At 39.9% G+C, this 288,358-nt stretch overlaps 3 protein-coding genes and 1 long non-coding RNA gene across 24 annotated transcripts in view; 1 reads left to right on the plus strand and 3 right to left on the minus strand.

Annotated features, from left to right (window-relative positions):
• Positions 1–9,916: 9,916 nt before the first annotated feature.
• LOC106008188 (uncharacterized) lies at positions 9,917–37,692 on the minus strand. 2 transcript variants are annotated; one of them, XM_087206373.1, is made up of 4 exons: positions 37,185–37,692; positions 31,752–31,891; positions 26,332–26,594; positions 9,917–20,892 (listed from the first exon to the last, which is right to left on the minus strand). In XM_087206373.1, the coding sequence occupies exons 1-4, from the start codon at positions 37,206–37,208 to the stop codon at positions 20,729–20,731; spliced, it is 591 nt and encodes a 196-aa protein (XP_087062499.1). In that variant the 5' UTR covers positions 37,209–37,692; the 3' UTR covers positions 9,917–20,728. The 2 variants fall into 2 exon arrangements, 1 of the variants encoding a protein (XP_087062499.1); XR_002391026.2 differs by lacking the exons at positions 26,332–26,594; positions 31,752–31,891; positions 37,185–37,692 and adding an exon at positions 29,961–31,745.
• LOC110346795 (uncharacterized) lies at positions 35,458–38,677 on the plus strand. The gene is made up of 2 exons (XR_002391028.2): positions 35,458–35,946; positions 38,014–38,677. It is a non-coding gene; the product is annotated as an uncharacterized LOC110346795 (long non-coding RNA).
• Auh (AU RNA binding methylglutaconyl-CoA hydratase) lies at positions 37,845–230,411 on the minus strand. 16 transcript variants are annotated; one of them, XR_002391021.2, is made up of 11 exons: positions 230,118–230,411; positions 204,561–204,628; positions 204,364–204,451; positions 166,911–166,997; positions 136,981–137,073; positions 135,268–135,324; positions 89,598–89,814; positions 46,314–46,501; positions 42,899–42,949; positions 41,692–41,739; positions 37,845–38,305 (listed from the first exon to the last, which is right to left on the minus strand). XR_002391021.2 is itself a non-coding variant. In XM_004870054.3 (10 exons), exons 1-10 carry the CDS (start codon positions 230,371–230,373, stop codon positions 38,228–38,230), a joined length of 1,014 nt encoding a protein of 337 aa, XP_004870111.1. In that variant the 5' UTR covers positions 230,374–230,411; the 3' UTR covers positions 37,845–38,227. The 16 variants fall into 16 exon arrangements, 11 of the variants coding, with proteins under 11 accessions (XP_004870111.1, XP_012923021.1, XP_021104180.1 ...); XR_002391022.2 differs by lacking the exon at positions 166,911–166,997; XR_015449237.1 differs by lacking the exon at positions 46,314–46,501.
• A 50,457-nt stretch (positions 230,412–280,868) lies between these two features.
• The window catches only part of Nfil3 (nuclear factor, interleukin 3 regulated), a 13,620-nt gene continuing 6,130 nt past the window's right edge, over positions 280,869–288,358 (minus strand). For 4 of the 5 annotated variants that reach the window (XM_087206374.1, XM_087206377.1, XM_087206376.1 and 1 more), the window contains exon 2: positions 280,869–282,715. In XM_087206374.1, coding sequence (XP_087062500.1) covers positions 281,164–282,555 — 1,392 coding nt within the window. In that variant the 5' untranslated portion in view covers positions 282,556–282,715 and the 3' untranslated portion in view covers positions 280,869–281,163. Of the gene's footprint in view, positions 282,716–285,013 lie in introns of all 5 variants that reach the window. The other variant, XM_087206375.1, reaches the window with a different exon arrangement.

Raw genomic sequence — 288,358 nt, forward strand, 5'->3', positions numbered from 1 at the left:
CCTGGGCTATATAGTGAGTTCAAGGCCAGCCTGAACTATATAACAAGACCTTCTCTCAAAAAAAAGTCATCCAATGGGAATGCAAACACCATTAAGCAACTCAAGTGGATAATCCTTAATCACATCAACAAAAAAGGACCTGACTTTAATTTCCCAGTCAATAGGATCTATGAAGAGGGGCCAAGAAAAAATAGGACCTCTTACTTACATAAACCAAACAAAAGGCTCAAAGTCAATTTGCATTACCCCTTAAAATAGGAGGTCGTCAAAAGAGAAGAAAAACTAGAAATATTTCTCTTCTCTGAAAGCATTTCATCTTAATAGCAACATCAGAGAATTATAAAAGTATTTTACATCTCCAAATCAAAATCTAATGGATGAAGGTGATGCTTTCTAGAAACAAACTATTCTGAAATAGCATCCTTCACTCTACAGCACCAACTAGAAATGCCTTCCTTCAGGCCTCCCTGCTGCACTGACTGAAAATGTGAGAGATATGAATCTCATAATTTGTCTTGTGCTAGGTGCGAGTCTTCGATGTTGCTCCCAAAGGCTGTGTTTGAAGGCTTGAGCTCTATCTAGCCTGTGGTGCTGTTGGGAGGTGGTGGAACTGATGAGAGGTGATTTTGGTGGAACAGGTGAGGTCTCTGGGGTGATACCCTTGGCGGGTACATTAGGACCCTGGAATGTCCTCTCCCTCTGCTTCCAAGCTTCCTGCCATGGGGTGAGAGATTTTTGTCAGCCATGCACCCTCTGCCATGCTCTTCTGCCTCACCTCAGGTTCAAAAGCCACAGAGCCACCCAGTCATGGACTAAAGCCTCTGAAACCATGAGCCAAAATGGATCTTTCCTCATGTTCAGCTGATTTTCTCAAGTACTTTGTCACAGGGATGGACAACTAATACTCCTTGTTAATCGGGTTGTGCAGTTCTGAGCAAATACAATGCCTGTGACCCTAATTCAAAAGTAAACAAGTTTTACCCTTCAGAGAAAACAAGTCTTTTGGTTAACCTTTTAGGAATTGCCCTCAGCTTAAAGTGGTGAGTTGTATCCATTTTTGATAGTTAAAAACTTTTTTTCTTCTTTTTCAATAGAGATATGAAAATGTATTTCATGTGGTTCGCAACTTGTGATGGCTCCACTTACAATTTTTTTACTTTGCAATGGTACAAAGGCAGCACGTGATCATTAGAAACCATACTTTGAGTCTTGATCTTCCCCTAGCTTGGTATGGAGACAGAAGCAGCAGCAGCTGCAGTTCCTGGGGAGCTGTGATCCCAAAGGGAGTGCCTGGTACTCCACAGGGCATTGTGTGTGAGGTTCCATGGGTTCCATGGGTTCCAACTTCTGTGAGGAGCTCATTAGGCTGCAAGCCCTCTATAGGTCAAGGTGCATACAGAGTGAAGCGCACAAATGTCAAGTGACAGCACGCAGACTCTGTGGAGTCATGTACAGTACACCCACACCACATGCCACCACCGAACTTGTCTTTATTCTCCTTCCTAGTGCGGACTTGTCCCTAAACAGAGGCAGCACAGCTTTTGGAAAAAAAATTATTGAAGGCATGATTTTGTTCCTGAGGATGTGGTTGATACCCACTAAACCATATGTTTAAAGTCTGCAGTCTGGTGAATTCGCCACACACATACACTAGGAAATCACTGGCACAGCCAGGAGCCAGAACACATTCATCACCCACAGAGGAGTTTTGGCCCCTTTGCAGCCCTTCCCTCACCCTCATCCCCAGACCACCACCAACCTGGTTTTCATCAGGATAGATTAGTTTGAACTATTACACTTTATATAAAATAAATCAAAGGGCGTGTGCTCTTCTAGCTTCCTCCTCTCAGTGTAATTGTCCTGAGCGTCCTTCCTGTTTTATGTATCAACAGCTTCTTCATTTTTTTTGCTGTGTAGCAATCCCCTGTGTGAATGTACCACTCCATTCATTTGGATCATTTGGAGGATCCAAAGTGATCACCCACTCATCTGCCTATAGGCATTAGGAGATTTTCCAGTTCAGGGTATTGTAAATGACCTTTTATGAATGTTCGCCTATGGGTCTCTGTGCAGACATATGTTTAACTTATCTTGGCCAAATCTTTAGAAGTGGAGAAAGGGGATCACGTGACAGCCATAATAAGAGTTTTCTAAACTCTTTTACAGTTTTCCAAAGTGTTCGCATCACTCCAACCCCACCAAGACTGACCCGATATTGTTGGTCTGTGCTCTCCACCCTAGTGGTTACGTAGTTGACAGCTCATTACAGTTTTGCTTGCATTGTCTGGGCAACTGAGGCTGTGAAACCTTCCATTCCATGTGGTTTTCTGCCATTTCTATATCTTCTTTGGTGAAGTGTCTGTTCAAATAATTTACTCACTTATAAACTATGCTGTTTGCTTTTGTAATACAGAACTTCGGGTGCTGTTTATATGTTAGGGTTACAAGTCCTTTGCCAGATATAGGTGCTGCTAATATTCTCTTCTGTTTTCTGACTTCCCCTATGACTTTCTTAATGGTATCTTTTGAAGAATGAAAGATGGACATTTTGATGAACCAGTTTATCCATTTTTTATGGCTTCTGCTTTTTGTATTCTATGTTTAAAATATTCTATGTTTAAAATTCTATGTTGCCTGCTCCAGGTACCAAAGATTTTATCCAACATTTTCTTCTAAAAATTTGTGTCCGTGATTATTTCAAGTGAATTTGTATGTGAAGTAGGATAAAGGATGATGTCTGTCTGCTTAGTTGGTTGGTGGTTTGGTTGACTGGCTGGTTGTCTCGGTTGGTTGGATGGCTGGATGGCTGGATGGTTGGTTTGTCTGCACAGTTATTTATCTGAAAAGATGTTTTTCCCCTGTTAAATTGAGGAGCATCTTTGTTGAAGACCCAGTGACACTGGTCATGCCTAGCTCTACTTTGCCCAGTGACCCACACATCCTGTTTCAGGACACACTGCTTGACTACTGTGGATTTTCAGGAAGTCTTAGAATCAAATGGGACCCACCCTCCAACTCTTTAAACATCGTTTTAACTGAGGTAATTTGCATTTCCTTGTGAGAGCTAATTTCTACACAAAACTTTGCTGAAATTTTAACTTGGATTGCACTGAGCCTATAGATCAGTTCAAGGGGAATCAATGTCTGTGTCAGTGCTACTCAGCCTTTCCAACCAAACAAGATGTAGAATGCTCTCTCCATGTGTTTAGGCCTTGGAAATGTCTGTCTTAGCAGTGTTCTGTAGTTTTCTTTGAGGAAGACTCTGGGTCTTTTGTTAGTTATATGTTAAAATATTTTATTTAGGGTTGTTATAAATGGAATTGTTAAAGTTTAATTTTCAAACTATTTGCTGTTAGTGTATACATATACATATGTTATTGGTTTTTGTATCTGCAACTTATACTAGTGGTTTTGTAGGTTCCAGAGATTCTATGTAAATAACCATATCATGTTCAGATAGAGAGCTTTATTTCTTCTTCAACAATATTTATGGCTTTTACATCATTTTGAGAACAATGCTGACTAGAAATGATGGAAGAGAGAGAGAGACAGAGAGAGAGAGACTGATTCTGCCATATCATTTTTCTGACAGAAGTACTTGATATTTCAATAGTAAATACTGTATTAACTCTAGATTGTTTACAGATGCCATTTATCAGATCAAAGGAGTCCTCTTTTTTGCTTAGTTTTTTGGAGAAAAAACCAGTTCTCATCTCATGGTGAGATTTAACACTCCTCTCTTGGCAACTTACTTACCAATTTCAAGAAACATCAATAGATGCAGAAAGGAACAGTACATCATCATTATGTGGCTTAACCTAATTGCCATTTATGTGTCACTATACATTCTTTTCAACTACACATGGAAAATTCAGACAAACTATGTGCTGGGCCATAATATGACTCTCAAAATTTTGAGCTATCTGAAATCATACAACGTAGGTTCTCTGAGCACAACAGAATTAAAATAGAAATCAATAACATATCTAGGACCCCCCCTACACACACAATATTTGGAAATTAAATTACACACTTCCAAATAATGGATGTTTTGAAAAATAAATTACAAAGGATTTATGAAACATTTCAGTTTGAAAAGTAATGAAAATGGAACACATCCAAATGTGAGAGAGGCAACTAAAGCAGGGCTAGAAGGAAATTTTACACTTTTTAAAGATTTACATTAGAAAAGAACCTGAAATTCCACCTCAAGAAGCTAAAAAGTAAAAGAGAGAGAAAAGGGAGAAGGACAGAGAGAGGAAGGGAAAGGGGGAGAGGGAGAGAGAGAGAGGAAAGAAAATAATAGAAATCAATAAATAGAAAACAAATACTGTATTACAAAAATTATAATGCTAAATCCTGGTACTTTCACAACAAGAAAATAAACATAACTACTTAATAAAAAAATAGTAACAGAACACAAGTAGCAAGTATCAGAAACGAAAGACTAGTTATCACTCCAGATAGGATTTCTGGAGTTAAAAGAGATTAAAAGGCTTGTGACCCAATTTTGTGAGTAACTTTATGCCAATCGAGTTGGCAACTCAATGAAATCAACAAATTCCTTGAAAAGTACAATTTGCTAAAGTTTACAACAAATGAAAAGGAAAATCTGAATAGGCTTGTATCCATTAAAGAAATTGAATTTGTTGTCATAAACCTCACCAACTCTGGAACTCAGGAACTCTGGGCCTGGATTGTTTCTAGAGAATTCCAGCAAACATTAAAAGAGGCAGTAAAACCACGAGTACACAAACTGTTCTGGGAAATAGAGGTGGAGTGAACACATCTCAGTTTGTTTTATAGGACCAGCATAACCTCACACCAAAACATAACAGTATATTACTGAATAAAAGAACTTTGTCAAAGCACTAAAGCTAACAAGCCGATACTCACAAGAGTCAAAAAGTACATGCCAGCACCATCGTCACAGAAATGACTCACGAAAGCCAGCGAGAATGAGCTCCAACTCCCAACTTAATTGCATTAAACATCACTCCAAGGTGAGGTTTAAGAGCTTGTTGTATTGGGTAATGCATTATTTTAAAAAAGAAAAAAAAGGACTGGGGATTTAGCTCAGTGGTTCCGGTACCTGCCTCGCAAGCTCAAGGTCCTGAGTTCGATCCCCAGTACCAAAAAAGAAAACAAAGAAAAAAAACCTAAACCTGAGCAAAGAAACACAGAAAACCAAATTATTAGTTTAGTCAAAATCCAACTATAATTATTAGGATCCTGGAGAAATTGTGTGTGTTGGGAAGGGATTTGTGGCAGAAGGTAACATAGAAAAATGGGAGGGGGGGAAATGGGCCCAATCTTGTTGTTACCAGAGTACATTGTATGCAGAAGGTTATAATGTATACATTAGAATTCTTTGAAGAAGGCCCCACAGTTTCTACTTTGACATATTTTCTTATTGTGGTTTCTATCACATGACTAAAGGACCTTCCTGCTCAGAGTGTCTGTGATAGTGGTAGGAGAATCCTTTCAACTCATAATTAAGAATCAGCGCTTTGGGCAGCTGATGTAGCTCAGTGGCTTACAGCTTGCCTAGTATATGGCAGGCCCTTGGTTCCATTCTCAGTAGAAGGAAGGAAGGAAGAACGAAGGAAGGAAGGAAGGAAGGATTGATCAGCATATGATCTGGAGCATACAAGTAGTCCCAGGACTCTGGCCATACAAACATCTCACCAGAGGTTGCATGATGTCCAGGGGCCAACATTGCTACTACTGCCCAAAGAACTTCAGTGGGTAGCCCTGGGAACAGACATACTGTACCTGTAGAAAGCAATGGGCCATGTTTGGGCTGCAAATCAGGAGGCACAACTTCACAAAGGACTTTCCAGCTGACAGTAGGCAGTTTCAGTAGTTTATAGGAACAATAAAAAGATTGTTGATGATTGAAATTTGGAAAAGCACAGAACACCTTAGGCATGGGCTCCTGACACTATTCCAGTGCAGCTCATAGACCAGGAGGCATGCCACAGTTTCTGCTCTGTGACACAATAATTGAGGGCAACAGAAAGAAGCATTTAGAGCTTTCACAGCAGACAGATATTCCTGTATCATTGAAGTGGGTAACTACCTTTAGAATCCAGGTCTATTGCATCTTACAAGAACATTGGTCAGAGACAGCCTGGGGGGAACTACAAAGAATTTGTCCATCCCCCTGATCACTGGTGACATGCTGTTCTAGAATAGCAGCTGCAAAGTATAGCTTGAGGTTTGTTGGCTCCGAAGATGAATTTTATCATTACTATTACATTCTATTTGTTGAGATGGGGTCTTACTATTGTTGCCCAGGCTGAACTTGAACTCCTGGTCTCAAGTGATCCTCCTGCCTCAGCCTTCTGAGCAGCCGGGACACCCACGCCCAACTTGAAGCTGGTTATTGATGATATTTAACAGCATCAAACTTTGCATCTGAATTAAAAATAGATTTTTAATGACTCCAAAGTCATCCCTATGCTTATTTTATTCATACCCTCTCATCTTCTGCTGTATTATCTGGGTGAAAAGAAGAAAGATCACTCAGTGTGCCAGGAGATGACAAATTCTGGGGCAAGCCTGCATCTCAAGCCTCACGGCAGAGATTATTGGGCAGCTGGTGGAAAGCCAAGTAGCATCAAGGAGTAAGGGAGCTGCTGCCTTGTGCAGGCAGGATGCGATTGTCCTGCAGAACACAAACCTCCAAGCACAAGCAGGTGCTTTGCAGCCCTGGCTGGGCATTGGTACCCTGTCTGCCCGGCATGTGAGAACCAAGGATCTGTCTCAGCTCACATCCTACAGCAGTGCTTGAGTGGCTACTTTGTTTTCTGAGTCAACGCCAAGCTTCACCTGCATGTGGTTACTCACAGATGCAAACAGGAAATGACACGCTCTTTGCCTTACAGTCTCAACATCAAGCTAGTGGAGCCCCAGAGCCCTGTAGTGTTTCTGTCGCAGGCCTCCTTACACCACCCTGAAACACACAGCCCCGCTGCCCCACACCTTTGCAAGGGCAATCAAAATCCTGGGGCCATATTTGACTTCAGTTATATTTGATTTCGTGATAAGCACATCTCGTGGCACCAGAAAAGGCGTTTGATAGGACATAGGCTATGTGTGGTGTCTGTGGTTTGGTGCGGAAGTTTCCAAGTCGGGTGGACTAGGGAAGAATAAGGAAGAGGAGAGGTGGCTCAGGCCTGGAGAGGGTTTCTGCTGACCACAGAAGGATGCAGAGGGTCCCTGGCTTTGCCATGTCGAGGAGGTCGCATACCAGGGCAGGAAGCTCAGCAGGGGCTCCACGTACAGAGCCTGCCTGCACAGCCTGCCATGGTGCCCACATTGTCACCACCTGCAGCCACACCTCCTGTAGTAGGGAGTGCCACTGTCCAGGGCGTGAAGGAGGCAGAGGGCACCCGTGTGTGCAGAACTCACTGACGCTGGGGACTCGCCCAGTACCTCCTTCTTCCCAAGCTTCCTGCTGGCATTCAGCATGCATGGAAACAGCAGCTCAATCTGTAGGGGACCCCACTGGTGACACAGGGGGCACGTCATTTGTGACAGAGGAGCAGTTGCAGAGCTCAGTGAGAGCCCTGCAAGAGTGGCCCTGAAGTCAATGCTACTCGTTTATATAAAGTAATTCAGTTCTATGAAGTGTGCGCAAGTGTAAAGTGACCACTGCCTGCTGGAGGACGAGGGGTTGTTACCTGGTGGCTCCCTGGGCCATCTTGGAAAGCACCCCCACCCCCACCATGTGGTCTGCAAACAAGAGCCCCGTGCTTCCCTGCATTCAGGAGGCAGCCTCATCTGGCTGTCAGCCCTGCCCTCACCATCTCAAGGTGGCAGGAGCCCACATGGAAGAGCCGTAACCCCAAGCTCATGGCCATCCTGTCAGGCTTTCCTACCTCCTGCTCCTCTGCTCTTTGATGATTTCCACCTCACCCCATCTACATGGCCCAGTGGGAACCGGTCCACTCCAGCCACGGCCTGTGTTCCCCACCTGTGTCCCTACTCCAGCCAGCCTGGCAGGATGGTCAGTCCCATGAAGAACCCTGCTGTCTCAGGGTGAGGAGACCAGCACCCTGCAGCTCCTCATGCAGAAATGGTGTCATGTAACACTCAGGTCAGGGCTGGCTGGAAGGGGTTGTGCACATCAGGTGCTGCTCCTTGGCCTCGACTCCTCCACCTCCCGCCCAGAGAAACAACCATGTCTTCCCAAGGGTCCCAGCTGTGTTGAGCTGATGGTGGCCCTGAACACATGCGTGTCTTCATTTCTGAAATGAAGGAGATTTGGAGATGCAATGAAACTGGGCATTATCAGGAGCCGGGCAATGGAATCACAAGGGTCCTATAAAAGGAGACTGACCAGAGAACAAAAGTGGCGATGTGGTGAGAGAGCAGAGAGGAAGTGGAGAAGAAAAGGAAATGGATTCTGCCCGGAGATTCAGAGGGCTAACTAGGGCCTGGCCTCCAGTGGGTGGATGCAGTGTGGCAGAGGCTGACAGGGCTCCACAGAGCTGCCTAGCAGAGCAGAAAGGCAGGTGGTGGGACTGACTTTGCTCTCAGGTCCCTGCACGTCTTGGTTGGGGCAGGCATCCTTGAGCTTCATTTCCCACCAATATGAAGAGTTCAGCTGCCTTCCATGCCCATGGCCGATTCTGTTCTGTGGGCCCAGGGAGATTAGGAGCAGAAGACATGACCCCCAGCTCTAGGCTGCTGTCCACTCCACATGGCCTCACCACAGCCTCAGGAAGGGACACAGAGAGCGAGTCAGCAGCCCTGCCCCACAGGGCCACCCAGGGCTCCAGCCTGAGTAGCACCCTCTGCTGTCTGGTAGACAGGCCTGACTTGGGAGAGAACACACATCCCACCCAGAGAAGGGTTCTTTTCAAATTCATGTTTCTGGTATAACCAAAGAGCGTAAGACATGTGAACCTCACACAGACAGGTATTCAATAAACAGCTTTTGAATGGATGACTTCATGCTTAGTTGTCTGGTTTGTACCACAACACTTCAAAAATATTACAACTTGATGGGCTTGGGGTGCAGCTCAGTGATAGAGCACTTGCTTAATGCGTGCTAAATTCAGTTCACAGTGCTGGATGATAGATAGATGAATAGATAATAGACAGACATGATAAAGGATAGATGATAAATATAGAGATGATAGACAGATACAGATAGATAAAAGAGGTAAATAGATGACAGAGGACAGATAGATGATAGAGGGTAGACAGATCTTTTGCTTCTTGAATTACACTGTCATAGATGCTTCAATGTCCTAAATTGATTCAAATTGCCTACCTTTTGTCTTAGTCACTTTCCACATTGGTGAGGAAATACCCAACATCCCCAATTTAGAGGAGGAGAGGTTTATTGTGGCTCACTTTTCTAGTCTATAGGTGGCCACTCCAAGGCAGGAAGGCATGGTGGAAGGGTCTAGTGGAGGAAAGCAGCTCAGCTCATGGCAGCTAGGAAGCAGAGAATGGAGGAGGAGCCAGGGAGGAAGATACACACTTGCAGGTCACACCCCATGGACCCGCCTTCCCAACCAGAGTCCACCCCCTCACAGCCAGCCAGCTATAATGCCCCACAATCCAATCACCTTCCCAAAGCCTCAGCTCTTGAGTGTATGAGACTCTGTGGGAACATCTAGATACCAACCGCAGTATTCTTCATGGTCATTTTCACTTTGGGGAAGAGCCAGAAGTCATGCAGTACCAGATTCAGTAATAAGGTAGATAAAGACACAGCATAATGTTTTTATGAGCCTGCCTTCCTGTTGGATGAAACTCAGCAGCACCATTCGTCCGTATTTTTGATCACACCTTGTAAAAACACTTGTGAAAGAGGACTTCCAGAACTTCTTCAGAAAGTGGCCAGAAAGATGAAACAAGTGTGTTAGAAATGAGGAGAAGGATTTTGAGGGAGATGAATGGCCATATATCTTTTATTGTAATAATTCTTAATTTAAACATTTATCACATTTTATCAATTTCATACATATAAAATAAAATGCATATATGTAACATGTATATATAAATTTGGAACAATATTAAGGTCTCAAGTTCGGAACTCTTCTTTACCTAAGTGTGCTCATCTTATACGTTATTGGTTTGAGTTCACTGTGGACTATCTGTACACACTCTTGTTTTCTACAACAGGGGCTCAAATTGTGAAGGCCAACAAGTAACAGACATTGTTAACAGTGGTTTCTGTATATTGTACAAGGTAAACTGGAAAGCTTTACATGAATAATAATTAACAAAGATGCAAATTAAAGTGAAAATGCATTGCTCCACTATCAGATACGCACACTTCGGCATCTGTGTTCACTCTATCCACCCCGACTGGTTGCAGGGAGATGGGCACACTCACTCGTGGTCGGACTTGGTAGTAGCTGAGACAATTACAGCTGTGCCTCCCCATCACTGCCCATGCCTGTGGCAGGGACAGCATGTCAACAAAACCTTAGAATAATGTGGGTGTCCTCGAAGGGAGGAGGAGCTAGGTAAAACGGTGCCCCCAGGAAGATGACTGAAGAACGTCCGTGACAGACGAGGCAGGAGCTGAAGCCCTGCGTGAGAGAGTGATGCTGTTGTCTGGGGGGGGAGGAGGTGTGTGTTCACAGACGTGTGCATATGTGTTTGTGTATGCACGCATGTGCACATACACTTGAGCATGGGCTTGTCAGAATGTGTGCCTGTGTGTGTTCGCGTCTGTGCACATGCACATGGGCATGCGTCTGCTTTCACAAGCACAGGAAGACCTCAGGGATGGTTGTGGGGAAGGTGACAGCCAGCAGTGTTGGTCTCCCTTCACTTCTGAGCCTGTGTACACAGATGTACTTCCTACCACCTAGGAGGTCACCACTGCTTATCCATTTCATAGATCAGGAAACTGAGGCAAGGAGATGCCATCTGACCTTCCTAAATTGAATTCTGAAGCCAGATAACCACACCCAAAAGCCATGACCAGAGCCACTCTGGTTTGCTACACTGCTCAAAATGGGAAAGGCAGCAATGTGTGCTGTTAAACATTGTAAATGAGGGGCCTCTGTGTTTTGTTTTGTGGTGCTGGGGACTGAACCTGGGACCTTTGCACCGAGCTGTATCCCAGTCATTTTTTGTTTTTATTTTTAGACAGGGTCTCACTAAGTTACTAAGTTGCTCAAGCTGGGATTTAACTAGCAATTCTCCTGCCTCAGCCTCCTGGAGTCCTAGAATTACAAATGTATACTGTTGTGTGTGGCTGACTCTGGTACTTTTACTTTCTTTTCTGTATTTCTCTTTTTTTAAAAAAGCATTTTCATCTTGAAGTCTCTCCCTTATAAAAATGAAAGAAGTGAGATCTTTTCCTCAGCATGAGGCAGTGCCGTGGATTTCTCCTGTCCTGAGGATGATGCAGGGCGCTTGCTGGGTTGCACAACTTGTGAGACAGGACAGCTGAAATTACACAATGCCTCCCACAGCACTGCAGCAGACCTGCACACCTGATGAAATCCTGGAGCCTGGAGCTGTCCAACTGTCTTTAAGAAAAAAGGACTCCACCCAGCCCACACCCTGGAGTTACAACTGCAATTAATTAGGGGAAAGAAAGAGAGAGCTCTCTGCTGTATGACCTCAGCTTTCCCCAGGATCTGCAGCTCCAAGAATCCCATCCAGCTCTGTGACCACCCTTCTTCCTCTCTCTTCCTCCTTCCTTCTCTCTCTCAGCTTTTTTATTTCTATTTCCACTCTGCTACCAAAATGAGAATGCAAATATATTCTGCATAATTGCTGTGCTGTGCTATGAATGCCCGGGTGCTACTACTTGTATCACACAGATGCTAGCACACGCGGACGCACACCGCCACACAGGCTCTTGGGCTCCTCCGCTAGCCCAAGCCTCTGAGGTTACAGCATCTGAGGGTTCCTTCCTCTCGGGTGCTGAACAGACACACATTTCTTCACTTTCTTCCTGAGGTGGGGTCTTGCTCTATTGCCCACGCTGCCCAAGCCATCCTCCCACCTCCGCCTGTGGAGGGCTAGGACGGCAGGTGACAGCACCACCCCAGCCACACCCATTTCCTCTTCCTGGGGAGCCTGGCTTCTTTGTAGGCGGATAAGACAGGGCTTCCCAGCTAGGGATCAGCCCCACACATCTCCCCATTCTGGGAATCCAGCACCTTTCCAGTGAAGTGTACAAAAAGCGCAAGCTGAGTGATGCTCGAACCCATTTTCATTCATGGAGTTAGTGGCTCTGACCACATCATGGTCAATGGATGGACCATGACAATAACTTGGGGAATTCAGAAAGCTCCCGTGCGTGGGTCCTGTCCCCAGAGACTGGCAAGTGTGGCTGTGGCTGGGGAGCAGAAGGGCTTTGGCAAAGGACTTTTGGAAACCTCTGAGGGTGGAGGCGAGGACCTGTAACATGCAGGCAGGGCTGGGAACTCGAGGACAAGGTGCTCCTTGAGCAAGCCTCTCACCCCTGGGACACTGTTCTTGGGCAGTTCCCTCTCTTCGCTGCCTGGTTCCTTTCCTGTCCCTTCCTTTGTCGGCCCTGGCTGGGATGAGTGGCCCTGGAGGTGCTCCCCCACCTCCCCACCTGGCTCTAGCACTTCAACAGTTCGTGACTTCACCAGTAGCTGCCAGAGCCTCCCAGGAAGTGCCAAGTAGTCCTGAGAAATGGAGGGGCCTCAGGAATAGAGGGCGGGGATGGAGGCTTAAGGCAGCAAAAGAAGGACAGACTAACTTCCCTGCCTGGAAGAGAAGAGGGATCCAGGTGACAGGAGGGAAGAGAACGGTGGCACCAGGTGGTCAGGAGCAGCTGTGACCTTTCCTGTCCCATGGCCCAGAATGTGACTCAGTACAGCTCTGTGACATCGGCCATGAATCCAGCCAAGCCCCGAATTCCCTGTGCTACTTGAGGGGATAAGGTATCTGTGGTTCAGCCAGCTCAGTAACACCATGTGGTGGATCCCTGATGGGCAAAGCCCCAGGATACCTGCCATGGGAGGAGCCAGGACAGTAAGAGGAGTCCACACTGCTGACCTGACCCGCAAGAGCCAGGGGCCCAGAGCCATGCGGGTTACTTGCAGAGCATTGTGGTATGGGTGGGGGCTGCTAACATCCTGCCCTGCCCATCCTCGAATCCTGGCATGGCCCAGTTCTGCCCTGTCATCCCCTCAGGAAGGCTTTGAGCAGTGAACATCTGTTCCCTGGGACAAGGTGAACACGTGGTGGGTGCCCCATGAGTGACTAAAAAGTTCATAGCAATGCAGAGCTTCTGTGTGCAGGGTGCTTACTAAACACCGGGTACATGCCGGGCCTTGTCTATGCATATCCCACCTAAGCCCACAAAGCCCGATGTCCACTTCCTCTCCACTTTGGCCAACAGACATGAACTTCCGGGCCTCCTAGCCCAGACCTTCCCAGCCTGTGAGCATCTCTGTTCTCCTGACTGGATCTCAGCCACCATGCTGCAAAGACACCTGGCCATGCAGAGTAGGCCTTTGAAGAGGAGGCCCCTGGGACACCGCAGGGAGAGTGGTCACAGAGCAACCCGGCCAACACCAAGTGCAGCAGAACTGCTCTGCTGAGCCCTGCCCAAATTCTGCTGCCCAGAATCAAAAGCAAGGAAACACTGTTGTTCTAAGAATCCAATGTGGGGATGGATTGTTACATAGCAGGAATTGAAACAGGAGGAGGTTCCTCTGTGCATCAGGCACTGGTGGAAACAGACATGGGCCCCCATGGGTCTGTAAGGTGGCTTGCACACTGACAGTGACCATGCACTCAGATCACTGTGTTCATCTATTTCCATTTCTACAACAAAATTCCTGAGAGCGGGGATCTATGAAGGAAAGAGGTTCATTTAGCTCACGGTTGTGGAGGCTGAGTTGAGACAGTACACTGCCCACTCTGGTGATGCTGCCTGGCTCCCCCATACATGGCAGGTGGTAAAATGGTACCAGCACATCAGGAGGAACCATAGGCAGGGACAGGACCCAGAACAGGAGCAAGAGCTCGTTTATTCTTCTCTAATGACTCAGTTTCAAGAGAACAAACTCCAGATCTTCACTTAGTCCTTCTGGGGGTAGCACTCGGGGACCTAACAGCCTCTTCCTAGGCCCGCCTCTAAAGGCCCACCCACCTCTAACACCACACACTGAGGCCCAGGTTCCCACATGGAAACCCTAACAGTGTGTGCTGCTTTGTTCCTTCATGCCTCTCTCCAGTGCCAGATCTTCTCTCAGGAATCACATTCCTGGAAGCAGCCAGCAGTTCCCTGTCTCCAGCACAACAAAGACAGCTGGGACAGGGAGCTCCCTGGACCACAAGAAGCAGTCTGCAGGTCAGCCTGCCTTGTCCATGTGTTGGGGTTTGAATCTTAAATGTGCCTCAGTGCCCCAGGGACTCGAATGTTGAAGGCTTGGTCCCTGACAGCAATGTCAGAGTGGTGATTAAATTCTGAGAGCTCTGATCTCACCCATGTGGATGAATGCTCAATCTGATGGCCATATTGGGGAGAGGGGTGAAAGGAATTTAGGAGGTGGGACCACATTGATGGGAGTGAGTTATGGGAGTCTGACACTGGGGATATGTCCTATCCCAGGCTCCAGGTGAGTAGCTTTCTTCCATGTCACACTCCCACTGCCTTCTGTTCCTGTCTCAACACAGCTTAAAGCAATGGAGTCAGTTGACCATGGGCTGAACTTTGGAAACCTACAGCCACGGTAAACCCTTCCTTCTTTTAAATTGTTCATCTCAGTTATTTTGTCACAGTGATGGAAACCTGACTGACACACCATGCCAAGAGGTCATTCTTCTTAGGGTTCAAAGACCATCAAAGCATCAGTGATCTGTTCCATTTCATTTTCAAAGTCTTTTTTACTCCTTTTAAAAATTTCATTTGCTCTGGAGATGATGCATATGGGACTACACCTGTTGGTGGCATCCAATTACATTTTCTAGAAATATTTTATAACCTTTGATCTGTGATGTGCATTTTGCCTATGGTGCCAGGTCAGAGGTACCTGTAGGTCATCACTGCAGGTAGGGAGCACAGAGACACTTAGCGTGCCTGGAACCTGGGCTCCTCTTCCTGGCAATAGCTCCTGATACCTACCTGTTAGTGGTGTGCACAGGTACACAGTTGGGGCAGGTAGGGCTCCAGCTCTTTCAAAAGTTCTGAGTGGTGGGCTGGGGATTTAGCTCAGTGGCACTGTGCCTGCCTTGCAAGCACAGTTCAATCCCCAGTACCCCCCCCCAAGTTCTGAGTGGTACATGCACTCTCCCCCTTGGCACCTTCTACAAATGGTTAAATTAGCTCATCAGCTCACATGAAAGCTTTGGGCTGTGGTGCAGTTGTTTTGACTTGTATCTTAGATGTCCTCCAAATCCTCACGTAGTCACAGGTGGGGCTTTTCAGAGGTGGCCAAATCTACAGTATGTGATGCTGCGATTGTATGATGCAGGCATCAAGGGTGTATGATTACTAAGTTGGTCCATTGATTGGTTTGGCATAGTTCTGGGTGTAGATAATGGTAAGGCCCCCCCTGGGTGTGAGTGCTACCTGCCCTAAGGGCGTGTAGCCTGGATAGAATATAAAGGACAGAAAGAAGGTCATTTTTGTCACTTGCTTGGTGCTTGCTGCCTCCTGCCTTCTGCTCACCATGAACTGTTTCTTCTCTGTGATGCCCCTCTGCCATGCCATCCTGTCTTAGAGCCAGCTGACTATAAACTGAAACCTGTACAAACTGTGAGCTATAATAAACCTTCCCTCCTTTAACTTTGGGTGTGGAGTATTTTGTGTCAGCAGTAAAAAAAGTAACTAAGACAGCAGTATCCCACGAGACTGGAAAGTAAGTGTCATCAACACTTTCCATCTAGGTTTTGCAGATCCCTCTGCCACTGGTCTCTTGGATGCCTTGACAGAGCAGTGCTGGTAGATATTGGGACACTGGGCCTCTTCTATTCCTCTAGACACTGGCTGGCCCTGGCTGGCTCTGAAGGGCTTTCCAGGCCCTGGGCCTCCTTTTCTTCTTTTGGATTCTTAGGGTGTCACTATCCCCAAACCAGGAGAAATCCTTCCCTAGTACCCTGTGTGTGGGCATATATGTGTGTGTGCATCTGTGCTGGAAGTGAGAATGAGAGATATTTCTGTTATGTGAAAAAATTAGGGAATGGAGAAAGATGATAAGCAGCCCCAGACCAGGTAGATAGGCAGACAATCTGGGTGGTGGTGAAGGGCTGTCCAGTGCTGCATCTGGGACATGAAGGCAGCCCAAGTGAGTGGGGCTTGCTCAGGCTGACATGGCCAGCATTTGACCTTGGGATAGACGGAGTCTGGGGACCACTCTGAGCATTGTTCTCCACTCAGAAAGGTGTGCTCCCTACGCATCTGGTTTTCTGTTCTCGAGTGACACAAGGGCTCAGCTCCCACACAGGCTCTTACCACACAGGGTTGTTTCACAGGGACACTGCTGACACCTAAAGCTGGGACCACAGCTCTCTGCACATGGGACTTCCTACTACAAAGCCTGTGCTAAACTCTGTCATTCCTAGGTATCTACGGGAATTGATTCCAGGACTCTTTATATAAAACAACAGAACAATGCCTTATTTGCATGTAGCCTAGCATATCCCCTGTGTACTTCCTCTCTAGATTACTTACAGTATTTAAGGTAAATCCTAGGCAAGTGCTGTTATATTATATTGTTCAGGAAAAAAATGACGAGAAAGAATTCTGCACAGTTTTAGTATAGATGCAGTTGCTCTTTGATCATCTTGGTCCAGGGCTGGTTGAACACTTGGCACAGAACACTGACTATACCTGGATGAGAAGGCTGAGCTCTTCACACAGCTCCTCAAAACCCAGAGCTCTGGGCTGTGGGCACCCAAGTCAAAAAATGCTGGGCTCACCTGAAGCCCCACCCATCTGAAAAAGGCACCCTCTCCACCTCCCTGCCACCACTGCTCCAAGCCCCATCTCCTGAGTCCTCTCAGCTGCTCCCAGTGAAAGGCCCAGGGTCCAGGCTATGTGGGGCTGGATGCTGCTCAAATGTAGCTGCCCAGAGCAGGCAGCCATCGCTCCCTGGCAGTAGGCAGGCAGGTCTCAGCAGTCTATGAACCTCTAGAACAGCATATGGTGATTTGTTGACATTTAAAAGATGCAAGGGGACCCAATCACAGTACCCTGAAGAAGCTTTCTCTAAAATAAGAAAGTATACAGATTTCTCAACTAGGAGAAATTGCTGACAGCTTTGTTTTCAACCCAGCAGGAGTAAAAAAGAAGCTGACAACTTATTTTTATAGGTTATGCTCATTCAAGTCTATTTTTAGACCATTTTCCTAAGTCAGGAAACCAGAATAGCAGCAGGGTTGCAGAGCTCCGTCTGTCTGAGCGCTGGGTGGGTCTCCGGGGCTCACCTGACCCTCATTTCGCAGCAGCCCCCAGGAAGCCAAATGAAGGCAGTGTTCTTTGTTTCTAGACGTGGTGTTCAGGGAATGCACTCAGAACAGTCCCAGTCATTTTAATGCCTACTAAACAACTATTAATATAAGCTATTTATACACTCAAAATCATACAAATGCCCTTGACTTTTAAAAAAGCAGAAGCAGTTGTATTTAAATAGATTTCTTATTTATATTTACATAGATTTCTCATTAAAAGGCCATCCAACCCTATCTGGGTTGTTAAGATAAAAATTAACCTATGGAAAAGAAAGCCTACTCTGAAAACTATAAAAAGGCCCCTGCCCCCATTCTTTCCGGGGATGGGTGCCCTTCCCCCACCGTGCGGCTGGGCCTCTGCATGACTCATGCTTTTCTGTGGAAAGGCAGTTGGTGCCTGAAACACAACCTCAGGATGGAAAGCTGACATATGAGTAACCAGGCTGACTGGCAGCACTTGGAGTGACATTAGCAAGTAGGTTGGACTCACACACAGTCCCTCTGAGGGCGGTAGCCCTGCAGGTGGGGACAGGGTGAGGGGCAGCAGGAGGTCCCAGTCTCCCCAGGCCTGACCCTCCTGGGTACAGCTCCATGATATTTTGTCTCCACCATCAGCTTCCTCTACCCTCTTGAATAACATGGATCTTAAATACCACTTTTCTCTTATAGGTCAAAAAATTCTGCCAGGAACATTATAGATTAAATTGCTGTGACAGGCATTTAAGGTTTTACAATGCAGTTCATAAACCCATCCCAGTGTAGAGCCCCTCAGCTGGCAGAGGCTTGGCAGGGGCTTCTGGGAGCACAGTCACTGCTAGGTAGCCCTGACTGATTCTCAGCATAACCCCTGTGTGCCAAGGGCATGGGACCCAAGGACACAGCAAAGAAGAGCTGGAGCTTCTCATTATTTTGGGCTCCTGTGTTTTCTAAAACAATTACCAATTACCAAAAAGAAATCACACACACACACATATGCACACACACACACACACACACACACACACACACACACACTAAAATCCTCCTTAGGGAAACAAGCAGCAGAAACCATCCAGAGTGAAATTATGACACAGGATTTTGTAACCCACAGCAGAGCTCATCTGAAACTGGAGTACAGCCAGCGGCTTCTTATTTGCGTCCTTTCCAGGAAGTAGCTCTGCACTTTGTCGGGGCTCCTGCACGTAGGCAGTGGGGGACTGCTGAGGAACAGAATGGCTGCCTTTGCTCTGTGCCCGTGCCGGGTGCTGGGGGTGGGAACTCAGTTTCCCCAGGATGGCTCAAAAGTCGATGTTTAACCACCTTTCTGGCTTTCAATGGAGCCCGGCACAGGAAGCCCAGGGTTCCCCAAGGCTAACCCTAGCACTGAAGCTGAGAATGCACAAAGCTTCCTGGAGGAGGCAAAAGGAAGCCTCTCAGACAGGCTGTCACCTGAATGTCACATGTCATCATGTCCAGCCCTTCACAGATCTGCCTACAATGGCCAACACATGGAGCTATCAGAAGCTCCAAGAAACAAGGTCATTGTTTCTAAAGTCTGCTCTTAGGAAGGAAGAATCTTAGCTAAGGGCTTGGGAAGGATGATTATGAGTAAATTCTCATTTCTTGCATCTTTTATCCTTCATCTTCTTCCATGTGGCCCCACTGCAGGTGACCTGATCTTACACAGCTTCTGTGTCATGTAAATTGTTCAGAAGAAAGAAAACCACCATGTGTCCTCTTCTTTAGAACTTTTATTTAGGAAACAGGCTATGCTATTTAGGAAAAGTTCCCTTGTGTGGCCTGGTCATCTTGCAGCAGAAAATGACTGGACAGCTCCATGAGAATCAGAAAGAAGGGGCTCCCATTTTTCTGAAAGTTTTGAGCAGTCCAATATGACATTCATCATCTCCTGAGAAAGCACACAGAGTGATACATAACCAGTATGGCTTAAATGATGACTTAGAGTGAATGGTACTTTGTGAAATTCAACAGTTCTCATGGCATTGGGAAAATGGTAGTGTATCTGTGCCAAACAAATTTACTCTGTTGGTGGCAACAAGGATAATAAAAGGCAAGAGCTGAGTGGTTTCCTGGGGTCCACAAGTCACATCCTGGGGTTCTGGTCATGCTATGAGTGCAGAAGGGAAAAAGGAATGCATTCAGAACCTAGAGATACAGGAGCATGGATAAGTCAACATCCTTGCATGGCTAGCTGCTGGCATTAGAAGCTAAGTGTGGTGGGCACCCAGTCAGGGGTTCCAGTGAGGGCTGCCCATGACAGAACGTCACCCCAGCTCAGGGCCTTTGTCCATTCCAGGTATTTCCAGGGAGGCAAGGGCACCCTTCTCTCAGCTGGATGGCAGAGCAGGAGAGACAGGAGAACATAGAATCCAGGGAACATTTGAGAACCTGGTCCGTGGACTCCCTTTCCTCAGAGTTTTGTTTGAGCCAGGTCTGTGTTCCTTGAACCAGAAGATCTTGGACATGGGCATCGGCACCTTCCCAGTGCCCTCATCTCCATGGTAGACCAATTTCCTGACAGTGCATGGAGCTCTCACCTCTCTTGGCTGGTCTGCATCCCTGCTGGTTGGGAACCTGCAGCTCCTTCAAGCTCCTCCAAGTCCTCTCCTCCCAGAAGGCAACAGAATCCACCCAGTCTAGAGTCAATGTCAATTAGATGTTAAATAATGCACTCCCTGCCTTACACTTATGGAAAGCTGAAGGAAAACTTTAAGGGTCTTTCCTCCCCCACAATACCCCCAAGACCCTCTAAAACTGCATGAACAAAAATGAGGTGGTATATGAACAATGAGATGGTAGAGACCCCAGCCAAGAAACGCCCTTCAATATCCTTTCAGGAAGACGTTATCAGGAGGAACCGCCACATGGAGATGGTCTAAGGGGCTCAATCCACTCTCAGGGAAATAGATCCACAAACAGACGGATCTCTGAGCCTTGCTAGCCTGGCAAGCAAACCCCCCCTATTGTGTGGAGGACAGGTGGGATGCATCCAGTGTGTATGTCCTATGTTGGCAGGTTCTCTCCCTCCCTCAGTGGGCAGAGGCAACTCAGTGACATGGAGGCCATGGTTATGTAGTTCTTTGGCGCCACACCTGACCTGTGATCTGGACTCAGAGCTGGGCATACCTGCTGGACAGAGCTCTGGGGTGGTGCTTACTGAGCAGGGTGCTGCAGTGCAGGAAACACCTTAAAGCAAGTGGGGGCATCTTGGGGAAAGGATGGTAGACTGGGTGAAGGGTTGGCCCTGGTGGTGGTTGTGATGTTTAGGCTAGAATAGCAGCATCCCTTCTCCGTAGTGCCCATCTCCCTAGCCACAGGGGGACCTATGATCTTCACTAGGTCCATCAGCAGTCTCTCCTGGAAGGTCTTCTGAGCTGGAACTGAGTAAAGAGTGTTCCCCTTCTTCCTGGTGGTGAGGTATAGGGCTGGGATCTACCACTGGGTAGAGCCACTCACTCTTCAGGGACAGACCTAGAGAACAAAGCCACACATTAAGCTGCACATGATGGGAAATGCAGGGGTCCTTACAGCTCAGAAACCCTCATTCCACTGTCCCCAAGGAGGCTCCTCCCAGTCCTTTCGTGTTTGGGGCTGAGAGTCAGTGAATTTCCTTCTTCTTGAACTATTCTGAGTATCTGCCATTCACAGCAGAGTCCTAAAGGATTCAGCATATAAGATAGCACTGCACCGGTAAGTCAAACATCTATCCAAATGCAGTATTTTCATTTACTGTTTTACTTATATATACTCAGTCACCATGTAACGTTTCATTGTGTGTGAATATGACAGACATATCAGAAGGGGCACTGAAAACCAAACCTGATACTTTGAACAGCAAACTAGAATATACAAAAGTTAAAATCAATACACAGAAGTGCTTTTGCATGATCAATCTTATAGGAAAATCCCACTCTTAAAAACATAATCCCAAATAGGCTTTTCTATTTCAACGAGTTGCTTCACAACAGTTCTTAATCATGTACATGTTAAGAAGCCAAAAACACACTTAGTTATTTCTGAAGCACTTTATTCTGAGGCAGTGCTTGGCTCTTCCATCTTTGTGTGAGCAGAGTTATGTCACAGTGTTAATCATTTCCAGGATGCTTGCAGCAGGGTAATGAGAAACTTCTTGTGCAAGCAGGCATTAATCAGGGCCCAGCATTGCGTAATGCGTCCTGAAGCACGTGTCGTGGGATCAGAGCACACAGCCGCTTAAGGCAGACCAGGGTTTGTGCTTCCCACTGACCTTTTCCAAAGCAGAACTAGAGCCATGTGATGCCCGCTTCTTGCCAACACCAGCCTATTTATTGCCAATCATTAGGTTGGATGATCGGGAGAAACAGAAATTTCAGTTCCTTCAGAGTTCCAGGAGGAAGATTCTTTACAGTCCCTGGTTTCTAGCACTGCTGTGGCTGGTTCTGATGTCTTACTCAACATTATAAAGATATAAAGACTATCCTTTAGCACTGAAATCAAATATTTTGCTTAAGTAGTTCCTGGCATTTGTGTTAGAAACAATAGACATCACCTCACAATAAGATTATTTTATATGTAAGAAAAGCAAAAGGTGGAAGATGCTGGAAGCTGAAGACATGCACAGAATACATGAAATCTCAATCCACGGTGTTTGATGTTCTTGAGCAATAATGCTAGTGAGAAATTTACTTAATCTCACCAGTGTTATTCAAAGAGAACACTTGCGAAACACTTAAGACAAATATGCTGTAATTATTACATGAATAGGGAGCTTGTGTAGCATAAACTGTTTTTGTAAGATCAACACCAACTCTTGCTCTCCTGGAGAGACTGGTAATTAGCCTTAGTAACAATGGGCACTGTGTTTATGAAGTCCTGAGAGGCAGCAGGAAGTATGATGACTCACTGCAGTCCTCTACCTCTGGAGTGCGAGAATGGAGGGGGCTTGTTTTCAGTCACACTCAAACCTGCAAATTCTCAAACCTAGCCAAGGCCCACCTGGACATTCCAGTAGCCAACTAGAATATTCCCTAAGACATATTAGAAATAACAAATCATCAACTTTCATCTAATTTTCACCTTTTTTTTTCTGAGAAAAGGTCTTTTGGATTCCATCAGCAGCAAATTTTATTGTATTTGAAATCCTGTCCAAGTATGTTAAGTTCAAATTAATAAGCAGTGTCATGATCGTGTAAATGTGCAGCAGTAGAGCCTGAGTTTAATAGCCTGGCAGAAAAAATGCTTTTCTAAAACACGAAATACTAATAAATGCTGGAATGGCAATAATTAGCCTTTGAACTTGAATGGTGTATTTACAGCCTGATTTGCTTTGGTTTACAGTTGTATAGCCATGGTGGGCTGAATGAGCACAACTCCTCAGACTGTCTAACCTCGTGACAGAGTGAAAGAGCCTGACAAGAGCAGCCTACTTCTGGCTCCTAAGCCTATCCTCAGAGCAGACAGTTATAAGACAATACACAGTAACTCCTATGCTTTGATTGCAACTAAACTTTTCACATGGGAAATAAGGCATATGGAGCATTTTAAGCTGTAATAGTAATAATTCAAGGAATGCAGCTGTGATCTGCCAGAAGTCAGCATGCCAGCTTGCACACTGCATTTATCAACAGCAGCAGGACATGTACATAGTTGCACTGGAATCAGGGTGGGGTAGGAAGGGATGTCGGTGTGCACAGCACAGGGAAAACTTCCCAAAATTTGCTGCTCTGTATAAGCAATGAGAACACTAGCAAAATTGCCCAAAACAAAACCCTATCAAAACCTTTTCAGAACCTTGGAAATCAGCCCAGAACTTGTAAGGATCTAAGAAGCATTTATTCAAGAAAAGGGTGGAATTGCAATAAGAACACAAAGCACTGTGGTATTTTAACTTGTCTTGTTCCACTGCCCCTTCCCAGTGGTCACATTTACATTGGAGACAAACACTCTCACAACCACTGTGATCACATGTCGTCATCTATTTTTTAGTGCTCTAACAGAATGCCAGAGATGAGGGAGCTTACAAAGAGATCTGCTCCTTGAGTTTCTGGGGGCAGAAAGTTTAAGTGCATCAGTGTGCCAGGAATCCAGAAGCCACAACATGTGCAAGGCACTACTATGCAGGAAAGACCTACAGAGTCTCCAGCTTTTACCTCTGGCTGACTTTAAGGCTCTGCACAGGAGCAAGCAAAGACTAAGGTAGCTTGTCAACTGCCTGACAAACCCTTGACAGCATGCCTCAATATGTGCACAGCCCCAAGGAAATCACAGTCCAATCATGAGCTGACCACCATGTTAAACAAACAGAGATGTTAGTGGCCATACTCAACAAAGAATACAGAATTAGAGAAAAGGAGGGAATGGAATTAATACGAGAAAATGAAAGAATGGAAACAAAGTCTTTGTAAATAGGAAGGGGTGGAGGGGTCGAAGGGAGGGCAGGGGAATGAGAAAAAAATAAGAACCAACATAGATTACGTAAAGGTGCAAATTTCCAATGATAAATGTCATTATATTGTATACCTAAAATGTATCAATAAACTTAATAAAAAACATTAGGAAACTAAATAAATAAGCAAATAGCAAGAACAAACAGCAACCATAAACCTGGGTTGAAGGGAAAAGGTCTAATTTCCAGAATTGCTACATTTTATTATTTTAAAAGTCTATTATTTAACAAAACATTACCAGATAGGCAAATAAACAAACAAATAAAAAAAGGAAACACAATTGAAACTACTCCTGACAATGTCCAGTTGTTGAAACTATCAGAAAATATTTAACTGTTCAAAATATGTCCAATGAATAAAAGTATGACAATGATACCTGACTAAAGAAATATCAATATAGAAAAATTTGAGAAAAAATAAAAAAGAACCAAAGAATAATTCTAAAACTGAAAACACAGTAACTGCAATGAAAAATTATAAGTAGATGGTCTCAAAAGCAGATTGAATATGGCAAAGGAAAGAATAAGTAAAGTTGAAGACTTATCATTAGAAATTGATCAAACCTGAAGAGCAGAAAAAGAACAAAGAAAAATGAAGAGTCTCAGTGACCTGTAGGATATTAAGTAACAAGCACATAATGGGGGTCTGGGAGGGAGAGGAGAGAAGTGGTAGAAAAGCTATTTGAAAAGATAGCAGCCAAAACAGGACAAAAGACATGAACTGACAGACTTAAGAAGATCAATGAAATAGGACAACTCAAAGACAGTCATGTTGAGACATGTTACAAATTGTCAAAAGACAGAGAATCTGTTGTAAGCAGCAAGATTATCTGCAAGGGACTCTCAGTAAGAGTGGCAGCCAGTTTTTCATAAGAAACTACTCAGGACAAAAGGCTGTGGGATGACATATATAAACTGCTAGTGGAAACAGGTTGTCAACTAAGCATCCTCTATCTAGACAATTATCCCTCAAAAATGAAGGGAAAATTCAGACATTCTAAGACACAAAAACTGAGAATTTGTCTTTAGGGGACCTGCCTACAAGAAATACTAAAGGGAGTCCTTTAGGTTAAAATGTAAAGACACTAGAGAGTAACTCACATTCACATCAAAGAATAAAAAGCACTGAGAAAGGTAACTAATACATAAAAGACAAGGTGAGTATATATTTAATTTGTAACTTCTTTTTCTTCATAAAGTAATAAGTATAAAGCTGCTCTGATGGCCCTATGATGCATAAAGATATAATTTATATGATGATAACAGCATAGAAGAGGGGAAAAGGTACAAAGCCACACAGGAGCAAAAATGTATTCTGTTGAAGTAAACTGGCATTAATCCAAAATGGATTTTATAAGTCATGAAATCAAGTAAAAAATGTACACCAAAAGACATGACAAAAAATTCAAATGGTACACCAGAAAATACCTACTAAACACAAAGAAGGCAGTAATAGGAAAGAGAGCAAAAATGAACATGACATAAAGAAAATGCGCAGTAAAATAGTAGATATGAATCCTATCCTAGCAATGATTGCATTAAATGTGAATGATTAAACATCCAAATCCAAAGGCAGAATGGGTATAATGAATAAAAACCACATGACCAATGTTATAGTATCTATAGGAGATACGCTTTAGAGGTCACAGTCACAACCAGCTTAAAAGAAATGACATGGAGAAAAGTACTTTGCAAAGTGTAACTAGAAGAGAGAATGTACGGATTTACTAATATAAGAAAAAATAAAGTTTAAGGTAAAATAGTTACCAGATAATGATCGCTTCTCAGCCTTTTGGCTAAGATCAAGTGCAATAGTTACCAGATACAAAGAAGTATGTTCTATAATGACAAAAGGGTTAATCTACCAAGGAGCCATAACAATTATAAACATATATGCAGCTAAGAGCAAAGCCCCAAAATATATGAAGCAAAGCCTGACAGAATTAAAAGGAGAAATAATAGATAATTAACGATTAATTTTGAATAATAAATCATACAATAACAGTTGCAGACTTTAATACTTCACTTTCAAAAGTGGATTGAACACCTAGATAGAAGACCAAAAAGGAAATAAAAGAACAAAACATCATTATAAACTGACTAGACCTAACAGACATCTACTGAACACTCCATCCAACAACAGCAGAATACACAATTCCTTCCAGAATCTTCTCCAGGAGAGACCATAGATTAGGCCATAAAACAAGTCTTAATAAAATTAAAAAGACTGAATTCACTCTAGGTATCTTCACCAAAGGCAATGGAATTAAAATTGGAATCAATAAAAAAGTAAATGTGGGAATTCACAAGTATGTGATTAAAAACCACAATCCTTAAAAAAAAAAAACCCCAAAATCCACAAAGAGTTGAAGAAAAAGTCACAAGGGAAATTAAAAGATACTTTGAGATGAACAAGAGCCCCAAGTGTTGGACAACTAGTTGGTCTCTAGAAGGACTCACAGCCCTCAGCACATGATCATACTCACAGTTCTGATTTATCATAGCAGAAGGATGCCAAGCACAAGCAGCAAAGGGGAACAGGGCAGAGCGAAGATCAAGGGAAACCAGCTGCCGCCAAGAATCTTCTTCTAATAGGGTAACACAGGATGCTTCATTCCTCAAGTGATGAATTAGAAGAATATGAGTGAGTTGTTGCCAACACCTCATTAGAAACAGAGAGCCTATGGGTTTTTCCTGGGGGCTTGCCAAGTGGTGTGCTCTGCCAGGCAAATACCCAAAGTCCATATTCCTAAAAGGAAAGCAGAAGTTTAGCATAATGGGAATCTCCCAAAACCAACTTCCCCAATGCCAGCCAAGAGCCAACCTTATAGTCCTTCCCAAGGACAGCAGCTCAGGCTTGCTATGTCAATTCTTTTCTACAAAATAACATACCAAAATGTATGGGATGCTGCTAACGCAGTACTTAGAGGAAAATGAATAGCTGTAGATGACTACATTAAAAGGAAGAAAGATTATACATCAGTAACTTTATACTCCATGTTATGAAATTTTAAAGATAAGAGCAAATTACCCCTATGCAAATTAAGTCTATAATAAAGATTATAATGGAAATAAATAAAGTATAAGAAAAACCAATGAAATGAAGTTAGTTTTTTAAAAAGATTATAAAATTTATAAACCAAGCTAGACCAATTGAGAGAAAAACGACTGAAATATTAACATCAAGAACAAAAGGGTTTGTCTAAAAAATAAAAAGCAAACTATGAATAATCATATGTAAATAATTTAGATAACCTAGATCACTGGTGGTGAACCTATGGCACACGTGCTGCAGCAGACATGAAGAGCCCTCTCTGTCGGCATGCAAGCCATATTGCCCCAGCAGCTGAGCACTGAGCTTTATTTGCAGTGTTGGCACTTTGCAATAAATAAATATGTTTTGGGTTGCAGTTTGGGCACTTGGTCTCTAAAAGGTTCATCATAACTGACTTAGATGCAATAGGAAAATTCCTAAAAAGTACATGAACTAGTGAAGCCAACTCAAAAAGGAATAGAAAATCTGCACAGAGCTGTAATGAGAAGCTGAGTTAGTAATCAAAGCATTTCCAATGAAGACAAGAACAGGTCCAGATGGTTTCCCAGATGACTTTTTCATCCAAGTGCTTAAAGTATAATTAGCATGATCCTATCCAAATGATTCTAGAAATAGAGAAGGGAACACTTCCTAAATCACTCTAAGAGGCCAGCATTACCAACCCTATTCGGTCAAAGACATCACAAGAAAACTACAGACTAAAATTCCCTATAAGCACAGATCCCAAAATCCTGAACAAAATGGTAGCAAGACACATCCAATATAACAAAAGGGTACACACCAGGATCAAGAGATTTATCCCAGAAATGCAAGTTGGAGTTGTTTTAATATCTTAAAATCAATCAGTGTAATAACTATATTACAAGTACCATATAAAACAAGTATCATGATTATCTCAATAGAGGCAGAAAATGCATTTTTGCAAAATGTAACATTCATTATTTAAAAAAAAAATAAACTAGGAAGAGGACTTCCTTAACCTGATAGAGTATTTACAAAAAAATCCACAGCTAACATCATTCATGATCATGAGAGACGTACAGCTTTTCCTTTAAAATCGGGAATACAATGAGATGTCCAGTCTTGCTACTTTTATTCAACATTGTCCTGAGGGCTTTTTATTTATTTATTTTTGGTACCGGGATCAAACTTGAGTCCTTGCGCTTGCGCATGTCCTGAGGGCTTTTGCCAGGAAAACAACTCAAGAAAAAGACATCCAAATTGGAAAGGAAGAAGTAAAATTACCACTTTGCAGATGATATGATACTGTTTATAGAAAATCCTAAGGAACCTACTTAAAAAAAATAATTAAGGGCTGGGGATTTAGCTCAGTGGTTCCGCCGCCTGCCTCACAAGTGAAAGGACCCGAGTTTGATCTCCGGTACCAAAAACAAAACCAAAACAAAAAAACCCAATTAAAACACATTTGTTCAGAGTAAAGGCATTCTAGTTCTACTAGATATCAAGACATAAAAATCAAATGTAAGTTTATGAACTAACAATGACACAATCCAAAAATAAAATTAAGAAAACTATTCTCTTTACACTACGATCAAAAAAGAATAAGGTTGGTGTGATGGCTTATGCCTGCAATCCCAGCACTTGGGAGGCCGAGACAGGAGGATTGGCATGAGTTTGAGACTAGCCTGGACTACACCGAGAGTTCAAGGCCGGCCGGAAATATATAAATATCCTGTCTCAAAAAAAAAAAAAAATAGAAAAAATATCTAATGAAATAAGTTGAAGACATACATGGGAAACTACAAAGCACAAGTGAAAGAAATTAAAGAACTAAACAGAAAAAAATATCCCACACTCATCAGTTAGAAAATAATATTGTTAAAAGGATATGTCTTAGTTAAATTTTTTTTGTTGCTGAGACAAAATAACCAGGATCCAAACTTAAAGGAGCAAAGGTTTATTTTGGCTCAGTTTGTAGAGGTTTCGTTCCATAGAGCTGGCTCCAGGGCAGGGTGGCATGGAAGGGGGGCACCAGAGAGGAGAAACAGTCCATGGCAAAGCAGGGCAAGCAGAAGGCAGCTAGCAGTGAAGTAACAATCAGCAAGCAGCAAGTGATAACAGCAGCCCTCTTTCTGTCCCTTATATTCTACCCACTCTACGTGCCTTTAGCACTCACACTCAGGGTGGGGCACCTTTAATCCTAGCATTGTACTGTGAATCAATCCCACCATCATAATCTCAGCATTACACACTCTAGGTCCAGCCACCTCTGACCTACGACTGCATGAGGCTTTGGGGGACATTTAGGTACAAGCCATAACAAGGTAATACTCCCCAAATTGATCTACAGATTTAACCAATGCCTTTCAAAGTCCTAGAAAACCTTCCTTGCCTTTTGCAGAGGAGCAGATATTGACAAGCTGATTCTACAACTCATATGAAAATGCAAGAGAACCAGAATGGGAAAAAAAAACCTTGAAAAAGTTAAAAGATTTGCATTTCCTAATTTTAAAACTTAATACAAAGCTATAGTAATTAAGACAGGCTGGTGCTGGCATGAGGTCCGGTGTAAAAGTTACTGGAGTAGAATTGCAAAGTTGGAAATAAACCTATAGGTTTATGGTTAATTTGATTTTTGACAAGGGTGGCAAGATAATTCAGTGAGGAATAAACACTCTTTTCAACACAGGGTCCTGGGACACCTAGATACCAACATGCACAAGAATGCATGTGGACCTACACACAAAATTAACCTGAAAGTGATAAAAAAGAAAACTAAATATAAAAGCTAAAGTTATAAAACTTTTATACAAAAATATAAATCTTCATCACCTTGAATTTGGCAGTGGTTTCATAAATGTGATGTCAAAGTATAAACATCAAAGGAAACAATATAAAAACTGGATTTCACCAAATTTAAAACCCTTCACACTTCAAGGGACTTGTCAAGAACATGAAAGGAAACCTACAGTGTGAGAAAAAGGTTTGTAAATTCTATGACTGATAAGGGACTTATATCTGGACTACCTTATGAATATTAAACAGTAATAAAATGACAATCCAATTAAAAATAAGCAAAGAACTTGAACAGATACTTACCCAAAGAGGATGTGCAAGTGGCCTACATGCATATAAACATCTGTTCTGTATCGTCAGTCATTAGGGAACGAACGGCAAAGGAAAAGCACACTATATCACCTCACCCTCACTAGGATAGCTACACTGAAAATGTAGGTCAGTACCAAGTGTTGACAAAGACAGGAAGACACTGAAACGCTCAAACACTGCTGATAGGATTGTGAAATGGTGCAGATGGCTAGTTTCCTCAAAAAGTTAAACATAAAGTTGTCATATGTTCCAGTAATTCCATTTTTAAACATCCCCAAAAGAAATGATAACATATCCATACTTGTACTTACACACATTCATGGCATTATTTATAACAGCCAGTTAGTGCAAACAACTCAAATGTTTATCAGTTGGTGAGTGAATGTGATTTGTAAAAGCAATAAAATATTTTCAGCAATAAAAAAGAAGTATTGATATATGGTACACCACAGATAAACTTGAAAATAGTATGTTCAGTTTAAAAATCTGACACACAAAGGGCTACATATTGCATAACTTCATTTGTACAAAATGAAAACAGGCAAATTCATAGATTAATAGTTGTTGGCATGGCAATCAGGAACGACTGCTAATGAAACAATTATGGGCATGGTTTACAATTCTCAGAATACTAAAAACACACTGAATTGTATGCTTTGAGAGACTTATATTACATGAATTAGTTCTAAGAAAGGAAAATGAGAGAGAGTGAGAGAGAGAGAGAGAGAAAGAAACAGGAAGAAAAAAACCCCACCAAGGTGGCTTCTCCTCAATCCCAACACCAAGGCTGCCAACCTAGAACGATGTTCTGAAGTTATGAAATGGAGCCCAAGAGCATATATTAAGGATTCCTGGTCCAGGGGCCCAAAGCCCTAGGATCCATTTCTGGTTGGTGAGGTGTGTTCTACACACATGGCCTTCACTCAACATCTGCTGAAGGTCACAGAACAAGAGAAGTGGGGCGGGCCAGCGCTGAGACCTGGCTCTATTTCCTGGTACCTTAACCCTACTTTCAAAGATTAACTTATCTCTGGAAGAAACTGGTTATAATTTAAAATGTAAGCCCCATTGAGTTTTGTTGTTGTTTAGGAAATTCAATGTACATCTTTATATCTACACATACAAACATGTCTTAACACACATGAAGCCTATATGGGCACAACTGCAAGTCATGCTAACTGCGTGGGCTTGGGGTTTTGAGTTTCCCAATCCTTCCTGAGCCTGGGCCAATGGCAGGTTCCCTGGAAGATCACACACCTAACTGAGCTCAGGAGAACCAGGCCGGGATAAGCACTCTGTGGGTCTTTTCAGGAGGATGGACTACCCATCACATCACACACCCCACAGTCCCACACAGACCAGAGGAAAAGAAAATAACTTTCTAGTGGTCTCCATACGCCTGTATTGGTGTTGAACAAACAACTACTGGAACCACCGATTGGTATTAAGAAAGTAATTAGGATTACTTTCTGCCAAGTCAAATGCTGCTATTTCCTGTTTCTGTGGCACGTCACAAGTATCTTGTACTTATATTTCTAAAGTACTCAAATTATGGCCATTCTTAAGCACGTCACAGGCTTCATAAAAAGTGTATTTCAGAAAAGTGTTAATCAGCAACTCAAAAGAAATGTGACTCAATGCAAGAGAAGCTCTTAGGGGCTGGAACTTACCTCACTTGGCAAATACTTAACTTTCTGTGAGCAGTACAAAAGCTTCATTCAGCCTGGTGCAGAGGCTGAAAGTGACTAAGACTTTCTGAAAAGGTCAGGAGAGTGCACTCACCAATTTTCAAATTCTCTGAAACTTTTCCCTGTGGACATCATCACTAAAATTATGTAGTCCCAAGCTACGACTTGATGACACGATGACTTTACTGCTTCTCTTGGAAGGTTCCGGAACACACTGTGAGTTGGTTCATGAGACTGCATTCAGAAAACACAGGACACATCAGCCTTTGAAATGCTTTAGGGACCAAGCTACTGAGGCATGGTGGAAGCACCATGTCAGAAAGGAACCAAGACCTAGACAGTTAACTGACCCCTCTCTCACCTGGCCAAGCTGACTTTGGGGCTGCCCTCCACCACTCCTCTCCCATGTGGGAGACAGTAGGACAGACATGGGAAACCCAGCAGGAAGATAAGCAAATGGGTTTTTTCCATGGAAATCCATCGTCCCAACCCTCCAAATCTATGCTATAAATATGGCATTCAGGCAGAGTAACTTTAAAAAACTGTATTAAAGAAACTGATACCCCTTAAACAGTGGGATTGCAAGGGTCATGGTAGCTAGCCAGCTCTCAGGCAGGTGGCTGCATTCTCTGCCTCTGGGCCCAGCCCACCTGCACTTGCACCTGTGAGTAAGGCTGTCGTTCAGACCCACCAAGACACAGGTGCACTATTTCACCAAGCTGTTCTCTAGCTCCGTCTCCTCTGAATTCCCATAGCAGCAGCCCTATCCCAAGACAGCTGCTTTCTGCATTAGCATCCTAGAGGAAAGCCTCAAGACTAATTTTAATCCTCATCTGTTGTGGCTCTGGACTTGTGGCAGAGCAGGAGGGAAGGGGTAGTTTTGTAGCTTCCTCCTGCCCCATTGCAGTTTCTGAAATTCCAGATTCAAGCTGCAGTTCCACTGACTAGCCACGTTTCCTAGGACTTCTCTTTTTCAAAATGAACAGCCCAGGTTTTGGACATGCCTTCTAACTGGCCATGAATATGAAATCTACCTCAACCCAGTGGGTCTCTTCTAAAATAGGAAACAGGGCCGGGGATTTAGCTCAGTGGTTTCGCCGCCTGCCTTGCAAGCGCAAGGACCTGAGTTTGATCCCCGGTACCAAAACATAAAATAAAATAAAATAAAATAAAATAAATAATAAAATGCCATCAGCACTTCTGTATGAGACCTCACAAATTATAAGGTAGTTTGATATAGACCACATCTGATCAGACTGGGTGTCTGCAATGATCATGGACTACTGAATTCCTTTACAATTGAAAAAGATGCTTTGTCCATGGTGTCATTGAGAAACTCGCCCTCTAGAAAACCAGAGTGAATTTGTGACCACCTCAATTGTGTGTGATGTTAGGAACTAAACACAAGACTTGACCCGAGTCCACCTGTTACTGGATCAGAGATCTTGTCCAGGTTCTTGATGTCCTGAACAAAGAATTGAGCAGGACACCTAAAAGGAGTAACAAGAACAAAGCGGTTTTTTTGCAAATGAAAGTACACTGCAGAGTGAGTGGGCCAGTGAGAAGAGCTCATGGCCCCAAAGAGGCTTGAAGTTGAGGGTTTTAAGAATTAGTTTGGGGTGGGATTGAGGGGTTGTGATATAGGAGATAAGGTATGGCAAAGCTGGGTGGGAAAATAAGCAGGACCTGTCAATTACAAGATCCTAGGACAGCGCCAATAATTTCCAGGACCCTGAATGTGGAACTTCTTGTGGGCTCCCATGAGATGTGGACATTTAAGGACACAGACGCTACAAGAAGCCCACTATCGTGACTCCTCACAGTAGTCTACTCTGCATCTTCTAGGCAGAATGTACTTTTATTTTTGCTTTTATCCTTTCCTCTTTGCTCAGCCCAAGTTTGCTCTACAGAGCTAGCTCTTCCTTTACCTCTTCACCCCTCAGTTTTCAAATAAATTTTTGGCTTGTCTTGTCCAATTCTCTGTTCGAGGCAAGAAGGATCTGGAACACTTTAAGTTGGCAAGCTATTTCTAAAGGAACTACCTGACAAAAGTTGGTCTGAGATTTTGCTCCTGCCAATGACAGGCTTGGCTCTGCCCCTCTATTGGGTGGTGGTGAACCACTGAGTGATGGTTATCAAAACTACATTGTCAATGACATGGTGATTAGGGCTGGTGCCAGCTAAGGGTTGCTGAAGACCACTGGGTGCATGCCTACACTTATGGTATATAAGCTGGGATACTAGTTACTTTTTCCCATTGTATTTACACCAGGATATTCTGGTCCTGGGTTAATGTTTAACTCAGAAGGTGGCTTTAGCCCAGAAAGTGGATATAATGTAGGCCTTTTCTTCTTTCTATAGCTATTTTCTTGGCTACTTCCTTCTCATGTCCTGGAAACACATTTGTGACTATTCCCTAAAAGCACCTGGGATGGTCTTGACCCACAATGAGCTCACCCTGGCTTCCTCTTGAGTATCACTATCAAACTATGGTACACGCACTCCGGTGGTGAGTGCTGGGTACAGAGAGATGCAAGGCATCAAACGATCACTATAGCATCTTGCTGATACACCCCTCATGCCCAACAAGACTGTTCCATGAACTCAATGGTATCATCACTGAATACAGATGGGGCCCTGGGCACAGAATGCCTAATCCTGCTCTCTGCCTCAGTTTCTTATATTAGAAATTGATGAAGCTATCTCTTAAGGTCTTGGTGAGCATGAGTGAACATGTATACAGTGCCTCATACAGAGGAAATGCTGAGGGTTGTTATCTCCGATTGCCACCCTGCCTGCTTCTGTGTCACCAGATCATTGGATAAGCATACTTTCCTTATCTCTCCAAATCACAAGATAATCATTGACAAACCAGGTCAAAGGACACTGGCTGACAGAAACACACCTATCACAGCCTCTGGTGATATCATTGTCTGGGTGTTTTTAAGATTAACAATGATGAAAGTCAATAGCTGTGGGTTCAATCCCTGACTCCACCCCATCCCTGCTATGGGGCTCAAGCAAGCAAGCTCTCTAGGCTCTGGTCCTCAGCTCACATCATGGGATGAACCATAGCATGTATCTTTTCAGGGAGGTTGTGGACAATAAGTAAAAATTCCTGCAAAACACCTGCTAGGCATGAAGGGCTTCACAAGGTCATTACTGTCACAAGACCCAGTCCCCATTTGCTCAGCTCATTCACAGATTATGTTCAGTGATCTTGTGAAACCATCCCTTAAAAATACATAATACTGTGTTTTCTTATATTTTGCAGTACCAAGGCTCCAACCCAGGGCCTCATGCATGCTAAGGACATGCTCTACCACTGAGCCACACTTCCAGCTGAACACTCCTCTATGTTAGGACCTTAAAAGGAAGGTTTTAAGAGGAAATTTACACATGCAGAGCTACCACTTACTGAGAAAAGGCCAGCCTCCCTCCAGCCCCCAAAGTGCCTGCTGCACTGATTTCTGTGGACAAGCGCCCAGGCTGGTCCTGGGCATGGTGTGTCCTTTGCATCCTTAATTTTACCCACTAGGAACTCAGTTTTCTCATGCTGCTCTGAGAATTATTTTGAAAAGCAAACACTGACTAAGACGTTTCAAAGAGGACTATGAAAATTCAAAGGATGATATTTCAAAGAGTGAGTTTTAGCACCTGACACACACCCACAACCCAATTATCCAAATCACAATGTGTCCAGCTTCATTTACATAAAGAAATGGTTCTTAACTATCAAAATGCTTTTCTTTTGTGACACAATTCTTTGATAAACTACAAGAAAAATAATCTATTGCTATTGATAAAGCCCAATAAACACTGACAGATGTATCAGTTAATGTTTAACTAGGTTGACAGATAAATAAAGGCCAGATTAAAAAGAAAGGTCTACAGCCAGTTTCTCTGGATCCCAAATAGAAGCAAATGTAGAGAATATCACTAGGGGTGGAAAAGGACCAGCAGTCAGCCAGCGACAGGCCCATATGAAAACCTGACTTTTCTCTGAGTACTACATCCAAGAATTGATAAAGTCAACTACCTAGGCTCCAGTACAAAGCACCTTCCTAAGCACTGCTGGAAAAGTGACCCTTTGCACAGGTCAACTGTGATAGCTAAGAGGGAGAAAAGAAGAACAGACTTGACTGATGGACACCCAGATCCATTATTACAGAAAACTTAAAATGATGCTTGAAATCACAGATACGAACCATGGAGAAGCAGATTCTTTTGGCTAATAGAATTCTCTTACCTGAGAACTACAGTCATGTGGAGACCTTTTTCATGCATAGGTAAGTTTTAAATTAGCCAGTGCTGAATTAGAGGCACTAGGTCTCATGATCTAGGTGAAATACTTTTCCTCTCCATTTTGCTCTCACCTCATGAATTATGATTGTGCTTGATCTATCCACTTCCCTTTCTGAACCTTCTTTAACATAATCTGAACATATGAATACATACACTGCACCGCCACATCAACTTATCTCTAGCTCCAGGACTGACACGATTCAGAGGAAGGACCCACACTTCACTTCACTGGAGCTGCCGTGAGCAGCACCCCAACTTCCAGGCTTGGGGTGTGCATCAGAACTCTTCATCAGCAAGACTGTTCTACACAAACAAAGTCACTTTCCTCTTGCTATATGAAGCCTATGATAGCTGACATCACCATAGGACTTTGTTTTCATACACAGTTCGTGGCTTAACCAGCACTTGGTAGGACGTTAAACAGTGGTCAGTCAGCAATAGCAGACTGGCCTGTGAGTCCAAGTCAGGAGAGACAGTCACGCAGCATATTCTCATAACCCTCTTCCCACAAACGCAATTACCCCCACTCAGTTAAAATGGAAGTGGCATTTCAGCATGTCACGGATGGGACAAAATAGCCCTGAAACTTTTACAGGTCTATCAAGACAAACACCACCACTTTTTTTGGAAACCGTCATACATGAAATGAACAGCTCAGCAACTTTATCAGTAAACAAGCATGCGCACTATCAGATATAATCACTGGGGAGCTCAAGGTGAATTTTAATAAGCTCCTTTTATATTATGGTGATCAACTGGGCTTTCATCATAAATCTGCAGGCTCAGCAGCTAAGGTGATAAGACAATAGCCCTTACATTGGTGTGCACACTTTAGTAAGGATGGCCACCCATCTCTGTCAGGAGAAAACAGCAGCTGGTCTGTCCACCTTTGTCTCTTATAAGAATTTTAGAATTGTAGGAGTTCAACTTCCCAAATTAAATGCTAAAAACTTTAGGATTTTAAGAATTAAGTCTATGCTTTTAAAACAGGATTGAAGGCTGGGGGGAGACTATGAATGCACAGTGGAGGAGGAAGGCACATGTGGGAAGCATCTGGACTGTACAGGGTCTGGCTGTAGACAGACACACCAAAGGCAAGTCTTGCCCCTAGCACAGCCAGGCTCAGAGCTGGGTATCACCGCAGTAGGCAGTCTGGCTTCATAAAGTATATACAAAGAAAAGTGACCACAAGTTAATGCCACAGTTCCCATTTTCCACATACCTCTTTATCTGTGTGTCCTCCCATCCTGTGAGCCTAGCTACAGACACTCAGGCCTCTGGGACGCTCCTAATTTGCCCTGCTAAAGGAAGGATGGCATCTTGTATCTGTTGGAAGAGGAGAATGGGCCGCTATGTGCACCAGCTAAGGCCAAAAAGTAGAGAACAGTCCATTGACCCAAGCCATCTCAGGGGTCCAATCCTGTAGGTACCATTTTTCTTTTCTCCTCTATCAATTGGCCAGGACTCTTAATGCTAGAGGGCCAGGCCCTGTGCTTGAAGGAGGTCTTACAAGTATGACTATATGGATCCCTGTGGGCTTCACAAGCTCTTTGGGCTTCACCTCGGACTGGATTAACTCTACACCATTAACACTGTGTTCTAGGACTATGTGAGGAAATTGCCTGATGCAATCACCATGGGAAAGTTTCTTCCAAAGTCCAACCTGCAATGATTTATTCAGTTAAAAAAAGGATGAGATAAGAGAAAGTTTCCAAGATTTCTTTTTCATTAATTTTATTTATATCAGGTTGTTTTCACTCAGAATATCTTATCAACTCATTTTTCAGTTGGATTATGTGTGTGTTTGTGTGTGTGTGTGTGTGTGTGTGTCCGTCCGTTGCTACGCAATAAGTTTGAAACTTTATTTGGTACAACTTCACAATTTTGGTATTCAGAAATAATTTTATTTTCTTAACAGCACATATACAATCTGTATTATTCCCTAGAGTGTGCAATATATAAATTATTCACATTACAAAATTAAGAATGGAAAGCCTCATATGCAGGAAATATTTAAAAACAAATACCTAATTTTAATCTGTTTTTGACAGTATGTACTACTAGCTTTATACATCTGGATGAACAGACATGATACACACAGGCATGAAGATGGGTTGGCTCCAGATGCTTCCTTCACGCACACAGTGAGCAGCTCACTCTGCACTTTGGTCACAGAGATCCCATGCGCTGAGGCAAAGAGCAGATCTGAAAGACACTTCCAGGAGTACACTTACTACAGTGGCACTCCAAGAATTTCTGCAGCTTCTATTCTCCTTTATAGCGAGGGGGCCTCTTCTCTTTAAAAGCAAGAAGACCTTCAAGTCTGTCTTTTGTTGGAATGGTCTAAGAAAAACAAAAGATTATATACCAAAAATTAAAAATACAACCCTAAAAATCTGTCAAGCATTATCTAAGAAAACTAATCAGATGTTCATTCTAAAATCCTGAAATCTGTCATTTGAATAATTCTCAATATTTGACTAAATTCACTGTCCTTATTCCAAATGTTTCATTTCAAATGTACTTAAAAAGAAATACCATCCTGTGTCTGTGTGGCATACTTACTACAAGGGATGAGCCAATAATGATACACTATTGTTAAGTGAAATCCAGTTTCTATTACAGTTCACTCTTGTGTTGTACTTTCTACGGGTTTTAACAAATGCATGGCATATGTTCTCTATCACACTATTATCCAGAACAGTCTCACCAAACTACATATCCTGTTCATCCCTGACCTGTTTCTCAAAACTCTCTCTACAGTTTTGTCTTTTCCAGAATGCCACTAAATTAGAACCACAGTTTGTGGTCTTCTTAAACGGATTTCTACTTAGCAATACGTATTAAAGGTTGCTTCATGTCATGCTGCATGATAGTAACTCACTGCTGTTTAATTTTCCACTGAATACATGTACCATGGTCAATCCCCATTCACTTGCTGAAGGACGTCTTGATTGCCTCCAGGTTTTGGCAATTATGAATAAAGCTGATTAGCAGGGTTTTGTGTGGATGTATGTCTTCAACTTATCTGGATACATAGCAAAGAGCAGGATTGTTGGGTCATATGATGAGAGTGTAATTAGTTTTACAAGAAACTGCCACAGTGTCTTAGAAAGTAGTCCAAACCATTTTACATTCAGGGTAGCAGGGAATCAGAGTTTCTATAGTTCTACATCCTCCTAAGTGCTTGGTGTGTTCAGTGTTTTGGATTTTTGTCATTTTAACAGGTTGTAATTGGCATCTCAAAATGGTTAATTTGCAATTTCTTTATGAATTATGTTTTGGCATCACTTCTGATTATTTGCCCTCTATTTATCTACTGTGGCACCTGTTCCAATCTTTCATCCATTTTTAATTGGGTTTCTTTCTTATTGTTGAATCTGAAAGTTCTTTGTATATTTTGGACACAAGACCTTTTCAAATGTTTTCTGCAAAAATTTTTTTTCTCAGTCCAAGTCTCTTCATTCTTTTAGCTGTATCTTTTTACAAGCAGAAGTTGTTAGCTTTAATAAAGTCATTAATTTTTTTCTTATATGGTTTGTACTTCTGACATTGTATCTAAAAAGTGAACTCCAAACTCACCGAGCTTTTCTCTACATTATCTTTTGTCAATTTTACAGTTGTTCATCATATACTTAGTTTCTGACTCATCTTGAGTTACATTTTGAGAAAAGCATAAGGTATCTAGACAACTTTCATGTATGTCACTGTCCACATGTTCCAGCACAATTTTGTCTTCAAGACTATCCTTTCTCCATTGAAATGCCTTGGCTCTTCTGTCAAAATATAAGTTGACTATATTTGTGTGAGTCTGCAAATGGGCTTCTGGTTCTGTTCCTTGATTTAGTCATTGATTCTTTCACCAGTACCACAATGTCTAGATTTCTGTAGCTCTGTGGTAAGCCTTAGGGTCAGGTAACGTCAGCCCCCAAACTTTGTTTCTGGCAGTACTGTTGTGGCTCTCCTGAGTCTTTGTACTTTCCATACAAACTTTAGAATCAGATTGTCAATATCTGACAGTTACTGGGATTTTTACTGATTGAGTTAAATTCATAGATCAAGTTGGGGAGAAATGACATCTTAACAATATTAAGTGTTCCTATCCATGATCATGGGCTATCCTCTTCTTTCACCAGAGCTCTGTCTATATAATTTTTGCTTAGAGATCTTGTCTTGTTAGATTTACACCTAAGGTTTTCATTTTTTGAGTGCTAATGTAAATGATGTTGTATTTTTAAATTTCCAATTCCAATTTTCCATTGCTGATACATAGGAAAGCAACTGATTTTTGTATATTCATCTTGTTTCACATAATCTTGCTGCAATTGCTAAAGAGGTTTTTTATTGTCTTTGATTTTTTGGGATTTCCCAGTTTGACAATCTTCCTTCTCAACATGTACATTTTTTATTTTATAATTTTTATTTTTTGTCTTACTGCATTGGCTAAGGACTCCCATCTGATGTTGAAAGGGCACATCAAGAGAGTACATCCTGGCCTTGTTCCTGGCTTGTCTATTCTTGCCTGATCATTAAGTATGATGTCACCTCACCAGGTTTTTTGTAGATGTTCATATCAACTTGAAGAAATTCTACTTTATTCATAGTTTGTGAAGAGCTTTTATTATGAATGGGAATTGGATTATAGCAAATGCTTTTTTTTTGCATTCATTCATATGATCATATAATTTTCTTCTTTGGCATGTGATGGATTCCATGCGATGATTTTCAAATGCTGAATTTTCAAATGCAAATTGGCTGGGAGTTTAAATCTTTCTATACTTTATTAGACTCAATTTATTATCATTTCATTAAGAGGTTTTTTGGCTCATATTCAGGAGAGACATTTGTCTTTAATTTTCCTTTCTAGTAATGTCTTCCTCTGGCTTAGGTATTAGGATAATGCTGGCCTCATAGAGTAAGTTAGAAGTTTATCTTCTCCATCTATTTTCTGGAAGAAATTATGGAAAAGTGGTTATTTCTTCTTTAAATGTTTGATCAAATGTGTTTTAAGTATGTGTGTATGCATGCTTCTGCTTTTTGAGCCTGAGGACATTCATAATTTAATTCAGTCATGGCATTTACTCATCAACAACAGGTTGCCTATATATACAAAATGGACACAGAGTAACATTCTAGATATTGCTTCTAATTCATGGTGATGCTTAACTAGGGTCTGATGTAGTTTCCATTCTCAGGAAAAGTAGAACAAAACTCTAGCTATTTTAGATCTTTTGATGAGGTGAGGGGCATTTTCTTTTTGAATAGAAAGAACTCAACAGTATATAAAAAAGAAAACAATCATGTTACTTCACTAGTGAACTTTCAGTGGTCAGGAGAAAAGGCTCAGAACTTTAGAAAAAGCCAGTGAGTTTCAAGCACCACTGCTGCATGAAAGGCACACATTCCCCACCCCCCGAAATGAGGAGCCAAGCCCACACCTCTAAATGACAACATAAGCCTACACATACAGCTATGGCATAAACTGTACTTAGTTATTCTGAGTTTTCTAAATTATGGAGACAAGAGTCATTAGTCTACAGAACAGTATCAATTGTAAGAGCTGACAGCAGTCAAACTGCAGAGACAACTAATGTTAACTTATTTGTGTGATTTGGCAATGGGGATGATGATAATTTTACTCAACGATACATACTTCATTTGAATTACACAGAAGGAACACAGGATTTGGAAGGGTGCATCCTCATTGATTTTGTGATTGTATTACATACCTGAGCATAACAAGCTTCTTCTATGGCTAATCCTGTTACCAAGTCAACCTGAAAATAAAAAAATTCATTCCAGCAGAAATAACTTTTTAAATGAAGGTATATTCAATATAAATTCAGGTCAAACAGTCCTATTCCAAAAGAACAGACTCCTTCAATACAGTATACCTGACAGAAGTATGAACAGCTGTGAGACCACGAACCAGCCTCCCTGGGTTCACATTCTGATCCTATCACCTGGGCACTGTGTAGCTTGGGCAAGCTATTTAACCTCTCTGTGCTTCAGAAAGGTGTTTCTGAACAATGAACTAATTGTACTACACACTGAATGAGGGGGTGGGGGGATAATGTGTGGATTAAAGGTGTTAATCTAGCTGAAGCCTTTATAAAGCATCTAATAAGATATAAAGCCAGCACATAGTAAAGGCTATACACAATGTTGTTACTAATACTGTTACTACCATGAACGAATTGAAATAATCCAATAAAATATTTGCAAATTTATAATACTACATTATAACTAACAAATTCAATCTCATTTTACTGGGATAAAGTCAAGGAAGATATAGAAGCTTAATATATCTTCAACAAGAAAGCAACTTTCTTCAAAGTTCCCTAATTTAACCAAAATGTAACAGCTGTCATTAGAGATCCAAAGTACATGAGTGCCTGCTCTGGCCCTGACCCAGGGCCCCACTCTCTCGGGGACTGCAGGATGCCCTACAGATTCACCTAGTTTATGATTCTCTTTGCAAGAGCCATACTGAGAAGTTAAAGGTGAAGAGAGCTGGACACGGTGTGGAGCTGGCAAGTTTTCCTTGGAATGTGTTTATAATGTGATTGTGACAGTGTGAGTATGTGCAATGCCATTTATGGATATATACATGTATGTACGTATGTATGTATGTATGTTTTCTAGGAACTATTAGCCAATGAATCCATCTTAAAGGCAAAGATAACAAACATGTCATAAGCTGCAGGACACTGATGCAATTCTGAATTCTGTGACTGTGATACTGAATCAGTAATAACCAATAGGCAGAATGAAATTAATGATTTAGCTGAAAAGAACCTCAGAGGCTTTCAGTCATAGTTGTATTCAGATACCTATATTTTAGGACTTAAAAATAAGGCAGAAGTCTCAACATGGTGTGCTTAGATTTAATTTCTACTACATTCTAACAACAAACTTGAGCATTAAGGAACTTACCTCCATCCCTTGATTAATTGCTAACTTTGCCACTCTCATTGCAACAGGTCCCTGAAATTCAAATTAAAGAAACAAATTTTATTATTTATGTAAGTTATGCTGTATATCTCAGTACAATTCAAAATGTTGCATGACTGGATCCATGGCACAGTCAACAATAGGTGTGAGATGCTATATGGAAAATTTCTTTTTTAGCTTTGCAAGGTCTCAAACAGCAACTGTAACAGCTGAATTGCATCAGTGAAATTTAGATGTCACAGGGTTCTGTTATGCAGCAAACTCTAGATCACTGGTAGCAAACCTATGGCATGTGTGTTACTGTGTTTTTCTTTTAAGACAAAAGATGTTATTGCATGAGTTGCTGTTTCTAAACTAAAACCTCAGTATTCAGGTTTAACTGCAGTGTTAGCATCTTGTGATAAAGAAGTGGGTTTTGAATTGCAATTTGGCACTTGATCTTTAAAAAGTTCACCATCACCATTCTAGATCCTAGAGGCATCAGAAAGCGCCTGTGCAGGTAAAAGTGTAACATTCTGTAGTGAACCTTCCTCAGAATTAAGGAAAGGAACAGGAAGTCTCTGGCTCAGTACCATGAAGTAGTGGTTACGACCAGATGTGGCTGTCGCCACTGACTAAGATGGGGTCTAGTACTATCCATGTCAGACCTGACTTTGCATCTCTCCTCCTTTGGCAGCAATAATTAACCATGATGCTGCTGGATTACACAGGTGTCCTAGGGGCAGGACTCTCACATCACAGAGAGAACAGGGCACTTGGTGTGGAAGGACAACTCTGCCCTATAGAAGCTAAACTCTCAGCAAACTATCCTGGAGAAAGCCCTCTTCTGCAGATGGAATTTAATACCTTGACATCATTTTAAATTCCTAAAATTCTGTTCATGGGTGGTAAATAGGAAATCAATGGCATATTTAAAATTGGTCACTAGAATAAAAATATAGGAAAGGTTCTAAAAAACCGGTACACCAGAAGAATGGAATGGAAATGAATTCATCCTCACGACTGAATGGAGAAATGTACAAGCGCCTAAAAAGCCAGTTTTCCCTGTCCCCAGGTTCTCTCATCGAGTTTAACGTATCTACATTCTATGGAAATACCAACTTTACACTAGCTTTTTAATTATCTGGAAAAGTTATTCAGTAAAGAAATAAACAAAAATAAAGGGTTCTTCCATTCAAACTTCCTTTGGTAGCTGGTTATGGTTTGGGTCTTGTTATCCTCCACAGCCTCATACGGTCAGTCATGGGTGGCTTTTTCAGAGGTAGCTGAATTGAGAGTGTGTGATGCTGGGATTGAGGGCGTGTGATTACTAAACCAGTCCACTGACTGGTTTGGCATCGGCCTAATCCCGGTAATCTGGATAAGATAAAAGGGCCAGAAAGATGCTGTTAAGGTCCCCTTGTTGCTTTTGCTGCCTTCCTCCACCATGAACTGTTGTTCCTCTACCATCCTACCTCGGAGCCAGCCGATTGTGGACTGAAACCCCAACAAACTGAGCCAAATAAACCTTTCCCTTTTAACTTTGGATGTCGGGTATTTTGTTTCAGCAATGAGTAAAGTAACTAACCGGTGTGTACAGTTTTCCCAATTCACACGTTTTCTGAAGTCATTCTATGCTTCTGATATATTTGTGTGACCTGGGGAAACAGTAATTTTAACCATGAATGCTCCCAGGAGTGTCCTTCAGATGGAGGGTAATGAATACCAACAAAGCCTTGCTTCCCAAAGGGGATCACAGCTCAGTGGCAGGTTGGAAACGGGAGAAAGGGAGGCAGAGGAGGACAGCACTGCTGTTCTCAGGTGGGTGATGTGGACAGCGAGAGCATAAACTGCACAGAAGATCACAGAGGAGAGTGCAAGCTGGATGCCGGGCAGCAAAGAGCCTCCCACATGGACGGAGCTCTGGAGCCTGAAGCTGAACCCTCATGGATAAGCAGAAGGAGCTGGGTGCTCCAGCCTCTCCTAAATATACCCCTTGATTTCAACTGAGATATGCTCTGTCATGAAGTTTGAAGCCAAGGGAAGTCATTAAACCAATATGGAGTTAAACTATTACTTTTCCTGACACTTGTACCTTTATCTCTCTGTAGGTGGACATTTTCCTAATACATTTAAGAAATACCGATGTTGTAACAGCCTCTTTTTACAATAGGAGTACAAATTTTTATCTGCTTTCCACCCATCAATTCAATAAGGATTCAGCCTGGAGAAAGTGCAAGGCTGAAGTTCTTTGGCATGGGAAGAAAACTGCAGAAGGGCCTGCCCTGGGAGAGCCACCACCTCCTGAGTCACCCAGCAGCGGAGCAGCCTCAGAAGCCAGCAGCGTGGTTTTAGACTCATGTCCTTGGTGTGTCCCCACCCAACAACTCTCAGGACAGGCATGCTTCAGCCGAGGAGGGCCTTGGTCTGAGAGCAAGGGTGCCCATGCTCAGGGCCAAGAACACCTTTTGAAACCAGATACACAACTCTGAATAAATGCGGGGCGTATGTACCTTTTCTGGGGAGAGAGTTCACGACACATCTTAAAGGATTTATGGCCCCCAAACAGGTTACGAATCCTGTTTCAGGTTAGTGACTCTGGGTTAGAGGAACATATTTTGACTTTAGAAATGGTTAGCCAAGGGAGCCATAAAACTTTAAGCTCTGTTAGGGTTACAGGGATTATCACTATTTTGCAAAAGGAGACTTCTCCTCTTAAGTTAAAATCCTTACTGATTTGAGACCAAAGGAATGTTGGAAAACACACCTGAATGACTCAGGATTCTTAAAACAGAGCTATCAATGCACTGTTGTTAGTGCTACTCAGGCACAGCCATGCTTGAGTACTTTGTGGTGTGTTCCAGACTTTGAAAGTGTACTATGAAGAAGGAATGAAAGCAGTGATGAAATCACCATAAATATACGTGCAATGTAACAAGCAACTGGCCTTTCCTGAGCAGGCAACCTCACACAGAGCCATGGATCAAAAAGCTAAGGCAGGCGTAATAGACGACAATCTCTTGACTTGAGAAATAGTATATGCTGATGTATGTGGACTCAGGGATGGTCCAGTGTAACAACCCACACACTACTCTGTTTCTCCACGGAATGGTTTAGGTTGAGCACTCAGCTGGTAAACAAATGAAAACAATTCTCTAGGATATTATGTCACATGTGCTAAACATCGTTCATGTGAAAAAAATTATAAAAGTATGGCTACAGTATGACCTTCAGATTATCCTCAAATCTTAATTTTAATTCTGAAGAATCATAATGTTAAGGCAGTATTAATATTTTTAGTTTTACAACTACCATGCATTTTGCTGCTTGGCAGGCCTGCCAAGAACACTACTGGTACATGAGACAATACTCTGACATTGCGTAGGATAAGAAACGAAGGAGCTCCAGTTAGAGGTACCTGAGGCAGAAACTCTCTGGCTAGGTCCAGGGCCTTTCTGTAGGCAGCATCGCCCTCCTGGTTCTGCTCTGGCACGTGGCTGACCAGGCCCACAGCTTTGGCTTCTTGGCCATCGAGCACACGAGCTGAGAAAATAAGCTCCTTGGCCAGGGACATTCCAATGGCACGGGGTAATCGCTGTGTTCCCCCTGCAAGGCAAGACAGGCAACGATCTGAAACCTGCTAGTGCAACACTGCATTGCTTCATGTGCTCCTGTCAGAATAAACCAGGGTTATAAAGCTGTATGTCAAATGCAGCCACCAGAAAATGACTTCAGAACAGAATCTAATGTCTGTAGGAGACCACAATATTGACTGTGCCCAAAGCAGGCTAACAAGCAGTGCAAGCTGTAAAGAGTTAATTCCTCAATTGCTTGTTTTGAGAAGCGAGTCCTGCCAAAGCCTATGTGCTAAGGTCAGAGTAACTCACACCCAAATTCTGTCCCCACAATGAAAACCTTCTTATCTAGAAGGACAAGGTTCTAATTACAACCCTATATTTTGTCTATTCTGTTCCTAATTTGAGAATTCTTTGTCTTGTTCTTTACAAGTCTTGCTTGCATTAGTATGCATAGTAACTGCATGACTGCACCTCCTCACACACAGTTCCCCTTCAGCATGTAGTTTGCCTTTACTCCAACTGATTACCAATAAAAATCAGTGGCTTGGACTGACCAGTGCCTTTGCTAGCTGCACCAGCATTGGTCGTCCTGGCTCCCTGGTTTCTGTCTGTTTAGGTGTTTTTTTTTTCTCAGCCTTGTGCCATAGCATGAGCAGGAGATCAAAGAATACTAAAGAGGTCTCTGATAGGCGTCTTATTTGGCTTATACAATTAGTAATACCAAAAAAAGCATTTGAGAATTTCTCATCATTATAGAATGATCTCACATCTGCCAGACAGCTGGTATATTCCTAAATCCAACTCACAACCACCAGCACACCAGGAAGCATAAGCTGAACAACAGTGGACAAGCATGGTAGCCATGGAGACATGCAGGGTCCCATCAAGCTAAGCATTCTTCTCTCAGCTTTGATAAAACTTAATCACACACTTTAACGGACTCTGCTATGGTGAATGAATATAAAATTTATTTTAATTTAGTAAAAATAAAAGCAGGGAATGACTTGTGCAAACAGGCTTTGCCCTACACTGTTCATTTTCTCCATCCAAGTCCCATCATCCCTAATATCTCCTCTTCTTTTAAAAATGCTCTCATACAAACATACCCTCTTCCCAGCTTTTGGAAAAATCCACTCAGTGGAGTTAGGCCTATCTGTTTGGTTCTGACTTTGCCACTTACTACTTTGGGGACTCTGGGAACTGATTAACTCCCAAACAGAACACTGAGTGTTGAAGACTGGCTAATTTATCCAATCCATCCATCTGTTCACTATAGTATCTTCCAGTGAAGCCAGAGCTCATGAAGCAGAAAGTTGGACAAAAGCAGATAATCTAGGTCTAGCCTACATTTCTACCCAAAGCATATGAAATAGTTGTAACATTAGAATTTGGCTGCTGTGCTGCTGAGGGCACATGTGGCAAGAGGCAGAGGGGCTGTTGGCTGCCTAACCTCAGAGGAGAAAAAGAACACTGTCTACACAAGCTCCCCTGGTTTTATCTCACTCACAAAAGTTTAAACTGGTCTTTTTAATCTACATTAGTTACCAGCATTTAAAAAGCAGATGGTGCTTTTGTCCAAAACCAATTCTACTTGCAAGCTGCCTCCACTAAGCCTTTTAGATGTATATTCTTGAGTTTGCCAGTCTCCATCACTCTCCATCACCAACACTGCACAAGAATCAAGACAAACCACGTACAGGTACAAATTCCCAACGATGAATCTGATGGCAATGTATACCTGAAATGTACCAGTAAACTCCATGAAAAAAAACTCCAGATAAATTTTCTATTATTTTTCAAGGAGATAAAGCTTGCCAAAGATGGGTCACCTTAACTCTGACATATGATTGAGATCCAGTGAGATAAAGATCTTGCTTTTTGTTCTAAAACTAGGGGTGGCTTGAGCTGCCAGCTTTATACCTTTCACGAAACAGTGAAATATAGATGTGGATTCTCTGAGCCGTGGAGAGAATAGTTAGAAGCTATACTAGCAGATGAACATATGAGAAGGTAAGGTTATGTTTTACACAGATGCTGCTGGTTATAAATGATTAGGAGTTGGCGAAACAGGATGTATATGGGGACACTCCCACGTGTATGTTCACATCTCTGCAGAAGGGATCGTTTAGGATCATGCTTACTTCCATCACCACCCTTTTGTACTAGTTTGAGATTAGGTAATGTTAAGTTAAGTAAGAAGGAGGCCAATGGCTTGAGACTGCCTCCATATTTTGAGTTCTTAGATAATGAACTTTAACCTAACTTAGTATATATAAACAAATTAAAACCTAAGTTAGGAGTTCAACAAACAGCAGACTTTTATACAATCACAAGCAGCCAATTCATCACACTATTCATGAATAAGGCAGATACTTAACTGTAGCCATCAGGTGATCTCTCTATTCTGCTTCTGTGTTGTGCCTATTAAAATTCACTGCTCACACTGCGGGCCAGAGTCCTCTGATTCTCAATGCTGCCTGATTCATCAATTGTCCTTTATTGAAATAAATTGTTAAATTTAAAAAAAAGAGAGAGAATCTCCGCTTTCCTTTAGAGGGAAAGTAAACTCATTTTTATTTACATCACTATGAAAAACAGGAAAAACAATAAACACCACAAGTTTCAAGATGGCTACTTGCCTTCTATGTCTTCAGCAAAGCATGCCTCAGTTAGGAGAAGAGACCTCAGGATGCTCTTTAACCTTATTAAGAACCTAGTATTTAGGACATATGGGTTCCAGAAAAACAATCAAAAGTTCACAAGAACTAGAAAAGGGCATTTTCAATAGAGATCATTTTCAAACATAAATCAAATGATTCTTCTGTTAATGCATTGTTCTTAAGTCTTGAAACTGCCCAAGTAGTTAAGAGACATTGGATCTGTAAGAGTGTTCAACATGAATAGCAGAAAATGTATATCCAGAAAGAAGTACTGCTAAATCTATATACACTGCAAACAATGACGCTACTCAGTGCAATAAAGAGAGGTCTGAGAACTCAGGGGACAAGCTGCCTGGTATGGAGAACACAGATACAAACCATGTAACCCAAATAACTGTATGTACTCAAGGAGCTGATGAAAATTTTGATGAGACTGAAGAATTTCATTTATACAGTATTTATAAGGAGCGCAACATTTTAAGAAATGACTTGCATTTATGTTCTGTGAAAAGTTTAATGTAGATTGGTCAAAATTCACAAACATGACCCTTGTTAATGTCACACTTTTTATTCAAGTGAAACTCAACATTTCACAGTCCATGAAACTTAAACCCATTCATCCTATCTTTCCATTAACCATTCCCCAGGAGGAAGAATTTTGTAAAACCTTGAAGGTCATATAGATGAAAACTAATATTATGAAACATCACACCCTTGAGACTGGTATAAACTTGCTGTTCTGCTCCATGAGGTGGATGCACTACGTAACAGCCCACTTGAGGAAGTCACATGAAAGTCAGTGGCACAGTGATGACAGAGAGCTTTCTGGTCCACTGATAACAACGTCACAGGATCCAAAGGAAAATCCTCAACATGACTCGACAAGGAGCACTGCATCTAAGACTTGGCTTTCTTTTGGGTAACAGCACAAGCCATCTACTCTAAGTACCTCATAGAGATGGAGCCACAGTATCTGTCTTCTGTGCTTAGAAAATTATACTTAGCACAGTAGCCTCAAGGTTCATTCATGTTTCAGTACATATCGGCATTTCATTCATTTTCAAGGGTGAATAATGTGCCACAGTACCTACATCCACATCTTGCTTGCTTGGCCACACTGGGTGCTCTACCTTCTGGCTACTATGAATAAGCTGCTATATAGGAGAGTGTAAAAATACCTCTTCCGGACTCTGCTTTCTATTCCTCTGGGTTATAACTAGAAGCAGATTATTGGATCATACAATAATTCTGTTTAATTTTTTGAGAAAATTTCCAAAGTAGTTAAACCATTTTATATCTCATTAGAGAACAAGAATTCCAATTTATCCATATATTGTACTCACCAATACTTATTTTTTATCTTACAACTTAAATTTATTTTTTTAACTGATGGCATATATATGCACCACTTTTTTGTTATCCATTCATCAGTTGATGGACACTGCGGTTGTGCCAATTTCTTGGCTATTTTGAATACTGCTGTAATAAACATGAAAGTATAGATATCTTATTTCATTTCCCTTAGATACACATCTGGGGATGGGATTGGTGGTCATATACTAGCTCTACTTTAAATTTTTTAATTAAAAACTTCCATACTGTTTCCCATAAAGGCTCTACTAATTTTCATTCCCACCCATAAGTGTACGGGTTGCCTTAACTCCACATCATCACTAGCAATCACTATTTGTCTTTTTGAGAGTAGCCATTCTTCTTGAATTCAGATATCTCACTGTGATTTCAATTTGCATTTTCCTGATTACTGATGTTGAAAATTTTTTCATATATTTGTTAGCCATTTGCATGTCTTCTTTTGAGAAATGTCTACTTAAATCTACTTCCCATTTTTAAAATTGGTGTGCGTGTGTGTGTGTGTGTGTGCGCACGCTCATGTGGTTCGGTTTTATTTTGTATTTGCTATTGAGATTTTTTTAGTTCCTTATAAATTTTGGATAGCAACCAGCTTGTCGGAAATAGTTTGCAAATACATTTTTCTATTCTGTAGGTTATCTCTTGACTCTCATGATTATAGCCTTTGCTAAGCAGCAGCTTTTTATTTCATTTATTTTTATGTTTATTTTTATTTGAGACAGGGTCTTGTTCTGTAGTTCAGGCTATTCTTAAACTCACTATGTAGCCCAGGCTGCCCTTGAAATCGAGGCGATCCTCCTGCCTCAGCTTCCCAGGTACTGGGATTACAGGTGTGTGCCACCAAGCCTAACTAGCAGCAGCCTTTAAGTTCGATGTAATTAGTCTATTTTTGCTTTTGTTTCCCATGCTTTTGGGGTCTTGTGCAAAAAATTCTTTCACAATTTTTATGTCCTGAAGCATTTTCTGTATTCTTTTCTCTAGTAATTACAGCTTCAAGTCTCACATGTAAATAGTCAACCTATTTTTAGCTGATTTTTTTAAACTGATTTTTGTATCTGTCTGTGAATGTCCAATTTCCCCAGCACTACTGAAAAGACTGCCTTTCTCCAATGCACGTTCTGAGCATCATTGTTGAAAATTATTGATTGTAATGTATGGGTTTACTTCTTGGCTTATTCTGCTTGGCTTGATTGATCTATGTGTGTGTCTGAATGCCAACACTATACTGTTTGATTACTGCAACTTTGTATTTTGAAGTCAGGATTATAAGGCTTCTTGCTTTGTTCTTTCTGCTCAAGTTGGCTCTGGCTATTTGGGGTTTTTGTGCTTTCATACAAATTTTATAATTGTTTTTTCCATTTTTGTGTAGAATCTCATTGGTATTTTGAAAGAAATTGTATTGAATCTGTAGATTTACTTTGGGTAGTAAGTACATTTTTTCTTTTTGGTACCGGGGATCGAACTCGGGCCCTTGTGTTTTCAAGGCAGGCGGCGGAACCACTGAGCTAAACCCCTAGCCCCACATTTTAACAACATTGAGTCTTCTAATCCACAAACATCAGGTATCTATTTTCTTTTATCCTCTTTCACAAATGTTTTCAGTTTTCATGGTAGAGATCTTTCATCTCTTTGGTTAAATTTATTTCTGGACATGTATTATAAATGGGATTATTTCCTCAATTTTTAGTTCAGATCATTTGCTATTAGTATATAAAAAAGCTTCTGATTTTTGTATGTTGATTCTGTATCCTGAAACACTACTGAAGTAGTTTATTAATTCCAAATCATGTCCAATCTTCACATAGTGACCATCTGACTTCCTCTTTTCCATCTTGGCTTCCTTTTATCTCTTTCTCTTTCCTCACTGATCTGCTTACTATGATAAATAAAAGTAGAAAAAGTGAGTATGGTTGTGTGCTGTGCTCTTCTAGATCTTAAGAGAAAGTTTTCAACCTTTGTGCACTCAGTAGTTTGTCAGCTGTTGGCTTATTTTTATGTTTGTATGTTTTTATTTTGTTTTGTTTTTGGATACAGGGTCTCACAAAGTGGTCCAGGGCAGCCTTGAACTTTTTATACTGCCCAGGCTGACCTTGAATTCATGATCCTTTTGCCCCAGACTCCTGAGAGCTGGAATTATAGGCATATGCCACCACACCTGGCTAAGCCATTGAGTTATTATGTGTGTGCACACATATGGATGGCCTTTACTATGTTGAGGTGTGCTCCTGAGACTAATTTGTTCAGAATTTTATTATAAAAAGCTGTTAAACTTTATCAAATGCCTTTTCCTATGAAGATTAGCATATGGTTTTATCCTTCAGTCTGTTGATGTGTTACATTATGTTTTTGATCTGCATATATTGAGCCATCTTTGCATCTCTGGGATGAATTTCATATTCTGATAGTGAATTCTTTTTATGTGCTGTTGGATTGGGTCTGGAGTATTAAGAACTTTTGCATCTATGTTCTTCAAGGACATTGGTCTGTAATTGTCTTTTTTGTTGTTTACTTGTACAGTTCTAATAACAAGGTAATGCTAGTATTGTAGAAGAGCTTGGAGAATTCCTTCCTCCTCAATGCTTTTGGAATAATTTAAGTGGAATCAATCTTAGTTCTTCATTTTTAATATTAATGGTTTTTTAAATTATTTAATTGATTAACTTATTGAAATAGGGTCTCACCATGTACAGTAGTTTGGGCTGGCCTTTGATCTCACTATGTAACTAACCCAGGCTAACCTCAAATTCAGGGCAATCCTCCTGCCTCTGCCTCCCAAGTAATGGGATTACAGGCAAGTGCCACCATGCCCAGCTTCTTTAAATGTTTGGTAGAACTCAACAGTGAAGCCACCTGGTTCAGGGTTTTTCTTCAATGGAAGATTTTTTTTATTATTAGTTCAACCTAATTACTTATTTTTGGTCTGCTCAGGTTTTCTGCTCTGACTCAATCTTGGTAAAGTGTATCCATCCAGGAATTTGTCCATTTCTTCGAGGTTATCAAATTTGTTGATATACAGCCAATCATAATAATCACTAATAACCCTTGTATTCCTGTGATATCAACTGTCATGTCTGTTTTCATCTCTGATCTTCAGTCTTTTTGTTTAAGGGTTTGTCGATTTTGTTTACTTTTTGGAAGAACCAGTTCTTTGTTTCATTAACCTTTTGTACTTTTTTAAAGTCTCTATTTCATTTAACTCTGTTTTGGTCTTTATTTTTTCCTTGTACTAATTTGGGGCTTTGTGTTACAGCTTGTGTCGAGATGTACCCAAAGCCTCATGTGGTCACAGGTGGGGCTTTTCAGAGGTGGCTGGCTCTAGAGTGTGCTGCTGGGATTAAGGGTGTGTGATGACTAAATGAGTCCACTGATTGTTTAGGCATAATTCTGGGTGTGGATGATGGCAAGACCCACCCTAGGGCAGTGCTGCCTGACCTAAGGGTATGGAGCCTAGACAGACTGTAAGGGACAGAAAGAGACTTATTGCCTTGCTTGCTTCCTTATGCTGCTTTCTACCTGAACTGTTTCTCCTCTGCAATGCCCCTCTGCCATGTCACTCTGCCTTGGGACCAGCCAATTAGGGACTGAAACTTCTACACACTGGGAGCCAAAATATCTTTTCTCCTTGATTTTACGTGTTGGGTATTTTGTCTCAACAATAAGAAAGGTAACTAAGACAGTTTGTTTATATATTTTTAGTTCCTTGAGATGCAATGACAGGTTGAGATCTTTTTCCTTTTTTGGATATAGGCAATGCTGGCTATAAAGTTCCCACTTAGCATGGCATCTGCTGTATGCCATAGACTTTAGTATGTTGTTTCTATTTTCATCTGCTTGAAGAAATGCTTACATTTCCTTCATTTCTTCCTTAATCCATTGGTTGTTCAGGAATGAGTTTTTAAAATTTTATTTTATTGGTACATTTTAGGTATACAATATAATGACATTCATCATTGGAAATTTGCACCTTCACATAATCTCTCTTGGTTCTTATTTTTCCCCCTTCCCCAGCCCTCCCTTCGAACTCTCCATCCCTCTCTACTTACAAAGAGTTTGTTTACATTTTTCCATTTTCTCACATTAATTCCATTCCCTTTCCTTTCCCTAACCCCTACTTCCCCTTCCCCTTTGCCCCTTTGCTTCCTATTTCACATTATCTATTATACCTTTTAATTCTTATTTAAACTTTCAGTTTCTCACACTAGAGAAACTAATTGGTATTTACACATGTACGTTCTATTTATTTCACTTGAGTACTGTCTCAATGTGCAACCAATATCTTTAATTTCTCATTTTTTAAGGCTGAGTAGTACTTCATTTTATTAAAAAATCACATTTTCTTTATCCAGTCTCCACTTGATGGGCATTTGAGCTGCTTCCAAGTTTTATCTATTACAAACTGTGCTACTATGAACATGGGTGCACATATATCACTGTGGTATGATTCTTTTAATTCTTTGGGGAAGATACCAGCAGGGGAATAGCTGAGTCAAAAGGGACTTCCAGTCCTTATTCTCTGAGGTATCTCCATACTGATTTCCACAGTGGATGCACCAGTCCACACTCCCACCAGTGGTGGAGCAGGGTTCCTCATTCCCCACAGCCCCACCAGCATTTGTTAGTGGTTGATTTCATGATAGCAGCCACTCTTTCTGGAGTGAGGTAGAATCTCAGCCTTGTTTTCATTTGCATCTCTCGAATGACCAGTGATGCTGAGCATTTTTTCATGTTTATTTGCTACTTCTACTTCACTATGAGAGAAATATCTGTTCATTTCAGATGCCCCTTTTTGGATTCGGTCTTTAAATTTGGGAGGTCTGATCTTTTGAAGTTCTTTATAGATTCGAGATAGTATGTCTGAGGAAGAGCAGGTGAAGATTTTTTCCCACATTGTGGGTTGTCTCTTCACACTGCTGGTGGTTTCTCTTGCTGTGCAGAAGCCTTTTAATAAGAAGAGATCCCACTTGTTGATTGTTTGTGCTAGTTCACGGGCAACTGAGGTTTTGTTCATAAAATCTTTTCCTACACCGATGTCTTGAAGAGTTCTACCTAACCTCTGTGTTTCAACTGGTTCAGTGTTTCTATTTTAATATTTAGGTCTTTAATCCATTTTGATTTTAGTTTAGTGCATGGTGAGAGATACAGGTCCAGTTTTAGTCTTTGGCAAGCTGAAATCCAATTTTCCAGCACCATTTATTAAAGAGGCTATCTTTCCTCCAGTGAGGGTGTTTGGCTCCTTTGTCAAAGATGAGATGGCTGAGTGTGTCTGGAGTTGTTTCTGCATCTTCTAATCTGTTCTACTGGTCCTCAGGTCTGTTTCTTTGCCAATACCATACTGTTTTTTATCACAGTAGCTTTGTAATATAGCTTCAAGTTGGGGATTGTGATACCCCCTGCCATGTCTCTGTTACTTAGAATTGCTTTTGCTATTCTGGGTTTGTTCTTGTTCCAAATGAATTTTTGGATTGTTTTCTCAAGGTCCATGAAATATGCTGCTGGGATTGCACTGAATCTATGTAACAGTTTTGGAAGTATGGCTATTTTCACTATATTGATCCTGCCGACCCAGGAGCAGGGGATGTCTTTCCATTTTCTGATATGATCTTCAATCTCTCTTTTCAGAGTGCTATAGTTTGCAGAGAAGAGGTCTTTGATTTCTTTCATTAGGTTGATTCCTAGGTATTTCAGTTTTTTGGATGCTATTATGAAAGTAATCATTTGCCCTATTTCTCTCTCAGTAAGTCTGTAACTCATGTAGAGGAAAGCTATTGATTTTTGTGTGTTGACCTTGTACCCAGGTACTCTACTGAATTTGGTTATTAAGTCTAGATGACTTTTGGTGGTATTCCTGAGGTCATCTATATAGAGTATCATGTCATCTGCAAATAATGACAATTTGACTTCTTCATTTCCTATATTTATTCCTTTTATTTCTTTCTCTTGTCTGATTGCTGTGGCTAATGTTTCCAAGACTATATTGAACAGAAATGGTGATAGTGGACATCCTTGTCTTGGTCCTGATTTTAGTGTGAAGGGTTTCAGTTTTTGACCATTTAGAATCATATTGGCTGTTGGTTTTTCCTAGATGGCTTTTATCAGACTGAGGTAGAGACAAACTATTCCAATTTTTTGTAGGCTTTTTATCATAAATGAGTGTTGGATTTTGGCAAATTCTTTTTCTGCAACTATTGAGATGATCATATGGTTTCTGTCCTTGGCTCTATTGATATAGTATATTACATTGATTGATTTGTGTATGTTGAACCATCTCTGCATCCCTGGGATGAAACCCACTTGGTCAGGGAGTATGATCTTCTTCATGATCTCCTGCATTCTATTTGTCAGTATCTTATTAAGGATTTTGGCATCTATGTTCATTAGCAAGATCGGCCTATAGTTCTCTTTTTTGGTTGGGTCTTTCTCTGCTTTGGGGATCAAGGTGACACTTGCTTCCAGGAATGAATTTGGGAATACTGCTTCCCTTTCAACTTCATTGAAGAGTTTAAACAGTAGTGGCAGCAGTTCCTCTCTAAATGTTTTGTAGAATTCAGCAGTGAAAGCATCAGGACATGGGCCTTTCTTAGTTGGTAAGTTTTTAATTACTTTTTCAATTTCATTGATTGATATTGAGTCGCTTAGAATTTTTAGGTCTTCTTCATTCAAATTTGGTAATTCATATGTATCTAGGAATCTGTCCATTTCTGTGTTTTCCATCTTACTGGTGCATAGGTTCTTGAATAGGTATTGATGATCCTCTGGATTTCTGCTGGGTCTGTTGTCATTCCACCCTTTTCATTCCTAATTGCATGGATTTGGGCCTTTTCTTTCCTTTTTCTGATAAGGTTGGCTAAGGGTTTGTCAATTTTGTTGATTCTTTCAAAGGACCAACTCTTGGTTTCACTGCTTTTTGGTATCGCTCTCTTAGTCTCCTTTGCATTGATTTGTGCTCTGATCTTTATAATTTCCTCCCTTGTATGAGCTTTGGGTTTGTCCTGCTCTTCTTTTTCTAGAAGCTTGAAGTTCAGCATCAGGTTGTTTAATTGGACTCACTCTGTTTTCCTAATACATGTATTCACTGCTATGAATTTCCCTAGTCAGTTCACTTTCATTGTGTCCCATAGATTCCAATATGTTGCACTGTCGCTGTCGTTTAATTGAAGGAACTGTCTGATTTCTTCTTTAATTTCCTCTGTGACCTATTGGTTATTCAGAAGTGTGTTGTTCAGTTTGCATGTGTATGAAATTCTTGTGGTTTCTTTTGCTATTGGTCTCCAATTTCATCGCACTATGGTCTGATAATATACAGGGGATAACTTCAATTCCTTTGCACTTACTTAAACATGTTCTATGTGTGAGTATGTGGTCTATTTTGGAGAACAACTTGTGTGCAGCTGAAAAGAATGTGTATTCTGATTTTGTGGGGTGGAAGACTCTGTAAACATCTGTTAAGTTCATTTGTTCAACAGTTCAATTGAGTTCTAGTATTTCATTACTTTTGTCCAGTTCATCTACCTATTTGTGACAGTGGGGTACTGAGGTCCCCCACTACTATTGTATTAGTGCATATATGACTTTTCATGTCTGTTAGTATTTGTTTTATATAGTTGGGCACACTAGCATTTGGTGCATATAATGATGGTCATCTCTTCCTGCTGGGTTGTTCCCTTTACAAGGATGTAGTGTCCTTCTTTGTCTCTCTTAATCAGTGTTGCTTTGAAGTCCACTTGATCTGCAAAGAGGATAGTTACTCCTGCTTTTTTTCGGGTTCCTGTCACATGGAGTATTGTTTTTCACCCTTTAACTTTCAATCTATGAGATTCTTTTTGAATTATGTGTGTTTCTTGTATGTAGCATATTGTTGGTTTTTGCTTCTTGACCCATTCTGCCAGTCTGTTTCTTTTGATAGGTGAATTGAGACCATTAACGTTGATGGTTATAACTGAAACGTACTGACTTGTCATTGACATGACTTTTTCTTTTAGTTGGGTTCTCCCCTTTTCCATTTAATTTCTTGTCATGCCAGATGGGTTCATTCTGCTGTGCTTCCTGGGGTTGTGATCCTCACTGTGTGTACCTAGGATACTATTTAAAATTTTTTGGAGTGCTGGTTTGGCATTCATGAAGTTCCTAACGTGCTCTTCATCATGAAAGTATCATTTCTCCATCAATTTTGAAAGATAGTTTTGCAGGGTACATCAATCTGGGGTATAGGGTGTTTTCATTTAGAGTTTGGAATATGTCATCCAAGCTCTTCTTGCCTCAAGGGATTGTGTTGAGAAGTCTGCTGTGATTCCGATGGACTTTCCTTTGTATGTGATTTGTTTCTTTTCTCTCACTGCTTGTAGAACTTTGTTCTTCTGTTGGGTTTCTGGAATATTAACAATCATATACCTATGTGTAGATTTTTTTTTATCAAGGCTAGTTGGGGTCCTGTATGCCTCACTTACATCTATGTCACGTTCTTTTCCCCTGCTTGGGATGTTTTCTGCCATCACTTCTGTGAACATATTTTATGTCATCTTCACTCTCTCCTATTTCTTAGCTGGCTCCAATCAGTCTTATGTTATTCTTCTTTGCATCATCTACCAGCTGCTGGATTGGTTTCTTGTGGTCCCTTACAATTTTAAAGCAGTTTTTCTTTTCCTGGTCACTAATTGCAATATTCTCTCCTATTTCTTAGCTGGCTCCAATCAGTCTTATGTTATTCTTCTTTGCATCATCTACCAGCTGCTGGATTGGTTTCTTGTGGTCCCTTACAATTTTAAAGCAGTTTTTCTTTTCCTGGTCACTAATTGCAATATTATCTTCTATATCTGAAATTCTGTCCTCACATTGGTTCATTCTGTGTAGACTTTCAGTGGAGTTTTTAATCTCCTGGAAATCTGTTTATATCTGTTTTATGGATTCCATTTGTTTTCTATGTTGGGATTCTATCATGTTCCTCAGTTCCTCAATTTTTTTTATCTGTGTCCTCTCTAGATTTATTAATCATGTCTTGCACTATGGGCATAATCTCTGCTGTTATCTGAGAAATTATTTCTGATTTCATTTTTTCCAGATCCTCTTTTGTTGCCAGTTCAGGGAGTCCAGGTGGTTCAGTATCAGAGTGTTCCATTGTATTTCCCTTTGGGGTTGCTGTAGGTGATCTGGAAGTCTAGTTTTGAGACTTGTTTATGTGTCTTCTCATTTAGAAGGGGGTGGAGGGGGAGTTCTATTTGCGCTCGTGCCTCACTAAAGTGTTGATTTCTCCTCTCGGCTGGGAGTGGTGGAATGGCGGCCTGGAAGCCCCTTCCTGTGGGCTGGGAGTGGTGGAACAGTGGCCCAGAAGCCCCTACCTCTGGGCTGGGAGCAGTGGAATGTTAGTCCAGAAACCCCTTCCTCCTGGCTGGGAGTGGTGGAACAGCAGCCCAGAAGCCCCTACCTCTCAGGTGGGAGCAGTTGAATGGCCTCCTGGAAGCCCCTACCCTGTGGGCTGAGAGCGGTGGAATGGCAGCCCGGAAGCCCCTTCCTCCTGGCTGGAAGTGGTGGAAAGGTGGCCCAGAAGCCCCTACCTCTGGACTGGGAGCGGTGGGAAGGCAACCCCTACTTCTGGGCTGGGAGTAGTGGAAAACCAGCCTGGAAGCCCCTACCTCTGGGCTGGGAGCGGTAAAATGATGGCCAGGAAACCCCTTCCTCTGGGCTGGGAGCCTTGGATCGGCAGCCTGGAAGCCCCTTTCTCCTGGCTGGGAGTGGTGGAATGGTGGCCCGGAAGCCCCTTCCTCTGGGCTGGGAGCGGTAGGATGGCAGCCCCTACCTCTGGGCTGGGAGTGGTGGAAAGGCAGCCTGAAAGCCCCTTCCTCTGGGCTGGGAGCAGTGGAATGGTGGCCTGGAAGTCCCTCTCAAGAGTGAGTTTTTAAATTTTCATAATTTCTGAAATTTTTCTTTTTACTTGCTTGTGGTCAGAAAAAGATAGCTAGTATAATTTCAACTTTTATCCAGGCTTGTTTTGTGGCTTATCACTTGATCCATCCTGGAGAATGCATCTGTGCTGTTGAGAATGTTTCCACAGTAGCTGAATGAAATGTCCTGTGGAGGTCCATCAGATCCATTTGGTCTAGGGTACAACTTAACTCTACTTATTCTTTGTAGATTTTCTGCCTGAAAGATCTGTACACAGCTGAAATTACAACATAACAGTCCCCTACTATCACTGTATTGTCCATCTCCCTTCAGGGTTATTAATAGTTGCTTTCTATATTGGAGTAGTCCAATATTGGATGCATGTATATTTAGAACTATTATTTTTTCTTACATTAAGGTCTTTGATCCATTTTGTGTTCCTTTTGTATATGATATAAAATATCAAGTTTGTCAAAAGAGGCTTTCTTAAATAGTTACACAAATACATGATTGGAATACATGAATATATGACTGGAATCATTCATCTCCACTAAACTTTCATCTTTATAAAACTTCTTTGGTCAAAAAAAAAAATCTATCCTACCTTTCTATGCTGTCATCAAACTGTAGAAATCAAAGAATGATGGCCTGCATTATATTTTTACATTTACGGAAATGAAGCAGCAGCCCCATTAGTTCCCTAAGACATAAAAAATTTTGATTTCAAACCATATAAAAATGGTATGATTTAAACTGGGTATAGTGGCACACATCTGTAATCTAGCACTGTGGGAGCCCAAGGCAGGAAGATTGCCAAGTTCGAACTCAGCCTGCATAACTTAGTGACTTACCAAGACCCTACCTAAAAACAACAACAACAACAGCAACAACAACAGGCTAAGGATGTAGCTCAGTGTGAAGGCCCTGGGTTCAATTCATAATACTACCAAAAAAAAAAAGAAAAGTATGATCTGTTCTGTTTATTTTTCTAACTTTAAAATGCAGAGTGAAGAGCTTTACAATGCAATGTGATACAAGAATCTAAACATGACTGATACGAAATCTCAGATTTTTGTAATACAGTTAGCCTATATTTGTTATAGCCTAAATAAAAGAAAATTTTGTGCCAATAAACTGGCTCAACTTGGCAGTATAGCTTATGTTTATGAGCACCTATTACAAAACTAAGTAAAACTCAATACTCCTCTTGGTCAAAGGAACAAAGGTCCAATGCAGCACTATATCTAAGCTAAAAGACAAGACATACCACTGAAACTGTGGTGCAGGCAAAAGGCTTAAGTGTAAGTTCCAAATGCAAGGACAAATACTAGAAAAATTTATTTCAATTCACCTGTTACCTAACTATGAATATTAAATTCTAATATTAAGTTAGAGTTAGGTAAAAATGAAGACAGTGTCTTATTTCTGTCAGGTGACCTACCCTTAGGCATCTGAGCTCAGGATCCCCAGGTGATATCTAAGGCTTCACCCAGCCTTGGCTCAGTCAACACTGAGGTCTGAGGTAGCAGCACCAATAATCTTGGTGACTGAGGAAATTAAATAGTGCCACTAAAACCAGGTCTGTCCCAAGTGGAATTAAAATCATCCCAGGCTCACAGCAGCCTTAACGTCAATAGAACTCCACAACAGCCTATTTAAACTGACACCACTGTCCACCCTAAGAGCATCCAACCAAGATCCAACTCCTGGTTAAGCCCTGCTCAGAGGCCCCCTGGGCCATACCTACACACTCTGATCAGATACCAGCCAAAAACATACTCCAGGGATACTCCTGCAGGCAACCCATAGCACTACTGAGTATAGGGAGTGTGTGTGTGTGTGTGTGTGTGTGTGTGTGTGAACATGAGGTGAGAGTTCATAAGGCTTCTGCTCAAAAGCAAGTATCTCACATTGATCTGTGAATAATATATTGTATATTTCAAAAGTGGTCAAAGAATTTAACACTCTTATAACAACAAAAGGTAAGGTAATAAATACATCCATTGATTAGCTTAACCAAATCTTTCCACAATAGATCAAAATATCACACTGTAATTGGTAAATACACAATCATTATTTGCCAACTAAAAATAAACTGAAACACTAAAAACAGCTGCCACCTCACATCTTCCTCAGGATAGTGCATTTATAGCACATTTTTTAAAAATTAAAGAGCAACTATTTCTGGGTCCCTTCATTCACCAGATAAAGGTCTTCAGTGGTGGTATATGACCTGCCTGTGTAGCCAGCAGACACTGAGTTCCAGTTCCACTCTGTGATGAAGAAAAGAAGCATCGTGGCTATTGCCCCTTTCCCTTCTATATGCTATGTTGATTCTTGGCCTTGGTTAGGTCAACACATGGGTCTGAGTCAGCCAAGGTGCTGCATTTCTAATGGGTCCCAACAATCAGCTGAGATGCTAGGACTCTGGTGATCCACCACAGTAGAATATAAGGTAGGCAAAGATTTTCTTAAAGTATCAGGATTTAGAAAACCAAATGAGTATTCACAATCACTACATCAAATTGTGTGTACTTGCCACTGAGCACTATTTTGGAATTCCTCTTTTGGAACTAATTTCAAAAGTGATATCTTTGTCCATTCATTTAGCAAGCACATATTGAAGCATCACTGTGGAGGGTCCTGTTCTAGGCATGGGGATACAGCTATGGGCAACACAGTGCTCCTGCCCCTGGAGCCTAACCCAGGTGGGGAAGCCCCACAGGAAGCAGCTACCTATTGCCAGGAAGTGAAAGTGGAAAGACACTGGGCATATGGTGGGCACAGTTTAGATCGACAGCCAAGGAGAAGCTCTTGAGTAGGTGATCCTGGAACCTAGGCCAAGAGCAAGCCAGAGGTGGCACATGGGACTGAGAAATTAGTTTCCCAGAGGGGTGCATGTTACACAGGTCCTGTTGGTCATGGGGAAGTTAGTGTGGCTGGAGCACAAAGCAGGGTCAGACCCCAGGGTCCTGGGGACCCAGAAAGGCCTCAGGTCTGCTCTGTTGTGGACAGGAAGCACTGAGCATCTGAGGGCAGCCTCTGAGAAATCCTGGTGTGGGACTGCCATTCTCTAATGCAGATTTGGGTCTGAGGAAGAGTTAAAGTCATTATTGGCCGGGAAGAAGGAAATAGGTAATTTTCACATTCTTTATGTGGTAGGACTCCAACAAGCTGGGAAAGAAATTTCCATACTAGTTCCTAAAATGCTCTGAATGTTTGTCATGTTTTCATAGCTCAACATGCACTACCCCTACTGAAGTTCTGGAGCCTTTTGGCCCCTCTACTGTCACTGTACACAGCTCAGATTATGATTATCCCTGGCAACTGAAGTCAGGGGTCAGATGCTTTTCTTCTCTGTCCTGACATAGTGAGGCAGGCACAGAATCTGGGTTTGACTGCTGGACATTATTTCCTGGCACTTAAATTCCTGAAAGAGTAATCCCGTGGTGTGGAGACTAGAGGAGCTCATGGGCAACACAGGGCCAGTGATGTGCATACTGTCTGGGTACAAGGCCCTTGGATTCTAGGGTATGTACCCAACCTCATTTTCTATCCCTCTACTGATTCCAGAATTCATATGATAGATAAATGTCCTTTCCATGTAGGATAGCCAGTGTTAATTTTTATTGCTTGCTCTCTAAAAACAGATATGATATAATAACATAATTGCTTTTTCCTCTCTATTACCTAAAAATAGATGAATGCAAGTTTGCCTGTTTTATTTTGCAAAACAAAAAAAGGCCATTTGCTCCATCAATACCTTATAGGCCATCGCTTCTCCGCCTTTTGGCTAAGATCAAGTGTAATTAATACCTTACAGGCCAAGGGACAACACTGCCAGGCACTGTCCTAGGTGCTGAACAAACAGATCTTACCATCCAGTAGGTGGGATGGAAGAAAAAATGAAAGAATCGAGAGCAGCAGACTATAGGAAGTGAAATGGAGATAATTTCACACGTCTGTATGAAAACTGAAAACAAGGAAGAAATAGGAAGAGCACTCAGAGATTAGTTTAGCTGCAGTGAAGGCCAAAAAGTCAAGGTCAAAGGTGAGGCTGAGCTTGGCACATTTAAGAGGAAGGAGGCCAATGTAGCTCATAGTAAAGAATGGGGGAATGGTAGGAAAAGAGCTTGGATAGGCAAGGGTGAAAGTTTACATTTTGCTTTAGCAAAGTGATGCAAAGGCACAGGAGGGTTTTGAACAATCACTGACATAATTTGATATGCATTTCAAAAATATCCTTTGTAATAAGCTTGAGAGAGAATAGATTATAGAGGCAGAGCAAAGCTAAGTGCCCAGCAGGAGGCTACTACTGTCACTATGGTGGTCTGGGTTGACATAGGGCAGGATATGGAGGAAAATGTGAAATTTAGGATAACTGCTTTCTGAAATTATGAGTGAAATGGATGTATGGAAAAAGAAAATCAATCTAATGCCTAGATGTCTGGCTTGACTGCATGGATGCTGTATCTCACCCTGGAAAAAGTGAAGGAAAGGGAGGTGTACGTTAGCCATGTTACCAAAGTACAAGATGCCTTCTAAGCATGCAAGTGAAGCAGTCAGTATGTGTATGGGTGTGGATTCCAAGGTTTATTCATGTTTAGTGTCATACAGATGGCATTCAAAGATGGGCCTGGACAGTATCACCAGGGAGACTGATTAGACAGAAAGGCACAGAAATTAGCAAGACCATGAGAAGTGCCCACTGAGGCATGAGCGAAGTGTATAGGGCCTTCAGCCAGCCATGTTTCATAAGCCACCTTCCCCAACACTTCTCACCCCACCCTTTTTCTACTGAAGCTGAATCTGCAAATCTCCTAGGAGTTTCTCTACTGAAATAAGGGCCACAGAAACAAACAGGTCTTCCTCAGTGATACTGTTGTAACTATAAGTGATGCTTAGAGCCACAGCAGCTTCCTTATGACCATGATGGTAGCCTGTAAGGTCAAGTGTCAAATTGAAGTCCAAATAGCAGAAAGATGTCACTATGCTACTGAACTCACCAATCCTGAAGATGCCCCATTTGATGACTTCTGTGGAATTACAAGGCACTTTCCTATTCTGTAAGTCAGCTGAAATAGGGTTGCCTGTTATTTGTATCCAAGAATATCTGGATGTATAGGTGGATTGAGGAACAGATTTGAGCATACATTTTGGACAATGGGAAAGTAAATATACTACGGAAATATGGTAGGATTGCTGGGTAAAATTACACATTTTAAATACACTATTGTGAAGTAAGTTAACATAATTATCTTTTTATCTCCCTAGCAATTTCTAGCTATTTGGGGGCAGGTAGAGTAGGCAGATAAACTGGGACTTGGCTAGAGAAGTAAAAATGGGAGGGGCAGCCAAGTAATAGCAAAAGTTGACATCTACTGGACAGATATTATGTAACAAGTATTAGATAAACTAGTTTGCTTCAGGAATATTAACTTGCTTAATCTTTACAGTTTCCCTATGAGCTTGGTGGGAAGGAAGCTCAGGTCCTTGGTAAGGAAGTGATCATCACAAAAGACAGAGATCTAAGCAGCATTGGAGGAAAGAGGAGGGAGATGACTGACAACGGCAATGCATTTGGACCTGATGACCCAGTAAAGTCTAGGGAGAACCAGAAGGTTAGGGTACTTCAGTGCAAGAGGTGGAAATTCTAGATTCAGAATGGGGCAGTTATGCATGACATCAAGCTCAAAGGGTTACTGGGCTGAAATGGGAAGCAGGAAAAGAGCCTTGCAGATGCAATCACAGATTGCTTAAATTCAGTTCTGTGGATTGCATAAAATAATGTACAGAAAGGCTTAATCACAATTTCTAGAATAAAGTTTCTATATTTTAAAGCCTACTGACTACAAAAAATGTGAACACTGGGAGCTCATCTAAAAGGGCAAACCAATTTTTCCAAAAATCAATGAAATAGTTGGAGCCAGGTGCGATGGCACACCTGTACAATCTCAGCACTCTGGGATGTTAACATGAGAGGGCTGTAAGTTTGAGCCTGGCCTGGGCAACTTAGCAATTTAATGAAACTCTGTCTCAAAATCTTTAAAAAAAGAAAAATGCTAAAATGTAGCTCAGTGCAAAGGCCTGGGTTCAATCCCCAGTACTAAATAAACAAAAAGGAAATGCACCATTAAGTTATTATGTAATGATCTACGATGATTCCTCCATAATATTTAGCATTTTGAACATCAAATGCCCAATTACTTAATGAATTCATTAGGGAGCACATGTGTGTGCAGAAAACAAACCTATCAGGTATGAATTACTTATACCTATATGGCTCTAAACAAGATAATGTAATGAAAAAATTAAATTACATCATGTTAAAGATAAATGACGAATGCCAACAATGCTTAGCAAAACAAAGAATTTTAAAAGTGTTTACTTAACAAATGAAAATAGGATGGAAGGAGCCAGCTGGTCTCTGGTGATAGGGTAAAGTCAAGTTAAGCTAGGGAAAGGTGAACAGAACTGTAATTATCCTAAAACAGTTCACCAAAACAAATTCTCTTTGGCATTCAAGGAAATAGCCTGAACAACAATCTGAAGTCACAAAGTAACATGAAAACACTCTAAATGGGAGGAAAGGTTTATTTGGCTTACAGTTCGTAGACATTTCAGTCCACAGTTGTCTCCAAGGCAGAGTAGCATGCACCAGACAGGAAAAGCAACAAGGGACCACCACAGATCTTTCTATCCCTTACAGCTTATCGAGGCTACCTAAGGCAGGTGGTACTCACACTCTTAATCCTAGTGCCCCGGAGCCTAGCATTGCTCCATGAATCAATCCCAGCATGACACACTCCAGATTCAGCCACCTCTGAAAAGCCCAACCTATGACCCCGTGAGGCTTTGGGGGACATCTAAACACAGGCCATAATATTCTGCCCCTGGCCCCCAAAGACTCACGCACATCTCTTTATTCAAAAGGCATTTAGTCCATCTCTAAGAGTTGCCAAAGTCCTAACAGTTTCAGCACTGCTGAAAAGACCAAGTCCAAGGTCTCTTCTGAGATTGAAGGCAAACTCTTAGCTACAAGACAGACCCTGAACACATGAAAAGGAAGTTAGACACTGCCAACATTCAATGGCACAAGACAGACATTTCTATTCCAAAAGTTACAAACGGGGGATACAAAGGAATGGGACCAAAGCAAGTCCAAAATCCAGCAGGGCAAACAAATCCCATAGTTCCACTTCCAGCATCCATGGCAATCTGGGGCAAGGTGTGAACTTCAAAGGGCTTGGGTGGCTCCGCCTCTATAGCACTCCTTGTGGTTGTAGCTCCCATGGCTTCTCTCATTGGCCGGCTCTGCTCCCTCTTTGCAGTTTTCCAGAGATCATCCATATTCCTGGATTCTCCAAACTTCTGGGGTCTCCACTACACCTCTGACTTCACACTCACAGCTGCACTCTCAGGGGCACACTGCCTGGCCTTCCAGGCCTTCTTCTGAAATCTGAGTGGAAGCCTTCTTGTCCCCACAACTCCGGCATTCCGCATGTTCCTAAAACTAGCACGTTATGGATGATGCCAGTAGTCTACTGCCGGCTGGAGCAGTAGCCAGACTTCTGTCTCTCTTGGCTGTAGGGGTGGTGTGCCTGGATCACTGAGCACTCTGAACCCAATTCAAAGGAACAAATTCTCTAGGCCGATGCCACTATGGAACATAGTGTTCTGGGGCTGTCTTTTCAAGGCAGTCTTTCACTTTTGCAATTTTGAGGCTGCAAAGGGTGGAGTCCTGCTGCTCCTTGTGAAGATCTCAGGCCATCTTTTCTATTCTCCTGTTCCTTTCTCAGCAACCAAGATTTCTGCTCCATTTCTGCAGGCTAAAACTTCACTCGAGCTTCTTTTCTGGCCAAACTCAAAACATTTTAAATCATTCTGCTGGGCTCTTTGCTCTGGATTCTCAACATAAATCTGGCTAAAAGCCCCCAACAGTTGCCATGCCACCACCTCAAAATTAGACTGTCTTGAGATTTCTTCTGCCAGATTAATTAGTCCAACACCCTTAATCTCAGTCTCAGGCAAAGTATCTGGACATGAGCAAAATGCAGACAAACTTTCTGCCAAGCCATAGCACACATCATCTGGAGTCCAACAGTCAATACAGTCTTTCTTTCCAGCAGAAACCTCCTGAGCTTGGTCTTTACTGGCATTTCTATCAGTTTTCTGGTATTCTAAGCTCTGACCAGAATCTGCCATCAAGTTCAGCCTAAGGTGCTCCAACTATACTTTTTAAAAAGGTGTCTCCGAACCTTTCCAAACTCTTCCCAAAAGCCAGTCCCAAAGGTTTCTGAACCACATGGTTAGATATACTCACAGCAAGGACCTCAATTCTCTAGTACCAAATTCTGTTAGTTACTTTTCTCTTACTGCTGAGACAAAATACCTGACATGCAAAAGTTAAGGGAGGAAAGGGTTTTTTTTGGCTTACTGTAGAGGTTTCAGGTCACAGTTGGCTGGCTCCAAGGCAGAGGGGCATGCAGCAGACAGGAAAAGCAACAAGGGACCACCACAGATCTTTCTATCCCTTTTATCTTACCGAGGCTACCTAAGGTGGGTAGCACTCCGACTCTTAATCCTAGTGCCTTTGTGCCTAGCATTGCTAATAATAGTTATTACTGCTCTCATCAATCCCAGCGTCACACACTCTAGATCCAGCCATCTCTGAAAAGCCCCACCTATGACCCAATGAGGCTTTGGGGAGACATCTAAACACAAGCCAGGACAACCCATCTTAGGCAAGTGAGAATTTACTTGCAAATGGCTCTGAACTCCCTCTGACAAGCTTCAGGCAGTGTCTGGTAATTTCTAATGATCTGATATCACAAAATGCTCCAGTTCATTTTGTGTATTTTCTCCCTAAACCCCAGTTTGTTTTGGTGGAAGTATATTTTAAAATGTACACTTTTTGCTCATATAGTGATCAAGTTCACTTATACTAGCCACAGTTTCATATGCATGCTCTGAATATTCTTGTAAAGATTTTATACTGAGTTTCAAGGCTTCTCTTTCCCAACAAAAGCTGAGCATCAAGAACGAGCATTACTGAATGAGCACAGGAAGCCAGTTTCTCAGTAATCAGCATTTCGCTATGTGATGTTACCCCATTTTCAACCTTTTTACTGCCCATTTTACTAAATCCAGCCTCATTAACATGTAACATGCTGTACATTTTTACTTCTTTGATTTAACCACTTTCTTGAAACCTAGAAATTAAAAAACAAAATGTTGGGACCAGTTTCCTCAAGGCTGCACAATGATCATAAACTGCTACTCCATGAAGTCAGAAGCCAGGTTTCCTCAGTGAATTTCCTTTGCTATCCTCACAATGCATCTTCTGTCTTCCAGATTAACTCATGGTCCAAGAAGGTTGCTTAAACTTTGCCATTATGTCTATAAACCAAGGAGCAGGAGGAAAGAAAAGGGTAAGGGTCAGGACGTGTTCCATTTTCAGATACTAATTAAGTAAGTACTGGATAATAACTTCTGCTTGCATCTAAACTGGCTAGAACTTGATCACATGTAGTTGCAGGAGACTAGTAAATGTAGTTTCCTCAGTGAGTGCATGGCTCTATTACTCAGGGCTCTTAGTAATGGGCTCTATTACTAAGGAAACATGAAAATGGGGAGGCAGTTAGTAGTTATTACTGCTCTAAGTGGCAAAACTGATTCAATCATGTAACAAATGTTTTCACACATGAAAGTTATTTGGATAGACTAAAAAGATAATTGAAATGTACCATACTTACTTATAATTTTTTCATGACATCTACTATTTTGAGGAGGCATGAAAAATATTTTTTCCTAGATAACTGTCTCCTGAGATTATACTAAGATTTACTTTTAAGTAGTGACCTCTTACAGGAGAAGCTTACAGGTAGGAAGCTTTTGCAAGAGAAGACAAGAAAAAAAAATCTTAAAAATCCAATCCGAGTTCAAACCCCGGTACCAAAAAAAGAAAAAAAAAAAAAAACCCCAATGATGTGACAACTTTCAGAGTTCCACATGCAGAAAAGCAATAAATGGTAGTTTGGGGTTCTCAGTCTATCACTGCAATGTCAGGCAGCAGAGACTCCCTGGGGAAGATGAGTTGTGACACAAAGAGCTACACCGGCCATCAAAGCAACCCATGCCTCCATCTTTCTGGGTTCACAGGGCCTCAGAGGTGACTACTAAACAATCTATCTGATCCAGGCCAAGGCCAACACCCCAAAGAAGAAGTATGCCTGGAAGAGTCAGTCACTTCAGAAATAATGGATGGCCCAGCAGAGTGAGTTTAAATCAGATGCCATTTGGGAAGGGGTTGACTATCTAGGATTGAGCCACAGAACACCTATAATACAGCTTCACTCCAGGACTGAAATGTTACCCTACCACAGAGACTGAGTTAGAGACAGCCACGGGAGACAGCCGTGGAGACAATAAGGGCTAGACATAGATCCCTTTAGAAGTTCAAACTCATGCCAGGACGGACATGGGGCCTACATTGTAGGAGACCAGGTTCTGCAGGTGTGGCTTTAAAAGGTGATGGCACTGAGTCCAGTGGTCTGCTCAAGCCCTGGTCTACTGCCTACATCCAGCACAGACCAGTGGTCTGATTGCTCCCCTGTGTACCAACATGCGCAGGAACGTGTCTCAGCTTGGACAGTTGCCATGGTCTGGGGTTAACAGATGGAGGGACCTCTCAAGCACGATCACTCCACAAACCTAAAGGCTGAAAAGTAGGGCAGAGAGGAATGTGACTCAGATTCCAAAGACTGCAGGTCTCGGAAGGACACCATCCATTTCAAAATATGGAAGAAATATCTGACCCATTGTTTTTCTTCTCTACTGGGTGTTTTACTGGGGGGGTGGTATTTGGAGATTTATCTATTTTGTTTTTCTCCTTTTTTATTATTATCTTTGTTTGATTTGGACCATTTTTATCTTCTTTTCTTGTTCTTTCTCTTTTGATTTTTTCCTTTAATATATTTTCTTTTATTCCTTAAGTTTATTCTATTTTTTTTTCTTATTTCTCCATTTCCTTGTTGGCTTCTTCTGTTACTTTTGTCTAATAATGCTAATTTCCTTTTACTCTTTAATAGGCTCCTTTATTTCATTCTTATCACCTTCTTCTCATCTTCCATTGTTTAACTTTTCATATTCTTTTCCATGCTTCCACTCCATGCAACCTCTGCCTTACTAGTATAACCATGAAGCTGTATGAAACTATAGATAAATAGGTAACTATATCTTACTATGACTATGGTTGAACACTACTGTATTGTTAAGGGAGGTAAAGTTGTCCCATTGAGTAGATATTTATTATAGGTCGGTATCTGGTTTGTCTTAGTCTTTATACTATAATCACAGATTTCTTTTCTATGGTTAAGGGTGGCACATTATTGATTCTTAGGGTCAATATCCAGTTTGTATTTGATGCTGTTGTTGTTGCTGATTTTACTACTAAAGCCACAGTGACACAGTTGTTGCTCTCAATTGGTTTTCTCTGTATGCCAATATCTGGATTGTCTGGGAGTCATATCCAATACTGTGGCTCATTTCTGAAGGACTCCGTACTAAGCCAAATAAACTACAACCTCCCCTCCCAAATAAATAGAAATGACTGTATCCTGGGACAGAGGCAAGGGCCAGTAGATAGCCAAGCCCAGAGGGTATCTCTGCAAAGTAGACATTAAGTAAAGAGGTCTCCATCCATACTAGCAATAAAGATACCCAAAGACCCCCACAAGCGTCATCCCAGACAACAAACAAACAGAAATGTGAGAAAACAAAGCAATACATTGCCTCCCCAAAACCCCTAACTCCTCCAAAGCCAATCCAAGGGACATCTAGCAGGAGGAAATCAAAACCAAACATATGAAATATCTGAAAGCATAACACTGGAGGTAACAAAACAGATAAATAAGGTGCTTGGTGAATTCAAACTAGATAAAATTAAACAGATAATGATTCTAATGAAACAAAGGATCAGTGAATCCACAGAAGACACTTACAAAAAAATTAGCAGAGGGTGGGGGATTTAGCTCAGTGGTTTTGTCACCTGCTGCGCAAGCGCAAGGACCCGAGTTCAATCCTCGGTACCAAAAAAAAAAAAATTAGCAGAGCTAAAGAAAGAAATACAAAATATAAATGCTCAGAAAAGAATTGGAATCTATAAAAAAGTTCCAAATAGAAATCTAAGAGATTAAAAAATTCTAGTATGGGCAGCAGAAGTGAGCAATGTGAAGGCAGTGTCAGAACTAGAAGACAGGGCCATGGAAGGTGATCAGTTAATGAGAGGTGCCTTAAAAACAATAAGAGAACATAAAAAATGGATCCAGCAGTTGTTAGAAGACGTAAGGAACACTAACCTAAGATTAACTGAAAGTAGTGGAAAATAAGAAGACAGCACAAAGGGCATGAAAAACCTGTTTATACAGAAGTAATAGCAGAAAACTTTCCAAACATGGAAAAAGAATTTAACATACAGATTAGTGAGGCACACAGAATCCGAAATAGTCATTGTAACACAAGAACCACTTCAAGACACATCATTGTCAAAATACATATCAAAAATCCAAAAGACGAACAGAATCTTAAAAGCTGTTAGAGAAAAGCAACAAATCACTTATAAAGAAACACATCAGAATCACAGCACACTCCTCAACACAAATGTTTCAAGCTCTAAAAGAAAAAACCTTCCAGCCAGGCTACTATATCTTGCAAAATTATCTTCCAAAATTGATGGGGAGAAATAAGATATTTCCATGATAAAGAGAATCTAAAGAAATTCATGACCACCAAAGCAGCACTCCAAAAAAATTCTCAAGGATATTCTAGAATGAGACAATAAAGCTAACAATGCCAAAAGGTCCAATAAAATGAATCTAACAGGTAGAATGAGTAGTTAAGTAGAAGGGAGAGAAAGAGAAGTAACAGTAGGAAAGTAATACAATGATGGGAAGTCAATACAGAATGCAATAAATCATTGAAAAGATCACACTCCATCAACATGACCAAGTAGGCTTCATCCTAGGGACATAAAGATGGTTCAACATATGAAAATCAATAAATATAATCCATCACATAAACAGGACCAAGGACAAAAATCACATAATCAGTAGGTGTAGAAAAAGCCTCTGACAAAATTCAACATCTACTCTTGAGTAAAACCCTAAAGAAATTAGGTATAAAAGGACCTTATCTTAATACTATAAAAGCCATTTATGACAAACCTACTGCCAACACCATAGTAAATGGGGAAAAAATGAAAGATTTCCCTCTAAAACCAGGAACAAGACAAGGATATTCCAGAAGAGATACAGAATAACAATGTAATCCTGGATAACTACCACCACTCCTTTTCAACACAGTCCTTGAAAAATTAACCAGAGCAATCAGGTAAGAGAAAGAAATAAAAGGATACATACAGGAAAGGAAAAAGTTAAAGAATCATTATTTGCAGATGATATAATCTACTTACAAGACCCAAAAATTTCTATCAAAAGACTTCAAGAGTTAACCAAATTTGGCAATTTAGCAGGATAAAAGATCAATATACAAAAATCAATAGTGTCCCTATACACTAACAATGAACTTGCTAAGAAAATAGGAAAACAATACCATTCACAATAGCATCAAGAAAAATCCAATACTTAGGAATTAATCTAACCAAGGAGGGAAAATAGCTCTACAATGAAAATTATATCACTTTGAAAAAGGAGATCAAAGAAGATATCAGGAAATGGAAAGATATCCTATGTTCCTGGATAGGCAGAACCAATATGGTCAAAATGGCTATATTTTCAAAACTGATAAATAGATTTAACACAATCTAAATCAAAATACCAACAGCATTCCTCATAGGTCTAGAGAAAAGAATCCTAAAATTCATATGAAACCAGAAGAGATGCAGAATAGAAAAAGCAATCCTGTATAAAAAATGCAAAATAGGAGGCATCTCAATCCCAGACTTGAAGTTATATTACAAAGCTACAGTGATAAAACCACCATGGTAATGGCACAAAAACAAACATGTGGATCAATGGAACAGAATACTGTAGAAAAAGCAGAAACAACCCCAGACAATTCAGTTATTTAATCTTTAACAAAGGGGCCAGAAACATACACTGGAGGAAAAATTGCCTTTTTAAAATAAATGGTGCTAGGGAAATTGGAAATCTGAATGTAGAAGATCGAGTCTAGACCCACACTTCTTACCATGTACCGTGGTATCTTGATTCACAAATGCTATTGTTTGTGAACAATTTGGTTCGCAAATAGGATTTGGCTAAAGTTTGTTTTGGTTTGCAAATTCTACATCAGCTGATGAACACAAACATGGCCATCTTTCCCTTATGAACACAAATGTGGCCATTTTTTCCAGAATAGTGGAACAAATTAAGTTCATGAACTGTACTAAACTAAAATCAAAATGAATCAAAGATCTGAATGTTAAAACAGAAACAATCTGCTGGAAGATAAAATAGGTAAATGTCTTGAAGACACAGATACAAAACATTGTATTCTGAACAGAATACAATGATGGCACAAGAAATAATACTGAAAATCAACAAATGGGACAGTACTAAATTAAAAAGCTTCTGCATAGCAAAGGAAACAACCAACAGAGTAAAGAGACAACCTACACAATAGGAAAAAATTTTTTGACAGCTACTCCTCAGAGGACTAACATCTAAAACATATAAGGAAATTAGATCCTCCACAATGAAAGACCCAATCAAAAAAAAAATTAAAAAAAGGGCAAATGAAATGAATAGATATTTCTCCTAAAAAGTATAAATGGCCAATAAATACATGAAAAAAATGTTCAACACTGCTGGGCATTAGAAAAATGCAAATTAAAACAATACTGAAAACCCATCTTACTCCAGAAAGAATGGCTATTATCAAGAAATTAAATAATAACAAGTGCTGGTGAGGCTGTGGGGAAAAAGGAATCCTTCTATATTGTTGGTGGGAATGTAAACTACTATAACCACTATGGAAATCAATATGGAGATTCCCCAAAACATGAAAACTAGAAATCTCATTTGACCCAGCTTCCCCTTCTAGGTATCTTCCCAAAAGAGTTGAAGAAATTATATTACAGTGATACATGCACAGCCATGTTTATAGCACCACAATTTATAATAGCTACATCTTGGAAATGGCCTATGTGTCCATCAAAAGATGAATGGCTAAAAAGTGGTATTTATACACCTGGAGTAATGGTGTGCCACACAGAAGGATAAACTTCAGGCATCTGTTTACACAGATGCAACTGGAGACCATAAAACTAAGTGAAATAAAACAAATACACATCTTAGAGATCACATGATTTCTCTTATATGAGAAATACAAAATATAAATGAAGGACAAAATAATAGCTAGATAATAGGAAGTAGGGAGATCTTTTTCAAATGGGAAGGGGAATAAGGGATGGCAGAAAGGGGGAGAGATGGGGGAATGAGGATGAAAAAAAACTGAAGAAAAGAAACGAAAATATAGTATAGCTTTTGGAAATGGGAAGGGGACTAAGAACTGAAGGGAGCAGGGAAGGATTGGAGGGGTAGGGGACAGAAAAAAAAATTATTAAGATGTGTTACATACATGTACCAACTCGCCATGATAAATGTAACCATAATGTATTACAAACATATACTAATAAAAAATTTTCAGTGAAGTCAACAAAAGTACAAAACTGGGGGGAAAAAGTAAACAAGAAAAGAAACCTATTAATGAAGTTCCCACCCCCTGCATTCCCTGCTGCTCTTGGGCATGCAGACCTTCAGTGCTGTGGGGAGGTGTTGACAGCAGCATGAGAATTCCAAGTCAGCACAGTAAACCCTAAGTGGAAACTAATAACAAATGCTGATGCTACTTTCCCTTTGTCACATTTACACATGCTAAAATAATTTAAAATAAACTTAATTTGACATTTCACAATCAACTGTAATGTTAGTAACAGAACACAACTTACAATTTTAGATTATAAGGTACAGTTTAGTGAACTGAAAGGTAGAAAACACCAGGTTTTGTTTCAGCTTTCTTTTCCTTCTTATAAATTCACAGGGCAAAACTCCATAGTAACACAGAGAGACACAACAAAGACTTCAAGTTCAAAGTTACACAGACACTGGATTAAGGGTATTCACTGGTATGATTAGCTGTGACCTTTGACTTCTCCAAGCAAGTATCATTTTTAATTACTTATAAATCCCATCTCACAAACAGAAAGCACCACATGAGGTTATTTTTTCCTTGAGTGGTGGGAGGAAACCCTGCTACGAACACACCAATTTGGATTACAATGCCCTTGGCAACTAACTCCTGTGGGACTCTGCGTCAGAGGGCTTTAGGCAAGAGCCCTTTGGGCAGGTCAGGACTCGTGCTTACAAAACTGACTTCCTCCTGCTTTTATAATAAAAGCACCAGGTCAAAGAGGAGGGAGCTCTGTGAGCAAACATGGCATGTTTACTGTTCTTACACTGTGTCACAATCATTAAAAACCATAAAAATATTTATCCTTCAACTTATGACCACTGCTTAAACTGTTGTAATACTTTCTATTCCTGAGGGTTTGAGCATGCTGTAACAATGAAACCCACACACACAAACACACACACGAGAAACAAGACAGGACTATCTAAGGAGAAAATCCTACCTGACTAAGCCCCAGAAGAACTTACTTGAAATATACCAGTGTAAACTCTGTGCGGCTTATGCTAGCAGTATTTAGCAAAACACTTTTAAGGATTTGGACAGAGGAGACAGGTTGCATAGGGAAAGGGGATCTGTAAATAGGGAAAAAGACCTCACTGGGCTTTCTAGCTAATTTTGACCAGAAAGAGTGAAAGCTTCACTGGAGAAAGCTATCAACAAGGCAAGGAGGCAGGTGGACAGGCAGAGCAAATGGAAGCCAGGTAGTCACCTGTCAGCCACCTCCAATAAAATGCAAATGAAACAAGGGGCAGCCACTTAAAAGAAAGCTCTTATTTAGTAACATATACTTATTACTTATTTAGTAACATATACACGTTACTTATTTAGTAACATATACACACATGTACACACACATTTACATATACATATATAGACACTTTACAGTACTGTACTAGTGCACTAGCCCCTTTACTTGCTAACTTGGCCTTGTATGTAAGGTCTCCATAAATTCTAGAGATAAGACCTTGACAGGACAAAGGAAAGCCCAATAAGGCTCATGTGAGAATTTGCACGTAGACGATGATACCCAAATGAAGGGTCTTAGGGCCTGAAATAGGTAATCAGGTTGTAACAAACTCCAGGGCACAGAGTTTTCTGCCGCAGTACTAAAACGGGCTGGGAATAAAGGGCTCTCGGGTCCTCCATCTTTCCAGAGACCCCTACACTCTGATTTAGCAGGGTAGCTATCTCTCATTTCCCCCTTCCAATAAAGTGTCCAAGAAAATATCTTCCTTTCCTTAAACTCTGTATGTTTAATCGCTTACTGATATGAAGTTAAATCCTGGAGCTGCCCACCCACAGCACATGTGGGCCATGTGCCCATCCCCCTGGATGCGACATATTTGGCTTTCTGACCAGGACACGAGAAAGGAAAGGCTCTCCTCGACAGGGTCGGTGACCAGTCCTAAGGGCTCTGGCCACAGACTAGCTGTGACTAAGCTGCCAAGCTGACCCCTAAGAGTGGGAGATGGGAAGAGACTTGTAATAGCCTACTTTAGGTAGAACACATCTTAGAATAATAGCCTAGTGGCTATTTATTCCTAGAACCCCGTGGGAGGGTACTGGCAGTCTTTTATTCGCTTCCCAAGAAGGCTCTTGCCATCAGAGATTGGAGATGGAGTGCCTGTCATCTGCACCGCGCCTTGAACTGAAGGCTGCATGGTCTCTTGGTCCTTTCTTCTGAGAAAATATAGGTTAATCTCTTATGTTCGAGCTTCCTCCTAGGGAACTTTTTGTTTTTTTCTGGAAACTTTAAGAGCCATGTTATGGTTTCGCAACATGTGGCCGACAAAACTCAGGGAAAAAAATGAAACAGGATCTAGAGAGCTTACACATGAGCTTTTGAGAGTCAGCTCGCGCTCTCTCTCTCTCTCTCTCTCTCTCTCTCTCTCTCTCTCTCTCTCTCTCCCCCTCTCTCTCTAAATTTACTTGGCCAGTGTTCTGGCTCACAGACACTCTCAAGGGGTAACATGGGAGGCAGCGGGAAGCGCTCCTTGCTCTTCCCCTGTTTCCCAAGTCTGTACCCACTCTGCTTGCTACAGGGGTATGCCCTGTATCTCTGGAAGGGTGCTCACTTTGCTCCCTGAGGCAGCTCCTCCCCTTTGCTGAGAGAGCCACAGGCAGATGCCAAGACCGTGACAAAAGACAGAGGTGGAGACAAAGGCAGCCTTGCTAGTGCTGTGGTCCTGAGAGCCCCTCCCTGGTGCCCCCCCTTCCTCCCTCAGCTTCAAGCACAGGCTGCGACCCAGCCACATAAAATGAGCAAAGAGGTGCGGTTGGGGGGGACAGGAAGCAAAGGGGTAACAACAGTTCCAGATATGGGTTACGTCATGAACTAAAATAAAAGTTATAAAAGACGCTATGATTCATAAAAGACGCTATGGCTATACATCTGAGTGCACTCTGGTTTAAAAGCAACTGTCTTATGTGTGCTTGTCCATCTCTCAAAGTTAATTTGCTTCCACCCAAACCTGGCCTAAACAGTTCTGGCTGTCAGCTGTGGCTATAAAAACAACAGAGGGCTGGGGATTTAGCTCAGTGGCACCATGCCTGCCTGGCAAGCACAAGGTCCTGAATTCAATCCTTGGGAGGGGGGAGGGGGAGAATGGAACATGGACCACAAAAAACAAAACCCAGAGGATTCTGAGGAGCCTGCAAAGCCCTTTCAAGATTAAGGCAAACTATCAGTCTAATCCTTCTTCAAAGAGTCCTTGCTTCCACAGTGTGAAGAGGTTTTTTTTTCTCTCTCTCATCGTTAGCTTATTGAAAGAGATCTCTGTGCTAATTGATCATCCCAAAAAAGGTTCTAACTAGTCAATTTATAATGAATCGACTTCTAAGAGCACAGTCTGATCTAAAAGTAATAGTCTGTGTGTCTGTCTTTCTTGTTTGTTTGTTTAAATGGATTAAGGTATCTAAAGCTGCTTTATGAAAACTTTCTGAGCTCATACTGATTTTATTTTTCCTTTTATTTTTTTTCTCTCTGGCTCCCCTCAGCCAAAAATAAAACCTGGTTATCTAAGTTTTTAGAAATAGCTAAGTCCATTTTAAAAAGTTACAGGATGAAAGTTAAGAAACTTCAAATTCACATGGGACTTACAAGTAAAAGCCTTAAAGTTTGAGAAAATAAAGTTTATATGTATATGATTTAAACTAGTGTGCATGTTTTTATATGTCAGTTTTCAAACATATATTCTGCTTGGGTTGCTTGCCTTATAGATGAGTGGAGTAATAGCATAATAGTGGAGTAATTTAAATCAACTGATAAGAACAAAGATATTATAAAGATTTGTGACATGTTTCCATTCAGGTTGTTAATCATGTTAATGTCAATGAAAAATTGGTTTTAAAAATTCAATGCCAGGGGCCAGGGATTTAGCTCAGTGGTTCTGCACCTGCCTCCTAAGCACAACATCTCAAGTTCAATCCCCAGTACCAAAAAAAAAAAAATTCAATGCCTATTCTTGTCTGTATACAATAACTTAAAGAGTTTTTCATTGGTCAAAAATAATGTGTTAACTGTTATGACCTGGTTCTCATTCATCAGGAAAAATGGATAAGTAAATGGGGAATCCCTTTGGCTTGGAAAACCACTGGACAAGATTTCCTTTGGTGAATAAGAATGCTTGCCTGAAATCAAATTTATTTCGGTTTTTATTCACTCACTGGACCCCCAGTAGTTTTCATAGCATTATGGGAGATACACTCCACAAAATATTATTAAATATATTACCATAATATATTTACATTAACTATCATCAAAATGTTAAGTTTTCTATGTGGTTTTCATATTAAAAGATGCTCTTGGTTAAATTTACAAAACTATATTTAAAAAGGGAAAGGTTCTGTATTGTTAGGATGGTTTCTTGTGTTTTCCACTGTTAGGCCCCTGTTTACATAAACTGAGCTTTAAGAGTCTTGATTAAAGAGACATTTTGTTATATAAATGAATCACACTTATGTGTTGAGTGATGAGTCTATTTCCGGTCAAAACATTTTTGGGAGTCAAATGTGTGACTGAGACATGTCCTAGACGGGGGTTAATTACAGCAAAGCAATTCAAGGTACACAAAAAGTCTCCATTCTGTTAGAGGGGGTTGGTGCTTAAATATCATCATTACCAGAGACATTCAATTCCCTAAAGAGAAAGGCCCATTAGGGATCCTGGCCCCAAATCCACGCATGGGCATAATGTGGAAGAACCCCAGTGGTGGCACAGGCCCAGGTTGGGAGACTGTGGTCACACTTGGACAGCATCCCGTCCTTTCCTTAAAGGCCAGACAGGAAGGAAAACTTTCACAAGTAGAAATATGTAGCAGGGCAGATTTGAGCTACCGTAGGTAGACAACTGCAGTATGGTGGTTAGAGACTTGACTGGCCTTCTACCACCTTGGCTTTGGAACTGGGGAATCTCCTACATCAGGGGATGCCCCAGGATATGAGAAGATTCTCTCACTTAGTCTTTCTCTTCCTCCAGAATCAGAGCCCAAAATTTAATAGCGAGGACCTTAATCTCAGGGTGTGCATAAAACCTTCGTCAGAGGGGGCTATGACAAACTCAGGCATGGAGACCAAGTGAGAACAGGGAATAAAAATTCTAGACCTAGGGAGACAAAAATAGAGAAAAATAAATTCTTCCTGAGACATGACCACAGATAGTCTGTTGGCTATAAACACTATTTTCTAGATTTGCAGGAGCTCTAAGGATGTTCTTTGATTCTTGTCAGTCCAGTTACACACTGTAAAATCTATTAAAGGGAGTCTGAGTTTTAAGAGTAAAAACTAAGCAGATGTGTACAGAGATTTCCATATAGCTGTGACACTCATTATTGCTGACTTCATGGCATATTAAATGTATTTGTGTTTTTCCAAATGCAGAGGTCTTCAAGGATGCAAAACTGAAAAACATTTCATCGTGCTGTTGACTTCCGGGCTAGAGCTGTTTATAGTGATAACCTTTTAGTCTCAAACATCCGGCATTCCCTTACTTGTGTTCCATCTACTTGTGATAAGATGTACATGTCAATCCAGCATGAGACCACCAGCCAGATGATGTTTTATCAAGACTTATGTGATATGTGTGTTGTTCTGTATGTGTTACAACACTGTGTGGTTCAGACAATGTTACATTAAAAATTAAAGGTTGGACATTACTTACAAAGTGTATCTACGGATGGGGCATTCTTCTATAACATCCTATCGAAGGGTGACAAACAGATAAAAGTTCATGTCATAAAGATAATGGACTAAGAAGTTATTCTATACTAAGATAGACATTTAACATGTATTTCAAAGATAATGACACAACCTAATGGTCCTAGTAAAATCATGCCATCATGATTGTCACATTAAAATGTTATGTTGCCCTTGATCTCAATCTCAAGTTTTCTCTGTAAAACTTTACAATTGTTATCTGTTAACATTCTATAGGGATTCACCTTAAAAGACAACCATGATTTATAGGTAAGAAAATAACAGTTCCTTGGTCATACTATATATTTCAAAGTGCCTGATATCTAAAAATCATAAAATTAAACCTACTAATCTGCTGGGTGTTCAACAAGAGAGGACACTCAATAGTTTGGCCCTGGCCCTCCAAGGTCAACAAGGACCCAGGATACGAGCGGACCTTTTTCAGCATCTTACAACTTTGGGAAATCCCCAACTTCCTAAATAAGAAGATTGTTAGATTCCAGAAAACAGGAGTCAACCAATGTCCAGTATGCTAAAAAAGAGGGTCACCAGAAGAAACAAATGTCTCCCATGCCACATGGTCAAATAAGGCTGTGACCCATCCCGACAGCTGCCACTGACAGGATCTGAGAGTCTCTGTACATGATCCCAAAAGTAATGCCTGAAGAGACTGAATTGACCTTGATAAGAGGTAAATTATGGTTGACACAGGTCTCACTTTAACTTGTTCTTGAACACCCAAAAGAGGAGTATAACTAAAGATAAAATGATAATATAGGCTAAACATAAAAAGGGGGCTCCAATCACTGACCCCTGCTAGTGGTTTCCAACTGTGCCTATATACAGATCTAAGAGCCAGCTGGTTACAACTGCTTTTCCAGTCCCTTTAAAACAATGTCTAGACAAGGCTTTATCCCCAGTCTGCCTTTCCATTCTAGTGCACATGCTTCGGTTATATGTGTTTTAATCTCTTGGTAAAGTTTGTTTATTCTCTCCCAGAGGCCGCCAAACTCCAAATGATCATGCAGATGAAACCCACAGTAAAGGTGTCAGACTCCTGCCAAGACTCACTGGACAACACTCACTGCTGAGGACTTTCATTCACCGCTCCCTAACAACCTACTGAGCTTGAAGAAGCTGCTGGATGGATGTCTCAGAGAGGAAAAAGAGATCTATAAATAGGGAAAGGCCTCATTGGGCTTTCTGGCTGCAGTGGACCCTCGAGTTATGACTAGCCTAACATATGAACGACTTGGGTTAAGGCCAGAATTTTAGTTTTAACTTAAGACCAAAGTCTTGAATTACAACCTGAATGCTGGGCGCTTGTGATTCCAGATGGTCTCAGATACAGATTTAACCCATAAAGAGTTCTGGAAGGAACATGACAACATCCTTTCCTGTGTGGGATTAATTGAGAAATCCTGGCTGAGCTCTGTCTGGAAGAAAGTGTGGCCTAAAATTATAACGGAGAGAGACTTTGAAGGCTGTGTAGAGGAGCCTGAGCCTTCAATTGACCAACTTGAGTTACAACCAGCTCTTGCAAAGAGTTAAGTCAAGGGTCCACTGTAATTCTGACCAGAAAGAGTGAAAGCTTCACTGGAGAAAGCAATTAACAAGTCAAGAAGGGAGGTGGACAGGCAGAGCACAGAGGAACCCAGGTAACCACCTTCCACCCACATCCTGTACAATGCAAAGGAGACAAGGGGCAGCCACTTAGAAAGAAAGCTCTCATTTAGTATATTAAGATACACACACCTATACACACACACACACACACATATATACATATATATTATAAATATATATATTCTAGGGCACTAGTGCACTAGCCCCTTTACTCAATTGCTAACTTGGCCTTGTATGTAAAGTCTCCATAAATTCTAGAGATAAGACCTTGACAGGACAAAGGAAAGCCCAATAAGGCTCATGTGAGGATTTGCATGTAGAGGATGATACCCAAATGAAGGGTCTTAGGGCCGGAAATAGCTAATCAGGTTGTAACAAACTCCAGGGCACAGAGTCTGAAGGGCTGGAAACAAAGGGCCCATCTTTCCAGAGCTCCCTACTCTGATTTAGCAGGGTAGCTATCTCTCCTAGTTCCCCCGTTCCAGTAAAGTGTCCAAGAAAGTATCTTCCTTTCCTTAAACTTTGTATGTTTAATCCTTTACTGATAATGAAGTTTACAAATCCCTGAGCTGCCCACCTACAGCACATGTGAGCAGTGGAGCTCATCCCCCTGGACAAGATAGTTGGATTCAACATTATTTTTTTTTAGAACAAATCAAGCAGTTTGTGAACAAATTAAAACCTTTGTGGTGTAGCTTTTCAGTTTTGTGTTTATTATCAAAAGCCTTTTCTACTACCATCCATACACTGTTAGAAAAATATTTATATGCCATTGTTACATCTTTATTAACTACTACTTCCTGCACATGTGCATGCATCCATGCTGGTCACTGATCTCAGGGCCTCATGTATATAAGGCAAGCAGTCTACCAGTGAGATGAACATAAAATCTTACTTTCAAACATGGTGTGCATCTGTTCATCTGTTCATGGCCACCACATTTAGCACCAGCACTGCCTACCCCTCTGCAGTGTGTACAGTCAGGGGCTGGGGACTTAGGTGTTTTCCTGCCCAACCCTCTCTCTCATTCTGCATAGCTGGGGAATGGACAAAGGATTTAAGCCAGACCAATCAACTCTCTCTTGCAACTTGAACCTTGAATGGAACAGTGGAAGGCATGGCTTGGTTTGTAAATTCAAGTGGAGGCTTCTAGAGAATTTCTTGTGATGGTGGAAATGATCAGGGTTTATATTGCTTAACATGGGAGCTACCAGCCACATACGGGTATGAAGCACTTGAAATGTGACCTGTGTGACTCAAGTGTTCATTTAGGACATTTTAATGAATTTACATAAAATAGCCACATGTGGCTAGTGGCTATGGTACTGGATCTCCTGTCAGTGACGGAGGCTCTGCTTGTTCCTCAAGGTTCCCCTGACTTCCCTGTTGGCTGCAAAGCTGATTTCTCTTGCAAAACCAAAGCTTTGACAGGACCTAAGTTTGTTTCAGCATGCCAGTGCCTTTGTCAATGCTCCTGCTTAGGTGGAAGCCCTGTACGGCATCCCTGCAGTGTTACTGTCTGGACAGAAAGATGCTGCTTAATACAAAGAGGGGAAAAAGCAGGTGTCTAGTAAGAGAGGGGTGTATTTAAAGAACCAGCATAGCCCTAGGAACATAGGGGTATATTACAGTGTCGGCAACATCTTGTCACATAAAAATGACCTTGAGGAGAGGGGAGACATCCAGAAGCCAAATCATGATTTTATAATAAAGCTGCTGTACATGCAAGAATACTGGAATCCTCAAGCTGATCTAAACCAAGATCTTTCTAAAAGCTTTCAAAATAAACCTATCCCAAATTTGCTTGAAATTAAACATGGCAATAGCCCAGAGAAACAAAACTAAGAGGAATAAGGGATGGAATCCAATCCTTTGTGGCAGCATATATGCATCAGACAGCTCATCAGAAATCTCTTCCCCACCATAAACACAGTGTCATACCTGTCCCATGAAGCCAAATGTGGTGGTGCTCACTACAATTCCAGTGCTCTGGGAGACTGAGGAAGGAGGATGGCAAGTTTAAGTCCAACCCAGGCAACTGAGCCAGGCTCTAAATAAAAATGTTTAAAGGGCTAGGGACAAATGGGGACATAGCTCAGGGCAAAGCCCATAGCTTCAATCCTAGTTCTACCAAAAAAAGTGTCTCTATAACGATGCCCCTTTTATATATGTGCTTTGTTCCATTTTAATTCCTAGTTACTTACAGACAATATTATAGATAACAATATAATAAATGTGATTGATTTAAAATCAGTATCTATATTAAAAAATTATGACTAGGCTGGGTGCTTCATTTTGAGATCAATACATTTTGTGGTGTGTATATAATAGGTATTATGTACTTATAAATCATAGTGATAAATGAATATAAATACATAAACCAGCCTTAAAGAAAACTATTGATTAAATTATTTGGACAATATATTCCAATTTGCTGGAAATACATTTCCTATTTACTGTACTAGATAAATCACCTGACTAATAAGTTTTCAAACTTTACACGTCAATATCTACAGATGTCTCCCCTTTGAATTATATTATACCACTTGGTACTTTTTCACAGCCTAAATTTCTTGAATGTTGAAAACAAATTATGCAATGTTATTTCCTAACCCAACTGGACAGTGCAAATGGCAAAGCATAAACTGTGCAGTCTTTACAAAGTTCCTTATGAGCAATAGTTTCATCATCTTTAATGACTAAATGATAAATACTGTATTAGTCATTAATAATGCATTGCAAATTACTTCAAAACCCACTGATTTTAAACAAAAATCATTTATTCTTTCATGGATTCTATAGGCCAGGAGTCCATGAAGAGCTTGGCTGGCTCTTCTGGCTCCAAGTCTCTTAGGGGGCTGCAGCCCTCTACTTCTGGGCTCCCTCCCATTGCAGGTAGACCTTGGTGGTCCTGTACCAGTAACCCAGGTCACAGGGCTGCCTCCCAACATGGCACAGTCAAGGAACAAGAGAAACCTATCTGAGAGTAACATCCATCATTTGACTCAGCATATCTATCTCCCACTGCTGGGGCAGAACACTGGGTAGGGGGTTGTGTGGTCACTTTCTTAATGTCTTTCTCCCACCAGGACAAAGACTGATTAAGCAACACACTGTGAAGGGCATCTGTTCTACTATATTTCTTTATTGAACAGCAGTGTTTTTCCTAGAGAACACTCAGGAAGTATTTCTCAAAAGCCCACAATTTCCATTCTCTCACAATCAAAGAAGAGCCAGACATAGTAATGCATATCTGTAATTCTAGCATTTTGGAAAGCTGAGGCAGGAGGATCACAAATTTGAACCCAGCCTGGACCACTTAGTGAGACTCTGTCTCAGAATAATAAGTAAAAAAGAGCCGGGGATTTAGCTTAGTGCTTCCAGGGCCTGCCTCGCAAGCGCAAGGTCCCGAATTCAATCCCCGGTACCAAAAAAAAAGTAAAAAAGGGCTGGGGGGATCATCAGTGTGAAAGTTCTGGTTTCAATTTCCAGTACCTCCAAAACCAAACAAACAAAAAAAGGAGGTGAACAGAACATGTTATCTATGTTAGGAAATAACAAAGGAGAGTAGGGAGAGAATAATACTAAACATTTCTTTTGGAAAGCTAATCACATGGAAAAAACATAGTATCTGCCAACTACAATGACAAAGAAAGGGACACATCAATTTTTTTAATTTACTTTCTAAAGTGTGTTGTAATTTTGCAATAAAAAAGAAAACAGTATTTAATAAGAGTTGGACCTTGTATTTTGCATTGAATGAGAGTCCTGATAAAGGGCTTAAGACACAAGTGAAAATTTTTTAGTGTCTGGATGCTTTCTCTGCTATATACACAAAACATCTACATAAGTACTTCTCACAGCTTATCAGATGTTATACAAATAGTGAAATATCAGTGATAAAAGAAATAATATGTAAAAATATTTTAAGACTTGGTCACATGATGAAAATCTGAAGATATCAGCATAGCAGCAACATTATGAACAGACAAACAGCTACCATTTATTGAGAACCAATGATATACTATGTAATTTAATATGATATTTCTTACAATGATTGCAAGAACCCTGACTTTGACTATTATCTTCATTTGACAAATCAGAAAACCAGGGGCTAGAGAGACAAAGGAACCAACTCTCCCATGCACATGAATCACTTGGTGGTGGCCAAGTCTGCAAGTTGTGCAACTCGCTGCCTTTCCTAATGGCGAGCTACCTCTACTGTCAAGGGCCAGAGCTGCACAGCTCCTACCCAGTTCTCCTCTGCGGGGCACAGCTGTGCTCAGTGAGAATTAATCAGCCTATAGCAGAACAGGATAAGGAGAACAGAAGGAAAAAAGAACCACTACCCAGGGCCGGGGATTTAGCTCAGTGGTTCTGCCGCCTGCCACACAAGCACAAGGTCCTGAGTTCGATCCCTGGTACCAAAAAAAAAAAAAAAAAAAAAAGAGTCACTACTCATCTCACCTGGTATCTGAGACAGTGACAATGGCAAAGGGTTCACAAGGCAGTCAGCTCCCAGTGAGCAAGCAAACTGGAGGAAAACGAAAGACCACACAAGGCCTGTCAGAGAAGGGTGCCCTCCGTCCAAGATTCCTGCAAGTCCACTTTCTCTTCCCCTCCCCGCTCTGCTGAGGGGTCACTCCACCTGTCCCATGGTGTTAAGGGTTGGCACCACTGGAAAAGGTCAGAAACATGGAAGATGTGGAATGAATCATGAGGCAAAGGCGATTGCACATGTGCTGTGCTCCCCAGCAGCCATTTCCTGAGGTCTACTGCTCATGACCAGCCCGTGTGGAGTGCCCACTTAAAAAATACTCTAGACAGATGAGCAAACTGAAACAAACATCGTATCTTACAGTGACTACCACTGTAAAGGTAAACTAGTGAGAATTACTCCTCCCTGGAAAAATCACCAACCATCTTCTTCATGCTGCTGGAAGAAAACTTTGTTATTTAGGAAACTCGTCATCAACTGTTTCACATTATGAAAGTGGGATGAGCCATTCTCAGAGCACAGCCAAGCAAAATGAAGCAACTCTAACTTACTGGAAACAAGTTATTTTTGTAAAATATATCCAACATCAAGTCAGTTTTTCAAAACTCTAAGTCATATCTCAAGCCACAGAGGACAAATGACTTTTCCTCCCATTCCAATCAGTAAGAAAAACAAAACATACCATCAGACAACCAAAACCCTCACCTCAACTGGCACAAAAAATCATCCAAGACATATGAAAGGAATGCATCCACCTAACCTAGCCAGGTGCTGTCGGCTAGCTCCCAGAATCACCCGCCCTGTGCTGGTGGAACGGTCACCAGACCACACAATGGTCCTCCCTTATCTTTCTCTTCACTTCCCAAAGCTTCAGTTACTCAGGGTCAAGCACAGTCTGAAAATACTAACGGAAAACTCCAGAAGCGACTGTTTGGGCTCAGACCGCTGCTCTGCGCAGCCTGCTGGAATCCCCTGTGACCCCACGCCGTCCGGCCCAGGACATGAAGGGCCTCTTTGTACAACGACCCCTGCGGAGTTCCCTGCCTGCCTGTGCCAACAGTCAGAGAAAGACCATTCCATGTGACTCCTCCACAGTGAGCTCTACAATCGTGCGGGTTTATTGTTCTTGCTGTTAACCTCTTACTCTGGATTTATACATTACACTTTAGACTGGTATGTATGTAGAGGAGAAAAGATTAAGGGTGAGTACTACCTGTCGTTTCAGGCATTCACGGGGGGGGGGGGGTCTTGAAATAGATGTCTCTTCAATCAGGGGAGGATGGCTGTATTAAGAGAATATCAGCTAAAAGCACACTGGTCAAAACTTTCACAGCCAGGCACTGGTTGCACACACCTGCAATGTCAGTACTGTGGAAGGCTGAGGCGGGAAGATCACAAGTTCAAGTTCCACCTGGGCAACTCTGCAAGACTCTGGGAGGCTGAGAACATAGCTCGGTGGGAGAGCACCCCTGGGTTCAGTGGCCAGTAACTCCCACCACCGGACAACAATGGCTACCTGTAGGCCTCCTGGTTATTAAGTTTGCTCATAAATAGAAACTTGAACTGCAAGTTTAATAAACATTTTAATGTAGTTTTTAGACTTTGATATTGCAAACTATTTTAAGGCACAGTTAGACATAAATTATATTTGAAATTAACCCATCTAAATGTTGACACCTTTTTCTTACCATTCAGGTGTCACAACCAACTTCTTATACTCCCTGTGGAGCAGGTGAGTATGGAAGAGGTCAGCCAGGCCGGTCACTTCCCCTTGCTCACTGCCATGGCTCTGTGGAGGTGACATCTGTCCCTTCCCTGCTCCAGGAGGAAATGCGAAGGGAGGCTCTCTGGACATGACAAGCACTGCTGTGCTCCAGCAAGAGCAGCCGAGGTCTGTTGCCATCACTACATAAAACACAGTGTTACTTCAAACAGTTGTTTGAGACGCAGAGATTAAAATTCTGTCAAATTGTCAGCATTTCAAATGTGAACTCTTGAAACAATGACACTATATGTTATTAGAAATTTAAGACGTACACTAGAGATCTTTCTAGTCACTTTCCAGACTCTCTTTAAATGTTTTAAAAACACTAGCTGAAAAACCAGTGGGGGAAAGTAGGGGGAAGAAAGCATGGCAACTGCAGAAGTGGCTAACAGCACAGCAGAATCAGTCTAGAGCAGGGCCAGGTCCCCCAGGCAGACTGGAATGCAGGGCCCAATTCCCCAGCAGCCTTGTGGGCAAAGATGGCGATAGCCAGAATCTTGAGAAGTAGCAATGTCAGCACCAAAAATGGGTGAGAAGGAGCCCAAGGAGACATTTAAAAATCAAAATACTTTTTGAGAAAAAATGCCCTTCTTCCTATCAGAACGGGGAGATGGCCATATTGGTTTTTATCTGCTAAGACCAAAGCTGGTGAAAGAAGATGGAAAATAACACAGTCACCTAAATCATGAATCACCCCAAATATTAGGCAAAAGTTTAGTAAAAAGAAAGACAGATGAAACAAGCTCAGTGGAACTGAGGTAAATGAGGAGGAAAAGTGCCTGAGTGAGGAGCCTATGAAAGACCATCCCTGGAGCTGACCATGCTGACAGAAGTGAACCTAGGGCCATATGACCCTCAGGCAGCCTATCACTGCCTCCTTCCGCCTGCGCCACAATGACCATCTAACTCTTTACACAGAAAGCAGAGGCCACAGTCAGAGATTGTCGAGCATGGCCAGCCGCCCTGACTCCTGCTTGCTTACCCTGCACGACACTACACAGTGTACCCTGGAGTGCTGTCGCACCCCCAAACACACTTGTGTGCTCACCAATCACACCCATACTTCCTGGCTAAAGCTAGCAATGGTGTGAACAGTATGGGAAGTGGGGAGGGATGGACGCAGGGCCTATGAACACCGGGCCACCTGTTGGGGCTGGCGTCTAGCAAAGGGAGTCTGTCTCCTCGGACACAGGCATGGAGGATCCTTGTGGAGCTGCATCATGGACTACCTGTGCTCCACACTGCAAGCCTTGCCTCCTTTGCTCCCTTTCTCTTGGAAAACTGGGAAAAACAAAAAAACAAGCAATACTGAGCCCTTGGCCCAAAGCCCACCCATTCTGTGATGCAGCAATAGTCCTGGTCGAGACTCAGGACAGAAAACACACAGCAGGGAGAGAATATAATGGTATGAAAACTATACAATGACATGCCATTTTCCCCATTCCACAAGGCAAGCCAAACAAGCCACCCACTGAGGAAGGCAAAGGCCATACCTACTAAAGTCACAGTCCTGTATTAAAGAAAGCCAGTGCCGTCACTGAAGGGTCTCCCATAAGTGTGTGTGATATGAGACTACTTAGAGAAGATGCGAGACCAAAACATGCAGCTCACAGAAGAGATGGCAAGCCAGGAGACTGAAATGGAAAGTGAAATCAAGAGCTAGGACTAGAACAACCACCATTACAGAACTGACGAATTAGAGCACAGACAATATACACTGCTAAGACAGAAATCATGCTAAAGGCGGCCAGGCGTGAGGCATGTATGCCTGGAATCCCAGCTTCTTGAGAGGCTGGAGCAGGAGGATAGCAAATTCGAGGCCAGAGTGGGCACTTAGCAAAACCCTGGCTCAAAGTAAATTAAGGGGGGAGGGCTGCAGGTGTATCTCAGTACTTCCTGGGTTCAATCTTCAGCCTCCCCCGCCCCCTCCCTGGTAGTATATGCACAGGAAGAAGTCAGAAGCTAACTAAATAAATAGGAAAAAAACAGACATGGAAGACAAACAGCTACTTCCCAAGGGAAACTGCTGCTCTGTTCCTGAAGGGCAGCACCCTCAAGTCTCAGAAGCAGGAGGCAGGCAGTCCAGGGAGGGAAAGCATCTGAAAGGGAGGATGAATGCACAAGCTGGTCAGAGCCTGGCTGCGTGGCTGCTACCCTTGGCCCTGAGCTGTCCAGCTCCACGTCCTGGAGTTCTCACACACGAAGGTGCCAACCCCTCCCGTCAGCTCTGCTGGGCTGAGTTTTTTTGACACTGCAGCTGTCTCATCTCCTGACAAGCCTTCAGCCTAGTCTCACATGTACTCCCTTCTACCAGCCTCTTCTGACCGAGGCTTTACCAGGGCCTTTATTTTCTTATCCTTGACTCACTATTTCCTTCATCTCCAGTGCACATCACTGGCGAACTCTAAACCGTGCACTGATCACACCTGTGCCTTTTCTGATTCTATACTCAGGCAGCACAACATACCACAAAAAAACCCACCCAATCCATCAGAGGCACCACCCCGAGTTCCAGAGCAGCCTGGCAGGCAGCTCACCCTCACGCTCATGCAGATTGCCCCCGGGCCACCACAGGCCTCCTGGTCTGCACACAAGCCCCTGCCTCTCCTGTTGCTTCCACACAATGCAGGATCTTCCTGTCCCCCACTGTCGCAAACACGTATGCCTTCCCACTTCCTCGGATGGATCTCGCTGTGCCCTTCTTCATCTCTAGGCCACTGGGCTCAGAGGAAAGATGAATCCCTTCTGCTGTTCAAGACGACTCTGCTTGTGTCACCATCCCACGTTCTGCACTTTGCAATGCCGGCTGCGTCTACTCAGGGCCCTTTCTCCATGACTCTCCTCCTGCTTCCCTCCTTTCCACAGCGAAGACTCAAGGGTAACACCGGTCTGTAATGTTCTATAAGAAACCTGACGAGCAGAAGTGCAATGGTACAAATTAGTCTTTCAAGAAGGATTTCTGCTTCCTAGGCCGCCTAGCAGTACTGTCACACATTCCCATCTGAGGAAGTTGATTTCATAAAAGTGAAATCTCTGTGTCTATGTTGACGTTGTAATAGATCCATCATGATAACAAGACACATGAGAATCGAGGCTGAAAAGGGATCTGTTTGGAGGAAGGAAAATACTAAACAGAGAATAGTTATTTGTTTTTTAATTTTAGCATATTTCTCCAGTAATTCTGAAATATATTCCCTCAAAACAGAGAATGATAAAAATAAGCAATTCTGTATAAAGCCAAGAAGAGTGTAGAAGTTTTTTCTGGTAAGGTTTGTCTCTATGAACGAGAGCCAGCAGCTGCCGCGCTGCACTGTCTGGGACGTGGGCGGGCCCTATGCTGGCCTGTGCTAGAGCCCACGGGCCACAAGCGGCCACCCCACCACTGCCAGCCCGGGAGGGTTTTCCAGGGCAGCTACATAGCTTTAGTCAGGACACAGAGTTTCAACGAGCAGTGCTCAGCTCTGAACTGCTCTTAGTACTTTCCTCCATTTGAGTTCGGGAATAAATGTAAACTACACTCTTGAGAAGCACTGAAACTCAGAAACACATTTGGTATCTTATTAGTTCTGTAAAGTACTGGATTATAAGAAAGAGGAAGGAAGGAAAAAGGCGGAAGAAACAATATCAATGAAGTAAAAACATGTAATTATCTGTGCTGAAAGTTTAAAAGAAAGGAAGAGGGAAGAAAGGAAAGCTGCAAAGAAAAAGGCATTACTCAAACTCAAACAAAGTTGTCATTTAAAAAAGAATGAAGTGCTGGATATGATGGCACAGGTAATCCCAGCACCTGAGAGGCTGAGGCAGAAGGATCACAAGTTCAAGTCCCACCTGGACAACTTAGCAAGATTCTATTTCAAAATATATAAAAAGTAGTTCAGCGATACAGCATCCTTGGGTTTGAAAGTATCACCAGGAGTGCAGCTAGCTAATAGCACCAGCAACATCCCCCGACCCACACATGCGAATGAAGACAGAGTTAGGCTCAGGATACAGAGAACAGGTGTCACCAGTACTTGAGGGTCTCCAATTGCAGGGCAGTGGCCTCTAGCCCCGTGCAAGCACATGCCTGCACCAGTCTGCAGGCAGAGGGCATATGGGCCAAGGCAAGTCATCTGGCTGTCCCAGGGCCCTTCCTGTACCAGTCAAGCTGCCTAACCACCTGCAGGGTGGGCCCAGAAGGTCCAAACCCTCTGGTAGAACCTGTCTAATGACTTGGCCATAGGTAATCAAAGAGAGTAACATACTTATACATTAAAAAAAAAACTCCTGTAAAACAAAAGAAAAACCCTAAGCAAAGCTAAAACAAAAAATGGCAATGAGAAAGAAAAATATTTACAACTGGAAAGAATTACAGATACAGAACTAAGTCTTAATGTATAACTTACTAAAAATTGAGACTAGCTGACTAAGGGCAGATACTATACATGGGTAATTAAAAATCTGTCTGCCCCCTAAACATAAGAACTACCAACTTTGCTAATAAAGAGAAGTGCAAATTATATAGACGCAAATGTCCCTGCTCATCTGCAGAGTAGCAACTATCCCAATATCTGGAGGTAGAGGCTAATGGGAAGCAGCGTGTTCCCACGCTGGGGATGGGTGTAGGGGGAGGTATACCTCAGAGAATCTAGACTCCGCTACTGTACTCTAGAAATCTGTACAGACAAATGAGTGAAAATGTCAAATGGCATGTGTAAGATATTTTCCACTGTGACATTATTTTAATGACAAAAGAAGGAAAAGAAGTCAAATGTCTACCAGTAAACAGGTTGAATGTTTTATAAGGTCTATACAAAGGAGAAGGGAAAAAAAGGAGGAAGACAGCTATAATGTAAAAATAAATGTGTTAGAATTATACAAACTGCTATCATATCTACCAATTGCTTACTATATGGCTTATATGACAGGTATTTGTTTACCTTTGTAAGGAAATGCCAAGCTGTTTCCTAAACTGTTTGTACCATTTTATATTCTATGTGCAATGGATAAAAATACAGATGCCCTACATCATGGCAACAGTTAGTACAGCCTTTGAAATGTTAGCCATTCTAATGGATATTTAGTAGTGGTTTGCTGTGCCTATAATCTGTAGTCTCCTAATGACTAATGGTGTTGGGTATCTTTGTATATGCTTATATGTCATCCCCAGATCATCCTTAGGGAAGCTGCTTTAATCTCTTGACTATTTTTCCACTAGGTTTTTAGCCTTTTTACTATTGAGTTTTTAGAGTTTTTTACATACTGTAGACACAGGTCCTTCATCACATATATGACTTGCACACATTTTCTCCCAGTCTGGGGCCTAGCTCTCCATTCTCTTCATAGTTGTTGGCTTTTGACAACAGACATTCTTAATTTAGATGGAAGTCTAATACAGCCAGTATCTTTGAGGGACTGGTTGCAGAACCCAGGGATTTTGGTACTGTAGATGCTCAAGTCCACACTGCAAATTGACATGGTAGCTACATAAAATCTATGCACATCTTCCTGTATACTTATAATCATCTCAAGATTACTTCTAATGTGAATGCTAGGTAAAGTTGTTATATGATATATATGTTATATATATATGTTTTATATATATATATATATATATATATTATATGATGCTTCTATAATAATGACCAAAAAAAGCCAGCATTTGTTCAGAACAGAATCAATTTTAGCACTCAGATACAGAGCACTGGCTGTTATTTCCATGTTGCTTCTCATTTGGATCATGCTTTTAATATCTTGTATAAAAAACATTATGTAGTTATGTTTCTAACTCAAAATTATAAAGACGTTTTCCTCTAAGCTTTATTATAGAAGTTTTTATTTTCAGGTCTTTGATCCATTTTTGTTAATTTCTACATATGATAAGAGAGATGGTTTGAGGTTCAAGAAATCAAATAAAAAATGCCTCCAAGCCAAATGCAGAAGGGGAGAGAAGCTACCAGGCATAGAGCTGCAACTCCCAGCTGTGTGGCCACAGGGTCCCCCTAGACACACACCTGCCATGCCCACTCAGGACACCCCCATCCTAGCTTGCTATGACATGGCAGTTTTTCTCACTGCCCTGAAAAATTATCTTAATAGCAATCATATCGAACCATTCTACAAAGAGCCCTACAGACCACTGTAAAACTGAACAAGCACACTATTCATCCCCATATCTCATGTCTGCAAGTCTTGGTCCTGGCAAGTGCTGTATGAGGATTAGTTATGCCAGGAGAACCTGCTCCTCACCATTTCCACCTGCACTGTGTCCCCTGGGAGCCACCAGATGCCCAGCTTACGAGGTTATGTTTTCCTAGTGCTTGATTCTCAATCACTGCACAGTATTTCTGTCATTGCTACATATCTGTGACAACTCAGTAATCTGAATTTCCCTCTTATTGTGTCGAAGCAACTAATTTTTAAAAATGTTGAGGATATATTATGCTTTTTTCTCTCTGAAAAATGGCATCTATGTTTAAAACTCATTGAATAGAAGAAAGTTTCAAGTGTCCAATCCTGACTGAATCACTGATGTCCTTCTTCATATGACAGTAGATGGGTGATCACTCCCAAGGCAGGTCTCTGCTGGACACAATGGCCACCTGTGCTGACCCAGTGCCCAAGTGCTGTTTCCTTGCACACAGACAAGTGATATGATTCTTCATTCTAGAGAACTCCTTACACCCCTCCACCTCATTCAAAGGCAAGCAGAGGCCAGATAAAGAGAAGTAATCACTTGTGGACAGACTAGCAACTTCCCTCAGGACAGTGAACAGCCATGAGCCATGGAGACCTCTGCTGTGTGAAACAGAGAGGGCTCATCCTGCAAGTCCAGCCCTGAGGCTAGTGGGTTACTCTGGTTAAGTGAGGAATACAGAATCCTCTGGCCATTGGAATGTCTCATGAGGTTACCCAAGCCCCTCCTGGCCTGTCCCTAGGCGCAGCAGTAGAGCTCTATAGCAGTAGCAGGGGCTGTGTGCAGCAACAGTCTCTTCTCTCCTACTTGGAAACCAATCCTCCTCCAGTGAAGAAGTGCTGCACAGGCCCTTCCACAGGCCCTTCCACAATACAGAGGCCTCTGGCATAACACTTATGCTGTGCTGTGTTTCCCAAGGATGGACACTCACAGGAGAGACTCAGGTGGGGTCTGTACTACTTACAAAGGAGCTTCGTTTCTGAGAGGAGCCACTGCAGAATGGTAAATACAAGTCAATCATGGCTGATCAAGTATTCATTATAAAGGCCAGAAGCTGTGGTTTCCACTGATATAAGCTCCCAAAGAGCCTGTAAAAGAAAAAAGGAAAAGGGAGCCAAATGTGGAGTGCATGCCAGGACTGAGGAAAATTTCCGTTTACTCCCGTGATTCTTGAACATGCTTTCATTCCTGATACTCATACAGCCCTTGAGCATTCCATTCAGCAACTCTGGGGCTGGGGATTTACCTCAGAGGTTCTGGCGCCTACTTCACAAGCGCAAGGACCCAAGTTCGATCCCCAGTACCAAAAAAAAAAAAAAATAGAAAAAGGAAACTCACTTTCCATTTAGCAACTCTGGATAAGTTCTTACACTGATCAAGCAAAGACTAATTGATGTTGCCCCTGTAATTTCTGTGATTATATAAGCTGGTTCTCTGTATCCACATGTGCCACATCCGTGGATCAAAAATACTACATCTCTGTTGAACATGTATACTTTCTTCATCTTTATTCTCTAATACATTATAGCCATTATTTGCACAGCATTTGCATTGTCTTAAGCATTGTAAGTACCTACAGATGATTTAAAGTGTAAGGGAGGATATAGACAGGTTATTTGCAAATGTGCCAGGCTATATAAAGGACGTGAACATCCCCGGGTTTGGTGTCCATCAAGTGAGAGGGGGTGTAAACCAATCCCTAGCAGGTACTGAGGAAGGACTTCATGTAGTAAGGTGTTAGATATTTTCTCAATATCCTATCATTAGTTCTTTTATGTCTTGTTGAGATATAAAAGTTGTTGAGGAATCTACTAATCTACCCTCCCAGTCAATATTTTCTATTTTATTTATTTGAGAAAAAAGGAGAAGTCATTTTTGAAAACTTTTACATATGACCAAGGAACAGCTACAAGGAAATAAGGATGCCGAGGAAAGAAGCCTAAAACAGCAGGTGTGGCCCAGTACCTTGGGCTTATCATATACCAGGCCTGGTCTAAAGAACTTACAAGCTCATGGAACTCCCACAGCAAGTCTGGAGGGGGAGCCATGACCACTGCTTAGACAGGGCCCAGGCCCAGTGGCAAGCACAGCAGGCTGAGTGTTCACACACAGCTGCCACCACACTTCTGTCTGTCCACCAATGACAGTGCTCACAAAGCTATGTTCAGAGTCCTAACTCCACAGGGCTTGGATGAACAAGGAGGCCAGACACTGGAAACAAAGGAGAGTAACCAAAGTACCAACTATAAAGGATGAGCAGATGTCACTGGATGTGGATATAACACGCATTTTGGCTAAAGTAGAATGAAAGTACCATGAAACTCCACAGCAAGGAAACAAAGTCATTCATACTAAAATTCTAATGTGGAGATGTCAAAATGATCTTGAATTTCATGTTTCTACCACTGGACTATAACCACATAACATATAAATATTTGTTACAAGAATGGGCAAACTTTTTTGCTTCTATATTGCTAGTACTAGTGCTTTCTTTTTTAAATCTTTTCCTTTAAATCAAATACATCATTTTTAATTTTAGAAAGTACACCAGGGCCCATCACTCTTTAGAAAGCATTCATTACACAACTGACATGCCTGGCCTGAATGAGATCTCCTCAGCAAACATGCCATTCTCAGCAAAAGACACGTTTGACAAACAGAATAGATGGCCAGAAAGAAAATTTGGAACAAGATATACAATCTTCTTGGCACCAAAGAGTCCAGTATTACATGCACACCTGCGCTGACTGTCCTTGGACCCTCATTCTTGTTTTAACATTCCACTCCACTTTATAGCCCATTTCTCAAAACTTAGTCTCCTAGCTAGCTGCTGATATCATTCAAGATTTTAGTCTGCTTGTAAATAAATTCAATCTTCTCACATAAAGCCTGTGTCCAAGTGGCCTCTTGTGCAACATTTGTTTAACAACAATTCCTTAAATGAGGTCCTTTCATTGCTTAGAATGATTAGGTTTACCAAGATTCTACAATAATCCTTTGGAAATACAGAATGAAAAGCAAGTTAGTACCTAATAGTCTTTGCAACCTTGAACTACATATGATAAAGGACTTCTTACTCAATTTGGCAGCCACTGTCCCATGTTTCACAGGACACAAAGAATCAGGCTTGAAGTGAGCAAACAACTAGAACTCTACTTCATGCTTATCAGTAAATTTTGATTTGTATCCTAAAAACTACACTTGTAAATATCTTCATTATATTAAATTAAAAACATTCCTCATAACCTCTATGAAAGCATAAAAGGAAAGGGTACACTCAAAACCTTGAGAGGAGAAAACTTAAACATTATTTCATGGGCCTCAGGCTGCACTGTGTGCTCATCACAGTGGGCTTCCTGGCCCAGAATAAGCACCTCCCCTTTTACAGTGAATCTCATCACTGCCAGTCCAACAAGGAGCTGGCTTTCATAGATATGTGGCCCTTCTGTGATCCCAATTCTGCTCCTGGAGAGCTAAGGAGGACCAAAGCCTTCAGATTAGTCCATTAAGATTATCTAAACATGGCACCAGGCAATGGATAGTCTTTGCGTATCTCAAAGTGTTAAGACAAATAATTCCCCTGCATACAAATAATATTGTAATGTAATGAAATACACCATGATTCGTGGAGACAATATCAATACGGTGAAAGAAATTAATGTAAGAAGTCAAGTAAGCAAGCAAAGTAATGAAAGTAAACAATTACATTTCCAACTAATTAAAATGGAAATAAAACTAATGTCCTTTCTGGCATACTAAAGATTCATCCATAAACAAATGAACAGAAAGAATGCTAACAAAGTAAATGTGGATCATCTTAAGCATGCAGGCTTATTCCAGAAATCAGACAGGAGAGGCTGCATGTTTAAAGAAGGCTATCTCTGGATGGTGTATACAATCCTGTGCTGATTCCCTGAATTTCCTGATGTGGGGCTAAAGTATTAGGTATCAGGTAAGAGAGACATAAGCAGAGGGCTATGGGAGGGAGCCAGGTAATGTCTTTCTGAGGACAGGGCATCTGGACAGGAAGGGCCCTCCTGAAAATGGCAGGAATATCAACTGGCAGAGACTGGGTAGTGCACAGGATAGGCAAGGTTACCTAAAACAGCAAACTGACCAATATCTTTCAGAAATCTGAACCATCAAGAACTGTCCACAATGGCAACCATCTAAGTGTCAGGAATGTACCATGGTTATTCTGTGAAGATGACTTCCCTAGTTCACAGCATTCCTCTAAACTAACAAAACACTAGCAGCAGAATGGGGCAATCAGTACGTCTAGGACAACATCCCTTAATTACCTATGTTATCTTGGAAAGGTTCTAAGGCCAAGTTTCCATGTCTTTGCCATGGGAGTAATTTACCTTTTAGGCATGAAGAACTGGAAGATAGCAGAATTAATCCCTGGACCTGCCACACGGCAGACTCAAAGATCAACTGAATCTTGTGTTTACAAAATGGAATGCAAAATGTTTCAAACTGTAACCCAAAAGTTGAAAGGAGGCTTCAATCTAGGTTTGAAGCAGGGTTTATATAGGTATTCCACAAGTTTCCATTTGGGCAATAGATGTGGAATTTTAGATATGATAATCTTAAAAAATCATGAAAATTAAACACTGATATGTTTACATTCCTCAGCATCAGAGTAGACCAAATGCTGGAGTGGTATGAATCCTTAGAATAATAAACATAATTGTAAGCTTAGCGTAGGAAAAACAGTTTCATGTTCAAAACAACCTAGAAGGGATAATCTATTTTTACTCCTGACTTTATCTTTTGGGTTTTTAAAAATTTTTCACACTTTCAATTTAAACTATCCTGCAAAAGTGATTTTTTGTGTGATAGTTATCAGGAAATATAATGACGTCAAGTGCAGATTTCATCCAGTTCTGCTGTTTACTAGCTTTTAATTTGCTGCCCAAATGTGTAACCTCAGTGATGGCAGCACTATAAAATACAAAGAATGTCTTTCTTTTTTTTTCTTTTTTCTTTTCTTTTTTTTTTTTTTTTTTTTTTTAAGAAAAAGCATTGCACAGCTGCTTGTGCTAAAAAAACCAAGCCTCACAGCAAGGGTTGATTAAGGTAAGGATAAATATAGTAACAGAAGCATATGTCTAAAATAGATCTGAGAAAAATAGAATGTTTCCATGACTGTCTTGACCAGCAATTTTTAATGATTAAATATGCCTATGCATGTACATCTACACTTTTTAAATATAAAAGCAACTCACAATGTCCCTTACAACTTAAGAATCTAAAATAAAATTTCCATTTTAAACTGTCAAATATTAACTTGGTACATAGTAAAGTCATCATTTAGAAATGACCTTTACTATTTAAAACCAAGGAAAATGACATTTTTTTCACTTCCAAAGCGAAGTTAATTGCTCATGAATTGAGGCACTATAAGTTATACAGCTCTATTTTAAAAACAGATAATTAAAGAATAAACTGTAAGTTCTGGCATTTTATCTTCCATTTTACAGGAATCAAATATAATCAAATTTAAATAATGCCATTTAAACATTTTGCTTCAATTTCATTTTAGAAACAACAAAGATTGATCATTTGTAATATATGGAAGTATTTGAAATTACTTTTGGCTAGCCTATTAAATCAGTTAGTGAGGCTTAAACTGCAAAGCAAATATACATCTACCCAGGCTGCAGCAATCAAGCTTATGGTTTCATATATTTAGTGACAGAAAATAACACTTTATGCAATTTATCCTTCAATAACATGTTAATAAAACCATGACCAAGATGATTCTGAAGTCCCTCCTCCTACGGTGAGATGGCAAGAGGGGCAGCACCACTGCTCCAACTTCACGAGTGATCCAACTAAGACAAAGAACCTCAAGTGTCCCAGATACTAAAGACAGGTAGGACAACTGAGGCCGGCTTCTCTGGCCAGGCTGGGGAAGTAGAGTTTGTGCTAGCTTTGCTGTCCCCACCATTATCACCCTGCCACTTCCTTCAGGTCTGAGGTGAATGCAGGGAGGAGGCAAGAGAGAAATCTCTGGAGTCCTGAGAAGCCATGGCTTTTTCCTCCCCTCCAAGCTCCTCTTCTAACCTGTGCAGCCCGAGGGCGGGGCTCCAAGGGCAGAGGCCGGAGCATGAGGATACTGCCAGGCACAGGTGACCTCATTCTTGGGTGGCAGACTAACTGCTTAGTCCGTCTGTCTCCTCATCCTAGTAAAGAAAACCAGAGGAAGAAGGTGGGAGAGGAATCCTGGGGGCAGCCTGCCCTCCACTCTTACCAAGTCTAGGACATAGCAGTCTTGCAAGTTCCCCTACACAAGGAGATAACTTATTAGATGAGAACAGCAGAGTTAAGATACCGAAACGGCTGATGAAACTAACAGCTGAAGCTCATTTCTCTCTTTATGAAAAACCCACACATAATGGCAACCCTGGGTTCTCTCTCTCAGTTCTTCCAGACCCAATTCAAGGGTTGCCCTCACCTGCGGGAAATGTCTCCCCACGTCCACAATATAGGCAGCTATATGGGGACTAACTTGTCACAGGCCCAGCTCTAAGCCAAAGGAAGGCTAAAAAAGGTACAGGTGGAAAGGCGTGGCAAAGCTGGCTGGGGAAATAAGCTGGACTTGTCAATTACAAGATCCCAAAACAGTGCCAAATAATTTCCAGGACCCCACATGTGGAACTTCTCGCAGGCTCTCATGAGATGTGGACATTTAAGGACACAGATGCCACAAGGAGCCTGCTACCATGACTCCTCACAGAAGCCCACTCTGTGTCCTCTAGACCACTGTGTACTTTTACTTTTGCTTTTATCCTTTCTTTTGTCCAGCCAAAGTTTGCTCTGAAGAGCCAGTATCCCTTCACCCTGTACTTTGCAAATAAACTTCTGGATACTCTGGTTTCTCTTCAGATCGTATAAATCTTTCGTCTTTTTCAAATAAACTTTTGGCACTGTTTCTGGCTTGCCTCATCCAATTCTTTGAGGCAAGGACCTCGAATAAGTTTAATTGGTGAGCCATTTCTAAAGGAACTACCAAGTAAGAAAAAGAGTTATACTGAGCTAGCTTGATCTAATCTAGGGAGAACTTAGCTGTACTATTACTAAAAAGAAGAAAGATGTGCTTGTAGGGAGAGCCATGGTTCTGCTATAGACACCACAGAGGGGTAGGGGTGGGGGGTGCAGGAGAACTGTGGCCAGGGCTCCCAGCTCAGAGAGAGGCACCACAAGCCAGAGCAGCCAGCAGGAGACAGGACACATATCACCCACCACCCGGAGAATAGTGACGGCACAGGGGCCTGGTGATCTGGGCTCTGCCCAACTCCCATACACAGGATTTGGGACTTAGAAGGGGGCCCTAAGGGAGGACAGTGCTCCCTCAAAGGGAAGGGGTCAAGAGTAAGTATTTCCCATCCCTCTGCCCCATGGATGCCTGATCATAGATGTGTAGCGCATTTGTGGAATTTCTCACTTCCCCAGTGCTTTGTGCATCTGTTTCTATACCAGGACCTGCTGTCTTGATTTCTGTGCCTTTATACTAACTCCTGAAGTTAGAGAGTCTAAAAGAGTCAACTTTGTTGACTGCATTTCCATAAAAATTCAAACCACCTGTTATTTACACAAAAAGGCTGCTGAGAGTTTAACTAAAAATTCACTGAATCTATGTAACAATTTGGAGGGAAATGATATCTTCAAAATACTGCATCTTCTGCTTCATGAACATGCTATGTCTCTCCAATTATTTATAGTCTTTATTTCTCTCAGCCACATGTGGGCCATTTCCAGTACACAGAGCTGCCACATTTTGTTACATTTTGTCCTTAAATACTTCATGGTTTTAATGCTAATATAAATGACAGTGATTTTTAAAATTTCATTTTGGAATATTTGCTTCATTGCTAGTACACAGAAATACAATTCATTTTCTATTCTGACTCTGCTCAAATCATTTATTAGACCAAATAGTGTCTCTGGGAGACTCTTGAGATTTTCTCTGAACGAGATATGACATCTGTGAATGGAAAGATCAAATCTCTTCAATTTGTACACCTTAGTTCTTTTTTCTCACCTTCGTGCATTGCTAGAAAGTACCTATAGTACAGTGCTGAATAGAAAATGAGAATGGACATTCTTGTTGAGTTTCCATTTTCAGTAGGAAAGTGTTTGGTTTTTCATCACTAAACATGTTTAGCCGCACATATCCTGTAAAAGGCCTTCATTAAGTTGAAAATGTTTCCTTCTGTTTCTCATTTATGAAGTCTGTTTCTTTCAATCATGCATCAGTACTGAATTCTATCAAATGCTTTTTCTGTAATATGCAGATCATTACACATTTTTTTCTTTTTTCTGTTAACACAAATCTATTACTTGTGTGGCCTATCTTTTTCCATCCTTTTAGTTTTAACCTATATTGTGTATCATTAAAACATCTCTTATGAACAGCATATGACTGAGTCTTTCTGCTTAGTCTGATGATCTCCTCCTTTTAGCTGTACTATATAGGAAAGCAGTATTTAGTAAAATACCAATACGGTTTGCCTTACACTAACCATCTTGGTAGATATTTTCCCCATTTTTATCATCTGACTTTTATTACTTGTTTCTATTTTCTGTCTTTGGAAAGAGCATGTTTAATATTCCATTCTGTCTTTGCTTCTTGCTTATTGGCTATTTCCTTTAACATTTTAGTGGCTGATCTGCAATTGTCTTTTACAATTTACAAAAATGATACAAATTAGTGTTTTAAAATCTCTTTATATTAGTGCATACAGTATGTACAATAGAGAACTTAAGAAATTAAACTTTTAGTTTTCATCAATTTTAGAAAAATTTTGGACATTATTATTTCAAATACTCTTTCTTTCTCTACCTCTTACTTTAGCACCAGTTAGGCAGGAGGTAGTGGGTGGCTAAGACTAGCTGGAAAAGTAGGAGTGCCCTGTTAATTATATTATCCCAGGACACATGCGCAGAAGAGTTCCCAAAGCCCTGTACATGGACTTCTCACAAGAACTTGAGCAGGTTTCCAAATGGGTGAGACTTGATGCTACCTCAGAGGTGGGAAATAAAGGATAGTGTCCACTGAGCTCTCACTGCTGTGTTCCTCTGGGGTAGCCCTGCTCTCATCCTCTGTAGAGCAGATTTTTCCTACTTTTACTTGGTCCAAACTCATTGTACAGAACCTATTTCTTTTCCTACCTTTAATAAATGTAAAACCTTCCTACCATTTGCCCTTGTCTTGACTAATTCTTTGTTCAGGACATAAAGAACCTAAAAACCACCTCTAGAGACTTGGGGATCCCACTGTGCACACCCGCTCCTTCCCAGCAGGCAGTGCTCCCTCACCCTTGCTAACATCTCAATCAGAGGTAATGTAAAAGGTACACAGAGTTTAATTCAAACACATTTTACACAGACTTGATTGCAAACTTTACATAAAACTAAAAAATGAGATTTTAGATTAATTATGAACATGTGGCAGACTACTTGTACAATGCATGTATGTGTGTACATGTGTGTGTGATCTAACAAAACTAGATTTCCAGTATCATAATCCAGATCTTTTGATTTTCAGTCCAGACAGCAGAAAAGGAAGTGTCAGCCTAACCCAATGACGTACCACTCACACTCAGAATTGGCGTTGTATGCAATGGAAAGGTGCCCAGCCACAAATACAAAGCTCCAGGGATAACCACCATCACATGGTGGTTTACAAATGAGAGAACTTTTTTAAAGACAGCAAATATAATAAACCTTAAAACATTTTAATATAGACATTATCACCACTTTTACTTTACAAAGATAAGTTTACACAACGAAGTAACCTGCCATGAAACTGGTTTGGCTTAAACCCATGCTCCTGAGTCCTCTGTTTCACTGACTGTTCACCTGCTCCCTTCCCATGGGGTCCTCGACTTGCGGAATGCCTATAATGGAGAAGCAGATTAACTTGAGCCTTTCCCATTTAGGTTTCAGTTACCTGCACTTTCTGATTCCTCTGGGCCCCAAAGCTCTCCACAGTGGAAAGCAGATATGAATCCCCACAGGGAGCACACACCACTCTCGCGAAGGTGATTATGAGTGAAGGGGAAGTGTTCTGCTATGACATCTGCCTTTGAGGTAGAGACTTAAGGGCGCCCAGGTCCAGCACCTGAGGGCATGTGGTTGTGATTCTCTAGTGCCCTGGGTCCATGGACAGGCACCGCAGGAAGGCGATGAAAGCAGTTCGCTTTTCCTATTTTCTTTGCCTAACCATGTGGGCTACTATTATTTTTTCCACATGAGTTCTCAGAAGAAAGACAAAAGTGCAAATTTGCTGGTCCCAGCCCCTCCACCCCAACACACTGCATTCCTGACCAGAAGGCCTACTCCAGTACTCACACAGCATCCCCCAAATGCCCAGCTTCAGTATGAACCTCTCTGGTCTCCAAACATCAACTCCAGATGCCCAGAGGACCTCTCAATGAAGACCAGACCAAAAGTCCATGGTGTTAAACCCCTTGCAAGGTCCAGAAGCCACAGCAAACCACATCACTCTAAATTCAAGTTGGTGTTTACCACCAGAGCTTATTCACGCAGAGATCTGCTTGATTTTATACTTGAAAGCAAAGGGCACTTTATTTATCCTTTGGGTAAAATTAGGGATTCTCACTATCCAGTGTGCCTCCTCATCCTATTCTGTGAGCCATTTCTATAAAGGGGACACAGTCTAGGATAAAGGAAACTCCTAACACAAAGCACTGCTATGAGGGGAGAGCACAAAATCTAATGCATTTGCAAACACTGCCAATGTGCAAGGAACACACACAGAAAACACATTTCACAGACATATTTCTTAAAACCCAAAGCTACTAGTTTTGATTTTACTTTATCAGCTACAACCTTTTCAGCATCTTCTTCTAATGAAAATCTATACATACAATTGTGATGGGATATGTTCAAGGATATGATGGATAAAACAGCATCTAAGCATATATTTAAAGAGACAAGAATAAAAACAGGCTGCTGGTATGACCATCACACTATCAGGATTCATCCCTCTGAGGTGATACATAATTCAGATAAATAACATTCTCTAAATATCGGAGAAACTATTCTTCACAAACTCCCTCATAAAAGATGGATTAAGTTTCAGAAGTGCTGTCTAGAAGGTCCAAGGTGGAAAGAGGTGATAGTGTGACACTGACTCAAAACAAACTATGTAGTGATAGATCTAAATACAAATGCTCACATTTTCCAGCTCCTCAGTTTATACTCAGAAAGATCTTTAATTTCTTTTCAGTACATGAGGCTATCAGTAATATTGTAATTTCAACAGAAAACAAATGCTTTCAATGATAAAAATATATTTTATTTTGTATGAATAAATTTCAAAATTGTGATGTCAGTCACCTTACATTTCTAATCCTAATAGTGTCACTTTAAAACTGCAAAATAGGAAGTACTTATTTTTTTAATAAAGCTACATAAAAATTCAGTATAAGAAATATTTTAGTTCAACCACAGCTTTATAAAGGACACACAGCATCCAGTGATCAACTGTGGCTTTAAACACTAGGGCACAGGGACATGGTGTTCTCCAAGCCTTCACAGACCACACCCTCAAAACCTAACTCCAAGGAGAAAGGCACCCTCTGGCCAGGATGCCCGCCTAGTAAGAGAACAACCACCACAGCGTCTGACCTGGCACAGAACTACACCACAGAACCCAGGAGGATACATTTATTAACATTAGCGTTCCTTTTGAGATTTTAACAGTATATGATTCTTAAGCCAGTTCTTGTGAAGGTTGTAAACAACTAGAATTGACTGACTGGCATAAGGAAAGGCGATTCTGGGATACTCAGAATTTTTGGAGGCTCAAGAGCAAGAAGACCAAGCAACAGTGTCCCGCAGAGGAGCCAGATATTCAGCACAGAGACTGCCCCACCATGGCTTCCCTCTCCATCTCACTCTCCCAGTGGAAAGCTCTGTAGAGAGCCAGAGGGAGAAGTGCAAGGCTCCACTTCAGACAGGGGGAACAGGCCCTGTGCTTTCCTCACAGAAATGCTGGTGTTTTCAAGAAGGGAGATAGATGCTGGGCTGTCAAAAAGTAACAAAGGTCCACTGCTAAGCCAAAGTAGTCCAGCAATCCTAATATATTTCTCAGCAGAAATATTCAAGTAGAAATAAAAGACATTCATTTGGGGGCACTTCCTTAGGACTCAATATAGATGCTCTCTGCAGGGAAATAAAGGAACAAACACTTTGGCCTCCACCTAGAATGTCTGTTCAATCCAGATTGTGATCAGTATGAATAAAGAATCAATACTCCACAGACTGGTACAGTCTGCCTAGTGCCATATGCAGAAGCAGTCAGATCAAACCCTGCAGTTACTTACCCACCAAAATACACAGGGGCACCACCCAAACAAAACAAACTCACAAACTAGTACTCATCACATTGATACAGGCTACAGCAGGTTTGTCTCAGCACTTTTCAAAATGCCTATGTTTTACAATGATTATACATTGTTACAGAAAAATACAATTGAAAGTTGCTATCTTCTCATTAAAAAGGTTAAAAAGGAATGTTATAATATAACCAAACTCCCTTATTTAAAAAGTACTAATGTACAAACTGGAGTTCACATATCTATAGTTAAATACCAATAGAAAAGCAAGTTATAGAAACCTTTATGAGAAACATTTCAAAATGCTTCTTTAAAATAATAAAAGTTTCCCCTATCCCAAAAGCTCAGAATTACAGAGTGTAAAAACCTCACTTTTACAGAGTGCTTCGGAGGTGCCTAAAAGGACTTCTGCTTGCTGGAAATGAAGAAGATAAACCTGAATTTACACCAGCATTCATCCAAACTCATCATGAAATACTTTACAGCAAATTTAATAGGAAAGAGCATGCCTCCAAATGGTAGCTGCAGCACATAAGTCTGCTCACAGAGACGATTAATGCATGCAGCTGGTGTCAACCTTCAGTAAACTTCAATCACAGCCTGACAGCTACCAGGTAATTTCACACAGGGTAATTACAGCAAATGGCTCAGGCTTAACGTTCTGCCATTTATTATTTTCTTTTTTTCCCCCTAGAATGTAATCAACAAGATATTAACATTGCCTCTGCTTAGCCTTTCTTTAATATTCACACTGACAAAAAAATAGTCAAAAGGCATTTAGTGAAAAGCACAAGTAAGGCAAGTAAACCCAGCCAATGTTCAACAGTACTTTTCCTATTACAATCACTTCAACAAATACATACTAGCCTTTCTACATAATACAATGTTCTATTAGTCCTTCCATAATAAAATACAAAATCTAATGTGCTCCTAATTCTATACAATTCCTAGACTTTCCTACATACATGAAATCAGCATTAGTATGTATCAGGTGTTAAATGCTTTTGTTAAATAAGGAAACACAGCAGCTCCCCTAAAGATTATTATTGTAAACCCGGGTGCTCTGACACATTCTTTGTGTGTAGTGCAACAACTAAAATAGATACTAGCATTACTAGCATATGGTCCTGATTTAATAGACCACATGCTTAAAATTTTATAGTAAAGTATTTACAATGGTAATTCTCGTACTCTCTTTACCTTTAAAACTCCATTCCACAGAAAATGCTATTTACTCTCATGACACCTCTGCTTGCTGAGTAAACCTAGGCTGTCCCATGTCCCTCTGGCTAGCAGCTGTTTTAAATGCTGCTTCTGTATGGGGAGTCAAGACCCTGCACCTACCACCTCAGAAGTCAACGGGGACGGATGAGATGGATGGAAACACTAGAAATGAGCCTGGTTCCTTCCTGGGCCTCCAGATGGGGCCCACAGAAATGGAAGAAAAGCCCAGTACTCTCCCACTGCTAAATGAGGATCCTCCCAGAGCACTTCCTCCCTAACAGCCTTTTGGTTCACATTCCTTCTCTCCTTCTTTGCTTAGTTTATCATCACAGTGATTACCATCCAATGTATTACCTATTTGTCTCCTTTCTCTATTGTTGCGCTTCCAACCAGTATAACAAGAGCCTGTATGTGACACTCAATAAAATACGGGTGCATTTCCCAGACCTCTAAACTAAAAAGACTACTTCACTGAAAAGTTGGCTAAGACCGACTCTGCACAGAACATGCTCTAAAGAAAAAGGACAGTGCAATTCTGAGGACATAACCCTTGATCCTTCCTATCAGTATACCCCCTGACTTGGATGCAGGACAGACAGCGAGCAGCTCTATCAGTCAAGCTTCTTAGCCACTAACAATGGCAACCAACTTTGGCTCATTTGCACAGAGAAAGAATTTACTGAAATAGTTTTAAGTGGCAGCAAGAATTACCAGGAATGCTGAAGAATTGTATTTTGAAAATGGAGGAACCAAGACATGACATGAACCAGGTCTGCAGCCCCAAACCACACCAATGGTACAGACACAAGGCCATAGGGCTGCTGCCCTGGACGGCGGACAAGGCTGCACTCAGCAAGCAGTGTGCCAACCCTATCCAGCAGGGACCCAGGCGGCTTCGGATGCTGACAGCACCAAAATTTAATACATACATATGTACATACGTACATACATGATTCACATATCCTTCACTTAATGCCAACACCAAAGAAAGATACTCCTTGTGTTACCTGTACGGGAAGTCTGCCTGACTAAAGGCTTCTACTCTAACTGGCTAGTATGAAAGTGTAGGTTAAGTGGCTGGTAATTAGCACTATATGTGAGAATAGTTGAGAACCTCATATGCTATACTTCACATATTTGGACAGCAATTTAGACTTCTGCAATATTAACTAGCAGTAGAAAGGCTACACTTAAATTAAGGTCTCACAAAATAAAGGTATCAAACCAAAGTATTTTTAAAACCCTCTGTAATTTTGTAACTGAAACATTTTTCTTATGGCATCAAAATTACCATGCATATGTGTACGTTCATGAGGCAAGTCAGCAAAACATAATGACAGAGACCCAAATAACAGGCATCGGGAGGGTGATGGCTCCCTTCCAGAGCAATTAATACTTATGAAAATTCCAGGGTTTGCATTTAAAAAGGGTCTGAACCCTCTGACCAGGGCCATTGCCCTTTTAATGTTCGGCAGGCAGAAGGACACAAATAACTCCTAAATATTCATCAGCTTTTCCTTTCTCTCTTCTCAGGGGAATAAAAAAGGGGCTGGCTGGTCAGGTATATTTGAGCTTAAGAAAGACAATCTGGTCCTTCTTCACCCAGCATCCACTGAGGTGCCTAAAGGAAAAGTTTTCTCAAGGACAGTGTCACTCACAGCAGGAAAGAGCTGCTATGTGTTCCCCCAGAATATGAATCATTGGTCCCTAAAGGGGACCAAAATCATGCCTATTTAAAAACAAGCTAAGTAGAACAAAAGCAACAAAATTAGCACAAATGTGCAAAACATACTTAGTATCAGCAGAAATGAGTCCAGACAACAAGTAAACATCACTTTTGGGTATGTCCTAAAATCCTAGAAAACACAAAGCTTAGAGAAAAATCATCTGATTTCCTGTTTACTAGTTTAATAACCACCAAGCTAGCCATTGCTGATACAGGAGTAAAAAAATGGACTATGTCCTTCCCTCTGAGTGCCATGACAACACAGCACTGTGGATCCATCATCAGACCAGGAAAGAGATGTAATTGCAAACTAAAGAACAGGACATTATGAGCTTATTATTTCATGCCAAATGACATGCTCTTAAGATACCTCAACAAAAAGTCCAAACCCTTCCAGATTTTACAATACTTGTTTTCCATCAAATTCCCGAGAGATGTTGTGAAGCTTATGAATAATGAGGAAAATTTTTATAATTTGAAAAATTAAGTGTATAAAAATTAAGAAAGAGCTGCTGGGCATGGTGGCGCATGTGTGTAATCCAAGCACTTGGGAGGCTGAGGCAGGAGGATTGCTGCAAGTTCTAGGCCAGCCTGGGGTACATGGTGAGTTCAGGGCCAGGCTGAACTACAAAGTGAGACCTTGTCTCTAAAAAAAAAAAAAAAGCTAAGTAAACATTAGATTGGCACTTAATTTAGTTGTCTAAATAATACTGGACATAATTCATATTAAATCAGTATGTAGGTTAACAATAATGGTAACTGGAAAATGAACTTTAAATGACACAAAGAAGAAACAAAGAAGTATAGGAAAGAGAATCACAGAAAAGCTTCCAAATCTATAAACCTGCCTACCAAGTTTTACCTTTTCATGAAAATTTAGCCCTTGTTAATTATGCTTAAGTAGGCTATAGGGTCAATCCTATGAGAATCACACCCCTTGAGTAATTCACACTGATGCTACTCCTAAAGTTTGTCCCTCCTGGAAATTAATTAGAACTAGGTAACCAAAGCACATGGAAGGCAAGGAGCGGGTAGGGATCATCCAACACAACAAAAAGGACATCGAAGACTCTACAATATGGTAAACAACAATAACAACTACTACCATTATTTCTAATGGGATGTAAATTACCCACCAGAACTCTTTTAGAGCCTTGTACACGCATTCATTCCCATCATTCTCACAGCGCCATTATAAAATATGAAGGACTATGTACACTGACAGGTTAGAGGACAGACCAAAGCCAGGCTACTTTCCCATGGTCACCAAGCAGGGCGTCAATGCCAGGCTGAGGCAGCCCCATTCCAGGCCCACATCACAGACAAATCAAGTGAGTGGGTTTGCAATAGCTTTCATCTCTTTTTGAAACACTGACTTGATACATGACTGACTTCAAAATAGCTTATTTTAGATATTATTATAAGACCTACAGATAATTGTCAGATAGGAGTTTGTTTCTTGGTTTTCATAAAATGCCAACCTTATCAAAAGGGCAAACCCTGAAGCTGAGAAGAAACCCTGTCTCATCTCCTAACAAGGCCACTATGGTCATTTCCAGAGGCTTCCTCTGCCTCTGAAACCCTAGTGTCCACATAATGATTAAGAGGCCAAGGAACAATTTATTTCCAGAGATGGAAATTATGATTGTGAAAGACAAGTGATCTTGCTGACACTGCATCACTATTTCTAGACAGCACACTTAAACATCAAATATATCTCACGTCATGGAGATGGGCCAAAAGCCCATGACCTAGTTTCCTTAGGGTGGGGAAGAAACAGCAATCTGTCCTGTGAGTCTGGTACTAAAATAGCACCCTAAAGCACAGTGTCATGCATTGAAAACTTTAAATAATTTTTCCATGGGAAGGCAAAAATAATAAACAGAGCCAATATCAAAGTTGAATTTCCTTTCTGTACTTTAAGTTAATGCTGGCTATCGAAGGTTATTTGTATTTTCAAATTTTAGAAAAAAAATGAGGACAAGTATATTTAAATAAGAAAATACTTAAATCTTATTGCCTCACATAGTTTCAAAAAATGTTTACTACTGAATGAAAATAAATTCTACATATATAAGATGCCAATGTTCTAAAAAATGTGCCTATCCTTACATATGTATTATCCCTACAGGGTAATGAGACTTTACTAATATTGTTTTGAACTTTTTCTGAACAATAAAAAACAAAACAAAATCCTGTAACAATAAGTCAACATGACTTCTGAGAAATTCAAAGATTATTGGGCGATTCTGTCGTACCACATCTAAAGAAAACAGGTGTCTTTATGTTACATGCATATAAAATATAATGAAATAGTGAACTTGCATGCAGTAGCATGTAAACAAAATCAAGCACAACATATATACTTGCAAAACTCCAAAACAACAGCCTCTAGAAGATATAGGCGAAGTATGGGAGACACTTGGTCTATAAACATATTTCCTATGTGGTTGGTTTCTGAGGTGAAGAATGGGAAAGCAAGACAGAATGATCTCACAGAAGAAATACACTGTTGACCACATAAAAAACTCGGTTTAGGGCCTGTAAGACATAAACCTTTACAACTCAAAGGCAGAAAACCAAAGGCTGAGTAAAGAGGCATTAGAAAATAGACCAGATAATTAGAGGTCATGGTATCATAATCAGTGAACCAAATTTAAGGTGGAGCTGAAAGCATGCTCTAATTATGAAGGGCACAACCACAGTAAAGATATGACCTCTTAAGGTACCAGACCACAGAGTCAAAATACATCAAGAAACTGACAGAATACAACAGCAATGCATATTTAACATAGATCTTCCAATCTGACAGATCACAAGCACAAAAACTAAAAAGAATATAATGAATAAGACATAATATACAAACTATGTCTACAGCCTATCAGAAGTCCCCTGGAATACATTTACAACCTTGGCCAATGCAATTATTACAAAACATGAAACTACACCTTAAAAGTTGTGTTACAGAAAACAATATCTGAACATGTCATGATAACATTAAAAATTAACAGGAAAAACCAAAAATAACTTCAGAACTTAGAATCTATTCTAAACAAAGACTACAAATTAAGAATAAAAATGCAAATCAAGAAAATAAGAATAAAAGCATCAACAATAAGCTAAAGTTAGTTTAAAATACAAATTTTTCATTACTAAAAATGAATATGAACATAATAAAATATTTGAACTACAGTTTTAAAAAGGAATGAAAATACTGAGATAAAGGAAAGGTAAAATTAATGAATGAGAAAAGTAAAAAGTGATATGTTACAGAAGAGAAAAAAAGTACAATATTAAAAATCTTAAATTTAAGAGTTGGTTCTATCAAAAAGCAAACTGGAAAGAAAGAAAACAAAAAAACACAAATTAAGGAATAAGAGACAGCCAAATATGAAAGGAAAAATCTAAAGAATTTTGAGAAAATACTATATACAGGTCAATGTGAAAACTGTACATGTGAAAATCTGAGTAAACTATACTTCCTAAGAAATATCAATTACAAGCCCAGCATGGTAGCACACGCCTATATTCCCAGCATTCCAGTGGTTGAGGCAGGAGGATTGCCACAAGTTCCAGGTCAGCCTGGGCTACACAGTTCAAGGCCAGCCTGGAATGCATGCTGAGATACTGTCTCAAAAAACCAAGAAAAATAAAAGAAATACCAATTACTGTTATAAAAAGGAATTTAAAAAAATGTCAAAGTATATCAAGATACACAGATAAATTTAATATAAAGCTTCAAGAAAGTGATAGTTCCAATATTAAAGTATTGCAAAACCAGGCAAATGATAATTCTTCCATATATTTTTAAGATGTTGCTATTTAAGGATTATCAAGATAACATAGAAAACAGGGCCGGGGATTTGGCTCAGTGCTTTCACCGCCTGCTGCACAAGCACAAGGACCCAAGTTCAATCCCTGGTACCAAAAATAAAAAAATAAAAAAAGATAACATAGAAAACAAAACTTTCATCTCATCTATAAAAATTAATGCATAAAATATGATTCCAACATAGGCACAGAGGATCCAGAGTTATAATTAAGCATAAAAGAATGACAAATCATACACGTGTATGGTTCTTTCTAGGATAGCTAGACTCTTTTAACAAGAGTAAACCTACGTAAGTAATTAAAGTATCAAAAATTTTACTATTATCAATATATCATATTTCCTTAACATGATTAAGGAAGTATATCTCAACTAAAAACCAGAAAAAGATTTTACAACAAAATACCACAAACTTCCCACTAGAGTTATAAAAAATACAAGAGGAGAGATATCTAAAATATAGCATTGATAGAAGATAGTGTATAATAGGACCATATTTTTAGGGGAAACTATGTTATATACATATAATACATCTATGGATATATTTTAAAAATTTGAAATGACAAGTATTAAACCACTAACAATTATTACTTATTAAAACTAATTATTTCCCTATTGTTTGAATCAAAATCAAGTAATATGAGGCAACACAATTTTAAGAAATCCTTCAATGAGTAAAAGATTTACTAAAGTTTGAAATTTCCAAAAATGATCATTCATTACTGTTTCACGTTTCTAATTATGTTATTAGTGTCTATATATTTTCCTTTTCAAAAAAGTGGCAATATTATTTGTGTCTTCAAATGCTCTGGAGTTAAATTCTACAAATATTCCACTCCTTTCCTATTAATTGAGGCTACAGTAAGTCCATATGGAAGGCTCCGCAAATATACCTGAGCTCTGGAGGCACTCTGGGGCCCTCGGGTTTCCCTACTAGAGAAAGCATGATACAGGGAACATGTATGTTTTTAATGGTAAGGCATCAGGAGAGAGATAGGAGAAGGAGAAGATGAGGAGAAGGAAGTGTAGGAAAAGAACCTGCTGCTAGTGTAGGCTGCACACAACAGAATTACCCAGTAGAGCTGCCATGGAAGATCACCACGTCCAGCGGCCACAGGGCCTAGGAGTATATTCACAAAGACCCATTTTATTTTGAAAAATAAATGATGGGAAGGTCAGACATATGAATATAAAAACACACACTAATTTCACATCACAATCTCATAAGCAGCAAGAAATTATTTTATAAAAGTCAACTGACATTGGCTTTCTTGCACAGACAGGGATTCTTTTACTTCTCGTCCACAATTTTGACAGGCAACACTCACGAGTGACAACTGTAAAAACTGGCACATCTGCTTCAAAGGAATGGTGATTCTCTGCTAATAACAAATGCCTTTTAAGACTATTACTCTTAAGGTTCATTTCACTTTCATGAGTAATATGTCCATCTTGGGAGCAGCTTGGTAAAATCTCAGTGAATGGAAAAGTAGTGTCAGTCTGGATGTATACTGAGCAATCAGCCTGATTAGGCACTAAGTCATTTGACAAACATAACACAAGACACTGCGTTTACTCACTTGAGAAATTATAGCACTTCCTCTCCCAGTCAAACTAGGGAAGCAAAGGCAGGACTCATCTCCCTGGCCAAAAAATTAGTTTTCAAGACACTGGACATAAAGCAGCAAAGGTCAGTGACCACTAAAGGTGGGAAACAAGCACAATGAGCCCTTGACTGTAGACCTTATAGACATGAATGTTTGCAGGACATGGAACAGAGAGACAAACTGAAGCTGAGCCCAGTGTACCCTGTCACTTCAAGAGAAGCAACTAAGAGCCCAAGAGACCCAAGTGGTAGGAGTGTGTAGGACAAGGACAAGATTCAAGACATCTTGAGGACCATATTCCGCAGAGGACCCTCTGATCACCACGTGTGGCCAAATTGCTGAGACCAGGAAGAAATCATCTGAAGGGAACAGAGATTCAGAAAGTCCAATAAACTCTAAGCAAAAGTTACATGGAGAAGGCCCCACTGAAGCACACAGTAATTCACACTGCTCAATGCTAGAAAATCTTAAAAACAGCTTCACGGAAAAACACATCATATAAAGAGAACAAAAAAGACTGCAGATTTCTCATCAAGAAAAAATGCCACCAAGAAGACAACAGAACAACTTTAAAGTACAAAAAAAAAAAAAAGCCAACCTAGAATTCCATATCCAGAAAAAGTATTTTCAAATACAGAGGTAAAATAAAGATTTTTTGAGACATTCAAATGGTGAAAGTTTGTCACCAACAAAACTGCACTACCAGAAAGAAGGAAAGAAGAGAGAGAAGTATGCATCTGATATAGGGGAAAGAGATGTAACTCCTAAACCTCCTAGATATCTGAAATGCGAGTTCTTGTTCTCTAAAATCGAAGAATGAATTCTAGGAACAACAGAGGTTATGAGTAGGAAAACTTTATTGGGAAAAAGAAAGCTTCCGCCTAAGAGAGACAGAAGCGGGACTGGAAAGTGGGTTGCCTGCCCACCCCACTTTTCAAGGATGTTTTATACAGCAAAGCCATGTGGTGAGGTGGGTACAAAACTATCAGACCCCGTGGAAATTTACAAGGTGGGCATGAGGTGGGACAAAACCATGACCGAGCAATAAGATTATGAGTACAGTCACCCAGGTAATACTGATTAAATATGGGGATCAAATGGGAAGACAAGTCACACAGAAGGAATTTTCCATTTAGAATATCAATCATTGCTATCTGTCTCTAGGGGAAGTAGCACTTCTTTTCCTTTTTTATAATGCTAACCAGTGAATGTGCCTCAACTGTTGTCCATGTTGGTTCCTTGCAGTGTTGGTTTCTGGAGGGCTGGCACCTTGAGGGAGGACCCGTCTAACTGCCTACAAGACATCTAATTAACTTCCCTATCTGCAATATATCTACACAGAGAAATAAAAAGAACTAGAAATAATTACATAGATAAATATCTAAGACTTTTCCTAATTACTTAAATCTCTTTTAATAATAACTATGTAAACAAAAGTAATAACAATGTTGTGTATAACTTTTGGGGGCTTGTTGTTGTAATTTTTTACAGTACTGGGGACTGAACTCAGGGCCTTCACATTGAATTACATCCACAACTCCTTTATTTTGTGACAAGCTCTTGCTACGTAGATAAATTGCTTAGGTTAGATTCAAACTTGCAACTGTCAGGCGTCTGCCTTCCACAGTGCTGGGACTATAAGCATGTGCCACCATGCCGAGTATCATACAACATACATAAACATCAAATGCATAACAATAGCACAAAGTTCAGAGAAAAAAATGGGAGTCTTTACTATAATATTCTCATACATGAAATGGCTTATCAGCTGGGAAGACTACAAGTTTGAACCCAGCCTGGGCAACTTAGCAGCTTACAGAGACTGTCTCAACATCTTAAGAGTGGGGGAGAGAGACTGTGATGTAGCTCAGTGCAAAAGTACAAGTTAATCCCCAGTACCATACACACACACACACACACACACACACACACACACACACACACAGATATACATAGGCAGACTGACATAATTAAAGATGTGTAGTATATACCCTAAAGCAATCAAAAATAATAACAAAGAGCAATGGTATGTTAAGCCAATAGAGATAATAAAAAATCACAAAAAAATATTCAAATGAGGGGAAAAAAGGAAAATGAGAAAAACATGTAGAATAAAACAGGTAGAATAAAAACAAGTAAAACAATGGAAAATTAAAACATAAAAATGTCAATAATCATATTAAACTTACATAAACAGAAAACCCCAATTAAAAGGCAGTGCCTAACAGATATAAACAGGTCATGGATAAGACGAAAAAGAGTTCACACTGTGAATTGAAGAGAGATAGATATATCGGGCAACGTTAGTAAAACAAAGCTAGAATACCAACAAAACATACAAATACCACCCATGGATTTCAAAGCAAAGATATTATTAGGGATACAAAAAGATTATTTTAAAATGTTACAAAGGTCAATTCATCAAGAGGTAGTGACCCAATTAAGCATTTATACAGTTAATAAAAACTTGGAAATGCAGGCACCAAATACCAGAATAGAACTTTAAAAAGAAATGAACAATTTCACAATTATAGTTGGAAATTCAAATTCTTATCTCTCAATATCTGACAGAACAAGGAGAAAGAAAACCAGTAAAGATATAGAAAAATTGAACAATAATCTATTTCAAGTTTATCTGCATTTATAGAACACTGTGCCAGACCATAGAAAACATTTAAAAACTGCTGAGAAAACACATTAAAGGCCTAAAAAGTCAGTAGTGCAAAATATCAAGTCTCTGCAAAGTGATGTAAAGACTGAATGATAGCTCAATCAAAATCCCAGCAGGAGCTACACTCTAAGGTGCACATCTGCATTCCAGATACTAGAGAGGCTGAGGCAGGAGGATCTCAAATTGGAGACCAGTCTGGGAGGGAAGGAGGGAGAGAGGGAGGGACGGAGATTTTGTAGAAACTGACATGCTGATTCTAAAATTCATATGGAAATGCCAAGGACCTAGATTGGACAAAAATAATTTTGACAAAGCAGTAGGAGAACTAACACTACCTGATTTCAAAATTATAATACTTTAGTAATCAATAAAATATGGTATTGATGTCAAGATAAACAGTGTGTAGATAAAAACACACAGACAACTCATTTTTGACAAAGGCAAATAAGAGAAAAAGAAAATTTTCTTCAACAAATGATGCTAGAACAGTGTCTATGTGGAAAAAGAACACTAATCTGTACCTCACACCATATATAAAAATTGATCAAAGATCTAAACACAGAACAAATCAACAAAAGTTTTAAAACAAAATGCAGGAGAAAAACATGAGTGATTCTGGGCAATGAATTCTTAAATATGACTCTAAAAGCACAGTCCCTGAGAGAACAAATTGATAAAGTGGACTGTGTGTCAGAATGAATACTTGTGTTCTGTGTAAGACACTGTTAAGAGAGTGCGCAAAGTCAAGTCTCAGATGGGAAGAAAGTATCTGGTAGAACACAGGCTGTTAAGAAAACTCAATGAGGACTCAAAAATAAAACCCAATTTAAAAAACACAGGTAAAGTATTTAAATAGACATGTCACCAAAGAAGAAATAGAGATGTCAGGTAAAGGGTGCTCAACATCATTAGACATTAGAGAAATCTGATTACAGTCATGATGAGATACTACACCGTGTGAGAAGGACTGAAAAAAAAAACCGATGCAGCAATGATGGCGAGAGTGTAAAAACCTAGAACTCCCACTGGCTGTCAGGCGAACTCACAACTTGGTTCTCCAACCACACTGGAAACCAGTCTGGCAATTAATTAAAAATGTAAATACATACTTACCATATGAAACAGTCACTTAAGAAGATAACTGAATGTATACATCATTCAAAGGCTTATATACAAAATGCTCATAGCAGCCTTAACATAATAGTCAGAACTGAAAATACGCCAGATGTCTATCCACACGCAAATAAGTAAACTATGGCATAACCATACAGTGCAATTTCATTCAGCAATAAAAAACAAATTACCGATGAAATGCAATTCAACATGAATGAATATTGAAATAATTATGTTCAGTAAGAGAAGGTGGCAAACATTACATAATTTATGATAATCACGTAAACTTTAGAAAGTGAAGACTTTATAGTGACAAAAAGTAGTTCAGCAGTTGCACAAAAATACTTTTAGGGTGATGGATATGTTCACTATCTTGGCTGTGGTTATGGTTTCATAGGTGCATGTATGTCAAGACTTACAAATTATACACTAAAATGTGTACTTTACTGTACCTCAGTTATAATTTAGTAAAGCTGTTGATGATATTTTAAAAGAAAAGAATTACAGCAAGCAACAATTAGGTAACAACCACAATGAGTGTTCATCATTTATAAAGTGCAGGTAATGTTACAGGTGCTTACATGTACATCTTAGTCGATTCTGAAACTACACTACACACTATTTTACCTTCGGTCTGGACATCATAAGCTTCATTTTACAAAAGAAACAACAGAAAATGTGGAGACAACTTGCTTAACAACACATAACTTGCATCAAGACAAACAATTTAGCGACAGAGGTGAGACTCAAGGTGAGGGAGCCTCACTCCCTGCTGTGACCTGGTACTTACTGTACGACATGGGTGGGAACAGCTAATCATCAGATATTTCATCATAATGTCACAACTAAGCTGGTATGTTTTCATGTTTTATGAAAGGAATATACCTTTTGGTGTTAGCACGTTTGCAGTACATAATGTTCACACTCCTTGTGTGGTGTTACCACACGTACATGCTTTTTCATCCCCTCTATTCCCCTCTGCCCCTCCGCAATCACCTGCCCTCCTCCATCTCTTGATCCCTTATTTGAGAAACATCCATCTCCATACTTCCCATTATCTATCTTTTATTTTGTTTTTATTTATAATGTACATTTCTCACATAAGAGAAGCCATGCAATATTTCACCTTGTGTATCTGATTTATCTCACTTAACATTATGGTTTCAAGCTGTATCCATTTCCCCAGAAATGACTCATTTATCTTTCTGCACGACTGAATCCTACAGCCCTGTTTAAATACATTTTCTTTATCCATTCGTCTGCTGATGGGCAAGTAGGCTATTTCCAAGATTTAGCTATTATTAGGAGCTGTGGTGCTATAAACATGGGTATGCATGTATCACTCTCATACGATGTCTTCAACTCTTTTGGAAGACAATGAAAAGGGGTATAGCTGGGTGAAATGGAACTTCGAGTTTTTTTAGCAATCTCCCCTAATTTATAGTGATAGTACCAATTTACATTCCTACCAACAATGCAGAATGGTTCTTTTTCCACCACAGTCTCTCCAGCATTTTTAATTATTTGATTTGATTGCTTGATGACAGTCATTCTTTCTGGTGTAAGATAGAATCTGTGCTATTTTAATTTGCATTTTTCTAAGAGCAAGTGATGTTGAACACTTTTTCATGTATTTATTAGCCATTTGTACTTCTGTTCATTTCTCTTGCTCCTTTTTCGACTGGGTCTTTTATTTTGAAGGTCTAATATTTTCTAGATATTAGTCCGCTGTTCAAAGAATTGCTAGCAAAACTTTTTTCCCATCCTGTAGGTTTTCTGCTCATTCTGTTGTTCCTTTTGCTATGCAATTTTTTCATTTGATATGATTCCATTGATTCATGACACTACTTCCTGTGCAACCAGGGTTCTGTTCAGAAAGTCCTTGCCTATGACTATGACTTCAAGAGTTTTACCTATTTTATCTTCCAGAAGGTCATTTCTGTCTTAATATTTAGATCTTTGATCCACTTTGATTTTAGTTTAGTACATGGTGGGAGACATAGGTTGAGATTCACTTATCTGCATGTGGATAACCAGTTTTCCCAACACTGTTTATTAAAGAAGCTATTTTTCTTTCAGTGTATGTTTTTGGCCACTCTGTAAAAGATAAATAGTTAAATGTGCTTGGGTTGTTTCTGCATCCTCTATTTTGTTTCATTAGTATGCATGTCTGTTTTTGTGCCAGTACTCTATTGTTTTTACCACTACAACAACAGAACTTGAAGTCCAGGATTGTGATGTCTCCCACTCTGCTCTTGTCATCCAGGATTGCTTTTAATATTCTAGGTTGCTTCTAGATCTATATGAATTTTAGGATTGTTTTTAGGATATGAATTTAGGATTGTGAAGAATGCTGTTAGTATACTGACTGGGATTGGTTAATGTATGGCCATTTTCATCACACTGGTTCTGCCTATCCAGGAACAAGGGACATATTTCATTTTCTGATGTCTTCTTTGATTTTCTTTTTTCAGAGTACAGTAATTGTTTTTCAAAACAAAACAAACAAAAATGGTCTTTCATTCCCCTATAGGTTAATTCCTAAGTATTTTTCTTAGTGGTACTGTGAATGGTCTTTTTCCCTAATTTCTTTCTTAATGAATTCCTTATTAGTGTACAGGAATGCTACTGATTTTTGTGTGTTGATTTTGTACCCTGCTCCATTACTAAATTTGGTTATTAATTCTAAGATTCTTTTACTGGACTCTCTTTGGGTGTTCTATGCAGAGAATCATGTCATTTCCAAATAATGATAATTTGACTTCTTCTTTTCCTATACATATCCTATTTGTTTTTCTTCCCCTACTGCTCTTGCTAACATTTCAAGTATTATGTTAAATAGAAGTGGAGTCAGTGGACATTCTTGTCTTGTTCCTAATTTTGGAGGGAAAGCTTTCAGTTTTTCTCCATTTAATATAATGTTGGCAGCAGATTCATCATAAATGGCTTTTATCAGACTGAGATAAGATCCTTTTATATTTATTTTCTTCAGTGTTTTTACTGTGAAAGGGTGTCAGATTTTGTCAAAGACTTGCTGAGTCTATTGAGATGATTATGGGATTTTTGTCCTTCTGTTTATGTGATGGATTACATTTATTGATTTTCATATGTTGAACCATCCTTGCATCTCTGGGATGAAGGGTAATTAGTCATGATTTATGATCTTTTTAATGTCTTGTTGCATTGTTTGCCAATATCTTGTGGAGGACTTTTGCATCTGTATTCCTTAAAGAAATTGGGCTATAGTTCTCTATTTTGTTTAGATTCTTAGCTGGTTTTGCAGTCAGGGTAATACTACCTATCAGGAATGACTTCGTGAGTGCTCCTTGCCTTTTAACTGCATCTAGACCTGTGCTTTTCTTAGTTGGTAAGTGTTTTATTATTGCGTATTTCATTGCCTGTTATTGGATTATTCAGGGTCTTTAAGTCTTATTGGTTCAGTTTGGGTAACTCATATGCATCTAGGAAACTATCCATTTCTTCTGGATTCTCCAATTGATTGTTGTACAGGTTTACAAAGTAATTGTTAATAATCTCTTTGATTTCTGCAGTGTTGTTGTTTCAACTTTTTCATTTCTAACTGCCCTGACTTGGGTCTTTTCTCTCCTTTTATTGGTTAAATTGGCTCAAGATTTGCCCAATTTATTTTTTTTAAGAATCAAATCTTTGATTCATTGATACTCTGTATTTTTTGTCTCAAGTTCATTGATTTCTACTCTGATTTTGTAATTTCCCTCCTTATATTAGCTTTGGGTTTGGACTGTTCTTGTTTTTCTAGGACCCCGAGGTACACTGTTATTTACTTGGCTCACTCTTTTTTTGTGATATGGGCATTCACAGCTACAAACTCTCCTCTTAGCACTGCTTTCATTGTATCACATAACTTCTGGTATGTTGTACTGGCATTATTGTTTGGTTCTAGAAACTTAGTTCTTTTGTAACTCATTGTTTATTTAAGACTGCTGTTTAGTTTCTATGCATTTGCATAATTTCTGTGGGGTTTTTTGGTCACTGATTTCTAGTTTCATTGTGCTCTGATCTGATAATATGGATGGTATAATTTCAATTCTTTGACATTTCCTTACACCTGCATTACTGGCTGGTATGTGGTCTATTTTAAAGAAAGATTCATGTGCTCCTGAAAAGAATGTGCATTTCAGGGTCCGGGGATTTAGCTCAGTGGTTCTGGCTCCTGCCTTGCAAGTGCAAGGTCCCGAGTTTGATCCCTGGTATCAAAAAAAAAAAGAATGTGTATTCTGTTGTTGTTGGGTAGATATCTATTAAGTGAAAGGAATATGCTCTTAATTCATCTATTTCAAATAAGAGTTCTTGTCACATGAGACTAGACATGTGAGTCAGATGTAACACCCGTGGGCACACACCAAAACATCCCTCTCAGCTAAGTCTGAACAGATCATGTTGTTTTTCACATTATGGGCAATACAGTCAAAAAGCCAGTCACCAAAGTGGATGATGTGAGAAAAGCAAATTCAGTTTTCTTTTTAAAAGATGAGAGAAATGAAACTTTCTAATTTACAAGCAGAGCTAATTTACTTTATTAGCTTTCTACATATTTAGTTATTCTGCAAGGGTAGGTCTTTTAACATCTGCTTTCTATAACGCTTTAAATGCTACTTAAGACCATGGATTTAACTTGATACACAAAATACATACCACAGAATATTAAAATGCAAGTAAAGCTACCTTAATTATAGCTAAACAATAGAAAAGTAATGTGAAGCTCAGAAAATAAATAATCTGCTTTCTAAAAAAAAAAAAAAAAAAAAAATCAAAGGGGCCGGGGACTTAGCTCAGTGGTGCCACCGCCTGCTTTTCAAGAGCAAGATCCTGAGTTCGATACCCGGTACCAAAAAACAAAATCAAGTTACTAATTACTTTTTTAAAAAACAAAAAAACCCAAAATAATAATGGATACATCAATTTGAGGCTTTAAAGACGAAGTTAAAATATTTTGAATCAAAATAATCAATTAATTAGATTTTATTACTTATGTAATTTGGGCATATGAAACAATAAAACTAGTTTTAATGCAGAAAGCATGCAGTTAAAGCAAGTAACATATTCCTATATTAGTGTTCCAATCTCTTCGTGTAAATAACCACTATGAGTTATCTGCATTCGGCCTTCTCCAGGAGCAGTAATTCTCACATTTAATAATGCTACTGAGCTCATGCCGGTATGGAGCATGAGCTCCTTAGTCTGTATCATCCACTGAGGAACAAGAATCTCTGACTTCACCAAGCTTCAAACATTTGTACAGTTTTATATTTACCTGCTGTGAGCTAATTTTTGCATAAATTTTAAGGTTTAAGTGAAGCTTTTAACATTTTTTGCATATGGTTGTCCAATTCTTCAAATACCATACTTTCTCTACTGCAGTTCTTCCACAACTCTGTCAAATATCAAATGGCCACATCTGTGAGTCTACTTGTAGACTGTTTCGCTCCACTGATCAATATGCCTACTTTTCATCAATAACATGCTAAGTCTGGACTCTATAAATTCTATTAGTTTTCTGTAATCTCAGAATGACTTATTTTGCCTTCATTCCTAAAGAATCATTTTCTTTGTATCTGGAATTCCGAGCTGACACTTTTTTCCTTCTGCACTTTAGAAATGCGGTTCCTTTTATTTCTAGACTCCATGGTCTCTGATGAGGAATCTATAGCCATTCAAAGTACTGTTTCCTCTGACTTTCAAGATTCTTTTTTTTTGTTTGTTTTTTGGTCTTTAGTTTTAAGCAGTATGATTATGACACATCCGACAGAGACTTCTTTGAGCTTATGTTGTTTGGGTTCACTCAGGCTCTTGAATCCTATGTTAATGCCGTTCACCAAATTTGGAAAGTTCAATTAGCATTTACTTTTTTCTTTCTTTCTGAAATACAGTCATTCTCCTCTCCTTCTAGAACATATAGAAACATAAATGTCAAACTTTTCAGTATTACTCCAGAGGTTCCTGAGGTTTGGTCTGTATACTCAGTGTTTTTTCTTCCTCCACTCTGTGATTTCTATTGAGCTGTCTTGGTTCACTCACTCTTTCCTCTGTCATCTCTACTCTGCAATTCAGCCCATCTAGTGTGCTTTTTGACTACTGTGTTTTTTAGTCCTAAAATTTTTGTTTGTTGAGCCACTTAATCAAAAACATTTGAATTCTGAAATGCTCTGAAACTGGAAACTTTTAAAGCACTAACATGATGTTCAAAGTTTAATTTTGGAGAACTGCAGATTGTGGGTTTTCAGATCAGGGATGCACAAATGGCAAAGTCTATGCAAATATTCCCCAATCTGAAAACCTCCTAAATCTGAAACTGTCCTGATACTAAGCTGTTTGAATGAGGGATACTCAATCTATACTTTACATCTTATATTTATATATTTATTCTCTGAGACTACCCCCACCCCCACCCCGCCGGTGACACTGGGAATTGAACCCAGGGCCTGCACACTGAGCTACATCTCCAGCCTGTTTTATTTTTTATTTTGAGGACAGTCTCACTAAGTCACCCAGTTTCAGCCAGAACTTGCATTCTTTCTGCTTCAGATTCCAAGAGTGCTGGGATTATGGGCATGCACTATTACATCTGGTTTATTTTCTCAGACATTTTACATTTCTACTTAAGAGCATTCCTGATGTATTACAAAGCTCAAAGCTAAGGTCTAACATTATGTGCAGCCTTAGCATCAAGGGGAACTGAGTGGACCAAAGTTCCCATCCCTACTCTGCTTCTATGACCGGTCCCCTAGACAAATATGCCTCCTTGACAAGGAGACCAGGTGCAATTCCCACTTATCCACAGGCAGCAGTCAATGGAATTATCCCAACAAGCCCCTCTTCTCCTCCCTCAGGACCCCAAAGCACTCTACACTCATGGGACTACAAAGGCTCCTCCAGAGTGAACAGCCTTTGTGTTCACTCTGCCCATGTGATGGGTGGGGGCTCTACCCTGGGCTGTGAGCCTCTGTGACTAATACACTGCAGTCCATCTCATGTACCCAGCATCAGAGGACATGTGTATGGTCATTGCCTGCTCTAGGGCAGGCATCCTTCCTGCACCAACAGACAGATGGAGGAGACTGAAACTACTTATATTCACTTCTTGAAGCATTTTTGTTGTGGTTGCTTTAAAATCTTTGTCAAAAAATCCCAGGCTGCCTGTTCCACACAGCCTTCTGTTGACTGTTTTTTCAGCATTGTAATTCTCCAAGGGCTTTGCCCAGGCTTGCTTCTGAGCAGTGGTCATTACCTTGGCTCGGTCCTCAAAGTGCCTGGTCTACTGTCACTCACCAGAGACACATGCACAGCTCAAGAGTGTGTTCAGGGTTTCGTTAACAACTTTGTGCCCTCACTGTCCTGAGTCCTTTCTTCATCATTTCCCTGGTATTTTTCAGTTCTCTGGAGTACCCATCTGGGGCCCTTTGGCTAGAACCTGGGACCTTTACTTTGTCATGGACTTCCAATGACTATGCCAGTATCCAGCTAAACAGTGGATGGGCAGAGAAAAAGAAAGTAATGAGGATTTGCCTCCCCAACTCTTCTGGGATCTTCAGAAGCCAGCTGCCATTCCTCAGAATTTTGGAGGCTTGGGGTCCTGGCTGCCACTGCTAGCACTGGGAGGAAATTGGTTTCTCACGTCCTCATGCCTGAACTACAGAGGTTCTCCTAGAGTTCTGTCTCTGCCAAACTTCACTTCTGAGTTTTGGGATGCCTTTAGATGCAGTCAGTGGATGCCAGGGAAAAAAATACGAATGCTCAGTGCATTCTCCCAAACTTGACATTTGTACAATCATCTATTTGATTAATATTGCACTTGGATGTTTAAGGCTCGTTTTTAACCAAAACATATCCAAAATAGTATTTTCAACTGTTGCTTCCAAACTTGCTTTTTCTCATAGCTTTCCACATCTCATTAGAAGGCAACTTTTCTTTTTAGTTACTGCAGCCCAAATCCCTGGAGTCAACCTTTATATGTCTCTTTCATTTATACTCCCCATCCAACCTGTCAAGTGGCTCCAGTCTAAAAGACACTCAGAGTCTAGCCACACCCCTAGTTCTTAACACTATCATCCCAGTCCACACCCAGGGCACACTTCAATTGAACAACAGCAACTGCTCCCAGCAGGAAGAGGCTTCCTGCTCCCAACCTTGTCCCACTATTGTCTACTCTTAGCACAGTGATCACAATGAATCTTTAAAAATCCAAGAGCATGTCATACCTCTGCTGATAAGCCTGTTGTGAGTCCTCTTTTCATTCACAATAGAAACTAAAGTGCTTAGTGTGACTATAATAACTTCCTCGGTGACCTGACCACCCCTCACATTGCTCCTCCGACAGCACACCTATCACTCTTGTCCCCCCTTCTCCGCCAGTGACTCGGTGAATGCTCCAAGCATACTCCCCTTGTTTCACTGGATGTGACCTTTGTCTGAAATGGTCTTCTTCAAATCTGTATGAATAATCTGCTCAAAGTCTTTAAGTCTTAACTCCAGAGTTACCTTCTCAATGAGGCTTGCCTTGACCTTCTTATTTTAAAGTGTAAACCTGTACCCTTCTCAGATTCCTCCTTTTTTCTATAGTATTTCCTCCTTCTGCCATAACATACAACTTACCATCTGCTGTGTCTACTGTTCCCGTGATTGAACATAACGTGCACAGTAACAGGATCTCATTCCTTCACTGCTACATCCTCATGGCGACACCAGAGCAAGACTCGACACTTGGTTGCTAAAGGAACACATATGACTAGAAGAGGAAGTGTCAGCAAGAGGAGCAGCAGTATGGACTAAGGTCAGACAGGGGGGCCAGACGCCTACTTTGTAGACTTTGCCAAATAAAATCTATTCATTCTGCCTTGTGATGCCTGACAGAAGCCATACAGTTTTCTCTAAACTCATGGATCTAACTTTAAAGTGCCTTATTTCTATTTGATTACCAACTTTATTATAATAGGGCAGTTAAGATACTTATGCACATGTTTAATCTCTCCTACAGATTTCAAATCAATTCCAAGGGGGCCGTACAGAGTCTTAGGTCTATCAGTTTCTTCTAAGGCAACCAACAAAATGGCCTGAGCTTGGTAAGAAGTTGACAGACAACTCCCCAAATATCCTAATTAAACAAGGGAATGGTCACATCTTGGTGTATGAAGAAAAGAGACCTTCAGTGCACGCGTGTGCGTGCGTGTGTGTGTGTGTGTGTGCGTGCGCAGGTGTGGGTGTGTGTGTATGGTTTGCTAGACTTAGAGGGTGAGAGTGCTATTAAACTCAGGCAGCTCTAAACTAAGCCTAACAATGCTATCCATTGTTCACAACACTGGTAAGATGTGTGACATTATGTAAGCCTCTTAAAGAAATCAGTCTGATCTTTGTTGTTATACCTTTTTCCTCCCTGAATCAGTATGAACATATTCACTAGATTTGGCACACAATGATCCTTTGCTCATTTATGAAAATCAAAGTCACCCTCACAGGATAAAGATGAGTCACTACGAAGGATATTCAAAAGATAAACTCAGATTCTGATGTAAATTCTAAAAGAATTTCAACAAAGGCTATAAAAATAAAGCTTTCCAAAATGACAACTGTGTCCAGGACAACACACATTCACAAGATTTAAAAGTCCATCATTACTTCATAGACACACCTTAAAATAATAAAAAGTTCCTGGAAAATATGCCAATAGACTGCTTTACTATTGACACAGACTACAATAACGTGCAATCTTCAACCTGGGGAGCAGAAAATGTACAAAACTCAAGGGTGGTTATTTTGCTGGTTCCCTGAAACCTGAAGGCTCCAATATATGCTAATTCATTCTTTCATATTCATTCTCTCCTTTTCCTCTCTCTTTCTCTTCCTCCCCCCCACCCCTTCCCTCTGTGTGTGTGTGTGTGTGTGTGTGTGTGTGTGTGTGTGTGTATGAAGTTTCTAAGAGAATGTTAAAACTATACCCACAGTTGGTCACTACTTTAACCAAATCACCAAAGTTACCATCACTGGAAGTCAACTGACAACATTAAATGCCACAAACTGAAATGCCAAATGCAACAAACAGCATCACTAATTCAGTTTTCCTTGCAAAATTTTTTAACCTAAACCTACCCAAGAGGAAACAGTATTAAAATCCAGAATGTACAAACCTTAGTAAGACAATTTGCCTAAACTCTTAAAAGAAATTAGCGTCTGGGTGCATGGGCTCCGGGGAGATGGTGGTCAAACATCACATTTCAGTTAGGAGGAAAAGAGTCAAAAGATCTCCTGTACTTTGTGGTGACTACAGTTAGTAATACTATTACATCCCTGAAAACTCCCGAGAGTAGATCTGACGTGTTCTCTTCACACCCCTACACATGAAGGTAAGTGTGTAGTTCATATGTTGATTACGTTGATTTCGTTATGGCACAATGGGTGCATATATCAAAACTTCGTGTTGCATGCCATAAATCTATGAAATTTTACTTGTCAAAAAAATTTAATCTCACAAAAAATTGGTGAGTTAAGCAAATATCATGTATCATGTTAAAGAAAAAAAGTTATCATCACTGACAATGAGGCACATGGGCATCATGCACCCCCAGCAGGAGGCCCTGACAGGACCAGCATTGTTTCTGTGACACTCTTGCCAAAAATGCACACTCCTAAGCTATTCATGAGGACAAATTAGGAAAACCCAAACTGAGAGAAATTCTATGAAGTTACAGGCTAGCACTCTTCGAAACTATCAAGGCTATTAAAGACAAACAGTCACAGGAATTCTTCCCCAGATCATGAGAATAAGGAGGCACAGTAACTAAATGCAACACAAACTTCTGAACTGCATCTTCTACCAAATAAAACAAAAAAGGCACATCTGAGCAAAAACTTGTAGCACATGAATAATGTCTACAGATTAGTAATAATACATCAACTATAGTTATATAAGGATATTCATATTTGTGAAAGTTGGGTATAGGGTAGATGGAAATGCTTTATACTGTTTTTGCAACTATTTTATAAGCCTAAAATTATTTCAAAATGAAAAGTTAAAAGATACAGCTAGCTTTAATAACAACAACAAAAATTAGTTATAAGCCAGGTACGGTGATGTACACCTGTAATTGCAACACTCTGATAAGCTGAGGCAGGATGATTCCAAGGTCAAGCCCTGCCTGGGCAATGTAGTAAGATTATGTCTCAACATAAAAAAAAAAATAGTAATAATTAAAGGGGCTGAGTGTAGCTCAGCGCAGAAGTCCTGAGTTCAATCCCTAGAACTGGGGGGGGGGGGGGACAGCATTATAAAAAACAAAAGAAAAAATATTCTAAAACTTTTTTGTAAAAAAAGAGCATAATAATTCTTCTAGAAGTGATTAAACAAAAATCATACAATTAACCAAATGGAAAACCACATCCTAGGTTAGAAAAGCACAACAAAACAACCACTACCAACAACTACAAATTGGAAAAGTCTGAATATGGATGGACACAATTCATATATTTTTCCCAGAGAAACTTACTATCTCCATAATGTTAAAAAGCAAAACAAAGTGTTTACTTTTCCCACAATATTCTCCATCTCTCTCACTTGTCCCTGCTGGTGCTCCACCCATCTCTGGCTGTGGACAGCAGACCTCCTGTGAAGAAGAGGGGAAGTAACTAACCTGGGCAGAACCATGCATTCCCGGAGAATGCAACCAGCTGCTCAGAAAGACCTCTGTAAAGGGAGGCAAGGGAAGCATCTTCTAGGAGCTATCAGAGAGCCACCGAGAAGGGAGGGGAGAATTAAGTGGCATCTGCTGTCTCTCGTTTACAAGTCAACAAGTAAACACTCAGAGCCAAAAGGAAGGCATATCACCTCTTCTTACAAAATTCATCAATTTAGAAGCAACGTTTAAAAAGAAAAGCAGTCTTTTCACATAATGATCTTCTATAAGAAAGAGAAGAGGATAAATGGAGACTGAAAATACTTACGGATAAAAACAATCATCTGTAATAGAGTAGGAATTTTCTACATGAAAATTTCAGACTAGTTACCTTACATCACATATACAAAATTAATTGTTTGTATGTAAATATGTAAGTATGTATGTGGTACTGGTGATCAAACCCAGGGACGCGCTACCACTGAGCTGTATCTCCGGCTCTTTTCTATTTTGAGATAGGATCTCACAAAGTTGTCCAGGATGGATTCAAACTTGCTATCCTCCTGCCTCAGTTTCCCTTAGTCTTGGGATTACAGGTTACACTGAGCCTGGCTACAAAATTTTATTTCAAACAAAATGCTCCAGTAAAGAATTCTGTGGGTATCTCTTTATATCTGAGCATGTGGCCTCAAGAGGAATCAGATTCATTTTAAAAAATGGAATCCTGTCTAACACACTATGAGCTATGAACTTGAAAGCTTCATTGTGTTAAAGGAACAACAAATATATTCCTCAGAGTTAGTTATGAAAAAAGAAGAGACAGGGAACCATCTATTAAAATAGCATTCTGATCTTTATGAATTTATCTAATAAAAATTAAATGATTCTATTCATGAGAAAACACAGTCCAAATTCAATCAAATGTATAAACAGTAGGTTCTGAAATAGATCCACTATTGAAGAGGCCCTAAAGAACATAAACACACTGGGGGAAATTCTAATTTCTAGACGCCAGACACATGGCATAACAGTGCATTCACGAGAAAAGGAAGACACAAAGGTATTGTCCTCACTTCTGCAGTACAATCTTTGTCATCTACCTTCAGTCTTTTTTAACACAAAACATTGCTTATTCAAAACACAATGAATACCCAAATTACCAAGTTCATCCTCCAGCCCTAAACTCTGCAGCTACCAAGCCCTGTCCAAAAGCATTACTAATACAGCATTAAAAACTCACTGCACGTTTCCTTTCCCAGGAGTGTTGTAACAAATTACCACAAACTCATTGGCTTTTAAACAAGAAAAGTTTATTCTTTCACAGTTCTGGAGGGCAGAAGCCCAAAATTAAGTGTGTGCAGGGCTGGGCTCTCACAGAGGCTTCCAATGGAATCCCTCCCCACACCCTCTCTGGTGGCTGCTAGAAACCCTTGGGGTTTCACAGTTTATGGATGTGTCACTCCCCTCGCTCCATCTTCAAGGATCTCTATTTGCCTTTTCCTTCTTATAAGTATACTTCCTCACTGGGTTCAAATCCTCCTCCAATAATCCAGGATCATCTCCTCTCAAGCTCCTTTACTCTCATCCATCTGCAATGGCCCTTTTCCCAAGGTTCTAGGCTGACATATGCTGGGATGGGAGGAAGGATACACCAGTCAATCCACTATAGCCACTATCTCTCAAGTGTTAGTTAAATCTGAATTACCAATGAACGCCAATTTCTTAAAGAATTTCAGAAACATGTCATGCCATGCTTTTTCTCTATTTTGCTTTACTTCACATATCAGTTCTCACATCATTCTTTTCAAGTGGGCCTATTTCTTCCTAAATCTTTCCAGTGGTTTTCTTAGTCACTGTAAACAATGTAGGCATGCTAGAACAGGCAGACAGACATGAAATGCTTTGGCACTACAAGAACAGCCCTTTCCTAGGTTACCAAATAGAAGAGTCTTACACACTGATGGAGGCAGATTATGTTCAGTTCACTGTAACTTATGCTTTAGTTTCTATCAATAAACCCTAATTATTATATATTTATTAGTATATACTTATTATGTAAATACTGCATAATAAAGTTAAACACAATTTTAACCTATTCATATCCATCATATCTGTTGTGTTCAACAATAATTGTTACCTTGTTAGATGGTTATTTCATTCATATACTGATAAACGGTCACTTACATGTGAAAGTTACCAAGGAAGATTACTACACCATGCACAAAAGTCTATTTTTTGAAAGACTGACTTCACAAAATGCGAGCATCTCCAAATTCCCTGAATCAAAATAGCAAAAATTTCAAATTTATTGGATGATGCAAGATTTCATTAACAATGTTACAAAGGCACTTTCTTAACAGCTTTTTCCAAAAGCAGCAGCTCATTTATCTTTTTCGTGACAACAGGAAAAAAAGTACCTCTTTAGCTACAAATTCAAGCTGTTCACTTACCCCAACCTCTGCCCTGCTATACAGAAACAAGGGCCCACAGCCTGGAGGCTGCTATAATGTGAATGCGATTATCCCCCAAAGGCCCATCTGTAGAAGCCTGGGCCCCACCTAAGGTGCTACTGGAAGATGGGAGACTGTCTTGGAGTGAAGACCGGTGCAAAGGAGTAGGGCACCAGAGACATGTTCTTGAAGTACTACGAGGAGATCCCCTTCCTCCCTCTGTCTTAGCATCCCAGCTGCCATGAGGCCAGCAGTTTCCAATGCCACAGGCCCAAATGTCATGGAGCCAGCCAACCCAGACTGAAACCAAGAGCTAAAATAAAGCTTTCCTCCTTCTGAGGTACTTCGCTCAGGTATTCTGTCAGTGCCCTTTCTCCACCTCCGCTTGGAGTCTGACTGTGCACACAAAGCTCTAAGCTCAGTGAGGGAGCACATGTTCAAATGTATGCATAAAGGTTTCACAACAGCTATGTAACCATTAATAAAAAAGACCCAAATGTGACAACAATGTGGGCTGTAATTTAAAACTTCAGAACCAAAGCAGAAAACCACAGCTGGAAAAGAAAGTGACAGCCAGTACAACTCTACAGAAGGACTATGGCATGGGCATGCTTTGAACAGAGACTCTGCTAGAGAATCAAATAGTATGGGTTCACATGTTAGTTATCTGGTGTGGCATTAGCCTCTTCACCCATAATGTTGCCTTTCCTATTAAATTTTGCTTTATACCCTGCATCTGGGAACAAATCAAAGGTATTAAGAGATGAGTGTGAACAACTCACCTCCACCAGGAATAATCGCCAACTTTGTTTCAACTAGGCCCATTTTTGCAGAGGAAGCTAAAAAGTAACAAAGAAAATTAAGGAACATCCACATCATCACATTCCAATATGACAACTTGAGAAAGTTAGCAAAAGAAGATACACCAAAAATATGCTGCATACTAATTAAACTGTGTCACAAATTTTTTTTCCATACAAATATTTTTAAAAACAACTTGAAGAGATACTTACTTCTGAAAATAAACACTCTGAATGACATACATCAGAAGAATCACACAACATTTTCTGTTAAACAGTGCTTGGCAGTGAATTAGTTTTTGATGGTGGAAGACAAGACCTGTAACTACATTATTATACTTGATATTGTCAAGTCATATTTGAAGGCTTAGCTCCCCATTAATTATTCAGGATTGTGAGAGAGATTATGTTTGACAAAGATGAATTCTTTAAATGCCTGAATAGTGCCCTAGGATTGAACGACTTAATATATCATATCGGATATGGCAACTTCTCAAGACCAAGTCTCCAGTTACTTTCTGAAATATACTTTTATTGTGGTGATAGCTGAAAAGGGTTCCTCTGTTTGTGTTTGTTTTCATGGATACATTACTACACCTTAATTTTCTTTAGAAGTATATACAAATGTACTTATGACTACTTCCTCCATCCTTATTCCCAGAACACGCATTCTTTCAAAATGGATATATGTCCCTTAGCTTTTCAGTTTAAAACCTAAGCGGTCCCCATCACCAGAAAAAAAAAGGGTCCTAAAATAAAGCAGAAAGGAGGCAAAAGTACACATGAATAAGCAACTACAAATCCCAAGACACAGTCACATAAAATTATTCAAAGGTGAATTGTGTTAACTCTACTTTTAATATGCAGGCACAACAGAAGTGACAAGGGAACCAGGGAAAAACAGTGCCAACTCTGCTATCTACCCCCACTCCCCAGTTCTTAAGTCTCAGAGCCTAGCGACACAGGCAGCAGTGAGATATCACCCAATATGGTGTCCAGAACACTACACACGGAAGACCAGTACACACACTTGCTCCATAACACGTGAGGACTGGATCCCAGTTCAGGAACTAGTTCTGGGCTTGTAACTTCCCTTCCCTGTACTCCAGCTTCCTCCTGTATCCCAAGATACCATGATCAGGGGTTGCTAGGCAGACTGAGTAAGACTGACGTAAGACTGACGTACACATGTCTAGTGTACACCAGGTACCTGGTCAGCCACTCAGTAAGTGGTTAGCACTAACTGTTTTCACTATATCCGTAACTCCTCCTAAGAACTCAGAAAACCATTCAGGAAGAGAATGAATTCAAAGGGATTAAGTTTTTGTTACTACATCTGACAATCACTGAAGTACTAAGACTAGGCACATCCACAGGACAACTTTATGGGTTAACTTCACACAGCAAAAGCCATTTCCCCCATTTTAGAGAGAAGGAAAGTGATCTAAAAGGGCATGACCTAAGCTCCAAACTCAGTTCTTTCCCACCCAAATCCTGCTATCTCTAATTGCTAAGACTGAGTGAGAGACAACAAAAGACTGTTTTCTTAAAGAGAATTTTAAACAAATCATTAAGCCCAACAGGTAACTTTTTGAAAATGTTCTACAGGAAACAGAACAAAGTATCTGGAGTTATCTGTACAGTACATGCAGTCGTCATTTTTTTAAATTACAGTTTAATAGGATTAGTTCTCACCTGCCACTCGGATGTCACACGCTAAAGCCAGTTCAAGACCACCACCTATTGCCAGTCCGTCTATTGCTGCAATTGTTGGCACTGGAAGATTAGCTGAAATAGAAAGATATTTTATGCTCCTTCAATGAGATCATTATTATGTAATTCATTTTAATTTCTTTCTGTGACTATGTTTTTAAATGGGTATCACATAAGACTTTTGTACCTCTTTTATCTTTAATAAAATATAGGCATTTCCATCGTTATGCTTCCAAAACTAATGATTGTATAGCATTCTACCATACAAACTTGCAATGCTGCCTTTAAATCTCCCAATATTATTGAATATTTTCATAAATGCTGGTTGTTGAATTAACACAATCACATCTCACGGCCTAAAGTCTTTCATAAAATGTTCGATAGAAATTTCAAGTTCAAGTGACTTCTGCATTAACTGTGAAATCTGTCACCTCCTATGGGCTACTCTGGAGCTTAGAATGACAATTCTACACAGAGATGATTTGTGCACTGACCCACAAGTGCCTCCCCTTTGGAGAAGAACACTTGGCCCGGGCTGATATCTACCACATCATGAGTTTCCTGATACACAGCCTCTGAGAATCCATCCAGTAGCACACCTGGGGAGTAACACCAGCCACAAAACTCAAAAGTGGACCTGCCTGAATCCAGAAAGACGGAATTATTTTAAAGAGGTCTGTAAATTACGCAGTTTTATTTTTATAACGTGTTGAAACTGTGACTGATTATGTCAATTATTCTGTGAAACAGAAAGCATGCTTGCTTTATTTATTTACTTACGTACTTATTTGCTTGCGTGCGCTTTTGAAATATGGTCTCATTATTCACTTCAGGCTAGCCCTGAACTCATTATGAACCCCAGGATGGCCTTCAACTCACTGCAATTCTCCCAACTGCTGCGATAACAGGCATGCGCCACCATGCACAGCTTAATGTTATTTTTTTATTTTTTTTTAGTTCTTTTATTGGTACATTTTAGGTATACAATCTATTTACATTTATCATTGGGTGCTTGTACCTGTACATGATATATCTTGTTTCTTATTTTTTTCCCCATTACCTGTGCGCCCTTCACTCCCTCTGCCCTTCCCTATTTACACAGATTTCATTTCCTTTTTTTTTCTTTTCTCATAGTTTTTCCTTTCCCTCTTTTCCTTTCCCCTTCCCCTCCCTTCACTCCTTCATCTTTGGACCTTTTTTCCTATTTCAAATTTAATTTTATTTTTGACTATGGGAATATAAAGCTACGTTGACTGCTCCCAACACCAAGGAGGTAAAAATTCTGGATGGCCATACCACAGCCGCCAGTGCCAAGGACAGAGCTGCCCCCAGAAAAGAGGAGGTAAACCTTCCAGGCTGCTGTACCAATGCCCCTAGTGTCAAGCAGGTGAGCCCTGGAGGCACCAGCAACACACATCCCTCCCCCCTCTCTCCCCCACCATTGAAATGAGAAGACACGTAAATAAGTCTCAAACCCAGACTTCCAGATCACCTACAGCAACCCCAAAGGGAAGTGAGATGGAACACTCTGATACTCAACCACCTGGACTCCCTGAACTGGCAACAAAACAGGATAGGAAAAAATGAAATCAGAAATAATTTCCCAGATAACAGCAGAGATTGTGCCCATACTGCAAGACATGATTAATAAATCTAGAGAGGACACAGATAAAAAAACAAGAGGAGCTGAGGAACATGGTGGAATCCCAACATAGGAAACAAATAAAATCCATAAAACAGATGCAAACAGATTTCCAGGAGATTAAAATTTCCAGTTAAAGTTTACTCAGCAGAATGAGCCAACGTGAGGACAGAATTTCAGATATAGAAGGTAAGATTGCAGTTAGTGACCAGGAAAAGAAAAATTGTTGTAAAATAGTAAGGGACCACGAGAAATCAATCCAGCAGCTGCTAGACGATGCAAAGAAGAATAACATAACACTGATGGGAGTCAATGAAAAAACAGGAGAGAGTGAAGATGACATAAAAAAACTGTTCACAGAAATGACAGCAGAAAACTTCCCAAGCAGGGGAAAAGAACTTGACATACAGATAAGTGAGGCATATAAGACTCCAAATAGCATTAATCTAAAAAAATCTATGCATAGGCATATAATTGTTAAGATTCCAGGAACCCAACAGAAGAACAAAATTCTACAAGCAGTTAAGAGAAAAAAACAAATCACATACAAAGGAATGTCCATCAGAATTACAGCAGAATTCTCAACACAAACCATTAAGGTAAGAAGAGTTTGGAGGGATGTTATTTCAGGCCCTAAAGAAAAAGAGCCTCCAACCCAGACTGATGTACCCTGCAAAACTATCTTTCAAAATTGATGGAGATATAAGATACTTTCATGACGAAAAGAACGGCAGGAACTTCATGAATACCAAATCAGCACTCCAAAAAATTTTAGACAATGTCCTAGGAAAAGACAATGAGGATCACAACCCCAGGAAGCACAGCAGAATGAATCCACTGGGCACAACAAGAAATTAAAAGCTAAGGGGGAGAATCCAACAAAAAGAAAAAGTCATGACAATGATAAGTCAATACATATCAGTTATAACCATCAATGCTGATGTTCTCAATTCACCAATCAAAAGAAATAGACTGGCAAAATGGGTCAAGAAGCAAGATCCAAAAATATGCTGCATACCACAAAAACAATTAATTCAAAAAGAAGCTCACAGACTGAAAGTTAAAAGGTAGAAAACAATACTCCATATGACAGGAACCTAAAAAAAAAGCAGGAGTAGCTATCCTCTTTGCAGAGCAAATGGATTTTAAACCAATACTGATTAAGAGAGACAAAGAAGGACACTACATCCTTGTAAAGGGAACAGTTCAAGAGGAAGAGATGACAATCATAAACACACAAGCACCAAACACTAGTGCACCCAACTATATAAAACAAATACCAATGGACATGAAAAATCAAATAAGCACTAATAGAATAGTAGTGGGGGACCTCAATACCCCACTGTCACAAATAGACAGATCAACTAGATGAAAAATAAGCAACAAAATACTAGAACTTAATCAAACTCTTGAACAAAAGAAATTAACAGATGTTTAAAAAGTGTTCCACCCCACAAAACAGAATACACATTCTTTTCAGCTGCACACAGGTCGTTCTCCAAAATAGACCACATACTTGCTCACAGAACATGTTTAAGTAAGTGCAAAGGAACTGAAGATATCCCCTGTATATTATCAGACCATACTGCGATGAAATTGGAGATCAATAGCAAAAGAAACTCAAAAAATTTCATAAACACGTGGAAATTGAACAACACACTTCTGAATAACCAATGGGTCACAGAGGAAATTAAAGAAGAAATCAGACAGTTCTTAAATGGCAATGAAAATACAACATATTGGAATCTATGGGACACAATGAAAGCAGTCTTAGGAGGGAAATTCATAGTGTGAACACTCATATTAGGAAAACAGAGCGAGCCCAATTAAACAACCTGATACTGAAACTCAAGCTTCTAGAAAAAGAGCAGGACAACCCCAAAGCTCATACAAGGGAGGAAATTATAAAGATCAAAGCACAAATCAATGCAATGGAGACTAAGAGAATGATACAAAAAAATCAATGAAGCCAAGAGTTGGTTCTTCAAAAGAATCAACAAAATTGACAAACCCTTAGCCAACCATATCAGAAAAAGGAAAGAAAAGGCCCAAATCCATGCAATTAAAAACGAAAAGGATGAAATTACAACGGACCCAGAAGAAATCCAGAGGATCATCAATACGTACTTTGAGAATCTATACACCAATATGATGGAAAATACAGAAGAAATGGACAGATTCCTAGATACGTATAAATTACCAAAGTTGAATGAAGAAGACCTAAAAGTTCTAAACAACCCAATATCAATGAAATTGAAAAAGTAATTAAAAACTTGCCAATTAAGAAAAGCTTGGCTCATGATGGCTTCACTGCTGAATTCTACAAGACATTTAGAGAGGAACTACTGCCACTACTGTTTAAACTCTTCAATGAAACTGAAAGGGAAGCAATACTTCCAAATTCATTCCTGGAAGCAATCATTACCTTGATCCTCAAAGCAGAGAAAGACCCAACCGAAAAAGAGAACTATAGGCCAATCTCACTAATGAACATAGATGCAAAAATCCTTAATAAGATATTGGCAAACAGAATGCAGAAGATCATCAAGAAGATCACACACCCTGACCAAGCGGGATTCATCCCAGGGATGCAGGAATGGTTCAACACATGCAAATCAATGTAATACACTATATCAATAGAGTCAAGGACAAAAAGCATATGATCATCGTAATAAATGCAGAAAAAGCATTTGACAAAATCTAACATTCATTTATGATAAAAACCCTATAAAAAATTGGAATAGAGGGTCTCTACCTCAATCTGATAAAACCATTTATGAAAAGTCAACAGCCAATATCATACTAAATAGTCAAAAACTAAAATCCTTCACACTAAAATCAGGAACAAGACAAAGATGTCCACTATCACCATTCCTTTTCAATATAGTTTTGGAAACATTACCCATGGCAATTAGATAAGAGAAAGAAATAAAAGGACTAAAAATAGGAAATAAAGAAGTCAAATTGTCATTATTTGCAGATGACATGATACTCTACATAGAAGACCCCAAGAACTCCACCAAATGTCTTCTACACTTAATACCAAATTCAGTAAAGTAGCTGGATACAAGGTCAACACACAAACATCAATAGCTTTCCTCTACATGAACAATAGACTCACTGAGAGAGAAACAAGGCAAACAATTCCTTTCACAATAGCATCCAAAAAACTCAAAGACCTAGGAATCAACCTAACAAAAGAAATCAAACAACTTCAATCTCTTTTCAGAGTGCTATAGCTTTCAGAGAATATCAGAAAATGTAAAGACATCCATTGCTCCTGAGCAGGAAGAATCAACATAGTGAAAATAGCCATACTTCCAAAACTGCTACATAGATTCAATGCAATCCCAATTGAAATTCCAGCAGCCTACTTCACGGACCTGGAGAAAACAATCCAAAAGTTCATTTGGAACAAGAAGAGACCCAGAATAGCAAAAGCAATTCTAGGTAACAGACACATGGCAGCAGGTATCACAATCCCCAACCTGCAACTCTACTACAAAGCTACTGTGATAAAAACAGCATGGTACTGGCAAAGAAACAGACCTGAGGACCAGTGGAACAGATTAGAAGATGCAGAAGCAACTCCAGACACACTCAACCACCTCTTCTTTGACAAAGGAGCCAAACACCCTCATTGGAGGAAAGATAGCCTCTTTAATAAATGGTTCTGGAAAAACTGGGTTTCAACTTGCCAAAGATTAAAATTAGACCTATATCTCTCACCATGCACTAAACTAAAATCAAAATGGATTAAAGATCTAAATATTAAAACAGAAATGCTGAACTAACTGGAAGAGGGTTTTGGAAGAACTCTTGAAGACACTGGTGTAGGAAAAGATTTTATGAACAAAACCTCAGCTGCCCATGAATTAGCACAAACAATCAACAAGTAGGATCTCTTCTTATTAAAAAGCTTCTGCACAGCAAGAGAAATGACCAACAGTGTGAAGAGACAACCCACAATGTGGGAAAAAATTTTCACCAGCAGTCCCTCAGACAAAGCTCTACTATCTAGAATCTATAAAGAACTTTAAAAAAATCAGACCTCCCAAACTTAAAGACCCAATCTGAAAATGGGCATCTGAAATGAACAGACATTTCTCACACAAAGAAGTAGAAATACCAAACATATGAAAAAATGTTCAACATCACTGGGTCATTGAGAAATGCAAATGAAAACAAAGCTGAGATTCTACCTCACCCCAGAAAGAATGGCTGTTATCATGAAATCAACCAATAACAAATGCTGGTGGGGCTGTGTGGAAAGAGGAACCCTGCTCCACTGCTGGTGGGAGTGTAGACTGGTGCAACCACTGTGGAAATCAGTATGGAGATACCTCAAAGAACTAGGACTGGAAGTCCCATTTGACCCTGCTACTCCCCTGCTGGGTATCTTCCCCAAAGAATTAAAAGAATCATACCACAGTGATATATGTGCACCCATGTTCACAGCAGCACAGTTTGTAATAGCTAAAACTTGGAAACAGCCCAAATGCCCATCAACTGGAGACTGGATAAAGAAAATGTGGTTTGCTTTTTTTATATATATAAAATGGAGTATTACTCAGCCATAAAGAATGAGAAACTACAGACATTTATAGCTAAATGGATGCACACTGAGGTGATACTCTTAAGTGAAATAAACAGGACACACATGTGTAAATACCGAATAGTTTGTCTAGTGTGAGAAACTGAAAGTGTAAATAAGGACTAAAAGGTATAATAGACAATGTGAAATAGGGAGAAAAGGGGCAAAGGGGAAGGGGAAGTGGGAGGGGTAGGGGAAAGGAAAGAAGGGAAAGGAATTCATATGAGAAAATGGAAAAAATGGAAACAAAGTGTTTTGTAAATAGGGAGGGATGAGGAGTTGAAGGGAGGACAGGGGAAGGGGGAAAAATAAGAACCAAGAGAGATTATGTAAAGGTGCAAATTTCCAATGATGAATGTCATTATATTGTATACCTAAAATGTGCCAATAAAATTAGTAAGAAAATAAATAAAGCTAGGCTGGATAACCTTAATATAAACAAAACACAGATTTGTAGAAGGTTTCATGTCTTATAACTCAGCTCCCAGCATCACCGAAAAAAAGAGAAAAACAGGGTCATTTTTTTAAAATACAAATTTTTTGAAGTACACTGAGTCCTACTCATGTACACATAGAGGAACTCACTGGACAAATTCTGAGACCATCTGAAGATGCTGCGAAGGAGCATAGACAGCAGTGCACAGGGGAGGCACGGGGATGGCTGGACAGGGCTTCCCCACAGGCTACATTCACCTTCTGGACCTGTGGGGGCATTTGGGGAAAGGGCTGAACAAATTCAAGATGTCCTTCTCTGCACACTTGGAAAAAAATAACAAGGGACAGATCAGAATCTATAGTCCAAAAACAATTTAATGTACAAATAATACCTACTGAATTTTCCCTGAAGAAAAGAAAAGAAAAATCGGTGAAGGGATACAATGCCAAGTCAATCTGAATGGTTCCTAAAGTCATCTCAAGCACCTGAAAATGAAACGGAGCCACTGCATTACCTTCTAAGAACATACTTACAGAGATGGCATTGGACCCTTGACTTATGAATTCTATTCACTCCTGAGGGCTAGTTGTAACTCAAGTTGGTCAAGGTAGGCCCAGGCTCCTCTACACAGCCATCAAAATCTCTCTCCTGTATACAGGCAGATCTCAGTGTCCTTAGAGAGACACTGGCCCAGGATTTCTCAATGAACCCCACACAGGAAAGGATGTTGTCATGTTCCTTCCAGAACTCTACGGGTTAAATCTGTATCTGAGACCATCTGGAAGCACAAGTGGCTGGCACATAACTCAAGGCTTTGGTTGTAAGTTAAAACTAAAATTCCAGTCATAATCCAAGTTGTTCCTCTATCAGGCCAGTCCACTGAATTTCTGGTTCTCTAAAACTTTCCCTTGGCCAGTAGTAGTGAACCTATGGCACGTGTGCCACAGCAGGCTGTCTGTATTAATGAAAGCTCTGTTACTATGTTTTTCTTTTAATGTATGAGTTGTTTTTTCTAAACTAATACTTCAGTATTCAGGCTTAATTGCAGTGTTGGCACTTTGAGATAAATAAGTGGGTTTGGGATTACAGTTTGGGTACTCGTCTCTAAAAGGTTCACCATTACCTCCCTGGGCCCTGCTGCAGTCCCTGGTAACCTCCCTCTACAGATCAGCTTCTGGAAGTCCAGCAGGTATCACCCATACCCATTCACCGACGCACCAAGCCCACGCCTGCTCCACTCACAGAACGCTGTGGTACTGTCTGGAGCCAGAGGACAATCTTCAGGCTCCTAAGATTAAAGCCATTAACCACAACACTGCCTCCCTGAATCCCCACCTCATCTGCCTGCTGGGGCCTCACTGCTCCTGCCTTTCCATCTACTTCTGCTTATTTCTCAGCCTTCCTCTCCCCTCAATTCCAGCTCTACCCATGAGGTCTCACTCCCATCCGCAATTTTTACAATTTTAATACCAATGTCCACAACCTCTAATGTCAAATATCTGCACGGGGCTGCCTGCTGGACATCTCTATCAAATGCTTTATCAAATACTTTATCACATCAACACTCTCTCAATTAATTCTTCTTAATCCTACTTCTAGATTCTATTTCCCAGTAATACCTCTATTGTCCAAATCACCCAAGAAAGGACGTAAAAGACATCCCAGACATCCTCCTTTCTAATGCCCTTGTGTTCAGCCATTCCTGAGTCCTGTCTAACAGCTTGCCCCTCCTGCTTCTGCTGCCAGAGTTCTGGGTCTAATCACTTCTCACCAGCAGGAAGTCCCAACTTCATCTCCTTTACCTACAGCTTACCGCCCCCCATACATTATCCACACTTGTAATCTTTCTAAAATCAAACAGTCACACTGTTCTTCTATTTAAAACTATATAATTATTTATTCCACCTTCAAGATAAAAATGGGATAAATTTTTAGCATAGCATGAGAGACACTTGATAAACCAGTGTGCCTACCTCTCTGGTCTTTTCTCTAGCCTGAGACACATACTCTGTGCTCTAGCCCAAACTCCTTTAAAAACCCCCAGAAACCATTCCCATTCAAGACCCATAACTGCAGCCAGGCATGGTGCAATCCTGTCACTCTCTCGGAAGCTAAGGCCGGGAGACTGAAAGTTCAAACCCAGCCCAGGCAACTTCCCCAACCCCCCACCTGCCCAGTCTCTACGCTGCGCACAAACTACAGCTTTGCCCAGAGTGCCTGGCTGGCCTCTGGTCTTCCCAGGCCTGGCTTCAATATCCCTCCCTTTATCTCTCCATCTGACCTGTGCACCCTGCTCTCTCGGACCGTCCACTCCCGTGCTGCCCGCCTGGAACACAGACGGATGTTACATCAGGGCTGCGGGGGGCGGCACCTCCCGAATCAGGACGGCCCTCCGGGTCTCACACAGCCTCCTCCCCTTCCTTATTTCAAACCTGGTTTATTTTGCCTATTTCTCTTTTATTATTGATCTCTTTTGTTTTTAAAATTTTAAAGAATAGCGTGACTATGTACAATCCTACAGAACTTCAGAAAAGACAATTTGCAAAGGTCTCCTAAGCTGGAAAGGACAGCATCCCGATGTGTGCAATGGGGTTGTCAGGAAGTGCTGATGGCACTTAGCAAGGAGCTGCTGAAAGCTGTGATACTGGTATTCCTCCTCCCTTCCAAACATAAAGCTCCTGAAGCCCATGGACTCTCTGGAGTAAAGAGGCTATCTTTTGTATGTTAATGGTGAGACTGATATCTGATAGCATGGAAGTGGCTCTCAGATGAGAGCTGGCCAGAGGAATGACCAAGCCATAATTAATGAGTAGGTCAAGACTTTAAACCCCACCCCCAAGCCCTCTGGGAGGGGAGATAGGCTGAAGATTGAGTTGATCACCAATGGTCAATGATGTAGTCAATTGTGCCTACATAAAGAAGCCTCCATAAAAACCCAGCAGGACAGGGTTGGGATGAGCTTTTGATACTTAAACATGGCAGCTCCTGGAGGGCGGCCATTTGGACAGGGCATGGCAGCTCCATGGCCTTCTCCCATACCTTACCCTATGCATCTCTTCATCCAGCTGTTCATCTGTAGCCTGTAACATCCTTTATAGCAAAAGTGACTATAAGTAAGGTGTTTCCCTGAGTTCTGTGAACCTTTCTAGAAAGTTAAAGCAACCCACAGAGTAGGTAAGTCATAGCACCCCAGTTTATGGTCAATCACTAAGAAGTATAAGTGACAACCCACCACTCGGCAAATGGCATCTAATTTAGGGGAAGTCCTATGGGACTGAACCCTCAACTTGTGGGATCTGATGGGATCTCCAGGTAGACAATGTCAGAACAAAACTAGAGGACACCTAACTGGCACGCACTGGACAGTCCACTGCAGAACTGTTTGCTTGGTGTGAGAAAAAAACCACCAAAGTGTTTTGTGTTGCATTGTGTGTATGAGGACAGGAACAAACACTTGGATTTTTTTCTATAGCTTTATAAGGTGATTCTTCAAGAAAGAGAAATTTAAAAAATCAGTTTAGATGGTCTACAAAAATTAAGTCAGGCCTAAACATCTATTCTACTGAGTTTAAAACTGAGTTCCAGTTTTAGGAAAGTCCAACTAATAGTTAACAGGTGTTTTCCTCATATTCCTCAGATTTTTTCCACTAAAAGTGGAAGCAAAATCACGTATATGGAAAGAGAGATTTTTCTTCACAGCAGATTGTGCTCTAAAAATTCAGAGAAGCAGAAGAGTCAAAGAAATAAGCCCACTAAAATCTGTAATTCATACTAGTAGTAAGCGAATCTAGCTGCACTCAGCCTGAAGCCCAACAGAAGATGTACAGAAAGATCAACATTCCTGGTTACCTGTAGTGTTCATCACACTACAGCACCAAGGGGACTGCCGCCTGGAACAGCTGATGAGGGTTCACAGTAAATATGATACTTAAATATCATACTTGGCCAACAAGGTAACACTTACTATCTCTTAAAATGAAAAACATGATTAAAATAAGAAAAATATCTATGCATTAAAAAGCACTTTAATGAAACTGACTGATGAACACATCCCCTCCATACCACTCTACCCCACGAGAAACAAATTCTTTTTTTGACAGTATTGGAGATTGAACCCAGGACTGAGCTATGCCCCTAGCACCCTTCTTTTTTTTAGACTGTCTCACAAAGTTGCTAAATTGCCCATTCTGGACTTGAACTTGGGAACCTGCTGCCTCAGCCTCTCAGAGGACTGAAACTGTAGGTATGCATGATAGCATACCAACTCAGAAACAAGCGTCCTGTGTTAAAAAAACATGGCAGAGGGCTGGGGACTTAGCTCAGTGGTTCCGCCGCTTGTCTGGCAAGCATAAGGTCCCAAGTTCGATTGCCAGTACCAAAAAAAAAAAAAAAACACGGCAGAATGATGGAAATTCGCAATCAGTAGAGAGGTTTCAGGAACCACTCGAGCTGAAGTACAGAGCTGTGGTAGGGATGAGCAGTAAAATGCGAAGGAGCTGAGCTGGGAGCAGCTCAGATGAATCAGCTCCTGCTCAGCTTTTCTTGGTTCAGATGTTAGAGAAAGAACACTTTCCCTAATACATTCATGCTGTTTGGAATTAATGAAAGTTATTTTTAAATTTGATAGTTTAGAACTTGAGAAATGAAGTTTCTCAAGGGGATAAAAAAAATTTACATTACAACTTTCAAGAAATACATAATCCCCAATGACAAGACTCTGGGAGTCGTAATACAGAAAAAACAAGAAACCAGGGTAAGAGCATTCCCAAATCCTTAAGTAAGTGAACTACCTGGTTCCTTCAATATTAATTAACATAAATTGGCACTGTGGAAAATATTCTATAAAATTTTTCCTACTGAAGAATTATTTAAATAGAATAACTTAACTAGTATTCAACGGAAAATTACATATTATCCATTTTACATTATTATAAATTCTAAAGCTGTATATAACACTAATTTTTTCCCAAAAGATATTACATTTTAGCAAATTTTTTTCATGAAATATGCATCATCTCAAAGTACATGCTAGTTTCATAGTTATCTGATATGCTTGTCTTTATACCTAGTATTTCTTCTACTTAGGCACACTCAATAATTATGTGCCTAATAAAACCCACCTTTAAAAAGGCAGACTATCAGTTTGAGTATCTGAAGGAATTAAAGTGGCCCTTGTACGTGAGTGTAAATGAATGAGACCAGAACTACAAATCCAACAGGCAGTGGCTTTTCCCAACAGCAAAAGGAAGAAATTATGACTTGATATGTTATGCATGCATCAGGATCAGATACTATTTTGAGATTCATACCAGGAAATGAGCTAGGTATGACAAAGAAAATAATAGTCCTTTGAAATGGTCCTAAAAATATAATTAAAGCAAACAATTGAACCATTTTGCTATTTAAAAAAAGCAAAATGAAAGCAGCAGTAAGTCAGGCCTCTGGTGTTTATGGCCTGGGCTAAATGTTCTCAGTGCAGAGCTAGAATGTGGGAAAATGTGAGTATCTACTTCTGCTCGTGTGTAGGTAAAACATATAATGTGGGTCATCTGTAAGCCTCTAGAAAAATACGAACAACTCAATTATTAATACAGTAAGTTCCCAATTACCTCTAAATTCAGCTAAAACTACCTTTGGCACAACGTGAACCCTCCCATTTCCTTCAAGTTTTAAAGAAACTACAAAAACGAAACAAGCCTGGGTAAAACCCGCAGGCTGGCTGTAATCTCAGCTCCCTAGAGGCCTGCACCGGGCCTACTGCACAAGGAGCCAGCTGTATGCCAGCAGGTACCAGCGGGGAGGGTAGGCCTGCAGGCAGGGGCCTAGGAATTTCAAGCATCACACCCTCAACAGGAAGTGTGTCCAAGAGCCAAGGGTCACAATAGTCTAAGTATGATACCTTGATTCTAACACCAGGTTAAAATCCAAATAACGCAGAAAAACTCTCCAAGTTAATGCAATAGGGTGGACAGCAACAGTGCTCCTCCCAAAGGTGTCATCCAGTCAAGAACCACTGCTGAAGGCCAGCAGTGTCCCCACCACATACATCTGCACACAGGCCCAGCAGGGTGCTTTCAGGCTGTACCAATTCATACAGAAAAGAAAGTTCATTTTTTTATTAAAAAAGGAGGAAAACACCTAATAGCAGTATGATAACATAAGTAACCTCTCCTTCCATTAACACCAGAGGAAGCAGGCAAAGTGGCAGGGGCCAGATTCTGTCCTGATGCCGCTGCAAGACCAGATGGGAAGCTGTACGAACCAAAACAACCTGGCCGCAGTGCTGCAGATCTTATGCTGTGACCAAGGCAAAGAGCGCCTTCCTTAAATCCAACAGCACAGCTTCACTAAAGTGTCTTGAAACCACATTTGGAAAAATTCAGCCATACATCATTATAATACCATATTGAGACATTATTTTACCAGCATCTTTAAACCTGACAGAATGTTGACAAAACTGTCTGATAAGACACAACACAGATGACTTCTGTAGTCAACTGGAAGAGAGTACCTACATATATATGTGTGTGCGTGTGTGTATAAATATATATATGTATATGTATACATATATGTATATATATTTTAAAGCAGTTCAGTTACTGAAAAGAACTTATTCTTTCATTATAAATGAGGGTCAATTACTGAGCTACTCATGCCAGTACTCAAGCCAAAATATCCAGGATACAAGTCTAGCCCTCAGCAGTAATTTGGTACACTAAGCTCATGCTGATACTTTAAGTAGCAACAAACAAGGAAACTGGCTGACACCACCCAGAAGGGACACCACTAGTTTGAATGAGCCCACCGTCATCTTAGAGAAAGCAGATTTCGTTTTACTTAGGCCACAGAGGACACTCAGAAAGCCATGAGGAGTCCCCTGAGGACACGTCAGTAGGTCACAGAGAACACAGAGGAACATCAGCAAGCCACAACCCACCATTTCTCTGACCCACTCCCTCAAAAAGCCCTCTAAAAAGTGCTATTTAAAAGTCTCTTAGCCTGTAAGAGATACTGTCTCTGTTCTGCTCCCAGAGAGGTCCCTCTTAGGGTTAGCAATAAACCTGCTTGGACTGTTGAGTATGCGTCCTTCTTCTCCGCTCCCTGGCAAAGTCCTAAGCTCACCAATGCTTCATCAAACTTTCACCAGGCACCATGCAAAATGCTCTGAGAAGCAGTAGAACACAACTGTGGTGCGTTCAGAAGTTAAATCCCCAGGTCTGAGACCACTGTAAGCAAATACTTATAAAGCACTATGTGTGGCCACTGTCCTATGAACCCTACAAACATTTAAATCTCTCATGAGCCTTCAAATGTGAATTAGAAACACCTGAATCTCTCATTCCCCACCCTTCCACTCACTGGACTGGAGTATGGCTTAAGCAGTAGCTCTCTGCCCCTGCCCCTGGCTTCCCTTTGCTCCCCCTTGCAACCCAAAGGACTGGACAGTTGCCTTCAGTGTCCTCCCTGGCTATCAAATTGCCATTTCTCCACTCTAACAGGGTCACAGCAGGGCAGAGTGGTGCCCCCCCAACAAACACACACACACGTCAGCAGATACCGTTCCCTTTTGGAGAACAAAAGCACGCCAAAGCAGGTAAGATCAGGCAGAGACCTGGGCCCCTTATTTGCATACCCAGCAAACATAGCAAGCCTTCTGGAAGGTTCCCTGGTGTCTGTCCTCACCCTCACTGAAATAGGCCTGCAGCTGCTACACAAGCAGCACTTCCCAGGCACTCCTTAGGTTTAGTCAAGGAGGGCTCCCTCCTGTATACTGGTCCCTTGTGTTGCAGCACAGGCCCTGTTACAGTAAAGACTTCCTTGGTGTTCCTGTAAACCCACTTGTGATTTATTTCTCAGGTAGTGTGAGCTCCCAAAGTTCTACAAATCTACTTAGATTTTTATCCTGAGTAGTGTGGACAGAACAGACAGTTTCAAAAAAATGATGAATAAAAATATTCAGAGCTGTTAGCACCAAAGAGCTCCAGAGACCAGCAGCCAACCGAGGCCAACAGGAGAGGTCATCACCCAGTAGTTGACCTGTTGTGTACAGTAGAAGCTAGCATCAGATGCTAGTGGGTAGCCAGCAGTAGCAGGGTCCAACAGCTGGCTGTGTCAAGTGTGTGCTGCCAGCCAGCATCACCTGGTGTCACCTGGTGACCTAAGGACTGCTGGCCAAGCCGCACAGTGCTGATTCATCATTTTCATCTGAACTGAGCAGGAGGACTCTAGGCTCACTGGCAACATTAAGGATAATCATGACCTTCAGGTGACAGATGCAGACACTGAGTTTCAGAAAATTTGTTGCTACTTGCCTGGCATCACTACCGAGTGAGCAAGAGGGATGGCTCCAGGCTCTTGCTCTTAAACCATGCTGCCTATCACTAATTCTCAGAGCTCATTAGGACTTGACACTGTAAGACATCCTTCCATCTAACCCCAAGGACATGTGCCAATGTATCTGCGGAAAGAAAAATGACATTACATGAAGTGTACCAAAATACCAGCTTTGCGCTCTGCTAATTTACTGGGGTCTAAGAGCAAAACCATAGTTCACTGGTTTCAATTGGGGGAGGACAGGGAACTGGAAGCAAAGCCTCAGTGCCAATTTTTAGAGTTCTGACTCAAGCCCATACAGTAGCAGTGTCCCAGTAAAGGCCACTGAAGTAGCATCTCCCTCCTACCACAATTCTCAAATACAGAAAGCCTCTCTGGGGAAATGAGACACAGGCTGGGTGAAATCCCCATGCATCCACACTCGACAACCTGGATGACATCCACTGTTAGCTTCAGTTGCAACTCTCATAAAGCTCTCGGCACTTTTCAGAATTCTGCTTAATATGGCAAATGTAGTTACATCCAGTTCTGATAAAAATATAAAGTGGTAAGTTGTTTACTTTCACCTAGCGGGAAAAAATACATATATATGACTATGGCCTTTATGAACTCCAGGGCTCTGTAATTGTGTGCTATTCAGTGGGACCTGGGAACCAGCAGCATCAGCAGTACCTATGTGCTGTTAGGAGCCCAGCACTGGGCCCATCTCTGACTTGCTACACCAGGGTTTGCAGTAATAATTTACACAGGCAGTACATACAGTCTGAAGAGCTCTGGGTAGCTAGGTCAATCCACAGCAATCCAACGATCTCACCATCCTATAGGACAGCATACTGATCCAGAGGGAGCAGAAACAGTCCTAATTCTTGAGGTAAGACCCATAAATGTAAAGATAGTGAATACTTGCACTGGATATCCACAACCGCTTCACTGTTACAGCCCAAACCTGGACACAACCCAGATGTCCCTCATATAGTACAATTGTACCATGGAACACAACTTAGGAATAAAAAGGAACTAAATATGGACACATGCTACAAAGTCAAAGAATACAAAAAGATTACGCTAGTGAAAGACAACATATAAATATTACTACATATTGCTTCCCATTTGTATATAATTCTAAAATATGGAAATTTATAGTGACAGCAAGTTCAGTAATTACTTAGTTTGGAGAGGAGGTAGAGAGGAACAAAAGAAAGGAATTGAGATAAACAAAGAGAAACCTCTAGGGGAAATGGATATGTTCATCCACTATCTTGACTGTGGCAATGCTTTTTCACAAGTCAGTATGCATAATTCATGACCGTCAGTTGTATTCAAATAAAGCTATTTTTTAAAATTATGTAGCTGAAATGATACAAAAATAATAACGCCAAAAAAAGTACACAGATTTCCTGGTTTTTGTTTTTAAAAGGCTGATGGAGCAATGTGATCTAAAACTGACAAAGCAAGTAATAGAAAACATGACTAAATTTAAAGAAAACATTAATCCACCACTCTGGGAGGCTGAGGCAAGAGGATCACAAGTTCGAGCCCAGCCTGGGCAACCTGGTGTATTAGCAAGACCCTGCCTCAAAGGGCTGGGGATGTAGCTCAGTACAAAGCCCCTGGGTTCCATCCCTAGCATGTGAAAAATGGAGAAGAAAAAAAAAACAAAACAAAACACTAAGAAAGTGGTGGGATAAAAAAAAAAGTGGGAAGGAGTTAAAAGGGGTAGTACATCCATTTAGTCATCACTCATCGTAGGAAGCCAACAAGACTTTCTAAAGAAACTGTGGATCAAGTATACCACATGAAGTACAATTAAAGTAACAGATCTTTCACATTAGTAGAATAAAACCCATACACAGAACTAAAAAAGCACATACCATAGTTAAGATGACTGTCAAAGTATAAAAGCACCATAATCAGAGATATAGAAAATCATAATGGTAGCTTAACATGATATACATCATTACATTTGCAGAAGATATATTCATCCAGAAAGATAAGACTACCCAGATCACAAAGCAAACCCAACTGCAAGCAGAACATTAAGAGAAATCAGAGAAGCTAAGACAAGACAAAGTTAGCAACAGATGGGAATGGCACCTCAGTCAAATACAAAGAGAACATCTCACAATCTTAACAAAGGCAACAAGGGTAAAATATCCTTTTACCAACAGAATCAGATATCTCGTGTAAAAATCAAGAGAACACCCAAAAATATACATTTTAAATTAGCAGAACAGCAATAATGACTTATGCATAGGAGAAAGAGAATAGAGAAAAGCTGCTGAAAGGAGTTTTAACTGTTTACAATAAAAACATATTCAGATATTTCTTATAGAATTAAAACTTAACAAAGAAAACCCCCCAAAATTTAGAATTCTTGTATTAGTCTTGTCAAGTTCTAGTGTAGTATTTTAGCATGGCAGAGCTTGGCTGTTTAAGCTCTGTTCCAGCTTCACAGGTCTGATTTTCAGCTAAGCACCATGGCACACCTCGAGTCCTTGCTACCTGGGAGGACAAAGTGGGGGACCACCTCTACCCAGAGGTTCAAGTACAGCCTGAACAACACAGAGATCCCCTGCTCAAAGAAAAAAAACTATAATTTTCCCCTAAATTGCCAAAAATCGCAATGTAACATCTAATGAGACTCAGCAAAGGTAATAAAATTCCAAATCAGAAAGTCATAAGCCATTAACTGTGCACTTTATACACTGAACAAGAGAAGGATATTAACTCAGGAGAGAAAATAATTGACTCCTAGATACTTGCTTTCATTTTTTTATCATTCTTGGCGGAAGATAAAGACAAGGAAAATTTGAGATCTGTATGTAAGTCACCACGTGGAAAACAATTAGTGTGCAATCAATCTCTCAATTACCACAGTTCAGCATTCATAATTTCTAGTCACTAATTCAAACTAGGAAAATAAAAAGTAAAATACATGCTGATTTGAATCTAACTTAACTACATTCGTTACATATTTTAAAAATTTCCTTGACCTTCAAATAAACACAAAAGACAGTGAATATGAATAAATATTTCAGGTCTATTTTGCTGATTGACAATTCTGCAAACTTTAAATTTTTCCCCATTAAATAATTCTAATACAATATGTATACAACTAATATAAAAGTCAAATAATTACTTAGGAAAAAGCAAAGAAAACATAACAAGTAAATAACCTCTCAAACTGTAAGACAATAGTCACTGCAGTACTAACTTTCAAAGTATGTTATGTTTCATTTCAGATAAAGTAAAATAAAAATGAAACACTTAAAAGAGCTATGACTGATACAAAATAGGAATAAATCATTAAAATCTAAAAATAAAATCAATCATATTTAGATTATTTGTGAATAATTCCTAAATACCTCTAAATCAAATGGAAGCTTAACAGAAACATATCTAGAATTAATACAAGCTCTTTAGTACTCAATACTCATAAATCTTTAAATGCTAATATGAAGTACAAGGAAAAGTGTGTTTCTTTTTTTTTTTTTTTTTGGTGGTACTGGAGATTGAACCCAGGGACTTTACATTGAGCTACAATCCCAGCCCATTTTTTTTATTGTTTTATATTTTGAAACAGAGTGTCATAAAGTCACAAAGTTGTCAGGGTCATTAAATTCCACAGGCTTGGGGATTTAGCTCAGTGGTTTGGTTCTGCTGCCTGCATCACAAGCGCAAGGTCCCGAGTTCGATCCCCAGCATCAAAAAAAAAAAAAAAGTTACCAAGGCTTGAATTTACAATCCACCCTCTCACAGGGCTGGAATTACAGCCATGCACCACCATATCAGAAGAAAAATTAATTTATAACTTTACAAGCATATTTCCTTGTTTGATGCTTCATGTAATTAAAATGAATATGACTAGTTGGGCCTGTTGGTGCATGCCTATAATCCCAGCACTCAGGAGGCTGAGGCAGGAGGATCACCGAAGTTCAAGGACAGCCTGGGCTACATAGCAAGTACAAAGCCAGCCTGGACCACATAGCGAGACCCTGTTTCAAAAATCCAAAAATAAATAAGTGAATGAATGAATGAATGAATATGACTAAACATGTTAAAGTGACAAATACAATACCCTAGGCTCTGTAAAAACTTATTCATGCTTTAGGGGCTGGGGATTTAGCTCAGTGGTTCTGCTGCCTGCCTCGCAAGCGCAAGGACCTAAGTTCAATCCCCACTACCAAAAAAAAGAAAATTATTCATGCCTTATTCATATTGAGACTCTGAATCTTGCAACAGAGACATAATTAAGCCACGATAAATCAATGCTATGTTTTACAGAAATGTATATACATACCTTATAGAGAAAACTTTCCAAATAATCTTACATATAGTTTACTTACAAGAAGACAAGTCCTGGGAAGTATTCAGAACCAGAATGTTTCAGATAAGTAACTTCTTTCTTAAATGAGATCTAAACCAAAAGCCTAATAGTCAGATGGCCAGATGCTGGGGTTGGGGGGAACCACTACTAAAACTGCCCTAGGAATGGAGCTTTTTAATCTTATGCCAGGCATGGAGGCAGAAGCCCATAGCACCAACACTCCTCTATCTAAAAAAAAAAAAATTTTGTTATAGTCACAAAAATGACCATGGTACAAAATCCAGTAGCCAATTCTGATCTGTCAGCAGCATCTGAGCAAATCTTCACATTTCTTTCTTTGGCATTCAGAACATTACTTTCTCTCTCCCTACCATCCTTATCTTTTACACTTTCTGGTTCTTATTTTTACAAGGTCTCACCCAGTGTCATGGTCTCACCTAGCAGCAACATTCTAATGATTCCCAAATCTACTTTCAAGACTGGACTATCTGCCGAAACTCCTACCTCCTAACTCCTAGCTGCCTATGTGACATCTCCATGTGGGTATAGGCTTGAACTCTTGAGCAACACCTCTCACCCTAATCTAGCTGAGGGGCAACTCTCCCAGTTACTATCTCAACAGACAATCCAACAGGGGTTCCATCGATATTCATTCCATTATCCTAGCTCATATCCTGGGGGCAACAGGGATCTGGGGAAAAGGAGAGAAAATCAGACTCAGGCAATTTCAGTAAGATTCTTGGAATATTAGTTGGAGGCAAAAAGAAGAGGATTCCAGTTCAATCTGGAGACAATCTGAAGACAGGAGGAAAGAATTACACTTTGGCTTGCAGGTCTGTACCCTCTGATCCCAGCCAATTTACTCTCTTTCAGAGGTACCTACCAGGTGCCTGTGACTATGCTCCATACCTGGCAGAGATGGAAAATGAAATCCACTTGTGGTTCTCACAACAAGGAGGAGATATGAGAAGTACTGGATGACAGGGAAAAGACTAAAATCCACATTGTCTGACTTCATATCAAGAGAATTTTATTCAACTAGTATCCCTCAATAAACTCATAAAAACAATTCAATTTTGTTTTCTACAACAAAATAAACATCATCCCATATCAACATTTTTGAGAGTTAAGCTAAGCAGATCCTGCAATATCCTAAGAGCACTATGACATTATAATATACACAATGTAAAGATAAAGATGACAGAAAGAGCATGCAATTATCAAATAAAGAATATTCACTTATACAAAGATAGTTAGGTTAGGGCATAAAAGTTTGTAATGGGTATGCATCTATTAACTATGGTTATTTTATTCCTGTTTTATTTGGTTTTGATTATTAGTGACTTGTTTATTTTTACTCTGAGCCTCTCAATTCTAAGATTCAAATGTGTCCCAACTCTAAAATTCAGAAATGTGCTCAGAGGAGTAAAATGAAAAGCACTGCTTGAGAAGAGGTCTATCCTGTAAAATTTATAACACATTTTTTATGCAGGATTTTTTCACACCATTATACAAAAATATTTTCTTTGTATTGGACAGAGATTGCTTTTTCTGAAAGGAAAATGCATATGAACAATCTTCAAGGTCAAGAAGGAAAGCTAACCAGAGAATGTGAAATCTTCCAAAATTAAATTCTTTCTTTAAAACCTTAATCTTAAGAGATTAAGAGAACAAAATCTTAAGAGAAATGATGTTTAAGCATGGGAATTTCATAATCTGCCCTTTTAACATAATTACCTGTATTTCAATGCAAATTCAACCTTGCACTTACAAAGCTAAATGAAAGCTTTTGCCATTTTATTTCATCAGAGAGGAAAAGGAAGCTGGGAATTCCAGGCCTTTCAAAGGATTATTTCATATACAAAAAACAACATTTACCTCACATTAAAATCTGCAAGCTAAAATACCAGTGAAAATCTATTTTAAACATTTCTTCACGAGAAATTTTTGATGCCTCTAGTAGGGTTGTTCCCTGTGAGTTTCAACTTCAGAGAATCTAAAAATGTTTTCTAGCTCCTCACGCAATGTCCCCGATCTAAATCTTTACTGAGTGTGGGGGCTGGAGATGCAGCTCAATGGTGACACACTCAGCTAGGGTAGCTGTGATCCTTGGAACACCCCACCCTAAAGACAAGTACAGCAAACAGGGACAGGCCAGTGTTACACTGTGGGCAGCAGTTCCAACAGTGATATACAAATGCACGCACTGCCACAAACAACCACAAGGAAAGTGCACCCCAGGAAGCCCAAGAAAGAACAGCGAATTAAGGAACTACAGTGTTATTAGACCCTAGTCATCTCAAGTCTGTGTATCCTTTCTAATGCCTACTATTTCAAAATAATCAAGCTGTTGTTTTCCACTGAGATATCTCATATTTGCAGGGAAGGGACTGGTAATAATGATTAATATTTCACAATCTGAGAATTCACAATTTCCTTTAAGTGAAATAAAAGCCACATGATATTTTTAAGAGCAAAATGACTGAATTTTTTTCTAGGATTCTGGAGTACTACTTAGAACAGACTTTGTAAGAACCTAGGAAAACTAAACTGAATAAAATACAGAACTGGGTTGGGGATTTAGCTCAGTGGTTCCGGCGCCCGCCTCGCAAGCTCAAGGTCCCAAGTTCGATCCCCAGTACCAATAACAAAAAAACAAAACACAAACAAAAATAAATAAATAAATTAAATTAAATACAGAACTTCTTCCTGATCTCTAATGAACTAGAATATCTTTCAAATAAGTCTAGTACCTTAAAGTTCCTCAGACTCTTTCACTAAAAGAAACTGTAGCACAGGAAATCATAATGACCCTTCAGACCCCAAAGAGACTCTTCAAGTGTGGGCAATGCAAAGGTAAAGTGGTATCCAAAATACAGAAAACACCCTGATTTGTCCCATTCTGATACTCCCACAATTTTAAGGTATCTCAAGTTTAACAGCCTGAAAATTTAACTGCCCTGACGTACCACAAGCAGACCCCTGCACAGCCAGCCCCGGCACTTCATTACCAGCAGTCTATACATGAGGCAGCCTGAGAGCACATGGGATCATCTGCCACCAGCATCCATGGACATCCATGAGCCAAGCCACTTCCTCTTCCTGGAAAAGCTCAACCTACGAAGTTCTGCTCTCAGGAAGTGAATAAATCAAGTGAGAACTCGTGAAACAAGACTCAAGAAGAAAGCTGGAGTCTCTGTGTGATGTCTGGTCCATGAACCCATTTTGTTAAGCACGTAAAAAGGTTTTCTTGCCTTTGGAAAGTCTTAAATCTTGGAGATATGCTTTAAAGTACACAAGTCTAGCTTTTCTTGAAAATAAGAAAAATGAATATAAGAAAGAAGAAAAGGACAAGTATTCAATAAATAAGTGTCTGCAGTAGTGAAAATAGATAAATCTTAAAAAAAGAGAATGTTTACAGGCAGGGGATGGTGATTCCAGTGTTCTGGGAGACTGAGGTAGGAGGACCACAACTAAGCAACTTAGTGGGGCCCCTGTCTCAAAATTTGAAAAGAGTTAAGGATACAGCTCAGTGCAAAGGCCCTGGGTTCAATCCCCAGTACAGGACAGAAAGCAGAGCAGAGAGCACAGCAGAGAGCAGAGCAGAGCAGAGCAGAGCAGGACGTATGTATGTTTGTTCTAACCTGGCACATATAAACAATATTTTACACACAATGAAGCATAATAATAACAAACTCCCACACAGTCAACATCCAGAGTTAGGCAGAGGTCAGGGTTAATACCTACGATGAAGGGGAAATAAATGTAATTCCCAACCTGCTAGATGTCAGATACGCTGAGTTCATATTCCCTAAAATCAAAGAATGAATTCTAAGGAACAACAGAGGTTAAGAGTAGGAAAAATTTATCAAGAGAGATGGCTTCCAAGAGATAAGAGGGGACCCAAAAGTGGGTTGCCAAGGAGCCCACTTCTCAAAGTAAGTTTTATAGAGCAAAATAATGAGGTGAGTACAAAATCACAAGGTGGGAACAATGTGGGTCAAAACTCTGATCAACCAATAAGATTACAGGTATAGCCACTTAGGTAATACTGATCCAGCGGGGAAGCAGATCACATAACAAGTATACATGGAAAGAATAAGGACCTTTTCAGGAAGGGATGGATCAGATATTGGTTACCCACCTGGGTGACTGATGGCTATCCAGACTTTATTGGACCAGGTGATACCAACTGTAGTATAATCTTCAACTTATTGCTTATCCCTTGGGGAGGCATGTAGGCCTGGTCATTCCATCTTTATCTTGAGGCCTGGCCTTCGACAGATGCACTGCCAGTCAGTTTTGACATGTTCTCATCTTCTGCACTGACTCCCTTGAGGACCTAGCCCTATCTAACTGCCTATAATATTTCCACCTAACTTAACTGTCTATAATATCTATACCTACTCATCCGCTGTTCACCTATTCCACCTGCCTTCCCAAACCCAAAGGCAACATCACCTGCTGTCTGTGTTTACTATTCTTGTATTATTTTGTGTGCATTTGTGATTTCATTACACATTTCCACATCCTAAAACTATAAACTGTTTACTTTTGCATGCTTTTGGTTTTATAAAAATTATATCACACTGCTTTTAAGTCAACATTATGTTTTGAAGATTTCAGCCAGATTTGGTGGCACAGACTTGTAATCCCAGCACCTGGGAGTTTGAGGCCAGAAGATGAAGAGTTGAGGCCAGCACAGGCTACAAAGCAAGTTCAAGGCCACTACACAGCAAGGGCCTGGCTGCAAAAAGAATGTCATCCATGTTGTTACATGTATGCATTCATTTAGGTGCAATGCTGTCCACCATTCAATTGCACAAAAAATGTATCCATTCTCCTGTCAGTGAACACTGGTTTTCAGCTTTCTACTATTAAAAAGTTAAGTGTCCCTAGGACACACGTCCAAAATGTCAACAGAATAACTTATGTTTAAGTCCAAGTACCAATTCATCCATTAGTAGGTTGAAATCAAGAATTTTAAATAATAGCAAAGGGTATACAAGGAAAGGAACTTGAACTTGATACCTACTCCTGTGTGTTTAGTGTAGACTTATTTCTTATTATAGGTCTAGTAAAAACAGTCTTAAAGGCACCCCTTTAGGTAGATATCCCCTAAAAATCGCCTAAAAAAAGTATTATGGAATGTGGATGTTCAAATTTATAAGAATGCCAAACTAGTTTCCTAAGTAGCTATACATTTGCCTCCCTCTGGAAGTGGATAAAGCCTCCTTCCTGGATCTACTTCCTCAGGCTTAGTGAAACAGGCTCAACATTATTTGGATAATCTGGTGGATGTACCCATCCTTCCACTGTGGTGTGGATTTGCACTTCTATAGTTGCTGATAAGGCTGGCCACCTTCTCCCTGCTGGCCCCACTCCTCTTCCTTAGTATGAAATGTTCTCTGTGGTGTCCTCTGCCTAACTTCCGAGGTGTAGTGTCAATTGTTGTGTGTCCATTCATCCATGCATGTGCACACACCAATCCTCAGGCAGCTCTTTCAAGTATTTTCTGCCAGTCTGTGGCTATTTTATCTACAGTAACTTTTAATGAATAGATGCTCTTCAGTTTAATTTGGTAGAATTTATCAATCTTTTATGAGATGCATTTTGTGTTTCAAGAAAGTTTTCACTCTGTCAAAATCATAAAAGTTTCAGCTTCTTCTTCTGAGCTTATTAAAAGTCTGCTACTCCCCAGCAATCTGCAATGCATCCTCTGTCACATCTCTCAGCTTCCTCACTCAGGTCTGTTTGGCCCATCTGTTTATCCCAAAGCAAATAATAAGTATACCATCATAATTTCTACATTATCAAAGTAACTCTCCAAGTGCTGACAAGGCAAGACCATTTTCTTCTTCTTTAGGAGTGCTTAGCTATTTTGGGGGCCCCTTTCTTGTTTAAGTCCTTCACAAAATCAATGCTAAGAATTTAAATGTGATTACATTGAATTTGTACATCATTTATGAGAATTAACTTTTTGATACTAAATCTTTCTGTTGAAGAGCATATGTATCTCCATTTTATTGTGTAAATGTCTTTCTTTTATAATAAAGTTTCATAATTTTCCCATATATATTACATATATACCTAGATTTTTGTTCCTAGTATAAATGCAGCTCTATGCATTCTTTTGTCTGTTGCAGATATAAAGAAAAGCAATTATTTTTAATATGGGTCTCACATCCAGCCATCTTGTGACACTTCTTTTCTAATAATCTGTTGATCCTTTTAGCTTTTTGGAGACATTCACACCACCTGAGAAAGACAGTCTTATTCTCTTCCAGACTTTATTTATCTATCCCTCTCCAGGATGGGACACTTAGAACTAGACAGAGGTGGTGACGGGGCCTCTCCTGTCTAGTTCTTGGTTTTAGGAATGGCTTCTAACACTTTACTTTTCAGGAACAGATTTTTCATCATGCTGAGGACTTTCCTTCTATCCCTAGTTTATGGACGGCATTCTCCATGAGTTAATGAATTTGATCATTTTTCAAATGCTTTTGCTCAATCTACTGAAGTGAATATATTTTATCTTAATCACATATTAACAATATTTTCAAATAGAACCTACCCTCACATTCCTAGGGAAACCCCATTGGTCTTTTTTGACAATCTGCTGGATTTCATGTATGTTCCCAGTGAGACTGGCTCCTCCTGTGCCTTTCTTCCCTTATTTTTGTCAGCTGTAAGCATGAAGGTTACTCTACTCTGAGATGAGTCTAGGAGTAAATGCTCACTATACTGATCTGCGGAAAAAACTTGTATAAGACAACTGCAATGTTCTCTTCTTTTCAAGTTCAATAAAACACATGAAATGTAAATCTCTAACATCTAAAACAATCTAAAAGTATTCCAGCCCAGGACTGCTTCTTGAAACAGAAATTTCATATTCACTGGCATAAAGTCTTCTCACTGCATCTTCTCATTATCTTTACAGCCTCTGTAGTGTCGGGTAACCATGACTTCGGAGCATGAATTAAACACACTTTACCTCTACATAATGGGCCTGCTCTAATGTCTGCCCTCTCTATTTTATCTCTGTCTTCTGTCACTAATTTCTAACACTTGTATTACGCCTACCCTAAACTTTCTTGAATTAACAACTTTATATTATTCTTCAAAATAACTTAAGGTAATATGCAACTTTATTGTCAGTGGTTTTGCTCTCAAAACATGAATATAAGATTATGAATTTCCCTCAAATACCACTTTAATCAAACTTCAAATATTTAGATATATATTAATTTTATAATCAGTCTCAGAATTGTTCCGAGTTCTCTTCTTTCACTCCTGAATTATTTAGTAATTCCTTTTAAATTTAGATATTGTAAGGTTCTGAAATCTCTACACATGAATATTTTGCTTCTCACTTACCTGTATTACAGACAGAATAGGGTTGATATATATCAATTTTCTGAATCAACACTCAGGGTCTAGTGTAACACATTTTTGTAAATGCTTTATATGTTGATGAGAATAACATATACTTTCTAATTTGGGGTTAAGAGTCTATTTCAGCAGACTTGACAATCTTATTGTTAAAATCATTTTTATTAACATTTGTGTTTTTGACCTCAGGATAAATCCAGAGAGATGGACTTATCCACAATGATAATTTTGCTAGTGGTAACAAATTTGCCAATTTATTTGTATCATTTTATTTGACTATTTCGAGACTTAGGGATGTGCTTCCTAAAATATGAACCTTTTAGCATATGCTGTAACTCTCTCTCAAATAGTATTTTCCATCTTAAAATTCTGCCTGATATCAATATTGACATGACCCTTTCATTTGGTTAGTAATCTGGTTTAAAAAAAAAAAAGCTATACCAGATGTGGCTTATTAACAATACACAACTGATAGTACACTTATTTTAACAGTTCACTACTGCTTCTTTTTCTACTTTTTTTTAAGATTAGATAAACCTGAGTTCTGTTTTTGTTGCTACTCCCTCCACCCCACCACTTATTTCAAAGTTGTATGTTTCATTCTTAGTCCAAGAATTTTACCAAGAATAAATCAGCCCTAGGTGCAAAATCTTAAGCTCCCCACCAAACAACACTAAGGCCGGGCCTTAAAGGCATTGAGTCTCTGAGAGATAATAAAAAAGTCCTGGGTCAAGCATGAAGCAAGTTGTCAAAATTAGAAAAATCCATGTATATATAAAATTACAGGCAGCATAAACTTTTACTTTCATGTTAACAAACACACAGTACAGGCAACTAAGCCAATGGCCATCACAGAAATTAAAATATGTATGTTTAAAATTTTAAAGGAGAGATAACACTAATAAAGATTCCAAAAGGTGTTAAATGGCCAAATTTTACTGATCTTTCAGATAAGAAATCATTTCTCTGTACATCACAGGAAAAGATGGAAGGCTGTCACCTCATACTATGAAAGGAATGTAATTTTGACAACAACCCAGAAAATGGTAACATAAAAAATGAGATCAGGTTAATTTCATTTGTGATTATACCAAAAATATTCAAGTGATTCCATATTAAAAACCACCACTATCCCTAATCACAATAACCATATAGGATTTATTGCAGATACACAAGGTCAATTCAGCATTACTAAGTTTACTAATTTAACTGTATGTCAGTTATATTTTTGACATGTACTTCAAAATCCACTGATAAATATTAATTTTTCTTAGATTAAAAAATAGTACAAACAGGTTGAAATAGAAAACAATTTGCCTGAATCTGATAATTACTGCCAAAATATTAAAGGTACTCTTCAAAGTGAAAGAGAGATAAGGGTAAACACACTCATCTCAACAGATGAGTACTATACTAAGGCCCTTAGCCAATGTGAAAAAGATTAAAAATACGTAAGATTAAAAAGTTGAAAAAGGAAAAGGTAAAACTGCACAATTATAAATAACTATTAATAAAGAGCTTTTCATTTGGAAAACACAAGAGAATTAATTTAAAATGAACAATAACTAACACAATTAGTAAGCTGGCCTGATATAAAACAAGCACAAAAAATTTAGTAACTTTCCTTCAGACCAAGATAGCAATGAAAGTACTGTATAAGGAAGATCACATTCAAAAGAACAGATCCTATAAGCAAGCCAGGAATAAATCTGAGGGATCAAAAAAAGACACAAGAACAAGACCAATACGAATAAAATGATAAACTTTCTTGAAGGATATTAAAAAGTGAATGGTCCTCCAAAAAAGAGATTCCCATACCTTAGAAAGATTCAGCATCATAAAAATGTTCTTTTTTTACTTAACAAGATTTAATAAACTACAGTTTCAGTCCCAATGGAGTATTTTCCCTTTGCTTTGAAAAATAATGACTTCATATGGAAAAGCTGTTATGTGAATATCAACAAAGAAAAATTTTAAGGAAAAAGAATAATGGTGGGAACCTACTGAACTCAAATAAGAGTGGCACATTAAAAGACATTCTCAAAAAAAAAAAAGACATTCTCTTTAATGCAATGAATAACAAAAGATTAATATACAAATGTCTTTTAGGACTGGTGTTACAGCTCAGTGGTACAGTATTGCTCAGCATGTATGTGGCCTTTATTCAATCCCCAGTACCACAGTAGAAAAAACAAAAAAAATTTTTTAAATAAATATTAAATAATCCGATAGAAGGATGAAGGATGTGAAAAGGCAATTTATAGAAGGGAAAAGGCACATCTAATTTGAAAGATAAAATACCACGAATGCATGTGGAGAGGTAAAAATTAAAATGATGAAATGTGTTTTTATTTTCCTTTGAAAAATTCAAACAATAGCAGCATTAGATGCTGGTGGCGGTACTATAGATCAGGTATTGTCTCCTAACTCAGGAAAACATAAATTATTACAATGCTTAGGAATCTATCTTTATGTAGAAGGATATTCACTGCTTTAATAAAAATTAATAAACAGCAAAAAATAGAACTAAAAATCCATAAATGTTCATTAATGAAATAATTTAAAATTTCTGATGACTACGGATAAGCAAGCAACAGTAAACTGAAACTAGCTAACAAGAAAGTACGCTGATCTGTGCTATAATTCTGAGGAAACAGTATGACAGTATTTGTGCAGTAAGATCCAAGTCCATAAATGTTTGCACAGTTATTTAAAAGACAAAGACATCTGGGGCCGGGGATTTATCTCAGTGGTGCCACAGCCTGCCTCAAAAGCGCAAGGTTCTGAGTTTGATGCCAGGTGCAAAAAAAAAAAAAAAAAACCTTGGGCCAGGGATGTAGCTCAGCAGTGCTGAGCCTGCCTGGCAAGAGCAAGGTCCTAAGTTCAATCTCCAGCACAGGAAAAAAAAAAAGATAAAGACATCATAAGTAAATGGCCACACCAACTTAGGGTTTATGATTAAGTACATTCAATGCTATACCATCCAACATAGGAAGAATCTGTAGTTATAAAGTGTCTTACACAATTTTTTTTCCAATTGAGTAGTGCTATTTTAAAGTGACCACCTGTGGATCAATGATTACCTACTTATAAAGTATTTGACTAAAACTTATGTAAAAAAACAGTGTGTAACTTTAACTCTGACAGGAGAGATCACCACGTGGAAAAGAGAATTAAGTGTGCTTACCAATGTCATTAATCACTGCTCTGATCTTGGAGACAAAAGGACCAACTTCACTGGAATGCATTTTGGCTCTTTCCTTAAGGTCAGCACCTGCAAAGCATTTTATTTACAAATATAATCTTGTTATACACAAAACTGTAAGGCAAAGAACTGAAACTTTACTTAAGATTAACATACAACTGGAAGGTCCCCTGAATCATCTGAAAAAGGAACTCTTACAACATAAGCTCTTCTCCCCAGTGGCTGCCATCAGCTGGAATAAAGCATTTGTTTGCTCATAAACTACAAGGTGTTAGAGCAGTGCTTCTCAAGCTTTCTGGCCTCCAGACCCATCCCATTCTCAAAAGAGAAACTGGATTGCACTGATGGATAATTAATCTAAATGAAACTAAAACCAAGAAAAAATTTAAATGTTTATTCATTAAAAATACAAGTAAAGCCAAGAATGGTGGCACATGCCATAAATGCCTGGTAGGCAGGGGCTGAGGCAGGATGATCAAGTTTGAGGGTAGCCTGAAAAACTTAACAAGACCCTGTCCCAAGATTAAAATACAAAGGTCTGAAGGTGCAGCTCAGGGATAGAGTGCTTGCCTACCACCTGAAAGGGCCTGAATTCAATCTCTAGCACCACAGAAAATAAAAATAAAAACAAATAAACACATCCATGTTCACCAACAACTATACACTGGTCCCAGCACCTAATTCCTGCAAACAGACTGGCAGTCCTACTGACACTGCCCGGGCCTCACTAGAGCAAGGCCAAGCCAACAGATGTGCACACTGTACTCAGTGCCATCAAGCCATCCTGACTTTACAGACGCCAGCTTGGTTCCTACAAACCACATCTGAGAAATTCTGGCCTTAAAGTAGGAACCAAGAAACAATTCATAATTATGATTTTATTACAAAATCCTAATTTTGGAACAAAAAAAAACAGACTTACAGAATTCTTTAAGAGATCCTTAACTTTCTAGCCAGGCCTGGTTGCCTCATACCTATAATCCCAGCACTCCAAGTGGCTGAGGTAGGAAGATGGCAAGTTTGAGGGAGAATAAAGAACATTAACTCTGAACTCAAGACATTTTAATAAAACTAAAGACAGGAAGAGACGGACATCATTAACTCTGAACTCAACAAAGACATTTTAAGATCTAGAAAATGTTGTTCTCCATTCAAACAAACCCAAAGCTTTTTACTCTCTTATTAGTTCACTGTACATGGATCATGACTACGCATGATATCCAGGATAGACAGGACTCATACACTTTCCAGGGGAGGCAGAACTGGAGTCCCCATCAGTTCATATATATTATATGTATCACAGAAAACCTCAAACATATAAACAAGAAACAGAAGTAACATTAAATGCATTACTAAAATAGCAAAAAATAGGAAATAACCTAAATCTCTGTTAACAAGAGAATTAATAATAAAAGTAGGACACTTATAAACACAATATTATATATGAAACAAAAGAGAATTAAGAGTATCAATACAGATAAACCTACTGAAGGAAAAATAGTTACAGAAACATATATATACAACAATCACATAAATTTTTAAAACAAGAATGCTAACAAGAGAAAAAACACAAATAAGATTGCTTATACACAGCAAAGGAAACAACAGAATGGGAGAAAATATTTGCAAACCATACAGCTGATAATTGATTAATATGCAAAACATGTAAGGAACTCAACTCAGTAAGAAAAACCAATTTTAAAAATGGGCAAAGAAGGTGAATAGGCATTTCTTAAAAGAAGACATACAAATAGTCAAAATGTGAAAAAATGCTCAGCATCACTAATCATCGGGGAAACGTAAACTAAAATTACAATGAGATGTTCCCTTACCCCAGTTTAGAATGGCAGTTCTCAAAAAAGATAAATGATAAGGTGCTGGTGAGGATGTCAAAGAAAGAGAAGCCTTGAACGTTACTGATGGGAATGTCAAATGTTATGGCTGTTATGGAAACTACAGGAGGTTCCTCAAAGCACGAACAACAGGACCATCACTATGACCCAGCAATCCCACTGCTGGGCATAAACAAGTCTTTCCTCATTCATGGCTTTCTCCACTGTTCTGTTACCCACTCACAAAAGTGGTCCAAAGAAATGGAAAATTCCAGAAAAAAACAATTCATTAAGTTTTAAACTGCCCACTATTCTGAGGTGCATGATGAAATTTCACACTGTTCTTTTCCTCTCACTGTAGATATGAATCATGCCCTGAGAGTATCCACACTGTATACGATACCCATCTGTGAGGCTTAGTCACCACCTTACTTATCAGACTGATTATCACAGTAGTGCAGTATGTTCAGTGTCCCTTATTTTACTTAACAATGGACATAAAGTACAAGAGTAGTGATGCTAGCAATTCAAATATGCCTTTTAAAAAAAAAAGCATAAAGTACTCTATTTAAGTGAAAAGGTAAAAGTAATTGACTTGCTAAGGAAAGAAAAAAAATTGTATGCTGAGGCTGCTAAGATCTATAGTAAGAATGAACAGGAAAAACACAGACAGATTTAATTTTATTGTGGTTTCACTCAACTGCATTTCACAGATACCACATTTTTTTCAAACTGAAGGTTTGCTGCAACCTTACATCAAGAAGTACTGATAGGACCATTCTCCAAAAATCATGCGCTCACTTCACATCTCTGTCACTTTTTGGTAATTCCCAAAATATTTCAAATTTTTTCAGTATTATTAGATCTCTTATTTTTACATCTCTTATGCTGATTAGTGATGTATAAGGTTACTATTACGATAGTTTGGGGTTGCCATTAAGTGCTCACAGAGAACAGAGAGCTTAAGATACACTATTGAAATGGGGCCATTAATAACCTACAGCCGCCTCTAAGTAAGGGTCCACATGAAAAGATGTCACACATCTCTCACTTCAAAACAAAAGCCAGAAATGATAACGTTTAGTGAGAAACCAAGCTGGAAGCCAAAATAGGCCAAAAGCTAGGCCCCTTGCCCCAAAGAACCAAAGTTACAAATGTATGGGAAAAGTTACTAAAGGAAATGAAAAGTGCTACTTCAGTGAACACAGAAATTGTCAAAGATCAAAACAGCCTCACTGCTGATGGGGGAGAAGTTTAGTAATCTGGACATAAGATCAAACCAGCCACACATGCACTTAACCCAAACCCTAATCCAGAGTAAGGTCCATGCCTATATACTAAGGCTGACAGGGAGTAGGAAGCTATTACAGACAACTCTGAAGCTAGCAGATTTGGTTCACGAGGCTTAAGGAGAGAGAGCAGTGGCGCCACAACATAAAGCGCAACCTGAGCTGCTGTGAGTGCTCATGTGGAGCTGCAGGGAGACACACACACAACGTCCAGCTGAAGTTAAGGCAGCACATCTTCAGTGTGGACAAGACAGCCTCGTACTGGAGGAAGAGGCCATCAGTAATTTTCATAGGTAGAAGGCAATGCCTGGCTTCAAGTTAAATCCAATACTCCTCTACCCTTCCAAATTCCTAGGGCCCTGAAGAATGAGACCACATTCACTCTGCCTGTGTGCTGTGAGTGCAACAACAAAGTTCAGATGATGACATACATCTATTTACTGATATTTTAAGCCAAAGATTGAGAAGTACTCAGAAACAAAACAAGATTCCTCACAACATGCTATTATTCACTGGCAATGGACCTGGTTACAAAGAGCTCTCAAGGAGATATTCAATGAGATGAATGTCTTCATGCCCCATAAACACACATCTATTCTGAACACAAGGGGGAGTAATTATTTACTTCCAAGTCATCTTATTTAAGAAACACTTTCATAAGGTCACAGCTGTCACAGATTAGTGATTCCAAATCTGATGGATCTGGGCAAAGTAATCTGAAAAGCTTCTGTAAAGGATTCCTCATTCTAGACGCCACTAGGAACATTTGTGTTTTATGGAGGAATTCAAAAGTACCGCCAGTAACAGGAGTTTGGAATAAGTTCATACCAACCTTTATGGATGACTTCGAAGGGCTTCTAACTTCAGTGGGGAAGTAACTTCTGATGTAAGAGAAACAGCAAGAGAACTACAATTTTAAAAATTAATGTAAAACTAACAGATGAGGAACTGCTTCTTATGAGCAAAGCAAAGTGGTTTCTTGAGATGGAATCTACTCTTGGTGAAGATGCTATGACTGCCTTGAAATGAAGACAAAGGATTTAGGATACTGCATATACTTCGTTGCTAAAGCAGCAGCAGGGTTTGAAAGGAATGACTCCAATTCTGAAAGGAGTTCTGCTGTGGGTTAAAATGCTATTATGTAGCAACAGATGCTATGGAAGAGAAATCTTCCATTAAAGGAACACCCAATTAATGTGGCATACTTCAGTGTCTTCTTCTTTTAAGAAACCCTTGCCTGAGAATGTAGCTCATGGGCTTGGAATGTAGCCCAGCAGCACAGCATCTGCCTGGCAAGTGTGAGCCCGTGAGTTTGATTCCCCATACCAAAAAAAAAAAAAAAAGAATAAATCCTGACCTTCAATAATCACCACCTTGATCAGTCAACGGTTATCAATACTTTGGCAAGATCCCCCACTGGCAAAAAAGACTATAAGGGGCTGAAAGCTCAGTTGATCAGTAGCATTTTTCAGCAATTAACTATTTTTACCAAGGATATATTTTTAAAACAATGCTACTTTATTTAAACTACAGTATCATATAAACAATTTTTGTATGCACTGGAAAACCAAAAACTTTATGTGACTTGCTTTATGTGACAGGCACTTGACTGCCACATTCACTTTACTGCAGTGGGCTGCTAGGAACCCAAGATGTCTCTAAAGTGTGCCAGCTGAGTCAGTCAACTTTCTGTCACTGTACCAACTACCTGAGAGAATCAAATTAAAAAGAAGAAAATGTTCTTTTGGCTCACAGTTTTGGCTCACAGTTTCACTCTATGACTGATGGGCCCTGTTACTCTGTATCTAGAGCACGGCAGTAGAGCCCTGGCACCTCATGGCTGGGAAGAAGGGCCAGGATCCCACAATCCCCAATCCCCGTGGAAGCATACTCTAAAGTGACTGAAAGGCCTCCCACCAGGCCCCATGATGAGCGGTTCCACTTTTTACCATAGCTCCTAGGATGACCTGCAGGAGGGTTAGTGCTATTCTTGGTTGCAGGCATCCACTGCAGGTCTTGGAATATATCCTCCATGGATAAAGGGTTACTAAAAATATGCAAAGAAAATGAAATGATCTGTGTCAAAGAGCTATCTGCACGCCATGTATACTGCAGCATTACTGACAACAGACAAGATATGGAATCAATTTTTTTTGTTAAATTCTTTTATTGGTACATTGTAGGTATACAACACAATTACATTTCTCATTGGGAACTTATACCTTTACATGATACATTTTGGTTCTTATTTTTTCCCCATTCCTAGCCCTCCCTTCATGCGCTCCACACTTTCCTATGTACAAAGACTTTATTTCCATTTTTTCCATTTCTCAGCATTTTTCCTTTCCCTTCTTTCCTTTCCCCTGCCCCTCCCACTACCCCTACCCCTTTGGACCTTTTCTTCCCATTTTACATTATTGATTATTCATTCTAATCATTGGTATATTTTAGGTATACAATATAATGACATTCATCATTGGAAATTTGCACCTTTACACAGTCTCTCTTGGTTCTTATTTTTCACCCTTGCCCAGCCCTCCCTTCAACCCCTCCAGTCCTCCCTATTTACAAAGATTTTGTTCCTATTTTTCCATTTCCTCATATTAATCCCATTCCCTTCTATCCTTTCCCCTAGCCCTCCCACTTCCTTCCCCTTTGCCCCTTTTCTTCCTATTTCACATTACCTATTATACATTTAGTCCTTATTTACACTTTCACTTTCTCACACCAGGGAAACTATTGGTATTTACACATGTGTGTCCCATTTATTTCACTTAAGAGTATGGCCTCAATGTGCATTCACTTAGCAAAAAATGACTCTAATTTCTCATTTTTTATGGCTGAGTAGTACTCCATTTTATTTTAAAAAATCACATTTTCTTGATCCAGTCTCCAGTTGATGGGCATGCGGGACGTTTCCAAGTTTTAGCTATTACAAACTGTGCTATGAACATGGGTGAACATATATCACTGTGGTATGATTCTCTTAATTCTTTGGGGAAGATCCTCAGCAGGGGAATAGTGGGGTCAAATGGGACTTCCAGTCCTAGTTCTTTGAGGTATCTCCATACTGATTTCCACAGGGCTTGCACCAGTCTGCACTCCCACCAGCAGTGGAACAGGGATCCTCTTTCCCCACAGCCCCGCCAGCATTTCTTATTGCTGGATTTCATGATAGCAGCCATTCTTTCTGGAGTGAGGTGGAATCTCAGCCCTGTTTGCATTTGCATCTCTTGAATGACCAGTGATGTTGAACATTTTTTCATGTATTTATTTGCTATTTCTACTTCTTTGTCTGAGAAATGTCTGTTCATTTCAGATGCCCATTTTCGGATTGGGTCTTTAAATTTGGGAGGTCTGATCTTTTTAAGTTCTTTATAGATTCGAGATACTAGAACTTTGAGGAAAAGCAGGTGAAGATTTTTTCCCACATTGTGGGTTGTCTCTTCACACTGCTGGTGGCTTCTCTTGCTGTGCAGAAGCTTTTTAATAAAAAGAGATCCCACTTGTGGATTGTTTGTGCTAGTTCACGGGCAACTGAGGTTTTGTTCATAAAATCTTTTCCTACACAGATGTCTTCAAGGGTTCTACCTAACCTCTGTTCCAACTGATTCAGAGTTTCTATTTTAATATATAGATCTTTAATCCATTTCGATTTTAGTTTAGTGCATGGCAAGAGACATAGGTCTAGTTTTAATCTTTGGCAAGTTGAAATCCAATTTTTCCAGCACCATTTATTAAAGAGGCTATCTTTCCTCCAGTGAGGGTGTTTGGCTCCTTTGTCGAAGATGAAATGGCTGAGTGTGTCTGGCGTTGTTTCCGCATTTTCTAATCTGTTCCACTGGTCCTCAGGTCTGTTTATTTGCCAGTAACATGCTGTTTTATCATAGTAGCTTTGTAGTAGAGTTGCAGGTTGGGGATTGTGATAACCCCTGCCATGTCTCTGTTACCTAGAATTGCTTTTGCTATTCTGGGTTTGTTCTCGTTCCAAATGAATTTTTGGATTGTTTTCTCAAGGTCCATGAACTATGCTGCTGGGATTTCAATTGGAATTGCATTTAATCTATATAGCAGTTTTGGAAGTGTGGCCATTTTCACTATATTAATCCTTCCTACCCAGGAGCAGGGGATGTCTGTCCATTTTCTGATATCATCTTCAATCTCTCTTTTCAGAGTGCCACAGTTTTCAGAGAAGAGGTCTTTGATTGCTTTCATTAGGTTGATTCCTAGGTATTTCAGTTTTTTGGATGCTATTATGAAAGCAATCATTTGCCCTATTTTTCTCTCAGTAAGTCTGTAATTCATATAGAGGAAAGCTATTGATTTTTGTGTGTTGACCTTGTAACCAGCTACTTGACTGAATCTGGTTATTAAGTCTAGAAGACTTTTGGTGGAGTTCTTGGGGTCTTCCATATAGAGTATCATGTCATCTGCAAATAATGACAATTTGACTTCTTCATTTCCTATCTTTATTCCTTTTATTTCTTTCTCTTGGCTAATTGCCATGGCTAATGTTTCCAAAACTATATTGAGCAAGAGTGGTGATAGTGGATATCCTTGTCTTGTTCCTGATTTTAGTGTGAAGGATTTCAGTTTTTGACCATTTAGTATGACATTGGCTGTTGGTTTTTCATAGATGGCTTGTATCAGTTTGAGGTAGAGACCATCTATTCCAATCTTTTGTAGGGTTTTTATCATAAATGCATGTTGGATTTTGTCAAATGCTTTTTCTGCATCTACGGAGATAATCATATGGTTTTTGTCCTTGGCTCTATTGATATAGTGTATTACATTGATTGATTTGCATATGTTGAACCATCCCTGAATCTGTGGGATGAATCCCACTTGATCAGGGTGTATGATATTCTTCATTATCTTCTGCATTCTATTTGCCAGTATCTTAGTAAGGATTTTTCCATCTATGTTCATTAGTGAGATTGGCCTATAGTTCTCTTTTTCAGTTGGGTCTTTCTCTGCTTTGGGGATCAAGGTGATGCTTGCTTCCAGGAATGAATTTGGGAGTATTGCTTCCCTTTCAGTTTCATTGAAGAGTTTAAACGGTAGTGGCAGTAGTTCCTCTCTAAATGTCTTGTAGAATTCAGCAGTGAAGCCATCAGGGCCCAGGCTTTTCTTAGTTGATAAGTTTTTAATTATGTTTTCAATTTCATTGGTTGCTATTGGGTTGTTTAGAATTTTTAGGTCTTCTTCATTCAACTTTGGTAATTCATATGTATTAGGAATCTGTCCATTTCTTCTGTGTGGTCCATCTTATTGGCGTATAGGTTCTGGAAGTAGGTATTGATGATCCTCTGGATTTCTGCTGGGTCTGTTGTAATTTCACCCTTTTCATTCCTAATTGCATGGGTTTGGGCCTTTTCTTTCCTTTTTCTGACAAGGTTGGCTAAAGGTTTGTCAATTTTGTTGATTCTTTTGAAGAACAAACTATTGGCTTCATTAATTTTTTTGTATCATTCTCTTAAGTCTCCATTGCATTGATTTCTCCTCTGATCTTTATAATTTCCTCCCTTGTATGAGCTTTGGGGTTGTCCTGCTCTTCTTTTTCTAGAAGCTTGAGGTGCAGCATCAGCTTGTTTAATTGGGCTCGTTCTGTTTTCATAATATGCATATTCACTGCTATGAATTTCCCTCGTAAGACTGCTTTCATTGTGTCCCATAGATTCTGATATGTTGTATTGTCATTGTCATTTAATTGAAGGAACTGTCTGATTTCTTCTTTAATTTCCTCTGTGACCTATTGGTTATTCGGAAGTGTGTTGTTCAATTTCCAGGTGTTTATGAAATTTTTCCAGTTTCTTTTGCTATGGATCTCCAATTTCATCGCACTATGGTCTGATAATATACAGGGGATAACTTCAATTCCTTTACACTTACTTAAACATGTTCTATGTGTGAGTATGTGGTCTATTTTGGAGAATGACCCATGTGCAGCTAAGAAGAATGTGTATTCTGATTTTGTGGGGTGGAAGACTCTGTAAACATCTGTTAAGTTCATTTGTTCAAGAGTTCGATTGAGTTCTAGTAGTTCATTACTTATTTTTTGTCTAGCTGATCTATCTATTTGTGACAGTGGGGTGTTGAGGTCCCCCACTACAATTGTATTAGTGCATATATGACTTTTCATGACCATTAGTATTTGTTTTATATAGTTGGGTGCACTAGTGTTTGGTGCATAGGTATTTATGATTGTCATCTCTTCCTCTTGGATTCTTCCCTTTACAAGGATGTAGTGTCCTTCTTCATCTCTCTTAATCAGTGTTGGTTTGAAATCTACTTGATCTGCAAAGAGGATAGCTACTCCTGCTTTTTTTCGGGTTCCTGTCACATGGAGTATTGTTTTCCACCCTTTAACTTTCAGTCTATGAGTTTCCTTTTGAATGAAGTGTGTTTCTTGTATGCAGCATATTGTTGGATTTTGCTTCTTGACTCATTCTGCCAGTCTGTTTTTTTTTATTGGTGTATTGAGACCATTAACGTTGATGGTTATAACTGAAACGTACTGACTTGTCATTGACATGACTTTTTCTTTTAGTTGGGTTCTCCCCCTTTCCATTTAATTTCTTGTCATGCCAGATGGGTTCATTCTGCTTTGCTTCCTGGGGTTGTGATCCTCAATGTCTGTTCCTAGGCTATTGTGTAAAATTCTTTGGAGTGCTGGTTTGGTATTCACGAAGTTCCTAAGGTGCTCTTTGTCATGAAAGTATCTTATTTCTCCATCCATTTTGAAAGATAGTTTTGCAGGGTACATCAATCTGGGTTGGAGGCTGCTTTCTTTTAGGGCTTGGAATATGTCAGTCCAAGCTCTTCTTGTCTTGGTGGTTTGTGCTGAGAAGTCTGCTGTGATTCTGATGGGCTTTCCTTTGTATGTGACTTGTTTCTTTTCTCTAACTGCTTGTAGAATTTTGTTCTTCTGTTGGGTTTCTAGAATCTTAACAATTATATCCCTATGCATAGATTTTTTTGATCAAGGCTATTTGGAGTCCTATATGCCTCACTTATCTTTATGTCAAGTTCTTTTCCCCTGCTTGGGAAGTTTTCTGCCATCATTTCTGTGAACAGTTTTTTTATGTCATCTGCACTCTCTCCTGTTTCTTCATTGAGTCAAATCAGTCTTACGTTATTCTTCTTTCCATCATCTAGCAGTTGCTAGATTGATTTCTCATGGTCCCTTACAATTTTAAAGCAATTATTCTTTTCCTGGTCACTAATTGCAATCTTATCTTCTATATCTGAAATTCTGTCCTCACATTGGCTCATTCTGCTGTGTAGAGATTCAATGGAGTTTTTCATCTCCTGGAAATCTATTTGCATCTGTTTTATGGATTCCATTTATTTCCTATGTTGGGATTCCATTATGTTCCTGAGCTCCTCTCTAGATTTATTAATCATGTCTTGCATTAGGAGCACAATTTCCCATTACCTGAGAAATTAGTTCTGATTTCATTTTTTTCCAGATCCCCTTTTGTTGCCAGTTCAGTGGGTCCAGGTGGTTGAGTATCACAGTGTTCCATCTCATTTCCCTTTGGGGTTGCTGTAGGTGATCTGGAAGTCTGGCTTTGAGACTTGTTTATGGGTTTTCTCATTTCAACTGGTGGGGCGGGGTGGTGCTGTTGGCGCCCGCGCTGCTCACCTCCTCTGAGCTGGGAGAGGTGGGACAGGGGCCAGGAGCAGCAGTAGGGATGGTGGCCTGGAAGCCCCTTCCTCTGGGCTGGGAACAGTGGGACAGAAGGAGGCCCAAAAGCCCTTTCCTCTAGGCTGGGAGCAGCGGGAGGGATGGTGGCCCGGAAGCCCCTTCCTCTGGACCAGGAGCAGTGGGATGGCGGCTCAGAAGCCCCTACCTCTGGGCCGGGAGCAGTGGGATGGATGACGACCCGGAAGTCCCTTCCTCTGGGCGGGGAGCAGTGGAATGGATGGTGGCCCCAAAGCCCTTTCCTCTGGGCTGGGAGTGGCAGGAGGGCTGGTGGCCAGGATGCCCCTTCCTCTGGACCAGGAGCAGTGGGAGGGCAGCTCAGAAGCCCCTACCTCTGGGCCAGGAGCGGCGGGTCAGATGGCGGCCCGGAAGCCCCTTCCTCTGGGCTGGGAGCGGCAGGAGTGATGGTGGCTGGGAAGCCCCTTCCTCTGTACCAGGAGCCGATATGGAATCAATTTAAGCATCCATCATCAAGAAAATGTGCACAGAAAATGGAATATTATTTAGCCTTATCAAAGGAAACCCTGTCATTTGGGACAATGGTGAACGAGGACCATATATTAAGTGTGACACACTAGGCACAGAGAGACAAATCCTGAATGACGTTTCTCATAGGTGAAATCTGAAGAGTGATCTCACAGGAATAGAGAGCAGAATAGTGATTGCCAGAGGCTGGGGCATTAGAAAGTGGCGGGAGACTGGGGAGATGTTGGTCAAAGGACACAAAATCACAGGAGGAATAAACACAAGAAACCTAGCCTACAGCAAAATGACTATAAATAATAATATTTTTAAATATAAGATTAAAAGCTGTTACGATGAGGTAATATGCATTTTAATTATCTAGATTTAACCATTCTGTACCATTCATTCTACATTCATACTTTAATACAGTATGTTTTCCGTGATAAATACTACAATTTTATCAACTTAAATAAATCTGAAAAAAAGAAAAACAAAACAGAATGTTATTTGGGGATATAAAACACTGTACTTGCTTAAACTACTTAATAATTTTGAATGCCTGATCTGTCTTCATATCTAATTTTTTCCATGAAAAATTAAAAGTTAACCCCCAAAAAGAAAAATATTAGTAAGGTCAAACAGGTGAAACACTTAGTTGGACATGCTAAGAAAATAATACATGCTTCAACTCACTACCATTTAAAATTGAGAATATAATCTTAAATTGAGAGTATCGCATGTTCCTTAGTACCTGGTAGCTGTTACATATTGTTAGTTGGAGTAGCTAAATGTTGTGACATATGGGGATGAGGAACTGATGAATGACGTAAAAAGGAGTCAGGCACACATGGGAAGAAAGTCTAAGGCCACAGCCACGGGCTCTAGATGACTTGGTCCTGAGAAGACCCCCCCATGACCACATGGTGAACCTCAAGGCAGGTGACCCAGCAGGCTGCCATCTAACACAACCCCAATCTGACTGTGACCTCAGAGCCTGCTGTGAAACCACACTCTGGAGTTGCAGGCCTGGAGCTGGAGGGTGACAAGTTTTGCTCCTGATACCTGGAATGGACCCTCTCACACCAGGCCCCCAGAGAGGTCTGGAAAACCGAACTCTTCTTTTTAGAACTGCCTTATCCACACTGCAAAGTGGAGAGACTTCTTCAGGATTCAAGGTTTATTTTAGAAATGATTACCATTCTCCCTGAAGTGTTCAACATTTGTAACTCTGAGACCACTTAAAATTTTCAATATCTTTGAATTTCAGAAACATATCCTAAAATGCTGAACATTCAAAACCTAAAAATAGTTTCACCTCTATTCTTTCCTACATCAGCTGGCAATGCCCAGTAGTCTTAAGGTTTAGCATTTCTCAGTTCTATTACTTTTAAATTCAACTGAGCTATTATGCCACCAGCAATCCTACTGCATTTTCCTAGACCATTTACTCTCCGACTCCTATAGAGACCACAAGTTCTCTCCTCAAATCTCAACAACACCTAACAAACCTGATACCAACTTACTTAGAAAACAGACTCACTGGAGAAATTCCTCTAGCACCTACCAAATCTAGCCACCTACCAGGACTGAATCCTTATACTCTGTCCTGTCTCCTGTTAATGTAAATACAGGAAATTGTGAGACTAACTTGTCTCCCTTTTCACTAGACTCAACCACTTCTTGTCTCTTTGAAGACATCGGCCCAGCACCTACCTGCTTCCTGGCCATCCTCACTCTCATCAGCATACAATAATGCTGTAATACTGGTTATCTTACAAAAATTTTGTTTTAATTTAAAAAACTCCTCATATGGACTTCCACCACAGCTATAATGGAACAGCTATCATCAGATCAATCCCATTAAAGTCTGGAAGAAAATATCAAAGACAGCGATTCTCAGGAGGATGGGGAGAAACTAAGACAACAGAAGGCCAGCAAGCCAGAGAGAAAGAAACTACAGTAAGCTTCACCTTCCTCCACAAACAACAGGATGAGCCCCAGCACACATGCCCAAGAGCACTGCTAGCCAACTGGGACCAGAAAAAAATGCTAGCGCAAGGACTACTGGGTCAACAAAAAGAGAAGCCAAGATCCTGGAGAAAGAGGAACGACAGAAAAGAGAGCCCACCGAGGAACATACAAGTTTCTGAAGTAAATCTCAGTTTCTAAACAATCTCTAAGAATGAGACAAAAACCTGGAACTCACAGCTTGCCAAGGAAAGGGACCCATAATACCCAGCCTTTCAACTGAGACTCTAATAATCAAACATCGAACAGGGAAAGTACCATACAAAGACACCTTATACCAAAACCAGTGCTGAAAATCAAAGGCAAAAAGAAAATCTTAGAACTGCCAAAAAGAAAGCCACATAAATATCTAAAAAGGAGTAAGACTGATAGCTGACTTCTCAACAGAAAATGAACGAACAGCATCTCTAACGTGGGAAAGAAAATACTACTCTTCATTGTACTTCTGCTTTCTACAGTCCAGTTACCTGCTGCCAGCTTTGATCCAAAAATATTAAATAGAAAATTCCAGACAAAACAATTCATCAGTTTCAAGCATGCTCTTTAAAAGCTTATGCCAAACTGCTTTTCAAAGTGGCCCTACCTCTGCACACTGCTACACAGGATCTCCAGCAGGCAGCACTGCTCTACTCACTGTGACAGTTAACGTGCTTAATCCGACTGGGCCACGGGGTGCCCAGCTCCAAGCCTACCCGTGTGAGGGCATTCCTGGGACAAGATTAGGATATGATTCATGGACTGAGTAGATGCCAATGTGGCTGTCCCTCATCACCCAACTCATGTAGGGCCTCAATAATGAAATGGAGAAAGAAGGAATTAGTCCCTTTTCTCAGGCCTACCTCTCTGCTTGAGCTGGGGTATCCTTTCACCATTTCTGGCCCTTGGACTGAGACTTCATTAGCTCCCCTGGTTCTCAGGCTTTTGAATTTGGACTAATTACACCACTGGCTTTCCTGGGTCTCCAGGTGGCAGAGGCAGACTGTGAGAATTCTCAGCCTCCATAATCACATGGAGCCAATTCCTCATAACAGATCTCCTTTTACATCCCATTGGTTCTGTTTTTCCTGAACCTTAACACACTTACTAAATTGTGCCAAGCTAGTGGATGAGAAATAAATTGCATTCTCTTCAGTGGTAAAAGATGAAATGCTCATCAATTTATAAGGCATTATAATTATAACATTTAACATTATAACAATTATATAACATTATAACAATTATGTTGTAAGGTCATTAGTTCTGAATCATTCAAGTTTTTGTACATAGGATCTTGGTCTTTTTTTTTTTTTTGGTACCGGGGATCAAACTCGGGACATTGAGCTTGCGAGGCAGACGGCAGAGCCACTGAGCTAAATCCCTGGCCCTCTTGGTCTTTTTTAATAGTATATGTTGGTAGTATATGATTACATTCCTTGTGTAGAGTTGGTACATGTACATAACACATCTTAATTCCTTTTTTCAAGCCCTTTCCCTCCCCTCCTTCCATTTTCCCTCTATCTCCTGATCCCCTTCTCATCTGAAAAAGATCTTCCTACTTCCTATTATTTGTTTTTTATTTTGCTCTTTACTTATTACTTGGGTTTCTCACAAAAGGGAAACCATGTGCTACTTAGGCTTGTGTGTCTGATTTACTTCACTCATCATTACGATCTCAAGGTGCATTCATTTTCCTACAAATGGCTCATCATCCTTCTTTACAGCAGAGTAGTACTTCATTGTATATATACATTTTCTTTATCCATTCACTTGTTGGTGAACATAAAGGCTGCTTCCAAGATGTAGCTATTATGAACTGTGCTGCTACAAAATGGGTATGCATGTATGACTGCAATATGATGTCTTTAACTCTTTCAGAAAGACACCTCAAAGGAGAATAGCTGGGTCAAGTGAGATTTCTAGTTTTCATTTTCTGAGGCATCTCCATATTGATTTCCATAGTGGCTATATATATACACATATATATGTATGTATGTCACACACACACACACCCTACAAATACATACATACACATAAGTATATTCACACATATTCACAAACACACCAGCAAAGGACTGTATTATTTAATGACACTTTCTTTCACTGATATAAATGAACCTGGCACATATAAGTTTATCAAAACTGACTACACATTTCAAATACAGCTGTAATAGATCATCATTACTTCTGATTCTTCCTGCACTTGCTTTTGGAAATGCTGTTGGCTCAATTTTGTTGGGAAAAATCATATTCTTTGCTCCCTAGTTTCGAAATAATTTCATTTTTAAATGTATACAGTAAACACCAGTCAGAATAATCAAGCCAATAACTGGTTTTCACTCCTGTGTCATCTAGTTACTTCCTAGCTCCTTTGTACACACACCTGCTTTCAACACTCTCAATTTACAAATGATATCATACCTAGATATCATTTAAGACTCAAAAACATTGGCACATATTCTCTTAGTAAAACGAGGAGGTCTCTCCCAGTGCCTTCCTCCACAAGGGCAGAGATTATTTCTATCATGTTTACTGCCGTATCTCCTGATCTTAGAACATTACTTAACACACACCCCCCAAAAAAAAACCGAATGAGAGAACAAACGAAATCCAGATGTTTTCTTTTTAGTTGGACCCTAATGAAGACAGTATATGGCAGGAATATTTAAAAGGCGTGACTACTAACCATATCTTTCACATGTAACCCTTTCTTTTCCTAATGACAGCCTTATTTTTGTTCTGGCATCTGCCTTCCTTAGCCTTCAGAGCCCATGTATTTGGAAGATGAATTCAGCCCCACATCTAGGGTCCTAGTACTAAGCCTAAGCTGATCAGGATGGTCCACTCCCCTAAGTAGTCCACCTAAAGGCTCCAGTAGTCTCTTCTATCAACACAGTTGTGCATGGATGTGAGGTCCAGAACTGCCGAAGCTTCAGACTACCAAGCTGAGGATGAAGATGGTGTACTGAGAGTAAAGACGAAGAAATTTCAGAAAACTTCACAATCACTGAATTCAGGTGGTGCTGACAGCCTTACAATTTAAGTCAATTATGGGCAGTTTTTTCCATTATAAGATGTGAAAGCTCATCATCTACAAAGGACAAATTGGTTCTGCTTCAGTCCACATCTATTTCTCAAAGGGTAGGATCTTGACTGGTGGGGCCTAAAAATTAGCCCCAATTACTACAGGAAATTTCTAGACAAAGTTTGGATGGGAGAGGACTAGTGCAGTTAAGAAGCATTATTTTTTTGCTATGACATGAATACCCTCATACCTTCTAGAGTACTTTGTCAAAGTCTTCTTTTAATAAACAGAATCAAAACCTCCACTTCCGTCCAGCATCTGTCTCTCTGGGCTACTTTAAGGCCTCGCTACTAAAAGAGATAACACTTCTCCCTCTCCAACAGGACAAGATCGATACCATTCACATGCAAACTATGTAATATCTCCATCTTGAAAATGGCTCATGAACCTCTCATATACCCACAAGTACCACCATATTCCTAGGAACTAAGAAGGAATGATTTCTAGGATGTATTACGAACTACAAAAAAAAGTAAAAAACGGTATATATAGAAATTTCTGTCACAAAGAACAGAAGTGGGTAGATAACTGCGTATATTTTAATTTTGCCACAAAAAAATGAAGAATAATCTAGAGACTATATTCATTAATACCCTTAAGGATGGAAATTAGAAGAAAAGAGACTGGAGGAAGGAAGCAGGTACTGACATTTCTATGATTATATCTCTTTGCACAGTTCTGACTTTTTGAAACCATGTTACTATTTTATATATTCAAAGTGAGGAAATCTAACTTTATTTCAAATGATTAAAACATAAACACAACAAAGGAGAAATAACCTAAGTAATCTTCAACACAGTATTTTTAACACTGTACAGTACAGTATTGTTTACCCTCAGTCTTAAGACAGAATAATGTAAATAAATTGCAAGCTCTCGTTACAGGCTATGTTTATCGTAGTTGTACGGATTGGCAATGTGAGACTACTTTCTGTGTATTACAGGATTGAGCAGATGATACAAATGGGAAGGGAGAAGAAGAGGAGAGGAAGTGCAGTCATTACATGAAGCCATGGTTTTAAAATATATATAGAAACTGACATAAAAACCTGTGTATGTGTGGGTAATGTAATGCATTTCCTTAAAAGAGGCCTAGAAACAAGGACAATGATGTAACAACGAACTCACGGAGCACTCACCCTAACCTTGGTCCAACACCATCCACCCCCAGACACCACTGGGGACTTGCACCTTGAACTGAGATGGAGCAACTGGTGCTGGGCCCCCTCTCTCCCAAACTAAATGGGAAGGTCACTTCCAATGTGGATTAGCAGGTGGTGAAAGGGGCCTGTGACTGTCCCAGCTTTCTCCCAAGGCAGTCAGCAAACTGATGCACAGCAGGGACTACACAGAGCAGGTAGCCTTGCTGACAGGAGTGGTCAGTCTGGGAACACTCAGGGGACTGAATTCACAGAGCAAGGGTCTGGAGAGGGAGAGGACCTCACAGAGGAAAAGCACCAGGCATCTTCACTGAGAACAACTAGGAACCTGATCTGATCAAAGCCTGGAGATTACAGCAGGCTAGAAGGGGTGAAGGCTGGACCAGCACGAGCACCGGTCTAGCACGTCCTCCAGCAAATCCTCCAGCAAAGACACCATGGAAGATAAGACCCAGGAAGGACGGGTCTTATCTGTTACAAAACAAAATCAACTCACTGATGAGAGAGGAAAAATCACAAACATTTGTAGGAAAGAATAAAACATGCATAAAATCCATTATTATGAATTTTTAACCCGGGGAAATTAAATTAGTATTTAATTTATTAATCATATTGCCGTTACTTTTTACAGAAAATGTAAAAATACTGATTACTTCCACCTATCTCAACCTTATTTTGTCCCCAAAAGTCCTAAGTTATTCACATGGAAATTGTAAAATTCAGGGGATTTTTAGGAACCATAACCTCAAGATCATCCTGATTGGTACTGGCTTTCTAATTTAACATTCGTGCAAGTGACACTATAAATGAGCATATTTCTTGAACTATATGGGTTGTACAGTTGTTTTCAGATCACTCATCACACAAGAAACATGAACATTTTTACTGCCTGTCAAACCATAGCAACTCCACGACGAAACCTCTCGCGTTTCTTTCTGTAGACCACAACATCCTTGGCCTGTCCCCTCCAGTTCCAAGGGGCCAGAATCCAAGGAATGGACAGGGACAAGCCAAGAAGAGACAAAAGAACTGCACCTGGACAGGGGTCAGGGGACAACAGCCCACAGGCCAGTCTGTTCGCCCACTCATGGCCCTTGCTGTGGTTTCGATGTCATATGAGTACTCCCAAGGCTTCCTGTATTCAAATGTAACCCCCTCTGTGAGACAATAGACAGGTAAGAGCAAGCCAAGCCATGATGGCACACACCTGTAATCCCAGAACTCTAGGACAATGAAGTAGGAAGATCACAAGTTTGAGCCCAGCCTGGCCAATGTGGCAACTTAGCAAAGCCCTGTCTCAAAAAATATATATACACAGTCCACCAAAAAAATGTACACATATTTCAGGAAAAGAAAAGTAGCATAACATGTTTTCAACAGATGGTGTTACCCTCATATGGAGGACCCTAGAGCATGTCGCATATTGCAGAAAACCCCACACTACACTGCTGGCCCTTAGAGACGAAACTGAACATGCATATGCAGCAATCTCATGACCAAAGTTACCCAAGCAGCAGTTGGCCATAGTAATAAATGTCTAGAAGCTAATGGCCACCACTTTGAGCACCTCTTGTAATTGCAGAAGCCAAGATAACTTGCATTAATCTCATGATGACTCAATAAATTTAGTAGCAAAATATTTATACAAGTTTTTCTTTTCCTGAAGTGTGCATATATTTTGGCAGACTGTGTATAAGGGCTCAATATCCAGTACAGTTAAAAAGGTGTTTAGAGATGATGGTGCTTTTGGGAAGTGATTAAAATTAGATAGGGTCATTAGAGGAAAGCTCTATGATCGAATCCTGGTGACTTTATACAAAGAGGGAGAAGACACACCCTGCCTCTTACCTTGTGATGTTTGGTACTCTACTAACATCAAGGCCCTTACCAGGTAAGTGTCTAGACTTTGTACCTCCTGAAAATACATCTCTTTTCTTTATAAAGTAGCAGCTTCAAGTATTTCATGATAGTAACCAAAACAGACTAATAATAGCCCTTAATCTAAGAATGGTCTTTACTGTTCTAAAAGGTTAAAAAATAAAATAAGAAATATGTAAAAATGATTGTAAGAGACCCACAAAGCCTAAAATATCTGGCCCATAACTGTAAAGGTGTGCTGATCCCAGTCTACTCCTGCCAGTTCACAGAGAAGACCTAACAAAAAAAATTGCTATTCAAGATCAACTGCCAGGAACAGACTGTTAAAAGTTAACTTTCTTCTTTTTGGTTTGACTGTGGCTTCCTAGCTACCAATCTGATGTTTCTACCAAATCTGATGTTCAAGAGGTGAATCACACTCCCCCACCTGCCCAGTGTAAGAGAGGCCTGCTACCTGAGGACACTCTGACCTCCCACTGCCCCAGTGACCTCCTCCTTGCCTAGCTGATCAGCCAGGAGAAAGGCCTGTGACCTCTAGAGAGGCCTGCTCTCTGCTCACAGCCCCACAATCAGGCAGCTTTGCTCCTCCCAGGCAGCCTTGCTGGAGAGGAGGAAAGCTGGAAGTCCATTTGGGTACACATACAAGTCCCATTTTCAAATAGCTGTAACAGGTAATAAAGCTGCTTCAAATTCAGGAGGGGAAGAAAGTGGCTGGATTTACTGGTACTCTAGGTACAATCTATGAGACTCTGACAGTATCCCAAAAACAAGTCACTCTTAACCACACAAGTCACCCATACATGTTCAATAGTAAGCTAATTTCATCAAGCATTTAGTCAAGGCTACTTTCTCACCATCCAAAATTGGTCACTCAATTGTTCCATGAACCAGCTGCTCCTTCTATGACCAGGCACTGTTCTGGCAATGGACCCTTGCCCTGATTCCAAGGAAGGAGCTTAACTGTGGGAAGGTAGACTGACAATAAATAGTAAAATATAAATTCAGTAACTAAAAAGCTCAAAGATGTAACTCTAAAACAGGAAAATGTGGCAGAGCTGGGGAAGTAGGGAGGCTGACTCTGGCTTAAGTGAGGAGGGAACCACTCTCGCAGGAGATGACATTTGAACAGAGGCCTTTCCAAGCAAAGGGAACACTGAGTACAAGTCCAAGAAGAGAGCGAGTTCTGTCTTTGGGAAGGAAGAAGGAAAGTGGAACTAAGATGGAGCAGACAAGAGGGAGAATCGTATGGAGAACCGTAGAGGGAGAATGGCCACGTACCAAGTGGCCAGGTAGGCAGTACGGTATATGCTTGGGATCAGTTTCCCGTTGCTGCTGGACAAAACCCACAGGCTCAGAAGGATTACCTGGTATTTCTGGGTCCCAGTTTAAACCTGGCTGGCAGGACTGTGTCTTTCCACAGGGACCAAGGGTAGGTGTCTTGGCCTCCACATTCCCGGGCTCACTGTGATTTCTCATTTCTTTACATCACCTTTCCTTCTAAGCTTCCTTCTGACACTCACACACATTGACCCTTGTTTTTGCACTGAACCTAACAGATAAACCAGGGAAATCTCCCCATCTCCAGGTCTTTAACTTCCATTGGTCACGTTGCCTTTGCTATACAAGGTCCCATGTTTACTGGGTCCAGCATCCATACATGGACACCTCTAGAAGCCATGATTCCAATGCCAGGCACTACTCTGAGGATTATCTAAGGCAAGGAGCCTTTTATTTCTTTAAGATCATTTAGATGTTGTATGAGTAAAGTGCTAGAGGGTGCCAAGAGTAAAACCAGGGATGAGTAAGCAGCACATTACTAATGGACATTTCCTATCTGTTAAAAAGCAAACAGCATCTATACAGCCTGAAGAGTATTTAGGTAGGTTTTTAAAATGGAAATTAGCCATAATGAATCAGCAACAACAAATCAATTACTACTTTCTCAGAAAGAGGATGAGCATTGAATCACTATTAATGGGCATCTCTGGCATGCTCAAGTGAAGAAATTAAAATAACTATATTAGTAAAAGGTTATCTGAAAACAGCCTTGAATCAATGACCTAAGCTTCCACTTTAAGAAGTAAGAAAGATTAAAAAAAAAAAAGAATTAAGAAAGATTAGGCCTAAAATACACAGGAAAAGAAAATAAAACAGTTAATGAAATACAAAATTAAAAAGAAAAAAATCAATGAAACTAAAATCTCTTTGAAAAGATCAACAAGTGATTAATGTTTTGTACCATTTTAAGAAAAAAGACAATTATCAACATCAAAAATGAATGATACAACTGTAGCCTCAAAAGATATTAAAAGGAAAATAAAGATTATAAACATCATGCCAATAAATGTGAAAACATGTTAAAATAATTTCCTTGAAAAACACAAGTCACTCAAAAAGAAATAACTTGAACAGCCCTGTATCCATTAAGGAGATTAAATTAATAGTTAAAATTCTTCTCATGAAAAGAATTTCTAGACCAGATGGCTCTGATGGTGAAGTTTACCAAACAATTAAGGATGAATTAATATTGATTCTATACAAACTCTTCCCAAAAAACAGAAGGAACATAATTCAATTCATAAGATCAGTATGATTGATACCAAAAACAGATGTAACAAGAAATCAGTTCCCCTTATGGACATAATTACAAAATTCTTCAACAAAATTTAACAAATCAAATTGAGTAACATATAAAAAGGATAATACATCATGACCAAGAGAGGTTCGTTACACAAGTTTTATATTTGACTATCAATAGATGCCCCCCAAAAATGATTTGAAATAGCTCATGTTTCTAACTTATTTAAAAATCCTCAGCAAACAAGGAATAAAAAGGAACTTTCAACCTTATAAAAAAAAATTAAACTTACTGGTGAAAGACTGCCTTCCTCTAAGGTCAAAAAAAGGAAAGGATGGACAATCTGAATACATTTATTTACCCTGTAATGAAGGTCTGGTTCAATACTATTAGAAAAACATTAAAAGCAAACAGACTGGAAAGAAGTAAAACTGTTTTTATCTACAGATTACTTGACTACCTACAGGGAGACCTCAAGTATCTCCAAAAAAGGCTCCTAGAATTTAAAAGAAAAAAAAATTGAACAATATTGTAGGATAAAAACCAACTACTAGTATACACAGCAGCAGTCTATTAGGAATAAAAATTTGGGACTGAAATTAAAAAGAAATTCCACTTACAGTGGCATCAAAAAAACATGAAATACTTAGAAATCAATTTAATCAAATGTGTTACTGTGGTTTAGCTACAGTTTGCATGTGCCCCCTGGGCTTCCTGTCCTGGTAGTTGGTCATCCAGTGGGAGGCAGTGAGATACTTCAGAGCAGGAGACCACCAAGAAGTCGTACCACACTAAGGGCCGCTGCCTTCAAATGGGAGTACTGTAGTTCTCACTGGACCCTAGATTACTTCCTACGAGTAGGCTCTGTTAAAAACCAAAACCGGTCCTTCCTCAATGTCTGGTTTCCCATCTTTGACAGGCACTCCCGCCATTGTGAAGTCATCTGCCATGACATGATGGAGCCAAAGGAGCCTTCAGCAGAGACCAAACAGATATGGGTTATCCAATCTCAGACTCTCAGCCTTCAAAACTGTATGCAAAATAAACTTCTGGTCTTTACCCAGCTTCAAGTATTTTGTAACAGCATCAGGAAATAGACGAATACAACATTCAAGTCCTGTATACATTAACCGAGATAGTATGGTGTTGGCAACGAAGATAGATATATACATTAATAGAATAGACAAGCTGAGCACTATTCACACATGCATACTGTCAAATGATCTATAGTAAGGTCTCAATGCAATGGGAAGAAAGTTAATTATTTCACAAATGGTGCTAAAAGAAATGATATGCAAAAAGAAAACACAAAAACCACTTACAGTACCTAAAACCGTTGGAATTTCCAGGGTGACAGTATCTTTTGATACTCAAAGGCAGCCCTCTTATGCTCCTGAGGTGACCCTCTCAGGGACTCCAGATAGCTTTTCAGGAGAGAGGCTAGTCACCAGAAAGAACAAGCAACGGCTAAACTGTTAGAAGAGTCACTCCACCCTCACTGCAGCCTATGTGGAGAGGGAGGCTCTGGAAACAAGTGCTCAATCACCAAGGCCCAGTGACTTAATCAATAGTGCCTCTGCAGTAAAATCGTCACTTAAAAAAAACTTCCTGAACAACAGACTTGGGGAGTTTCCAGGTAAGTGGACATGTCAACCTGCCTGGGAGAGTGGTGCTACCACGTTCTGGGGTTCAATATACTCTATCCAGGTTCTTGGTGTTCTGCAAAGACATTGGAAAAAGGTAGAAAGGTTTTACATTTATTAAAGGTAGAGAAAGAAGTACAATCTGTAGATGGAAAGTGGGCCACTGAGAAAGCTCATACTAGCACGAGATTAATGGCAGAGGTTTTGTGTATCTCTCATTCTTCACGTTGTATCAGATCAAGACCATCCTATCAAAAATCTGCTTCATTTCACACCAGCAGCATTGAAGATAGCACTTTCTGACTGGTCCCAGGTGCGGGGCTTGGGAATTGTATTCTGCACCCCTGTCCCGGATCTCCATGATTGACAGGTCATGCCCACTTGCCCCGCCCATGGCCACACCCTAATCTCCTGCCTCAGACCATGGAAGCTCTGCGATCCCTACATCCCAACTTGTCTTATGCACTTGTTCGTTTAGCTTCTCCTTAGTTTTATCCTTTATAATAAACCTGGAATAGTAGGTAAAATATTTCCTTGAGTTCTGTGAATTGATTCAGCAAATCCCATTTCCAGCATCAATTATTATTCTCGTCTCTAACACCATTGCTGACACCGAACATGGGGAGAAGGGCCTGACCCGATCCTCCAATTCTGATTCCACATGAGTTTCACTGCACAGGCCTGACTGATTAAACCACTGGCCCCTGGTGATTGAACTCTGACTCTAACTCTTTTCTGCTTCCCAGAGGCAAGAGTGCTGGCCCTCCAATCCCATAGATGTATTTCTACTGGAAGCTCCCATCTGAAAGCTCCTCAGGGATGCCCTGGCTTAGATCACTGTGTTACAAAACAAAGGCACGTGCACCATTCTGGAAATTTTCAGCATTTTAGGGGCTCTGTGCTTCAAACCAGACCAAAGACCAAATATAATTTTCAACATAACACCTCAGTCTCTATCTCATAACATACTCAAAAATTAGCTCCGAATACAACATCAGCCTAAATGCAAAATATAAAAACTACAAAAGTACTACAAGAAAACAGAGAAGAAAATCTTCTGTGTTATGCCTCAGGAGCAAGGCAGCATTTCTTAACCCACCAAAATAGCATAAATCATAAAAGAAAAAACTGACAAGTCAGTCTCAAAGTACAAAGAAAGGAAAAAGGCAAGCCATTGAAAGGAAGAAAATATTAGCAAAACATACCAGATGAAAGACTTGTGTCAAGAATATATAACAATACATAACATTCTAATAAAAATATGAGGAAAACATCTGAATACTCCACCAAAAAATATAGACACATGACAAGCACAAGATGCTAAAATTCATTAGTCATTAAAGAAATAAAACTTAAACCCATGATGACATAAGAGTATGTATCTAATAAGATGCCTAAAATGAAAAAGACTGATAACATCATGTGTTGAAAAAGATATGGAACTCCTGGAACTCTCATACATTGCTGGCAAAAATGCAAAGCGATAAGTTTCTTGGAAAACAACTGGAAGTTTCTTGGGTTTTGGTCTATTTTGTTTTCTTGGTGTTAGGGATCAAACCCAGGGCCTTATGCATGGTTAACAAGTTTCTCATAAAACTAAACAACAGTTACAGTAAAATTCAGGAATTGTATTCCTAAGTATTTCCCCAAGAGAAATATATAAAAAACAAAAATCATTCACAAAAAGACCTATATGTAAATCATCACAGAAGCTGCTATTTTGGATGCTGAATGTCCTGTCCCCTGCCAAAATCCATGTGGTAAGGCATGGGCCTCCAAGTGGCACTACTGGGAGGTGATTGAAGCAGTTTCAGGATAGGGCTTCCTCAGAGCTCTTTAGGTCACAGTTCCCAGTGACCATTCCATTCCCTGGAAGGGGACTTTGGGACCCTGGCCTCTTCCTCTTTCTCTCTTTCCTCTTTCCCAGACACATGACTGTGAGTGCTTTTGCTTCTCCAAGCATTCTCGCCATGATGTGCTGCCTTGCCACAGATCCAAACCAAGGAAGCTTATTGATCATAGACTGGAAATTCCAAAACAGTGGGACAAAATAAAACCTCTTTTCTTAAGTTAATTATCGCAGGTATTTTGTTACAGTAATGGAAAGCTGATAACCCAACAGTCAGACTAACACATCTAGAAGCAGTATGCATAAAATCCCAAGATGGAAAAACTCAAATGACTATCAACTGGTAAAGAGAAATAATACCCATACAATGAATGACTATGAAGCAGATAAAATACATACTCAACAATAAACTGAAAATCATACTTGGTAAAAAAAAAATGGAACCATTGAAGCATAAAACATGGGTGAACTCAAAGCATTATGCTAAGTGAAAGAGGGTAGACATAAAAGACCACCTGTACTGTGAGTCCATTTATAAGGAACTCTAGAATGGACAAAACTACAGTAGCAGCAAGGAGACCTGGATGTTAAGAGACCAAGCTAAGTAAAGAGGACTGACTACAAATGGACAAGAAAACTTTCTAAATGATGAACATGACCTATAACCTGAGTGTGATCATCGTTTTAACACCTGTCCACACTCATCAATTACACACTTACACTGGGTATATTTCACTGTAAGTAATTCATATCTCAAAACACATTTTTTTAATTTCAAAGAATGATATACAACAGCAAAAACTCTATGCTGATATGCTAAACTAATACAAATACAAACGTGTGGTACTTATGCCCCTCGCTTTACTTATTACTTCATTTGTCTAACTAGATAAACAAATATACAATTAAGGTTATGAAATAATATTAAACAGATTACTTCATTACTCAAAGATTTCCACATATTTATTATCTGTCATGAGATCTGTATCTATTAGAACAGTACACACTGTGTTCAATAATGCAGGTTGACAGCTTTAGTGAGAAGTTTTTAGTCATAACACCATTTACTAGAATTTAAAAGCAGAAGTAAAACAACCTCTTTTTTCAAAAACCCACATGGATATAATTCAGTGAGATACTCAATTTAGAGTTCTACACACAGGAATCAATTACCAAGAACTGTTTGTCATCTATTTTAGGAATTTCAAAGAGAAAAAATCCTAAGTGTCAGAAATTTCTCATAAAATTTCACTTTAAAACATTATGGTACAAAACAATGCACTGGCACTATGCAATTTAGCATTAGAATAGTTAAATAAAAGTAAATAGATGATTGTGATTACAAGTTTCTAGCTAATGCAGGGGCCTATTCAAAAGGACTTTTCCATAACTTCACTAGAAGCAATAATAAAATTTTAAGTAAACATTTTGAAATAGAATTATTTTAGATTTCATGTGAAAGAAACAAGATTAACATTAAAAATGAATAAACAATTTCTAGAACATGCAGCAGAAGCAGCACACATTCAGGTCAATCTCTAATATAATCAGTGTAGCTGATGCTTCACAATAAGCTTTGGCTAACAAAATGCATTTTCTAATGTTCTAAGAAATACAGGCAAGCCATGAGCCCAGAGACAGTGTTCTAATCTACAAGAAAGATAAACAGTGACGTCCAACCAACAGACCCACTAAGATGTGTAAATGTATGAAGTTTAAAGAACTTAAAAAGGAGGATGCCCTCCCAAGGTCCCCAGGCATGTGGAAGACACCGAATCACCCCGCTGCAGACAGGCAGGTCTGCCCATGCCCTACCAAGGTCCCCAGTCGCACAGAACATGCCGAATCAGCCTGCTGCAGACAGGCAGGTCTGCCCACGTCCTACCGAGGTCTCAAATTGAATGGAAGACCCCGAATCACGCCTCTACAGACAGGCAGCCACCGGGTTCCACACTATAAAGACTCAGAGGACACCAGACCACCAGACCAAGGTACTGAGTCCCACTGTTCCTGGCCCAGAGGTAGGGGCTTCTGAGCCACCGTCCCACTGCTCCTGGTGCAGAGGAAGGGGCTTCCCGGCCACCATTCCTCCCACTGCTCCCAGACCAGAGGAAAGGGCTTTTGGTCCACCTTCTGTCCTGCTGCTCCTGGCCCAGAGGAAGGGGCTTCCGGGCCACCATCCATCCCACCGTTGCCAGCCTAGAGGAAGGGGCTTCTGAGCTGCCATCCCACTGCTCCTGGTCCAGAGGAAGGGGTTTCCCGGCCACCATCCCTCCCGCTGCTCCCAGCCCACAAGAAAGGGCTTTTGGGTCACCATCCCTACCGCTGCTCCTAGCCCCTGTCCCACCTCTCCCAGCTCAGAGGAGGTAATCCGTGCAGGCGATAACAGGCCCCTGCCCCAGTCGAAATGAGAAAACACGTAAATAACTCTCAAAACCAGATGTCCAGATCACCTAAGCAACCCCAAAGGGAAATGAGATGGAACACTCTGATACTCAACCACCTGGACCCACTGAACTGGCTACAAAGGGGATCTGGAAAAAATGAAATCAGAAATAATTTCTCAGATAACAGGAGAAATTGTGCCCCTAGTGCAAGACATGATTAATAAATCTAGAGAGGAGCTCAGGAACATGATGGAATCCCAACATAAGAAACAAATGGAATCCATAAAAACAGATGCAAATAGATTTCCAGGACATGAAAAACTCCATTGAAAGTCTACACAGCAGAATGAGCCAATGTGAGGACAGAATTTCAGATATAGAAGATAAGATTGCAATTAGTGACCAGGAGAAGAAAAATTGCTTCAAAATTAGAAGGGAACATGAGAAATCAATCCAGCAGCTGCTAGATGATGCAAAGAAGAACAACATAAGACTGATTGGGCTCAATGAAGAAACAGGAGAGGTGGTGATGACATAAAAAAACCTCTTCACAGAAATAATGCCAGAAAACTTCCCAAGCAGGGGAAAACAGCTTGACATACAGATAAATGAGGCATATAGGACTCCAAATAGCCATGATCAAAAAAAATCTACACAAAGGCATATAATTGTTAAGATTCCAGAAACACAATAGAAGAACAAAGCTCTACAAGCAGTCGGAGAAAAGAAACAAATCACATACAAAGGAAAGCCCATCAGAATCACAGCAGACTTCTCAACACAAACCATCAAGACAAGAAGACCTTGGACTGACATATTCCAAGCCCTAAAAGAAAACAGCTTCCAACCCAGATTGATGTACTCTGCAAAACTATCTTTCAAAATTGATGGAGAAATAAGATACTTTCATGACAAAGAGCACTTTAGGAACTTCGTGAATACCAAACCAGCACTCTAAGGAATTTTACACAATAGCCTAGGAACAGACATTGAGGATCACAACCCCAGGAAGCAAAGCAGAATGAACCCATCTGGCATGACAAGAAATTAAATGGAAAGCGGGAGAACCCAACAAAAAGAAAAAGTCATGGCAATGACAAGTCAATACATTTCAGTTATAACCATCAATGTTAATGGTCTCAATTCACCAATCAAAAGAAAAAGACTGGCAGAATGGGTCAAGAAGCAAAATCCAACAATATGCTGCATACAAGAAACACACTTCATTCAAAAGGAAACTCATAGACTGAAAGTTAAAGGGTGGAAAACAATACTCCATGAGGCAGGAACCGAAAAAAAAGCAAGAGTAGCTATCCTCTTTGCAGATCAAGTAGATTTCAAACCAACACTGATTAAGAAAGATGAAGAAGGACACTACATCCTTGTAAAGGGAAGAATCCAAGAGGAAGAGATGACAATCATAAGTATCTATGCACCAAACACTAGTGCACCCAACTATATAAAACAAATACTAACGGACATGAAAAGTCATACAGGCACTAATACAATTGTAGTGGGGGACCTCAACACCCCACTGTCACAGATAGATCAACTAGACTAAAAATAAGTAATGCAATAGTAGAACTCAATCGAACTCTTGAACAAATGAACTTAACAGATGTTTACAGAGTCTTCCACCCCACAAAATCAGAATACATATTCTTCTCAGCTGCACATGGGTCATTCTCCAAAAGAGACCACATACTCACACATAGAACATGTTTAAGTAAGTGCAAAGGAATTGAAGTTATCCCCTGTATATTATCAGACCATAGTGCAATGAAATTGGAGATCCATAGCAAAAGAAACTCAAAAAATTTCATAAACACGTGGAAATTGAACAACACACTTCTGAATAACCAATGGGTCACAGAGGAAATTAAAGAAGAAATTAGACAGTTCCTTCAATTAAATGACAATGACAATACAACATATCGGAATCTATGGGACACAATGAAAGTCTTATGAGGGAAATTCATAGCAGTGAATACGCATATTACAAAAACAGAACGAGCCCAATTAAACAACCAGATGCTGAACCTCAAGCTTCTAGAAAAAGAAGAGCAGGACAACCCCAAAGCTCATACAAGGGAGGAAATTATAAAGATCAGAGCACAAATCAATGAAATGGAGACTAAGAGAACCATACAAAAAAAAAAAAAATCAATGAACCCAAGAGTTGGGTCTTCGAAAGAATCAACGAAATTGACAAACCCTTAGCCAACCGTATCAGAAAATGGAAAGAAAAGACCCAAACCCATGCAATTAGGAATGAAAAGGGTGAAATGACAACAGAACCAGCAGAAATCCAGAGGATCATCAGTACCTACTTCCAGAACCTATATGCCAATAAGATGGACCACACAGAAGAAATGGACAGATTCCTAGATACATATGAATTACCAAAGTTGAACGAAGAAGACCCAAAATTTTTGAACAACCCAATATCAACCAATGAAATTGAAAATGTAATTAAAAACTTATCAACTAAGAAAAGCCCGGGCCCTGATGGCTTCACTGCTGAATTCTACAAGACATTTAGAGAGGAACTGCTGCCACTACTGTTTAAACTCTTCAATGAAATTGAAAGGGAAGCAATACTCCCACATTCATTCCTGGAAGCAAGCATCACCTTGATCCCCAAAGCAGAGAAAGACCCAACTGAAAAAGAGAACTATAGGCCAATCTCACTAATGAACATAGATGGAAAAATCCTTAATAAGATAACGGCAAACAGAATACAGAAGATCATCAAGAAGATCATACACCCTGATCAAGTGGGATTCATCCCAGGGATGCAGGGATGGTTCAATATACACAAATCAATCAATGTAATACACTATATCAACAGAGCCAAGGACAAAAACCATATGATTATCTCCATAGATGCAGAAAAAGCATTTGACAAAATCCAACATGCATTTATGATAAAAACCCTACAAAAAATTGGAATAGATGGTCTCTACCTCAAACTGATACAAGCCATCTATGAAAAACCAACAGCCAATATCATAATAAATGGTCAGAAACTGAAATCCTTCACACTAAAATCAGGAACAAGACAAGGATGTCCACTATCACCACTCATGTTCAATATAGTTCTGGAAACATTAGCCACGACAATTAGACAAGAGAAAGAAATAAAAGGAATAAAGGCAGGTAATGAAGAAGTCAAACTGTCATTATTTTCAGATGACATGATACTCTATATAGAACACCCCAAGAACTCCACCAAAAGTCTTCTGGACTTAATAACCAAATTCAGTCAAGTAGCTGGTTACAAGGTCAACACACAAAAAACAATAGCTTTCCTCTACACAAATGACAGACTCACTGAGAGAGAAATAGAGCAAATAATTCCTTTCACAATAGCATCCAAAAACCTGAAATACCTAGGAATCATCCTAAGGAAAGAAATCAAAGACCTCTTCTCTGAAAACTGTGGCACTCTGAAAAGAGAGATTGAAGATGATATCAGAAAAGGGACAGACATCCCCTGCTCCTGGGTAGGAAGGATTAATATAGTGAAAATGGCCATACTTCCAAAAGTGCTATAGAGATTTAATGCAATTCCAATTGAGATCCCAGCAGCATACTTCATAGACCTCGAGAAAACAATCCAAAAATTCATTTGGAACAAGAAGAGACCCAGAATAGCAAAAGCAATTCTAGGTAACAGAGACATGGCAGGGGGTATCACAATCCCCAACCTGCAACTCTACTACAAAGCTACTGTGATAAAAACAGCATGGTACTGGCAAAGAAACAGGCTTGAGGACCAGTGGAACAGATTAGAAGATGCAGAAACAACGCCATACACACTCAGCCATCTCATCTTCAACAAAGGAGCCAAACACCCTCACTGGAGGAAATATAGCCTCTTTAATAAATGGTGCTGGAAAAATTGGGCTTCAACTTGCCAAAGATTAAAACTAGACCTATGTCTCTCACCATGCACTAAACTAAAATCAAAATGGATTAAAGATCTAAATATTAAAATAGAAACTCTGAACCAGTTGGAACAGAGGTTAGGTAGAACTCTTGAAGACATCGGTGTAGGAAAAGATTTTATGAACAAAACCTCAGTTGCCCATGAACTAGCACAAACAATCAACAAGTGGGATCTCTTCTTATTAAAAGGCTTCTGCACAGCAAGAGAAACCACCAGCACTGTGAAGAGACAACCCACAATGTGGGAAAAAATCTTCACCTGCTCTTCCTCAGACAAAGGTCTACTATCTCGAATCTATGAAGAACTTAAAAAGATCAGACTTCCCAAATTTAAAGACCCAATCTGAAAATGGGCATCTGAAATGAACAGACATTTCTCAGACAAAGAAGTAGAAATAGCAAATAAATACATGAAAAAATGTTCAACATCACTGGTCATTCGAGAGATGCAAATGAAAACAACGCTGAGATTCCACTTCACTCCAGAAAGAATGGCTGCTATCATGAAATCAACCAATAACAAATGCTGGCGGGGCTGTGGGGAAAGAGGAACCCTGCTCCACTGCTCGTGGGAGTGTAGACTGGTGCAACCACTGTGGAAATCACTATGGAGATACCTCAAAGAACTAGGACTGGAAGTCCCATTTGACCCCACTATTCCACTGCTGGGGATCTTCCCCAAAGAATTAAAAGAATCATACCACAGTGATATATGTGCGCCCATGTTCAGAGCAGCACAGTTTGTAATAGCTAAAACGTGGAAACAGCCCAAATGCCCATCAACTGGAGACTGGATAAAGAAATTGTGGGTTTTTTATAAAATGGAGTACTACTCAGCCATAAAAAATGAGAAATTAGAGACATTTAGAGCTAAGTGGATGCACATTGAGGCAATACTCTTAAGTGAAATAAATAGGACACACATGAATAAATACTGAGTAGTTTCTCTGGTGTGTGAAACTGAAAGTGTAAATAAGGACTAAATGTATAATAGGTAATGTGAAATAGGAAGAAAAGGGGCAAAGGGGAAGGAAGTGGGAGGGCTAGGGGAAAGGATAGAAGGGAATGGGATTAATGGGAGAAAATGGAAAAATAGCAACAAAATCTTTGTAAATAGGGAGAGATGGAGGGGTTGAAGGGAGGGCTGGGCAAGGGTGAAAAATAAGAACCAAGTGAGACTCTGTAAAGGTGCAAATTTCCAATGATGAATGTCATTATATTGTATACCTAAAATGTACCATTGATTAGAATGAACAATCGATAATGCAAAATAGGAAGAAACGGTCTAAAGGGGTAGGGGTAGTGGGAAAGGCAAGGGAAAGAAAAGAAGGGAAAGGAAAAATGCTGAGAAATGGAAAAAATGGAAATAAAGGCTTTGTAAATAGGGAAGGGTGGAGGGCGTGAAGGGAGGGCTAAGAATGGGGAAAAAATAAGAACCAAGATGCATTATGTAAAGGTACAATTCCCAATGAGAAATGTAATTGTGTTGTATACCTACAATGTACCAATAAAAGAATTTAATTTAAAAATAAATAAATAAATAAAAGAACTTAAAAAGGAGACTTCATATTCCTTTTAGATCTTGTATTAGAAACCACAGTATAGTAAAGAAGCCCTGCCTGGGGGTAGCTCAGTAGTAAAGTGCTTGCCTGGGTTTGTTTCTACCCCCACCTCCCAAAAAAACCCTGCTCTGGGAGTCAAGTAGTTTCAACTAAGCCACTATATTTAACCAGGCCCAGTACTTCCTAGGGAATCTGTACAATGAAAGGATCTGAATTATTCTACAAAGTATCTTTATAGTCTAAAATTTTTCCTCTCAAATGTTTTAACAATAATTTGGGATCACAGGCACAACTTACGTTACCAAAACAGAAAAATACACTAATACACTACACGTTGTAAGTTTTTAACTTATTTATTGCATATATATTTGCTTAATATAATTTGTCAATATTCAAAAAGTTTCCAGTTATAGAAAATACCACCCCTGATCTATGCTTTTACTTACATACCTCATATAGCTGTAATAATATTGGGTATAACATGTTTTATAGGGCCGGGGATTCAGCTCAGTGGTTTCACCGCCTGCTACTCAAGTGCAAAGACCTGAGTTCGATTCCCAATACCAAAAAAAAAAAAAATGTTTTATGTAACTCTTATGTATTTTCCAAACTGCAAGAATCTTTATATGTATCCTGTTAGTTGCTTACTATTCTAAGGAGCGCATGTATATATTTATACAACGATTATGTAGTAGTATAATGAAATGTTGAGAAAAATGATAAAATTATTTTTATTAGAGGAAGAAAGGAACAGAGACCAAGATTTCTCTTTGTATATTTTTGCATACATTTTAACTTACTACTTTTTTAAGTAAAATTTGATTAATGTAAGTGAAACAGTTGACAGAAGTCACAAAACACTTGGTCCAGTGCAACGTAAGAAACTCTTCAACAGTCCTGAAATTATCTGTTTTCGTACAACTTTAGAAAAGGGGTGTAGGGAAAATAAAACAAAATTGACAGAACACTCTAAGATGACAGAGGTTTGAAATAATTCAGAGAAACTCCTTAAATATATGCCACCAATCCCTAAAAAAGCATCAGTGAATTAAAGCAATGTTTAAAGACTGATTCATTTCAGCAATTATATGCTGAGTCCCTATTTTATGTTGTGTTCTGAGAATACAAAAGATGACAAGGAATAAAAAAAGTTCCTCTGCTCAAGGAATTTGGGGCAAGATCACTTTATAAGCTTTAAGTTTTAGAAATGACCAAGGTACTACTGGAATAAATACACAGAGAAGAGAAACGTTTGCGGAGATGAAGAGGGAAAATGAGTGACTTTGGGGAAATGAGAGGTACACTATTTTTGAGGGGTTTGCTTTTTTACTATTACTACTATGTCAGAATAAAAATTAAAGATTTCATTATGTGAGCCAGCCACAGATGTGCACATTTGTTAATCCTGCACTCTGGGACACTGAGGAAGGAGGATGGCAAGCGCAAGACTATCTTGGGCAACTTAGCTACTTTAATGAGACCCTGTTTCAAAATAAATAAGTATTCAAAACAGTGCTAGGGATTTAGATGGGAGCAAAAGCCTAGAGTTCAATCCCCAGAAGATTTTATTACATGAAAGACTGCATTCTTCAATAAGAACTAAAAAAAGCTTGATTAAAAGTAATATATTTATACCATTATAGGCTATGATAAGTTTAAGTATTCTTTTACTAGATAAAGAGATTGTATTTACCTGGAATTATATTTCAAATGTACAAATAAATACAGACAAACCCACTGGACTGTCTATCTGAAATTCAAGAAAACCTTTCACAAAGAATGGTCACAAATGACACAGTGAATTACTAAAATAAATTATTTGCTACAATTTTCCTACAATTAAAATACTTTCACAGAATACAGTAACAAATCTTATTGAGTTAAAATATTAAAGGTTACCTTGATCGTGTGAAAATTTAAAAGTACATGAAGACATGGATTAAATTAAATTGGAAAAAAGTACTCAAAGCTAACTTGCTCATCTGATAAAACAGTATTTTGTATATTATTTAATATACCCCCAAAAAGGAACTGTCAGCAACAGCTACAAACTGCAAGCAAGCACTGAAGCCCTTTTCAGACAGCATTATTAGTTCAAAGAAGCAGAACAAATAAATGGGAAGACAAAGAAAGGGTAAAATAAAGACTTCTCCCAGTAATTAGTGTGAAAATTACAAAATCTATTATTAATGGAAAGACAAAACCTAGAAGAACACTAACACAGTGTTGTCCTGCCTACACAGTATCACTACCACTCTTCAAAGACTCATGTATTCAGCCTTCCTTAAAAGCCCTAGAACAATGTACAACTTCCCAATAAGCTGCCCTATCATCCCCAGAAGAAGACCTCAGAGCCACCAGTCACGGCGTGAGAGCCATTCACCTCAAGACCACGTTCACCCAGTCTCAAAGTTTCTATTCTAACGTTACAGAAATAAGAATTATAATTATGTTGGTATAAGTTCCTCATGTTGTTTAAAAAACAAAAAGAACTCAAAATGTATGTAGAACCTTATAAAAACCATAGTTATCATTTATTGACTACAGCTGGCGCTCCATCGCCATGGATTCCACATCCTCTGAATCAATCAACCATAAAGAGAAAACAACTGGGGAGAGGAGGTTTATCCATACTCAACATGTGCAAACATTTTTCTTGTTAGTATTCCCTGAACAATAGAGTGCAAAACTATTTACACAGCATTTACATTGCACTAGGAATTACAAGTACTCTTGAGATAATTTAAAGTTTATAGAAGGTGTGAGTAAGCTATATGCAAACACCACACTATTGCATGAGAGGCCAAGGGGCAACTCTAGTGCATTGCACTTTCCTTACACTACCTCAACAAAATCTCTAACACCCCTACTAGGCAGGCAGTATTACCTTTGAGAAATGTGAAAAGAGAGGCCTATGATTTCTAACACCACAGCCCAAGCACAGGAGGGTATTGGTTCTACACTCTTTGATTAGCCATCAGGAGTTAAAGCTAATCCTTTTAAGTATGTTACACTACATTTTAAGAAAGCAATAAAATCCTATCAAAGCCAAAATATAACTCATTTGCACTATATTCCCCTAAGTGATCATAAAAGACTACAAGGTTTTAAGGTAAGAGATTAAAGCTTAAAATGACTGAGCACACTAAAGAATATCAACCACAATTAAGACACCTCTAAATCATTTGTCTACAAATACTCTCTCATATTCTCAGAACTGTTCCAAGTATGTTTCTAAATACTCAGTAAACATCTGCTTAATGAACAGAACACTGCAGTGGTTCCCTTGAATGTCTGATTACTTCAAGGGAATTACCCTAGTTATATTTTGACTGAAAAAGTATATTTTTATGCTTTAAATTCTATTATTTGCTTACTGGTAAATTACACGACACTGCACATTACCTGCCTTTTCTCATCTTGATCACTTACACTTTTTACTAGTTGAAAATGATTCATTGAATATCATGGCTTAGAAATACTGAGAAATAAGAAAAATCCAAGATGCATCAATCTTTAGCTCTGGTAATGGGGCAGGAACAGAAAAATATACATGTCACTTAGCCACATCTTTTGATGCCAGATACCAACCTGGAAATACTGTACAACCACAGGCACACAACCACATGGGTGCTGCTATAACCACCAATCTCCAGAGCAAATTCTACACTGAATGCTTTGTAACATGGCAGACAGATAATACTGGCCAATGAAAGTACCATTTGAACAACTAAAAGTACAGAGCATAATGCTGGAACAGAAGACAAATTTCCCTTCCCATTAGATGTTTCATAAATACTATTTATATACCACAAATATTTTAGTGGCTCAAATTATTTTTTTAACATCTAAAACAACTCACATTACAAAAGTTTCTTTCTAATACTAAGTATTTTTTCTTGTGAAACAGTAAAAAAGCAAACAAAGAGGAGTTGCTGGCAATGAAGTTCAAGCCACACAACATTTTAACGAAACAGACTTTAATATAATTTCATAATAAAAGAGGAAACAGGCTATAATTTCATAATAAAATTCATTTACATACCAGCACAGAATATCCCTGGGACTTCGCTCCTAATTATTATGGTCCGCACTTTCTTATCAGATTTTAAAGAATCCACAGCTTTTGATAACTAAAGCAAAATAGGGAGGGTAAGGAGGAAAGAAAAAAAAATCATTTTCAGACTGATGTTAACATTAGATTTTAATATTAGAAGTAAATGTTTTAATTTTTACACTCACCGTTTTTATAAGATTTTTACTGAATGAATTTTTCCCATAAGCTCTGTTTATTCCAAGCACCACAATTCCTAGTTAAGGAAAGGGGGGTGGGGGGGGGGGAGAGAGGGGACAGACACACTTGAGTTAGAATGGTATTCTGAGAACGAAGAGTCTAGAATGTCTAGCTAACATGGGACTTAACAAATTTACCATGTTCTTTAAGTTCTCTGCAAGAGCTTTATCCTTATTTTCATGCTTAATTTCCTTTTCAAGACAAGCATAGTTTTTTTAAAAAACAAACACAGTACCTATATAAATTTTACAGCACTAAATCAGACTACCTAGGGGGAAGGCCACACTGACTAGTAAAAATCTGGAATTACAGGGTACTACTTAAAATTTGCCTTCATCATCTTCAGGTACACAATGTAAAGGAGTAATAGCTGACAAAACTGTGTCACGTGCAAGGGGCAGCTGAGCTGCTTCTGCCCATTGTCAACAGCTCATTTTCTTTGTTATACTGTACTAAATAGTTCTCAGTACTTTCAACCCAGGGTTCCTTCCTAACTTCTATCCCACATTTAACTTGAGGGAACCTCCACATAGAAGACATACAAGCAACTTCAACTCGATCTATAGAAACCAAAGTTCATTATCTTTTCCACTAAACCCAGGCCTTCCTCCTAACTACCCTAATTTTATCAGAAAGCGTCACTTCAACTGTAGGAGTTAGATCAAGTTTCTAAACACAAACCTATGTATAGAATTCACTACTTCCTTAAAATCCTTTAATTATTTATTTCAAAATATCTGAGTTCAAAGACTTTAAGTGGATATTCAAAGTTCTATAAAATCTGTAAACCTTCTTGTCCTTTGAGTCAGCACAATTTTCACCATATATCTGAAATGTCGTCTTCTATCAGACTGAGAATGGTCCTTATATGCAAAGGGTTAAACAGAAGACAACAAAATGTGTACATCTTCTGTCAAAGAAACTGGACAGATCCATTTTTAAATAAAGTACAAAAATGATTTCAGCTCACAACAGAATAGATCTGCAAGAATCCCAACTGATTTCAAGAGTGCAGAATAGCACAAAAGAGAACCTGTATCTGCAACAGCCACTGTGTGCGTGACCTTGGATAGATACCAAGAGCCACTACTAACTAACTGAGCATGTTAATATGAATCAGGTGTTATTACTCCAGAGCCTTAGGTGTATTAACTCACATAATCCCTGCAACCCAAGAGTCAGGCACTATTTTTATCACCAGTTAATAGATAAGGACCCTGAGACTCAAGGAGATTAAGTACCTTCAGGAGTAAGTGGCAATCGACTCCACCTCAGAATGACTATGCCACATCACTCAACTTTAGTAACTTTATGAAGAAAATTGAATAGTTAAAACTAGATGTATTCATTCATTTAAATATATTAAATATGAATTACAGTGCTTGGTCCTCTAAGACAGAAAGACAAATATTAACAAACATCAAAATATGCAATTCAAAATGTTTTACATGCCATAAATGATGCTGCAGTACCTTGTTACCAGAATCGATATGGTCTGGGGGAAAGGGGAATGGTGAGGAAAGTTTTCTGGAGGCAGCACTAAATGAGCTGAGAAGGATGAGTAGGACTGGGGAAGGAGGCTGAATTTCAGGCAGAGGGAACAGAGAGAGTATAAACTAGTGACGATCTCATTAAAGAATAAAGCAGTCACAGTTCTATTTCTCCCACAGTCATGGTCCAGGGACAGGAGAAGAGTCAAAAAGACTGCAGAGATCAGCACAGGCCAGATAATGTCCTTCCAGATCCTACTATAAGTCTGGTCTTTATCCTAAGAACAAGGAGTAAACACTGAAGGAGTTTAAGAATAAACACACATCATACACAACTAGCAGGAGAAAGGAGTTATAGTTTTTATATTTGAAGATCACACCAGAAGTAGACAGGATAGAACCTCAAGGTACATGCTGTAGTCCAGCCAGGAGATAACAGGTTTGACTGAGGCTGGCAGTAGTCGAAAAAAAGAGAAGTAAAAAGATTTAACAACTATTCAAGAAGCAAAATTTACAATGAGTTAGTGATTACTGGCTTGAGATTGATTGAACTGGAAGGAGGTGTTAGGAATATCTACCACATTCTGGAGTCAGCAACTGGACAAAAGGAGATGACATTCCGTTAGACAGAACCATTAAAAACACCAAGGTAAAGGTAGAGGGAGGAAAGCTCTAGAGTTTAAAGCAAATCCAAAGTGCTTTTGAGGTATCCAAGTTCATATCAATTCTAAGAATGGAAATTAAGAATGCAGGATCTAAGGTCTGATGGGTTGGGCTGAAATCCCAGTCTAGCATTTCCTAGCTATTTGACTTTGAGAAAACTACTCAGTCTCTCTAATCCCTTGCTTCTTACTCTGTTAAAATACTAACAGTGCCAAAACCCATGGAATTGTGTGAAGATCAAATCATATGATATATGTAAAACTTAACAATTATTATTATTCCTTCTAGCATGAACATTTTGGATGCAGTAAATACTATTTTACTATGAATTACCTTCCCTTTCTTTTCATTATTATATATTGAGAGATATTTTTCAAATTAGTGTATGCAAGGAGCTTACACATCTATGCATTTCATTTCAGGACAGCAAAGGAAGCCTTCTTTGTTAATAAGAATCATCGAACACTGAATATCAGAAATCTCTGACATTACATGGGAAAATAATGTAATTTTATATCAGGTTTCACCAATTTTCTGAAATGAAGTTAAATTTAATGATCATTAGTTATTTTATGAATTAACTGTTCTTACTATTTACCTATCAAATCTTTCCCTGTAAGACATGGTAATACATTTTAAATTTTAAACATAGTTTTATGGTCCTGATTTTTTTTCTCTCATAGGCTTTTTCTTATAGTTCTTGCACATGCTTTGGAAGCTACATGTGGCCCTTCTATATCATTTTATTTCTAATCACATATTGGGAATATATGGAAAGTTTTGTGATTTTTGTTTAGCATTTTCCTGGTAAACTTAAGAACTGTAACAGATTTAACAAGTGATTTCTTCAATTTTCTAAGGTGATGATCATGATTGTCTAGAAATATTGGCAGTTAACATTTTTCTGCTCTAATGTTTATCTTCTCATTTTCTTCTCTTAGCATTTTATTTTAGCTAAAACTGTAAATCCAATATAGAGTGTTAGCAAAGATAACAAACTTCCTTATTTTCTTAATACCTTTAATGAGTATACTTCTATTTCATCATTTGGTATAACATATATCTATGGTCAAATCTCCATTTTAAAAAAGGTCACTAAAGGGCCAGAGATTTAGCTCAGTGGCACCGTGCCTGCCTCGCAAGCACAAGGTCCTGAGTTCAATTCCCAGTATAAAAAGAAAAAAGGTCACTAAAATCACAGTATAAAGAATGGCTCATAAAGAAACAAGAGCATACTAGGGGAACTATAGACTAATATCCCTTGTGTACACAAACGCAAAAATCCTCAGTGAAACATAGGTTGAGTATCCCTTATATGAAACACTTGTGACCAGAAGACATTTTAGATTTTGAAATACTAGCATACACACAATGATACATCTTAAGGATGGAATCCGATTCTAAACACAAAATTCATTTGTTTCACATTATCAGGTATAACAGAAATATGCAGTGAATGTTTAAATTTTAAAATTTATTACAGTAAAAGATTCACTGTCATTGATTCCCCTTAAATCCCCCCCCCAACACACCCACCATTCCTGCTACTTTGGAAACAGTTCTAGAAGTCCTCTTTTGTGAGTATCTTTATGAGGTGTGGTAAAAATACCATGAATCTTGCTGCTATCTGCCATCCAATGGAAAGACAGGCTTATAAAAATCATTACAGTGTGCCCTCATCTACCTTATTTACCAGATCTAACACTGTGTGACTTCTAGCCCTTCCCCAAAGTCAAAATGATCATGAAAGGCAAACATTTAGAATCAATTCTGGACATCAAAGCAGCCAGGACAATGCAACTAAAGATACGAGTAATAATGACTCCCAGAACTGCTTCAGAAAGTGGAAAAATAATGGGATAAGTATGTTCAAAGCAAGAGGAAGTACTGTGAGCGGGATTAATGCCCTGTGTCTTTTACTGTGATAAATTTTTTAAATTTAAATATTCACCATATTTTTATCACATCTTGTACACCTTATATACACAGCCCAAAAGCAAATTTAAATAATATTTTTAGTGTGCCTGAGTTTTGACTGCCACCTGTCACATGAAACAAGGTAAGAAATTTTCCATTTGTAGTATCATGTCCGAAGTTTCAGAATTTGAAACATCTAAAAGTCAGATTTCAGACTTCAATTTTCACTAGTAAACCAACAGCAGCATATTAAGAGATTTATACACCATGACCAAATAGGATGTATTCCATGAACGTAAGGGGAGTTCAACATGCAAAAATCAGAACACTGTGGAATAAAGAAAAACCTCCTAAATTCCTACTATCATTTCAAAGAACTTGACAACATTCAACACTGATGATTTAAAAAGTAACACGTGCAACAAAGTAGTAATAGATGGGAACTTTAACTCACCCAAATAAAGAGCATTTATACAAAGACCAGCATTCACATCACACTCAACAATGAAAAGCTGAAGGTCTTCCCCTGAAGGTAAAGGAATTTCACCACTGTGATTCAACTTGGTACCAGAAGAACTTAGGCAACAAAAAAGAAAATAATAAGTGGCATGGGGTTGGAAAACAAGAGGTAAAACTATATCCACATCCAAAGCACATACAGGATTCTATAGAGAGAAAACCCCAAAGAATCCACAAAAGAACTGTAGCATTAATAAATGAATTCAGTAAAGTTTGCATAGTAATTATACAGTAACATACCCAAAAAATGAAATTAGAAAAATAATTCAATAATAGGAATTCTACTTTGCAGTCTAGCATGTAAGAAGCTGGAAATAGTCACTCAATTCTAACAAATAAAACACTAAAAAAACCAGAAAAAAAATCAAAAACTCCTTAGATCTATCAGAGAACGGCTAATAGGACTAACTGGTGTCCCCAAAACTGGAGAAACACAAGAAAACACAGAGAATCTTGGCTTGCCCGAGCAGAAATCACAGGCATAAACTTCTACAGGAAGTAACCCTAAAAACCCAAAAGGCACTGTGCAGATGGCTGGAGTTTCACATGGAAGTGGGACAGACAAAGCTCCAGGGACACAGTCGCTGGCTAAGGGTGGACACACTGAGCTTCAGGATGCCAGTCACAACAGAAACTGCCAACACTAGAAAACAAACAGGAAGAGAAACTGAGCAAAGAAAAAAGAACAGACCCAAAAACTGGGGGACAATTACAAAAGGCCTAACACACAATGAGAATTCCAGGAGGAAGAGAGGAAGGAACAAAAATATTTGAAACAATGGTTGATAATTTCCTCAAATTAATGTCAGACACTAACCCACAAACCCGGGAAAGGCAGGAAAAAACTCAAGAAGAATGAATGCCAACAATACCAAAGCTGGGCACATAAATTTTCAAGCTACAGAACATTGAAGACAAATAAGGATTCTGAAAAAAGGCAGGGAAATAAAATGCCTCACCTAAAAGGAATAAACCAATGCTTATAATAAGATAATAATAATAATTTAAGAATTACATCCATCTACAGCAGTGGTCCCCTAAGATTTTAATGAAACTAGAAATTTTCTGTCACTTGGTGATTTCACAGCTATCCTCATATCACAGCTCAATGTGTGACTCACATGTCTGTGCTGAAACTAGTGTACACAAACCTGCTGTGTCACCAGTCACACTAAAGTACAGCATATGTAAGCATGTATAGTACAAAAGTATCGATAATGGTTAACAACTATGCCGCTGGTTTATGTGTTTACTCTTCTCTTGATCATCATTTTTGGGTACACTCCTACTAACAAAAAAATTTTTACTGTGAAACAGTATGCCATGTTATGCCAGCAGCAACCACATCTGCTCTGTCTTTACTGTGTCTCCTGAGTGCATCGTTTCCTTGAGCTGAATTTAAACTCATTGTTCTGTTCACCATGGGCCCAGAGGCAAAAGGCAATACCATCTAGATATATAGCAGGCTATGCCATATAGATCTGTGACAATACACTCTATGACATTTACACAATGATAAAATTGCCCAGGACATAGATTGTATATCTCTATCATTAAGTAACACATGATTGGATTTAAGTGTTGAGGAAAAAACCCATCAATCTAGAATTCTGGATACTATAATACCATCCTTCAAAACTGAACTATGAATAAAGCCTTCTTCAAATTAAAAGAAATTTTTCTGAAGAAATTTGTTGCCAGTGAACCTGCCCTACAAGAAATATTAGAAGGAAGTTTTCAAAGAAGAAAATTTTATAGGTCAGTAACTCATATTTACACAAAAAAAAGTATCATAGGAATAAGTGAAAGTAAAATAAAAGCTTATTTTTTCTTCTTAATTGATCTAAGATAACATTTGTTCACAACAGAAATAGTGGGGAAGGGTCTGCTCCTGGTATGCGCCAAGTCCTGGGTTTGATCCCCAACACAGCACTAAAATAAAACAAGTAAGCCACAATGCATTCAGTTACATATGCTTACACAGGAGTAAAACAGAAGAAGAAATGAGGTACTAAACAAAGGCCAGGATGTAGCTGGGTGGTAGAGCACTTGCCCTGCATAGATGAAGCCTCGGGTTCAATTTCAACATGGCAAGGAAAACAAACCACAAAGATAAATACTGATGGCCCATATTCATGAAGACTGAATGCCTTCACACCACTTACAGAAATTAACTGGACTTCCAGGAAGATGGTGGAGTGGTGAGCAGCAGCAAATCAGCCACTCGGAGACCTGGAGTTCAGATGCTGGACTAAAGAATGTAGGTAAGAGAAGGAGTCCCCAGTGAGAATTGGAACCCATAGGGACAGCAAAAAGAGGGACTTCAATGCAGAAAAGGGAGATGGCAAACAATGCTTTCTCCATGAATGCCAGCTTGTGGCATGAGAGAGACAGTTCAAACCTACAGAGGCACAGTGACTACCACTGATTCCAGAGGCCTTCATGGAGAAGTGCACAAGTGGAACAGAGCACCTGACACTGCAGACTGCAGTGGCTGATGAGTGATTCCAGTTCAGACGTCCCCAGGAGAGGGCAACTGGCCAATCACTATTTTGGAGAGGAACCAGCTGAACTCGGGACTCAGAGGACCTGCAGGTTGGCTCCATCAAGCAGCTCCCAGTGTCAGGGTGAGAAACAGCTGTGGGAGACACCTAGGATCAGGGAGCCAAGTTCAAGCCAGCAAGAGGCACCCAGGGTGTTGTGGGTTGAACAACTTGGGTCCCAGCCTCACAGCCAAAACCCTGGATCAGTCTGAACTTCAGTGGCATTGGAAGTGTAGGTTTGCTGGGATTATCCACCACCTGGCATAATTTTACTGCAGGATTTCTGGGATCAACAAACGTATCTGGGCTCTGTCTGCTCCCTTTGTCTACCAGTGACAGCAGAGACATGCCCTGAAACAGACATGTTTTTTCCTTCCTTTCTTTGCTTTTGTTGTTCTTGACTGTTTGTTCTGGTTTTCATATGTGCGTGAACATTGTTCCTTGGTTTTTTTGGAATTGTTTCTCTTTCTTCCTTCTCTCTTTCCCTCTTGTTTTCCTCACCAGTTTCCCAAAGCTTGTGTAATTTTCCTTTGTCCTTCAGCCTTGATTCTAATCTCTTTTCTTCTTCTATTTCTCTATTTTTCCTTCTTACCCCTTTTAAGTTTTCTCCCCTGAGGGTAAAATCATTTTATTAAGGGGATATTTATGGTATACAACTTTCTGGTTTATTTTAGATTTTATTAAATAACTACAAATCTTGTTCAAATGGTTAAGGTGACAAATTAACATTTAACACAGTTTGTAATTTTCTACACTGTGCTTGATATTGTTATTACTAACTATACTACTTTAGCCAACATGACACAGTTGTTCTATTCAGTTGTCTACCTGACAATCATAAACAATACTATAGGCTAGTGCCAAAGAACCAGGGACTAGGCCAAATAGGCAGCAACTTCTCATCTCCAATGAACTAAAGAGGTAGGATTTTCCAACACTCAAAAGCCAAAAGCCAACTACAGAGAGAAGACATCTCTGAAAAGTAGTCACTTCCTAAGGAGTTCTCAATAGCAGCAATAAAGCCAGCCACCATTAGGAATTTACAAGCATCAACCCAGGAACTAAATTGAAAGAAAAAATAGAAAATGAAAAGATACAGTAGCAAGATGCAACCTCAGACTTCCAGCTCCTGCAAGGCAAACTCAGAGGGCAGTATGGTGGAACAATTCAAAAGCTACCCACCTGAACGCTCCAAAATGCTGAGCGGAAGTAACAAAGCAGATAAATGAGGCTCCAGTCAAAAAAAAAAAATCAAATTAGAAATAATTTCTCAAATAACTAAAGAGATGCTGACCACAGTGAAAGACATGATTAGTGAATCTAGAGTAGATACAGATTAAAAAAAAAAAAAAAAAAAAAAACCAGAGGAACTTAGGAAAATGATGGAAATCATAAATGTCCAACAAGAAATGGAATCCATGAAACAGATTCAAACAGATATCCAGGAGACTAAAAATTCTATTGAAAGTATACACAGCAGAATGAACAAATGTGAGGCCAGAATATCACATTTAGAAGACAGGTTTGCAGTTTGCAATCACAAAAAGAAAGATTTCTTAAAAATAAATAAAAATGGATTATGAAATATCAATTGAACAACTGTTAAATAATGGAAAGAATAACGTAAGATTTATGGGAGTCAATGAAATAGCAGGAGATAATGCAAGTAACATAAAAAAACCAGTTCACAGAAGTAATGGAAGAAAACTTCCCAAGCACGGAAAAAGACTTTAATGTACAGATAAGTGAGGCATAGGAAACTCCAATTAAACTCCAATTAGCCATGATCAAAGAAAACAAAAACTACAACAAAGCATGCAATAGTCAAGATTGCAGAAATTCAACACAAGAACAGAATATTTAAAGCTGTTAGAGAAAGGAAACAAATCACCTATAGAGTAAAGTGCATCATCATCACAGCAGACCTCTCAACCCAAAGCCATAGGTCAAGGAGAGCTTGAAGTATTTCAAGCACTAAAAGAAAACAACCTTCAACCCAGATTGACTGACACTGCAAAATTTATCTTTAAAAATTTAGAGAAATAAGATTCACCTGAAGAAATTCATGACCACCAAACTAACACTCCAGAATGTTCTGAAGGATATTTTAGAAAGGGTTAACAAAGACAATTTCATGAACCCCAACAGAATGAATCCACCAGGCACAAGCAATTAAACAAAACAAAAAAAAGAGAACCAACAACAGGAAAATTATATAACAAGGATAAATCAATACGCATTAATTATAATCATCAGTGTAAATGGTATCAGTTCAACAATCAATACAGATTGGCAGAATGGATCAAAAAACAAGATCCAACAATGTGCAGTATGCAGGAAATACATTCAACTCAAAAAGAAATTCATATACTGAAAGTCAAAGGATAGAAAACAATACTCCATGCAACAGGAAAAGCAGGGGTAGCTATTCTATTTGCAAACAAAGTGAATTTCAAGCCAAGAGTGATCAAAAGAGACAAGGAAGGTCACTACATACTTAGGAACACTGCAAGAGGAAGAGATCACAATCATAAATATATATGCACCAAATACCAGCACACCCAGTTATATAAAAAAAAATTAACAAACATGAAAAATCAAATAGCACTAATACAATTATAATAGGGGACCTCAATACCCCACTGTTACAAAGAGACAAATCTAGTAGACAAAAAAATTAACAAAGAAATATCAGAACTGAACCAAACCTGTAAAAACAATGGACAGTAGATGTCTACAGAGTGTTCCACCCACAATATCAGAATATACATTCTTCTCAGCTGCTCATGAGATGTTCTCCAAAACAGAACACATATTAGCTCTTAGGACATTCTTAAGTAAATGAAAAAGAACTGAAATTATCCCATGTATATTATCAGACCACAGTGCAATGAAATTGGAAATCAATCACAAAAGAAATCAAAAAAACTATATAAACACATGGAAATTAAATAATATCCTTCTGAAAGAACAATGGGTCACAGATAAAATTAAAGAAAAATTTAGACAGTTTCTACAATTAAACAATAATGGCAATACAACATACCATAATGTATGAGATGTAATGAAAGCAGTCCGACTAGAGAAATTTATAGTGGTGAATTCCCACATGAGAAAAACAGAGCAAGCTCAAATAAACAACCTAATGTTAAACCTCAAGCTTCTAGAAAAAGAAGAGCAAGTCAAGCCCAAATCTCATACAAGGGAGGAAATTATAAAGACCAGAGCAGAAATTAATGCAATTAAGACTATGAAAACAATATAAAGAATCAATAAATCCAAGAGTTGGTTCTCTGAAAAATTAAATAAAATTGACAAACCCTTAGCCAATGTGATCAAAAAAGGACTCAAACCCATGTAATTAGGAATTAAAAAGAGTGAAATTACAACAGATTCTGCAGAAATCCAGATGATCATAAATACCTACTTAGAGAACCTGTATGGAAAACACAGAAGAAATGGACAGTGTCCTAGGTACATATGAATTACCAAAGCCAAATCAAGAAGATATAAAAATTCTAAATAACCAAATATCAAGTCAGTGAAATTGAAGATGTAATTAAAAACCTACCAACAAATAAAAGTCCAGGACCTGAAGGTTTCACTGTTGAATTTATAAGAAATTTAAAGAAGATCTGTTGCCACTACTCTTCAAACTCCTTAATGAAATTGAAAGGGAAGCAATACTCCAAATTGAGTCCTGATACCAAAACCAGAGAAGGATCCAACCAACTTAGAGAACTACAGGCCAATCTCCCTAATGAACATAGACATAAAAATCCTCAATAAGACACTAGCAAACAGAATGCAGATCATCAAGAAGATTATACACCATGACCAGGTAGGATTCATTCAAGGAATGCAGAGATACTTCAACATATGCAAATCAATAAATATAATACACCACATTAACAGAACCAAAGACAAAACCCACAGATCATCTCAATAGATGCAGAAACCCCATTTGCAAAGTCTAACATCCATTTAGGATTTTTAAAAAAGACCCTACAGGAAATTGAAATAGATGGTGTTTATCTCAATCTGAGAAAAGCTATCTATGACAAACCAATAGCCAACATGATACTAAATAATCAAAAACTGAAAGCTTTCACTCTAAAATCAGGAACAAGAGAAGGATGCCCTCTAGCACCTCTCCCATTCAACATAGTTCTAGAAACATCAGCCAGAGCAATTAGACAAGAAAAAGAAATAAAAGGAATAAGGATAAGTAAGGAAGAACTTAAATTGCCATTATTTTTGGATGACATGATACTCTACATAGAAGACCCCAAAATTCCACCAAAACACTTCCAGATTTAATAACCTAATTCAGTAGTATAGCTGGATACAAAGTCAACAAACTGAGAGAGAGAGAGAGAGAGAGAGAGAGAGAGAGATTAAGGAAACCACAACTTTCACAATCACATCCAAAAGAAACGAAATACTTAGGAAACAATCTAATGAAAAAGTAAAAAACCAGTTACTTCTTGGAAAACTACAGTACTCTTAAAAAAAGAGATTGAAGACAATATCAGAAAATGAAAAGCTATCCCTTGTTTGTGGTTAAGATAAACCAATATAGTAAAAGTGTCCATACTTCCAAAATTGTTATACAGATTTAATGCAATCCCAATAAAAATACCAGTAGTATATCTCACAGAATTACAGAAAACAATCCTAAAATTCATTTGGAGCCAGAGTAGACTAGAATAGCAAAGGCAATTCTAGGCAACAAAGGCAAAGCAGGAGGCAGGGGGCATCATAATCCTTGACTTGAAATTATACTACAAAGCTACAGTGATAAAAACAGCATGCTACAGGCAAAAAACAAAAAAAAAACAAAAAAAACAGACCTGAGGATCAATGAAACTGATTAGAAGACACAGAAACAATTCCAAACACTCAACCACCTTATCTTTGTCAAAAAGACCAAACACCTTCACTGGAAGAAAGATAGCCTCTTTAACAAACAGTGCTGGGAAAACAGGCTTTCCACATGCCAAAGATTAAACCTACACCCACATCTCTAACCATGCACTAAACTAAAATTGAAATGGATCAAAGAGCTAAATATTGGGGCCAGGGATTTAGCTCAGAGGTTCTGCTGCCTGCCCTGCAAGCTCAAGGACCTGAGTTCGATCCCTGGTACCAAAAAAATAAATAAATAAAAAGATCTAAATATTAAAACAGAAACACTAAATCTGCTGGAAGATAGAATAGGTAGAACTCTCAAAGACATTTCTATAGCCAAAGACTTTATGAACAAACATTTGCACACGAGATAATACAAAGAATCAACAACTAGGATCTGATCTTACTAAAAAGCTTTTGCACAGCCAAAGAAACCACCAACAGAGTGAAAAGACAATACACAGAGTGGGAAAAAATTTCTGCCAGCTGCTCTGACAAAGGAGTATCTAGAATATATAAAGAATTCAAAAAATCAGACCCTCCAAATTTAAAGACCCAATTCAAAAATGGGCATCTGAAATGAACAAACTTCTATTACGAATACACTTCTCAGATGAAGCAATAGAAACAGCAAATAGATATATGAAAAAACGTTAAACATTACCAGTCATTTGAGAGATGCAAATTAAAACAACACTAAGATTCCATCTCACTCTGCAAAGAAAAGCTGTTAAAAAGAAAATCGACCAATAGCAAATCCTGGCATGGCTGCAGGGGAGAAAAAGAACCCTTCTCCACTATTGGTGGGAGCGCAGACTGGTGTAACCACTGTGGAAATCAATGTGGAGATTCCTCAAGAAACTGAGGGGCGGGAATTTAGCTCAGTGGTTCCACCACCTGCCTCACAAGCACAAGGACCTGAATTCGATCTCTGGTACCAAAAAAAAAAACAAAAACAAAAAACAAATTGTAATCCAAAACATAGAGCCAGGGATTTAGCTCAGTGGTTCCATCGCCTGCCTTGCAAGCGCAAGGTCCCGAGTTTGATCTGCAGTACCAAAAAATAAAACTAAAACTAGAGGTTCCATTCCACTCAGCTATTCCCCTTCTTGGTATCTTCCCAAAAGAAATAAAAGCATTATACCATAGCAATATTTGCACCCTCATATTTATAGTGGCACTATTTGTTCTAGCTAAATCATAAAAACTGCCCAAATGTCCATCAATGGATGAATCAATAAAGACGTGGGTTTTTTATACAATGGAGTACTACTCTGCCATAAAGAAGGATAAGCTTTACACATTTCTTGCTAAATGGAACATACTTGAAACCATACTTTCAAGTGAAATAAATCAAACACACATGTTTAAATACTGAATTGTTTCTCTGGTGTGAGAAATCAAAAGAGTAAGGACTAAGATGTATAACAAATACTGTGAAGGTGGAAGAAAATGTTCAAATGGGAAGAGGAACAAGGGACAGGGGAAAAGGGAAAGGAAGGTGGTAAGGAAAATATTCTGGTAATAGATCACAGTAGTGGTTGTACAACATGGTGGATGACCTGAAAAATACTATATTATACACTTATATAACTTAAAATGGCGAATCTGGTGTTATGTGAATTTCATTTCAATTAACAAAAAAAGATGGGAGAAGCATACTTGGGGAGGCCAAGCAAGAGCCATCACAGAGGTCTGCAGGAGAGAAGACATCACCAGAGAGAGGTGACAATGGAGGCAGACCGTTTCCAGAGACAGAGCAAAGGCAGCATCGACAGAGGGGTTATCAATAACACTATGAGCATGGCTTACAGTCAAGTTAGATTAGGTATTTAATAGCTACGGTGAGAACAAAATCTCATTATCATCAACTCTGATGACATAACATCATGCTATAAATGCCAGAAACCAGAAGACAAAAGACAAACTAGAACAGCAGACCTCTTCATTCTTCTCCCATTCCCATCTCCCCCAGCCTCTGGAAACCACTAACTGTCTCTCTGCTAGGTGTTTCATAGGCACAGAATGATGCAACATGGTTTCTGTAATGTGACTTGACTTCTGCAGTTTCTCAAGGTTCGCCATGGTATATATACACCAGTGGATAGAACATATTTTGTTTCATTTCAGTGGGGGGGAGGTTTATGAATATTATTGAACACTTGTGTATAATTATTTGTTTAAACATTTATCATGCTGTTTTGTGTGTTACTTTTGGAGGAACCACCAGACTGTTTGCTCTAGCAGCCACTCCACCTTAAAGTTTCTACCAGCGATGCATGAAGACTGCTGATGTGAAATTAATATATCCAGAAAAAAATAACTTAATAGGAAGGGAGAAAATGAGGAAAGGAGAGAGAATACTTACATGAAGAAAACGCCTCATTTTTGTTAACAATAAGAAAAAACAGAAGGACGAAGAGTACATAGCAGGATGACAGACAAACACACTTAACAAGAACTGTGCAAATACTACTGATGGACGTGTCATAAAACTAAACAATGCCTGTAATCCTAGCACGTGAGAGGCTGAGGCAGGAGGATCACCACAAGTTCAGATCCAGCCTGGGTCACATTAGTGAGGACAAGGCCAGCCTGGAACACCTAGCAAGACCTTGTCTCAAGAAACAAAGAAACAAAAAAACCCTAAAACACAAAAAAGTAGACTTGAATAAATGAAAAAATAACATAAGTATTTCCCTAATTTATAAACTCAACACAATCTCAATTCTGAAACTACACATAAAGATGCCACTCTTCATGTGGAAAAGTAATCCAGGAACTCTGGCCCCCCCAAAAAGGAAGCAAATGGTGAAGGAGGGAGGAGCCAGCCCTATTATATATTAAAACACAACACATTTTAATTAACATAACATTGGAAGTAAAATACATAGAGTGAGAGTAAAACAATAAAGTGCCTAGAAATTTAGATAAAAATGGCTTTTCAAATGAGTGGGAAAAAGATGAACAAATGGTGTTGGGAAAACGTGGCGCCTATCTGGAAAAAAAAAAAAAAGGATTCCTAGGCTATGTAGCCAAGATCATTCCTGCCTTGGCTCCAACCTGGTGAATTTCTAGTGCCATTCTTCTCTAAACACAGGTTTTCCTCTCCTCCACTACCAAGCATCCCAATGGCATTGAGGATTCTTCATTTGATGTCTATCCGTTAGCATCATGATGCATCTGAATGTTCCTGTGACCCTCTTGGCGGCAGCTTCTGTAAACTTTACATATCCCCATCAGATTCTGAATGTTTACTTATTTTCGACTCAAGTAGATCTTGCAGGTTCCTGTTACACTTTTCCTGTTTCAGACACAAAATCAGCCATTTTTTCAAAGAGTGCTGGCTTACTGTAGTCAGCCATATTTAGAAACCATGATCTAGGTATTTAATATGTTCACTTTTTGGCAGCATCACGGCTTTAAGATTCTTTCAGTGCACAAAACTAGGAAATGTGTGTAAAGTATAATTATGTGTGTATGGTTTCAGGGTTACCTGAAATCATAAATGTAACCTCATAACTCTATTTCAAATGTACAATAACAGGTTTCTTTCACATCTAGTGTTCCCTATTGTGTATTTGTATTTTCCCATCCACCATAGTGAAAAATCCCATTTCCCAAGACAATCTTTTTCATTTGCTGTCCTACAATAAAAACAAAATATATTAAGAAATATTTTAAGTAACTACCTCTGCTCACAACAAACCTACTATACAAACTTTAAGATTCTTTTTGATTTATAATTCCTAAATGGCCTAAAAGGTAAACAACTCTTCAAAATAAAATAGTAATTATGTATAGGTGATTACAGTTAGACAGGGGAAATGAACAGCAACGTTATAAGAGGACAGGAAGGAAAAACTAAGAATGCTAATACTTTCACTACCAGGAAGCAATACAGTGTTATTTGAAAGTGGATTTAGATTAAAAATGTATATTGTAAACTCTAAGGTGATCACTAAAAACATTTAAAGAAGTATAATTGATAGGCTAAGACAAAGAAAATGAAATCATATAAAATACTTGATCAGAACCACAGGAAGCAACAAGACAGAGACAGAAACACACACACACACACACACACACACACACACACAGAGGAAGAGGGAATGTCTAAGAAAAAGAATGAATGAATGAACAACGTAGCTTGGGCATTTCCCTAGCATGCCCCCAGGTTCAATCCCCAGTACTGCCCCAAAAACCCCACAAAAAATAACTGTCAGGCATGGTGGTGCAGACACCTGTAAAACCAGCACCTGGGAAGCTGAGACAGGAGGATTCTCAAGGCCAGCCTAAGCTACATACAGAGTTTAAAAGCTTCCAATACAGAAAGCATCAAGCCCAGATGCTTTCACTGATAAATTCCCCCAAAATGCCAACAAAATTACATCACTTCTCTACAATCTCCTCTAGAAAATAAAAGCAGAAGGAAAACATCCTAGCTCAGTCTATGAGGTTAGCATATCTCATTCTAAAATCATTTAGAAACATTTAAGATTGGTATCTTTCATAAACATAGATTCAAAAGTTATCAAACAAAATAAAAGCAAATAAAATCCAACCATATATAAAACAAATTTACAGCACAAGCAAATGGGGTTTACTCCAAGTGTGCAGTATAGGTAAATATTTGAAAATAATAGAATTCATCACATCAACAGGCTCAACAAGTAAAACCCTAATTATCTCAATGGTCTCAGAAAAATATCTGACAATATTCAACATTCACTGAGCAAACTACAAATTTAAGGAAGCTCTCTCAACAATAAAGCGTTTCTACAAAATAAAAAATATATACTAACATCACACTGAATGGTGAAGTCTGAGTGCTCCCCCTAAAATCAGGAATGTTGCTCTCACTATTCTGGGCACTGTTGAGGAGGCTCCAGGCATGTAAATTGCAAGAAAAATGACTGAAAGATACTCATATTGAAAAGGAAGGAGTAAAATTATTTGCAAATGAAAGTAGTAAGAAATCCACTAAAAACACTATTACAACAACGAAAAAGTCTGTCAAAGTTGTACAAGATCAATACACAAAAATCAATTGTATTTTTATATATTAGCAATGAACAATCTGAAGTTTAAAAACCAATTCCATTTACAATAGATCAAAAAGAATAAAAGATTAAAGAACAGACTTCATCACAGTAGACAAACCATTGATAAAGTAAGTAAACACTTTTTAGAGTTGGGGGAGGGATAAATGGGAAGCCATGGCACAAAGACTGGACTGTGTTGATAGTTACTGCAAAACTCTGTGAATAAAGTAAACAATGGTACATTGTGAAATCTGCACATTGTGGTATATGAATTATATCTCAGAGTAGAAAATATGTACTTATTGTAAATCACATAAACATAAAATATATGAAAATGCATTTTTTAGAACATGAAAAAAGACGTATGGTAGACCACTGCAGCAGTACGCTGAACTGGCTTGGGGAAGACTGGCATAGATAAAGAACATGGAAAAATTTCCCAGACATAAGGAAGCAAGGATCAGGAATGACTCTGCACTATGCATCTGGTGCTCTATTTCTGCAGAGGGTTCACACAGATGATCTCTGAAATAGATCACAATTAGAGCAGAAGCTTACCATGCTAGGGGAAGGAAAGCTGGCAGAGGAAAGGGAGGGGTCACTCCAGGAAGGCTGTGCAAAAGCCCAGACACAAAATAGAGCACAGAAAAGCAAATCCCAGGTTCACTGGCAGAGAAATGAACTTGTGAGGCCTAACAGTTGCGAAGGCTTTGCAGGTAACAGAGATCTATTACAGGTTTTTAATTGAGCAAGAAATGATTCTTAGGCTTCAAAGAGGTAACCCTAGCACTAATGTAAAGAATAAACTGGGAAATTAATGACTGGCGGCCAGGGGACCTATGAAAAAGGCAAGAAAAGGCCTCTTCAAGCCACGACCAGGATTCCTGCTCTAAAATGGTGTAGGATGGACAGTCGTGGAAGAAATCACCACCTAAGAAACAAGGTTGTGTGACTGGACACTGCAACAGTCCAAATACGGAACCGTGACAATAGAAGCAGCTAAATGTACTCTGCATCTATCCACTCCTGTCAACCTAAAGGGCTACAAGTCCAATTAGGAGCATCTCTGGCCCAGGACAGTTCTCATATTTCTCAAAAGCTGCTGAGAAGACCAGATTTTGCACTTGCCTCCTCTATGAGAAACAAAGGCACGCAGACATTCCCGCACCCATATTATCTGTGACCTCACATTTTTCTTTGCACTACTTGTCTGTTCAGTGATAAAGCAAAAAGTGTAAGTAACATGAGCCAAGCTTGCACAGTCATTCTTCTCAATCCTCAAAGCAGGCTAGGTTAATTTTATTAAGAAACCATGAAGTCGCTACCGAGGTCCTGAGTCCCACGGAACACGCCGAATCAGCCTGCTGCAGACAGGCAGGTCTGTGAACGCCCTACCGAGGTCCTGAGTCACGTGGAAGACCCCAAATCACACCGCTGCAGACAGGTAAGCCAACTGGTTCCACACTACAAAGACGCAGAGGACACCAGAACACCAGACCAAGGTACTGAGTCCCACTGCTCCCGGCCCAGAGGTAGGGGCTTCTGAGCGGCCATCCCACTGCTCCTGGTCCAGAGGAAGGGACTTCCCGGCCACCATCCCTCCCACTGCTCCCAGCCCACAAGAAAGGGCTTTTGGGTCACCATCCCTACCGCTGCTCCCGGCCCCTGTCCCACCTCGCCCAGCTCACAGGAGGTAATCTGTGCAGGCGCTAAAATCCCCCGACCCCAGTCGAAATGAGAAAACACATAAATAGGTCTCAAAACCAGACTTCCAGATCACCTACAGCAACCACAAAGGGAAATGAGATGGAACACTCTGATATTCAACCACCTGGACCCACTGAACTGGCAACAAAAGGGGATCTGGAAAAAATGAAATCAGAAATAATTTCTCAGATAACAGGAGAAATTGTGCCCCTAGTGCAAGACATGATTAATAAATCTAGAGAGGAGCTCAGGAACATGATGGAATCCCAACATAAGAAACAAATGGAATCCATAAAACAGATGCAAATAGATTTCCAGGACATGAAAAACTCCATTGAAAGTCTACACAGCAGAATGAGCCAATGTGAGGACAGAATTTCAGATATAGAAGATAAGATTGCAATTAGTGACCAGGAAAAGAAAAATTGCTACAAAATCATAAGGGAACATGAGAAATCAATCCAGCAGCTGCTAGATGATGCAAAGAAGAACAACATAAGACTGATTGGGCTCAATGAAGAAACAGGAGAGTGCAGATGACATAAAAAAATCTCTTCACAGAAATAATGGCAGAAAACTTCCCAAGCAGTGGAAAAGAGCTTGACATACAAATCAGTGAGGCATATAGGACTCCAAATAGCCTTGATCAAAAAAAATCTACACATAGGCATATAATTGTTAAGATTCCAGAAACACAACAGAAGAACAAAGTTCTCCAAGCAGTCAGAGAAAAGAAACAAATCACATACAAAGGAAAGCCCATCAGAATCACAGCAGACTTCTCAACACAAACCATCAAGACAAGAAGACCTTGGACTGACATATTCCAAGTCCTAGAAGAAAACAGCTTCCAACCTAGATTGATGTACCCTGCAAAACTATCTTTCAAAATGGATGGAGAAATAAGATACTTTCGTGACAAAGAGCACTTTAGGAACTTCGTGAATACCAAACTAGCACTCCAAAGAATTTTACACAATATCCTAGGAACAGACAATGAGGATCACAACCCCAGGAAGCAAAGCAGAATGAACCCATCTGGCATGACAAGAAATTAAATGGAAAGGGGGAGAACCCAACTAAAAGAAAAAGTTATGGCAATGACAAGTCAATACGTTTCAGTTATAACCATCAATGTTAATGGTCTCAATTCACCAATCAAAAGAAATAGACTGGCAGAATGGGTCAAGAAGCAAAATCCAACAATATGCTGCATATAAGAAACACACTTAATTCAAAAGGAAACTCATAGACTGAAAGTTAAAGGGTGGAAAACAATACTCCATGTGACAGGAACCCAAAAAAAAAGGAGGAGTAGCTCTCCTCTTTGCAGATCAAGTAGATTTCAAACCAACACTGAGTAAGAGAGACGAAGAAGGACACTATATCCTTGTAAAGGGAAGAATCCAAGAGGAAGAGATGACAATCATAAAGATCTATGCACCAAACACTAGTGCGCTCAACTATATAAAACAAATACTAACGGACATGAAAAGTCATATATGCACTAATACAATTGTAGTGGGGGAACTCAACACTCCATTGTCACAAATAGATAGATCAACTAGCCTAAAAATAAGTAATGAACTACTAGAACTCAATCGAACTCTTGAACAAATGAACTTAACAGATGTTTACAGAGTCTTCCACCCCACAAAATCAGAATACACATTCTTCTCAGCTGCACATGGGTCATTCTCCGAAATAGACCACATACTCACACATAGAACATGTTTAAGTAAGTGTAAAGGAACTGAAGTTATCCCCTGTATATTATCAGACCATAGTGCAATGAAATTGGAGATCCATAGCAAAAGAAACGGGAAAAATTTCATAAACACCTGGAAATTGAACAACACACTTCTGAATAACCAATGGGTCACAGAGGAAATTAAAGAAGAAATCAGACAGTTCCTTCAATTAAATGACAATGACAACACAACATATCGGAATCTATGGGATACAATGAAAGTAGTCTTACGAGGGAAATTCATAGCAGTGAATACGCATATTACAAAAGCAGAACGAGCCCAATTAAACAACCAGATGCTGAACCTCAAGCTTCTAGAAAAAGAAGAGCAGGACAACCCCAAAGCTCATACAAGGGAGGAAATTATAAAGATCAGAGCACAAATCAATGCAATGGAGAATAAGAGAACAATACAAAAAAAATCAATGAACCCAAGAATTGGTTCTTCGAAAGAATCAACAAAATTGACAAACCTTTAGCCAACCTTGTCAGAAAAAAGGAAGAAAAAAGCACAAATCCATGCAATTAGGAATGAAAAGGGTGAAATTACAACAGACCCAGCAGAAATCCAGAGGATCATCAATACCTACTTCCAGAATCTATACGCCAATAAGATGGAAAACACAAAAGAAATGGACAGATTCCTAGATACATATGAATTACCAAAGTTGAACAAAGAAGACCTAAAAATTCTGAACAACCCAATATTAACCAATGAAATTGAAAATGTAATTAAAAATTTGTCAACTAAGAAAAGCCCAGGCCCTGAAGGCTTCAATGCTGAATTCTACAAGACATTTAGAGAGGAACTGCTGCCACTACTGTTTAAACTCTTCAATGAAATTGAAAGGGAAGCAATACTCCCAAATTCATTCCTGGAAGCAAGCATCACCTTGATCCCCAAAGCAGAGAAAGACCTAACTGAAAAAGAGAACTATAGGCCAATCTCACTAATGAACATACATGCAAAAATCCTTAATAAGATAATGTCAAACAGAATGCAGAAGATCATCAAGAAGATCATACACCCTGATCAAGTGGGATTCATCCCAGGAATGCAGGGATGGTTCAATATACACAAATCAATCAATGTAATACACTATATCAACAGAGCCAAGGACAAAAACCATGATTATCTCCATAGATGCAGAAAAAGCATTTGACAAAATCCAACATACATTTATGATAAAAACCCTACAAAAAATTGGAATAGATGGTCTCTACCTCAAACTGATACAAGCCATCTATGAAAAACCAACAGCCAATATCATACTAAATGGTCAAAAACTGAAATCCTTCACAGTAAAATCAGGAACAAGACCAGGATGTCCACTATCACCACTGTTGTTCAATATAGTTCTGGAAACATTAGCCGCAGCAATTAGGCAAGGGAAAGAAATAAAAGGAATAAAGATAGGTAATGAAGAAGTCAAATTGTCATTATTTTCAGATGACATGATACTCTATATAGAAGACCCCAAGAACTCCACCAAAAGTCTTCTAGACTTAATAACCAAATTCAGTCAAGTAGCTGGTTACAAGGTCAACACACAAAGATCAATAGCTTTCCTCTACACAAATGACAGACTCACTGAGAGAGAAACAGGGCAAATAATTCCTTTCACAATAGCATCCAAAAAACTGAAATACCTAGGAATCATCCTAAGGAAAGAAATCAAAGGCCTTTTCTCTGAAAAGAGAGATTGAAGATGATATCAGAAAATGGACAGACATCCGCTGCTCCTGGGTAGGAAGGATTAATATAGTGAAAATGGCCATACTTCCAAAACTGCTACAGAGATTTAATGCAATTCCAATTGAGATCCCAGCAGCATACTTCATGGACCTCGAGAAAACAATCCAAAAGTTCATTTGGAACAAGAAGAGACCCAGAATAGCAAAAGCAATTCTAGGTAACAGAGACATAGCTGGAGGTATCACAGTGGAACAGATTACAGGATGCAGAAACAATGCCAGACACACTCAGCCATCTCATCTTCGATAAAGGAGTCAAACACCCTCACTGGAGGAAAGATAGCCTCTTTAATAAATGGTGCTGGAAAAATTGGGCTTCAACTTGCCAAAGACTAAAACTAGACCTATATCTCTCACCATGCACTAGACTAAAATCAAAATGGATTAAAGATCTAAATATTAAAATAGAAACTCTGAACCAGTTGGAACAGAGGTTAGGTAGAACCCTTGAAGACATCGGTGTAGGAAAAGATTTTATGAACAAAACCTCAGTTGCCCATGAACTAGCACAAACAATCAACAAATGGGGTCTCTTCTTATTAAAAGGCTTCTGCACAGCAAGAGAAACCACCAGCACTGTGAAGAGACAACCCACAATGTGGGAAAAAATCTTCACCTGCTCTTCCTCAGACAAAGGTCTACTATCTCGAATCTATAAAGAACTTAAAAAGATCAGACTTCCCAAATTTAAAGACCCAATCCGAAAATGGGCATCTGAAATGAACAGACATTTCTCACACAAAGAAGTAGAAATAGCAAATAAATACATGAAAAAATGTTCAACATCACTGGTCATTCAAGAGATGCAAATGCAAACAAGGCTGAGATTCCACCTCACTCCAGAAAGAATGGCTGCTATCATGAAATCAACCAATAACAAATGCTGGCAGGGCTGTGGGGAAAGAGGAACCCTGCTCCACTGCTGGTGGGAGTGTACACTGGTGCAACCACTGTGGAAATCACTATGGAGATACCTCAAAGAACTAGGACTGGAAGTCCCATTTGACCCCGCTATTCCACTGCTGGGGATCGTCCCCAAAGAATTCAAAGAATCATACCACAGTGATATATGTGCACCCATGTTCAGAGCAGCACAGTTTGTAATAGCTAAAACTTGGAAACAGCCCAAATGCCCATCAACTGGAGACTGGATAAAGAAAATGTGGTTTTTTTATAAAATGGAGTACTACTCAGCCATAAAAAATGAGAAATTAGGGACATTTAGAGCTAAGTGGATGCACATTGAGGTGATACTCTTAAGTGAAATAAATAGGATACACATGAATAAATACCGAGTAGTTTCTCTGGTGTGAGAAACTGAAAGTGTAAATAAGGACTAAATGTATAATAGGTAATGTGAAATAGGAAGAAAAGGGGCAAAGGGAAAGGAAGTGGGAGGGCTAGGGGAAAGGATAGAAGGGAATGGGATTAATGGGAGAAAATGGAAAAATAGGAACAAAATCTTTGTAAATAGGGAGGAATGGAGGGGTTGAAGGGAGGGCTGGGCAAGGGTGAAAAATAAGAACCAAGTGAGACTCTGTAAAGGTGCAAATTTCCAATGATGAATGTCATTATATTGTATACCTAAAATGTACTATTGATTAGAATGAACAATCAATAATGCAAAATAGGAAGAAAAGGTCTTAAAGGGGTAGGGGTAGTGGGGGGGGCAAGGGAAAGAAAAGAAGGGAAAGGAAAAATGCTGAGAAATGGAAAAAATGGAAATAAAGGCTTTGTAAATAGGGAAGGGTGGAGGGCATGGAGGCTAGGAATGGGGAAAAAATAAGAACCAAGATGCATTATGTAAAGATACAATTCCCAATGAGAAATGTAATTGTGTTGTATACCTACAATGTACCAATAAAAGAATTTAATAAAAAAAAAAGAAACCATGATGTCCTAATAGCTGATACTGACGTTTCAAACTGAAAACATCTGAAATTATCTTTTATATTCTGTTATTTTCTCTTTTGATCCATTCAAATCCTAACTTTTCCAGACATTTTGTGCAAATTTTATTTTTGCATTCATTCAAACGTACAGAATATGGTACATATTACTAGTTGTCCTTGCAATCCCTTTGCATCTAACATATGGTTGGTATAGCTAATGTGACTGAAATCCAGCATGGCTAAGCTTACCCAAGACTGTGGCTCCAGGACCCTGTCCAATCTTTCAGCTGAATTTGTTACTATTCTGGTTCTCAAGCCACATCACAGCCACACCTGCCTTATAATATTTCCCAAACACACACGCTCATATTTCCATGACTTTGACCATTCCTTTGTCTCTGACTGGATTAATAAACAAGAAATAAAATAACTTAATAATGCTGAGCTACATGCTTAGCGGGCACAGTATATTAACAACCTCATCAAATATTCCCACAACCTTATAAAGCTGGTATTAGTCTTCCTATTTTGCAAGGGAGATCGCTGAAGCACAGAGAAATTTGCCTAGTTTGCCCAGGAACCGTCGCTATCCACTGCTTATTAAACACTGCTTTGGAACCCCTGTCACCTGGCCAAACTCTCCAAGTACTGAAGCTCTCTGCTCTCACCAGGCCTTTAAACTTAGCACCACCAGGTCTTCTTCACTATTTTTCCAAGTGCTTCTTAAAAAGCATGACTTACTCCTTTTTCACTTTTCCTTAACGGACTATAGGTGTGCAATAAATGCATGCCAAAATTAAGTGCCTGGTCCTCTAGCTTAACCTGATCAATATGCTGTTCCAACCTTCGCTACCCCTTGAGCTCTTCCCAGCACTGTAACCGGAAGGAACCAAGCTTCATCGTCAGTATATCCGCTGCTGCTCACCCTAGTTCACAGCCTCCCGCCCTCCGCAACGTACTCCCATGGCATCTCCTCCTCCCAACACAAGCAGCTCAAGGGCAAAACCAGTCTCATCCACATTACCTGCCCCTAGAGCTCAGCAAGACAAAAAGTGCTCAACATCATTTAACTGAAGGGAAACAAAACTAAATTTTAAGATAAAATGGGCACCAGGAAAAACTGCTGGAGTCCAGGTTCTGCAGAGCAAAAGGACATCCTTCCTGCAGCATCTGCAGCCTCACCGCCGATGCCAGCGCGGACGGACGCCGACCGCACCGCCCCTATGCGACCTTGCCACTCGACTCCTGGCAGGTGAGCGCCGCCCACCGGGATGGAGCCCCAAGCCGCCCGCCACGCGCCGCCCGCCGCTCACCCCGGTTCTCCTCCTCCAGGTGCCGCACCCGCAGTTCGTCCTCGCTCTTCACCTCCGAGCTGTAGCCCCTCCGCGGGGCGGGACCCCAGGCCGTGGGAGCCCAGGCCTGGGCCCACACTGCTGGGCACACCCGCCAGCCGGCCCACGAGCCGGACAGCCTCAAGCCGGGGCCGAGCCACATGCAGCCAGCCGCCACCCAGCGAGCGCGGCCCGCCTGCACAGCGCCCAGAGCCCCCGGGGCCGCCGCCGCCGCCATGTTGTCTGTTTACGGCGTGGGCCCGGCTGCCGCTCCGCCCCCGGCCGCCCCAGCGCGCACGCGCCCCGCCTGGCGTCCGACACGCCCTCCTGGCCCGGGCCCCGCCGCCCCGCCCTACCCTGGCTGCGTCTCGAGCATGGCCTGAGGGTTGTCAGCGCTAAACGGTGGTTTCCCGACTGTGCTGTAGTGGAACACAACGTATTCTGAAAGACCCACAATCACCAGACTGCACTCTTTGGGCTAAGCCTTAGGGTCATTTTGGTAAGCAAGCGGCAAAAATGACCTAACGTGTTTTGCTTAGGTTCAGCTCCCGAGTGTGGCAGCCTAGTGTGGGACACCGCTTGATCCTGAGTCCCAGGTCCCTTAAACCTGCCTGGTAGACCTCAGCTACGCGTCCTACCTGGTGCTCAGCAGCGGGGTAGAGGATAGCAAAGGAGAACAGAGGGCCTGAAGCCTGCAAGTGGCCCTTCCTGGAGGCAACAGTCCTGAGCAGGGTTAGCCTCTCAACAAGGGGGTGTCCAAACTCTGAACACCAGTTTAGAAAATTCCCACTACCTGTCAGTTCTCAGATCTCCACCAGGAAGGCACACTGGGAAAAATGTGCTGCTGAGCACATATTCCTGTTGCCACACATATTCTGCTGTTGTTGCATGGTCCCTGCGCATCCTAAATGTTATCCCTGCTCGGCTTTTAGCCAAAGAAGGATGTGAGAACCAAGTGAATTCTCTACTGCCTCTGCTGTAGGAATGAGGTTGAGGGCACCTTTTATTGTATCTTTTATCAAATACCACGTGAGAAATTCTTTTTTGTTGTTGTTTTTTGTTTATTTTTTTGACACTGGGGATTGAACTGGGGTCCTTGCGCCTGCAGGGCAGGCGGTGGAACCACTAAGCTAAATCCCCGGCCCAAGTGAGAAATTCTTGATAGGACAAGGAAAAATTCTTTGCTGTTTTTCCTCTTTTCTGATGTTCACTGCGACTGCTAGGTGGTAAGACTTTTACTGTTAGGGTTTCTTTCAAACTTGGCTTTGAGGTCCCTCCCTTGAGGTAGAGAGGAAGTCTGGAGGTGACTGGGAAGCCAACCAGCAGAGGAGGGAGAGAAAGAGAAGGGGCGCGGGGGACTGGTGGGGCTAAAGCCTTTAGTGGGATTCAGAACATTACCCAGGAAGTTTCCCATGGGGAGTTCTAATTGGATGTCCAAACACTAATTAGAAACAGTTTCATGGAAAAACCCCATGACTAGTGGTCATTGTGGCATATTGTGTGGGGTCTGTGGAAAGAACCCAGTAGATCTATCTAGCTGTCACCAGAAGGCGTTGTGTAAGACTGCTCTGGCTTCTATCTAGTTGTCCCATCAAAGCCTCATGCGCTCATAGGTGGGGCTTTTCAGAGGTGGCTGAATCTAGGGTGTGTGAATATAGATTAAGAGTATGTAGTACTAAATTAGTCCACTGATTGGTTTAGCTTAGTTCTGGTTGTGAATAATGGGAAGGCCCACCCTAGGTGTGGGTGGCACCAACCAATAGGCTTGTAGCCTGAATGAGATAAAGGGAAAGAAAGTTCACTGCTTTGGCTGCCCTGCCATTGACTGTTTCTCCTCTCATGCCATTCTCCCATGCTGCCCTATCTTGGAGCTAGCCGACTATGGACCAAAATCTCTATAAACTGTGAGCTAAAATAAACCTTTTCTCCTCCAATGTCAGATATTTTGTCCCAGAAATGAGAAAGTAACTAAGACAAAGACAGATATCCAGATCCACCACATGAAGCAATGGGATGAGGTAGAGAACTAGGAATTGTGCCGAGAGTGACTGAATCCTACTTCTGGTCTACGAGAGATGAGTTGAACATATTCCGAATGGATGCCAAGGCTACATAAAATCATAAGAATTTGCTATACCAGGACACTAAAAAATGAAAAGACAGGGTCTTACTACATTGCCCATGCTGGTTCCCAACTCCAATTCTCTTGCCTCAGTCTCCCAAGTACCTGGAATTATAGGCATGCATTGTCAAATCCAGTGGAGATTCAAAATTTTATTTACAGCTCAACCATTACAGTTGTTGTAGCTGTTTCATTACAGCACTGTCCACTTCATATCATATCACATTTAATCAATATTTTGATCACTATCATATTGGCTTAGCAATGGATTGTGAGCTTTAAAAAGGAGTTATAGAGAGCACTTGACATAGCTATTTAAAATAAAATAGCACTATGCTGGGCATGGTGGCACATAGTAATCCAAGCACTGAGGAAGGCTGAGGACAGAGGATCACAAGTTCAAGTCCCACCTGGGTGACTCAGTGAGAACCTGTCTAAAAATAAAAAATACAAAAGACTGGGAATGTAGCTCAGTTTAGAGGCTCTGGATTCAATCTTCAGCAACACAAAAAATAAAAAAAACCTCAGATAATACTTGTAATTGATTAGGACAATTACAGAACAATTATCATAAATTGCTTGGGTTATACAAGGAAAAAAAATAGCAATGACTACCTAGAGCCTGATGGAAAAATACAACATAGAGACATTATCCTAATATTTGTGACTTTTATCCTTATTTGGAACAGTCATGTCGCTATCCCAGGTCTGTGATTGTCTTAGTTACTTTTCTTGTTGCTGGAACAAAATGCCCAACACCCAAAATTAAAGGAGGAAATGTTTATTTGACTCACCATTTGTAGAGGTTTCAGTCCATAGTTGGCTGGCTCCAAGGCAGGGTGGCATAGCAGAGAGGCATGGCCAAGGAGAAACAGTCCACAGCAAGGCAGACAGAAAGCAGCCAGCATCAGCAGCAACCCTGCCTGCTCTCTCTCCCCTTACAGTCCATCCAATATATGGGCCTGTTGATTGGTTCCAACCACACCCAGGGTGGGGCTTCCACTATCCACACTGAGAATTATGTTAAAACAATCAATGGACTAATTTAGTACCACACTCCTTTAATCCCAGTATCATATGCCCTAGATTCAACCAGCTCCTTTGAGCACATGAGGCCTTTGGGTGAACGTCAAGATACAGTACAAGCCATAACAGTGCCAAAAATGATTTTCTTTTTTGGTGCTGTGAATTGAACCCTGGGCCTTGCACATATTAAGCACACACTCAACCAGTGAAATATACTCCAGCCCCAAAAGTTGGTTCTTAAAAGTTAGTGCAAGTGCAGACAACACCACAACCATTTACAACCTGTTAAGATGGACAACAAATCGAGAATTGTCAAATATCAAGGATTTTTAAAATTCCATATCAAACAGACATGTTTTGAATCGGGTGTATAATTGCATCACTTTGAGACACTGGAGAGTTAAGCACTACATGCTTCCACTTCTTCATCCATGGAATAGCTAATACATCTGCACCTCACAAATTCTTTACCTTCAGTTTCTTCTGTTATACAAATAGGGATAATTATGCCCACCTTATTGGGTTGATGTAATAAGTATGTAATACAGTTGGCACCAGGAAATGAGTACACAATAGATAACATTAGCTAACTTGTGCCAACTTCCTTTTTAGCCTCTTCCAGTCATTCAGACATCTTGTTTTATTTCATGTCCAGAAAGCTCTGAAGTTGCCATTATCATCCTGATTTTCATACATGAGGTTAAATTACTTACCAAAGCCAGCAACTAGGAAGCCGTGGAGCTGGAATTCAAATCCCAGTGTATCTGACCCAAAGCTCTTGTTTTTAATCACTGTTTTTGCACAGCCTTGCAATAAATGTTAGGTATTCTATAAAATTTAATTCCCTCTAGTTCCTTTCTACTTTTCAGTTAAAGATTAATGAGTGTGAAACAGGAACAATATGTTTTCAGTGTTGAAATGGAAAAGCCAAGGTATTCAGAGAATGACGCCCAGTAATCTCCTGACGTACATTTAAATTGTGACTGCCTCCTTAAAGACTATGGACCTTTGCCACCATCCAGCTCTTAGGTACAGACCAGCCACTCCTGTAACCTTTTTCTAGTGCTCACTTCAAGGTAATATTATGTATAGGTGTATGTCACTTAAAGTGTTAGTCACTTTTCTTGTCACTGAGACACAACACCCAAAACCCACAAGTTAAAGGAGGAGAGGTTTATTGGCTCACAGTCTGTAGAGATTTCAGTCCATAGTTGCCTGGCTCCAAGAGCAGCATGGCACAGGGGCCTGGCCAAGACAGGGGAGACAGGAAGCAGCATTAAGGGAGGAGCCAATAAAGAGAGAGAAACCCATCTAGCCTTTGGCCCATGACCCACCTCTTCCAACCAGAGCCCACTTCCTAATATCAAGCCAACTATTCATCCTCATAGTCCAGTCACCTCACAAAGGTCCCAGCCATGATGGCGTGCTACTCTTGTGGGGGCATCAAGATGTAAACCGTAACAGTGTGCAATAGAGCAGTGGCAACGGTGAGCTCCAGGGAACAGCTAACCCACCAAGCATTCATCCTGAACACTTGGTGCAGGACCCCTGCCAGAACATCATGTCACTGTAAGATGCAGCCATTACCAATGTGCTACTAGCCACGATCCGAGACACAAATAACTCCACAAACACAAGGGAAAGAAGAAAATAGAACTCTAGACAGTTTTTAATATGGAAGCATATTGTGAATATTCTGCCTGAAACAATCAAAGAGAAAGTAGTATATTAATTATTATGAAGATTAGCGGCTAATATTAAAGAGACACATGAACAGGATGACTTAAACAAGGAGAGACTGTTAACAATCCAGGAATAGCCTTGGATGTAGAGCTTCTGTCTGGGTCTTAGGTAGCTGCTCTCTACCATCATCAAGCTGGGGAAAAAGCCTGTAAAAGCACTCTGGGAAGCTGAGGCAGGAGGATCCCAAGTTGTAGTCCAGCCTGGACAACCTACTGACTTAGTGTGATCTTGTCTCAAAAATAAAATTTTTTTTTTAAAGGGATAGGGAGAGTGAAGGCTCCGAGTTCAATTTCCAGTACAGTGAGTCCCCGATTTGCTAACATTCGAGTCATCATCTTTCACAGATATGAACAGACCTTGCATTAGGTACATTACTAGATGCAAACAAATCACAGAAGTAGCTCATATGTCTGCCCAACATTGTCACAGTTGTGCTCCTGTGTACTTACTGTAAAGTGTGACAGTGCACAGTAGTACAGTGCTCAATTAGAGCCAGGATGTCCAGAAGCAAGAGGAAAAGCAGTAGTGATGTGCAGGGGACTGCTAGCGCAAACCAGTAACCATGGAAACAAAAGTGAAAATAATTCTCTAATTTCTCTCTCAGTGAGATTGTTGTTCATGTACAGGAAAGCTATTGATCTTTTTTTTGGTACCGGGGATCAAACTCGGGACCTTGCGCTTGTGAGGCAAGCACTGGAACCACTGAGCTAAATCCCTGGCCCTAGCTATTGATTTTTGAGTGTTGACTTTGTATCCAGATATGCTACTGAAATTGATTATTAAATCTAGAAGTCTTTCAGCAGAGTTTTGGGGATAATGTCTGCAAATAATGATAATTTCACTTCTTCCTTTGCTATCCTTATTCTTTTCATTTCTTTCTCTTGTCTAATTGTTTTGGCTAATGTTTCCATAATTATATTGAGTAAGAGTTGTGACAGTGGATATCTTTGTCTTGTTCTTGATTTTAGAGTGAAAGCTTTCAGTTTTTGTCAATTTAGTATGATGTTCACTGTTGGTTTGTCACAGGTGGCTTTTATCAGGTTGAGATAAATACCATCTATTCCTATTTTCTGTAGAGTTTTTGTCATGGGTGTTGAATGGTTTGTTGGACTTTGTCACATGCATTTTCTGCTCTATTGGGATGATCATATTGTTTTTGACTGTGACTCTGTTAATATTACATTTATTGACTTGTATATGTTGAACTGTCCCTGCATCCCTGGGATGAATTCTACTTGGTCATGGTGTATAACCTTCTTGATGATTTGCTGCATTCTGTCTGCCAGTATCTTATTGAGGATTTTTGTATCTATATTCATTAGGGACATTGGCTTGTAGTTCTCTTTTTTGGTTGGATCCTTCTCTGGTTTTGGTATCAGGGTAATGCTTGCTTCCAGGAATGAATTTGGGAGTATTGTTTCCCTTTCAATTTCATTAAAGAGTTTGAGAAGTAGTGGCATTAGGTCTTCTCTAACCTTGCACAATAGCATCCCCAAAAAATGAAATACTTAGGAATCAATCTAATGAAGAAATAAAAAAACCTGAGGTTGAAGATGGTATCAGAAAATGAAAAGCTGTCTTTTGTTTTGGGGTAAGAGAAAACAATATAGTAAAAATGGCCATACTTCCAAAATTGTTATACAGATATAACGCAATCTCAATCAAAATACCCACAGTATACCTCACAGAATTACAGAAAACAATCCTAAAATTCATCTGGAGTCAGAGAAGACTAGAATAGCAAAGGCAGTTCTGAGCAACAAAGGCAAGGCAGGGGCATCACAATCCCCAACTTGAAATTGTACTACAAAACCACAGTGATAAAAACAGCACAGTACTGACAAAACAAAACAAAACAACAAAACCAAAACCGACCTGAAGATCAATGAAACAGATTAAAAGATGCAAAAACAACTCCAGATATACTCATCCACCTTATCTTTGACAAAGAAGCCAAACACCTTCACTGGAAGAAAGATAAGCTCTTGAATAACTGGTGATGGAAAGACTGGCTCTCCACTTACTGAAGATTAAAACTAGACCCATATCTTTCACCATGCACTAAACTAAAATCAAAATGGATAAAAGATCTAAATATTAAATCAGAGACACTAAATCTACTAGAAGATAAAGTAGGTAGAATTCTCAAAGATGTTGTGTAGGCAAAGACTTTCTAAACAAAACCCTGATCACACAGGAACTATCACAAAGAATCAACAACTAGGATCTCATCTTATTAAAAAGCTTTTGCACAGTAAGAGAAACCCCAACAGAGTGAAGAGACAATACATAGAATGGGAAAAATATTTGCCAGCTGTTCCTCAAAGGACTACTATCTAGAATATATAAAGAATTCAAAAATATCAGACCCCAGGTATAAAAACCCAATCCAAAAAATGGGCATTCTTTCAGATGAAGAAATAGAAAAAACAAATAAATATACAAAAAAATGCTGAACATCACTGATCATTTGAGAGATGCAAATTAAAACAACACCGATATTCCATCTCACTCCAGAAAGAAAGGCTGTTATAAAGAAATCAACCAATAACAAATGCTGACAGGGCTGTGGGGAAAAAGGAATCCTTCTCCACTGTTGGTGGGAGTGTAGACTGGTACAACCACTGTGGAAATCAATGTGGCGATTCCTCAAAAAACTAAAACTAGAGGTTCCATTTCACTCAGCTTTTCCCCTTCTTGGTATCTTCCCAAAAGAATTAAAAGTATCATATGATACATGCACATCCATGTTTATAGTGACACAATTTATAATGGCTGAATCTTGGAAACAGCCCAAATGCCCATCAATAGATGGATGGATAAACAAAATGTGTTTTTTTAATATACAATGGAGTACTACTCTGCCATAAAGAAGGATAAGCTTGAGCCATTTCTAGCTAAATGAATGCACCTTGATCCATGGGAAGAAAATGTTCAAATGAGAAGGGGTACAGCGGGGGGGGGGGGAGAAACAAGAAAAAAAGAAAGAATAGAAGGAAAAAATGGAAACAAAGCTTTTATAAATAAGGAGGGGAAGAGGGGTCGAAGGGATGCGGGGAATGCAGAAAAAAAAGAGGCAAGATATATCATGTACAAATTCCCTATGATGAATGTTATCATTATGTATATCTAAAATGTACCAATAAATGTTTTGCTTTTTTAAAAAATCTGAAAATAATTGAGAGATTGGACTGAGGCGAAAAGATGTTAGACATTGCTCATTCTTATAAGATGAATTGTTCAACCATTGACACAATTTGCACAATTCTATATTTGTGTCCAAAGTGTATAAGGCTCATTTTGCTGGACTTACGAGCAAATCTGACTTATGAATGTTCTACTGAAATGGAACTCTTTTATAAGCCAGGAACTTACTGTACTACAAGAAATAAAAACAAACAAATAAAAAAATCACAGGGCAAAGATGAAGTAAGTATTGTAATTCTCCCCTTATTCACAACTTTACCATTGGTATGTGCGTATCAGGAAAAAAATAGTATACTTATATATAGGGTCTGATACCCTATACATATATGGTTGAGTCATCTACTGGAATCTCAGAATATGTCCTCTTTGGATAAAGGAAGGCTATCACAGTTTCTGTTGACGGAAAATAAATCTAGAAATGGCACACATCCCTTCTGCTCGTGTCCACACTAGCAATAAGGGGACTCCAAATCTGACCTTCTCCAGGGCCACACACATAGCTACAACTCGATTACTTTGTGCAAAGGAGATTACAGACATAGGGGAACACACTGCCACAGTCTTTAAATTTTCTATTTCTAAGCTAAATTTTGTATGAATCCTAAGATAAAGCTTCACAGTTCTAAAATATGATAGTTTTCAGTAGAAAAGCAAGAACTGTATACAAACTGAAGACTACCTTTTCACATGAACTAGTCAGAAATTAGTGCTAAGGCTTCAGAATGCAAGGATGATGTAAAAGGTAAGTGTATGAAATTTTGTGCATACAAGAATTATGACTGTGTTAAATATGTGAGGGTCTATGGGGCATATTTAATGTATATTTATTATGATACAAAATTATAAGAAACTATTTCAAAGCTGTGTCCACATAGGTAATGATCAAAAGATGCTAGAAAAATATATTGCATAGTGTTCAAGGTGACATTTGTCCATCTAATTTTCTGTAGAGCTCTTTAAGTATTAAATAGACATTTTGAACATTTGTAACACAGTATATTTGTAAGCACACAGCACATTTCAAGAAGAGTGCAGTTTTACATACGACAGTCCCAAAACAACAGCATCCCGAATTTCTTCGGGTCTCTTTTTACTGCTTTTGTTATTTTTTTTTTCAAGTCTTCTCTAGGTCCCTATTACTAGGATCTGTTTTTAACAACACAACTGTGACCAGTGTTTACCTACCACATTTCTCATACAAATGAAGTACACATGCTTACACACACACACACACACACACAGTTCCACAATACCAGCTGAGTTACCCACAATTCAACTTAATTCTGACACTCTCAGAATCATTCCCATAGGTTGAGTGCATCACTCTCAGAAGACTGCCTCAGTTCAGTTGCTAGCCACAAGTCACAAATCTGTACTTCTTACCGGCCAGCTATACATGATGGCTTCCCATGACCCCCTTGTTGGGTTCGATAACTAGAACCGGCTCACAGAATTGCAGAAAAAATTTTACTTAACACTAATAGATTTGTTATAAGGGATAGTACAATATGAAAGATAGAGATAAACAGCCAGATGAAGAGGATCAAGGGTGAGGTCTGAAAGGTTCCCAGCTTCTGCCTGGGAGTTGGGGTGTGCCACCCTCTTGCTAGTGGGCATGTTCCCCAACCTGGAAACTCTCCCAGTGCCACAGTAGAGGATTTCATGGCAGTTCCATTACACAGGCATGGTTTATTACACTACTGACATTGGTAACACAGCTCCATCTCCAGCCCCTCAAGGGCACAGGAAAGGGGGGATACACCACCCTTCTACCCCTATGATTGTCTCCTCTAACATTAGCTCCCTTCTTCCAAGAATCACCTGCTCAGCACAAACTCAGGTTTGTTCAAAAGACCTATGAATAACCAAAGATGTTCCTCTCATCCCTTCACAGGAAATTTCAAAGGTTTTAGGAGTCCAGTGCCAACAACCAGGAAGAAGAATATATACAAATACAGTATCACAGGGCCCCATAATGGAGCTTCTTCTCCAGTAGTCCTTTTCCCATTTCATCTAGTTTAGACCATCCCCTACCTAGGATGGTTCACACAATAGCGTTTTTTTTTTTTTTTACTTTACCATGGTATGAAAAGCATCCACACTCAGGAAAAACTGAGCTGAAATGGGCTACAGGTTGGACACATCAGACATAAATCCCTTAACTTAAGCCTTCTCCCAGGATAGCCTGTATGCTCTCACTAATGATTATTATGGCCTGGAAGTAGCTGTCAAAAATGAACAGGAACAGAAAAAGCCAGGTTAAAGAGGTCACAGGCTCAAAACATCCATGCAGGACCCAGTACATTCCCCAGAATGTTTTCCCCTTCTTGTTATCCCACCATTGAGCAGCTTTTTCCCATCTTACTTCTCATAAATTCCTCCCATCCAGGAGGCACATTTGAGCTTTTACCTCTTTGCCAGTTGGCCATACAATAAAGCTTCTTCTTGCAAAAGCCATTACCATGGTATTGGCTTCTGTGTGCATTAGGCAGTGAGTCCTTGCTCAATAACAGAGCCATATGTGGAATTTTGAATTTGGATTTTTCCTAGGTTAGCTAAACATGCAGTACTATCCTCTTTCATGATCCTGGGCAGCAGCTTCTGTGAACCATGACTCCCCATCAGCTGCGAGATCATTAGGGTGAACAACTGAGATTCCAAGTGTTCTGTGCTGCTACTCTAGTGTGTCAGCAGGTTAGATATAGTAAATGAATTTAACTTATGATATTTTCAGCTTGTGATGGGTTTATTGGGACCTGATACATTAAAAGCCAGGAGCATCATAAGTCGAGGAGGAATAAGATAATTTTCTCTCCTGGCTTAAGCAGATCCAGGATAGGAATTGGCCACAAAATTCGAAGATTTGAACCAGGCATGATGAGAAATGCTTTTAATCCCAGCACTTTGGGAGACAAAGGCAGAAGGAGCACAAATTCGAGACCAGTTTGGGCTTAGTGACTTAGTGAGATCTTGTCTCAAAATAAAAAATAAGTAAGGGCTGGGGATGTAGTTCAATGTGAAGGCACTGGGTTCAACCCTAGTACTGAAAAACAAATCTAAGATTTGGAACCTAACCCCTATTGCTCTTTACCCATGTGGGTTTACACACTACATAGTGTCTCCTTCCCACATCTCCTACACAGGTAAATGGAATTGCTTCTGTGTTTGCAGGATAACTAGTGTGTCTGTAGCTCTAGCTCTCTGCTGTTATGGGCCTGGGATTCAGTGTTCCATGTTCCTTAAGCACTATCTGGTAGGTGGGAATTTTATTTCATCTTCTAAATTCACTAACCTTGTATGAAGTAAAGAGGACTGAGAAAGATGTATTAATCACCTCAGGCTGCATTAAGCAGTACCACAAACTAGGTGCCTTAAAGAACAATTTTTTCTGGGTGTGCCAGTGGACACCTATGATCCCAGTAGTCCGGAGGCTGAGGCAGGAGGATCATGGCGAGTTTGAAGCCAGCCTGAGCTACACAGTGAGTTCAAGGCCAGCCTGGACTACATAGCAAAACTCTGTCTCAGAAAACAAAAGCCAACCAAACAACCAAACAAATAAACAAAAGCCAGACTTCATTTCCTCTCAGTTCTGGTGGCTGTAAGTCCAAAATGACAGTCCTGCAAGATGGGTTTCTCCTGAGGCTTGCAGATGGCCACCTTTGCACTGTGTCCGCCAGGATTTTCCTCTGCACGCATGTCCCTGGTGTCCCTGGTGTCTCCTCCTCTCCCTAGGAAGACACCATTCTGGTCAAAGGCCCCAGTCTCATAACCTTAGTAAAGCTTAATTACTTCATGTCCAAATGTAGTCATATCAGGGTTTAGGGTTTCAACACCTGAGTTTGGGGGAGCTATGGCTCAGCTGGTGCAGAGGAATTCTCCTCCCTCCGCTCCCTGTAACCAGCTCTGCTGACCTGCACCCTGTGCCCTCACCAGCCCAGATCCGTAGCTGATCTGACAGTGCCCTTGGCACACAATCCCACTGTGCTCCCACACACCCTACCTCACACACGAGAAGGCATGTTAAACCCAAAAGTCACAGCACCGATAAGCTGTGGACCCTTATGCAAATCCATACTCGCCTGCCCTTCGCTCCCTGCTCTCTTCTTACCCAGGCCACAGTTATTCTCATCATTCTCTGTTGCAAATAGGTGTGCTGTCCTGATAATGAAGGTGCTGAGAGGATGATACTTCCTTTTGCTCAAACAACAGTCATCAGCTAAGCCACCATCATTAGTGCTTTCAGCAGCTGCACAAACAAGTGACAGATGACAGTGCAGTGGTCTTTCTTTTTGATTTGTGAATGCCCAGAAATCAAAACCCCATCTTCTCTAAAAGGAGCAAAAGAGATTCTACTTCAAGACTTTGTAAGGGTGGGAGATGTCGCTCAGTGGTGCCGCACCTGCCTGGCAAGCTCAAGATCCTGAGTACAATCCCCGGTACTGGGAAGAAAAAAAAAAAAAAGACTTTGTAGCTTTGTAGTGCTGTTCTTTTTCACTGTTGCATCTATCAGGTTCATTCTTATCTCAAGAAGTAAAGTAGGTTTCCATTTACATCACAGGGTGGAGAATCACTGGAGCTTTGATAGTGAGCCTCACTGAGGATGGGAAATGCTCAGCACATAGCTGGGCTACTGCAGTGCTTCCAACTACACTCTTAGATGCATGGGACTAACTTCCCTCCTGTGCTGGGGTCAAATCTCCAGTTGGTTAGAAGCTGATTTTTCCACTGTCAAAAAATATGCTTGATCACTTTGTTCTTATAATTTTCATTTTACAAATACTATCTAAATGCAAGTTGTGCATGTGCATGTGTGTGCATTTGTGTGCATGTATGTGTGTGTGCACATATGTGCACGTTACTAGGGATTGAACCCAAGAGGTTGTACAAGTTAGCCAAGCACTCTACTACTGAAGTATGCCCCCAGCCCTTTTGATTTTTGATTTTGAGCAAGGTCTTGCTGTTACCCTTGAACCCTGGCCTTTGAACTTGCTGTCCTTCTGCCTGAGTCTTCCCAGGTTTGCAGATAAAAGTGATTAAGCTAAATAGAGGTTTGCAGTGGCAAAGTCATAGCTGGTATGTTTTGTTTGTTTTGGTTTTTACCTGCTGCCCTCATGAGATTATGATGTTTGGAAGAAAATCTCAGTGTAGTTTATTGCATACATTTTAAAACCTTTATCCCCAGTATGGGGATGAGAAGAGTTCACCTTTCAGGGTTTTGAAGAATACATGAGATAACATACACAAGGATCTATTCCAAGTGCAATATAGAATGATGGTTTAATGTCATAGAATATGAAATATAACAGAATATGATCTAGTTTTAGATTTCACATTGTAACTAACTTTGAAGAAATGACCACCTCTCAAAATTTAGTGTAATATGAAAGAATAACAGCCATAGTAATCTGTAGGATTCATTAAAATATTCCTCTTTCCAATCATGCGAGCCAGATTATCTTTGTAGCTTAAACCAAACCAAAATCTTGCAGCAAATTAAATGCAGAAGGAAATATGAGAATCTTGCTCTCCTTTTATTGAATCGGGCATTAAAGAGGTCTGAGAAAAATACAAACAATTCTATGCTTCTAATGAATCAGTTTGGTTTGAAAGATGATTATTTTTGGACCAGGGATGTAGCTCAGTGGCACTGTGCCTGCCTGGCAAGTGCAAGGTCCTGAGTTCCATCCCCAGTACCGAAAAAAAAAGGAAAATAATTATTATCATGAAAATGTTTTGTTTATGTTGGATTTGTTATTAAACAAACTAATAAATATTTTGCCTTAATTTTAAAGTATAGGTCCAGTTTATGTTACAAAAATTCATTAGGGTTCTCAATAATTTTTGAGAATGTAAGAGGGCCCACAGACCAAAACTTTTGAGGAACATTGCATTCAACATAGGTCACATTTTATGGTTTCTGTTTAGGTTTAATGATTTTGTGTTATACTCTGGACATTGTGATCATAGGGTGTAGACAGATCTTCTGGATTTTAACATGTTCCCTTGAGCAGTGTTGCTCAGTTTGTTTTATCAGACAGTTAACTTACCTGAACACGGGTTGTGCCTCTCTTGGAGAGAGTTTTCGCCTGTCGCTGAAAACTCTTGTTAACTCCAGTAGCCTTTGCCACATTACCTGGAGACTTCTGTACACGTGCATAATTCACAGTCCGGCCTGAGATTTGGGCAGCATTTACACACATCATTTGGGGCAGCTCTCTGTGGCGTTCTCCTTCCTAAGACCACCCCCCACCCACCGCACACACAAACACTTATTTCCTAGAAGTTGTGATCTCCCCAGACTTTCTCCTCTGATTCCTCATCCAGTGAGTCAACAGTACTCTGAGTTTCAGCCCCTACACAGGGCAAACCCACGTCTTGCTGGAAGGTAACAAGCTGTAAATGCCAGAGACTCACCCACTGTCATACACTTCACGCATTAGTCAGCACCTCTTCACTTTATTGTGGCTGGTTTCTTCTCAAGTGCCTTCAGATCGTTGTTTGTTATAGTTTGTCCAGAGCCTATAATTGTCATCTGTAGGAGGTTTGGTACAATGTAAGTGATCTGCTGTTACCCCAAACAGAAGCCTAAAGCAGAGGCAACTATAACTTAGTTGTACTTCTGGAAAAATATTTTTCCTGCTATTAATATCACAGTACCCAGGACTTCTTGACAAGTCACTTGGAAAGTCATTAGAATATAAGAAGACTTTCCTGCTCTTTTTTACACAGTTTTCACCCTTTGGGATTTTAAAACAACATTGACTTCTCATTTCATAATTTTTAAAACATGAAGGAAGAAAGTGAAGTTAAAAATACATTGCAGAAATTAAAATCACTTTTGCAGAATGGTGATTGAGATCATGGTTGCCACATTCAGGTCACACAAATGTGAGCCTCAATGACACAGCTGCTAGCAGTGTGTCCTTGGGCATCTTCCTTCTGGAAAAGGGGACTGTAGTGTTTTTTGCTTTGTGTAGTTGTGTCTTGGTCTTTTTAGGCCTTTGTAACAAAATCCTATAGGCTGAGAAGTTTATAAACCAAAGAAATGCGTTGCTCATAGTTCTGCAGTCTAGGAAATCTGAAATAAAGGTGTTGGCAGAGTTGACATCTGGTGATGACCCACTTCCTTAGTTACGTATTTCATTCTCTTGCTAGAGCCTTTCAAGAACAGGGACAAGAGCACTTTCTCGGGCTTCTTTTCCTTGTACTATCATGTTGCCGATTGGATCTTAGCATATGTATTTCAGCGGGAGACAAGCATTCAGACCACAGCGAGTCAGTAAAGATTAGATGTCATATGTATTTAGTACCTCACAGCAAATCATAAACATTTGATCAATGGTAGCTTTCGTTGTTACTATTTTTGAGATACAATAACTTTAGCATGGACCAATAATTTCCAGCACACTATACATTCAATTAGTATATGTGCTGCCAAAGCGAGCACAATACACATTCAAGTAGGAAAAAATATTAGTGCTTCTAATTATGCTTTCTCTCTTCCTATAATTACATTTGTGTATACACACGCACACATACATTTGAAATTCTATGGTTAGAGACTTTTTGAACTGACGAAATACATGATTTTAAGAAATTGGGGATTATCAGCTCAGGGATTTAATAAAAAACAGAAACATTATAAAAATAGAAAAATTTCATTCTCACGATGAAATCTCTTTCATGCAAAGCACAAGACATTTTCAAGTCATGAGTTAGTTGTGTAACGTTCTCCAGCCTGTCACGATGAATATCATGTGGACGTTACCATTTTGGAATTAGGCTTCAGAGCCTGTGTGGTGCATTTACCCACCACACCCACACTTCCTGGAAGCTCCTGTGTAGAACCACCAAATCCAGAGCAGCCTTTTGCCTAGGACACTTGGTTTATTTTAAGGAATTTATAAATAATTCAGAAAATGAGTCATATTATTTTAATTGGCAGAATCACTATAGATGTGTCCAATGGAAACTCTCCATACATGTCATCTTGTCAGAAGTCACTTGATAATTATCTATCTCCAAATACAGAAAGCTAGCAAGAGTCAACTGAGGCTTGGGAGACATGAAAGAAAGAACTTCTGCCCTTCATTCCCCATTCCTCAGCAGCAGAGCATGAGGCCGGCCTTTCCTGAATTTCTGTTACCAGTCACATTTTTGAATGGAGACCATTTCGGGGGCAGAGGCAAACTACCTATCAAGGTGGAGCCTCCAGCTTTTTATTTTCTAAGAAAAAGTTAGTACACAACTAAAGTTCAGAAAAAAAGAGACATAGTCTCAAAATTTTACATGATTTAATAAACTAATCACTTTGAAAGAAAGAGAAGAAAAGAAAACCCAAGAATATTGTTGCATTAGTCCATTTTTTTGTTGCTAATAACTCAATATCACAGATTGAGTAAGTTATTATGAACATTTAATTGGTTCATAGTTCTGGTTCAAGGTTGAAGACCTGCGTCTGGTGGCAGCCTTCTTGAATGGTAAAAGACAGGGAGCATGCATCTGCATGTCTTGCTCCCACTTAGAAATCCACCAGGATTCAAGCTGGGGACTCCACTCCAATGGCTATCTAATCCCTACCACCTCCCAAAGGCTCCAGACTCTGAGTACCACAGTCAGGCTAAACTTCCACTAATCAGGCTAAGATCATGATTCCTCACAAAGGGGACTGAATTTTAACACAGGAACCCTTGGGGGATGGATTTCCCATTGTGCTAAGGAATATCTGTGTTTTTTTTGTGTGTTCTCAGAGTTCACACGGTTTCTGTAGATTATCGGATCTGCACCAATAGTAGCCATGGATATTTCATTGGCCATTTGGTCCCACATTCTATCAAAATATCTGACACAAACCAAATGCTCAAGAATATATGCTCACTTGATTAAAAAAATTAAAATAAAATAAGGTATGTGACTTTCTATGCAGGCAGTCAGAATTAGCATTGTGAGGCTTGGGTTTGATTTCTAGCACTAAGAGAGAGAAAGAAAGAGAGAGAGGGGAGGGAAGAAGGAAGGAAGGAAATTCTATTTTAACATTGCAATACCACAGATTTTTACATCTACAAGTATGTCAGCAAATTTAAGTTCTATGGTTGCATTCTTTTGAGAGTAACTTAGTGATAATTTCATAACATGACCTTTGATAATAAGAAAATTTGGCTACAATAAAAATTCAATAATAATTCAAAGATTGGCCACCCAGAATGTAAAGCTCATGTACCCAGGTACAGAAGGGCCTCAAATTCAAGACCACTTCACAGATCAAAGCACCACTTTGTTACTCTATATAACAGAGATTCTACAAAGATTAATAAGTTCACTCTGGAACAGCATTGCTACAGTAGTAATATGTACACCATAGCAAACCACGTCATATTCAATGTGGTTGAGGTAAGGGGAAGTTTTTAAAGGCAAAACAAACTAATGTAAAGTATTTTGATGCAACTGTGTTGATCACAAGAATTAATAACAGAGGTGTTCAAGGGTCAATAATAATGGTTGATGGGCAGTTGCAGGACAAATGTCCTTGCAGAAGTGTTTTCTGGGTAAGTTTCCAGTGAATTTTGTGCAAGGTTGTACTTTTGCAGACTTTCTTGCAATATTTCCTGTTTCCTGTTATCAGGTAACTATATGAGAGCCCTCCCTTTGTAACCTTCCCCTAGCTCTGTTTGTTCAGGTTTGACACCACTAACTCCATCTGGAATCTGACAATTTTTACAACCTGTATCACTAGTATTAAGAATCATGCTGGGCATGATGGCCCACACCTGTGATCCCAGCACTCAGGAGGCTGAGGCAGGATCACTGTGAGTTCAGGGCCATCTTGGGCTACATAGTAAGTTCAAGACCAGCCTGAAGAAAGAAAAAGAAAGTAAGAGAGAAAGAAAGAAAGAAAGAAAGAAAGAAAGAAAGAAAGAAAGAAAGAAAGAAAGAAAGAAGGAAAGAAAGAGAAAAGGAATCATTTTCTATCTTTGAGTACAGATGTGTGCTGGACAATGACATTTTGGTTAACAATGGGCCCCATAAACAAGGGTGGCCCCGTAAGATTATATTGCCTAGTGAAACTGTAGCATCTAGGTTTGTGTGAGCACAATGTATGGTATTCGCACAATGAAGGAATGGCCTAATGACGAGTTTCTCACAACATACCTCTGTCATTAAGCAATACATGTCTGTACTAGGCGAGTTTGCAAGTTGCTGGGACCCCTCCCTTCTGCCAGTGGCTCTCGGCCCTACCTGAACATTCACATTACCTTCCTTGTTAGTCAGCTTTCCATCCCTGTGGCTAAATAACTGAGAAAACCAACTTAAAGTAGAAAACATTTATTTTGGCCCATGTATGACAAAGCCCGCCCCCCAATACCCACTACAGTGTGAACCCATGGATGAATTAAGGCTTGGATGAGGTCAGATACCTCACTGTGCAGTCACATCACAAAGGTCTACCTCTGACACTGCAGCAGGGTGGGGATCGAGCCTTCAGGAGCTTTGCGGGAACATTGCAGATCCAAACCGTAACACCTAGCTAGGCAGCTTAAGAGAGACAAAGAAAAGGAAAAGAAAACAGACAAGTCAGGTCTCTATCCTTCCTGGTCAGAAGACTCAGACTTGCCATGGATTGAGTGCAGGCATTGGAAATCCACAGTACATTTCTAAAGCACCTCACAGAATAAGAAATGAAAACATGGCAGAATACATTTTTGCTGTTAGAGAGGCTCCTGCCTGTGGGGACACATGGTACTCTGCTCCTTGAGTCATATTCCTAAAGACCCCAGGAGGTCCCCCTCAGAGATTCTGTCAGGCTCTTTAAAATTCTGCAGGTGGCCTAATGTACAGCCAAGCTTGAGAAGTGCTGCACTAATGGGTTTCAGGAGAGGCAGTTTCCCAAAGAACTTTTATTTTTGGGAAGCTTTTATTTTTATGTACAAGACATATGACACATGAGCATTTAAACAGCAATTGTCACTAGCCTGCATTCATCAAAGCTGTATTTTCTGTTTTAAACATACATTAAAGATCATTTGAAGTCAATTTTATTGTTGGAAGGTAGTTTTGCCCCTTAGTGAACAAATACCCTAGTGGACTTGTTTTTTAAAATAGAACTTCTGGTCCTTTTCCCCATCACTGCACCCACAGAAGCAATGACATCATGCTGCAGACTTGAGGTCACCTGATGGGCAAAAATGACTTGCATTGGTGTCTCAGCAGCAATGCAGGGAAGGCTGGTTGCGAAGCTGTGTCAAAGGACTGAGGGTCTTCTAGCCAGTAGAGGCATACAATTGCTATTCTGGATAATTCTCCTCTGAATTATTGAGCAACAGCAGGAGTCTGAAAACTCATTTATCATCAGTAGCCAAGATAATAAAACACAAACCACATCCCAATAATAACACTTTATCTTTATTTCTGTCTCCTAATAAAAGGGACCAGCTGTTCCTCTTAAATCACTAGGACGCAATCCCTCACATTCTTCCTTTCCAGCTTGGGCCCTGTACAGTGACTGCTGAGGCCACACTGCCACAGTTGAGGCAACAGACAGAACACACTGCGGACATTCACAGGCATGCCAGCAGGGTGGTCTATAAGAAGGGTGCCCCTCAGGCATGCATTCAGTGATCTGGGGATTTTCCCTGGAGAAGATCTAGGCTGCAAATGTGTGTTATGACACCAGGCTCAACACACCTGTGTGGGCCCAAGGAATTGAGAATGTCCTGTGTCACATCTGGGAGAAGTTGTCCAGAAGATAATGAGGACGGAGATTCACCAAACAAGCTGTGTACTGTGGCAGCACATGCACCTGTTACCACTTTCAAAAATCTACAGCCAATGAGGATGAGAGCTAATTGCTGATTGTCCAATAAAGACATGCAACCACGCACAAACAGAATCATCGCCAGGCTCCACTTACTGGAGTTGACAGAAGGCCAGCCAGCCTTGCAGCAGATACCACTGAGGAAACATGGGGAGACAGGAGAGCCAGTGCTGACTGCATACACTGATTGTTTAGATATTGTGCAGCTACATGGTAAATGTGCTCATTCCTCCCCACTGCCCAGGTGAGAAAAATTACAGCAGAGAGTTGAGTGTGATTTGTTTGGCAACATGTATGGCTCCTTTTTAAACTATACCCAAAGCTGGGTCATGTGGCACACTCCTATAACCTCAGCACTCTGGAGGCTGAAACAGGAACATTGCTGTGAGTTCAAGAGCAGCCTGGGCTATACAGTAAATTCAAAGCCAGGATGAACTATATAGCAAGACTGTGTCTCAAAAAACAAAAACAAAACACTTTATGCCAAGAGGTCAAATTATTAGTTCTCATACTATACAAAAAAAGGAATGTGGATTCTGATTTTTAAAAAATTCTAAAGTGTGGTGGCTTTATAGGTAATAATTGTTTTTTACATTTTGCAGGAAATGTACATTTTGAGTTGAGAAACTAATCTTTCATTAGCATCATTCAGTTTATAATTTGAGTTTTACAAACTATTAAATCTGAGTCAAGTACAAAGTACAGTGTGGTCAAATTTTGAGGCTTGTTTCAGGCTGCAAATGCAGATTCTGCAGTAGTTGAGCAGATAAATGCACATTTTTCTCTTGCTTCCTCTCTTACCTCCCAAAAGGAGACAGAAATTTAGTTGAGGGAGAAACCATAAGAAGCAGGCTTCCAACCCCATCCTGGTGTGTTGACTGTGGTGTTGGTCCACTGCCCATGCCCTGGGCGATGTTTTAAAGTGAGTGCAGCTGCTCTGTTCTGTACTGGAGAAGACCTATCTCCCATTCTCCCCCTCTCTATATTCTTCTCTTTTTTTTGTACCGGGCATTGAACATGGGACCTTGCGCTTTCAGGGCAGGCAGCAGGACCACTGAGCTAAATCCTTGGCCCAGCCTCTCTCCATTTTTAACTTATTAGGTCTTGTATTAGTGTTCCAAAACTCTGTTCAGAGAGAAGAAGGTCTCTAAGAACAGATGGAGCAATTTCCAAGACATAGTTTTGTAAAAAAGTAAACATAGTATATACGGTTTACTACCTTTCATTTAAAAAAATGGGGGGGGGATAAGAATATATATACATGCTGATGTTTAAAAAAGCAAATAAAAGCCAAGAAAGATAACCAGAAAACACCAACAGGGAGGCAGAAGCGAAACTAATGAGAGTGACACTATCCCTTTTTCTGTCATTTTGACTTTGAGAAACATGTTAATGTTCTATGTCTTCAAAAAATAAAAATACTGTAATGGGAAAAATAAATAAAACCTAAAACTGAAAGCAAGAAACTAAATACATTTCAAATTAATGTCATCATCACACTGAAAGGGAAAAGAAAAAGCTTTCCAGTAAATCATGAACATAATCATTGGAGAGAACATCTAGAACTCAGGCGAAGAGAATGCTCCGGGAATATGTTATTTTGTAGGAAAGAGAGAAGAGCTCAAAAAATGATGGGCAATGTCACATCAACAAGCTTTAAGGGGCTGTCACAGCCAAATGTGAGATAATGTGAGCACCTAAGTAATTAAGGATGGTAGTGAATTATAAACCATAGGAAATAAATGAAAATTCATGAATCTATACCTATGATATATAATAGATAGATAGACAGATACAGATGGATGGATGGATGGAAGAGAAAGCTCTTACTTATGGTAGAATGCCAAATGCAAAGTGATAAATGATGAGGAAATTCTGGAGCTGGGAAGTCATCATATTACAACATCCTAAGTAAATACTGATTCCATCAAGGGTCATGAGGGTATTGACCTCATCAGTGGTCACCAGCCTTTTTAGCTCCAGGGACTGATTTAATGGAAGACAATTTTTCCACAGGGGTGTTTGTGTGCATGCATGTGTGTGTGCACATGTGTGTATGCGTGTGTGTGTGTGTGGTTTCTGTGTTATTCAAAAGAAAGTGCATCCTAGCTCCCTCACAAACGCGTTTCCCAGTAGGGTTCTCACACCTATGGGAATCTAATGCTGGCTGATATGACAGGAAGTGGAGCTCAGGCAATGATGCCCAAGATGGGCAGTGGCTGTAAAGATGAAGCATCATTCCTGGCCACTCATTTCCTGCTGTGCAGTCCTAGTCCCAACAGGCCATGGACTGGTGAGGCCTGGGTACTCCTGGACTAACTCATTGATGAGTTCATAGCTAAAAGGGTATGAGGAGGTGAGGTCCAGCTGGAGGAAGGAGGTCCCTGGAAGTGTGCTTGGGAGGGTGTATCTGCCCCAGCCCCTGCTTCTCTGGTACCTTCCCTCTCCCTTCCTTACTGTTACGAGGTGGGCAGAGCCCCCACCATGCCTTTCCCTCATGCTGACTATGCCTGGTAGCCAGCTGAATATGGACTAAAACCTCTGAAACAGGAAACAAATTTTTTCTCCTTTAAGTTGTTTTTCTCAGGTATTTGATGACAAAATACAAAATTGATCAATACAATTAGAGTTCTGTAATGGCAACCTGGCATGATGGGGCATGCCTGGAATCCGAGCCCGCTGGGAGGCTGATGCAGGAAAATCAAAAGTTCCAACCCAGCCTGGGCAACTTAATGAGACCCTGTCTCAAACTACTAAAAACTAAAAAGGGCTGGGATGTAACTCAATGTGAAGACCCTGGATCCAATTCTTTGTATTGCCAAAATAATAATGAGGAGGAGGAGGAGGAGGAGGAGGAGGAGGATGAGGATGATGATGATGATGATGATGATGATAATGGCACTACATACTCACAACCTGTTCCAGTCTAATGAGACTATCAAAGGGCCCCAGAAGACCCTCATGTTCTCTTTCTCCCATCCCAGAGGTAATCATTTAAAAATTTTTAAGTTTCTTGCAAGTTTTTAACATTGTCTTTCCAAAGTATTTTTTTCCAGTTCAATTTGATTTTGAGAAAAAGAATTTTTTTTGCTACCTGTAGTTCTGGCTCACTCTTTTGGCTATTTATATTTAATTAAATAAACATATTATTGTTTGTCTGTTCTTCTTAATTTTTTCACTGTTACCAGCAATACCACAGTGAACATCCTGCTATCTGTCTTCTTGAGCACACTTGCCAAAAAATTTTTAATATGGCTAAAAACATGAAACTGGCCAAAAATTATGCACAGTTATAGCTTCACAAGATATTGAAAAACCATCCTTTCAAGCAGTTGCCTGCATTGGCACCTCAGTGCCAGTGTTTCCACTTCTCAAAGACAACAGAAATGAAACTTTCTCCATCTTACGGCTATGAAATATCTGCTCACTGTGGCCTTAATTTGCATTTCTCAGATTACTAATGAGACTGTTATTATAAATGATTATGCATCACTTTGATTTCTTCCAATTCCTTATTCATATCCTTTCCCCAGTTTCTTCTAGGAGATATATCCAATTTTCATTGATTTGTAATTCTCTCTCTCGCTCCCTCATATATATATATATATAAATAAATATAATGTGTATATATATAATGTGTATATATATAATGTGTATATATATAATGTACATATATATAATGTGTATATATATATAATGTGTGTATATATATATATATTTTTTTTTTTCAGTACTGGGGATTGAACTCGGGACCTTGCACTTGCAAGGCAGGTGGCAAAACCACTGAGCTAAAACCCCAGCCCAGTAATTCTCTATATTTCTATATGCTATGATTATGAACATTCTGGATATCTTTTCTCAATCTTTGACCTTTCATTTTATGGTATCATTGGTTGAATGGGAGCTTTACATTAATGATGTCAGACTTATCAGCCTTTTCCTGTCAGATATGCCCTTTCCATACATTTAAATGTATTTTCCTAGGCTGAGTGTACGGCTCCATGGTAGAGCATTTGCTTAGCTTCTACAAGACCCTAGGTTTGGTCCATTGCACCACAGAGACAAAAATCAAAAACAAAACAAATAACCAAATGTGGTATTTTTTTTCTAAAATATTGAGCATTTCATTTTTCACCTTCATGAACTTCATCAAGGATTATTTCTATGCATGGGATTACAATTTTGGGTTGTTTGGTCCATAAATAACCACTTGGTATAGGGTCAGATGTCAAGTACAGTGATGAGCTTGGATTAAGAAATTTACTTCAACAAAGTTGCCTTTTTCTGGGTAGAAAGAATTCTGGAAATCCTAATTTTGTCTCCTGGGAAGTTGGTGTCTGGTACATTCTTTACTGGAGTATTTTTTTTTTTTACCACTTCTGAAAAACTCACCTTCTGGTTTATAGTTTAAAAATATACAGTTTTTGATTAGCAAGATTGAGCAGTCTAATTAGCCAGTGATACCCAACCAGAATAGAGGAGAGTGGGATTCTTTGTTGGGTGTGGCTGTAGTTTGGATTTGGAATGTGGCTCAAAGGTCATGTATTAAAGGCTTAGCTGCACACAGCAGTGCTAGTAGGGAGTGGTGGAAGGTTTTGAAGATGGGACCTAGTGGAGGGAATTTAAGTCATGTTCTTAGGGGAATCAGACCCCTGTCTTTTCCTCTTTGTTCACTAGCTGCTACAACAGACCTTTTTGTTGAATGTTCCCTGCCATCATGCATTGCGCTGCCACACACCCAAGACAACAGTACCAAGCATCCATGGACTGAATCTTTGAAACTGTGAGTCAAATTCAATCTTTTTTCCTTATAAATTAACAACCACAGGCATTTTGTCACAGTGATGGGAAGCTGACTAGCACAGGTATATTTAAGCAATGATCACCCAGAGAGAAGGAACTTAACAGTGACACTATTGATAAAGGTCCAGGGCCTTTGGTTTCATTCAAACATATACATCACAGTTGCATCAAATTACAAGGACTTTCTTAGGTAGGAACAAACATTAATTCTATGACAGTTTTGCCTCAATCATTATCCATGAACCTAAGTATGTTCCATGCAGACTGAAAAGTAAATAATTACTGGAACATTTATATTTTATCACTATATAATTATTTTTGCCAGATTTTATTAAAATTTAATGGGCATAGTTTAGAAAAAAATGGAAAAAAAAGTTGTGAAACACTTGCTCATATTATAGCATATGTCATAATTTTCTAAGGATAATCAATTATTAAAACCGGAAAAATAATATTTAAATTAGACATGCTCGGAAGTAAATCTATCTTTTAAGAAATGAGAGCCTTTTTTGGAAGAAATTATTGCAAGCTACAAAAGAGAACAGTCCCTCAGGAGCTGACTCGACATAAAAGTAAAGTGTGGGGCTCTTTCCTCCAAAGACAAAGAACAAAACTGTCATTGAAAAAAGCAGGTTGAATATTCAAGGATTCAAATAATTTTATCTAAACTATAGGTCTCTGTCTTTATTATTCATAATGTTTTTCAATTTAACACCTTTAATATAGGTTTATATGCATTTTTAATCTATATGTCATCAGATAAATTTAATAACTTTGACTTTTTAAAAATAAATTAAATATTCAGGCAACATACCTCACCTAAATTTACCATTTTAATTGGAGCTTTGCAAAGAGCAAACACATATTATGGAGTTATCCATCACATTTGTAACTTCTGTCCCTACTTAGGCATTTTAATAACCATAGATTTCAGGTCACAGTATTATTTACTGATTTATTATTAGTCATAGGACCACAATAATTATAAAGCACAATACAATCATTGTTGGTTTTAAAAATCAAAAAGATAGTGTTTAAAAATCACATACAGATAGCAGAAGTGAAATAAATGAAAATGATTTGTACTATTACTTGGAGATTACAGGAACAAATATTTTGTAAAAAAGCAGTTATATCATTTTGTTAAATTTATAGGTTTTTATTTTTATCCTATTCAGTATTTTGTATAAAGAATGATATTTTATCTGACGCACAAAACCAACAGAGGAAATTTAGAATGTATAAAATAATGAGGTTAGAGAAAAGACAAATAGCTGTTTTAGAAACCAGAATTGTCAAAATAATATAATTTGTCCATGTATTCCTGATAGATAGGAATCTTACTATGCTACTTTTAACACAATTTATAAACCTCTGCATTTACCCAAACCAAAGTTAGAACTTATTTAAATTATGTTTCATAATATTGCTTTTAAAAAATATTTTTCTGAAAGGAAAGAAGGAAATGGAATTCTTATGAGAAAATGAAAAAATGGAAACAAAGTGTTTGTAAATAGGGAGGGATGGAGGGGTTGAAGGGAGGGCAGGGGAAGGGGGAAAAATAAGAACCAAGAGCGACTATGTAAAGGTGCAAGTTTCCAATGATGAATGTCATTATATTGTATACCTAAAGTGTACCAATGATTAGAATGAATAATTGATAATGTGAAATAGGAAGAAAAGGTCCAGAGGGGTAAGGGAAGTAGGAGGCTTAGGGGAAAGGAAAGAAGGGAAAGGAAAAATGATGAGAAATGGAAAAAATGGAAACAAAGTCTTTGTAAATAGGGAAGGGTGGAGGGCGTGAAGGGAGGGCTAGGAATGGGGAAAACATAAGAACCAAGATGCTCATGTAAAGGTACAATTCCCAATGAGAAATGTAGATGTATTGTATACCTAAAACGTACCAATAAAAGAATTTAAAAAAATATTTTTCTGCATTTTAGTTTATCCATGACTCTTTCTCAGCGACTCTATAAGAGAAGTGCTTGTCTTGAGAGACCAACATTTAAAACATTATTTTATCACACACTTCCATTTTATTTTTTGTTTCACCTTCCAGCCTGTTTTAAATTGGTACTTCCTAAGTCTATAGACCAAATCGTCAATGGAACTTCATCTGCCTCCCCACTTGGAACTGCAGGGTGGGGAAGCCCTAGCAGAGTGCTCAAGCCCATGTACCTCTGCCCCTTCCAGCTTAGCTGTGAGGCATGTTCTCTGGTCATTTCCTGCTTGTGAGCAGGTCCCATTGATGGAAAAATAGCAGGATGCCTGCAGTAGCAGCCAGACCTTGGAGATTTGGCCAGACAGCAAATGCTAATGTTAAGTTTATAGCCATGGTGACAGCATTTATTGTTAAACTTTTGCAATGCTGGGGATCAAACCCAGGGCCTCATGCATGCTAGGCAAGTGCTCTATCCTTGAGTGGTAACCCTAGTCCAACAGGATTTGTAGACTGTTTTCTTCACTCTTCCAAAGGGGTCTGTGAAACACCTATAATCCCTCTGCCATCTCTGGCTCTGTTTATCCTCTCTGATAATTCCATCTCTCTTGTTGAATGAAAGATCCTCCTAGTTGGCATGGACCTCACTTTTGGAGAGCTATTAATACAGCCTCATTGTAAATGGAGCTGCTTTCATTTAACCTGTATTATAAAATAATTTGTTTCTGGATGTCCTGAGGCTTTACAAAGCAAATTTGCCATTTTCTTTGGGATAATTTGTTCTCATTTGATTGGAGTGTACTTTCTGGGCTATTTCACCCATTGCCTCCTGTTAATGCATTCAGATGTTGTTTTTTTTTAAAATGAGGCTTGGAGCATGACTTGGGTTAGAATTCTCCATCTGATTGCCATCAACTTTCTAGTTTATTGTCTGCTGATTTGCCGACCAAAAAGTTATGCCACTTGGTACTAACTAGGAATAGTATAAAATCTGTTGCCAATTATGAGTTTGTGCATAGCTTGTAATTCGCAACCTTCATGTATTCTTTTCCCTCCACAATGATTTGTTGGAAAAGAGCTGGGATTTCCAGTCATTAGCCAGCAAGTGTCAGCAGATCATAACCAGGCCTGGATACTGCCTTTCTGACCCTTTAGCAGCGGGAGTCCAGATCCCCAGTGGCTTCCCAAATGACACCCCCAACACACACAGCAGGCCAAGTTTTATCAGACCCCTGCAAATCGCCATCAGGTGACCTGTCAAAGGTGCTCAGCCCTCATGATTATGACCCTCTTTCTTTTGTACAAAGAGAGAGGTGGAGTCTCCCCTAAGTCTGATCTGGAGTAATCTAGCCCTTTGCTACTGTATTGTCAGTGTTTCTGACTACTTTCAGCTGATTGTAGATTCAATTTGTTTTATTGCCCCCCATACCATCAGAGCATAGGCATGTGTGTGTGAATAAACTGGAGTATTAGATTCAGACTGTCTGACAGTCCACTTGTTGATGTTACCTACACACGAGAAAGCACAGCTATCCAACACAGGTACTTTAACCTAAAGGGTGTGGGGGTGGGAATTAGGCAAGAAGAGTTTGTTTGCATCCCTTAAAGGTGAGATGTCATGACAGGCCCCATCCATGGTCACAGATCTGACAGCAACTTGATGGAGACGTCAAAGATCAAAAGATCCAGCTGGCTCTGTTTCCACAGGGTCTTGATCTGCTCTTTTGACCAATCATGGCTGAAAAATATTTGGGAAAGAAACTGCATTGGTATTGAATACACTATGTAGAGACTTTTTTTTCTTGTTCTTATTTCCTAATCAATAAGAATACAAACTATATAGTCAGCATTTACATTGTTCTAGGTATTATAAATTATGTAGATATTACTTAAAGTTTAGGAGATATAGAGTAATCAAAAATACATTGAATATTTAAATTAAAAACTTATTACAGTAAAAGGCACATTGCCAAGAAAGTGGGATAAGTGTGCTTAAAGTGAGGGGGAGAATTTTGAGTATCTTGAAGGAGGTTAATTGTGATATATCTTTAATTTGAATAAATTTTAAATTTTAAATATTCACTGTACTTTTGATCACCCCAGTACATAGGTTATATGCAACTACTAGGTCATTTTATGTATGGGACTGAGTGTCAGCAGAATTTTTGCATCCACGTAGATCCTGGAACCAATTCCCTCTAGCTCACACTCTAATGTCCCCAGTGGCTCTAGGGTGGTCTTGTCAGAGGGAAAAGACCCATTATTTTTGTGTCGCCTTTATGACATTTTATGCTAAGCTCTTTGTGAGGATGATGCCTAAAAATTTTATTGCTGTTTTGGCTATCTGGATTTTTTTCTTTTCCACTTTCTATCCTTCCTCTTTTAGGTATGAAATAAGGGACACGTTTATTTATTTGTTTGTCTGTTTGTGGTTCTGGAGATCATATCTAGGGCTTATGATGCTACCGTGCACTCTACCACTGAATTCTGTCCTTAGCCTTGCTTTTGTTTTTATGATGAATTAATCCCAAAAGTTTCCCAAAAAAGAGGGGTGGAAGGTTTTCCCCTTCCTCCTGCAGCACGGCCTCGTTTTCCTGTTAACTTAGTTGAGATTCACCCTGCTCTTGTCACCAACTTGACTCACTAGCCAGGTGGCCCCAGGAGTCACACACCGGAGATTCTCACTGGCCTGATTACAGCGTTCCAAACCTTTTATTCACTAAATCCATTTCAAACACACAAGGAGAAACAAGGGTAAAGAAATCGGGTTATTTTGGCAGACTAGGGTAGGGTGCAAGCAGAGTGGAGAGCTAAGTTCTTTGAATCTTGCTCAGATAGAATTCTTGTGCTGTGTCTGTATCTGTCTGTCTTTGCCCCATTAGCTGTCTCTATGGATGATCTCATGAGGACTAGAATCAAGGTTTGAGCTGGATGTCTGATCAGAGAAAGGGCCTGGGACTGATGGGGCAAGGATGTGTGGTCCCTTTAAGGCTTGTAATAGCCTGCTAAGGAACTGTGGATTTTATTTGCATTTTTTAAAAACATAGTGTATTTAAGAAATATGGAAAGATTCAGAAAGAGTGTCATGGATTTAGAGACTCAGTTGGTATCTCTGTATCTGGGGTCACGAATTTTAGGTATCTATTGGCCTTTCCATTCCTTCTCTGTCTTCTGTTGAGCACATACATGGTCTGCTTGTGAACTGCTTTTCTTTATTTAACGTATCTTAGGAATTTTGCCACTGTCTTCCAAGCTACATCCTAACTAGGTACTTATGTATACTTAAATCTTAAGTTTCCTCCTTTCTCCATAACCACATTGAATATTAGCAAGTAATACCAAAATATGTGCAGTGCATTCTGTATCCCAACTGGAGGAGCAATGGGGCTGGAGAAGGAGAGTGAGCCAACCATCATTTTTGTGTTATCTTAGGTTCTCTTTTACTATATGTATTATATGTATTCCTATTACTGAATGTGGCTTTCCATCTGCAGAAAATGGGCTTGCTAACACTGGGCTCTGGCATAACCCACTGGCTCAGGCACAGATAGGACTTGACAGCTGCTGTGCACGTTGGAACTCTGCCTCCTCATCTTTGCAGGGAGCAGGTACACTAAGACCCAAGATGCAGAGGCACCGTGAATGCATATATGCTTGTGCAGATATGTGGATCCCAAAGACAGAAGGAGAAGGATAGGACTGAGCCACAAAGCCCTCCTTCCTTCTCCCTGAATGACCAGAGTCACTCCTTTTCCCTGGGACAAATGAAAAAGTGGAGAGAGCAGACAGGTTGGGGGCCACTCTCCAGATCTTTCCATGTGGGAGACAGAGAAGGGATAATTGGGCAGGTTATGCTTGCTGTCTTGCTCTTCATCACCAGAAGATTGTATTAAAAGTAGACTATTTCACAAGAGATGAAGGGAGGAGAGGAAGAGAAGAGGATGAAAAAAAAACTGAGATGTGCTGTGTACATACACCAATTCCCCGTGAGGAATGTAATTATGCAATACAAACATGGACTAAAAAATGAAAATTGAAAAAAATAGACTTCTAGTATGGTTTTTGTTTGTTGCTATTTTTGTTTGAGTACTGCCTTGGAATGGTACAGCAAGCTTTATATTGACACTTAAAGCACTTCTGGCTTTCTCCATAGGAATAAAAACTGTGTGGTGCCTTCCCTTATAATCTTCTATGTACCAGGCATGGAGCTCCCTGCTTTGTGAATGAGCCTCTTCAAGGTACTCTGTGTGGATGTATTTCCTCACATGGGCTATTATTTCTGGTGATTGCCTTGAGATTATGAAAAAGAACTTTCTTTTCCACCTCCAAATTCACTATTTTTTTAAAAAGTTTGTTTTTTAGAGATATACCTACATAAGAAGCAATGCTAGTGTGATCAAGAAAGAAATACAAGTTCAAAGGAAAAGGAAATTGATTTAAAATTAACTGCATATAATATATGTACATATATTGATAATCTATTTAAAAAAAATTGGTCTTAAGTACTTAAATTATATAGTCCATACATTTTAGAAATAGAAATCACTCTCAAGTTTGTCTTATCTGAATTCCTCATTTTACAGGTAAAAAACTGAGACCTCCAAAATTTGATCCTTTTTACCCAGAATTACTTTTAGAAGCAATACTAAGTCCTGTCTCTACATAAAATATTTACTCTCATAATAGTGACTTGGCTTGTGTATCACAAAAGAAGGGTTTAATAAGCAAAGGAGTCACTGAACTAATGCAAGCAGTATAGTCTAGACTTTTTATTCTGAGCAATGTCAGAAAAGTAGAGAGAATAATATAAACTTATCACCAATTTTAATACTTGCTGACTGGATCAATTAGAAAAGGCTAGCTTATACTTCAGTAATAAAAACTCCTGTCATCTTTTACAGTGGCTTTTAAAACAATGGCATTTATTTTTCACCCAGGCTGTGCTCAGCAGAGGTTGGAAGGAGAACTGGGAGCTGGACTTCAGTTAGTCGCTCTTGGGGACCCTGGTTGAGGTACCCAATTATGAGAGACTCCATAGTCTTGTGATCATAGCAACAAAATAGCAGCAAAACAATCATCTGTAGAGTACTCTGTGGATGTGTCAAGCATGGTCTAAAAAGTCAACACAGGGGATTAAGTGCTCAGCCCTGAAGATCTGGATGTCCTCTTTGTGTGTCACCATCCTGCCTGTGACCTGGCAAACACAAGACCTTGAAGAGGTATATCAGAAAATAGCAGGGACCCAGATATTGGTGGACATCGATAATGTCTAATTTTGCTTTAACACTGCATTCAAATGTAAGCTGTGGACAGAACATTTTGCCCCTAAATAGTTTTGTTGTATATCTTTATAAAATAAGACATTTCCTCTTTTTTCCTGTACTATTGCAAGTGTGAGTTATAAGCATTATAGCATTTTGCCATAAATACTTCAATGTGCATCCCTTAAAAGAACTTTTCACTTTTAATCATACTTAGCCCATTATCACACCTGACAAAAATAAAAATTCCTCTATATCTCCAAAATCAATTCATATTACAGTTTTCCAATTATCTCAAGACTTGTCTTTTTGTGTGCACACCAGGATCCAATTAAAGACTCTGTGTTGCATTTTTATATCTAGTATAATCTCTTTTAATAACACATAATCCCCTCCTGTGCCCCTTACCTCTTTCTATGATCTTAATTTGTTGACGCACAGGCCTAGTTATTATATTGAATGCCTTGCTCTCTGGGTTGGTTGTGTTTTCTGCAGAGCGATTTCACTTGTTCCTTTACCCTCTGTTTATCCACAACCTAGAAGGTGGGTAGAAAGTGTCACTGGTATCAGGTCAGCCATTTCCAGCAAGGATACTTCTTGAGGATTTATAGAAAGTCCACGTCGTGTCCCAGTTGGAGGAGCTGCAGCCTGTTGTCTAGCTCTTAGCGATGCCAACCTCGGTCACACGTGTGTCTTTCCAGGGAGGTTGCATTCTGCCCCTTTCCAACAACAAAGCTCTGGAAAAAAAACCTCTTTCTCAGAAGTGAGGTTAATTCCCATATATAACCCTCTCAGACAGTGAACTTTCAAATAAGTATCGAGAAACTATGAAAACCAAAGCAAGTTGATATGGAAAATAGACTTCTTGAATGTGTGGAGTTAGCTAGAAGAAAAGTCTAGATTCTACTTACTATGTGTCTTCTTCCACTTTTCTCTGTGGTTGGGCTCTTGTGATACAGAAGGATTTTGGCTGTGCTCCAGCATCTCTGGTTTCTCTTTGGGGCACTGTTTACAGCCTTCGTCCTGACCCTAAGTGTGGCTGTCCTCAGAGCATTGTGCTCTTCATCCTTGGCACATGCCCTTGGGAAGATGTTATCTGCATCTGTAGTTAACTGCAGTCTATAAGCTGGTGAGTCACAGATCACAGTGTATCTGTCAGAGAGAGAGAGAGAGCAAGAGAGAGAGAGAGAGGAGAGAGGCTGATTTCATTATAAGGAATTATAATGGTTCGATTATGAAGGTTGAAAAAATCTCACAATATCCCATTTGCAAACTGGAGACCCAAGAAGGCTAGTGGTATAAAAAGTCTGAATTCGAAGGCTGAAAACAAGGACAGCTTATGCTGTGAGTCCTAGACCAAGGACAAAAGATGGCCGATGTCCCAGCTCAAACATATAAGCAGAACAAATTCTCTCTTCCGGCGTCATTTTATCTGACAGTAGTTCAACTTTATCTGCAATTTTGCTTTCTGAGGTTTCCGTTATCCATGGTCAATGATGGCCCAAAAAATATGAATTGGATAAGTCAAAACCAAAACAATTCATATGCTTTAAAGTGCAGCTGTTCTGAGTAGCATGATGAAATCTTGTGCTGTCCTGGCCCCTTCCCCTGGGACATAAATCGCCCCTTTGTCCAGTGCATCTACCTTGCATGTTCACCCTCTGTTAGTCACTTAGTAGCCCTCCTAGTTATCAGACAGCCTGTCATAGCATCACAGTGCATTCTCTGAGATTCTAGTTTATACTGGGACTGTGGGATATATTCCTTGTGATTATGAGAGGAGTAATGTATCCAGACCCTCAGCAGATTGGATCAGCCCACTCCCATGGGGGAAGACCCCTATTTTACAGAACCCACCAATTTCCAATGCAAATCTCATCAGGAAGCACCTTCCCAGATGTATGCAGAAATAATGTTCAGACAAATATTTGGGCACTCATGGTCCAGTCAAGCTGAGACATAAGAGGCTGTGGATCTGGCAGAGTCTTTTGTGATAGTTCTTGGAACCAGGTACATGTGCATAACAGCTCCTCTTTCCTTACCTTCCAGTTTATCTTTATGTAGGGCTTAACATAAGCCACTCCATTTTGATCCTGGAAATTCTTATACTAGAAAACATAATTCTCTTCTCAGCTCTTTTTGGTCCTTCATTTTCATATCCAGTGATTTTTTGGGGGGAGGGGGGCAATACTGGAGATTGAACCTAGGGAGCACTAAGATACATTCCCCAGCCCTTTTACAATTTTTACATTTGAGATAAGATCTTGCTAAATTGCCCAAGCTGGGGTTGAACTCATGATCTTCCTGTCACAGCTTCCAGAGCAGCTGGGATTACAGGTATGGGCTACTGCACTTAGCCAGCAATGGTCTTTGCAGCACATCACAAGGTGGAGGTTGGAGCTCAGCCACAGGGCACGTGCACAGCATGCACAGAGCCAGGTTTGATCCTCGAGTCCCACTGCTCCCAAGAAAAGATACATCAGATCCTCACATCCATTATTCTAGATGATGCTTCCAGCTCCCACGGCAGCAGCTTGGGGCAGAGCTATCTTTCCCTTTTTCTTGTCTGCTTGCTGCAGCCCCTGCCAGCCATTCTCCAACATGCCTTTCCCCTTCCCTCACCTCCAGTGTATTCTACCTGCAGTGCAGGCTGATCATATCATGCTTCTGCTTCAGAAAGTGCCAGCAGCCCCTGGTTTCTCCTAGGGTAAATTCACATGATGTGTCAGGAACACAAACTTCCTCTCCTCCATGTTGAGTGCACTTTATTTATTAGTAATCTTTGGTTGCTGAAGTATAACATAAGCCCAGTGAAGTGCAGAATGGGAAATGCACAGCTCAGTGAGTCTGCACAGCAAATCCACTCAGTACATCCCAGAGGCCTGCCTTGCCTCTTCCCCTGACTGAGACATATCCCTCCTCCTGGAGGCAGCCATGCTCCTGATTTTTTCCCCTCTAGTCTTAGGGACCAAACCCAGAGCCTTGTGCACTGAGCTACAGCCTCAGCTTTCTGACTTCTAATAGCTTAGATTAGTGTGCCCTTAGAAAAACTTTATTGGAAAGGAAATGTACCATATGTATTCTTTTATTGTCCTTTTTTGGGTGCAGTTTTGTTTTTGTAACACTCACCCAGGTTGCTTTTGTATCCTTAGATGTTCATGTTTTGTTATATAATACATCCCAGTGTGGCTGCACCAGTATTTAGTTAGCCATAGTACCAGTGATGGATATTTGGGTCATTTCTAGTCTTTAGTTATTATGAATACTGCTGTTATCAACCTTTATGTACAGGTTTTGTGTACCTGTGTCTTTATTTCTATTGGGTCTGCACCTAGGAGTAGAATTGCTGAGCCATAAGGCGTGTATACAGTCATTTTTAGTAGTTATGGGCTATTTTTCAAAGTGATTGTACCAATTTATGTTTCTACCACTGATATATGAAAGTTTCACCACCAATAGTTGGTATTTTCAGTTTTTTAATTTTAGCTATCCTAATCTGTGTATAACAGATCTCATGGTGGTTTCATTAGCATTTGTCTGATAATGAAGTGTGTTGAGCACTTTTTCATGTAGCCAAATGGGTATTTTCTTTTGTGAAGTCTGTTCCTTTTTAGTGGATTTGTGGGAGTTCTTAATATATTCTGGCTATAATTTCCTTTCAGGTTACATAGATGAGTAGAGATCTCTTCCAGGTCTGTGATTGCCACTTCACCCACTCATGGTGCATTTGGAAGACTAGAAGTTCTTAATCTCAGAGCAGTCCAGTGCCTGAGCGATTTTTATTTTAGGATCTCAGAGCTTTCTAGGCCCTTTTTGGCAAGGATGGCAGCCTCAGGTGACTTTATCAATGACAGGAAAGGGGGTTGGTAGGATCTTTTGTCAGAAGGAAAGAGGACTTTTTCAAAGTCACAGCCAACTTCCTTTACGTACTTCAGGTGGGTTGGGCCACATCTCCACCCTTAACTCCTAGAGAGTCCAGGGTAATGAGCATCTCCCCATGTTCCAAGCTCTGTGCTAGGGTAATAAAAGAAGTTTGGAAATGGCTATTTGGTGGCTATATGAGATGTGATCCAAAGATACGGTGAATGTTTAATTTAAAAAATGTTACAGTAGAAGACACATTGCCATTAATCCCTCTCAAAATATTTTTCCTTGCTTTGAACGTGCTTATTCTATTGTTCTTGCCATTTTTTTGAGAGAGTTCTGGAAGTCTTCTTTGGTGAGTATCTTTAGTTGCACAATTATGACTACCTCAATCTCCTGAACTGATTCAACCCATTTACCTTTCATGGGCGATTGATCTTGATCTTGGGGGAGAGCCAGAAGCCACACAGTACCAAATCTGGTGAATAAGGGGCATGAGGACATGCAGTGATATTTTTATGAGACTGCCTTTCCATTGGGTGGCACTTGTCAGCAGCATTCACAAGAGAGAGAGGACTTCCAGAACTGCTTCTGAAAGTGGCAAGAATGATGGGTTAAGGTGTTTGAAGCAAGGAGGAATATTTTGAAGGGTGCTAATGGCGATGTGTTTTTTACTGTAGTAAATTTTTTAAATTTAAGCATTCACCATATATTTTCATCACAACTTGTATTAGAGTTCTCCAGAGAAATAGAACCAATAGGAGATAACTGTTTCTATAGCCATATCTAATTATTGGTATTGCCATATGCCTGATAGTTGTCCTTCATTATTCTCTGATAAAAATAAAATGGCTATGAAAATGGCTGCACATGGGGTCTCTGTATGTGTACATGTTTTACCATAGCTTTGCTTAGGTAAGCATTTTCAATATGGAAAAATACACATTAAAGTGTTTAGCATTGGTCCTCTTAGGAGAATCAGATGAGGAAGGGGAAGCCCTAAAATTTTCTTTCTATACTTCCATATTATATTTTTTATATTTTTATAATTTTTAAAATATTGTAAAAGCCTCTTTAGCTACTTGAGTAGTGTTTGAGTCAAGTGCCTCTTACCAAGTATGAGCTGTCACTATTTGCTGTTAATTTAATGGTGCTTGCATTTTCAAAATGACCCACTGCTGGGAAAAGTCAGGAACTCTGACACCTGACTGTATTTGTAGTATGGATGGAGCATGGCTGAGGTATGCTAGCTTTTCTGAAAGCTCATCAGATACTTACTATGCGAAGTTAAACAAGTCACTGTTATGGGCTGCATTGTGGGCTTTTCCAGAATTCCTAAGTTGAAGTCCTAACTCCTGGCAGTTCAGAATGTGACTATATTTGGAGATACTCTTTAAAGTGGCAATTTGGTCAAGATGAGGTCATTAGAATGGGCTCTAATCCAACATGACTGGTGTCTTCATAGGATGAGGAGATTAAGATTCAGAGGGCCGGCCATGTGAAGATGCAGGAAGAAGATGACATCTATAATTGAAAGAGTGAGGCCTCAGGAGAAAGCAACCCTGCTGACAACTTGATCTTGGACCTCCAGCCTCCAGAACCATGACAAAATAAACTTGTGTTATTTAAGTCACAAAGTCTGTGGGACTTTGCTCTGACAGCCCCAGCAAAGGAATAAACCACCTGATGCTTATCTATGGTATGTCTTCATTCTAAATGGAGGTTTCAGAACAAAAATCTCCGCCTCGCACTCATGTTTAACCATTTGTTTCATGTTATAGCTTTTAACTTTTAAAAAATTGTTTCATAATTCTTTGCTTTTTACCCTCGATAATATAGTGCAGGGAGATAAATTAAGTATTCTTGTTTTACAAATAAAGCAGCCGAGACACAGCTGGATTAAGTGATTCCAGCAAAGTCTCAAAACGAGTGGTCTCTTGAGCCATCAGCCTTTCTACTGAGCATCTTGACTTTATCAAACGGGATATTTCACAGTACCTATCTCAGATGGGGCTTATGCCCGAATATGGCACATCCATTCAGCAGATAATGCCCAGCAACAGAGGTTGCCCATCTCTCAGGAGATTTCACCGAGACAAAGTTTGGGGGCCATGCCTGTAGATCATACTTCTCCAGTTTTAGTGAGCACATTTGAAGTCACCTCCAGTGACCCTGTGAGGACGCAGATTCTAATTCTGAAGAGGGTCTGAGATTCTGCATCTTTAGCAGCTTCCGTGCCAGGTTCTGTCGGCTGGGGCTCCTCTCACACTTTCAGCAGCAAAGCTTAATCTGTGTAGTAAGAAACCAGAAGACTGGCTGGATCATATCGTACTTTAGGAAGTTAAACCAGAGCAAGAAGGAGGATGTCGACAAGCCAGGAATTGGTTTCTCACCAAAAACTGAAGGTACCCACTCTTGGATCTTGGACTTCCCAACCGTCAGAACTGTGAGAGAATAAATTCTATTATTTAAGTAGAAAATAGGGAGGAAGAAAAGGGGCAGGAAGCTGTTAAACTAAAAAGGCATGTGTAAAATTTGTTGTCAATGACTTGCAATTGTGTTTAATCTTACAACAAAAGTTCTGCTGAGATATCCTGTGGGTTATGAAAGATTACTTTAATTTAGCTTGCTGGTCCTCTGACTGACTCATTCCAGGAATTCCTGAACTGGCAACAATACCCTAAAGCTTCAAAGCATATGCATTTTTTAAATTTACTGTGTATCTGTCTTCCTGCTTTAGTATAGAGATAGAATTTTATTTATTTATTTATTTATTTATTTATATTTTTTTGGTACCAGGGATCAAACTTGGGACCTTGTGCTTGAAAGGCAGGCAGCGGAACCACTGAGCTAAATCCCCGGCCCAAGAGATAGAATTTTAGAGAAATTCTTTTAGGTAAAAAATATATCTCAACAGAATCTCTACATCAAAGAAGTAAGTGACTTCAAAATAATGTAAATAGAAGTAGCAATGGTTGGTTTGGTGCCATCTTTTCTCGGGTACTTCAGGAATCACTGAATCCATGGAGAACAGCTTGTTCCATGCCAGGCCTATTAGAAATTAACAGCTAAGCAGATGTTCTCGAAGCTTCTGTAACCATTTTAGATGCAAACCCAGACAAGCTGTTCTCATTTTATAAAAAATATAATAATAAATCAATATATGTTCCCTCATGTCTTACAAGGATTCATTTGCAAACATTCATAAAAGGGGAAGAGAAGTTTAAAAATTGCTATATAATATCTATAATAATTAATATATTCATTACATCGAATCCGAAGACACAGAGAGAAACAGCAGCTGATAAATTTATAAACACTATGAAAGCTGCCAGAACCCAAGGTAGAAAATTGCAAGATAGAATGACTTGGTGTTAGTTGTGGTTGTAAAGAAGCGCTAAGATCAGAGTTCAGGTGAAATTCCTGAAAGGTTTAATCCAGAGATGTTGCTCAAAAAGAACTTAGCACTGTGCACCCAGAGTAACTCACTGCTGGGAGCTGTCCTGCAGTTCATATGGTCCTCACAGCTGTCTGTGTTCTCATCACAAGGAATTTAACAGGCAACTGCTCTTCCCCAAAGTTCTTTTGAACACCAGCCTTGAAGTGATTTGCAACTTTTAAAGGGGGTCTTATAGTCTCTGGCCTCACATTCTATGATGGGATATTTGGTATCTTGAGTGAATGCAATTCCTGATTTGTGTAGTTCCCCATTGTCTTGCTAACTTCACTCAGTGTGGAAGAAAGCCAGCCAGGCCCATGACTTGCTTGGCCACTTTCAGGTAATCAGGCCCCTTCTGAAACAAAAATACCTCATTTCCAAAATGGAATATGGGTATCAAAAATAATTGAAAACTAGAAAATATCTGTAATTCTGTATTACCCGCCATAATCCACGCAGGTGAGAAGAAATGAAGGGAAAAGAAATAAAGATGAATTGACATTCAGAAATATCTAAAAGCTTGAAGTGAGATGCTAAAATATATCTTTTAAAAAAATCTCCCAGGTAAGTTGATCGAGTATATGAATTCATATTATCTTCCCTATTCTGGTCCTTCTCACACAGAGTTCTACTAGGGTCCAGGACAATGCTCAGGATACTTACACAATTAACCTTTATGATCCAGGGAGTATAATGTTTACTGCTTAACTGACTTTAGTACCTATCTGCATCTTTTCTCATTAAGTAGACAGATGATAGGTAGACAGATAGATAGTAGATAGAATATATGGAAAGATAGATAAATAGATAAAAGCTATAAAATGGATAGATGACAGGTGTTGGTTAGATAGGTAGCTGGATAAGTAGATGATAGATGATAATGAATAGAAGGATAGATAGGTAGGAAGATGATTTTTTTTAAATAGCTAGGACTATAGGATGAACATGCAAACAAAACCTGAAAATTTTTGCTCTAAAATACAAAGGCATTTTTGTTTTGCACATCCAAATCTTAGTCATGTCACTTAAGTTGCCTTCAAGAGGTACAATTTAAGAGAACCAATTTTAGATGGAAAGATCTACTATACACCAGTAGTGTATAGAGACATTATCTTACCTACAAAATGATCATGTTAAAAAACTTAGTCCCTGTTATGGCTTGTGTCTAGATGTTCCCCCAAAGCCTCATGCAGTCATAGGTGGGGCTTTTTCAGAGGTGGCTGAATCTAGAATGTGTGATGCTTGGATTAAGGGTGTGTGATTACTAAATCAGTTCAGTGACTGGTTTGGCACCATCCTAATCCTGATAGCCTGGATAATATATAAGGGATAGAAAGAGCTGCAGTCGTCCTTTGCTTGCTTGCTTTTGTTGTCTTATGCCTGCCATAAACTGTTTCTCCTCTGTGATGGCCCTCTGCTAAGCCACACTGCCTTGGAGCCAGCCAACTATGGACTGAAACTTCTACCAACTGTGAGCCAAATAAACCTTTCTTCCTTTAACTTTGGGTATTGGATATTTTGTCTCAGCAATGAGAAAAGTAACTAGACAGTCCTAATTTTGTTTCATCAGCACGTTTCCCCAAATGCTACTGCAATGGTGGCCTCATAGATGCCAGGGCAGGCGAGTGTAGAGAAGCTGGAGGGGGATCAGGAGAATATCTGCACAGTATAGGGAGCAGCAGCACCCCTTCACCAGCCAAGAGCCCAATAATGGGGAAAGGAAGTGGTGTCCCAGTTAAGGGGATGGGCCCCAAGTCCTCACCACTGCCCAATTCCCTTCCTTTTCTTTCAAAAGACAGGCTCCTCTTGGCCTCCAGGGCTCCCTGGATAACAAGTGACAGTAGTATGGGGTGACTTTCACTACTTTGGTTAACATCTACAATAAAATGTAGATTTCACATGGTGTATGGAAACACATCAGGATATAGATTTCACATGGTTGCAAGTGGATTTACTGTACACAGTGGGTGCGTACCCTGCTCCTTCATTTAGGAAGTGGGCTAGAATCCATTAAACCAACTGATGGTTGAGGCCCACACTTTGGAATTCATAGGTGAGAGGAGACGAGGCTAGGAAGGTTGGCACCAGCTAAAATGTTGAGGGCCTTAAATTCTAGGCAAAGTAGTTTAGCTGTCATCAGTAAAAAGGAGGATCTACTAAAGTGTTTAAAAGGTAGGTGAAAAATACACAATAGATAGGGGATGTGATTTGGCACAGGCTTTGGGAGCTCATTCTGCAGATGGTGCAGACTCAGCAATGAAGGATCATGGCAGCAGCCCTCAGGCACTGACAGTTATGGCCTCAACTAAGCAGGTGAAATATTTATTATGCTTTCCTCTCTCCCTGTCTCTACCTTTAAAAGCAACACCAGTTCATATATGAGGCCGTGGAGCACAGAACTAAGGAGCATGGCTCTTGTGATCACATCCTGGCTCCCACCCACCAGCTCTGTAAGCTTGGACAAGTGACTTTCTTTTTCCCTGCTGAGCTCTGCCAAGGATCATCACTGGACACAGGAAGGCACAAAATACAGTTAACGTTGGCAGCATCTTGCAAGAGCACAGAGTCCCATACTGTGGTCCCCTTATGTGCAGTTTCTTTTTGAGTTTTTAGTTACTTTCGATAGCACCCTAGAAACATTAAATAGAAAATTATAGAAATAAAAATTTCATCAAGTTTTAAATTGCATGCCGTTCTGAGCAGTGTGATGAAATCTTGTACCTTCCCACTCCGTCACACCCAGAATGTGAATTGTATTTTTGTCCAGCGTTGCCACATTGTATATGCTACCTGACTGTTAGTCACTTAGTAGCTGTCTCAGTTGTCAGGTCAGCTCTCTCAGTGTATCAGTACTTGGATTTAAGTAACCTTAATTTTACTTAATAATGGCCCAAAGCACAAGAGCAGTGATTCTTGCAATTTGAATATACCAAGGAGACACTGTGAAGAACTTCCTTTAAGTGGTTAAGTTTCTCTACTTAGTAAGAAGACAAAAATCATGCACTAAGTTACTAAGATCTCTCTTACGAATAAATCTATAAAACTGTGAAAGAAAAATTTGTGCTAGTTTTGCAAGAATTATGGGTAAGATATAGGGTTCAATACTATCCACAGTTTCAGGCATCCCCTATGGATCTAGAAAATTCCCCCTTGGAGAAGGGAAATTGGGACTGCTGTGCTTCTTTGTGTGAGTACAAGTGCTCCCCAGGGAAAACAATACCCTCTGGGTGGGCAGAAGGTTTCTTTGGAGCAGCTTCCAGGTCTGATGCTAGAACAACCTGGTGTCCCATCCTACCTACTGCCCAGGCCATGGTGTGGAGGGTGCACAGGATTCACTTCGAGTGTGCTCATCTTAGTGCTATGATTGCACATGTTTACTGTGCACATGGCATTCTCATAAAGCCCTACTCAGAACAAAATGACCCAATTTTAGTCCATTCTTTATTAACTTTTCATCAAAAATACAAATCTCTATTCATTTAAAGTAGGGTTCAATTTTTGGTATCTATTCAGAGCACTTAGGTGTAAGAGAATCTGGCAGACACAACGCACTGACAAACCCAGAGAGCAGGCTCCAACAATCAGCTGTATTTTCTTCTGCTTACCCGTCACTTGTTGCCAGCTACTACATCACACTTTTCTCCATCACAGAACATTTCCTTTCAGACTCAGTGGATACAAAGATGACATGGCTCTTGATTCTGCTTCACTGAATGACTCTAGAGATGTGTTAGAACAATTCCTCCCACCCAGAGAAAATGAGCTTTCTATGTGTTTTGCACACCTTCATCCTAATTTGTGTCTTCACAGCAAGTGAAGTGGAGAATACAGACAATTATCATGATTTTCTTTTTTTTTTAAATTAATTTTATTGGTGCATTTTAGGTATACAACATAATGACATTCATCGTTGGAAATATTTCTAAAAACATGTTCATTTATAATATAAAAATTAAAATACTCAGAATTCTTTCACCTGAATTATCTAATTATTCTGTGTTGCTCTGTGGTGACATAGATAGGATTTTAGGTGCACCGGCACACCATACAAACCAAAGTAACTACAAACCAAAGGAGAAACCTGGGGTATTTATTTACTGTACTTTGTAGAAGATTAAGGATAGGTTAAGGTTCATTAAAATCCACCTTCTTCAGTAAGCCTGACTCAGCCCATTCATTTTGAAGCATTCCCTAAGTGCTGGGGGACTTGTGCAAGTCAGAGCTCTCAGTTATATTTTAAAGATGAGTACAGTCATTCTTTGGCATCCATGGGGCATGGACTCAGACCACCCAGGATACCACAATCCACACATGCTCAAATTCTTTATCTAAAATGGCATAGTAATTTTTTTTTTTGGTTATTTGAGACAAGGTCTTGCTATACAGTCCAGGCTGGCTTTGAACTCACTATGTAGCTCAGGCTGGCCTTGAATTCACAATGATCCTCCTGCCTCAGCCTCCTGAGTGCTGGGATTACAGGCCTGATTTCTCAAAATGGCATTTAACCTACACACACCCTCTTGTGTGTATCACCTTTGGGTTAATTATAACACAACATAATGTAAATTTTAATGACAGTTGTTCTACTGTACTTGTGGGGAAATTACAAGAAAAAACTCTGCATATGTTCAGTACAGCTGCAATGTTTTTCTGAAATATTTTTGAGCCATGGTTGGTTGGATTTCAGATGCAGAACCTATGGTTATATGGCTGCCTGTGCTTGTCACGTCATATAGTGACACAGTTTTCAGTTATGAGGAGGGGAAAACAAGTGAATTTCTGATTGCCTGTTAGTCGTTGGTCCTAAGTCCACAATGGCCTGAGACACACTGCTAACAACTGTGCAAAGAAGCAGAGCAGATGCCATCCTTGGACAGAGCTTAGGGGACAGGGTGCTTGTTTTGGGCCACTCTTTGGCCTGACATACGGCCCCAAGCAGTTATCCTGAGGCAATCCAGATGGGAATGCTGTGTGGGTGACAGGCTAGGAGTTCTAGCAAGTTCTGGGAACAGAAAACAATGTGTTCCCTGAACTCACTAGTAGATCCCCTTCACTGGCCTGCTGAGCCTGGCTTATTTCTTTGACTTCTGCTACCTCCTGGAGCCTGTGTGGTGGCTTCTTCTCCTTTTCCCCTCAGAAACCTAACTTGTTCTTCCATTTCTACTGCTTCTTTTTTCTCTTTCTTCCTACCTACTCTACCTCGTCTTTTCTCCTCCCATTGATGTTCTTTCTAGTTCTTCTCCATTCTTTCTCTGGATAAAGTCGTGCCTGCCTGGAAAGTACTGAGGAAAGGATGTACAAATCTGAACTTCAGAAGTGAGTGGGAACTGTTGGGTCCGAAGCGTATTTTGAGACATTTCAATCTTGTGACATGAGCATGCTGTGCAGGTGTTCTGGAACATTCCTCACCCCTGCTGGGCCAGGTGGGCAGCTCAGACTTACAGACGGGTCCAGCGGCAGGACAGAGGGGGCTCAGCAGCCCATGCTGAGCTTTGTCACAAAACAATTCAGAGGAACACAGCACTGAAAGGCTTCACCCACTGGCTGTTTCAAGACCTTTGCCTGTTCATCTCTCCCAGCTGTACTTTCTTTTCACCTTTCATGCACTACTACGGCTTCAATCTGCTTTGTCCCCCTGCAAATTCATGTTGGGGGAATGTGTCCCCACAGGAAATACAAAAGGTAAGGAAGTCAATCGGAGTATGGTGTTTAGAGGTGGGGCCTTGGGGAGGCAATTAGGTTCAGATAAGGTCACAAGTTTTTCAAAATATATATTTTTTCCTAAACCTGCCTGTTTCTCTTTATTCCACCTTTTATTGGTATATACTTGCAATAGCTAAGGTGGAGCCTTGTGACTGAGTATCTGTGGCTTTATAAGGAGCAGGAGAGAGACCAGAACACACACATACATGCATGTGCATGCACACACAGGAACACACCTTGTTTCTTGCTCTGTGATGTCTTCCACCCTGGAGACTCTGCCTGCAAGAAGGCCATCACCAGAGGAGGCCTCTCAACCTTGACCAGAACTGTGAGCCCAAATAAAGCTCTTTTCTTTGTAAGTCTAGTGGTCTCTGGGTTACCTTTCCCATCTGCTCTCCTGACCTTCATGTGTGAATTCACCCTTTGCTCAGCCCCCTTTAAGCCTGTTAGTAAATTTTTAAAGCCTGGAATTCAAGGTCCTAAGGCCATTGGGCCTATGTTTATCTTTGAATTTTATTTCTTACCAATTCTCCAGATAAACTTTCTTTAGTGACAGCACACCTTTACTGCCTCTCCCCGAGATGGAAGTTGCTCACTGATGGAGACATATTCTGAGAAATATGTTGCAAGGTGATTTTTGTCACTGTGGGACCACCACAGTGTCTTTGCACAAGAAAGATGGCTAAAACATCACTAGGGTTATCAACTGTGTGATCCACTGTTGGCCAAAATATTGGTTTTTCATGCCTATTGCTCCTGCTTAATCCCTCCTTCCTGCCAATCTGTAACACTTCCCCTCTACTCAGCTCTTTAATTGATAAAATGGCCTTTAGTTCTCTGCCCCTAGAGATAGCTCTGGTCTCTTGAGTTCCTTTAGTGGATATGCTCTTTCACACGTATCCTATCTCCTGATGGTGTGCTCCATTAGCTATTGCTGCTTTTAATATTTTGGTCTTTCCGTCTCAAGCAAATTTAAAACTCCTCAAATGGAGACACTGTCTCTTTTTATTATGTCTCTACCATGACATGTGGCCCAGAACTGAGTATCCATGTGGTAATTCATCTTCACTAATAATTAGCATGAGATCTAGATAAGATGTTCTTCAGGTCTTAGTGGCCTGGGCTGTCAAAGTTGAAGTATGGCAAGGTGTGGTGGGGCATGCCTGTAATCCTAGAACTCTGGTAGGCTGAGGCAGGAGGATCAAAAGTTCAAACCTAGCCTGGGGAATTTAGCAAGACTTGTTGTAAGTAACTAGGATTCCAGGAATGTGTCACTATGTCTGGCTTAAAAGGGCTTTATTCAACTATTTTTCCCAAAGTACCTTTTCCCTCTCAAGTGAGTCAAAGCAACAAAACTGAGGTATTGGAAAAAGCAGTCACACCTGTCTGGGATACTGAGCTGAAGTAGATGCAGATACTCCTGCTCGCATGCCAATGGCATTGTAAGTACTCAGCAATCAAGAACGCTGGTATCCCTCGGAGAAGACACAGCAGCATGCCCACCCTCTCCTGACTTCCTCAGTAGTGCTACTTTGTCACAGTCTACTGTCATCTGTCCTGTACTGCTCATCTGCTGCCACCTGTCTTATCTTTAATTAGTTTTCCCCCCCTCTTGGTACAAATTTTCTGTATTAGCTTTTCATTCCTGTGACCAAATATCTGGGAAAAACCAACAGAGGAAAGATTTATTTCAGCTTATATTTCAGAGTTTCAATCCATGATGTGCTGGCTCCAAAGGGGAAACATCATGGTACAAGTGTGTGCTAGAGGAAGAGCCAGAGAAATAATGTACCTCTCAAAGAATGCCACCAGTGTGTGACTTTCCCACCTGACTCTCCTACTCCTAATATCTGCTTCAGCTGTGAACACATCCATGGGTGGCCCACTGATGACATGCACCCTCACAATCTAATCACGTGTGTAGACATGTTAATCCATTCAAGTGACAAAGATTAACCATCATAACATGCGTGGAAACATTAGCTGGTTACCCACTAATAATGCAATTTATATATACAGCACATTTTCTTATATCATCCCTTTGCTTCTTTATTCCCTCCTTTTATTGGTGCCTATTTGCAATACCTAATATTTACTTTTTCAGGGGAAAGGGTAGATATAGTATACATACCATATCTTGATCATTTTCTCCCGTAGTTCTCTAATTCTTCACCTGTATTCACTAGAATCAGGAAAAATTCCCTCTGTGGAAAATATTGTGTCTTTAAAACAGTTGTATTTTAAATGAACTTCCTATAGACATTCTAGTTCACATTTTTCTAAGACTGACTAGTTCATAATTCTGAATTTTCTTATTTCTCTGGTATTTTTAGTATCCCATCAATTCCACATCTGTGCTAAGTGTCTCTCATTTACACTTTTCTGGTGCACTTGCCTGATAGGACAAGGCACAGATCATTCCAGGGATCACATGACTTCTTAAGCAATTCCATCCTTGCCCCCAAACAAGAACAAAAGCCAGTGGATGCTGCCAATGTTTCTCATTTTTGAGGGAAAATTTCTAGTTTTCAAAAATGAGCTTAATACTACTAGTTTTTTAAAATAAATGTAACATGGTATTTTTTTTAAAGGCTGTGTGATAAAAGGTGTCCATTGATGATGGATTAGCTTTTAGAAGAGCTGTGTGGATAGCCACATGAACATTTTTGTTTGAGAATATTTGCTCCTTGAAGATAAAGACATAAAGTCAATACATAACTATTCGCAGAGGCTTAAAGAGTGGTTTTGCTCATTCTCAGAAAAAAAGCCATGCTAGATACTTTCTCAGCTTCTCTCTCCCTTCACAGGTTGGGGACTCTTCATCCTCCTATTGGGGCCCAGTGGTAGCTATCGCTGGTCTTCCCTATCCCAAGCACAGGGCCAGACCTGCAAGCTGGGACAGCTCTACAGGTTAAGCCCAGGCTTGGCCATCAGGAGACTGTCCTGCCTCTGCACATCCCCCTACCTGGTTGCTCAGGGAGCCAGGGCCTCTCCTTGTACCCAGGCGCTGGGGCTGGGTGCTCTGGGAGTGGCTTCCCACTATTTCTCACTGCATCTTCCTCTCCATTCTTAGGCCAACTAGAGAGCTGCCTTTTTGAAATTTCACCTTTATGGAAATTCCCAAGACCTTCGGAGCTCTGAGGTTAGTGTGTCTTACTTTTGAGTACAGTCATAGATTTGGTTTTAAACATGTTTTCTACCACCTGGGGCTACTCTAGGTGGCAAGGAGAGGTAGCACAGACTGCTCAGCTGGCATTGTGAGACAGAAGTGTTATTCTATTTTTTGATTCATAGCTGGTTGTGATGCTCCTTTTACTTTTATGCAGTAAAATTTTAAACCCATTCCCTTGAAATAAGGCAAAGTAACACAAAGGAAGACAGCCCAAACTGTGTCACCCTGGGGTGATATTCACAATGACTGCTGATATTCAGCAATTAATATGGGCCATGGAAGCTGGACACGGTGGCAGGCACTTCTAGTCCCAGCACTGGGAGGCTGAGGCAGGTGATTTGAGCCCAAGAATTGGAGACCAGACTGGGCCACACATCAAACCATGTCTTAAAACAAAAACCAAAACCAGGGGAAGTGCTATGGTTTGAAACAAGTACTTTCTTCTATGCTGTTCTGAGATACACAAAGATTTTCCTTGAAACAACTCAAGGGCTCCCCTCTTGCTATTATCCTTGTTCTTTGTCCCTCTTTCAGTTCCCAGGATGTAAGGTTCAGCCCACTCATGGAAAATGTAAATAGTTTTCTTAATATTTTCTCCTATTTTATGGCTGTGAAATCTCTCCTCTCCTTTGGAATGTTTTCTATTGTATCTCTTATCAAGTCTGCACCCATGGACAGAGAAGAGAAATCCCATTTGCTTCACATTCCACAGGGCATTCACTGACTCATAACAAAGGAGGAAACGAAAGCTTTTCTTCCTCTATTGGTATAGTACAGTCCCCCACTTCGACTTACAAACGAGCTCTATTCTGAGAGAACATTCCTGAGTTGGATTTGTTGGTAAGTCCGATGAAGTGAGTCTTATATACCTTTGACACAAATATACAATGTAAAGCATAAAAATGCCAAATACACACACAAGTAAGTCCCCAACTCTACTGTACTACTGTATACTACGGCACTGTACAATAAGCACACAGCAGCACAACTGTGACAATGTCTCACAGATGTGAGCTACTTCCGAAATCTGTTTGCATCTACGGATGTTAGTAATGTGACGTCTGTTCCTATCTGTGAAAGGTTGCAACTCAAATGTTCCTAAGTTGGGGGCTTAATGTAACTACCTTATAAATAGTTCTTCTCCTCATTGTTTTGTTTTTTCAGTGCTGAGCACTGAACCCAGGGCCTTGTGCACCCTAGACAAATGTATTCCCACTGAGCTACATCTCCAGTGTCTGGATAGTTTTTTAAATGTAGCAACCTGACTTTACATCCGATGTCTATTACAGTTCATATCTGCCAAAGTCTCTCAGACTGGTTCCTACTCAGTATTTTATCCGTCCTTTGCTTTACATTTTTAGGTGAGTCTATTTCAGGCTTCCCAATAAAAGACAGAAGAGAGGCCAATGGCCAAGCTTGGCCACATACTTTTTGTAGGATCCCAATTTTGGAAAAAAAAGTAGTCACTGCGGTCAAAGAACGAAGAGGGTGTTGTGAATGTGTTACAGGCACCTCCTTTCCATGCAAAGCACTGTGTAGTATGAAAGTACAGGAAGTTTAATGCAGCGCAGATGGGCTTTTGCTTGAAGCAGGCTTAGAGCCCTCAGTCATCCAGCCTGTTTTACCATGGGCCCCCGTGGTGACGGCTGGCTGAGATATCAGCACCTGTGCTGTGACTTCACATGCCTTTCACTCACTTCAAGTAGAAAAGAGGGCAGTGAGTCAACAGTGTTTGGGGAGTAGTCACCCACTGAGAAAATTGCCTCGATGGCACTCACTCTACTCCTCACAAGGGATGGCAGCCATCAGAGGCACACCTGGCCTGTGTGTGACACTTCCTTCTTGACACAGCAGAGCAGCCTGGACAAATAATCAGGAACATTCTTATCCCAGCTGATTGAGATGATGCTTTTTCTGGGCTTCTATAATTTGTAAACTAATGTCTGAATATAAAGAGCTATTATTTCTTTTTCATTAACAATTTTTTATTGTTTTGTTTTGTGGTGCTGGGGATTGAACCCAGGGACTCATGCATGCTAGGCAAGAGCTCTACCACTGTGCTACATCCCCAGCTTGTGAAACAAATTTTTTTAAAAAGTTGTTTTAGACACTCACAAACTCTCTTTCTCTCTATACGTATGTCGGTATGTGACAATTGATGTATTCTTTGAAAACTTAATTCCCTAGACTGTTACATTCTAGAATTGTTAAGATTTATAATAACATGAAAATGTCTCCATCCGTATTTTCTTCCACTCTTCTAAAACAGTCTTTCATCTAAGTGGGTCAGTGACTCAATTATTCACATGAATGTGTGATACTTAAAAGGAGGATGACTAAGGACAGGCTGGTTCCAAACAACGTGGATTTTTCTACTTAAAAACAAATATATACAGAGAAAACAATTTTACAGAAAACTATACATTAGGGAGTAATTTAGTAAATTGGTCTCAAATACAAGAAAATACTGTTTATAGCTAGGAAAAACAAATGATTTGCCGAACTTACACTTCAGTGCTCCTTTATTCAGAGAATGAAACTACTCCACATAAATAAAATATAGATACCTCAATAGCTACTTTTGTAACTTAAAATTGTCTGTTCTTTCTCTACCAAATCAAGCAAGCGCAATGGAGTAGAAGTTCTGTGTCTGTCACCAATCCTTTATTGAAACTGGTAACTTACACACTTTATAACAGAACAACAAAAATAACGTTCGGTATGTACAACCATCATACGGACTATCTGACTATACACAAGGCAAAGTGAGGACACAGCTAACCGCATCGTCTGTGCACACAGACACCAAACAGACAACATGTGCACATTACAGTGAAATGACATCACAGGTCCAGTGGAAACTCAGCGTAATACAAAAAGTACTGATCTATTGCAAATGACATCTCTCTCAACGCCCTGCTCCTGCTCAGTAGTCATCTACCCAGAGTCGGACGCAGAGATTGGTTGTGTGGCTATAAGTCTCTTCAGTGAGACCACCTCTGCGGATAAGTTTGCTATCCCCTGCTTTACGTACAAGTTCTCTGAGTCGGAAACTTTGTACCCATTGTCTTTAATTTCCACCACTCCAGTTTTGAAACCACTCTGAGTCTTGCCGCTCAGGTCTTTTGGATGCCAGTGTTCCGATCTGAGAGACCAATCTTGAATGCTCGTCACCTGCACTGAGAAAGGAGGGAGGGAAGAATGTACCATACTCGGGGCGTTATGCTTTCCGAGTTCAAAATGTCTTTTAGATGTCATGTCAACAGGTGAGGAGAGTTTTTGAGTGGCCTCAAACTCGTTATCAAAGGCTTCTACTTTGATCTGCATGGCTTTGGCTTTGATCCGAAGCTTGTGTGGCAAGGCAGACGAGTTCACCTCGGGGACTTTCACCACCGTGGTGTGCATGCATTTGAGCTCCACTGAGGAGTGGATGGGGCCCTTGGGGACCTGCTGCTCATCTTCCCCGTCAGAGGACTTTCCCACCACCGCGTCATCGGTCTCGGAGGTTCTTGGAGAGTTACTAGAGGATCTGTTGACTTGCAGGAGAGGAGGAGAGTGTGAGTAGCTGGCAAAAGAGCTCCCCATGTAGCTCTGGTAGATGGCAGCCGTATAGGAGCCCTGGTCGTCTCTCGGCTCCCTTGGGAAGGTCTCCAGCTCCACCGGCTCCTGCTTGATGACCTGGAACTTGCTCTCAGGACTTCTGCAGCTGCCCTGCACAGGACTCTCCTGCGCGTGCTCCCCAGAGGATGCCTCAGACATGTCAGACATGGAGCTCTGTGGAGAGTGCTTGATGACAGAGATACAGCTGCCCGACACCAGGCCAGGCTCGTGCTCATCCCCGAAAGCATTCCCGGATGTGGGCTTAGCGGTCTGGTAGTCTTGAAAGTACACAGCTGTGGAATTACTGAGCTTCTGGATCTCCTGAGCATATGCTGTGGAGCTAATTAAACCAAACTTTAATTTTAGGGAAAGTAGTTCAGCTTTTAAAGTGGCGTTTTCTTCTCCCAGTGCAATTAGTTTGTTCTCTAAAACCAGGTCATTCAGCCTGCGCTTCTCACGAGAACGTTTGGCGGCTTCGTTGTTTTTCCGCCGCTTCTCCCAATACATAGCATCCTTCTTCTCATCGGGAATGAATTCCCGTTTCCTCCGGCAGGCAGAAGATTTGTTTTTGCCCACACTTCCCTCACCCAGAAGGAGCTCTTCCGCTGTGGACAGGTCCTCCGGCACCTCGGGCAAGGCTGCAGTCAGCACCATCATCTTGTCCGTGTTGCTGGGACTGTCAACAGATGCCTGCTCCTTTTTGATGGCCTGCATCTTCCTCAGCTGCATCAGAAGCAGCCTTACCCTATATATACAGTGGAGGAGAACAAGTTATTTTCCCAGTATTCTCAAATGCTTTTAAAATCCATCAACAGTCTTCTCGTGTTCTACTTTCTGGGGAAAATCTGTCATGCTCCTTTTACTGAAGAGGGTAAGGTCTTCTGGTTATCTGCAACATACAAAAATAAATAATTACTCATTGGGAGAAATGTTGGTTGCCAATTACACATAGGGAATTGTGCTAAGCATTTGGAGAATATAAGCATAAACAAGACAGAGCTCTTTCCTTCCAAGAGTTTGCAACCTTAAGAAAAACTGAAGTACTCCAATATCTCTATGTAAAGCCATAAAGGTCCTATCTGCAGGAGGTTGTGTGGTCTAGGAGAGTAAGAAAAAGAACTAGATAAAACCACCTTTGAGCCAGGAGAAGCAGAGGATGGCTGTGTGTAACGAGAACTGGCCAGTGTGGCTGCAGGGGTGGGCTACTACAGGAAGGAAATGACAGGTCGCCCCTGGTTGGTGAGTTTCTAAATAACACTCACACATTGCGGCACTTCTGAATTATTTCAGATAACATTTATATGGTTGCTAAGCAAACATGCCTTCCTTTTCAAAGGAAATCCAACAAGTGACGTTCTCTAATATCTGTAAACAAGTTTTGCAATCAAATAGAATAAATCACAAACAGAGCTGAAGTTTTATTTCCAGAAAACTAAAACCTACATGAACAACTAACTGAGTTGTTGGTCTGTACCTGCATCTTCACGTGGACATCAGCCATCACATCTGCCTACTGGGCTCACAGCCCTGCAAACTCCCCAGTGACTCATCCCCCGCTCAGTTGACAAGGACCCTCTCCACACAACCAGCACCTCAGAAGCAACTATGCTTATAGATTAGAAATGTCCCTTTTTCTGATTCCTTCAAATTATTTATCAGAAGGAAATACTGAAGCCTTCAAAGTACTTCTCTGGATCCTGAAAATTCTGTCCTAATAGGATGCAGTTATATAGTAGCTTTGGACACTTACTATTCAAAGGGATTTTTCTTTTAAAAGTAGAGTACCCTCTCGAAACTCAAGACAATGTAATTATGGAAAATACTTCTTTCAGCTTTATAAATTAGTTTCAAATAAAATACAAGAATTCAAAACATAGAATCATCAACTAGTTTCTTTTCCCATGAGTGAAATATTTATAATGTGCATTTGGCCTGACATTTGCTTTTTTAAATTTTTTTAAATTGTGGTGCTGAGGACCAAACCCAGGGCCTCACACATCCTAAGCAAGTGCTCTACCACTGAGCTACACCTCCAGGTCCCTGACCTTGCTCTGATGTAAGATAATAAATCCATATTATAGGTCAGTAACACTTCTTTCATGGTAGTTTGGGTCTGTTTCTAGATGCTGATTCTCTGTCCAATTTTCTAGTTGTCAATGCTTTTCATAAAGTAGACCTGACCAGCAACTCTTTGCTAGGACCATCTGTACGGACTGGCACTCTCCATCCTGCCATATTAAAAAGATTTAATGTTTTTGTTTTATGTCACTATTTCTGTCTTACACATAGTTTCATAATGACTAGTAAGTTCAACTTTATCAATTGGTAAAGCCTGCCAGTCTCTTTTTACCTTTTCCAGTAGCAATAGAAGGCATGGTGTAATAATTCCAAGATCAGAAAGAATAAGGGGTTCCTTTAAACTGAGCCAATACACACCAGGCAATGTCTGGTCACAGCTCAGAGAAACATGTGACTATTAATTCCAAGTTTCTGTTTGTCTTCTGATAATGACACTTTAAAGGACAGAGGGCAAGGAGTGCGTCACAGTGGGCCGTGGTGTCACAGAAATGGAACCTCTATTGATCACTTAGGAAAACACGTTTCCTATCATTTCCACTTCGGTTCTATCTTCAAACATGAAGCCCCATTTTCCTTTCAGTATTAAATAGAGTCGTTCCTCCTGCTGAAGTTTGTATTCTGCGATTCGGAATTAGGTCTTCACCCTTCAAGTGAAATCAACGCAAAGCACAGAGAAAGAAATTCCAGCTCATGCAGGATGGTGATCTTGACCTTTCACAAGGTGCTTCTCAAACCTCCACTAAATCCTCAGGTGCTACTTTTTATTTTGTTTTCAGTACTGGGAAACAAACCCAAGACCTTTATATTTTGAAAAGGGGGTCATGCTAAGTCTTTAAGTTGCCCAGGCTGGGCTAAAACTTGTGATCCTCCTGTCTCAGCCTCCCAAAGTACTAGTATTACAGGGATGTGCCACCCTGTATGGCTAGTACTACTTTTTAAAACTTCTAGTTTTTAAGTATCATATTGTAGGCCTGGGGATTTAGCTCAGTGGTTCTGCCGCCTGCCCCCTAAGCGCAAGGTCCTGAGTTCGATCCCCAGTACCACACACACACACACAAAAAGTATCATATTGTACCCCTTGGACATTACCATTCTGGTAATCCATTACCTGGTTATTTTTTCCACTTGAGAGAGAGTCTATCTCTTGCATGGACTTTCCTGTTTCTTTAAAAAAAAAAATCATACTTCATTAACATACCCCTCCATTCTGTCTTGGTTAGCCTTCCTAAACTTTACGTGATTTCTCATCACACAGAATAAGTTGAAACCTTTTTCAACCTCCTGGCCCACAGGTGTACACGACGAACAGGTATAAACCTTGTACAGGTGGGGACTGGCAGCTGTCACCATGCTGTGTAGGGAAATAATCCTTTCATTTAACTAAAATAATAACTAAAATAATAATTTCATCTTAAAATTTCCTTAACCTTTTTCTTCTACATGTCTAAATAAGGTACATTGGATTTTTCATCTCTACAATTTTGTTGGTACATTAAACCTGAACACCCTGTAATTCTAGCTACGTGGGAGGCTGAGACAGTGGGATCTCAAGTTTAAGGCTAACTAGGCAACTAAGTGAGGCTGTCTCAAAATAAAATAAAATAATAATCATAGTAATAATAACAATAATGATCATAATAGGCTGGGATCAGCCCCCCTGGGTTCAATCCCCAGCACTGCAAAACACACAACTCCAAAACAAAACAAAACAGCAGTCTTATAGAAAGACTCGTTTCTTTTTCAGCTTCTTCCCACTTGCAGCTCACTGCCTGTTACTATGAAAGTATACAACTCACTGCTTTTGTAACTCCATCGGCAAATCACACACTCTGCTAGGGCATTTCTTGTTGTATTATTTATCAAAGAATCTTGTGGGAGTGGAGTTTATCAGCATTGTAGGGTAATGTGGAGGTGCTGGTTTTGTACACTGTGCATCTTCTAAGCATTTGCCTTTATGCTCCTGTGAAGGGGTCTTGGGCTAATATTAAAATATATTTGTATTCCAGCAACGAACTGAAGGAATTAGGTGCTCAATGCTGTATTGATGACCACCCATCCACCTTACAGAACAATGTCTGATAACTACAAAACTTTTGCATGGTTTTTTTCTTTTTGGTACTGGGGATCGAACTTGGGTCCTTGCGCTTGCGCAGCAGGCGGCAAAACCACTGAGCTAAATCCCCGGCCCAACAAAACTTTTGCATGGTTTTAAAAAATATTTCTGTGTGAATCCTAAAGGGGGTGTTTCACTTCTTAGTGGAGTCTCTTTATTATACTGGATTTATATAACATACATGCAGCGCCTACTTGTACTGAGTGCTGAGCTAGGGCCAAGGTTCAGGCTTAGGGTTGCACTGGCACGGGGCCTGCAGGACAGGGTGGTCACTTTCAATAGTGCTGCCTGTTTGGTACAGTGACAGTAACAAAAATAACCACTGGTGTACTGAGGTGCCCCCCCACCCCCAGGAGGGGTGGGCTGAGCTGCTTTATTTCACTGACTTTCACAGCAACCACTTTCAGATGAGAAAGCTAAGGCTCAAAGAGGTGATGCCACTCGTCTAGTACCACACAGCTCATTCGGTGGGAAAGCTGAGATCCCAGCCCGGGGTGGGCTCCAATCCCTGCAGCCCAGTCTTGTGGTCTCGGATACATGCAGTCCCTCCCCAGTCACCCTCATTTCTGAGTCACATACGCACCATCACCAGGGCACATTAGATCTTGTCCTAACTGCAGATACTGTCCTAACCCAACACAGGTAGCACCTAGAAGTGTTTTCCATCTTCCTCAGGGGAAGCTGGTACTTAATGAAGCAAGAAAACTTTATTTTCATATCTCTGAGGAAATTTTATCTCTTAGATACTACCTATGTCAAAACAGGGAAAAAGCTGTGGACATTGTCACCTGTGACTTCTTTTCCACAAAAAACCAAATGTGCATCTGTTTTCAACAAGGGCAGTGGCGGTATCTCCCTGACTCTAGCCTCTCATTTCATAGAGGAGAGGCCAAAAGACTGTGACCAGCCTGAGATCACACAGCAGTTAACAGAGCAGGGTCCAGACTGTTTATATCCTTTAATAATAAACTTAAATGAAAGCTGATGCAAAGGTCATTTACAACACCTTCTAAAAACATCAGCATATATGCTAACCTGATGACTTTATTTCAAATCTCAGTATTTTCCTTTATGATTAATTTAACAATTACTTCATCTGTGCGTCATCTTTTTGAATCAACATTTAATGCCATGGTACATTAGTCATTGCTTATGTTTCTCTGATGAATAACTGGCCCTAAATGCCAATTCTGTGATGTTTGGATATTTGGCATGGTTAACTCCATTACGCCTATTAGGTGATACAACTGCTTCTTAAGAACACAAATGAAAAGAAAGCTGTGAGAGTGGAGCCTGCACGTACCAGCTGAGACGCTTCTCCACACTAAAGTGACGGTGACGGTGCTGTCACTGCCCCATGCCTCTCTTAACATCACACTGCTGCTACAGCTGCTGAGCTTATTAAGTCGGATGCCCCAAACACTGCTTGTGATGAAAAGACCTGATTCAGAAATTCCTCCCAACAAATACAAGTTTACAACCTAAGCTGTAAATCAAATTTATCCTTGACAAGTTACTTAGTATTTAAGAACTGTATCTTCTTTCTTCTCTACTTGATGCCTCACAGAAATAATGTTGGATAGTTCACTCTTTTTCCCAGACAGAAGAGAATAAATTTGTTTGAAGCATCTAAAATCTTACCAATATCTCAGACCTTCTATTCCACTATGAAACATGTTGTGAGTAATTATCTCTTAAAGGGCATCTGTTGTTGCAACTGCTTCTATAATATATTTTGATTTTAACATTCTGTCAATATACGATGAAGTATGATTTGATATAATGTTTTGCAAAGATTTTTACAGAAAGATGTCTCATTTTCCTCTATTTTCTGAATGTATTGTTAACTCTCTCAGATGTTAACATAAATACCATTAAAGAAAAAGTTGTTTTTATGATACACCTAAGCTATGTTAAACTATAAATCATCTATCTCTCCACTAAGAAGGCAGCTGCTTTTTTTTTTTAGGTAAGTGCCATTTTCACGAGAAACAAAAATTAACCTATCAATTTTGTAGCTCTTTATACTTTTAAACTAACAATACTAGCAAAATGTTAGCCTATACTTTTTTTTAAACTGTGGGTAAAATCCAGGATGTTTACATCATTGAAATGCTTTATTTTTATGAGTAATAAGGGAATCTAGTATTTAAAAGCAAAATAAAAGAACTCACATGTTCAACGGTGGGAGGATGGAGGATGCAAAAGTTTAGTCAGAAACACTGAAGTTGCAAGGGAATTTTCTAATCTCACTTCAAAGGAAAAGGCTCTTCAAATGGAGAAATCTACAGTAAAATTCTCTAGCTGTCCCCCACATCTGATAATATCATTCTGCGTCAA

Source organism: Heterocephalus glaber, unplaced genomic scaffold (assembly GCF_053883595.1).
Source record: "Heterocephalus glaber isolate CG9 unplaced genomic scaffold, H.glaber_assembly_v1.0 deba00000621, whole genome shotgun sequence".
Classification (NCBI taxonomy): domain Eukaryota; kingdom Metazoa; phylum Chordata; class Mammalia; order Rodentia; family Bathyergidae; genus Heterocephalus; species Heterocephalus glaber.

Excerpts from the sequence above, each read along its gene's own strand:
- LOC106008188 (XM_087206373.1), bottom strand. The coding sequence starts at position 37,208 with ATGGGAGGACACACAGATAAAGAG. Across the intron at positions 31,892-37,184 it reads GAGGACACACAGATAAAGAG|TCTCATGAACCAACTCACAG; the intron begins GTATGTGGAAAA and ends TTCTGAATGCAG. Across the intron at positions 20,893-26,331 it reads TGCTATGATAAATCAGAACT|GTCTGTCCCTGAAGAGTGAG; the intron begins GTGAGTATGATC and ends TTTGTTCTCTAG.
- Auh (XM_004870054.3), bottom strand. The coding sequence starts at position 230,373 with ATGGCGGCGGCGGCGGCCCCGGGGGCTCTGGGCGCTGTGCAGGCGGGC. Across the intron at positions 204,629-230,117 it reads CCTGGAGGAGGAGAACCGGG|GAATTGTGGTGCTTGGAATA; the intron begins GTGAGCGGCGGG and ends TTCCTTAACTAG. Across the intron at positions 166,998-204,363 it reads CCCAGGGATATTCTGTGCTG|GTGCTGACCTTAAGGAAAGA; the intron begins GTATGTAAATGA and ends AATGCTTTGCAG.